Below are 288,358 nucleotides of genomic sequence, written 5' to 3' on the forward strand. Positions count from 1 at the left end.
TGTATATTTAAAATTAAGTTATAAAAGCAAATTTAAGCATAAAATCTGTAATAAACTATTTTTTTTGGCCACTTGGAGGCAGCAGAAACAAAGTGGAAACAAAATGCTGACACATCATCTTCCCTTTTTAATTCATGTGCCTACATTTTCCAGCATAACTCAATATGCAAATATTATGTACTTGGAGTTGCATTTGTGTCCAGTTATTAATCAAACATCCAATTTTCCTTTTAGCTGCCAAGTCCCGAGGGAAGAATCTGTCTGTGGAGCTGCTGAACGCTCCACATAATGTTCACCAGCTCGTCTATGACTGAGTCTGGCTGCTGGCTGCTGCTGGACGGGAACCATACAGCTGTTTTACCAGAGGCAGGAACTCTGTAAACCAAAACAGTACAGTTGCTGGCCACTGAACCAAAACAATGTGTAGCTAAATCTCTGTATCGCTGGAAATAGAGGAGCCAGGTGATGATTCTTTGTGAGCTCATCACTACCAGCAACACATTTTTACAAGTAGTTTTAGTTTATATTCAAAACATTTGAACCAATTATGGCTCCTAAAATGCTGCAATTAATTCTCCTGTCTTCAAAAGGAATCTGATTGCGGTCCATTTTGGAGACATCTGAAGGCAATTTGTGCCTTTTCCTGTGTTGATACAAGTAAGAAAACTGAGCATCAGTAAAGACTGAAACTTTGATTCATGGGGAAGTTTCCGGCATATCACGTCAAATCGATGTTCTTAAAGCCACGGGAGTCCATTTATTTAATCTTCCTGAAGGGTGATTCAGACCTAAACTGTTCAATAAATCCACTTGTTAACACATCTTGAAATATGAAATGTCGTTTTGTTCTCCATTTTTAGCTCAAAAGCTTTTTACAGTTAATTGCGAACATGAAATTCCACAACATGAATCTTCCGGGAAGTAATAAAATGCAGTATAACCTTTCAAACATTTTGTCAAAGAAGTTCAATTTTCCTAAGGAGGTGAATTAAATTACATTTCTACTCAAAATTCTGCTTGATTGTTTCAACATTCTTCAGCTGAGACGTAACTATGAGTGTCCTTTCTTTTACCAGTGAAGCTGTTATGTCTTTGTCATCGCTGTGAAAGATGTTGATTATGTGCATTTATCTTTGTTGTTCAGTACTTTGCAAAACAAAAAAAAGGTTTTTGAAATGACCCATGAAAAATACATAATCGCAGTTCCATTCGTGAGTGGCTGAGCGCTGCTACCTTTTATAAAAGGTGTTCTCCGCATGTTTGAGCACGCTGCTGCCTTCAGAGGGGATTTATACTGTATATAAATTCCGTAGCTATCCATAAAGCCATTACTCATGCATTTTAATGCAATCATTACTCGCTGAACTACTGTTATACGTTTGACTTCATCCTTTACAAGCGCTGTGGCGCTTCTCAAAAAAAAATTACAAAATAAAAATCCAATCCAAGGTAAAGGTCAGGATTTAATTTGTGTAAGTGAAGCATAAATTGTTTAATGCAGTTTAAATGTTGGACAGATGTGCTGCATGTTGAAACATAAACAAACTCATCTGTGGGGGGCACGTAGCGGGATGGCAACACAAAGGCCAAATCCACAGCAGCCTTTTTCAAAGGTGTCCACAAATCTGAAGGTCTGAAGGGAGACAGTTCCCAGGTTTTTAGGAGCTGCAGCTTCAAAGGCACCGTCTCCTTTGGTTTTTAAGCCTGGACTGGGAAACAGCTGACAGACCCTGATGAGGGGACCTTGGAGACCTTCTGGTGACACAAGGCTGTAATAGTGTAAGACAGGTGCCCGACCATCCAGAGCTCTAAAAGTAACAAAGAGTCTTGAAAATGGCTTTCTGGGTTTAATTGGGTGCCAGTCGGAGGAATTTCTGGTTGGAGTTGCATGAAACTTTTTAGTAGACTTTGGTAGAAGCATTCCGAACCACTTGCAAACACAACAGGAGTAACAGTCGTCTGAATTGATGGAATAACAGCACGATTAAGACTCTGCATCGCAGCTTTAAACGCCTCACCCTGTAGTTGTTCGCGTCGTGACCCCACCCCGTCAGAACAGGCGTTTCATTATTAGTCACAGACTGCCATTCGGGGTGACGAGGTTCGAATCCAGGAGGTGTTTTTTGGTTTATTAAACCCAACCACGTGTTTTTGCAAAACGTTTCACTTTCCTGTAAATAGCGTGGCTCAAAGTAGGTTTAATTTACGCCCACTACAGGAAAACGTGTAACTTTCACACCTCGACGGCGTGAAGCGTGGCTATCTCACGTTTTGCTATAGCAGACGGGCGTTTCTATTTCACGCTTTGTCGTGATACCGGGCAGGGACAAGAGGTCCCAGATTATACCAGGAAATGCACTGCACATTAACTCTATTTATTTCTCCACTAATTTATTCACATTATTCCTTTAATTTTGTAACTTGTCTGTATGTCTTCCCCTTGAGTTATGAAATTCTTCCACCTCGTCGTGCAGTATTAATACCTCACATCCTTGCCATGATAAATGCATGTAGAGCTGAGATTGATTTCTGAAATAAATCTTCTGCTGTGTAAAGAATGTTTTAATGTCTGAAAATCAAATCCCTTTCTGTTAAATGAGTCAATGGCAGATCCAAGGTGAATGCATTGTTTTTAACAATTTACTGCATTTGTGGATGAAACTTTGTGAAATCGGTTACCTACAGTCATCTTCTTTGACGCCAACACGAGTTGTTGCTGGTTTTGGTCTCTGACCGCAACAGCCAGCAACACCCAGATAAATGTTCCCAACTGATTCCCTCAATTTTAACAGAAGACATGGCTGCATCCCCTCGCCAGCGTCTCTCTCTCATGAACTTTGATGCTTTTGAGACAAAAAAAAAAAAAAATCCTCGACTGTTTTTTTTTCAATCGTCCCCGAACTGTGTCAAGCACCACTTTGTTGTCATTAGAATTCTCCGCGTCACTTTGACGCTCTCCAAATAGGCGCTTCGAGAGTTTGGGTCTGCTGTAGAGTTTGTTGATTGCTTTATGACTTGTAAATGTGTCGGGTAGCTGAGCGGTTTGGAGTGGTTTCTTAATGGCAGCTAATCAAAGCGGGGAGCAGCAGTAGTGGAGGAAAGAGACAGATAACAGGAGCTCAATACATGGATGGATTTCTGAACGAGCCCCCTGGACATGGGAACCTTTGGGCCAGAATCTCCTTCTCATAATGACCTTAAAACAACAATAAAATTGACACAAGTTGCCGGCAAAGAGACGTAAGATAATTAAAATGTGGCGTGAAATGACTGCGAACAGACACAAAATGACAACAAAGAGACAGAATACAACTGGAAATAGAAGCAAATTGGTGACAAAGAGATGAAAATCACTCGAAAAAGATGCAAAATGACAAAAAAAAAAGATCTAAACAACGACATATAAAGAGAAGCACGAGAACACTAATCTACAAAACAAGATGCAAAACAAACATAACAACATGCTAACTGACTATGAAAAGATGAAAAATCATCAAAAAGAAATGCACAATGACTTCAAAGAGAAGAAAAATGTCTACAAAAAAAAAAAGCTGCTGTATTGAAATATAGACCACATATCATTTTCTAGGAGATATACGACAGTGGAAATGAAATAAATACATTTGCCTCAGAAGTACAAACCCCGACAAAGCAAAGCTGCAAGAATCCATTCACGAATCTCTCTCTGTTCATAAATAAATAATCTCTAATGAATTTCCACCTTCATCTTCAACAACACCTGTATCCTCCAGTTTTAACGTGCCGTGACAGGATACCACCTCTTACCTGTGCAGGGATGTTTTACTTTGTAGGCAGATTATGCTAAACATATTTTTCACATTCATACTGTAATTGTTTTGTTTTTTTAATAAATGATAAATTCCTAATTTGGGATTTTTGACGGTAATTATATGAAAGAACCTGAGCTTGCCTGGAAAATCTGTGCCCTAGTTCTTTTGGATGATGATTTCACACGTCCACATTTACTGTAACTGAAAGGAGAGACTGTCTGATCTTCAAGCAGTGGAAAATAATAGAGGCACTTTCTTTTTCTCAGTCAACACTAGATGTCCCCACAAGCCTTTGACAAAAAAAAAAAAAAAAATGAAACGCATCCCTTTACCCTCTTGCCTCTTCCCTGAGCCTGTGTAAAAGCACTGTTTAGATGAGCACAAGCATGTATTTTTTCATTTCAAGACGATGCTGCGTAGATGCTTATAAAGACATTACACAGAGATTACGCATAGAAGCAACTGTGCAGACAAGAACACACACAAAACAACCCCGGCATGGCATCCTGGAGCATCGCAGAGGCCCATAGACAGTACAAGTATGAGCTCAGAAAACAAAACCCAGTGCATTGTGGGCCAGGTGATCTAAACAGGGAGGATTAGATAGCGAAGCTTCAGGGGCGTAATGTCTCAGATCTCGCAGCAGCTCACCTCCTAAAGTGGATTACAAAGCTGATATTGGTGTCAGAAGTTAACTGGAGGGCGAGAGATGGGAGGAAAATAGTCGGGGTAATCTGTTGGTAGACAGAGGAAGAGACGTCTGCGACTGATGCCGGATAAAAGTACATCTCGCCTCGGAGTAAAGACTTCAGATCAGCGTGGAGAAGCAATAAAGCGATGGCGTGATACTGTATCGACTGGTGGGAGGGAGAGGTGGAAGAGAGGAGGAAGGGAAGGCTTCACATGAGGGTGAAACTGTGATTAGAGAGAGATTGGAGTTAAAATCCCAGGGAATCTCCAGGTGCTCACTGAAGTCTTACTTTTACAGGTTGTGAGGAAACAATCCAAATGGGGTTGGGGGAGTGGGAGGTGGGGGTATGATACGACTGCGCCAGAGAAAAAAGTGACTTGTAAGTATTCTGTAAAAGTGCCAGCTGCTACTTCCTGTAGTTTTTAATTAAGCTAAAAAAAGAAATCATAGAACCTGAATCTTCTGATTAATTTGTTCAGGGAATCAATCCAAAAATCAATCCAAAAAAAGTTAAAAATTTAAGTTTCGCAGATTTGAATATTCATTAGTATTCATTTATCACACAGTCTTGGTTTATGCAACATATTTAATTTGAAAAATTTTATTTAAAGAAAAGTGTTCTTTCATTCAACTTTGTTCAGAGATAAACTTGCAAAAGATGTTTTAATGGTGTGACTTTACGCAACTGCAGAAACGGAGTCACTGAGACAGATTAATGCTTATTTTCCAAATGTTTAGAGGAGACATCATTTTTGAAAAATGCGATGATAAATGCAATGTTTTCCTGAGGAACAGTTCAGTCAAGCAGAAATGAGTCTTTTTGACGAAGTAAGAAATGTCACCATCTTAACTTAATTTCATTCATCTTAGAATCAATTTAAAAAGCAGATGTTTTTTTTTTTGGTGTTCTCTTTTTATTCAGCATTTAACATTTTAGGATCCAAGAAAAGACATAAATAAAGTGTCTTGTCTGTTTTGAACAATATCAGAGAAGCCGTAAGCTGTAACAGGAAAATGATGGGACATGATTCAGATAGGAGTTTTATCAAGCGGCAGATACAAGGGAAACTTATCTCCCAAAGGTTTTCTGACTGATAAAATATATATTTTTTTATTCTTTCATAAACAGAATAAAAAGATAACACCCTGGGTTGTGACTGAGGTTTGACATTTGCAGCCAAATATCACGACAAATCCGCTCAGGTGAAAAGCATGCTGCAGTTACAGACTTGTAATCAAAAGCATGCTGCCTTCATGTCCGTCAGCAACACAAGTAGCATCGGAGATCAACACCGGTTGGTCGTGGAAGTGTTAAAATGACCTACTTTTATGGCAACCTATGGAGGCTGCAGGTAATCATGACATGAGCAATTCATAGTTTTCAGTCACGCGACCAGCGCGGAGCCCTAGAGGGCAAAACAGCATCCTAACACAGCAGCTAATACTGCTGAACAATCTGTAGAACTGCGCAGCAGGTCCATGAATTTTCCATTTGTTTCAAGTGGCGACCATTTGGATCACCTGTCAGCAGATGTACAACAAAGATGCAGGAACAGATTACGAGTTTCAGGCACCTACGATCCGCTACGGTTTACACGACCCGTTGACAGACATTGTTGCCGTGGAGACGGAGGGACGGGAGTGATTTGGCCACCGTATTTGTGTGGCAGGGTTAGGAGAAGCGTGTGTTCCCGTTTTCTCCGGCTTTTCTTTCTCAGATGAAATTCAGTTAAAGAAAAAAAATCACAACCCAGGCTTGTCTCCTCGTCGGTGTGTGCGTCCGATTGACCAACAACTATCTACAACAACTAACTGATGACAAAAATCAACGTCGTCTTATTTTAAATTGCGTATCTTATCTAACGTACGTAACGTATCGTAATAACGTCGGTGACATAATCTAACTTTTACACGGCAAACATAGTTATTCTAACCCAAACCATGATCTTTCCCTCGTAACTGACCAGGTATTTTTGCTGCCTAAACCTAACCAAACGCAGACTGTGTCAAATCGCGCCTTGTATTAATCTACGAAGCCAGATTAAAGACGAACAGCCCTGGTTGACACAAATTATTGTATTCAAGGTCTGAAAACCTCAGAGCAATCCTATCTGACCATGAAGTTCCTCTCGATGGTATTTGCCTTGGCCTCTAGCACCACTGTGAGGGAACCTTGGAGTTATTTCGGACTAGGATGTGTCCTTTAACACACATCATTTTATTTTTTTTAAAGCCCTTGAACTTGCCTTCTTTCATCTACACTATTGTCAAATCTTTGAACATCTTTCAAAGTGATTCTGAAAAACTAGTCCTTGCTTTTGTTACTTCAGGGCTGGACCATTGTCAATCTTTTATTATCAGGTTGTCCCAATAACTCTCAGAAAAAGCCTCCAGTTGCCTAGAGAGGACTGACGGGATGTAGCAAGAGAGATCGTATTTCTCCCATGTTAGCTTCTCTTCATTATCTCCCAGTAAAATCAAAAGTAGAATGTAAAATGTTTGTCCTTACATGCAAAACTCCTAAAGACCAAACTCCATTATATCACAAAGATCTCATAGTATCCTGTTATCCCAAGGTAGCACTTCACTCTCACCTTACTTCTGGTTACAAATAATAATAAATAAATAATATATTTCAGGCCCAACTCTTGTGGAACCAGCTTTTAGTTTGGGTTCGGGAGGAAGACGACCTCTCTATTTTTAAGATTAGCCTTAAAACCTTCATTTTTGGTAAAGATTATAGTTAGGGCTGGCTCAAGTGACCCTGAATCATCCCTTAGTTGTGCTGTTGTGCCTTCTCTCTTCTGTAGCTTTGTGGTTTTTCCTTTCTGTCCTCTTTTATTGTTCCTATCTCTGGCTCAATGTTTCCACCCAGTGTTTATTGTTCTGTTTCTATGCTGTTCTTTTCTCGCTCTGCTCTCCATTCACCACTGACGGCAGATGTCCGCCCACCTCTCAGTCTGCTTCTATTTGAGGTGTCTTCCTGTTAAAAGGCAGTTTTTTTCCCCCTCCAACTGTAGCAAAGCGCTCGCACAAGTGTGAATTGTTGGATTTTTTTTTTTTTTCCTGTAGTTTCTTTAATGGTAAACTTTTATGTGTAAAGTGTCCTGAGGTGACTCATATTCAAATTCAACTGAAAAATATGAAGACATTTTTTGCGAATGTCTTATAATAGTTTCTGTCAAGAGAAAATACTTCATTGTGACGGCAGTAATCTTACAATGCATTTCATCATATTGCACACGTCCTGTCTGACAAAGAATGACTCAGGAAGTTTTTGTGTGCCCTTCAGTTTGAATAAGCTAAGTGAAATACTGGTGTTCAGTAAAATCAAATAACCGCTGACAAGTTTTGATTAAAATAAATAAAAAGAAATTGTCAAAACAAAAGTAATGACTTATTTAAATAAAACTGCTATAAAACTGACGCTTTATCACAGTGAAAAGTAATGAGACAGCAGATGGCTAAGAGAACGATGAGGACTAAATGATTAAAGATGCCACATTTTCACTTTACTCCTTCAGTGTCAAACGAACTAAGAATAGAATTCAAGGCTTCATTATTTATCTTTTCAGTAATTTGTAACCGGCAGCTGAAACTCAGACAGAGTTAAAAATCCAACCACTGACAAACAAACAAGTGTACACATTCAATCTCATCACTCAACCATTAAAAAAAAAAAAAAAACACGTTTCTCGTTCTGTTAATTGCCGCGTTTGACGTTATCCATAAATAAACTGAAATGTATCCGTCTCCTGTTAATTAACTTTGAGAATTTTTTCTTCTTTTCTTTTCACGCTACCTCAAGAATCATATCAATTTAAGCTAAACTTAATCACCATCGTTTTTCTATGTGAAAATGGGCCGTAAAAAGATGCGTACGACGTGTCGGAGACAGACATGGAAGAATTTAGACAAGAAAAAAAAACCATTATATTATATTATATTGTTGCTTGTGTGGGAAGAGTTGCCAGTATTATTTATTTTAGTTTCGGATATTGCACATGGAATGGTTAATAAAAATATAAATAATAAAAGAACTATCAAGAATAAACTGTATGTGCCACAAATTTTAAGAACATTTGACCTCATTTGACATTTTGGTTCTCCATGCTTGGTGGTTTCTTTGCTGAAGGGGTGAGATTAGATGTCAGAAAACTACCAGCGGTCATCAGATTTTATTCAGACACCAAGCCTCAACTCCCCAGTGGAACAAAACGGGCATGGGCCTCAAGGGGCGGCCATAGATTTAAGCTTTGCGTCTGTCAATCTGTCAACAAAAAAATTTCCCCTCGGGGATTAATAAAGTAACTACCTAACCTAACTGTTTCACTCTAGTTTGACTGAAATTCTTTTGCAAAACACACAGAGAAAGGATAGTACAAATATAGCTTAAGAGATATTTTTACACGTTAGTGTTTATATTTTGCTTATTCTTAAATTACATCTGAAGCCAGGTTGAATCTCAGCATAGAAACAACATAAAAGAACAATTTGAGTCTGGGTTTTAACTTCACACCTTCCTGCAAAGAGGTGGCATCGCTGTGAGGGTGGTTTCAGGTGCAAAATAATGCTGCTTTTCAGTCTGGTGTTAAAGGGAAAAGTCTCTCCTTTTTTTTGTATGTGTAATTGTACATATTTATTGTATTATATGCAGTAGATGGAGGTTGGCACGTTTGCAAGGTTTTACCAGACCCAAATTCACTCCATCAATCGATATAGGTCCGGTCCACGCTCCATTGACGATTGTTTTCAGTTGCATAATGGGTGTAGACCTCAGCTGAATTTTAAATCTAATGGAGCAGCCTTCAGCCAAACAGCATTGACCACCATATACCGAATGTTTGTTTGTTCGAACTACTTCAACGTCATTGCACTTAGCCACCCCGACTGGTCGCTGCCTGGCCCTCCCTTCAGAGAGGCTGAGCAAACCTTAATGCGAAAAGGGTTTCCAGACTATAATCACAGAGAATACTGAAGTTGTGAGCAATTGGTGGGCGCAGTCAGGCTAGAGCTAGTTTGCGTGTTCCCAGTTTGGAGAATCAGGCAAAGCAACAACATGTATTTTAGCCAGCTGAAAAATACATATCACTCTAAGTGTAGACTACATTTTGAATATTTTCACCACTTGACGTCAGACAGCGTTTTACAACAGCGAAGTGCCCCATTATATCCATCTATGCTCTCTTCAAACCCACCAGACTCCATTGACAAAAACACTCCGAGGTCATCTTACCTCACAGAACACATGAATGTCTTCGACACTGCCGCCTCGATGAGTTTGTTTGTTGGTATTATCGTGGTGTTTTGGTTTGGATCCTAACTGACACCAAAGTCGCACAATCACACAAACAAACTACCTCATCGAGGAACAGCAACTCGCATGTTTCGCGAGTTGAAATTACTGTTTTTGTCAATGGAGTCTGGTGGCTTTTAAGAGAGAAACCCAACAGCTTGAGTTACCCGATGGAAAGGGCTCACTGCTGGAAAGGTAAAGCGATGAAAGTATTCTAAATATAGCACACATTTATACTGATATTGATTTTTTTTGTGTGTGGCTGGAATATGTTTTGTTGTTGACCCCTTCCACAGCTGAGCCTTCGTGCAGGTACAGCTGCCTGCTTCTTCAAACTGTGAAAGTTCTGACCTTTTCTCTTGAAAACTAAATCAAACAACCCCACTTCAAAAAAAATGAATTATTCCTTTGAATTACTCCTTAAATTCTCATCATTTTGAGAAGATAAATCTGGTTAAAAAAACAAAACTGTTAGATAGATCCTTTCCTGTTGTCACTTCGGTGTCCCGTTACCAGAGAGTCATTTGCTGTGAAAGAGGACCCACCTCTGCAGCAAAAAGCTAAATTAAGTCCAGGCTGTAGAGCAAGAACTGCCATGTTCGCTTGCTTTGCATAATGAGATCTGATCACAATATGGACAGAATGCAGCCGCGCATATAAATCACAGATGTAAGTATAAGGCTGTGATTGGATTGTTCATAAGCCCCACGGCACACCCAGATATATTGCACCGTAATGCAAGATGAAAATCAGGCCTGGTGGGGGGTTCAGAGGGATGATCTCATGTCAAATACAAAGATATCACCTCATTCATTAGAGAAACTCACATTTTAGAATGAATTACTGAAGCCTTGAATGTGACTCAAACTATTTTTGAATGTTCAATTTGTATGTTTTAGCACCAGGAAGTCTCTAACATTAATTTCATACGTGTTTTCACTTCAATGTGTTTGTGTTATGCGAGTCGGCACCGACACCTCAGGTGGCAATTTGTTTGCAACTTAACATCCACGCAATTATTAAAAACACTTTAACCAAAGGTTGTTGTTTTTTACATCCATATTATCTATTTGTCCATACGCTGCATTTCTCTTTATAATTTTACTGTTTTTTTTTCTACAGATGTATGTCCCTTATATGAAGTTGACTTGTTCATGTCAAAGATGGTTCACTCCTTTACTCTTTTCCTGTTTGATCCAAAAAAAAAAATTCCTTGAACGTTAGTTTATCTCCTTTGTGTGGTTCTGAGCTTTTTACACTAGCATTGTTCCGCCCAATTTTTAATCCCAGCTTCAGTCTTTGCTGTGATGATAGTCTGCAAACCCTGTTCGCATTAAGGTTTGCTGAGCCGCCCTGTTGAGGCGGACCAATCTGCAACCAGTGGGCGTGGCTAAGAGCGATGACGTTTGAGGTAGTTCCTGTGGCGGTCAATGACATTTGGTTAAAAGCTTCTCTAATAGTTTAAAAATTTGGGTGCAGTAATACGAGGCTATCTTTACACATGTCTTTAACATGCATTCAGTATCGGGATCCCTTTTGGATACTACATTTACTCCCAAATGTACTTAAGCACAATTTTGAGGAGCACTGTGGTAGTTCTATTTATGCTGTTTTACTGCACTTCTTGCTTCACCACGTTTCATAAGGAAATATTGCACTTTGTTCTCCGATACATCTATATGACAGCTTAGATGAAGATTTTACATACAACAACAGATAATACGTTTTTAAGATATATTACACTGTTAAAGATTAAACAAGTTGTTCCCAATCTTTCTGTCTGGTTGGATCCCCTTGTCACACATTTGACGTACAGCAAAGAGACATTTCCCTACAAAAACATCCCCAGTGGTTTCACTTGAAACAACACTTTGAGGCTCATTCGGGTAAATTGCTCGAATATGTCACAGAAACAACAAACATTGGAGAAAAGTCAAAGAAGTAAAACATCTGGGAGCAGGATATTGTTTTTAACCTTTTCCGAACCACCTTTCAGCCCCTCAGATTTCGTTTGTGACCATTTGAAGGGCCTCTAACCTCAGGTTGGGAACCACTGAACTAGAACCATCTAATAATGTACTATAATAATTATAAATCTTGTACTGTAGTAAATTGTTGTTTTGTTACACTGAGTATATTTAGCTCCTCATTTGTCGTATTTGCCATAATTTTCTTGCAACCTTTACTGAATGCTTCCATCCTCTTTTTCGCTATGATTTTCTTCCATAACATTTACACCTAACGTTAAAATGTACCTTCAGCGTGAAACAAATGCTCCCTCGCCTTCATTAAATCTAACAGCTTGCTTTGTTTCACTGTCTTCAATCAGTCTGACATCTTGTCACCTGTTCGCTCTGCATAATTCAGGACTCATACATTTTTCTGCTGTGTACTGGTGATTTAACAGAGTTGCTGCCTTTTCACTTGGTTGTTAATGCGGCCTAATACTGTAATATATCGTGACCACTCTCTCCGAGGTTGTGCGGGCTGCATCTTGGAGGCCTTTACTTGTGAACTTCATGTTCTTTATAAACGGTCTGATTCTGCAAAATATTAAGGCCATCCGTGAAATTGTGTCTGCTGCGTCTCTCCTGTGGTTGGAAACATTCAATATACTTAAATCTATGAGCACTTTTACTCATCACATTCTCTCTCCATTTATTTACAATGTTATTCCGTTCACAATGCGACTCCGACCACTTTCAGAAATGAATCCGAAGATGTAATCTCAGTAAAAATCGTGTTGCCGGAAGATAAAAATTGCACTGAAATATGTTAATCAAAGCTTTCCCGAAGCCCTGAGTTTTTTTTTTTTCTTTCTGCCAGCGAGCGCATTCGCAGACCTGCTTCAAATCTCTTTATGTCTAAGAAGTGTTTCATGTTTTTCGGCCCGCTGAATCAGATTTAATACTACATTCCTTTGGGGAACAATGCTCGACTAAGAATCACTTCAAAAGGCTACAACACTCGCTTGTAGTATGTGCAAAAAAAAAAAGTTTTGATCAGTGGTGAGCCACTTTTTCTGGTCTACATCCACCAGGGAAAATATTTGGCTACAGTAGCACCGACTGAGATATATTCAAGAAGCATTTTCAAATATTTCTGTAATCACGAAGACATCCAAAAGTTATAAAATATGCACATCTAATCGTCTTAATTACTCAGCGGCATGCGAACGGTCGTTCCTTACAATCTTTCCAATAAGAATAAATATTCAATATTCAATCTGTTGAGAACAGATAAAGTTGAGCATAAATTCTGGACTTTGAACCGGAGCCTTTTGGGCAAAAACACAGTAAAACAAACTCTGGCCCATGAATTAAAAAGTCGAGGTGGCCCGGAAGCAGCGCGGCCCTTTGCCGGCTGTTTGGATTTGTAGTCTCTGATATCGGAGCCGTTTCCTGACTCTGCCCTCCAGCCGGAGACAAAAGCTTTCACTCAAAGTGCCGCAACTGCTGCGCTATGAATGTTCCTGCAGAGTATTCCATCAGGAGTGACTCAGCAAAGACGTCCGCTCATTTCTGTGCATGGAGCAAAACAGTTGCTGAAAGCACAAGAAAAACACATTGGCTGCCAGATACACAAAGCAGAAAGAGCGATATATATATTTAGAGGGTCGTCTCAACGCTGTATAAACGGTCAGCCATTTGCTGCCCCTGTACCAGGCCTGCCTCAGTATTTGTATTATTTGTGGCCGTGTGTACTGCGTCACTGTCAAGCGTTCTCTAATATATGAATTTGTCACCAACGCACCTTCCTGCACTTTAAATTGTGATTAGGTTACAGCCAAATTTGATAGTCACTGTAATTGTATTCAGCCAATACGGAGTGAAATGCTTCTGAAAAGCTCTTTTGGGAAAATAAATAAATATGCAAATCAATAGATTTTTCAGCACAGAGATTCGCAAACTTTTCCGTTCGTGTGGCACTAAGTACCACACAAAATTTCCCCAGTACCACTTCCCACTACCAACAGATAAATATATATTTATTTAAAAAATAGAAATTCACTGATTTAACCATGAAATAGCCCCTTAAATGCTAAATAACAACAACAAAAGGCTTTAGTGAGTGCCAATTAAGCGTAGCACCAACACTAATCACTTAAAATTTTGCTGTTAGCAGCCTGCAGCTCTCTGAGTGTCTCTCTCTCTCTCTCTCTCATCTGACTTGTCAGGTCCAGCGTGGTCGCTCGCCTCTTCACTGGTTTTTTTGGGACTTTTATTGCCAGTTGTTATTTTAAATCCCACCCACTCGCTAAAATCAACGGATGAGGAGTCCGAGTCCGACGGCGTCAAGCCAGCGTTATCGTTATGCTACACTGGATGGCACATTAAGGTGGATAAACACAGGAAAACTCTATTTTCCAATGATCAACAACTCATTTCCGCATCATTATGATGTGACGTGTGAATATGATACCTGTTGTTTGTAATCAAACGAAATGAAATGGCCGCTTTTTATGCCTCAGCATGCGAGATTACACAAATACAACATGGGACACGTGGAGGGAATTTCTCAAAGCTCGGCACAAACACTCACTTTGACTCCGGGATGAACCGATTTGATTTCTCTGGCCAAAGGTCAAAGGTCAGCGTTACCACACCAAACACACCATAACTCCAGAATTCACTCGCCAATAACGACACCATTTCACGCAAACATCTAAATAGGACAAAGTGGGGAAGTGATGCCGTTTGATATCGGAAAAGGTCAAAGGTCAACACCACCGTGACATCAAAATGTTCTGTTTCATTTCCATTATTAAACACCGTAACTCAGGAACAGAAGGGGGAAACTGTGACCACGTTTCATGTTTGATCCAACACGGGTTCGGTGACACCAATCTTGAGCGTCCGCCTTGAAATGGTGCCGATTGTTTGGATCGCCTGCGCTGTGAGCGAAGTATCTACATTTTACAATTGATAGCTTCTTTGCTGCCACATCCATATTTGAAGCGTCGTTTACTGTCAAGCCGCTTTATTGGCACCAGCGTGTGAACACGCGTGCGGATTCCTTTCAAAGTCTTCACCACATAAATTGTATGAATCCGGACCGATACGGATGTAAACTGCAAGTTGATGTGTTGATGGAGGCTTACAACCGCGAGGTGGTAATTCTGGGAGGATTTGGGCCAGCTGGAGTGCAATTTTTCAGCTTTACAGCGAGGCGCTTGCATACCACTGATAGTATATGTTTGGGAAGCAACTGGTTTAGCATACTCAAACTGAATATGTGGATTTACAAAAAAATGCAAAGAGCTCTTCTTGGTGTACGTGTTGCAGGAGTCAGTAAAAAAAACAACATGAAAAACATGATCCGCTCAGTCCGGCTCGATTCGATCCATCCGTGACTTTAAGGGTTTCTTCAGAAGACCAGCGTTTATAGTACAGAGATTTTCAAAGTAGAAACACGGATTACGCTTTACTGTACGAAGCCAAAACTTTTTAGTTTGGACTCCCACTTCGACAAAGTCGAGGTCTCCTCCAAATGGACGAGGAGGCTGCACTTCTTTTGATGAGGTGCTAATGTCAGCCCAAACATGACCTTTGAATTAAATTACGAAATGCTGAAAATTGTTAATCACCATTTCCCAACGTGAAAGGTAACACGCTTAAATTAGCTGGTGCAGTCTGACAAACCCAAAGCTGTTCGAGTTGCACACTGATGCGAAAGAGAGAAAAATCATCAAATCCTCATATTTGAGAAGGTGAGAAGAGCATGAGGCTCTTTTTTGTTCGCATTTGTGTGTAATTCATGAATCAAACAATGAATCAGTTCCTGAGATTGATGTTGGTTAATTTTCTCTCTATGATTTATTCTGTTAATTGACTGATAATTTCACCACTAATTCAGTCTGTATTTCCTCCCCTTCAACATCCTCACACAGTGAATGATCTGCTTAACCCGGCCGTCTTAAATCACTGGCTTAAAGAATTTACTCCCCATTCCTTGTTGTAATTAGTCTGTAATAACATGCATTGCTTTTCAAACATTGTAAATCCCACCTTAAAACCATCGCTCTTTAAGTATCATCTACTTCTTTCTTTTTTTTTTTTTTTTTTTTTAGCTCTCTTGGAAGTGCATGCAGGGTTTATTCCTTAAGCGCAACCGCCGCATTAATTCACAGAGGTCGAAAGGGAAGATGGAGCCGAACTGAAGTCGGGTCTGTTGGAGCCGAGGAGGCCCGGAGAACAGAGAGCGGGAGCCATATGTTTAAGTCCTATAATGCGGCGAGCCCAGTGAACGCACGCCGACTTGACATCGCAATCTGGAGTCGTGCACGAAAAGCAGCGCGGTTTTAACGGATAATGGGATGCGAAACCGCTCGCATATCACATCTGTGTGAGCGCGCTCGTGTTGCTGACGACCCCCCCCCACGCCCAACACACACACACACACACACACACACACACACACACACACACACACACACACACACACACACACACACACACACACACACACCCTATCCCCTCTACAATGTGTCACAATATATTACAGTCTCCGCCGCACACCGACACACACCGACACACACTCTGATTATTCTCACTGCCAGTCTTTTGTGTAGATACAACAACAAAAAACTAAAAAACAAGCCCGCTTGCACACGCAGATGCAGAAGTGGAGTTTTCCATCACTCTCAACACACACACACACACACACACACACACACACACACACACACACACACACACACACACACACACACACACACACACACACACACACACTGCATACACACAAACTATTACGCTCTCAACACACATGCACTCCAAGTGAATTCCCTGCCTTAACACATGCCGCATATCACGAGTGGAGACCAATCCTTCCTCTCCCTTCTCACTTATTTAACATGCAGGGCGTTAATTGTCTGCATGATGAATTGCAGCCATCTCGGCAGCGCCCATGTGACACATCCACGCAGGGTTGTTTATAAGCACAGATGTGGCAACATAATCCTCTGGATTCACGGGGAGAATGTCAACGGAGAGCTCCTTCTCGTTTGCCTTGATGAATCACGCTGTAACTTCGTTTCTTGCACAAGGCAGCGCGTTTGGCATCATGTGCCGAGCGAGCGTCACCGCGCTCGTCGCGTTCGATTACGGGCGACGTCGACCCCGGCGGTGCAGCTGCACGCGCGCTTCACGAGTCGTTTTCAGGATTTACGCAAAAAGATGTCAGATGTTTAAAGTAGTTTTGTCCAAGGTTGTTTTCCTCTTAGTTTCATTTTGGCAGCATCCCCTGTGCGGCGGTAAATCTTCATTATCGCGGTGTCTCTGCACGAAATCACGTGTCAAACGATGTGGGCAGCACGCACGACTTTTACTGCTTCGCCTCGGTGTGAGCGTCTCGCTATGAACGCGGGTAAACAAAACCGACGTGCCTGCTTATTGGCTCCAACTCATCACTTCTTCTGACCTCAAAACATACTTTACATGATGGTCTTTATCCAAGACGGTGGGACAACGCACAACGCCAGGCGGCAGAGGCAGCGTGTCCCAGGCCTCCGATCCGTCTCGGGTCACGACGAGTCACGTCTTCGCCGGGAAACAACGGCGCGGTTGATCGTTCGAATGCATCGAGTGACTCGCGTTTTTGCATTTTCCAGACGAGTGCCCTTTCGTGGCAAACAGTGACCGACCTCTGCCACGCGCAAACGGCGGAAGGACGGCGGCGTTGTGATAATGTCGCCACAAGTAATCTAAGGGAGGAGGTGGAGCTGAATACAAAGCGGCTGAGTTTGACTTTGCTCGGTGTCTCCTGACTCCTTCGCCCCCGTCCGCTGTCTTTTCCAAACTTTAACCGAGACTGCTGCGAGGTCTTCAACCAGACGGCAGATCGGATGACGCTCATATCATAAGTATTCATGAAAACAGTCACAGAGGGTTTTTTCTTAGGTTTTAACATAATGTACGAAGTAAAGTAAAGCGTCTCATTTTGAGTCTTCTTTTGATTTGTTTCAATAATCAAGATCATTTCAATGATGGCTGTTGGTCAATGTGGTTGATGCAAAGCTCCGCCTCTAAACCCAGAACTAACTTTGGTTTAGGGGCCACATTTTGAAATGCCTGTTGGATGATACACTGGGACCCTAAAAGACATTTTTCAAAGGACGTTTACTACAAAGAAAATGCTGATGAATCACATTCAATTGTGAATCTTTTAACTATTCTTTCCACCATATATTTTCAGTTTAGTTTTTGGCACCTGAGGAAGAAGCAGGAGAAACCTTTTGTTTTCATACCGGGTGAGCAAATGTCACTGAAATCAATAGGCCAGAAACTGTAAACTCCTCTCTGTGTTTTACAGTATTATCTCCTTAGTTTCAAACCGGTCTCCAGTGCTGAGGGGAGTCACTATTATTAGTTTACTGATTCACCGAGTACTCGAACACTGGTGACTCAATGGCTTGTGCAGTTTTAACAATATCATGAAGACATCAGAAACATTAACTCGCCACAAAAACTGCAGCCAGTTGCAGAGAGAAGACGACACAACTTCCTGCTCAAGATGTTTGCAAGTAGACCATCAGTGTCGTAACTCGCTCCTGTCACGGTGTCATGTTTTCTTTTACGTTCTCATTTCACACGTCTTCACTTCCTGACCACGCGTCTTCCCACCCTAAAGTGTGTACAGCTGCGTTTCATATTGCATATTTTTGCTTTTTATTTTTTTGTATGTTCTTCAGCCGGCCTTACAAAGTTTGTTGCATGCAGTGTGGATACAATTTCGACATACTACTAAAATGAAAATACGCTAAAAAAAAAATGCGCTTAAACTTTGCGTCGCAAGACGTAGCGCGACATTTGAATTAAAAGGAAAAAGGATGCAATTTGGAACAAGTGCTACGATTAAGGTTACGCTTCTTTTTAATGCCTCTTCTTTTTCTTCTTCTTCTTTTTCTTCCTCTTGCGAATTGCAACCGGGCAGAGCGGTAGCGCCACCAACGGCCTTCCTTCATAATACGACTGGATACTTTTTGGCATCCTACATTTCACATACTACGTATTGGGACATACTAAATCTTTTTTCTGGCGTACTAAACAGTTATGGAATTATTGGAACACAGCAAACTCGATGTTTTTCTCCGTAGTCGTTCCTCGCCACTCCCAGTATTAGTCTTCCTGTTTTTTTGTTTTGATTCTGCTTTTGCTCTTTTTTTTTTTCGTGCCACCGCAGCCTCGTCTATACATGTTGTGCTCTTTCAGTAAAAGACTCCTGCTTTTACTTTTTCCATTTTAGAGTCGTGCATTCGAGTCCCGTCCGTTCCTGCCAATGTGTTGCAGACATAATCCAGACAACATATCTCCTCTTTCATAAACATGGTTTAAAACTCAGAGTTTCAGCTTTACAGACTGATTAAAATGCTGGAACGACCGCATGTTAATTAACTCCAGCCGTCTTCCCTACTTTGCTTCTAAAAACAAAGTCCAGTGAACTAGAAATGTTGTGATTCCAAAAAGAAATATTCCGGTTTTTTTGTTTATTTTTACAGAGCTAAACTCATCTTGCATTGGAACAGATTTTGCGCTGGGACAAACCAGAAAATGTGTAATTCCCTGGGAAGTATGTAATGTGCTGAACTACAGACCGGTTTGAGACGCAGCCAAGGTTTGTGTTTGGTGCTGTTTCTTCCTTTGTCTGTCCAGTCATCGTGACTAATGCTCGAATGCCGCACAGTTCCTTCTGTCTGTTTCCCACTGCTACGAGGGGGGGGGATGTGCATCGCTTCTTTTGTGTGCGAAAAGACCCGAGCGGGCACCAGATGTTTAAATAAACAAACAGTATGTATGTGTAAAAATGGCATTAACTATTACTTGCAACCATTATTTTGCAAGGAAATACTGTAAATATAACGTGACAGAATGAGCGGTGGGAAAAGTAGGCCTCAACACGCCAAACAATGAAAGTAAATATATAAATAGTGGTGGTAAACAGAATTATAATACGCCAAGTACCGCCTGTAGTATGGCGCATAATGTAAGAAGGTTACGTCTTGAAGTGTAAATGGAAAAAGAGACATTTGAGATAAATAGAAAGTAGGGTAAACAATAAGCTGCACAGAAATACACACATGAATAAGTTATGATTAAATGCATAAATAACTGCATTTACATACGGGACAAATATAACTTTTGATGCCCTGTAAATGAGGTACACATTAATGTATCAGGGATGTTGATCTTTTTAAAAGACGGTTTTAAGGGTTCTGGTGAAAGATCTCTGTGTGCACAATTACTGTTCGCTCAACTACAGAAGTCCTGGTTGGATTTAATGGTCGTGCTGTAGAGGAGAAGCTGTGATTTATGTATGACTTCCGTCTTATTTTATGTTCTATTGCTCATTATATGATGATTTATGTGCCACATTCTTAAGTAAAAGGCAATTTTTCTCTCCTCGAATGAGTTCTGTTTTAATGTAATATAGTTGTATATTAGGAAGGAAAGTTTTTTGGAGCATGATGAGTATACTTTTTTGAGGTTTGTGGTTTTTAATGTAACGTTGTACTGTATGTTTCTAATGTACGGTTCTCAAATACAAATCTAACATGCTCATTACTGGATGATTTACATTTGATGAAAATTTCTGTTTCACCAGAGGGAAGTAATTTACATCCCACTGTCTGACGGCTATACTTGAAAGATTAATATTGTAAATTAAAAACCTGTAAAATATCTGAATTGCTATACATTGAACTACCCAATAGTTTTTTTTTTTTTTAAATACTCAAGAATATTGTGTAAGTCAACTTTATTGTCAATCACCATATATACAGAGATCGAAATATTGTTTCTCGCAGTATATATATATATAGTGCAAAGATTGTTTCACTTATATCAGATGTGACATTTAAATGCTGCAAAAAATGGTAATGCAACTAATTAATTCACATTTGAAGGTGCCATGCTTCATAATTAACACCTTTAGGCTTCTTTAATTATGTTTTGTGAATTATTATTTAGATTTATTCAAGAGTACGTTTACAATTGCAGTGTCTTCAACTATAAATCCATGCAGGGTGGACACCTTTGAGCGTGACACAATAAACAACAACTACTACTGTTACTGCTACTACTACACCAACAGCTACAACTACTACAACAACTACCACAACAACAACTACTACAATAACACAATTTTTCTTTATTAAGATTTCATCTTCCCTTATGAACAGTACTGGATGAAGATCACTTTACTGCTTTACGAAGTAAAAGTACTGAAGTAATATCAGCAAAATTAACTTTAAAAAGTTTAAACGAGCTCATTATGTGCAATTATTATTAGTATAATTAAGGTATAAGCAGCAATTTAATGTCACACCTGATCCAGTTCGAGCCGCTTTTGACAACTTAATAGACTGTTTTTTATAGTTTGATCTTTACCAGTAGTCACACTGAAGTGGTCATTAAAATTTGAATCCATAAAAAATTAAGGATGTCAGAACTATAAGGTGGATAATTGATTTTTAGTGCAATGCAATAGAGTTCAAGCAGACCTATACGTACATTACACTTGCACTCAAGTGCATTAGTTTAGACAATATACTTGCAACCATTAGCTAAAAACAGAAAATAATAATAATTAAAAAAAAAATTTGATTGAAGAAACACTTTCTTTTTTTTCCAGGCTGATTTTCTGTTTACACAGAAACCAATTACATCATAAAGAAAAGAGGAAGAAGAAAAGAAACAACATTAAATACATTTTCCTCTTAAACAATATTGCGGTCATTCTCCCCCACGTTTAAATCACCTGGAGGTCACGCTGCACCGGAGCAGTGTGCTGATGTAGGGCTGAATAAATGGAGGATACAGCACCTTTTTATTCACTACTCCATCACTGGAGTACGCACGAGTATATGTGTGTACATACAGAGCATGTGTGTGTGAGAGAGTGAGTGAGCGGGGCAGCCGTAAAGAAACCCAACACACACACACTCTCTCTCTCTCTCTCTCTCTCTCTCTCTCTCTCTGTGTGTGTGTGTCTCTCCCCTCTCTCGCTTCCCTTTTTTTCCTTCCCGGTCTCAGTCAAGGACAGTTTCGCTTTGGCACGGCGGGTCTGAACAGCTCCACGTTCCCGTTCTGTCAGTCTGTCCTCGTTTTCTTTGCCTGTATACTAACGGGATATTTTTTTGTAATTTTTTTTATGATTGGTTCGTCCCCCCTCCCCTTTCCGCTTGCTCCCTCCCTCCCTCCCTCTCTCTCTCTCTCTCTCTCTCCCGTGATTGTATGTAAATCCGGTCGGGAGTGAGCCAGTAGGTGAGGGTTGGGGCTTGGTGGCTCCTACCTCGGTGGCGCACACGAGACCCGAGAGCGGCCGAGGTGAGATCGCTGCGCCGTCGGAGCTGTCCACTCCTGCCGTGGTGCTGAAACTCCTCCTGCACGCTCTTTTCCCCCCCCGCCTTCGCCTTCACTGTAACGTTGATGTTATTTTGGGAACAGGATTAACAGCCTCTCCTTTGGCTGCTTATAGGTGCAAACTTCTCCCGGGGACATCTCTCTCTCTCTCTCTCTCTCTCTCTCTCTCTCTCTCTCTCTCTCTCTCTCCACAACGGAAATTATACACTACACCACTCGTGGATCTGACCGAAACCCGAGATTATCATTAATCACACTTTGTTGAGAAGTGTCTCTTCAGTCCGCCTCACCTCTAAACTCTTTGTTTTTTGGATTATTCTCCTGGATGGTTTACGTCTGGACACACAGGTAAGAGAACACGATCCCGGTGTGTGTGTGTGTGTGTGTGTGTGTATGTGTGTGCGTGTTTGTGTGTTTTTTGTTGGACCAATTGTTTAAACCCCCCCCCATATCCCGACCACTCCGGGCTTCCACGAGAGCCCCCCCCCCCCCACACGCACAGACGCGCACACCACCCCTACATCCCCCCCCCTTTTCTATGTCTGAGACCACCAGTTTAACCCTCATCATCGGTGAGGCGCCACAACTCTTTCCTAATAATCCACCAGGTCACTCAGAAAAATATCTCCCGATCTACTGCCTCGAGATTTTTTTTTTTTCCATTTCAATTTACTCCGGGAGGCTCGAAATCACCTGCATACATCTGGGATACGTCTGAAGTTGAGATTATAGTTGCTGTAATTCTGTCACTGAAGCACAAACAGTCCCCCCATTGTACCACAATCAATGTTGTTTTTTTTTTTTTGGAGAGGGGGTGTGTGTGTGTGTGGGGGGGGGGGGGTCCCCACGTTGCCCCAGAGCTTTTAATTTATCCATCGTAGTACTTAGTGTGTTATTTTTTTTTTCTTTCCTTGGCACGCTAATCCTTGAGTGACACCGTTAGCAGCAGAGGGGATTATACTTTTGTTTTTCATCCTCAGTTTTGCGCCTGCACTCGTTGGGCTTTATGTTACAGACTCATGCGCCGGAGATGGCCATTAAACTGTGTTGTTTTGCTGGTTTGAAAATGTATTGGGGGGCGCGCGCGGGAGGTGTGTGTGTGTGTGTGTGTGTGTGTGTGGGGGGGGGGTTGTTGAGGGGAGGAGTCACATGCAGGCTCGATTTAAAAAAAATAAAAAAAAAAAAATACGATATTATTTATCTCCGCGACGGTGCAGCAGATGGAGTTAAAGCCAACGTAAAGCCAGATTAGGATATCGCTATCGATACGATTTGGATTTACAGCTTGCAAACCCCCCTTTAGAGGCTTCAGTAGAGGGATGCAGTGGAGTCATCGGTGTTTCCAGCAACATAGGAGCCAACGCATTGACAGTAGACACAATAGATTTAGCAAGTTTTAACATTTACTCTCACGTTACCAGGAGACAAGTCAACAAATATTAGCAGACACATGATATTTAGTGTATTAAAAGCAGTGATGGGATGTCCATTTACTAAGTACTGTACCGGTTTTAAATGTGACTTTTCTTTGGTATTAAGGTGGAAAACATGGCGTATTTTTTTTTTTTTTTAACCAAACCTCAATTAAACTAATGCATCATCATTAAGGATAATAGAACGGTGTGACACTCATTATTTTTCAATGGCTGCTTAAATGTTGATAAAAAAAATACTTTCATTCTTTGACTTAAGTAACATTTTCAATGCTGCTTTTACTGTTGTTATTGTCTGGCATTCCTTTTCTTTACTGAAATGATCTGAATACCTTCTCCACCAAGAACTATAAGAATACTATGATGACTTTTTAGCCATTACCCATTACGATGGCTTCCTCTTTGTCGAGTTATTGTGCTTCTGGTGACACCTTTACTCATTGGCACTACTGTAAGTGTCACAAAGATAAAAACATTTTTTTTTAAAAGGCACAAGAAGAAAAGAACGCGCATGTGTTAATTGTACTTCCTCCACAGTTTGGATGTCCTTCTGTAATTCATTAAAGGCGCCAACAATGCCAATCACATTCCTTCAACAATTGCAGCAGTAATTAAAATTCTCGTGGAGAAAAGTACGAACGCTATGGAAAGCATGCAGTTTGAACGTTCAGCCATCTGTAGGGCCGTCTGAGATTCCGACTTCAATCCCCTCCTTTATTTCCTCAATGCATTCACTTTATCTGTCAGAGCTCTTTGAAACCACCAGATATAATCTATTTCCAGTGGCGCATTAGATGGATCTGTGGATCTGGTTTTCAAGGCTGCAGTCGCTAATTGATTCTCCACTTGAATGCGAGCCAGGGACCAAGTAATGTATCATTTATATAAGTTCTATATTACATTGTGGGCAGTGGGGGATTACTTGATAAACGTGCAAGTCTTAATAAATAAGGAGGCTGGGCTGCGGAGGGATGTGGAGAGCGAGATAAGACAATGCTCATTTTCAGAATGACTCTGCAGGCTTCCTGCACCGAAATGATACCGATGCTCTCAGTTCACAGTCACGTTCAAACCCACGAGGAAGACAGATTATTTCAAAAACATTTCTCCTTCCCTTCCTCAACACCAAAACCAGAAAAAGTCTCTCCATTCTTTTTTTTTTTTTTTTTTTTTTAAATCAAATTACACCATTTACCAACAGGTAGAGGTGCCAGCAGAGCAGGTACAATGTTAATGGAGCTGCACTGCTTCTCATTACAATGCCTTTCTTTCAGGCACCGCGGGGAGGCAAAGACTTTTGAGTCAATAAGGCTTTTCACTGGAAGGAAGGGGTCGGGGGTAAAAAGCTGGGAAACTGATTAAAGCGTTTCACATTTGAGAGGAAAAGCACTCTCTGTGAGGGTGTGGGCGCTCAGTAATGGTGGCTGGTGGTGGTGGTGGTGGTGGGCAGATTTGGATGACGTGACAAGCAGTAAAAACCTCCAAGCATACAGCTGTGAGAGGCTGCATATGTTGGGAAAATTGCGCTGCCACCGTTTATTCCATCACCAATATTCTGCACTTACAGTGGAGCACCTGAAGTTTCTAGGTAGGTAGGTAGGTAGGTAGGTATATACTTTATTAATCCCCGAGGGGAAATTTTTTCGCCACAACAGCATACATACAGGAGCAATAATAGAAACAATAGAATAAAATAATAATAGAATAGAATAATATAATAGAAAAGCAATAAAATAAAAAATATAAATATAAATATAAAATATAAAATGCACAGTACATACAGTATATATACAGTACATTAAATATCTATATATATTATATACAACAAACCAATAAACACAGTCAACATATATATATATATATATATATATACATACGGTACAGTATATATCTATATATATAATATCTATATATATAATATACAAGGGCACGACGGCGCAAACGTTGGGGGGGTGATAAAAAAAAAAAAAAAAAACGTAACCCCGCCGGCTTCTTCCAAAGGTCTCGATCGCCAAAGCTATTCTATTTGTGTGTCCAACAGAGATGTCCCGACTGTGACAGAACACATGCTGTAATTACATATAGTTAAAGACATGTTCTAGTTGCTTTCAGATGGAGACATACGCAGATTAAAAAAAAAAACACTTTTTCAAAGCTGTTTTTGATATTAAAGGGTCCTTTCATCCAAATGATATTTTAATTTTTTTTTTTTTTTTTTTTTTTCACTTGGTATCATGCAGACGCGAGCCGGGCTCGTACTGTCACTCACAGCTTCAGTTTTCTTCGCTGTGAATACAATGTGGTGACTCGGCTCGTTTTAGCTTTTGCTAAACCACTCCGAAGGGCGGACTAATCGGCGACCCGTGTCGGTGGATAACCACGTTTGTTCCGGCCCTCTGTCACTGTGATTGGACGGCTGGTGACAAGTGTAACGTGAAAAAAATAAAATAGAAACAGTGAACGTTTAGCGCTCTGTGCAGAATAAACGCCTCGTCAAACTGCTGCCGTTCATTAAAACATTTTTTTTTTTTTTTAAATATGCCTTACTCGGGGAAAAAAAAACAACGATTTGGTGGACAAAGGCCGTAGGTAGTTGCAGCGGTGGCAGAGTGGCAGACGGTTTCGGCGCATGCTGATTGGTTAATATTAACCCGAGGGCCACGTCCAGTAGGATGGAACGACTGCGAGCGATTCCCTATGGAGGGTGGCACCAAGCTAATGACATACATATTTCCGAAATGTGTGCCTTAACCCCAAAACAATAAACATAAATTAAATGTTATATAGAAAAAAGTTCCAGTAAAAACTGTCTGTGTCGTTTATCTGAAGTAATGAGTGCAATATTTGTGTAAAGACACATTTGAGTTCTTTCCTCGTATTGGATGTTGGAGTAAATTTCTTGGAGGGCAAAGGAAATCAAAGCGATCGGCTTGGCTTACAAACCTACAAACACCCAGGGAGCTAAGTAACAGAATATCTTCTGTTGTCGTTTGGGCGAACTCAAAGAAATAGTTCAGTCTTTGGGGAAATCTACTCTCTGGGTTTTGTTCTTACAATGGTTCAATGAGCAGATTGAGTGTGAAGTGTGGTTCCAGTTCTGCCTAGTTAAAGACTGGAAGCGAGGGACAACAGCTGGCCATTGTCCAAATATTCAAAGTATTTTTACCAAAACCTCTGAAGCTCACTTTTTTTTTTTTTTTTGTTTTTTTTAAAAACAGGTTGTATCTCATTTCTGGCTTTAAATGTTATATAACAAGCAACATTTTGTCTGTGTACCCAGAACAATATCTTCACAGTTGGCCTAGCAACCACTGACAAGTCATGGCACCTAGCTGTTGTTGGCCACGATATAGCCCCTTAACACACTGCATGACACCATAAAATTTTAGGCGTTTTGGAGCATTAGAGGACTTAACAGATGTAATTTTGAACTTTGAAAAGAGTCGGCCCAATACTTATCGTACAGACACCTATTTCAATCTTGCCTAGAAAAATAAGCACAATCCCCAGAAAAATCTAACTATTTGTTTGAGTTGAGTTTTTGTTGAAAGAGGCCCATGTGTACTTTCTGGCTTCACAATCACTACAGTGCAGTCACACCTGAGAGTTGCCCATTACAACCACAGTGACTCATCTGGAGCAGTTTAGAGCGTGAAGCACTTTTCTAATGGTCCCAGTACTCTTTGTAAGGTGTTTACTTCTTGAATTTTCCCTGTTAGGCTTGAGTTTGACCGGCAGCTCTCGGTACGGGTGGCGACCGTCTGCTTTTCTGCAGCACGTCGGGTTATTTTAACACAGCTTTGGAGCCACATGTGAAACTAAACAACATACTCCACGTAATAGACATGGTGACGTTCTTCATCAAGGATTCGTGCACGAATTTCTGCATTAAAACCTCATGAAATCATCAGGAAGTAACATGAGTCTTTCATTTACGATCTCGTACGTGAACAACACTTTAATCAACTACGGTGAATACGTCATCAGATGATTGATGATCATGATGAATTCTTTGCAAAAACATTTTGGACCGCTGAACCAAACTCTGCAGCGCAGTGCACATCGTGACATCATCGTGACATCATCGTTAACTCAGCATGAGTTCATCATTTTTGTGGCCCCTAAAGAGAAATGGTGAACATTTGATCTATAACTGCAGTAAGTGCTAGAACGTGCTTGAATAATTAATGTCAGACCAAATGTTTTTCAATTGTTGTGATGTTAGAGTTATTATGTTTGTGTCTTATTCATAGAAGCCTGCAGGTAAATGAACAGACCCCAAAATTGGCCAATCAAAGCACATAGACCAAACACTGTAGTCATCAAAATCTCAGCAGTAGCTTGATTGTGGCCCTTCAACTGAAGTGGTAACACTGACAAGTGGTCCAAGAATTCATCATTTATAATTTTTAATAAATCATAGTCATTGACGGTGTTCTCACCTCAAGTTAATGCTGAAATTAATGTGTTGTGAATGAAAGACTTTGAACTCATGTTATTTCCCTGATCATTCAGGAGGCATGAAGTCATGCTCAATTCATGTATTAATCAAGCGGCGACCAGCAGTGACGTCCCGCCTACCAACAGCCGTAACCTGACTGTACCGCAGGCCTGTCAATCAAACAGACACGCCCCCTCAAAAACACAGCTTTTTGAAGTTTATTTTCTCATTAATGACGGGGATTATTTTCAGATGGACGGCCAGAAAACTAATAAGAAGGAGCGACTTTAGCTAGCAACAGCGAGACAACTCGTGGGGAAATTTTATTGACTTCGAATTGTATGAGAGAAGTTGAATGGGAGTCCATGGAGCCGGAGGCTTTTTGGAGCCGACCTCTAGTGGCACTCGGCGGTATCGCAGCTTAAGGCACTTCGCATCCGCCTCAATTATCAGACCCGGAAGCTACGAACACTTTGTATATACAGTCTCTGGTATTAATTCACGCTAATTCACCTACCCTTACCGCTTAAAGTGTTACCGACAACACTGATGCATGACGTCATCTGATTCTCGAGTGGTTAAAAATGTTTTTAAAAAAAAATCAGTTATCCAAAATACCATCAAATATTTCAGTATGTTTTGATCCGATAATTGTTTGTTTTTATGTTTCATCCTTCAACAGACGAGCACACCACGGCACTGACACTTGTAGCGTTGCTTTCCCCTTATTTCATCTCCCCGTCTTCCCACCCTGAGCTGCGCTTTAACTGCTGCCAGCTCCCATCTGAGTCTCTGCGTCTGTCTTTGTTGTTCGCCTCCTCAATGCGTGGAATCTTTATTGTGCAGCACACACTGAGGTATGTTATTCCTTTGCCATGTTTAGGAGACGCTACCTCCTGACATTCTTTTCTCCCGGCAAGCAGGAGTTTGTTTGATGATGTGAAAAACATATCCCCCCCCCCCCCAGATCTCTACAATGTGCACGTAGCATTTCTCGTTTTATAGGACTTCACTGCTGCTTGGAAAAGATGCAAACAAAACCACAAACTTCTTTTTTGTGAAACGTTTTTTTTTTGTTTTTGTTTTTGGAAACACGTGTAGCAGACGAGAACGGTTTGAATGAAAGATTATTTGAATGTGTTTAACTCGCTGTAATGATGTGCAGGAATTTCCACTCCCGTGTGCAGTGAAATCAAACTGGCAAACATTTCCGCCGGATCGTATTTCTTATTCTTTTGCTCCGAGGATCAATACAAGCTAACAGTATGAGGGCCTCCCCCCCAGCCCGTCTCCTGACTTTTCAAACAGCTCTAGATTTTCTCAAGCATGACCTCCTCCACTCCACGTCTTGATTGAACTCCGAGTGGATTGTTAAATTGTTATTGTCATAAGCCATTTCGTCTGGCAGGGCAGAACAAGGTTTTCATGGCTGCTGGTAAAAAAATAAAAAAATAAGAAACAGCGGCTGGGTGAAATATTGAGAGGGCTCTTTGGCAAGACCATAATAGAAGTAGTGCAAACCTTAAAGGGTTGAGGGGCAACCCACCGGGCTCCGGCTATCGGGCTACTTTTTTAGTTTTTCCTCTAATCCTGTCGAGCACACTGATGGCGAGTGTGGTTCGAGGCGTATCTTTGAGTGGGTTCGAGGTGTTGGTGGTGTTGGCCGGAGCCAGATAGGAGACGTAATAGTCTGTTCCTCGGATAATGACGGCGTTTGGTGGGAGTGCATGGCGGTCCGAGAGGCGGGTGTCGGGGGTGGGGAAGGGACGAGGAGGAGGGGGGTGGGGGTGGCGGGGTGGGGGGGCTGTTGTAGCCAAGCGTTGCATTTTAACGACACCGCAGGTCGCAGTTCGCCGCCGCCGCCGTCGTGGCCAAGTGTGACGGCACTGTTCCGGGCGCCGTATACGGTAGATCAGATCGGCCTGATTATGTAATGATTGTTAACAATCGGAGAGTGTGTGCGTGCGCCTCTGACTGCCAGGCCCCTTCTCCTGCAGTGTTGTAGCGACAGCCTGTACTTCCTGACATTTGAAATGGGTCTATAAATTAAACGCCATAAAAAAAAAGGAAAAGTCAAGGTCCTTCCTGCCTCTGCCTCGTATGGAGAGACTCCGCCGATCATAAATGATTGTAATGTGGACTATATAATGTCCGAGTCCCTGTCAAACCTTTGTCACACGCAACTTATTGGCCCACTCCCGAGTCCCTGCACATAAAGGTCCTGTTAAAAAAAAAAAAAAAAAACGACCCATGGAAATATTTAGTGGCGCTCGCTCGTGCACTTAATTGTTAATAATTGTGGGTTTTTTTTTAGGGTACAACTGGAAGCTGATAGTGCACGGTTAAGGTTGCTATTAATCCGCAGATGTTGTACCAAACTCGACAGAAATCCTGCACATGACAAAAGAAATATAAATATATATATATATATATATATATATATATAGAGAGAGAGAGAGAGAGAGAGAGAGAGAGAGAGAGAATCGCTTCATTTTCTTGCTGGGTGTTTTTTTTGTCTTTCTTTTGCAGAGCTGTGATGAATAATGGACGCGCACTTCGAGGGAAGAATTAGTTCAAATTTTCATACAGTACAAACTGGCAGCCGGGTCTGGACACACTGTGCTATCTGGCATGTTTTTGATGACTGCCCGGGTGGATGAAAAGACATGAAATATACTCGGAGAAAAACTTTGAGCTTCCTGGAAAACAGTCCCATAAATTTCCCTGCAAGTTTAAGCTGGTATTAGATTAAGTTGTTTTTTTTGTATTCACTCTAATCTCTTAATAGAATAAACCCTCAAAAACTTCAAGTACATTGCCTATCTCTTTGATTTTAATGATTTTTGTTCAAATTGAGTTAAAACCAATGAAAAAAACATTACTTATTGACAAAGCTATCTCCCTACAAAGTCCATTGAGTAGCTTCTTTCGGGTCTTTCGCTCGTGTCGGACATTTTTCTTCCTCAGCGGATACAGTTGTGATTAAGTCGGAGATGTTCAAGTTTTCGTCTTCAGGACCACTTCAAAGGAATCGTTTGACATTTGAGGAAGTAGTTTTGCTTTTTGCCAAGACTTGAGAAGATCGATACCACTCTCATGTCCGCGCAATGAATACGAAGCGACCGCTAGCAGCAGACAAACACGAGGGCAGGCGGCCAAAATGCTGATGCGGGTAAAAAAAAGACTGAAAGTTCTGTCTTTGCAGAAATACAATGTCATATATCCAGTGTTTTTTTTTACACAGGGTATGAGTGACAGGCAAAATGGTGTATTTCGCATGCATTTTCCTTTTCTCTCCAGTTGTAAATATTTGTGTCTTGGAAAAAGAAAAGCAATTTACGCCTCCTGTTTGGTGCGTTCACAAGTTAATGTTCGAGGGGCCTGAAGGATCGCTCAGTCAGTCTCATTCAGTGATCATTGAAAGCCTACAGCCATAACACAAAACATCACGCTGAGAACAAAGCGGGCTGCTAAGTTCGAAAACACATCAGAGGCTCATAAATGTTCCAGTGGCTGACCAGCTGAACTCTGGTTACCCTCACGCTTCTATTAATGTCTTTCCCTGCTCTAAATCCCGGCTCCCGCGGCTTCCAGTCTCACACAGCTGACATCACTTGTGATTCCGACGGGGAGTCCCTTCGTGAACCACATTCGGCGTGCGACTAAGTGAGACGCCGGCGTTCGGAAAACGGGGAAAAACCCTGCCTCTGTGTTTTTTTTGTTTCTAGCCAACCGTTGTCGAATCCCAGCCGAAGCGCTATGCTCCCCGAATGCAGGGATCATTGAAATTCCACATCTGATTTTTCAAAAAAAAAAAAAAAAAAAAAAGATTTGGACTGCCTGCCAGGATTTATAGCAGATTAACTTTTGAAAATGATTTAGCTCTCGGGCTCAGCAGTCGCTACCAGGGCAGAAAAATAACTTTTTCTCTCATCCTCCCATTTTCATCCTCGCCGGCTCACATATTCCCCAAATACACTAAATATTCCAAACATGCAAAAAAATAAAAAAATATGAGCGGTTTTGTGTGACCCCAACTGTGGCAAAGCTGAGTATATCCACAAGAAAAAAAAAGTTAATTAGAGGTTTTGGGTGTGAAAAGAGATGATTGACAGTCATTTAGGCATAAACAAAAAAAAGGGGCCAGACGCAGCAATATATGGGGCATTATTTTACATGTAGGCTCGTAAACACGATCCCGGGAAGCATTTGTGACGTCGCCTCCGTCGGTAAATTGTAACCGCGGTTGCTTGGGGGATTTAGAGAGGAGACACAATACGCCAGCAGGAGTTCAAAGCTCGGTGTTATCGCATTTTATTTTTTATTTTTTTTTACGCGTTTGGATAATATCTGAATGACACAGATAACAGCCTCATAAAATGGATGGCGGATAATGAATTATGTCATCACAACGCGCAGCCAACGAGTTTTACACGAGGGCCCATCTCCGTTCTTTATCTGTCGTCTGGTGGCACCGGGATGCACTTTGCCGTTATCCGGCTGGCATTTGGAGCCGGGGATATATCGGAGCGGGTGGTATCCTAACGGGGGGGGGGGGGGGGGTTCAAAAGGAAGGCTGTCGACGGTAAAAGTAGCACCTTCTTTGAACTCGGTATGGCGGTTAACTCAGAGGCTTGTAAATGCAGGGACTGAGATTTGATTGATGGAGAGGTCTTGAATGCATCGGGCCAGTGTCTTTGAAGTGCTTGTGCTTCAATATTGTAACAAGTTGTCAACATAACAAGTAAATATTATCATCTTATATTGTAGTTGCGATAATGAATGGGTTAGGAACATTGTTGCCAAATATATATCATGAAACGCTCAAATTGATCTATAGTTTGGTTTCTAGTTAAGAGGAACAAGTCCAAGGGTCACGCTCCTTTTAGCTCCGATTTGGTCTCCGCCGCCTCCAACAGAAACATCTACGGTCACACGCTAGTTGCTAACTGTGTCTGTCCGCTGTTTGGTGTGGAGGAGCAGTCGGCATTTGAAGCAAAAATAATGTTCGATATTCACTGGGAACTATTTGGCTATTATTAGACGACAGCAGTTGCATTAACTGAAGAGTTTTCACGACCTAACAACTGTTTGAAAATTAAAAAAATAATAATTATAACCCATCCTTTGTGCTGAGTCGGTATTGTAGAGTGAATTTGGGGGGAAAACTACTGCCTGCTACTGCTCTTGGAAACAACGTTGATTACTGCAGCACCACTGAACCAAAACAGAAACAGTTGTGGAGCGCAAATCTAAAAGAATGAGCTGAAAGGAGCCAAAACGCTCTGCTGCAACTTTGCGCAACACCTTTTAGAGTATTAATAATAGTATTATCAGTGGTATCATTAATTACTTAGTATTATTAATCAACTTATGAGGAAGCTACTGGTTAGCAAAGCATATTGCAGAGCTTCTGATAATATGTCATGCTCTTCATCAGCAGATGGAGTGACAAATATTGCTTTTTTTGTTGTGTTTTTTTGTCTGATCGCTGTTGGGATTTCTTGTCCATGTTGGCTTAAAAGTTTTACGTTCAAAGTTAATAGTCCACTTTTGGAAAGCACACTTGACAAATCCATCTCAGCCACGGGTCAACTTTGTGTTTGGAAGATTTGAGTGTACTTTCCATGTGGCACCATCACGGCCGTCGTAGTGGGCGAGTCCTGCTCCTGTTCGCCACCCCCAATGCCCCATTCTCAAGTAATGAGAACTTTTTATCAGCAAGGTAAACAATAGTTAAACATCGTTTGATAATTTGTCCACTGAGTGTATAATGTCGAAGCCTGGTAGTAAGCTTTTTAAGGCTATGTTCAAAGAGCATGAAATCAGTGGCATGCTTCATAACACACACACACACACACACACACACACACACACACACACACACACACACACACACACACACACACACACACACACACACACACACACACACACACACACACACAGTCACACCACACACACACACACACACACACACACACAGTCACACCTGAGAGCTGCCCTGGACAAGTGCTGCTTTTATCTTCTGCTCACTGAGCAGCCCAACTCGAGCAAATGGGAGTTAAGTGCACCTTTAGCAGTGAGTAATGAGGTAGCAGCAAGTCACTAAGTCACTAAGTCAGTCACACGCATACTTATCCTTTGTTATTTTGGGACGTGTTTTTTTAGTTTAATCTCATCAGTTTATTTTGCTTAAACTTAATCTCGTATGCCGGCATCCCTTCAAAATGAACTTTGATTTAAATTTGACAAACAACAAGAAATGAGTGTGATCATTTTTTTTAGTAAATACGTTTTTTTATAAGTTATATTATTGATTTTGTTTAGTTTTTTGCATGAAAAGTCTGAAATATAAACTGTTTTCCAGAAAGTATGATTAAATAAAGAAATAAATAAAAAAATGCGCAACAAAATTTAAAATGGAATTCCTATTCAGAATTAATAAAATATACATATATTATTGGTCTGATATTAAAGAGAGGCCAGATTGCATCATGTGGAAATATCTTGGAGTTTTCCCGCAATGACACTCGCTCAGTTCCAACAACTGGCTTTGATGTGCTTGAAAGGGTCTTTTAAGTCCCAGTTATGTTTTTTTTTAAGCATTACTCAGTGGCTCACAGAAGACTGTGGTTGTAATTAACAGCTATGAACTGGAGGGTTACTGGACTCGTTCTCAGAAGAACATTGCCGGTTAAAAGGTGAAGACATTTCCTGCCGTTTTCATAAACCAGAGAAAACTAACCTGCCACTGTTGTTTATCATGACCAGAAGCAAGAGTTTGGAAATCCAGAGAGAAGTCTGTATCGGCGAAAGTATCCTATCCGTGCCACTTACCTTAAAAACAGACAAAGAAAAAAGTTGTATTAGTTGCAGTTTATCACTGTTTCTTTGTGGCAAAAGCTGTTGTCTCCTATGTTTGTTCAGCATCTCTACGAAGGACTTACTATTGAGTTTCTCCAAGATTTCGCAGAGGTTTTTTTATGTGAATGCTGCGAGCAAAAAGGCTTGAATTTGGTTTTCTCGGAAATTGTGCTGCAGTTTGTTAAGTTTCTTGTGATTTTGTGGCAGTAAAATTGCAAGATTTGACAAAAATCGTAAGAACGTTGTTTTTTTTTTAGATTTTCTTTAGCCACTACCTAATGAACACAGAGTTATATGGTAAGGAAGTTACAAAATGGTTGATGAGTCGTAAAAGTGACATTGTTTTTACAAAACAGAAAGTCTGTGACTGCAATATAGAAATCATAGGGTATCTTTTGCTTTGAATGCTTTTTTAATCGTTTTTCAACGCGCACAGGATGCATTAAAATGAAGTACAATCTTACAACCGGTAATGTGTAAAAAATGTCCTGTAATTTAACTTAATCTAATTCAACTGTATGACTAGACTGACAATTGAAAGCTGTGTTGTCATGATAAGATCACATTTTCCCATAAACCTCATCACTTCTGTTTTTTTTACCAGTCAACCAGCATGGAGTTTGTTTTGATGAGGAGAGGATGAAGAGCCTCGCTGACTGAAAATGAGAATATGTTTTCTCTTTTTTTTACAGAAACCCGAACCCTCAAGAGCTAGAGTCTTTACTGCCTCACAATACTTAACAGAGGTGATACGAACACCTACAAGTTATAAGAAGACAAAGCCAACTGGAAGCAACGCATAAATTAGTGCATCAATTATCTTAATGAATTATGTCATTAGCATAACTGGCCATATTTAATGTACCATAGTGATTATGGCAGCTCAACTGCCCCTTATTTGGACAAGAATATTTGAGACATCATTAAGACCACGGCAGGTTTGGACCTCAGCAGGTTTTTTTTTTTTTTATTTGGCTCGACTATCTGGACTCAATTTAAGCTCCACAAAGAAATCCTCCTTTCACAGATGAAAAGAAAGAAATAAAGCAGACTTTTTTTTTCTTCTCAAGTCCTTTTCAACTGCCTTTCTCATATCGTGGCAACTACTGCTAATTGCCATGCTGTGAAATAGCACAAATCAGAATGCAGCTAATAAAGTCCATACGCATTTCATCCGTTTCCACAGTAGGGGGGCTGTTAAAGAGGGGCTTTAAGGTGAGCCCGGCCGGGATAATTTGTGATGAAAACTCTCTCTTTCTGAACTTAAAAGTAAAATCAAAAAGGACCTGATTGTAATTCCCCAGCTGTCGCTGACCTGTATTTTTCACTCTTTTAAGCCGCAGTCTGTCAAAATTTGTTAGAGGCTGCAGCACAACCAAAAGGTCACGTATGACCTGCTCTGCGTAGGAACACGAGCTAAATATATTCAATGCAAATGCTTCTTCCCAATATGGAGATCACAGAAAAAAAAAATTAAAATTAGAGGCAGCACACAAAGCGGAATCCATGTTAGCTGTCAGCAGATACAGCTGCCAGCACAGCTGGGAATCTGCAGAGGAAGTGCTCTCGTAGCAAAAAAAAAAAAAAAAAAAAAGACGGCGTACATCCTCTCACCGAAACATCTGTCACCATGTCATTTCAGATGAATGGCCGGTGATTACACAATGACAGTTTTGTCAGGAGGAGGAACTCTGTGCAGATGACATGACGGTTCATGTCGCCACATTCTTCTGAGACAAAGGCGGCGCAGATGAGACGTCATGTCAGACTTGGAACTTAATACAAAAAAAAAAAAACATTTTGTCGAAGTTATAATCTGAGTGAAAAAAAAAAAAGCGGATGACCAAAATAGCTCAAGAGAATGGGGATTAATTCAGGGGACTAAAAGTTCCTAATGGCACAGTTGTGTTTGTGCTTCCTGATGAAGGAAATTAGATGTGCGGAGGAAGAGAGGGAGTTTAAAAAGGCAATATTCCCATCTCTAGAGGGAAGATATATTTCTCTACTTGTTTTCTCTGCTTTAGAAATAAATGCCGTTCCAAATGGAGCACTTGTGTACTAACACTCACTATTTTGAGTGCATAAGTGCGTTCAACCCGTCGAGTACCAGGATCCAAAAAAAAAAAAAAAGAAAAGAAAGGCTGGATACTTTCCGCCTTAAACGGTCACCATCTTGGCTACGTAGAGGAAGTGGGCAGTGGTGCAATTTGGAAACACAGCAAATGCGGGAATTAATTTAAATATTGAAGCTGCACAGCTTTTGTTTCTACATCAATGACCACAAAATAAATAACTTCAGACAAACAGTGTTTGCTTGACGTCGGAATACATATTGTACACAACTTGCAGCGGCTTGGAGGAATTGTATTTGACCAGTCGTGACCTTTAGAGTACTAGAAACCACACCTGTTTGTTCCTGAACCATCACAAAGTCCTGCCTCGGGAGCATAAAGCATTTCTCGGGGGGTAAAACCCACAACAGCAAGCAACCTGGAGGTTCATGCAGACAAAATACAGGGGGAAAAAATATAAATCTTGACTTTCTAGCAGCTTTTATTTCTTTATTTTTAGGTTCACTTAAAAGGTTTTCTGCTGAAAGGTAAATTGTTTTCACCTGTGCTTCACAGAATGCTGATTTTAAGAACATGCCATTCACGACAGCTTTCACATTTGCAGTTCTAAGCACCTGGTTTTAGTAGTTTTCTTCCAGGAAAAAAAAAAAAAAAAAAAAGAAGAAAAATCCGCAGCACACAGGAAGTCGTGGTTTTTTTTAATGTTTCCAGCTGCTGCAACAGCTTGCAATAAACAGAAGGAACCGGGCAGTTACCGTGAGCGGCGACAGTCGCCGTGACTCGATCCATGAAATGGCACAAAAGCAAAGAAACTCAAAACTTCATCAGTTGAACCTCGAAAGGAGCAAAATGTGACGGTACGGGCCAGAAAATGAAACAGACAAGTGATCTCTGGCAGCGCAGTGCCACAACTGTGATTATGGAGCTGCCGGGTTGTTGCCAAAAAAACAAAGCAGGCAGATCAGGACTGTACTTAGGCTTTACTGCTCAGCCATAAAACACCGTTATGAACCACAAGGAGTGGAAAGTAGCAAAGCAGTAGTTATGGTTTAAGTCTTTTATCTCATCACTGCAAAAGAGAAATACATTTTTTGGGCATCAGAGTTAACTATTAAAATGAGAAAGAGCAGTAGATGCAACAGAGGACATCGTAACATCCACTGACCTCGCATGCCAACGTGGAGTCTTGTCAACAACAACATTTAAAGCAATTAAAGTTCAAGTTTGACAACAAGCCTTGGAAATTGAAGTTCACCTCGTTGTCCTGGGATACGTCGGATCAACACCCCTTGACGACTGAATCCTCTGCATGGAATGAAAAGTGATAAACAAACGTTATCGTGTAGTTGAAAAAAATAAACGTCATCTGTTATAGTTAATGAGGAATTTTTTTTTTTAATTAAATTAGTTACTATTCAAAAAAGGGGTTAAATGTATTCTTTTCAGTGAAAGGCTTATATGTAGAACATAACATTCATTCTTTTGTTTCGTATCTTTTCCCTTCGCAGGAATACTTTCCGTCTACATCTGGCAAGATGCTCTTAAATTTTGAGCTCTCTTTTGGTTTGGTTCTCTTGTTTAGATTTGCGTCGCCTCTCGTCTGCCAATCAAATCAATTGCTCTGACCCAAGACGGTTGGCAATTGTAGTCGGATAAGACAAAGAGATATTTGAAAAGAGTCAATCAGGAACCAGCGACAAAAACCCGTGAACCGTACCTACTCAGTCCCGTTGACAGTTCTATCATCACTCAGCATGGAGGTGACCCGAATGTAAACTTGGTTTGAGATTTTGGGGGAAAATTTTTGTTTTTCCTTCACTGCAGTCAGCTGTGATCTACATACTCTGAATTTATTTTGGTTGCTGTTCTTTAAAATGAAAAGATTTCAATCTTAAAATCAAGCTATATTGAAGAACTTTTAGTTAAAGTTTGACAGTAATCAGTGTTGAGTTCTGTTTTTTTTTTTTTTTGGGGGGGGGGTCAGTTTTAAAACATTAGGTAGAAATTAAATATAATAAAATGCATTATTTTTATGGAGTAATCAAAAATAGTTACATTATTTATTACCTTTTAACAGGGTAACTGGTAATCTGTAAGGTATTATATTTTCAGTATAGTAACCGTCTCAACATTTGTGGAACACAACCGATTCAAAGAGTTTTGAAAACTATCAATCATGTTTTGTAGGGGTTTAAATAATTAAAATGAAAATGCACTGGATTGTTTAATGCTTTTTGATAATGGCTTCTGTGTTACCGTCACACACACACACACACACACACACACACACACACACACACACACACACACACACACACACACACACACACACACACACACACACACACACACACACACACACACACACACACGTTGTTTATTCCCTCATTCGGTATTTCTGTCACAGTTCTACAAAACGTATCACGTTACCGTTGTCTGTCTACTTACCGCTGCGTGCGTTCCTGGGCTTTCCCCGATTCAAACAGAAGAAGCGTCCAATCAGCTGTGAAATCGAAATCGTAGCAGGGCACATGGAGATGACGTAACGATCATGTGACCACTGGGCGCGACTGCAAATCAGGCTATAGTCTTGATGTCAAAATGTTTTAGTTTTAGTTTTTTTTTTACATTGTGTGAGAGGTTAGTGTTTAGTAATGACTAAGTAAAAACCTAATTAGGATTCTGTTGGTGTATTGTAAAAAATAATTGACAATCTTAAGGTTCAGAAACTATTCATTTTGTATTGTTCTGTAATCAACTAGCCTGGTTGGTGGGTGAGGAAGGCGGTGACGCCTCATTTATATAGTTTACTCCTTTATTTCAAATTGGAAAACATAATATAGGAATTTCTGAATTATATTATCAAGAAGGAACTGTAGAGAATGTTAAACTTCACAGTTTAAAACATAATGACGAGAGAAGAGAACCAATAGTACTTAAACTTTAAGAAATAGCCGAGAGTCAAAATTTGAGGCTCTGTGATCTTTTATAAAGACATTCCAGCAAGAAGTGTTGTCTCTTTTTGTTTCAATATATTAGGAGAACAAAGAGAATATTCTTATTTCTTAGTTTTATTTTTTTTCTAGAATCATTTTTAGAATTAGTTAAAGTTTAGAGTTTATTTAGTTTATTCCAGTTGAAGGTGGTAATGCACTGTGACATTGTTTGCCAACCACCATTAAAAACAAGAAGATAAAGAAGACTCAGTTTGGTTCTGAACACGCATTAATGCATTGTGGCAAATATGATGAAGAAAGGACTTGATTGCAACAAAGGGTGAGAGAGGGCAGGACATGTTTGGGATTTTGTTTGTTTTTTTTCCTCCCAGATTGATTTAAACTAGATCCTATACATACATTTGATACGGTATAAGTACCTCTCATCGATGTCCGCCATTAAACTCAAAGAAGAAGAAGAGGAATTTGATTACAGAGGAGGTAACTGCTACTTTGATGCAGTCCCCCGTCCCCACCTTAAAGACATTTTTGGTCAATAACCTGCCCTTTCAGGAGGTGAGCAGAATAATCATCACTCTAGCAACTACACACCTCTATATTTGGATAGCTGAGGCAGCATCATTCTTAAAAGATGACTAGAAGATCAGAGTCTGAAGCCTTACAGCCGATATACATCTCACTATTTAATTTATGGTTTAGAGCCTCTATAATGTACCTGCTGAGACTGGTAAAATAACACATTATTACACAAGCACCAATCTCTACCTACTCCTTGTAAAGTATAGGTCAAACATTAGATTGTCCTCTTCTTTCAGAGTACGGTGGGATTGCTCACTGTCTTGTTTATACCACTGACCAGTTTGTAGTTTCGCAGTCGATACTCTGCGTATTTGGCTCAAGGGGGAATCTCAGCAGCATTTTATGACGGAGGGGAGATTTTCGCCCCTCTTACTTCAAACACTCGATTTCTTTAAGCTGGTCTGAGAATATAAGCTCATAACTTTATTCACCAGCCAACTCCTCTAACCTCTAGGCAAGAAATGCCTGCCTTTATGAACCCACTTTAACATTTATGAACTGACTCACTGACGGCAAGTCTTGCTGAAAGATAACATACTATATGGTCTGTTTGAGTTGTCAAAGTTTTTTTTATTTTTTTTATTTTTTTACTCTTCCAGAGACACCACAAAAAAAACGCAACGAAACATTTTCGGCGCGGCTCCTCCAATCCTCGACTGTTTCATTTTCATCATATGGGCTACAGAGGCAGCTAAAGAGTTGCTAAAGACTTGATCCACCGGAATAACAAAAGCAGTCACGGGATGTAAGGAATTCTTTGAAAACGTTTCATACCGGCGCCATGCAGAGGCATAACATGAATACTCTACGAGATACTCATTCCGGCATGTTTGTCATTCACAATCGTCTTTCTGTTCCCTTTGTTGTAAGAAACTGCTCCATCTCAGAGATTGCCACAGCATTTTTTTTTCTTCCTAGTTTGTAAGGGAAGTACAAGGACCAAGCAGAGGCACTACCCAGAGGGAAAGAGTGCCGCCCGCAGTTTTGGACGTGCTTTGAACTTGAAGGAGTCCTTTATCAGTATACAGTGCTGCCGGGGATGTCTTGTGTGTGTGTGTGTGTGTGTGTGTGTGTGTGTGTGTGTGTGTGTGTGTGTGTGTGTGTGTGTGTGTGTGTGTGTGTGTGTGTGTGTGTGTGAGCGCAGACAGTACGAGAGGCTCCACGATAACTGCCAAATAAGACATGCTACGGCGGGGTGCTCAGGCAGCAAACACACAGCAGATGCTCCAGTGTTCTCCCAGATATCTTAGAAACAAACTGGAGTACTCCAACCAAATTGATCTGTACATAGAAATACCGCTGAGCGTGCTTAAAAGGGATCTGCCCACAGGGGGTCAGGGATGTGTCAGCTGAAGCATATGGTGGAAGAAGGGGTTGGGGTGGTGGGCGAGGGGGGCAGAGCAGTTTATCTGCTGACTGAAGTTCCCCTCCAGTGACCTCGCTGACAATTTGAATAATTTCAAACAAGTCTCCATAGGAAATCATTGCTTTACAGAGCAAACTGGGAGCAACCAGCACATCCCCGCAAGCTGAAACAGGCCCACTTGCCTCCGCTGCAATCTAATTTCTCCGCTGTATAGGTGGGCTTCATGTTTTACTAGAAATGGTCTGGTGAAGATAATATTTTTTCCTGTGAGAACCAGACATGGGAGTTCCATAAAAAAAACAAAAAAACAAAAAACAAGAAGGTTTGGCAAATCATCTGACATGAAGCTGACATTGTACTTTATTGTGTCAGATTTATACCTTCTGAAAGCCTAATATCTAAAGTACATCTTTAGTCCAGTGAACATTTCTGAGGATATCACAAAGAGAACAGATTGAGAGTAGTTGTTTACATGTCACTAAACATTTGCAGAAGAGTTTTGGTGTGACATTTGGCTGCTTTACTCATGACAATGCAGACATAGAAAAAAAGACTTATTTGAGCAAAATAAAACCCTCCCTGTTCATAAAATTCCCTTTTAGAGTACTCCTTATGCTTAAACTAAAGACACATTTCTGCCTCAACGTTTTCATACAGACAACAAAATGCATAATTTAAATTAAGAATATTGAATAAAACCTAAAAAATAATGAATAAAACCTGATAACGTCTGAGAATTTTAGCACAAGGCTGGATATACTGAATGGAAAGTGCTTGAATGAGGTGTTTACTATGAATTATTCTTTTATTTTTAATGACAAAATGCTCCTTAACTCAAATTAAAAAAAAAAGAAATCCAACTTAAAAAGAAAGGAGTACTCCTTCCACCACTGCGCGCTTCATACATTTGCATAAACAGTGCATCATATTTATCCGCGTTCCTTACATTGACCTCCGGCCAGCAGGGGCAGCACTGAGCAGTGTGAGGTAACAGTCCGTAGGTGAGTTAGCCGCACCAGTAGCTCACTAACTCTGCACAAACTTACATAAAGGTACGTGAAGCTACTTGAAGCTAACTAACTTTGTACATAAAAAAAACAAAAACCAGCTGGAGCCTGTTTACTAATTTTAACGTGGCAATGAATGTTAATCACCTTTAAGTGCTGTATGCTAAAAGCCTGCCATGTGTGATCAATATTTTTTTTTTTTACCTGCAAAAGTGCAGAGCCTATGATTTACAATGTATTTTAAAACAACACTTGGACACCCAACTGCTCTCAGGACATATATCTTAACACACCTCCCGAAACATGAAAATTAACGATAAAAAAAAAAAAAAAAATTGTGAGAGGCAATTTGGCTACAGTCACATCAACAGCTCTGATTTGCAGCATTTGCATCCATTGAAATACTGTAAGGGGAGACAGACCCCTTCTCCTTACAGCAGACAGGTATCCCAGCTGGGACCACTATAAATAATAATAAAATAATAATATTAGGACCACTGATATTGTCAATGTCCAAATCCAACTATCATTAATATGATTTTCCTGCTCTTGGAGATGACCGAGGGGACACTTCAAGTAGGTTACGTTTACTCGGGCTCTTTTTCTTGGAAGATTGAACTCATTGAAGTTAATTAGTTTTAAATCTTAAGATTCGAGCCTTTGGGGTCTGATCTTGCGTTGTAATTCTTTTTTTTTTAAACTTATCAGCGTATTTTTTTCTGATCTAAATGCTCTTCCGCAAGTAATAAATTGATAGCTAATGTGACAATACAGAGCAAAAAACGAGCAATTAAGAATTTCCTCCCCTTTAATTATATTTAAGCATTACTTAAAGGCACCGAAAACTGTACGCGATCATGACAAGTTGAAAGCATGCTCTCTCTTCACACTGTTAAGCAAGGCACTGAAGCTCGGTTAAGCACCTCAGCTCTGACTTTTTCCCCGACCTGTCCCCGGTTTAAATTTGCATGACTTGCTTACTGTGAAGCGGAGTGATTGCAGGAAAAGAAAAAAACAAAAAAAACCTCTTGCCTGCTCAGCAAAGTGGATAAATAACAGTGAGCAAATGGAAAAAAAAAAAAAAGTGTTTATTTTTCCTCCTCGGACTCTGGGATGGATAAAAAAAAAAAAAAAAAAAAAAAAAAAAACCTGCCAACGTGCTGAAATGTTGCTGCCACAGGAAAATGATGAATGAAGCGTCAAATGTCATTTCAACACTTGACAGGTTTCAAACACAGTTTGCAGAAATGCCATTTAAAGAAAATATTCAGACAAACGTTGATACAAAGAAGATCGACGATGCAGCAGATGAGCTTTTGATTTTTAAATGATCTGCGAGGCAAAATCATTGCCTTCTCTGCTGGTTCTTTATTGCCGTGTCTATCATCTTTTTTTGTTTTGTGGCAGCATGAGAATAATAATGAGCTAATTTTGCAGGAGTGTTACCTTATCTGTATATCATAAATTGGATATCTAACACTTAAGCTTCATGGATATCACATTTTTAACAGCTCCCAAAGGATGTCGTGTTTGGAATTTTAACGCTTTACCTCTTGAGTCGTGCCATTATTTTACTTGGTGAATTATCGAATCTCAAGCTGTTGTTATCTATCTAGTTTTGAAATATCCGAAGGGGGCTACTTCCCCATCCTTGCATGTATTGTGGAGAAAATTCAACCTGCACAGTGACCTTGAAGAAGTCTGAATCCTGACATTGTGTATTTTAGTGGTTGTTTGGCCACGGTCCACTGACTGAGCATGCATGTTTCTTCCAGCATTGCCTCGGCCCACTTGGGAGCTGTGTGCAGGACAACCACAGTGGTTTCCTGTTTCCATTTCAACAACCCATTGGCAACTTAAGGGAGTAGAAAGGTGTAGAGCTTGGAAAAAAAAAAAAAAAAAAAAAAAAAACGCTGCATGTTGTCAGATTAAATATCAGAGAGAAATGAAAAAAACTTTTAAATGTTTAACAGCTAAATAATGTCTGAAAACCACATGTGAGTATGTGGATGTTACGAAACTGAGAGGAATGAAAGCTATTAAATATCAGTGAGTCAGCTTTGTCTAGATTCTGTGAATCCAGCTGCTGTTAAAGACGGTGGTTCCCTACAAGAAGAGGTCAGAAGATAAATCTGGGGAGGCTACAAAATAGTCCGTGGGAGCAGAAAATAAAAACATGTCTTCAACACACATTTATACTTATTTCAGACCATTTATCAACTTTTTCTTTCCTCTTTTTGACCTTCTATCACTTCAAAGTACTTCTTCAATGCTGTGAAAATTCTTCCGACAAATGGGGGAAAAAAAAATGATTTCACTAAGCTGCTCACAACCAGTAGGAATATAAAGGCGGTGGTGAGAAATTGAAGGAGACATTCCTTCTTTTAAGGGGGGTCACAGGCCAAAAAGGTTGGAGGCCACGTTTACGAGATAACATTTCTACGCACCATGAATTTTTATGTGCGTTTCATCCACTCATTGAGGTCTCGAGACGCAAAGAAAAACAATTACTTTTGTGGTTTTGAGAGACTGGTTGAAGAAATGATAGTTTGCTGAAATATTATACCTGCTACAAGGTTCGGTGCCTGTTTGCAAAATATTGACACATCTTAACTTCTGCCATATATTGTTTTTAATTCTGGAAACTAAATGGTGTCAGTGTTAAAAAAAACAAAAAAAACATGAACTTGTACTTCATATTGCTTTGTCTGTTATAAAACGATGAGAAGAAACTCGGGGAGGATCCCAGTGGAACATCCACCATATTCAGAATTTCTCATTTCTCAAGGGCTTTGTTTAATTACATTGCAGACAAGCTGACTGTAATTAGAAAGCTGTAAATTGTAGAGTTATCAGCAATAAGTCAGAATTAGTCTAAGCTGACTTATAGTTGTCATGTCGGGAGAGTTTCCGAGTAAAAGGCATTTCTTTTGGGGGGGGAGGGGATCATCATGCATAATGTCTCGCAAATTTATGGCATGTTTTAATTATGTATTTCTATTTTCCAGGGCTATGCGTTACCAAACATGCCTGACAGTCGATTTGTAAAGTACAATGAGTGAATTAATTCAGCTAATGCCCAGTGCGGTGCAGTCACATGTAGTGCGCACACTCATGGTACGTGTCGGATGGGGCTGTGGGGGACTTTTCTGTTGTCGGCTTACCCGGTGAACCGAGTGGGGGTAAAAAAAAAAAAATAAATAAAAAAAAAATTCTGCTGAACGAGATGGGTTGGGCGAGAGAGTGGCTGAGAGCTTGTCAAGACATGATACATTGTGTACATAGTGTGGAAATAGGTAGTCTTCATTTGAAAGTCAATGCCGGAGCTCAGACGCGCTCTGGGGGATTTAAAAGCACGAGCGAAAGTTATGATGGCACTCCCTCGGGAGGTCCGGGGAAAACTTCTGGGCTGTTTCTGTCTGCTGTGCTTTCAAGACACATAAATACGCAAGTCTCGCAGCAGTTAACCAACCGCGCTTGCTTTCGCTTAAATGCAAGGACGAGGACACCCGGTGCAGCATGTGCATAAATTAGGGACCAAAGTTATTACAAGACGTCGTAATTTATTTGAATATAAATTGTATTCTTTTAAACATGTCGGAGTGTCTGACATCATAGTGTACCATTGTTCTTCTGCAGGAGTAGACAGGAGAGGTGTTTTCTTTTTATTTGCGTGTTATACAAATATTCACCCTGGATAGGTTTTAAATAGAAAGTCTCAAAATACCACACTAAATTGCCAGTTTCTTAGGTACTCCTATCTAATACGTATCCAGTGTAACTTAAACTGCCCTGCAATAATTGATATCCTAAAATGTTCTGGTTATAATGTTTAGAGCTGCAACTTCTGACTATTTTTCATTATCGATTAAGCGACCAATCATTTTCTTAAGTAAATTATTATTAAAAGATGATTTGCTGTGTCTAGTTTTATCCAACCGGCCAAAGATATCTGGTTTACTATCAGAAGAGTGGAAAAACAAGATATGCCCTAAAAAAAAATGACTGAAGCGATCAAGTCAGATCAAAATTGTTCCTTGATTGATCCTTTCGTTGAGTAATTGTTGTTTGTTTTTTAAAGATGTGTTCGTTAAACCTCATAGTCATTTTGGAAGTTATAGTTCATGCAGCTATTGAATTTTATTGCATTGGACTACTTTGCCCTGGTCCTCCCGTCCTCCTGGCGCCTCCTGTCCTCACGTTAAAATGTCCTTGGGAAAGACACTGAACCCCAAGTTGGTCTCGATGGGCAGGCCATCGACTTACACAGCATCCATTGGTGTCTGTGTCTGTGTCTGTGTGTGTGTGTGTGTGTGTGTGTGTGTGTGTGTGTGTGTGTGTGTGTGTGTGTGTGTGTGTGCGCGTTAATGGGTAGGTGAGAGGCCAGAATTGTTAAATGCTTTGTCCATTGAGTTATCGCGATATAAGTGCAGTCTATTTATCATTAGCACTCATTGATACAAAGGGGATGGACAAAATACAAGCGACACCTCACAATTCAGCAGCACCGCAACTTTTGCCCAAACTTTTTCCTTTTTATATTCACTTCCATCTAAATGCTTTCTTGTGCCAAAGCTCCATTAACGATAATGGAGCATGAGGTGAAAGCATTAGACTAAATGACTTGAGATGAAGTAAACGGCGGCCACAGCAACAACTTTTTTTGTGTGTGTGCAGCGTGGTTCTGAAAAGGAACGAGTCTAATGCGTATTATAAAGACTTGGACTGAATAGCGTAGCTGAGGGTTTAGAAACTGAATTCGCTCAGATTACTTATGATTCATCAGCAGAAGGCGAACTCCAAAGTTCCTTGTTTATGTTTTCACTTGTGACTGATGGTGACGAGTTAAATGTCGGTGAGGAACTGACGCAGTTAAACTTCTTTAAAACTGTGCATATGTCTCTGTCTCTGACGCAGCATCCTGAAAAACTTAGTCCATTAATAACCCATTTAACACTGGGACGCTGCAAAGAAATTGATTGATTGTGCGAGCAGATATGGTAATCCACCGAGTGTGGATAAAAGACTGGGTTAGCGGAGAAGTGGAGCAGCAGCAGCTGCTGCCGGCGGGGATCCTACCTGGAGATCTGGAAAGTTTAGAAATACGTAGAGAATGAATATGATCACGTTAAAGAGGCGATAAGTGAGAATTTTAGCGTCCCATCGCACAAAACGACTACGACGTGTCTGCAGGGGGATCGGTAACGTTGTTGATCGTTACCAGCATTTCTACCATTATTTTTTTTCCACTTTTAGCGATCTAAAGAATTTCTAAACACTTTTTAAAAAATTATTTCTACAAAAACTCGCTGCCCACTAGATTATCATGCTGCTTCCAATGCCTCCTTCCTACTACACTGACAGATAGGGTTAAGGGACTGGCATTGACATTAGCCTAAAAGCTTTATTCTGAAGGCCACCAGGCTAAAGACCTTTATCAAACTAGCTTATGCTCGTATGTTGTCTGTAACTTGTGCGTTAGTTTCCTCTTTGTTTTGCTGGTTTGTTTGTCTCGGTCGTGAAAAAGAAATCATGTTTCTGCTAATTCAACGTGAGGAGCTTAATGGGTTCGTAGGTGGGCTGGTGATGGGTGTAATCTGAGTGGGAGCACAGTCTGTCAAGGTTGTCTCAGAGTTTGATAAAGCTCATACATTTTTACATGCTTGTGTCTTAGGTTAAATTAAAAGTGAAAATAGGGTTAGGGTGAATCTGAAGAAAATTGACATACATGTATATATAAATACACATATTTACCACCCCATCTGTTGTTATGCGTTCTTCGAATTGAAAGTCATTTCCGACACGACGCGTCGTACAGACAAAGTTTAAAAAAAAAAAAATCTCATCAAGAAAAAGAAAGGAAGAGTTGGTTTGCAAACAAAGGGGAAGTATAGCTTCAAAGCAGCGAATGTGCAGAATATCTGCAGGCGTCAAAGCGGCTCAGGAAGGCGACAGAAGTCACATAAAGTCACGAAAGTAAAGTTTCAGCGTTCCCTTTTTGTCCAGCACATCACGGTGACATCCCACTTTGCTTGCGCGACCTCCCCGACCTCCGCTGAATAGCGTGCGGGCCCACAGAGCTGCCGCGGCAGTGCCGTCGTTGTCTGACTCGACGTCAATCCAGAAGAACAAGGAAGCCGGGTCACCGTCCCGCTGTCAGTCATCTCTCTCCGCCGGAGGATGATGAGCAGGCACCGGTGGCTCGGGAAGGCTCCGAAAAGTGCAGCTCGGTGTTTGCCTGTGAAAATCGACGAGTCAGGCCGTGTCATATTTTCTAAAGTGCGCTTGACAAAGGGGATTTTTTTTTTTTTTTTTTTTTTTTTGCGTTGAGGAGCACAAAGAACGGAGGGGGCATGATAGCAGATTAAGACGAGGGATAAAAAAAAATAAATGAAAAAAAAAATACGCAGGAGCGAACGCGTCGCAGGTTTTAATACAAAGTGTGTGTGGGTGTGTTTGTGTATCCGTGTGGGTGTTAAACCTCGCGTTAGGCGGCATCTTCTTCTCCGCGTACTTCCCGTGTCTTTACTCGCTTCAGTGTCGCTGTTCAAGTGACACAGACATTTTCACAGGGCATGTTGTTTTTCCCCCCACGAACTCTTTGTTTAATTCATGTCATGCAAAGGTCAAACTTGGTTGTTGTTGTTTTGTTTTGTTTTTACACTGTGTAATGAATAATTGAAAATACCATGATATTGGAAGTGAAAAGTAAATAGTCTCACTCCTTTTTAAATAAATATATTTGGGCTGCATCTCCGCGAGGCGGTAAGGAAGCCGTTTTAAGATGTAATCTCTCCGCTACATCACAGTTGCTTGACTCAGACACTCAGCCTAATTAATCCAAAGCCTCTCACATTAATTGCCTTAATATATTGGCTCTTTGTCTTCTTTATCTTGATTTTTCTCATGACGTCTGTTTCCCCATAATTGATTCAAAAGGAGATCTAATCTCCTCGCTGGGTGTGGGGCACGTATTGATAGCTCTGTTTCAAACCAGCGACAGTTGTGCGGTTCCCATTGTCTACACTAATTACAGCCGACTTGATGTATCGTCTTGGCCAACCAGTATCGAACTTCCAGGGCGTGTTGGTAGGAGAGTGTACTCACCATTTCTCGTTTGGGTTTTTGACAGGAAAACACCAATGAAGACGGCCAAATGGTGGTCGGCTGCAGTTTTATTGTTGGGGCTCGCTGTGCTTGGCGCCAATGGGAGACCCAACAAGGAGGGATTCGGGTCACCGCCCTATCGACCAGTCGTGAGATTCCGACACAAGGTATTGATTTCTTTCTTTTTTCATTTGCCGTCCATAACAAGAGGACTATGTTCTTTTGCCAAGTATGAAACTAATTACAGTGGCGCTTTTCTTTTCTTTTCTTTTCTTCCTCTTCTCTGCGTCGGATGACTCTCCCGTGGTTGTTGTTTTTCTGGCCACTGAAAAAAAATACTTTGATGAATCGTTATCCCTCCCTCTGTGCCAGGAGGCTGTCATTTCAAAGACGAGATCACATTGATGCGTGGCACAGCTGAGCAAAGCCAAAGATTAGTTTTGAACGATATGAAGATGTTGGGATGGCATTTTAGCTTGAAAGTTTTAAATAAAAGATGTAATCGAATGCTTATTGACTTGGTGATACAAGTCGGGCCCCCGCAAGCAAAAGTCCACCGCTTTTATTAACCTATGTCGCTGCGTCTCAACGAACAAGTTCATTTTCTTATGCTATAAAGTAGTAGCATGCTGTATTTTTTGTTGTTGTTGTTGTTCTTCCTCTCATTGGGGTCCCAAACCTCAGAGTAGCAGACATGGATCAATTAGAGCCAGACAACGAAGGAAATTGACTGTTTTGGCAGACGGGAGAGTTGAGGGGAAACGAAGTGTTTTGTCAAGAGGCATCAGTCGGATTGTGGTCCTTCAGTACACATTTCCCATAAGCCCCCGTTTGCAATTCTGTTCACAAGGAAACACTTTTCTCTATCCAGACCATGATAAGAATTATCAGTGACAGAGAAAAGAAAAATGGTCATATGTTGCCTTTTTCTTTTAAGGCAATCTGTCATCTTGAGACTAAATATTGCATTAAACATTTGTTTCCGTCTGCTTTAGTCACGTCTGCATTTTGAAATGAGACACGAAGATGGGTTACTGAAGGGCGGGCGGGGTGAGAGGTACTTTGAAAGAGAGGGAGTCGGTGAACAGATGGGGAACGTCATTGAACTGTAGCAGAGTTGAACGAGGGAGTTGGAAGCAATGCAAAGCTGTTTAATCGACGCAATCGTCAAACCCAGTCTGACTTTTTGAAAAAGATTTATTCAGAGATGCTCACTAAACATGTAGACTGCAAAAAAAAAAAAAAAAAGAAGCTATACAAGAGCTCTGCTTCTTTCTTGCAGCAGCTAGTCAGAATATCGAGTGTTATACGGAAGTAAAGAGGCTTAAACTCCAATATCCAAAGATCCTGTAAGATGATGTCGATAAACTGCAGAGATAGCACTTCTGCCCGTCTGAGATAGTCCATACCGAAGGGAAGAGAGGCAAATGATCCATCATCCACCTCTGCCTGGGCAGCGTTGCATTACAGTCTGAAAGAACCACATCACAATATTTTTTATACCTTCTTTTAATTGTCCAATGCTTTGTAGCTTTCTAGATGCTATATATCATTTCCTGAGACGAAGCAAGTAAAATTTGTTTCACCAGATTCCGGCATTTTACAGTTTCATCTTGTAAGAAGAAGTCTGTGGAGGATGAAGTGTTTCTTTCCTTTAATGCAAAGGATTTCCGGGAGAGGTAGAGCATGTCTCCATCAATAAGTGCAACGGATCCCGGCAGAGAAGCGTCCTGATGCCAGAATCGCGAGGATCCACTTTAGCAAGGATGAGACGCACTGATAAAACAGGATTATTGTTATGCCTTAGCGATGGCGACGACTGGGGCCAGAGGAATTATGGTTTCCGGTTGTGCGTCCATCTGTCCCATTCTCATTAACGTAATATCTCAAGAAAAGCCTCAAAGGAATTTAGAAATTTGACACAAAATGTTCACGAGGACTTAAAGATGAACTGATTAGAATTTGGTGGTCAAAGGTCACCGTGGCCTCACGAAACACATTTGTGGACGTGAATCAATAACTCGTACACTAATTATGATAAAATATTTTTTTTATTGGTGGAGTTTGTGAACACGTACAAAGATTTGTTAAAAGTCTTTACCACGTGTATTATACATCCCGACGTGGACGTTAACTGAAACTTGACTGGATGACAGAGGCAAACGGCTGTCGGGTACTAATAATAGTTATTTCTTCAGTTTGATTAGAATTTTGGAAACGAGGTGAAGCTTATTTCAATGTTAGAAAACATTTCAGGACCGTCATACCACAATCAATTCATTCTCACAAAGTGAGTTTGTCCAAATTACAAAAAAATACATGAATAAAAACAAAGATATCATCTTTTACTTTTTAGTCTTGCATTTTCCTTGGCATGTTGCTGTTTTCAAAATGTGATTTATTTATTTTTTGTCCAATCTTTCAAGCAGCAGCAGCAAAAAAACAAAAAAACAAAAGAAGAAAAGACTATTAGGTACACTTGTGAAATTTGTTGCGATTTCAATACAACAGTTTTGCCATAAATTCAAACCAACACTACCTGTGTGGCCTAAAGTCAATGCTTTAAAGTGTAATACCACCGAGGGCCACCAGAGGTTGGCTCCAAAATGCCTGTGGCTCCATAAACTCCCATTCAACTTCTATCATAAAATACAAAGTCAGTCATTTTTTTTCAAAAGTCATTATGGTTCCTTCTGATCAGGGCTCTGGTGGTCTATCTGTAAATAATGAAATCATTAATTGGATATTAGGCCCCAAAGAGAGCTATATCTGGCGGCGTGCCTGGTTTGATTGACAGGCCTCGGGTGCAGTCAGGTTTCCGTGACGGTTTGTGCAGGTGTTGTGTTCTCGGGTTCTCAGTCAGATCAAATCAGGTCCACCTCTTGCTCTTCCCAAGTGACGTCAAATATGCTTTTATGTCATGGTGGTTTACTCCTTGGGTTTATGCAAACTATTTAAAATTGAGAAAAAATATTTGTTTTCTTTATTTGGCTGAACTGTCCCTACAAATTGGGCTATATTTTACACACTATGTTTTTCTTGCTTTTCTTGTCATTATATAGATGACCACAAGCCTCTTCTTTCTAACATGATGCCATGCCGTTGAAAGAAGACACGGACGTATGTTCTTGAAGTAGTTTTAGTTTAACCGAATGAGACAAGTGCTTTACCCTTCTCTTGCATCAAACACGACGTTGCATATCTCTGATTGAAACTCGCTATGGCCGACTCTTTCCGCTGCTCCTGGTTTGGAACCGGAGTGGCTTTAATAATTAAAGTAATGCATGTCCACGTGTTGCAGAAATCTGACGAGAAGCTACAAAAATGATGTATGTGCTTTTCCACTCCAATGAAATTAATGTGCCAGGCGCTGTGATTACATCGCGTAGGAATGTCATTACAGCATCTGCATACCGTTACAATTCGTCTTGCGAGAGAGACAGAGGTAAACCCCCCCCCCTCCTCCCCCTCCCCCCATCTGTCTGCCTGCCACACGAGGCTGTGGAAATTTATAGCCGTTAAGCGAAGAAGAAGAAAAAAAAAAAAAAGGTACATTGTAAGCCCTTTCAAAAACTCATGTCATTGGCCTTTTTGGTGCTCAGAGAATTTTCTCCGCTGCTGGCGAGACTGCAGAGATGCTTCGGTCATCCACTTGTCAATACAGCCGAGTGAGCAGCGTTAACAGTTGTTTCAAAATGAGATATCGCAGACAAGCAATATCAAGGTTTAGAACATGACTGACATCTCAAAGTATGAGTCTCCTGGTATTTTTTTTGTAAGTATAGTGGGTCATAAAAGTAAAGTTACAACAAAAAGTATCCGTATCTCATTTGCATTACACTTTAACTTTAAGCCTTGAGACATAAATCACTCCTAAAGACACTAAATCCTCCTGTTTATGAGTAACATAAGTGTTGATTTCCTCTTCTACACACTCAGTGTGAACGTGCTTTGCTTCGAGCCAGCAGGGATCGTGCTATTTCTTTTCCTTTTGCTTTGAAGGACGGTGTCTTTGACAGGGGTAACGGGATCGGACACGACCTTTATGAGCTTTTCTCACAAAGGCTTCAGTCACCAGGAGGCACTCGGCCATAAACAGCTGCTCACATGTTCTACTCCGTAATTCCCGTGGTGCGATTTCAGAGGTGTCTCTGTGAAATCCTCCACATGGGGTCAGGTATAGGACACGGATCCCGGGCTAATTATCGCTGGTTATAGCGGCTGCACCACTCAGAGCGACGGTAGCTTTTCTTCAAGCTTCTGTTACCTGCGACTCTTATGTTACACGCTCGCATTTCACTTCCAAGGTCTCACACGAAGGAGTTTGACTGTGGGAGTGATGGAGAGGCTCGTTGTGTAATTTGTGAAATTTGTGGGGGGAAAAAAGTGGCCAGACTCGCTCGGCATGAGGGACAAAAGCAATTTCTGCGAGTTTGTCACTTTGACATCAAGCTGTTATGTCAGGACAAACAAAATGGAGGCAAGGACAACTGTGTGCAAAGCCCCATCCATCCAGCACTGGCTTGGCCACATGGCAAATCTAGATTAACCGGGGATAAGCAGAGAGACAGAGGGAGGGACGGAGGGAGGGAGAGAGGGAGGGAGGAAGGGAGGGTGGGAGGGAGGGAGAGAGGGAGGGAGGGAGGGAGAGAGAGAGGGAGGGATGGAGAGAGAGGGAGGGAGAGAGGGAGGGAGGAAGGGAGGGGAGAGGGAGGGAGAGGGAGAGGGAGGGAGGGAGAGGGAGAGGGAGGGGAGGGAGAGGGGGAGAGAGGGGGAGGGATGGAGGGAGAGGGAGGGAGGGAGGGAGAGAGAGAGGGAGGGATGGAGGAAGAGGGAGGGAGAGAGAGGGAGAGGGAGGGACGGAGGGAGGGATGGAGGGAGAGAGAGAGAAAGGGAGAAAGGGAGGGAGGGAGGAAGGAAGGGAGGGAGAGAGAGTGGTGGGAAAATTAGGTTGAGATAAAGATAGAGACGGGAATAGGAGAAAACAACAGGAAAGAATCGGAAAAAATTTGTAGGAAAACGTCTTGACGTACAGTAGCGTCAGTTTAGAGCCGCAGCGGGGAAATGTGTTGGGCTTGAATGTGACGACTGTCAGTATTATTTTTCCACCTCCTCCGCTGGTCAGTTTTAGCCCCAACCCGCGTCACTCATCTTGATGAGCTGTCCACTTTCAAATGGCAGCGAGCCCGAGGTTCGCGGTAACCAGCTTCTGCGGTCTCCCCGGGGGGAGATGAAGAAGCCGAACCTGTACGGGAGCCGGCCCGCTGTAACAATAACGAGGTGTTGGCGTCCATGATCGGAGTTGACCCGTGTTGTTTTCAAAGCGGTTTCGGCTGGTTATATTTGCTGTTCTTTGGCTTATGTACTTGTTACTTGTTATTGGTATCATGACTTTTTGCAACGTGGCAACGCGCCTCACCATCCTCTTGTCCACCAACCACAGGCCACTAAACAAGCTAAAAAAAAAAAAAAAACACTTACAAACAGACAGCCAGGCAAGGACACAGTATGGAAAGGTGTGGGAATAGTAGGGTAGTATTGGGGGGGGGGCATAAAGTAGAGCCCTCACATTTAAATCATGGATTGACGTGATGGTTATGACATACTGTATATCGTGGTCGATTTTCAGAGCCAGCTTATTTCTTCCGATCACTGCATAACAATTTTGACGTTTGCGGAAGATCCGTTCTTTTATGTTCGATGGCGCGTTTTGATTAGAGTTGATTGAAGAGATTGCTCGTACTGCCACCCCTTGCAACCACTGTCAATCAACACGATTTGCAGGTGATTGTTTTCTGCTCATTGGCTGACTTGTTAACCTGAACCATATCCTTATCAGGGAAGTTGCACTGCTCTTTATTTTTTAATTTTTTAACAACTCTCCCACCTGTTCATTATTTATTTTTGTTCTCTCAGCCATTTCTTTGTTTCCAAACTAAGCAGCATCCTTTTACAGATCACTCCCCGGCACAGGCTGGCGACAACGAATCCTGCCGCGTAGTTGCTTTCTCTTCTTCTGGTGTTGTTACGTCATTTCTACGTTAGACCTGTGAAGACTTTACTTGTCAGTACGTCAACGTCCATAACGTAGAGCAAATTCATACTAGTGTGGCTTTTATACCGTTACCACCGGCAATTGTGTTTCAATGAAGTTCCTGACTATAGGCCTATTTTTATTTGTTACAATAACGAAGAACGATAGTCACACATACTAATTGATTTAAAAATATATATATTAATGACCCTTTGAATATTTGAAAATCATGCCCCCATCCCTAGTCTGCACATTCGACTCCCCATTTAATTTGAGGCAACGCTAAGTGATCCACCAGGAATATGTCCTTCCCGTATTTTGGTTTCCCAATGCCAGTTGTTGTTGGATGACCTCACACAGAAGTTGGGCCTGATTCAGCTGTTTTACTGAGTGTCCTGCCTTTTTTTTTTTTTTTATAATTTAGTTTTCCACCAACGTCCTCTGCGTCAGCGTTGCCTTCTGTCCTAAAACATCGGTTAAGTGACTGAGCTATATGATGTTGTTGGCCTCAATTAGGCCCCGTACAGATAGTGTAGATGGAGCCTCGCTGATAGGACGCAGCGCCGTATTTTACAGTCTGCGCACTCGCCACACAGGTGTGTGTTGTAATTTGCAATAAAACGGCGCGAATTGAAAGTGTACTTGGAAGTTGGCGGAGAGGGGGAAGTGAGATTTGAAAGCGGGGGGGGGGGGGGGAGGACGGGGACGAGGTGGTGGGGGGGAGAAGGGGGGAAGGTTGAGAGACAAAGAGCGACAGAGGGAAGGGGGAGAGCGAGATAGATGTGGGCGGTCAGCCAGCTAGCTGTGACAGGGGCAGATGAAGCTCAAGTCGTACAGCTGGGTGCCTCGCCGTCCCCAGAGTCTCGGGGCAGGAGAGACAGAACTGCCAGCGGCCCTGGGGAAATCACTCTCTTCAAGGAAATGAAGTGTGAACACTGTCTGCCGTATGCAAATAAGCCCCATTTGATATCTGCCCGTACCTGTAGCGCGATTCTAAATGTCAGCTCCTCTCGAAGCCGCTGGTTGAGGGCATGCGAAGAATGTCAGAGAGCCACAGGTGTTTACTGTGATTTGTGCCGACGGCGTTTGCCAGGTCAGAAATGTTTTGTGAAACATCCAGAAAGATGATGGGAGATAGCTTATTTTAAAAAAAAATGTTTTTAGTTTTTACACCAGATCACGATGTTTAACGCAGGCTAGTCGTCTTGTTTTGAGTCTTGGTAACGGTCCGTTAAACTGTCCCACATTTACACATCTCGACAACCATCGGATGGCATTGCATTTGCATAAAATGTTGTGCAGACTATCATTGTTCCCAGAGGAGGAATCCAACAAAGTTTGGCGGTCCTTTAACTGTACCGGGTCTTGAATATTGTTTTGCTCTTTGTAAACTTTGGTAATTATTTGACTTATGTAGCAATGGAAAGGTGAAAGGTTAGATTTACAAAAAAAAATCAATAGTGTTGTTTTCATCCTATTTTCCTATTTAAATATATATAGTGTAAATATATATATATATATTTTTAATGATTTATCAAACACTTTACAATTAAAGATTGATCATTGAAGTCAGCTCATAAGGAAAACTCTGTACATTTGCCCTCAGTTTATAAATATAATGCCTTTTGAGATGAATCAATATTTAAAAAGAAATCTGTCAGCATTACCCCCCAAATGAAAATACTACTTTTAAGTTTTTTTCCAGGCTGTCATTTTCTTCGCGTGTTAACTTGTCTGTGCGGATTAACCGTGAGGAGTAGGTGTCGTTATAATTGTCACGGTGGTATTTTCTTGTCAGTTTGAAGCTGTCGCTGTGTAAGCGCCATCGATTGTATTTAACAGCAGCCCGGGTGCCACAGAAAGTCGCTACATCCAACCTAAGACTTGTTAAAGGAACATTATTGCTCATGTGGGTGCTCTTACCTCGGATTAGGAGTTCATCAACAACAGCAGTTATAAATAGGTTCCGCATCAGTCGAGTCTTAAAGAAAATATGAGGAGGTGCGCTGTGTTTTTCTAGCCGACAAAGTTAATATTTAACCGGTGACATCTCTTGGATTTCACTATCCATACATGTGTAAAATGTCTTAAATGTATTACAACCACTATTTATTGACTTGGACTCAATTAAACAGGTGTTAGGGTGAAACTGTACAGTATGCAGATTTTTCTGTACAAATCCAGGAAATGGGTAAACTGCTATTTTCAGTCGGCAGTCAGGGGGGACCGCTGTTCACTATTGACTGTAGACCTGTTGCATAATGTATCTTCTCCATGACAGCCCTCTGCTCGGGCTGGTAGAAAGACTCTGAATATTCTGTACAAGAATGAGAAGGATGAGCTATGCAGATTTTTCACTGTAGAGAAATCAAATATTTATGCCTCTTTCTTTGGCATTCATGGTTTGTGGGGTGCAGCTACTTGGGATAGTAGTCCTGATAGCAGCGTTTTTCTACAACCACTATCACTATGCATGCCTCTAAATGCTGCTGATTTTAAAGTGCAGCTACTTGGAAGATCTTAGTTATTTGCTCTTCTTTATACGTCTGCCCACTATGATTTCTTTTGCGTGGCAAAAAAGAAATTGGAAATGGTAATTTGGCCAAGTGATTTGGGTCATCTCAAGAGCTGTCCATGCACATCCAATCTGAGGTCACATCCAATCTGAGGTCACATCCAATCTGAGAAAGAAAGAGATCAAAAACATAACGAAAGAAAGAGTAAAGAGAATGATATAACGTGATCTAAATAACACGATCATTGATTGACAGGGTAGTACAGTGTTGCCTTACAATGCTCTAATTAAGATATATTAAAAAAAAAAAAAAAAAAAAAAAGGCCTTTAGAAAGGAATAAGACATCTGAATCCTAAACTGTATAACATTACAAGAGCAGGAAAAATGTAGAAATAAATAAATAAAATGTCTATTTTGCACTAAATGTACAGTGATATGGTTACTAATACAAGGTTGATCATTGTGCACGTCAGTGAAGGGATGTCTGACTTATTCATGCACCGTTAATTGCCATTCAAACAGGAAACGCTACTTCTTGCGAGTTCTTGCTGTCAGAGTGAAATCCTTGGACCGTGATGTCTCGCCTGGACTAACCTGAACTCAATTGAATGCCGAACTATTTGGAAAGAGAACTGGTTAAAAGTATTAAATGGTATACAGAATATCATTCTATGATTTGAGAATCAAAGATTTCACTCATTCAAGCTTAATGAAAACCACTTTTCTGTCATGCTGGTGATGCTGCCATCTCACGGTTTTATTATAACTTGGATCTCCTCTCCTTTTTCTTTTTGTCTCAGCAGGACGGGATCCCTGAGAGCTTGAGGATAAAGGGTGAGTTTTTCCACTTCTCAGTCCTTCTCCCGCCACCACCACCACCCCCCGTATATCGACATGCAAAGTACATCTCGCAGGTTAGGTGTAGGGTTGTTGTCTAATGGAAGCCACAGCATGGGTGAAGCGCATCTGCTGTAAGATCGGGCTACCCAATGGTGTCAACGATTTACTTGGTTTCTTATTTAAAAACCCCAGATACAGAGAGCACCTTTGACAGAAAGCTCCACAAGAAGAAACCTTTTTTGGAGCGCAGCACTCTATCTCTTTCAAGCAGTTTGTCTGCAAAGAGCTCTTCATCTGATAATCATATTTCAACACACTCGCCCAACCACATCGGGGTCCAAACACTCGCTCCCGAGGTCTCTTCTATTTTCCCCCTCATCTCCAGGTATGTTTAAACTTGGGATAGAGGGAGCGGTACAGCAGGTTTCGGACCCGCTGACACATGCGGGGGGAAAAAAACCCAGAAACTTTGCAAAATTTGGAAACTTTTAATGTCAGGGCTAAATGTACTTGTCATGACTAAGCTCAGAGAAATGTTTGAAGGACCTTCGAGCTCTACAACACCGATCCAAATCAAAACATGCGTGTTGTATCCGAACACGCGCGGGTCATGACTAAGCTTGGAGAGATGTGGGAAGACCTTCGAACTAACTCCAAATCAAAACATGTTTTTTTTTCTTCACGTAAAGCTTTGAAGGATGTACTGCAGGTCGACCTTCTCCTGCCGGAGCAGTATTTGCAAGAGTTCATATTGTCTCCAGTGTATTTGCAAGAAACATGCTTCAATAAATGGAGGTTTTGTGCTGTATACTAAGTGAGCACTTAGGCTGAACGTATATAGCCTCTGGTATCAGTAGTGGGAGGTTTTCATTGCTTTTCATGTGTTTTCGCATCTTATTTGCGGACTGAAATTCGGTGAAATGACTTAAGTTGTTCATAATATGCGCTTTACGGTGAAAAGAATATATTTCCCCAACAAGGAATATAAAAAAAAACTCCAGAGTGGTTCAACACTCGGCGCCAGTGTACAGTGAAGGTCCAGCAACTATTAAAAAAACAAACCAAAAGGTTCACAACCTTAACCTTTCTAACAGTAGGCTGGAAAACACATTGTATTAACCATAATCATTGATTGCACACAATAATATGGATATAAGTTTGTTTGTGTGCTTCTGCTCATATGATACTCCAGAATATGTTTCTGCTACCGTAGTGGAAACAGGAAAATGGAAATAGTTGTACAAAAAGGAGATCCATCCCCGTCTACTTTCTGTCACCCTACAATGCTCGAAATAAGACAAAAATTGCCCTTTTAAAAAGGAACGGGAAATCAAATTCAAAAACATGAATAAGCTCTTAAAAATGTATAAATAAATAAAATATCCATTTATTGCGCCAATAATATGGATACAAGTCTGTTCGTGTCCCTCTGTTCATGATATTCTTCAGAACATATTTCCGCTACTGTACTAGGAAACAGATTTTTTTTATTTTTTACAACCAGGAGTCCAAAACCTGAGACTATTTAGTTGACTAAAGTACAAGGCGAGAAAAACGACCAAATATTCATATTTGAGAAACTGTAACCACAGTTTAAAGTTAACAATTTCAGCTGTAATCTAAACCTTCGCTGTCTCCATTCACACCCAAACGTTTTTAAAAGCATACGGACGAAACGGCACCTAAAAGACACGTATGCCGGTCCTTCAGCAAAACATTAACTTAATAAAAAAAATAAAATAAAATAAAAAAAAATCAATAGAGGAAAAATGACCACTAGTTTGAGCTGCAGTTGGCACCGTTATCTCCAACCGAGCTGCATCTGCGCTGGACAGTGTGGCTGCATTAATGCGGGCACGGTCCTCTCGCTGGTTGACAGATGCATCTCATCTGTCAACCTGTCACCTTTCTAATGTCTTCTCTGTCTCCTCTAAACAAGAGTCAATGTCAGGCAAAAGGTGGTCCTCCGCTGCCCAACGCGGCTGCCACTAAGTGTTTGAAAGGGGCTGCTAAATGGACGTCTCCCCATTTTTCTTCTACCGGGGAAGGTCGAAGCAGTAATTGTAGAGGGTGCATTACCATAAAGGGCGGCCCCAGCTGTCTGCTGTGATTCACTTTAATGCACCATGTTCCGTAAGCCGAGAGGGGAGATCTCACTTTGGCCAGTTTTCAGCAAACTCATTTACAGCCCCGATAACGAGAAGGCAAGCGAACTGTAGAGGGGAAAAAAAAAAAAAAATCTAAAAGAATTCATAAATAATTCAAGCGTCAACACGTACATCGGAGGCTTCTTATTATTGCACATCTGAGGTCAATTTAGCATTCAAAACTCCCAATTTTACAAGCTACGTCACCGTCCACATCTAGAATGGACATCTAGGAGACGCAGAAGCAGCTTAGAAGAGAGGGCAGCGCTTTCAGATGATACTTAGAAAAAAAAGGGTGGAGGAGAATTCCTGTTGGAGAATAGCTGGGTATTTGTTTAAAAAAAAAAAAAAAAAATTCTGCAGAATTTCATTCATTATAGTTAGAAGCCGGTCTGAGGATGGACTCCCTTGATGGACTGGCGAGCCGTTCGGGGCGTCCCCGCCTAGTCTTTCTGCCCTAATGTGTTCTCCAACCCTGAACATGACAGCCATTTCAACAATGGATGGAAGGAAGGAAATCACATTTTCAACATTTAGGTGTGAACGAGGAAACAACAAAAATAATTATAGATGGGAGAGAACGCGGCACCCTATAAACTCAAAGTGAATGTCAGCGCGGAAGAGACAAAGACAGACAAATGCCAGCCGTTTTCCGGGATGCTCTGTAATTGGGAGTCTCAGAACGAGCGTGCACCACACTAACCCAGCTTGTTATGCAGGCTGTAGCGGGACCTCGGGCTGCATGTGAAATGCAGTTTTACACAATAAATGGGACTGATTTAGCCATAAAAACAAACCTGATGGAACTTCTTGAGATAATGTTACCCTCCTCATTACATGCAAAAAAACCCCCAAAAAAACCAACCTTTTATTGGTGGCAACATTGTTAAGGAGGATAATTTGTGCTTGTGTAGTGTGCAACTGAGAGACATTATTGCTGGTGTTAAACAGACCACATTTGGTGTTGCGTACCTTTTCTTTTGCTGTTGTCATTGTTTATGCTCTCAGTGTTTTCCACTGGGTTTCTGATAATTAGGGGTTGCAGCGTTTCAAAAGTTAGTGCTCAAGTCAAATGGATCTTCTTAATTTTCGATATTTCTCAGTTCTGTACAGATATAGCGTGCGGTCAAACGCAGCAAACGGCACATTTTAAAATAACTAAGCTCTCTCCGCCATAATCAGTATTCAGGTTTGTCTGGTCGCACCTGTCCAGTGAACGGTGCCAAAAGTGAACAAAGTCTTAACTGCATCGCTTCTGTAATTTATGCATTTGTGTTAATTTTTGCAGTGGCTGGATGCCCAACAACATTTCCACTGCATACTAACAACAGTGGGGTTAAAAACATACACTAATGTGACGCCAGATCTTTCTTCACCTTTTGTTGTATTGGTGTTCGTATTTGGAATAGGTAGGTAGGTAGGTATATACTTTATTAATCCCAGAGGGAAAATATAATCTCAATGATGAAAAAAACCCGACAATTTTTCATTGTAAATTTTAAGTGAAACTGTTTCATGAATATATTTTTGTGCTTTTACATATGTTCACTTGATTTCAGTAGTTTGTAGCAACGTTTCTTGTTTCAGTGTCTTATTTGTTCTGGTTCTGAAGGTCAAAACAGTTCCAAGTTATTTATTTATTTTTTTTCACATCTCGGGTATCAGATTATAATTTTTTTCTATCATTATTAGTTGATTATGCAGTGGGTACGGAAAGTATTCAGACCCCTTTAAATGTGTCACTCTTTGTTTCATTGCAGCCATTTGCTAAAATCAAAAAAGTTCATTTTATTTCTCATTAATGTACACTCAGCACCCCATCTTGACAGAAAAAAAACAGAAATGTAGAAATTTGTGCAAATTTATTAAAAAAGAAAAACTGAAATATCACATGGTCATAAATATTCAGACCCTTTGTGCAGTATTGAGTAGAAGCACCCTTTTGAGCTAGTACAGCCATGAGTCTTCTTGGGAATGATGCAACAAGCTTTTCACACCTGGATTTAGGGATCCTCTGCCATTCTTCCTTACAGATCCTCTCCAGTTCCGTCAGGTTGGATGGTGAACATTGGTGGACAGCCATTTTCAGGTCTCTCCAGAGATGCTCAATTGGGTTTAGGTCAGGGCTCTGGCTGGGCCAGTCAAGAATGGTCACAGAGTTGTTCCGAAGCCACTCCTTTGTTATTTTAGCTGTGTGCTTAGGGTCATTGTCTTGTTGGAAGGTGAACCTTCGGCCCAGTCTGAGGTCCAGAGCACTCTGGAAGAGGTTTTCTTCCAGGATATCTCTGTACTTTCTATCTCTTCATCTTTCCCTCAATTGCAACCAGTCGTCCTGTCCCTGCAGCTGAAAAACACCCCCATAGCATGATGCTGCCACCACCATGTTTCACTGTTGGGATTGTATTGGGCAGGTGATGAGCAGTGCCTGGTTTTCTCCACACATACCGCTTAGAATTAACGCCAAAAAGTTCAATCTTGGTCTCATCAGACCAGAGAATCTTATTTCTCATAGTCTGGGAGTCCTTCATGTGTTTTTTGGCAAACTCTATGCGGGCTTTCATATGTCTTGCACTGAGGAGAGGCTTCCGTCGGGCCACTCTGCCGTAAAGCCCCGACTGGTGGAGGGCTGCAGTGATAGTTGACTTTGTGGAACTTTCTCCCATCTCCCTACTGCATCTTTGGAGCTCAGCCACAGTGATCTTTGGGTTCTTCTTTACCTCTCTCACCAAGGCTCTTCTCCCACGATTGCTCCGTTTGGCTGGACGGCCAGGTCTAGGAAGAGTTCTGGTCGTCCCAAACTTCTTCCATTTAAGGATTATGGAGGCCACTGTGCTCTTAGGAACCTTGAGTGCTGCAGAAATTATTTTGTAACCTTGGCCAGATCTGTGCCTTGCCACAACTCTGTCTCTGAGCTCCTTGGACAGTTCCTTCGACCTCATGATTCTCATTTGCTCTGACATGCACTGTGAGCTGTAAGGTCTTATATAGACAGGTGTGTGCCTTTCCTAATCAAGTCCAATCAGTTTAATTAAACACAGATGGACTCCAATGAAGGAGTAGAACCATCTCAAGGAGGATCAGAAGAAATGGACAGCATGTGAGTTAAATATGAGTGTCACAGCAAAGGGTCTGAATACTTATGACCATGTGATATTTCAGTTTTTCGTTTTTAATAAATTTGCACAAATTTCTACATTTCTGTTTTTTTCTGTCAAGATGGGGTGCTGAGTGTACATTAATGAGAAATAAAATGAACTTTTTTGATTTTAGCAAATGGCTGCAATGAAACAAAGAGTGAAAATTTTAAAGGGGTCTGAATACCTTCCGTACCCACTGTATGTGGTTTTAAAACACAAAAGACATTGTTGCTGTTGGGTGTTCATAATGATCACTTTTCCTGGTTTGATCATTGCTTTACTTTGTGTAGATATTGCTGTTTACGTGACACGCCATGTACAAACCCTCTGCACATGCAGCGATAACAGATGCTAAGCTACGCTGTGGATGGAAAAGGTGTTTTAGCCACCTCCAAAGAAATCAATATCAATTTAAGTGTTTGCTATATTTGTACCTCTTTATCTTGCTGTCATGCAGTTATGTCTGATGGGGAAGTGCGCTGGTGTATTTATTTATGCTCTCTTTAAAGCCAGACTGCTTTGACAAAAACAGTGTTTTTTACCTCGTGGACTATGGGAATTGCTCTTCGATTTTTTTGTTTTTTGTTTGTTTTTTTATTATTGTGAGACTTTAATGGTGTTTTACCTTGAGCGAAAAAATTTTTTTTTATCATAAAGCAAGTTTCTGACCAACTGACACATTGACAAAACGTACTCTTGTGTAGAGCTCGGAATGTCTTTTCATACCGTAGCACAGAGTGCGTTGTATTGCAAAATGCATGAGTTGAGCCGAAACTTGTAGAGAGGTTGGAACACCTTGAAACTGCCTAAGACCTCAAAATTCAAACATGTTTTTATGTAAAGCTTTGAAAGATATGCTGCGTGTCGACCTTTTTCGTTGCCGCAGCATCAGCTCAAATAATCTGCAGTAAACTCGCAATAAATGCTTCAATTGATGTTAGCAGAGGTTTTGTGCAGTTTACAAAGGGAATGTCCTTCTACTATCAACAGTGGAAGGCGGTTATCACCTTTGTTACCCAACAGGACATGAGAAGTTAAAAACGGGGAGTGTAGACTTTTGGAGAATGAATTGATCTTCAATACTAAAAGACCAGCATGCTACATAACTGCTTTTATTTTGTAAGAAAAGGTTTGTCAAGGTAAAGCACTAAAACATATTATAAAAGTATTGTACAGTACTATATTGCTACGCTGCATGTCTATGAGACACATCTCCATCCTTAAGGAGAAAATAGATACAAATGAAATGGGAGCGCAGGAACTACGTTAATAGTAGTTACTGGACGTAACTGCAGTTCTACGAGTGGGTTTTGGTTTCTTTCCGTCCCAAGACAGTGGTAGGCGAAACGCTAAACTATGGATGTGTAACTTGTACAACACCCACTTGCAAAAACCCAAACTATTCCTTTTAAGATGCTGCTGTGTTTTGATGACAGCGGTAGAGCATATCAATCAAATCTCTTGCCCGGATGGTGCGTGTCGACATGTGTCTTCTCATCGAGTTAACCAGGTAAAGTGCTTACACCTAAATGCGGTCACTGAAGAAAGATTTCCCCACAGACGGACTGTCGTGTCAGTCTTAAGTAACAGTTGAACCTTCTTAACGGATCCTATTAGTACGTTTACATCCTTTCAGGTCTCAACTCTGCACGAGTGCAAACATCTTGTTTTGTTGCCAGGCACAAATGTTTACGTTCCCCACAAATCTATTTCACCTCCCATTCTCTCATATACCGACATAATATATTAATTTGCATGCAGAGCAAAACGGCATTACTCCCACCACACCCGAGCCCATAGCAGAAGTACATTTGAATAATTCAGAGGCCGCAAACACCAAGCTCTAAATTGTATATTAATTCTAAAATTACACACCAGCCCCTGGGACTGGGTTACACTTTTAATAACTTGTCACAGCTGTACCGAGGACCGGTGAACGGTGCGTTGCACTGCACTTCTCTCAGACAAAATTATTGGAAGACTCCCTGTTGTTCCATCGAGCTCCACTGTTTTGCCACAGTTTAATTTGCAACGGCTTTCATACAATAAGTCTTAATCAAGTTATTGCAGATTCACCGAGTGCAGTCTTTTTCTTTCTTTTTTTTTCTGTCTGGGGAAGGAAGTCGTTTTTTAAAAGAGAGGCTTGTGGGACTACACTGCACCATCTGCTCGTGAGCACCACTGTCAGACTTAGATGAGTTGCCGAGTTAAGAAAAGAGAGAGAGAGAGGGGGGAAAAAAAAAAGGCCTATAGGATTTGCCTTTTGAATCCCCTCAGGACTTTCTGGCAAGCTTTACAGGCCACTTATGCTCCTTGACCCACTAAGCCATGAGAGGACAGTTGGGTCTGGCCTAAATACTGTACGGTACAGCTCTGTCACCTCCTCGGGGGGGAGGCGGCTATACCTTTTCATGGTCACACTGCACTTCAAAAAGCATTAGGCTGTGTTTGCACCGCAGGTCTTCATGCTCGGTTTTAAATTGCTCCTGATACCTTTTTTTTTTTTTTTTTTCCGGATGAGTGTCCAAATCCTGGGGTATGGCCCATAAGTTGTCTGATAGCAATATGACCCGACAGCGCTGTCAAAATAAATAAATAAACCCCACAGAAAGATTAACACGGTGTTACCTTCGGTTGTCTGGTCTCAGCTTCTCTTCTGAAGCTAATCATGCACCGACTATGAAAAAGACTTTTACTCCAAGCAAATGGTCTTTTTAAAGGATGCTCAGTTTTTTTTTTTGCTTTGCAATGCACATCTCATACCTGATACGGACACCTGCTTGTCTATTTTTCTGAATTTTGTTTAGTAAAGAAGGAAGCAATTTCACTGCAGGACCTGTTGGAACATTTGTTCAACGGCTACTGACCACGGGAGCGTTTGTTAAACCCGTTGACGGTTCAAGTTTTGTGCGTTATCATTTATTTTCGGCGATGACGTCGGAGAAAAAGGCCCGCCTTGCTTTTTTCTCGGTTTCAAAATATAGACGCTCTTTATAGATGTCAGTATGCAGATTTATTTCAATTTTTTTTTTTTTTTTTTTGCCACTGGCCTTCAGTGGGTAAGTTGCTGCTGTGATGACGAATAGAGCAAAATGAACCGGGTTAAGTGCCGCAAAACGACTGAGTAACACAGGAATGCTGGCTGCCTTAAATGAGACGATAAGCATTACACGGTTATTGTTGTTGGAAACTACTGAAGGAGGATTCTCAGAGAGGTCAGGTTGGCGATGTATCTCACCTGTGGCTTTGACTTCGTAGAACACACCGACATGTCCGATCAGCCTAAAAATGCAGATGTGATCTTTGGTCTTTATTGCTCTGGTTTCTGGTGCCACAAATGGTATTTCTTCCATTCAGCATTCTTCTGTTTGATTGGCCAATTGCTGGTAAAGTCACATTGAATTATTTTGCTCAGCAAGTCTGGACTCCCATGAGTCCTCAGAGTCGCTGTCCCATCGTAGAGGTCTTTAATAAGTGGGGAAGCTGCTTTTTATTTTTTTTTATTGGTCTGAACCTTTAAAAAAAAAAGAAAAAAGAAAGGTGGCAGTGAAAGCTAAAACGGTATCCTATGTGCAAAACAATTTGAAATGCTAGTTAGCGCCAGTGGCAAGTTAAGAAAACCTGGAACTTCAGGATTTTCTACATCCAAAGAATGAGGAGCATCTTTTTGTGTGTAAAACAAAACTAAACTATGTAATTAAGTGCGCAATATAGAATTAAATTGTAAATACATATCCCGGATATAAAATGAGATTAAGGATTTTTTTTTTTCCCAGGCAAATGCAAAAACACTAAGACATGACCATTTTTTTTCCGAGTTAATCTAATAAAAAAAAAAAAAAAAAATATCACTTGATTAAGTAAAGAGATTTGGACTATATTCCAGCAGTTGAAGCACATGGTCTCAGGCTCATGACGCATGTGTGTTTAAGGCACTTTTGCTACTTTAAACGATGGATAATCTTGAGCATAAAGTAAAGCGCATTGTTCAAAGGTGTTGTGCTTTGTCTCTAAAATAATAATAGGTCTGTTTTTGACTCGAACATGAAATGCGCCAACCGGTGTCGTCTCCCTTCAAAAGCCAGGTGCGCTGTCACCTCGGTGGAGCGCAGTTACATTGGTTGATTTGCAAAATCGTAGGAGAGAATAGTTCTCTGGACAGGTTCTGCTCGTGTGCAGATGGAAAAAAAAAAGTTCCACATTGTAATCATTTCATTTTCAATCGTCTGAATGTTTGTGCATCGTTGCACGTCACCGTGTGCTCCTGCATATGTAGGATGTGTTTACTGATCACTTGTACTTTATTTTTTTTATTGTACTTTTTTGTTGTTGTCAGAGGCCGTAAGAATAACATTTATGAGCCCATATCCTGGTATACTGTGTTAGCATGCGATTTATTTTCAGGTCTTTCAAACACTTGTCGAACTTTCAACGGGCATTTAACTGCTTATTTGAAAACAATAACAGGCGCAAGGGCACAAAAAAAATGTAAAAAGAGAGCGATGGGTGTCGTGGCGATCATCAGCACTGCCAAAGGAAGCATGACGTGCTGCACACTTAGCAAGATCAACAATATTACCATCAACACTCATCTTGAGCGTATAAATGACTCCCAGGATGTTGATACCCATCATTTTTTTGGCAAACCATATCCTGAATATGTAGAATTAAATGGAGCGAGACCATTCTAATTGAGATTCATCAATAATTCTTAGTGATCTGCATGAACCTGTGCTACTCACAGTGGATAATGATGAAGGCTTGGCAGTAGCAGTGCTTCTTTTTCCATCTGAAGGTCAGCGCAGTAATCGTAGGAAGGAACATTATCTTGAAGGTCGGTTCCCGCTTTCGGCCAAGATTAACTTTAATGTACCTTTTATCTGAATGGCGGGACCGCATCAGTCTCCAAACATGAAATAACTCCAAAACAGATCCACTCACCCCATTCACATCAAACTATTTTATTTCATGTCATTCTTTAGTACAAAATGAATGTGACCTCCTTAAGTTTTGTGGATACAAAAATGCGTTTTGAAAATTTCTTGGAAGTCTTTATCCGACTTTTTCCGACAAGCTTGAAGGTAATCGCCTCACAGTTAGTGAAAGGAGCCCGAATGTCTACCTTTAAAATTGGATTAAAATTCACATTTATAGTGTGTCTAACACTCGTGTTCCAGATTATCTTTCAAAGTTCTCGTGTTGTTTCCCTGTTATTATCACTGTTTCCATGTTTAGAGAGATAAAAAGTCGATTTGAGCGACAGTTGACTTTCCTTGTCTAGTCTGGTTCTCAGCGGTGGGAGGGGGGATGTTAGCTTACGATTACACTTGATGAAAAAAAAAAAAAAACAACACAACATTTTGTTTTTCTTTTGTTCTTTCTTGAGCTGAAACCTTAGATAGTCTTTTGTGTTTCATCACGGCAAAAAAAAAAATCAGTCCTTTGCTGTGGCTTTTTTCTTTTCTTTTGTCAGATAGGAAGCAATGTGCTTTAATGTCTCCATTGTTCAGTTCATGTCATTTCTGTGGCTTCTTTTTTTTGCCTTTTCAAAAGGCCCCTATTGAGTTTAGATGATGAAAGTATATAGAACAAAAAGCCTTGACCTTAAACAAACAGGCTCTTAGTTACAGCAAATTACCAATTACGTTGGCTGAAAAGACTCCTACAATATGTTGTCTCTATAAATTAGCTTTGATCATATATTCTGAATTGTTAGTGGTTTAATGGAATTACATCATAGCTCTAAATTCAAGTAAGGGCATGTTAATTAAGTTGGGTTTCTAAGAGTTTGTGTTTTCAAAATACTCTCCTCTAATCCCAAATTTTTGTATTTTTTTTTAGTCAAGTAGTGTTTTCACAGCTCCAGGGAAGAAAGCACATTATAGTCATTTTAAACGGAAACTTCTCTGTCCTTTTTTCCCCTCTATTTTCCTTATTATGAAAAGTATTTGCTTTTCTAATCTTCCCACACCACTATGCCATTTATAACGAAACTTATTTGTGTAAAAAAAAAAAAAAGGGTTCTTGCTTTTATTTCCATTTTACTAGTATTTAGCAAGAAAGGAAAATACACACTTAAAACTATATTATCTTTCCAATACCTCAGAAACAAGCCAAAGAGCTAAATTCATAATATTTCACTCTCCCTAACTTATTTAAAGAGTATTTGTTTTTGGTCACTGTATCTGAATATTTCAACCGAAAAACCAGAGATGCCGAAGCACAAATTCACAGAATCATCTTCAAATTACTTTAAAAAAAAAAGAAAAAAGAATCAGATGCGCCAAGAGAAGCAATTCGGCGCTCTGCGGTTTGCCTACCAACCAGCCCACTGTAATATGAAGTAGTAACGGGAGTAGCGTGGGGTGCTTACAATTAGTCGCCAATCTCTGACAAATGGGGTTGTTGGTGGAAACGCTCTCAGTGCCGCATCCTGATGTGGACAGAATGAGCGAGGAGCCGGGCCCACGTTCAGTCATTAGGCGAGGGAATGAAATGGGATGGAAAGTTGCCAAGTGGCTGCCAGGTGCTCTCATCCACTCTCTCACACGTTCACTCAGCCAGGTCCAACACACACACACACACACACACACACACACACACACACACACACACACACACACACACACACACACACACACACACACACACACACTGTAAGAGGCTGGAAGTAACACATTTCTTTTAGACTTGTTACTGCAATTGATTGCATTTTTTGTGTCGGCTTTTCATCAAGGCTGCAATTCACATCTCGTCCATTACAGTGCAAGTTACACAATGTCTGTAGGCTTTTGGCAAAAAAAAAAAAAAAAAAAAAAATGTAATAAATGTAAAAATTGCAGTGTCTGCTGAGGCACATGAGTGTTGAGCTCACTTTTCTCTGATAAAGATCTGTTACGCAATCCGAAAGGGGGGAGAAAAAAAAGAAAAAGTAATGGGTATAGTAACTCGATTTAAAAAGCAGGTGCGCATTAAAGTGATGGATGTGCAGAGTGTAGATGTATTTCTTTTGCCGATGTGTCAGCCGCACCGCGTCCTCGAGGGGCTCACGTGTACGGGAAGCAAGCAGACAGCCGTGTCAATAGATGTACTGAATTACTGAATCAAAAACAGAAATGGCACGTTACCCTCCAATTACCCGGATACGGTAGATATCATGGAGTTCATCTCGACGTCGAAGTCGGCAAATCCTCGTACTATTACGACGTAAAAGACGGGAACCATTTTATTCTGTTGTAAAATGTAATTACGTTTTCTTTGTTAGTAGTTCGTTTTATAAATGACACAGAAGATTCAATTGTCATCTGTAAATATTTCTTTATACTTCATTTTGTTGGCTGAGAAGGTAGAAACGCTCGAGTTTGCAGAGGCAGCAGAATACTCTGTAATCTGTGGACACATTGAGAACACAGATGATCCAAATGACACGAGAAATGTCGATTTAAATGTCAGAAATCGCCTCCTTTACCGCACGCTATTTCTCAAGAGGTACGGTGCTCCCTTTAACTGAAGATCACAATGAACAACTTAATAATCTCAATGTGATATACGTCCAAGTTTAACATGAAAATTCCACCTTCTAAAATTGTCGTAAGGCGATTGTGACTAAATCACTTGTTATGCTGCCCTTCTACAAAAAAACAACAACAACACAGAACAATCACAGCTGCAGAGTTTATATATTTTTCTCATAACTCATGTTTGACCGAACTGCTAACGCTCAAGTTACTCATGAAAAAATATCATCGGCTGTCTGTGAGATTTGTCATTTCAGTCCCTGAGACTGGTGTTCAGTGTTGGCTAAAATGTGAACGTGCTCGACATTGTTCTTTGCCAATAGAAAAAAAAAAAAGAAACAAAAAGACGGGGATAAAAAGTTAAAAGTGGGTATTTTGCTTTGCAAATTTGCCCACGAGTTGTTCCTCATTGCTTTCTGTTTGAAAGTAAACATTTAACATCAGAAAACTCTGCATTTTACCCCCCCCAAAAAAATGAAAGTATTTAAGCTTCCAACCAACTCTCACGATAACTTTTAGCCAACAGAAGAGCAAAGTTTGGTCACTTTCTAAACAGTAGTGTCACGTGACATGTTTAAGATTAAGGGAAGATTACAATAACTATAAACTTGTTGTTTAGCGTCGTTTTTTTTTTTTTTTTTTTAACGGTGGCTTTTTTTGGCGGTTTAAGATAATTAGCACAGCTAACGACCTCGTACGTAGACCACACCAGAAGTTACCTTTACTATGTACTCGCATTGGGTTCAGGACCGGGGGGGGGTTAAAATGGAGATGAAAATAATCGGTGTAAATATGCACGCGCCTTGCTCGATAGATTAATCTGCACAGATCATTTGTCGCCGTATTTAAACCAACACATGCAATTATTGCAAATGGAAAAATAACATCACGCCCCATCGACATCACAGTTGGCAAATTAACGGTTGTAATTTCTGTCCTGGAACAAAGTGTTTACATAAACAACAGACCTTATTTTCTGCCTGAATTAAAACACCTTGTGGGGGGAAAAAAAAAAAAAACAACAGAGATTTGATGTTTTAATTCTCAGAGATGCTTTTACTGAAGAGTCTTTTTTTTGTTGTTTTTTTTGTTTTTCCTCTCTCGTGTCGATGTGGCTATTAATATCGTTCTGAACAACGGACAAGCAAAAGAATATTTTGTGCGGTTTATTCATATAGCTTTAATTTGTATTTACACAATGTCCTTTGTGCTCTGCAAAGCGGTTTGTCATGAATGTGTCAGACGGCGTTTTATGAATAAACTGGTGACTCGATTCGGATGTTCTGTGAGATTTCACAAGCTCAGCCTATTCATGTGCTGTCAGTTGCGTTTGTCGAGCGCTGCACGATGGATGTTCAGCAGTAAACCCCCCGCCACCCACCCACCCACCCGCCCCCCTCACCCCCGTCCCATATCTGCCTCCTTATACCTGTACTAAAAAAATGTTCCTGTTAAACTCAACACATTTCCCACTTGCTGTGTTTCTTTATTGAACAAGTCTCCATTGTAATCCAAGGCTCACCAGGAATTTGTAAAAAAAAAAAAAAATTGTTGTCGCAACGTGGCTTCGACCCTTGTACTTTTTTTTTTTTTTTTTTTTACTGCTAAAGAGAAAATTGCATTTCACTGTTCAGTCGTCTCGTCTCGCACAAGAGTTAAATGTTTAAAATTTGAATGCAAATGCTTTCTCTTGACCTTCAGTGTTATGTTTCTTAATACAGTAGTGAGAGAATGGAGACGCGGCGGCGGCCACGGTTTCAGGTCAGCGGTCGCAGGAGTCAGCTTCGACGGTACCACCGATGTGTCCTCTGTTCAACGCAGACTAGATTTAATTCAAGACCAAACAGGGGAGTTCAAATTCATAATATAAAGTCCAAACATGCAACGGTATGACATCTACATTTATATATGATGTCCTTCGGTCTCATGGTGGGTTATGATTGGCTGAAAATAGAAACACAAGAAATGACATCATGTTTTTTTTTTTTTTGCAAGACTTTTTTTTTTTTTTTTTTTTTTGCGTTTTAGTGGAAGCACTGAAAACGGACTCGTTGAGGTGGAAGGAAAGTCATCAATGTTTAAAACATGGTGTGTTACTGGGCTCTAAAGGGGTTGAGGAAAAAAAAAAAAAAGAAGAACCTCTTAAGCCTCAAATAGCTTCTCATGAAATGTTCAAGAGTTGTTTACGCCACCAGGAGTAAAAGTGTTGTCGCAGTGCTGCAATTAGCATTCGGCGGTGGAAGGAAGTGCATTTGGGCGGGTGATAACACAACACCTCCGTAACTACGCTGATGGATCCGGGTCTATCAGCAGCTCTCCACCTCGGAGGCACGTGGAAACGAGTCTTCGACTTGACGTACGTGAAGCCGAAGATAACGCCGCTATATCTGCCTGACTTTCTCCCACTTATTACCGCCTGCATTTTTTTTTTTTTTTTGTCAAACCGAAATGCCGAATCTTTGCCAAGTAGACAAGCCAGCGAAGTTGCTGCATACTTCTCCATATTTCACCAGACAGTAACCTTTTCTAAACAGACAGCTCAGTGTGACGATTAGACACGTTTGCTCGTGCACACGCGGTATAAACTTAAGCTGGACCAACTTTGAGTTCGACACGGTGGCTGAGTTTTAAACGGATGCAGATTTCAAGGAGACACTCAAAAGAAAATGTGGAAGTGTGAAAAATTAGCTTCAGGCTCAATTGCATCCTTTTGCACTGCACTAGTTTTTGGGCACAGCTTTGAATTGATAGCCCACGGATAACTACACCGAGCCAAACAAAACACAATTAATCATTTCGTTTTTAAATGAACTATAGGGCCATTTTTTTTTTTTTTTTTTTTTTTTTTTACCAACTAAACACCAGAGATCAATGTAATTGTTTTTTGTTTTTCCCCACTGGCCTACCCTGGCTAGTAGATCTGAGTTTTACTGGAGCTTTGTATATTTTCTCTGGTCCAGCAGTGAAAAATTAAAAACAATGCTTTTTTTTTTTTTTTCTTAATTTATTATCCACAGTACATACATCAGTCAAGTTTCCTTTAGATGGGTTTGTAATTGTCTGTGTGTGTGTGTGTGTGTGGGTGGGTGGGAGGGGGTGTTGTAACCCAAGGAAACTACAAGTTTGACATGTTCCCGAAGTGCCTGTCATTGCAGGGCATTGTTATAGCCAGGCAGCTGTGCACGGGGAAGCATCCTGACACCACAGTCGCACAACCGAGCAAAAAAAAAAGATGAAACGGATTAGTTTTATTTATCTGAAGAGCAGCCTCGCCGGTGTGTTCCCGCTCGGGTCGCTTTCTTTTAGTCATCTTCGATATGTTTAATGGCACCGAAGCCCGTCTTTTGCAAGGAATCGCCAGAAATCCCTACTGGACACGTTACGGCTTCCGTTCTCCAATCAAGAGGTTTTATTGCAAAAGTAAAAAAGCAGCATCATATGTGTCTTAAGCAAAAAAAAAAAAAAAAAAAAGTGGTTTTTTTTGTTTTTTTTTCCAAGCACCGGTTAGTAACATATTTGTCATGGGTCCCCAGTTCAATATATATATATATATTTTTTGCAGGCTCTTCCCCCGCACCCCAAACACACGACTGGGCAAATTTGATTTCCAACGAGCTTCAACCAGAGTCTTGCGAGGTTCCCTGATTGGATTCCGGGCCACCGGATGCACTGTCGCTCATAAAAGATGAAGAGCGCGTCTCACAATTTTATTAATCTTCCCCACGGGAATTTTTTTTTTTTTTTTTTTTAGCATATCCCGATGCATGTCATTGGTGACAAATCTGGAAAACGACAACATTATCTAAAACGTGCCAACATCGCTGACTCTGGCTGTCATCCAGTCAACTTGCCCTGCAAGGAAAACATTTTTGAGCCGGGGGCCATTAGTTATTTCGAACCCCGAAAAGTATGAAATCCAAAAACATATCTACCTCAAATTGTGATTTTTGTTTTTTTTTGTTTCTCAGGTGTCATTGCTTGTTTTTCCAAAATTCTATCCAGAGGTTACAGATTTGTTAAGGTGCCTCTAGGCAAAAAAAATCATCCACTACTTGTTCCCTTATGGCAAGTCGAACGTGATGTCTGCAGACTATGCATACCTACAGCTCTAGTTGGCTGAAAATAACTGGGCCATTAAATCTAACTCCCGATAAATATGTCGCAAATTATTTAGTGTCAATAAATTGGTGACATTCAGGAGCTTGCTGTTCCCGAGACGCCGCTAATGGTCACAGTTTAATTCAGTTGTGGCGGCAGAAAAAACCGGGCGATGGCAGACTGAATGACGTCAGACCTTTTAACCCCGAATACATTAAACCTTTTTTCTTCTTTTGCATGACAACAGGTTGGCTAAAAATACAAGTAACTGACGCTCCTACTGTAGACTCTCGTGGTATCTGCCAGCTCCCTCGCCCCGCTCCACGTCTGCCGAGACCCTCAAAGAACTTAATTGAACAAAGTGTCAGCCGGTGCGAGTGGGTGGGTGTGGTGGTGGTGGTGGGGGGGGGGGGGGAGGTGACACCGTTTGCGTGCTATGTAGAGTTTGAGCATTATTTCAGTCGCTGTTTATTTCGATTTGCATCCCCTTGTTCTCATTCACGGGCCTTGTGGGCAACAGCTTAACTCTGCGCGGTGAGCTTAGCGCCTCTGACTGTTGTTTACCACACTCTGCTCCGTCCCTCAGGAATCTGAGCTGTTGTAATGGGAAACATCAGATAGGTACCAGACCGGCGTTCTTCCTTTTTAGGAAGAGAAGGAAAATAAAATAAAATAAAATAAAAAATGAAATAAATGCAGTGCCAGAAATAGAAAATGCAAGTTTAGAGGTGCGTGTCAAGGAGTAAATATGCTTCAAAACAGCGGGGCATATTGCTGAAGTGGATGTGAGCTTTTGGATTCGGCGGGAGCACCCGAGATGTGCGGAAGGCAGCTCGGATGGCTTTACAAAGGGAGAGCGGGTTGTTACACATTTGTTGGGGGGGCACTTTCCATTACACTCTTGTGTTTTAATTTTTTAAATTTTTTTTTCTAAAGCTTACCTCTCGCCGTCATAGCGAGGCTTTGATCCATCTGCAAAGACAATCTGATTATGTCGGCCATGTCCGAGTCTGTTATCCCTTTACACAGTGCTCACTTCATTATGCATGCATCCAGGGTTGATGCCCTTCAAACGATGCACGCAGAAGCCACATCTGTCAAGGCCTCGGTGTTGCTTACACGCTCAGACTAAAGGTTCACGTTTTTACCTGCACAGGGCACATTTTCACTTGCTTTCTTTAATTAGATAATCCCAACGACTTGCCTTCGTATCTGAGTTTGTGCTCGTTTCGGAACGCAAACGTTTATAAAACGGTGTTAACAGAAGTGGCTTTATGATCAGTGAAGGATCTTTTTTTTTAACGTTGGATCGAGTCATTGGTCAGTTTCGTTTCTTTAAAACATCAGAAAGTCATTTTTATATAAACAATCCAGGCTGTTGTCACTCCCGTTGTGGTGGTTGAATGATAGCTTGTGAGCTGGTAAGAAACATCCCAGGTGAATTCACATTTTAACTTTTTTGTTTTTAAACCATATCATTTTTTAAACTTGGACCTGTGTTATTTGGGATTGTAAAGAAGCTCGTCCTTTTTCCTGTGAAACTAACATTGGTTAAAGCAGTTACAGTTTACAACTGACTTCAGAAGCATGAATGTAATTCCAGTTTAATCATGTGTTTTTAGTCATGTCAAAACATTGTTGGACATGACTTGCCTGCAGTTTGGCATTGTTGTCGTAACGGTCAGTAACTGTAGAGCTCTTATTGGTAAACATCATTCTTACCATCATATTTGATTATTATTGAGTATGGTGAAGTACCACTGTTATATAATAATATATACATATATATATATATATATATATATATATATGTCATATTTCAATGAATAATAACTGGGATAAACTCAACAACATGAAAACAGTATTCTTTTATTTCATGATATTCATGTAGAAAGAAGAACCTTTTATAATAATGCTTTGGTCCATTCATGTCTTATTGACCAGCCTTCTAGATTAACTTAAAAAATAAAATGCTTTTTTTAGATACAATCACAATATTTTTTTGGACAAAAACAACAATGTTTTTCTCAAGCAGCTTAGCCTGCCTTATTTATATATGGGGAAGAAAAAAAAAAAAAAAGGGATTAAATATCGTAATAAATGATTGTTTCCCGGACTGCTTAGTTTCATCATTGAAATAAAAAATGTAATCCTAAACTCATTGATTAAAAAAAAAAAAGGCTATTTTGTTTTCGGTTTTAGCCTCATGTTGCTTCAGTACTTTGAATACAGAAAGTTTAAAAAAGAGCAAAAGGGATGTTCTCTGTTGGGCGGCTTATTGACAGCAAGAAGGTTCCGTGACGTTTACTGCTCATTTAAATTGGCTGCAGGTGTGAATGTGAGTGTGAACGGTTGTCCGTCTGCAGCCAAAGTTGTGGTTTGATATGTTCCCTGCAGTACGAGGCCGAACTGCACAACTGGCAATTTGTTTTTGATCGCATCTTCCTCCAATATACGACTGTTTTGTGTTGAGTCTTGTGCTAAAGTGTCACTGAGCGAGACAATTACGATCTGTCCACCTTCTTCTTTGGTCCTGTTAATGTGTTTACAAGTGCATGGTTACTGTTCCAGCCAGAAAAGGGTCACATTGAACGACGGGGGGGGGGGGGGGGGGGGGGGCTCATGGATTTCTGTCCGCGCTTTGAAAAATAATAGGTCATCAATAAACGAATCGCTGTGCACGATTCCTCATTTTGTCTCCGATGTCAGCTGATGGCCAGACAGTTGGACGTGCACGCTGATAACAAATGACTGCGCCCTTCGCTGACCCTGCTGGTGGCAGAGGATGCCCGGCTGTGCGACTCAAATTCACTGAATAATCATTATGCCGGTGCACCGCGGGGGAATTAATAAACTGGCAAATTGACTGGCTCCAATCAGGTCACAGTGTACACACTTGTATCTCGTCTAAATCCTCTGTGACGGCTAGAGGATAATGTGGTGGTGGTGGTGGTGGTGGTGGGGGGGTTGGTAGGAGGGCGGGGGGGGGATATACGGCTTAACACTTTTAAGTCTGTTTGTTTACGCTGACGCCCAACTGCTAAAACGTAGCTCGGATATACCCGTCAACACATTTCATTGAAAGTCACTGTGAAAGTGTAGGCTTTAATACCCGATATAATTTTTATTTTTATTTTTTAATTTTTTTTAGCTTTGCTATTACGCAATATGGATTTTAAAAAAATTTTTTTTTCCCCCTCATGGTTTTTAAACACACTAACTTATGCTCGAAAAACTAAACCCCACAATTACGGGGCTTTTAGCCGGTAACGGGATACACGGTTATGCGCAATACTGCCATTTTTTTTGGGTAATAAATGGAATAGAAGAGCGATAACCGATGCCAACACCAGCGCGTGCGATACATCTAATCTCAAAAGCAAAAGCGGCCCCTTCGCTCCATTTACGATCTACTCGCGCCGTCTGTGGACACTCGGTGTTCGTCTTGCGTTTTTTTGTTTTTTTTGCGACTGGACGGATCTGGAAACTGTCGCGCCAAAAGCCGAACGCATCGCGGATCGCAATTAATGCAGCGATGCGCCGCACGCCTCGTCGACGTTTATCGGTCGGTAGTGAAACGGGAACAAACGCCGACGCGAACAAACTGGGTGGCTTCATGTTTCCTCCATAATTTAACGAAAGGTAAAGCACATTCATGAATGTCACCAATAAGAAGCCTGATTATTATATTATCATAACGCACAGACAGAAGTTCTGAAAAAGAATTTTCTAACAACGACGCAAAACAAAGCTGTTATTTTGATGTTTAACTGAATAGAAAATAACTATTGGGGAGGTTTAGGAAGGGTTCAGGGTAGTTTGAAAAACTCAATCATTTCTCAAGTTTAAATTGCTTCATTTTTTGCCACTGATCGCAGAAATACGACAAAACCATTACAAGCTCATTAGGTGTTTTTTTTTATTTTAACAAGCGGTCACATATTTACGCAATGAATATTGACAGAATGCATTTCAGCAACAAGGAAGTGCCAAATTAGTCGTGAAGTTAGTCGTAAGCTAAGTGTTACATTTAAAAAAAAATTTTTTTTATGTCTGTCAATTAATCAAGAAACAAAACAAAACAAAAACGTTTTTGTTTTTTTTGGTGGGCAAGGCTATAATTCCCCACGTAGTTATTTCCACTCTGCCCTTATGTCCTTAATGTATCCGTGTAGCCTTGAGAGGCATTCGCTCTGACGATTGAGTTTTTTTTTTCTTCTTCCCCCTCATTTCTGTGCTCAACACACCCGTTCACCCCTCGAGGACTATTCCAAAGGGCAATCTAAGAGTGAGCAAGCCGTTATTAGAAATTCAATATATTTGATGTGGTTCATCGGCTACTGTACGGACCGATCTGCGGCCTGTCAAGACTTGTTAGAGTTCAATCAGCGTGAAAAAGGCAGACGACAACAGAAACCCCGTCCTCGAGAGATGTCCCACTAATCATCACCTCCTTCTTTTGCGGTTTGCAAATGAAGCCACCTGCTCAAGGCCTGCGGTTTTAGCATTTTGTGTACATTTCCTGCTGAATCATGACACGAGCTGCAGTGTTTTGGCTCCGTCATTGCCGTCTTTTCGTGCCTCTTATCCGCAGCGGTGAGAGTTCAGCTTCTGCCGCAGAAGTGCAGCCGTGCAGCCTTCGAGAAATAAAAGTCTCGCTCAATGATGTTTTTTTTTTTTTATCATATTTTATTTAGCTTTTTCTTTTCCTTTCGAACCCCTCAGCTCCTCCACTCCTGAATTAAATGAATACTCTATGGAATTTTAGCTCTCGCCGTTTTAAGGGTTCTCTTTTTGAAAAAGTATTAAGTTTCCGCACAAAACAAACTTGTCATTCACTGTGAAGTGTTGATTCGCGGAGAGTCTTTAAATCAACATGTGAACTGTTAAAAAAAAAAAAAGCCATTAGAACAGCAAAGATGATCTTATTGATCGGTACAATATATTGATGAGCGATTACTTGTTTAAGTCATTTTTCGAGCAGAAATGCCAAAAATGTTGAGAACATTATTGACATTGTAGTCTGGGATATATGCTGGTGGGCATTGATCTCTACTTTCTAATGTTTTATGGACATGCTGATATTTAAATGAGAAAATAATTGTCAAATTAATCAATAATGAAAACTAATCTTTTCGTTAAAGTCCTGACCAATGGGTTCTCATTTTCTTATTTTAGTTCACCACACATTTAAAAAAAAAACCTCAATGTATATTCATGTGATGTAAATGTAAGAAGTTTATTGTTAGAAAAAGAAGCGACACAGAATTTGAAAATGTTTGCGCTATTTTTTTTTTGCGTTCATTTTCTGTCCTTTCATTAGGTTTGTGCTGTTCTGACATATTTAGAATAGCTGGTAAAGTGGGATTCCTCCTGAACGGAGATCTTCACTTTTGACATACTAGCTTTACATGCCCACATAGAGAGATGATTTCCTTGCTAGGGGATGTAAGGTTATGTAATGTATAGATACTGGATGACATCTTTGCAGTCTTACATTTGTGCGTGCAGACTTTAAATGGCAAAACAAAACAAAAAAGGGTTTTCTTGATTCACTTCTACTCCAAATGCTTTATTGTGACCTCCATCATTTATGGAATCTGATTGAGTCTGTGCGAGTTGAGCAAAACGCCCTCCAGTAAAGAAAGGGTTATTCTCTACGGGCTGAAAAAAACACAAAACCCTAATTAAAATCCCTGCCTGTAATGGGAGCCTTAAATCCGGGCTTTCCGTCTGTTCTGACAGATACACATATTGATTGACAGGTTGTGGTCGGATTAAAAGACGTGTAACACTTTTTTCTCTTCCCGCTTGTGTGTGTTCCCTTTCAGGTGTTATGGGACACAACGGCTACCCGGGTCCATGTGAACACAAGTACTGCGGCTTGGGACGCCATTGTGTGGTCAACCATGAGACCGACGAAGGGGACTGCAAGTGCTTGGATCACTGCAAACCGCACTACAAACCGGTGTGCGGTTCCGACGGGAAGCTGTACCAGAACCATTGCGAGCTCCACCGGGCCTCCTGCCTCCGAGGACGCAGGATTACCATCATGCACAGCGAGGAGTGCTTCTACAAAGGTAGGAGCTCGCGTGACCTCGCCGTACTTTTGCTGCGCGTCCCGCACCGAAACCTTTCGTGAGCTTTGCCAAGTCGGGGCAGTTGGCCGCTGCGACTTTTGGGATTTAGTTTAATTTACGACCAGCGATCGGGACATTTTATGTGACAATTAAGTGTTTTAATTGTCTTTTTCGACACATTTTATGCCGCTATCGTAGTATAATTTGATAATACGCCTCGCAAGGAAGAAGAGCCACCTTGTTGGCTGAGTTTTTTTTTTTTTTTTGGGCTTTGCGACTAAATCCACGATGCTAATGTCAATAAGACGCTCATCGAAATGCAGTTGGCCTCGAGATAAAACAGCCAGCGGCACTTGTATCCCCCCCCCTCCCCCCCCTCCCCGCACTGGTTGAAAATGTACTTAACGGTGGTGGGTTAGCTCGTGAACCGACGTGCACGCGGAGATTCGTGCGTGCGCTCAAAAATAACACAATACAATACAATAATCCAACACATAGTTGTTGTTGTAGGTCGAACCTGTACGCGGTAAAAGAGATGCACCGGCAGCGTCTGCATTTTCATCTTGTCACGGAGAAAATAATGATGTTGGTGAATCCATGTGGGATTGTTATACAGGGAAAAGCAGCATCGCAATTAGCGCGGCATCGCAAGCGTTGTCAACAAAACATCATTACTGCACATCCACACACTTAACGTCAAAACAGAAGCTCGTACATTACATCAGATTTTAAAAAATAAAAAAATAAAAAATCCCAAAAGAGGGAACGTACCAGTGTAATATAACATCTTAAGACATGATCTAACTAACACACCAGACGTTGCAGGTTGTACAGGCACCAGTTGGCAGATGCAAGTGGTCCATTGACACCGCGGCGACAATACAACGCGGAGAACAAAAGGACACAATCTGAAACCAGTCTTATAGCCCGCTTCTGAAATGCACAGCCCGGTTTTCGAGGCGGGAGCAGGTGGTAGTGCAGTATTGTTCATATTTCCCCAGAGAAAGGGGTTTGAATGTTCTCTTCCATTGATTGTATAAACACACCAATTATTCTCGGTCCCTGGGAACAAGCGCTTCTCCCCGCTATAACGCCAGACATCAGCGAAGTCGGGAGGCTCCCGAAGCTCTCGCCTTGCGCCTTTGTTCCATGCAGGACGCGGGGAATAGCTGCAATGCACTCGCAGGCAGCAGACGCAATATAATATTCATGAGCGATTGCCTCTGCATTGATTTCCTACCCGCTCTTCTTAACTTTGAGAAGCAAACTTCACAGGAGACTGGGAATGGATCTTGATACTGTATTCTGTTGCACATTTGAACTCTCTGTGGTCCTTCTTCCTCGAGAGTTTTTTTTTTTTGGGTGTAACATCCTCAGATTGTAAAAGCAAAAAAAAAAACCCCCCAAAAAACCCCAAACAAAAACAAACAGCACATCCTTTCTTACACAACTGAAATGTTCAATTCAGATGATGATGAACGCCTCCCTGCAGATTGGAAAACATTGAAACCCGCCCTCCTCCCCCGAAAAAAAAAAAAAAGAAGCAAAAAAACAACAACAATAACATTGCAGGTAAGCTGATGTTACCGATCAAAACTTCTGTTTCATCCCAATCAGAGGAGGGGAAAAAAAGGCATTCAGATCAATGATACCCCAGTGAGTGGCAGTCCTAATCAGCCTTTTCTCATGTGGCCTGTCCTGTCAAACGGACCCTCCCCTCCCCTCCCCTCCCACTAAGCATCTATTCGCAATGCAGAGTGGGATATTTGACCAATGTCGGGCAATCAATATCAGATCAACAGGAGCCCAAAAAAAAATAAATAAATAAATAAAACCCATCTTCTTTTCTTTTTTTTTCTTCCTCTCATTGCATCTCCTGCTCAGTCCAGACGATTTTTCTTTTTTTTTACCGTGACTGATATGTAATCAATTTCTCATTGGACGAGAGCTCCGGCGAGAAGACACAGGAGCCTGTTGAAGCGATAAGTAATCGCTACTAGAGGCATTATTTTCCTTTCAGCACTTTTCAAATATTTAAAAATGAAACCATAAATTATACCCAAAAACCTCCCAGTGTTTACAGTTTTAAAGCTTTGCAAAGGAGAACGGAGGGATTGTCCCAATGATACACAGCTGAAGGAAATTTCGCTCTTTTTGTTGCAGCTACAAAAGGCACCGTGTCAGAGAGAGGAAATGAATAATCGAGCAAATATAATAGAGCTTACAACCAAATCCAGATGTAATTATGATTTGGAGGGGTTATTAGTGGGTAAAATACGATGGCATGTTAACTGTGTCACTTGATTATTTGTCCTCCAGGTAATGGCTTCAATTTATGTAGCAATATGGAGATATGTACTCATTATCACAGCATAATAATGAATTTTCTTCACTTCTTTCAATGTTAGTTACCCGCCTCAAAGAGGGTTCGGTTTTTGGATCCCATGTAATGCGCTGTCTCTCTAAGTTACTTGGATATCTACCAAACAGCTTTCATTTAAAAAAAACAAAACAAAACATGTTTTGATTTTTCTTTTTTATGGGATACTCATGAATGTGGCTAAGTGGAGGGATGACAGTAACGTCTGTCAGGCTTTTTGATAAATCAGTTCAGCGCTTAACTGAACAACCATTAGATGAATTGCCGTTAAATTAGGGACCTTTAAGGTCTCTGAGGGATAAAGCCGGCTGAGTTTGGTGATCCTCTTGACTTTTCCTCTACTGCATCCATTTATGTGCCATGACTTTTTTTTTTTTTTTTTTTTTACTTTTTAGTGAAATTTGGAACTGCAGTGTTGAATAAAGTACCGTGAAATTTGAAAGAAAAACATTTCTTCCCTATCATTGTGAATTGTAAATTTCAACTTGTACAGTATTTCAGTATAAACCAAATACCTATAAAACTGAATGACATTTTTATACTTTCTGTGTTGGGCTGATTAGCAAATTCCAGTATGCTAAACATTAAACTAATATCGCAAACATGAAACTTATTACACGTGTATATATATAAAAAACAATTTATGTTTTGGCGTCATATGCACTCTCTTAGCTCTGTTTGATGTTCTTAGGTTGAGTTGGTCATTGTGAAGAGGAAGAAAACTGTGTAATTTCTCTCCAAGGAAGTAGTTCACTGATCCAGTTAATACGACTAAACGACGTGCTGAAACGGATGTCTTTGGGTTCATACCAGTTGTTTTTTTTAAACGGTGTTTGTGACCAACTGATCACTGAATGTAGCATTTTGCGCCGTTTGTCCCAAAGACCTCTTTATAACCAATTCGCTGTCCGTGTCCTTCGCCTCGGTGTGTAAATTGCGGTCGCTGTCCAGACATTGTAATGGCGCGTTGGTGTGCAGTCGTTGGCATCCGGTGCGACGCAAAAAGCTCGCCACGTGTCTTCCTTTTTGTCCAGCATGTTAAAAACTGGTTCTTCTTCTACGACCGTAAACGGGTAAATTCAAAACGCACACGCTGACCGTCACTGCCGGCTCCGCTGACGCTCTGCCGACTGCCACGGATTGGTTCCTGCTTTCCTTGCCGTTGCGTACACAGAAGCTACTGAAATGGTGATCAGCCGGTCACCGATAGTCTACTTCCATCATTTGTCGGCCGCTTACAGTACACTCGGTAGCTGTCAACAGCAATCAAAGCGAACCCGCTCCTAATTACTGCTGGCGCAAGTCGTCTTTATTTTCGACCCGTTCAGCAGATAAAACCCGCCGGTCCACTGTCGCACTGCCAATTAAACTCAGTACGTCCTTCAGTACGAGTGTTGAGAAAACAACGTGTAAGTGAGATGCCAAGACACATTTCTATTTGTATAATTATAGAGTGGATTTGCATATTCAGATTTCTCTTGGGTGTACTGTATGATATCGGTATCAAGATTAGAATTGAGAATATGTTGGGGTTTTTTTTTTGTCAAAATGACGCTGCTGGAGCTACGGTGAAAAAAAAAATGGTTGTCTTAATGAGACCGCGTAACATCAGCGGACGAGCCCGAGCACATCTCTTGATCGCAGAAGCTGCTTCGTATTAATTTGATAGACAGACAATCGGCGCCCGAGGGGCCGAGCTTAAACTTCGAGCCGCTGGAAACACACAATAGCTTTTGAACTGACATCCATATGCAAAGAAGTTAAGTTGCTATTGGTTCTGGTCCCAGCTGAATGGGTCTACGTTGGAAATGGACAGGCCTTGTCAGACAGACCCTCACTTGTGCCTCTTATCTGCTACCGGAGACGGGATAAAAAATGACAACCATGTGTTGACTGAAGCTTCTCATTAGCACTGGGGAGAGCGTATGACCCCCATTTTCCCCCTTCGCACTGCATGGCAACTTAACCAGGATCGGATCTGATTGAAAATTAAGTGGTGCACAAAAGCCTGTCCAATCTGCGGAGGGCAATGTGGGCATGAAGGCGAGCAATCTCTGCAGCAAGCAATTGCCGCGAGCGGAGACAATTAGGGCCGAGGTTGCGGCACATCAAGCAAGTGGTTTCAGTGCATTCAGCACATCCAATTATTTGGGAGATCATACATTTTGAAAATCTTCAGACATTCGGCTCCCGAGAAAAATGTCCGTGGCGGAGTTTAAAAAAATTAATTAAAAAAAAAAGGTATTTACAGTTTACTGTATTGTATCATTTACGCCGCTCCCGTTCCTCCCCGCAAAACGCAAACAAACCATGTTGTTTGCCGGACAGCACAATATCGATTTTATGCTTTTGCGACGAACAAAGCGAAGTAATAATGATCACCTGCAATTAGGCCGTGTCTATAAAAGTAGGGGCTTTGTTGAAGTACAGTGCTTTTGTTGTTAGCTCGCTTCCAAGGCATCCTCAGCAGCACAGAACTGTTTGTTGAACGACTCCCCCCCCCCCCCCCCCGGGCTCTGCCAAGAAAAACATGCTCATGAAGCATCATAGCTCCCGGCCTCGAGAGACTTTTCTACCTTAACGATGTGTCTGCGTCTTTCCCACCGGAGAGCCACCCCGGTGAGATCAGCCTGTCTACAGTGGAGGGGCTTCAGAACCTCTTGTGTGTTCTTGCTTTCTTTTAATGACTCCGTGGCGCCATTAATGCGGCGACCTCTGTATGAGACCTGGCACCGGGCACCGGCAGCCGTGCCAAAGAACAAGCTCCTCATTAAAATCTAGACCTGTGAATCATTAAGTTTGCAAGGACGTCCAAGCCATTGTCAGCTGCAGGGTCTCCGGTGCCAGTCAACTCTGAAGTTGGGAGTCTGTGGACATCATGAGGTGCTTAGTTGATTAAAGGCGGCGCTGGAAAAGGAGATTTATTCGAGACCCAGACTGACAAAGCGCGGAACTAAGCACTTTGCCTGTAATAACACGGCAGCATTCTCAATCATTACAGGTAAAAAGAAGGGGTGACTTTTACACCCTCTTTTAACTGATATTTTGTAGACGCTGAAAAATATTGGACGTAGAGTCTCAAGGCTGTGTGGCAACTAGATGTTGAATTCTGCAGCGCCGAAGGTATAAGATTAATGTTCAAGTTCAATCTATCCAGATTATGTGCTCATCCGTATCTGTGTGTCAGATCAGTCGATGCAGGATCAGACTGGGTTGTTTTGTAACCAAGAACCGCCACAGACGCACACACACACACACACACACACACACACACACACACGCACACAGAGGTTGTGTGTAGATTGGCACCATAAAGTACAAGTTAAATGTGCTATCACGTTTTTTTGGGGGGGTGTTTGTTATTCAGAAAATGTATATCTGTGACAACAGCCTTTATCACAGTCAAAGAAAAAGTCAAAATAAGGGCAAACAAGCTCGTTACCTAAAAGATGCAAAAAAAGTGAAGAGAGGAACACATCTGCTGCCTTGAAAATGCACGACTTTATTGAGCTCGGTGCCAGTCGTCATTGTGCCTTTTTAAATGGTCAGAATAAATGTTTGAAAGAGAGCAGAACACATGCAATGAAATTACTTTTTTTGGGGGGGGTGGGCAGGAATAAATGGCCGCCTCCGTGACTCACTTTGCCACGTTTTTAATAAGGGACATTAAAAAGTTCTGTCGTCTGGAACAATGACCCCGCCTGTTCATACACCCCTTTTTTTTTTTTTGGTGTGCAAATTAATGTTACACAGAATTTGGTCATTGCGAAAGAACACGGCCGCCCAAATTCCCCGCAGAGGCATCCAAATGAAACAAAGATGTCGCCCCTCCTCCCCCATTGATTTTCTACCTTTTCTTTCCCCCTGCGACACGAGCATCAGCAAATGCTAGTCATATCGCTGAATGCGCGGCACCGTTGGCCTCCCTTATTAAAGCTGAATGAAGATAGATGCAGAAGGAAAACAGTGTAGATGTATTGCATCGCTGTAGGGACTATAGCGCTGGTCCATTTGTTGGAAACTGATTTGGTGAGGGGGGAAATTTTCAGCGGAGTTAAATGGTCTCGTCACTCTTTGTGTGCCTCGGTCTGCCGGAATAGCTGCTCTCCTGCAGCAGCAGCGGCAGTCAGGAAGAAATTCATTAGAGATGGAAAGAGCATAGCAAATATAAATACACATAACATTAAGTGCAAAAATATAGTGAGGATAAAATGTTATGTCAAGGTGAATCAACCCCCCTCCACCCCATCCACCCGAACATATTGGAAAATCGGTGATGTTGTTGTTTTCTAAGTAAACCGCACCATAGATTTTACACTTACCTCGTACTCCGTGACAAAACATGTCCCGTTTTTTTTTTTTTTTCTTTTCTTTTCTTTCTCCCCAGAAAATTCAGTCACTTGTAGCAATCAGATTTATTTATTTTTCTCGCTTGCGCTGTTGATTAGCAGGAAATATTGCTGAAATCTGCAATACTGAGCTGTACAAAATAAATGGGCATCTACTGAGCATTGGGGGTTTGAAACATTGGGGCGGTAAAAAAAAAAAAAAAAAAAAAAAAAAAAGTGGCCAGCGGATGGCGAGGACAGTTCATATTTACCGAAAGCGAGGGGCCGGGAGCAGCTATCCCATGAGCTGTTTGACAGGAGTGAGCAGCTACAACGGTACAGGTTCAGTTTGTTTATTCACAGGCCCCGACTCCTGTCAAAGTGACAAAACAGCGAACCCCCCCCCCCCCCCAAGACTGGCCAACTAATTGGTTATAGGTTCATATGGCAGCTCCTGCCATAGGGGCTTTCGTTACCCACCGATGCAGTCAGCATCAACAGGACATTACAAATTTCTGAGCTTCTTACCTCATTTATATTGAAGGCCTGTTTCCCCCCCCTCCCAACATCACCTGAAAGTCACAAGTCTGTCAAAATGTGACAGATTCGTCCCGCTGTCGAATCAAACTTGATTGACAGGTCCTTTTAACGCCGGGCTCATTGGATGGCGCTGTCATCTCGCAGCAGGGAAGGACTTCGGTTTGAACCGGGCTGCTGGAGTTTGTAATGGATGCTCTCCTCATGTTTGTAGAAGTTTTCTTCCCACAGTCCAAACAACAACAAGACTAGTGTGAGAAAATAAAATTAAAAAAAATAAAAATGAATGAAAGTGATAATATGTAAGTTTCCACAAACAAAACTGCATATTTTCAGTCTTGATAAATACAATTAGCAAAGTGGGGGAGGGGGATATTTGCGTACCAAATTCCAAAACCGTATTGACCTGTTGTACTCTGGGCTGTTTCTACCCAGCGAGCTGTCACAATCCTCTTCCTCCTCCTCCTCCTCCTCGGTTATATAAACAGGCACCATCAACCATAAAGCGATGATCTGCTGCATGGCAATCCCGATGATGACGGCACAGTTCACTGTGATGAAGAGATGTGTAGGGCACCGGACATTAACGATGTCATCTCATACTTTAATTTGATCCATAGTTTGTCAGCGTGCCCTTGGATCCGGTAAACATGATGGGCTTTACCTGCCGGCAGCTTTTTTCCTAATTGAATTTTAATCCTACATGGCACAAATGCCTTTTTTTTTTTCCTTTTTTTTCTTTATCTATTTTTTTGTTGTTGTTTTTTGGTCTACATTGTGTGCATGTAGTTTGTTTTCCTCCGTTAGACAGTTTCCGCTCACACATCGCGGTCTTGATTGGTGGAGTGTTGATTTGATGACAGAGCGATAACCCCTGCAATGACTGTTAGGAGTTGTTCTGCTCAAGGAACTAAACAACCGATCTATCTAAAAAAAAAACAACAACAAAAAACAACCACTAATTAAATCGCGCCAACTTTGCATTTGTTATAAGCAGCTTACTTTCCCCGCGTTATGAACATTATATCTCGTATAACAGTAGCTGGAAGCTTTGTGGTACGTTTCGAATTAGTCGACACCTTTGTGTAAGGTGTCTCTCTTTCATGTCGGTAAGTTTAACAGCATTGAATAAATCAATTCTTACGGTTCGGTTTGTGTTCACAGCGGCTATATTTTGAATACATCAGCGAAAATCAAAACAAATGTAAAAAAAATAAAAAAAAAAAAAAAAAGTTCCTGTCTGCATTTGGTTTATTGATCGTAAAAACATGAGATGCTGCCTCATTGGTTGGGGGTGAATTCATCCTGTGTTATTAGAGTTATTCTACTTTTTATATTCAATTTGTCCCAGCAGCCCCTCTCACTGCATGTATCTATAAATAAGGATGTATCAGGGTGCTTTTTAAAAAAATTTTTTTAAACTCATTGAGAATGATCCCACAAAAGGACTTATTTACTCTGTGAATTTATGGGTGGTATGTCTCCCTATTTCTTTTATTTATTATACATGCGTGTGTTCCTTGGCGCCACGCGGTGTTACACACCCGAGGCTTCATTTGCCCTATTTATAAGAACAATTAGCACCATGTGCTCTGCACTGTATCAGAAATTCTTTGGGCTGACGTGATTTTCTGTGTACTGTGTTACATTCAATTCTTCACCGTGTATGAACACAGGAACTGTCTCGGAGAAACCGAAAGATGAAACTTCAAATCCGAGAAAAACACATAAGTAAATCATCTCATCTATTATCCATTATCAGTCAGGGGAGTCGTTCGACACCAAAGAGAATCCCACACAGGCTCTATAAATAAACAGTGCAAGGACAAACCGAGAGGTCAAACTGAAAGACGGAAGTCCGTGCAGGCTCGAGATGCACGCTGAACACTAACATGGGTTGATGGCAAGAAACTGAGCTAAAAAAAACAAACAAACAAACAAACAAGGTTTTAGTGGAGAAGATGCCTTTTGGTTTTGGTTTTTTTCCTCCCAGAATTAAATCATTTAATTCATTAATCATTAGAGTGAAAATAGAATTGTTTACGGTATATCTTTTGAGGAAACGCTGCTGCAGTCACAAGATAACAACGAGCAAAACATAAATAGTACATAAAAAAACAAAACTGTGCAGGATTGATTTTTGAAGGACAACGCGTTTGGCTTTCACACATTCCGTCCTAAAGGAAATTGTTTGAGAAGAATCTGAAATCATATTTGGTAATTATTTTCACGGTACGTTGCACCTCCACCCGACACCTACAGTAAACAAATTAATAGTGTTTATGGCTATTTGTTATTGAGGCGAGTCCCGTGTATACGATGCCCAAAAAAAAAAAAAAAAAAACACCTGCGGGTTTCGTGCACCTCAAGACGAGGAGCTGGTGTCTTTGATCGATGGCTTTATTTAGAGCATTGCTCAGCTTCAAAGCACTTGCGTGTTCATTATGTGGCTAAAATGGCCAATTATTCCATCAAAGGCGTGTGCGGAGGACTGGGCCATGGATACCAAACAATCATATGACAAATTAGCCAATTAAACATGTTTGATGTCGACCCCCCCCCCTCCACCCCCCCCCCCGTAGTGCCGAACAAGAGGCTGACAGTGCAGAATAATTTCATTAATGTTCACAACAGGAATTTTCTCAAAATGGATAAGAGCCGCTACACCTGTAATTGATCAAAAGAAAGTTTATTGAATGAAGGAAAATGCGAAGACGTATATCTACATTTTTTTTTTTAGCAGCAACATTTTGCTGCATCATCGCACAAGTCTCAAGACTCGGAAGTTTGATTTACAGTTGTTGTTTTTTTATCAGCTGGTTTTGTCTTTAAATTAACTTTCTAACAAATATGGGGCTTACATTTCATTTAATTTACATTTCTTTGAGCTCAGTCGTCTAAAACTTTCCAATAAGGACTAAAGTTTATATACTTTTAATGGAAAGCCTTCTTGTGCAGACTGCAAAAAATGGTGTCTGGAGCCCATTCACTCAAAAGTAAACAAACCTTCAACGGTATTCAATTGACCAATACATCAATAGTCTGAAGAGGTTTTTTTTCAAGTTAAAAGCTGTTTTTTTTGTTTGTTTTTTTGTCCCTGCGTGAGCCATTATCCTGAAACGTTTTATTGCTCTGCATTTTTTTTGTCCTTCTCTTTTGTTCATCCTGGATGTGAAGCCCTTTGAAAAATTTGGTGAAATAAAAGCGAACAATAGCTGCCAACAATCGCTTGAAGCCATGTTGGTGAGTAAGTCATAGATACAGAGATGGAGAGAAGGATTGAGAGAGTGTGTGTGTGTGTGTGTGTGTGTGGGGGGGGGGGGCTGACTGGGTTGCAGCGTTGTGGGCGTCTTCTAATATCAAAGCGTTGACTTGGTCCTATGTTTAGTGCAACCCTGTCAGCAAAGATGGAAGTCAGCAAAGTATCTCTGCAGAGGAACGGGAGGGGGGGGGATAATAAAAAATAAAAAAAGTCAGAAAGAGAAATTTGCCCGGGTGATTCAATTCAAAGGCTGCGTTGTCCCGCTGGCCCGAGGAAAAAGTCTGCTCCAAACAATTAGTAGGAAAATGAGTATTCAAATTATGCTCATTTTAACTAACAGATTAGTTATTAAAAAAAAAAACAAGCTGTTATCTTTTGTGCTCGAGATTTTAAAGATGCATTATGAGGTGTTTGCTTTTTGTGAACTGAATACGAGGCGGGTCATTTCTACGTCGCAATTTATTTTGGGAGACAGGGATTCTCTCGACCATCTACTACCTTCACAGACATTTTCCGAAGCATCATTTTTGACTCACCACTTATTTTTTCTTTACTCGTGTGTCTTTTTTTTTGTTTTTTGTTTTTTGTTCTAAAGTGACAACATAATATGATCTCCATCAGCCAGTTTACTCCGTTGTCACGGTACTGTAAATGTTCAAATGTACCATTGCTCTGAGCAAACTGCAGCAGTGGGAGACTACTTATATTGTCAGCAACTCCTGAGTTAAAGTGCACCTTGAGTGGAGAAACTGTTTTTATCACCTGAGAAACTGTCTTTATGTAATCGAGCTTTATGGCGTTTCGCAACCAACGAATTAGTCTTCAGATCTTTCTTCAAGCGTATCCCGATAGAAGAAAATGTCTAAGTGGACACTCGATGAATTTCTGCTGCTCCGATTCTCTCAATCAAATAACAAAAGACGGGAGTTTTCTGACGCCTCTTTTTTTAGTGACGACGCTACGCGTGATGGACGTAGTTTGTTTGTCGTTTGGCAGCCGAGGCTCAGCAAACTTAGACGAGCGGCTCCACCACTCAGTTGTCGGCTTCTGCAGTTCGTCAGAAACCAGTCGTGCGAGCCGTCCCGTCGTAAGCTGGGGGGAGGGGGGGGGTTCCTCGAAAGTTTAAAGGGTTGTCATTGACGGGCAGCCCGGTGAAACAGACGGTTGCCCTGGTTAATATTACAGACTGCTTTTTTGTTGGAAACACTCGGGATGATGTACGCGCACGGCAAGACATTGAGGAAAATGACATGTTGTACTTTGAACGGGGGAACAATCATTCATTGAATCGGATAAGTTAAGCCATTTATGAGACGCGAATAGAAGTTTAAAATTTCTGGTTTTTGTGAACGTACGTTGGGGGGAAATTGCAGCTTGTGAACGTTGTAGTTGAATCAGTCAAATGTTCAAGCAATGCACATCAAGCCTTTTGATTTCTAGTGTCGTAACTCTCTCTCTCTCGCTCTCTCGCCCCCCCCCCCTCGCTCTATCGGTGTGAACGGTAGTCCGTCAAGAGCAGAAATGGCTCCGCTCGCTGCCAATATTGCACTTTAGACCATTCATCAGAGAAAATTCAGATTCCTGACAAACCTTCAGGAAGAAAAATGCATGTTGTGGACACAGATGAAAGGCTTTAAAATCCAGCTGACCTGGATCCGTTTGCTCCTCCCCGCCGACGGTCAAGGTGATCCCAGTGCAACAAAGAAGGTAGCAAAGATTAATGAAAATGTGCCAGAGTAAAGTGCTGTATATTTCTTGTACATGAAAATAGTAGATCTTGGAAGGTTTTTCTGCGAGCAGACTTGGTAATAGATTCGCACGTCAATTTCTGCCACAATAGAAACATGCCGCTTAATATGTGGCCGGAGTTTAATGGCACTGAACTTGACCAGGCAATGTTTGCAGATTGTCATAAAACAAAAAGGAAAAAAAAAAAAAAAAAAGGAAAAAATATTGTATGTTTGGTGCTGAAATAGAGGCAGGTGAATGGTGTGATAAACCCGCCTTGTGAACCTGAATGTTTTATGACCCGATCAATAAAAGCCGTAGAGTATGCCATATCTGGGGCAGCAGATCTATAGGAATTCAACCCTTTATGCTTCCCAGCTCCGAGTTGAGTGGCTAGATAGATGATAATGGAGTCCTTTAACCTAATCTCGACCCCGCTGTAGGATGAGAAGCGGGACTCTGGAGGCGCTGCGATAATCAGAGCCAGTATGTTGCTGGTCAGTATAAAGAGTCGGGGAGGGAGGGGGTCTGTTTGAGAGCAAGTGTGTGTGCGTGTACATTTAACATCTGTAATAAAATATCATCCACCACGTAAAGCTGAATGGAGTCGTGTGCGTCCTCAGATCACGAAGTTGACTTACGGCAGGCTGGAGTTTATTCACGCAGTGGAAACACTTCCTCCAGAGGCTGAGCAGCACTGGGGAGTGAAGTCAACTCACCGGTGGAGGTAAACAACCCGAACGCAACATTTTCCGAGTGCAACAGACTCTCGCTGGGTAAAGATTTGAAATGTCATTCGTCTGTACTTGTCAGCAGGTCCGCGAACTGGCACTCTACACACACCTGCAAACCTCCTGTGCTGACGTAGCAGATTATCGGAGAGCATTGCCACCGCTGATAGAAATGATGAACAGCAGTCAAAACATTCTCCACTCAAGGTCCACTTACTAAACAGTTGCCGACCTTTTAAATATATTTAAACTGCATTTTGGGGAATTTGCCTAAATAGTGCAAAGCTCAGAGTACAAACTGATAAATGAAAATGTCTGTTACCATTAGGCAAAAGAAAACACAGTTCTTTTTAGGAAGCAAATTTCCATTTTTTTTTCTTCTTTTTTTTTTTCTCCCTCCATCGAAATATGGAAAAAGCGCTCAAAGGGGAGAGTATAGTTAGTCTTGGCAGTTTGCATCCATCTTTCCGTCCCGCTAGCTATGGCTGCAGGCACCGCAAGCCACGTTGATTTAGAAGGGCAGGAATAGCAGCACAGCAGCATAAACCGTATAACGTTGGACTCGTCTTATTTTTCATGCTTCTCCCACTGGGCTTCAGTTTAACAATATTAAGTCTTTAAATCAACTAGTGGCATCATTTATAGCCCCGACTCTACAACTGAGAAATGTTTCCATGGCTACTGTAAAAACCTCACCTGTTAAAGTACGGGTCCCCCCCCCCCACCTGCGAAAACACCATATTCCCCAGTTTGTTTGCTTGAAGACCAAATACTGGCCTGCGGCTGTGTTGATTTGATGTCTTGGCCTTGGTGAGCCCTGCCCCTGGGTCACCGTCCTCTATCATGTCATCAACAAAACCCGCCACCGTCGAAGTCATCTCTAACCGGGGTCAGGACTGAGAGGACGCCAGAACCTCCCTGTTCTCGCTCTAATCCCCTCTTTCTCTTCTTTAGCTCACTTCTTCCCCAATCCACCTCCATCATAAAACATAAACCCTTCCCTTTTTTGGGGGGAGGGAGGGGGGTGGGTTAAAAAAACAACAATTCTTTTCTCTGAAAATGACAAAAAAAAACATTCTCATCAATAAATGAGCCTTACGATAAGTTCGGCAATAGGTTCCCCATCTGCGGCCTCTCTCACTTACAGCATGCGTTGGAATTATTCAAATGGCGCTGCGGCTCGACATGCTTCGCACGATGCGGGAGTCGAGACGAGTCGCATGTGTTTCACATTCGCCGTCATAAAAAAAAAAATGAATAGACGCCTCCGGGATTTGACACGCAGCCAACCGCGGTCAGGATCTAACAAAGAGTTACAGCAAAACGCTCGGTAAACCGGGAGACTCGCGGTCCGAGGGTGCCGCGGCGTACAGCCGTCGTCGGCTGAAAGTTCTTCCAACGAGGAGATTTTTGAAGCGCCGAACACCTCTCGAGCCTTCCGTCGGTGAAAGAGGAGGGGTGGGTCGGGCGGACGGGGTAAAGTCGAGAAGTAAAGTCTTCTGGATGATAATGATTCCATTCAAGGTAAGAGACGGGGAAGGGTTGGGGAAGAGGGGAGGTGATACATCAAAGATCAAGACGTGAGGAAGAGTCGGAGGGGAGAAGTGGGGGGGGGGGGGGTTTGATGAAAGACGGGAGGGAGACAATTACACCCGCGTCCGGGGAGGAAACTGTAGTGACAGAGACTGAATGAAGGGAGGGAATCTGTCTTGAGCGATTACCTCCGACCCAACGAGTTAATAAGCGGTACGGGAACAAAGTGAGATACCCGAAGAAACGCTTCTGAAGGTGGCTTTCCTCAACGGAAACGTCACGGCCTCGGTTCGTTATTTCCGTAAATGTAACGCGACTATATTTAAGACGCCCAAACTCGATGACGTAGTGACGGAGGAGGGCTTATTTATCAACGTCGTCCCAACAGTGACGTTAAAAGCGCATCCCCGAGCGTAATATTGCGATTTGTACAAGTGACCAGCTCGACAAAATATGTAATTAAAATGCATTCATATTGTATGCGTTTTTTTTGTAAGCGTGATCTCCGTTTCCACGGCAACACGTGGGGTGTGACTAAGAACTGGACAACAATCAGTCACGTCAAGAGACTTTTATGGTAACGCACGCTGTTTTTTTTTTTTTTTTACCACTCCAGGAAGCGGGCCGACCCTTAGCGACGACCCTAGCAACAGAGACGGAGATGTAGTTCGTTTTATTGCTTGCAGGTGAGATATCAGCTGAACAAATATATATCGATGGACTTTAAGATTTTAGCACCGTGTCATGTGTTTTTGGTTTTTTTTAACCAAACCGGTCAGGCTAGCCGTGGTGTTACGGTACGGGTCCCCGGAAAGACAAAAAAAAAGGACCAAAAAGACCTGATTTGGCCAAATGGGTCACATTTAACAGTCCTATAACAAGTAAAAACAACATTACACTGCATATGAAATGCAATTCCAATTATATATTTAGCCGTGGGGAAGGCCGAGTTATATTTTCTAGTGATGAACAGGATGTGATGTCACGCCGATTTGAGCACCTTCCAAATGTTCGGTCGACTCATCAGATCTCCGTGTCGAAACAACTTGTCGTATAATTATTATTATTTTTAAACACCGTGACTCGTCATTCGTCTCATTTGTTCTTGCGCACGGATTTAGCATTTTTAAATATTCACAACTTAACATCCATTATCTTAAAAAAGGAGAAATCCAATGGACCAATCGTGTTTATTTGCTTAAACGTTGTAAGTTACGATTTAACATATTCAGCCACCAGCCAAGTACTGCAAATCCGTTTATCAGCTCTCGCAGCCACTTTGACATGAGACTAACCGTCGTTTAGAGACTCAGTCCCTGTAGAAATGGGGCTGGCTAGTTTCCAAAACTTGGCTTCACTTACGTCGCCACACAACCAGGGATGGATGGCGGAGTTTTGTTTTCTGGTACGGCACGACAAAGACTCTCAAATGTTCACCACGGCAGAAATAACGCAAAAATAATTGCAGCTCCGTGACGGCTGCAGGTTCGACAAATATCGTGTTACGCGACGACTAAGAAGGGTGAATGAGTGGTCGTGAGATTGTGTTTTCCAGCTGCTGTTTCCAAGCTGAAGAATTCATTTTTATCCTGCGGTTTTGTATGTCATTACTGTCCTGCTTATAGATTCAAAGCTCCTCGACACGACTCGAAGGTTTATTCTGATATCGTGGGTTATTAGCTGAAGTCTCTTTTTCTTTGCCCGAGGTCCGCTCTGAGTGTTTTGCATTCGTATCGTCCGGGGCAGAGCAGCTGCGAGGGGGCTGCAGCTCCACTGCCCAGATATCCATTTCAGATTCAGTCAGGTGTTGCGGCAGTGACACCTCCAGTTGCTCTTAAAGATTGCAATCAGTGACCTCTGATTTGGGTAACCCAGTTGTCACGCTGAGCTGTCTTGATGCATTGTGAGCCGTGGCAGTACCCGGGGGCCCCTGGAGACTGAGATGGAAAAGCTGGAGGAGCCGGTGGTGGGCGGGTGGGCGGGCGGGTGGGTGGGTGGTCGGGCGGGCAAAGATTGGACAGCTTCGGTGGAGTTGACTCCAGCTATTCCGCTGAGCCCCCTTTTTTTTTTTATATATATAAATAAAACAGTAATGCTTTTAAAAGGGGCCGGCTGAGGCGACGGCCGGTGGGGTGGGCGGTCACTCCGGCTTATGGCCTCGGTGAACAGTAGGTAGGACAAAGAAGGTTTTTGTTGGGTTTTTTTCTGACTCTACTGTGCATTCTTGGAAGGATTAGTGTGTACTTCGAGCTCTGTGGAACAGATAAAGACTTTGTCATTCCCAGTGCAACAAATAATGCCATGTCAAGGGTGTCAAGTTACTCACATCCTTCTTTACGAAGCCATTCATGCTCCTGTAGACGCACGAGGTGCCACGTTCCTTACATTTAGGCCCCAAATGAAATGTATAATTCAGTTACATCCAGCAACTACAATTTCTTTACTTAGTTCCTGTGCACCAGAAACTACTGCGGGGGGGAAACGATTAAATTAAAAGAAACCCGTGTTGGCTTTTGCTTTGTCTCGGACTCCTGGTCTCCCGGGTGAAAGGTCCTGTCGTACGTTCCCATCCGACCTCCCTCGACCTCTTCTCCACGGGCGCTTTCCCTCCTTTGTGAACCTGGTCACACGACCTTTTTCAACCCGCCTCGTCCCGAGATAAGGTAACCTGCGCGTGTACGTCCTGGACGGTGAAATAGGCATTTGCTTTGTATACCTGCAGCCAGAAAGTAATTTGTCATGGAATTCTAGCGGACGCTTACGCACCAGCAGCAGCTTCTACGTGCTGTTTGGCCACGACGTCGAGTCATGGATTTCCGTTTCTTGTGCACAGTAGTGCTTTTCTCCGCTGTGTCGAGGGCAAAAGGGTTAGCATCTGTAACAATGATAAATACTTCTCCTATGTGCTGGCGTCATCTCCATTTTCTTTTCTGTTTTTTTAGTCGGGTATCTAAAATGGAACAATTACTTTTAAACAAACAAAAGCCTTCTTGCTTCATCAGGTTTGTTTGCTCATCTCCATCACAGAGTGTACCAGCATTTCTCTGCAGATGGGTGCTATCACACCCAGGAGAGAGGGCCAATATGTTCTGGTTCCCATGCCTGTTTTGTTGTTCCGCTTTTGTAAAGATTTGAAGTTTTGTTTTTCTCCGTGTCAACTTTTAGTCTTTCGCGGACGACGAAGAATAAACTTGCATTGAATATAATATGTTTAATGTCGAGAAAATTCAAATGACATTCATCTCTAGTCAATAACATTAAAGTTTACGCATTCGAGCTATATTTACAGATGAAGGACGTTATATTTTGTTCGATTCACTATTTACGTTTTTAATTGAACATAGTGTTTTGTCATTTTGTATAACATGACAGTGTATGTATGTATTTTGTACAGTATGAACATGACAGAGAATGATATTGTCCCCATATGTACGCATTTGTTGACTGACATTAACTACACAAAAGAAGTTATACAACCCAATGGTACGACTTGTTCTTCATGGTTCTTGTAGATCATGAAAAGATGTATAGTTGACAAAAATGTACAACTCTATAATAGCTGTCAGGTAATCATCACAAAAGGATTCTTTTGTCATTGCAATTCAAACTTCATTGGCAGTTAAACCCTTCTATTTTCCATGAAGCCGTGGGTTAAGAGGCTGTTGCTGAGGTAATACACGGCTGTTGACGCCGTCAAGGGAAACTGAGACAAAGAAACGGCAATGTACCCGTCTGAATTTTGAAATACTTGAACATCTAGACTTTCACCTTGATGGCGGCTCCTTTGTGCCGTCTTTTATTCTCCAAAAATAAGATGTTCTGTATCTGATCCTGGCTCTTGCAGCTGAAATATAGCGGTGTCGTGATCCACCTGCAGTCCTCTTGTAGGCCCTAATTCAATGGTTGCAGTCATTTCATTACCTTAAGTGAGGGTCTTTTATGCGTTTTAAAGCAAAGCTCCATAGTTGTAGGAATCGAATATAAAGCTGTGCTGCTGCTTCTTTTACAATCAAGTGAAACCTTCACATTTCCGCTAAGCACTTAGTTCCAGAAGCAGCTGAAATGAGTCGGATGTAGACCGCCAGAAAAATCCAACTTCCACCGAGACCTGACAGCTCTTTATGCTTCAAAGTCCCATCTGGTTGCGCCGTTCTTCCCGCGAAAAGATTTGTGTGCGTTGCGCTCGTGGCGGCTGGTTTAGCAGTTAGTTACGAGGTAAAAGCTTAAAATGTCTTTTAAACACTTCAAACTCTGCACCGGCAGGTTTTTTTTTTTTTAATTATTTGTTTTATTTTCCAAACTGCAACTATAAAATAAATATCCGTCTCAACATGCAATTTAAAATCGGTTTGGTTGCCAAATTCCAAAACATTCTTCAAACAGTGTCTGGTGTTAAAAAGCCTCTAAACACCTCTTTCACCACACTGGCGGTGATTAATTACCGTTTTGTGTAATCTGCAAAATACAAATTCTGCAGTAATTCAAACGAGCGTAGAGCTAAAAAGTGAGAGCTTGACAGTTGCCGTAGCTCTTAAAAGTCTTAGCTTTGCTTTACGATAGCAAAGGGAGAGCAGACGGCAGCTTTCTACTACGACTGTGGTTGCGCTTTTAGACAAATTGTTTCAATCAAATAAATCATTTGGTCCCAATCGATGTGGCGCATGAGTGCCCTCACTCTGACACGTGTTTCCATCCAAGTAGGGACTTGACCCCCCCCCCCCTCACCACCACCACCACCACACACACACACACACACACACACACACACACGCACACGTCATATGAACAGTTTAAGGCTATTAATAAGGGGAAATGGGTTTTCGGCCTCTTGCCCCATATAGAGCATATGGAGCATATGGGGCAAGAGGCCGAAAACCCATTTCATGTGAGCAGAGACATTTGTCACCAGCAAGGTCATTGAGCACTCAAAAGCCAAACGGTAAAGCATGCCCCGTGACAAGTGTGAGTCCTTCGTGTGCCGTCGCCGAACAGCATCAAAAAATGAACAGTGGTTTCATTAAAATACTACTACATCATGACCAAACAACACTTATTGAATAGTAGCCAGAGTTTGCACGCAAAAATTGTAATACAAAAAAAAATATATATAGATATATATATATATATATATATATATATAATAATAATAATAATAATAATGACATGTTGAGTGTAAAAGCTCTTGTGACTAGATGACAACCTTTGACAGCCCGAGTGCACGCAGCTCAGTTGAGCAGCTTCAGCTGCTTTTTTTTTTTTTTTTTTTTTTTTTTTTTATAGAACCTCGTGGACATGGAAAATTTTATGTCTCATCCTTGAATACTTTTGACCAAAGCAGCATGACATAACGCATTCCACAGGGAGTCGTTACGACCCCGGCTCAGAAGCCGTGACAAAAGAGCGCGACGGAAGTTGAAGGCCAGTATGCACCTAATTTAACAGAAACGTATGAAAAAATACCAAGAGATGTGGCGGCGTGAGCTGCAGTGAGGATGTGTGTGTGTTGTTGGGGTTAGAGACCGTATGTTGAAAGGCACGGAGCAAAAACGGATACACCAGAGGAAAAACTCCCCACAGACCGAGAAAGGGCAGAGATTTACGATGGGAAAACACCAGAAACCAGGTGCCTCCAACCATCCCCGGTGATCCACTCTGGGTCCAACCATCCCCGGTGATCCACTCTAGGTCCAACCATCCCCGGTGATCCACTCTGGGTCCAACCATCCCCGGTGATCCACTCTGGGTACTTAACGGCAATGGAGAATTAAACTGGATAGAACCGAGCAGGCCGTCACAGAGTCTCACCGTCGATGTACAAAATGACGACGTTTACGCGGCTTTTACTGGGATGTTGCAAAAAAAAAAAAAAAAAAAGAAAAGAAAAAGGAATGCGTTGTGGTTAATGTGTTATAATAAGTAGACTTCAGGTGACTAAACATTTTTTTAAAAAAAGGACGAATTTCAAACTGCACAGGGGGAAGAGGGACGACAGCGAAAAGAGAAACGACCCTTTGCTAAATGAAACTCCTATTTCAAGTCGAGGTTTTTTAGTTTAGTTTAAGAGCAGCTTGTATAAAGGTCAAACCTGTGTCGTATCGAGGCGTCAAGACTCAAACGCACTTGAAATTATCCACTTTTCTTCGAGTATCATATTTCTTTCTTTTTTTTCTTCTTTTCTTTACCCGTCAGTTCACCTGAAGGTAGCTGAGCCTTCAACCCCGAATAGCAGCGTGCGCTCCGGTCTTAAAGGTGCCCCGTTGAGTTTCTTCATAAACACACAAAAACCTCTGTTAATATGTAAAAAAAAAAAAAAGAAAGAAAAAAAAACACCACGTTGTTTGTACCCTTGAGGTCTTTTGTCCTTGAGCCATTTTATACAATACTGTATTTTTTCTTTTCACGTCTGTTGTGTATTTGCTTGGAAGCTTCTCCTCTTCTGTTGGCGCCGTTTTTTTTAGGGTTTGTTAATTAACTGGAATAGCTCGAAACTGGCGCGAAAACAAAAGTCTGTCACGTCGACCTCCTCGCTCCGTGCGCAAGGCCGTACAAACAAACAAACAAACAAACAAACAAAACGAGGACCCGCGATGTTTTGCTTGCGCGGTCCAATGACGTAACTCCTAATCAGAAACTCCAAAGGTCGCCTGACGTATACGGTCGCCAGACATGATCTTCACGTGCAACAATATTCGAGGCGCATTCAATGGAAGAAATAAAGTGTTTTTGTTTCTCCCGCTTTATTAATATTCAGGAATAAATGGGTGCGACTGTTCTTCTGCCCTTCGGCTGCATTTCCATTACTTTTTAGGTAAATTTGAAACTAAACGAGGTTTTTCATCATTTTACATCATTTTATAGCCGATAGGGAAAAATAAATAAAATAACGCGCACCTCAGAAATCTTGAACCGCAACAGGTTTGCACGGTCGTTGCCACTAAAAAAAAAAACAACAACGCTTCTCTATGTCCCCTCCTATCCATACAAGCAGTCATTCTCCATGTTTTCTATGATGCTGATGTCTTATGCCTGAAATGCGTAATCTTTTTTTGCCCACAATAAATTTGTATGTATTTATGTCTGTGCTTTTTTTTTTTTTTTTTTTTTTTTTTTTACATCTTACAGCCACCCATCCTGTGTTCTCGCTCAATGTACCCCCCCCCCCCCAAACAACAACAACAACACATAACTAGACATATATACAGCTACAAAAAAACATCCATATATACACCTAAACAATGGCGCTATTGCACCTGGTGCAAATGGCGATGTTGCAATAGAATATCGTGCAAACGGTCCAGTGTTATTGCAAAGGGTTTGACAATGTGAGTATTAATGATTTAACAGAGTGGCGGCCGGTGAATTATGATTTGAATAATCAAAGTTTAAGGGGCAGATCTGATGAAAAAGCAAAAGCATTATGGATAAAAATGACTGAATATGTTTTTACCAGTTGAGTGACACCCCCCTCCCCCTCCCCTCCCCCATCCGCCGCCGCCCGGTTTCGTAGAGTAAGCAGCCGGTTGATATTCTGATCTATACCACTAGACCCTTATAGAAATTATTGGGATCCATTTGGGTTTTGCCAAGACTGATTCTCTTGTCTTGTAAATGGATTCGGACAAAATCAATTGGACTGAAAAATACGACAGATTTCTCGCCGAGTTTGGAACTTGTTCCCTGAAGTACTGTTCTGATGGAGGCGTGCTGGCTTGGTTCATTTGACAGAGTACAGTAGCCGTTGCCTAATTAATGCCGACTCTCCTCCGTGCAGTCATGTACTGTTTGGATATTTTGGGGGAGGGAGGGGGAGATTGGGGGGGGGGGCACATTGCATTTGTGTGCATAGCGATTTGGATACACGTGTGTGTGTGTGTGTGTGTGTGCGTGTGCGTGTGCCAGCGCATGCTCCTTTTGAGGTAGCTGACCTTCATCTCCCCCCGGGCATGCCAGCAGCCATTTATCTTTTATTCATTTTGCCATTTGTGACCACGGCAGCTTTTTTTCCGGCGCCGACGCTCGTCAAAACAGACCCTGCTCCATGATAATGCCGCATGCCGCTTCCAACAGCTGACGCCGTTTTCCAGGCCGAGTATTAAACTTGCCGTTTCGACCCTCCCCTCCTCCCCTCCCCAGGAATTCACCAGCCACTCTCACTGTTTTGACAGCCTAAGCCAATTTAGTAATTCAATAGATGCTCCAGTTGTTGTTGTTTTTTTTGTTGTTGTTGTTGTTACATGCTGCGGCTTGTAGAAAAAGAACTTCCCAGCCACCGCTGTTGTTGTTGTGGTGGTTCACACCCTGCTAGTTGCAGGAAGCCTCAGTCTGTGCAGGCAGCTGTAACATCTGTCAACATCTCAGTTTGTGTCACACTGACAGGCGTACCTGCTCAAACAAACTCGAACCGCCGTTTCCAGAGTTTCCTGCTCGCGTTGAAATCTCTCCACCCGGCCAACGCCAGCTTCTAATTTATCGGACGCCGCACGTTATTACGAAAGCAAAAGCGCCGCACGAAGAAGATTTGCCTTTTTGTGGAGAGATTTTCTACAACCCAGAGACCGATTTAAAAACACAACAGATAAGAGTTGGGTGACCGATTAAAGGAGGGGGGAAAAAAACAAAAAAAAAAAAAAAAGTGTTTTACTAAACTGTGAAACGTCTACGAGTCTCTAAAACGGCTTCAGTGCTTCACTGTATAAATTATAAAGTCATTAATGGAAAACAAAACAAAACAAAAAAAACACAATTCGTACTAAAGACGATCCTTCATTTAGTGTTTTGATAATGTCGTCGAAGAGCACGATCTCTAATGTGTTGATCCAAAAAAACAAAACAAAAAAAAAACAAAAAAAAAATCTCCCAACCTTTCCAATTTGGGTTGAGGGTCGGTGACCGTGAAGCATATGATTCGCGTCATTTCCATTCTCATCAGATCGTTCACTTGACCCCTTGTACCTCGAGTGGAAGTGGAATACACAGATAGTAACCTCATTAACTTCCACTTTTCATTGCCATGCAGCGATGTGGCACATTTTAGATGAGCGCCCATCTCCCAATGACACTTTAGCATTGGCAAACACTCTCAGCTTGAAGTGTTGTTTTCAGGATTGAGATTTAAAAAAAAAAAAAAAACACGCCGGTCTGATTGTTGCATGACATGGAAGATCTGCATTTGTCATTTTCTCCTCTCACTTGTTAATGTTTTTTTTTTTTTTCCTTTCATTTGTCACGCTTTTTATTTATTATTATTATTATTATTATTTTTTTAAGATGAAACATTCGGAACCATTTCTTCAGTTTTTCCTCCAGAAAAATAGCATCGTTTGCACAAAACTTAAAAGCTCCCTATGTTATCGCTAATCAGTTGCAGTTAACGGCGTTGTTTACCTCGTTCCTTTGTGTTTACCTGGTAGTGTTTGAAATTAATATTAAATCGCCCCCCTTCGTATTCCAGAAAAGAGACTCATAACTTTCTTTCTCGTTCACAATAATAAATATCCTTTCGATGCCGGGAATATAGTTTTCTGCACCTCTGGGACTTTTACAAGGTCGTACAGAACTGAGACGAAAATGATAATGTCTTGATATAGAGCCTGTGAAAGCTCAATGGTTTTACTTTTTTTGTTTTTCTCCCCGGCGGAGTTTGAAGAACTTCTCCCAGCCTCTTGTACCTAAATTACGGTTAGCGTCGGTATTAAACGAAGCATCTCATTTAAATGCCCGCTGATTGCTCCGATTGTTTTTTTTTTTTTTGGGGGGGGGGGAACTGATGGGAACGCTGGAAGAGATTTAGAAGACCGAAATGAGATCTGAAAATGATATGTCATTGGTTTCTGAGGGTCGTGCTGCTTCTGCTTATCCAGTCATCAGCGCTTCGGTGAGCGGCCGGCGTCGCCGAGTGGAGCGTTTCATTATCGGCTAAATCATTCTCTCCTTGATCAAACCCCCCCTCACCACCACCACCACCCCCCACAAATGCACTATGCTGGGGGGGGGGGGAATCATTTGCAGGTAGCATGTCGCCGCTACTCTTCAATTACTATTATTTTTCTTTTTCCTGCGTTCCAGGATGTGGCAGAGATGCCCCCCTTCCCCTTCCCCCTCCTCCCCCCTCCTCTTCCTCCTCCTCCAGAGATTTGAGACGGCAATCCCAGAATCAACAAAGCTCCTCTCGCGGGCTGTTTGACATCAGCTAATATAGCCGTTATTAGCGGAGAAGCACTTCCACATCGAACAATGAGAAGTTTATTTGACACGTGTCAACCCTCTCGTTTCTAGTCATTATTTTCTCTTTGGCTCCACTCGACTCCGCCGAAACCTTTCATGTAGCTGACTCCTTTGATCTGGTGCCTTTGATGGCGGGATTGTAAATACAAACCATCGTGTTTTTCGGTTGCCGTCGGGGGGGCGAGCTCCTGACACCTGTATCTGTGTGTGTGTGTGTGTGTGTGTGTGTGTGTGTGTGTGTTGTGTTGCGATTTTGTTCGTCGGTTTCTTCGCGCTGATGAGGCCGCCGCTTTCTTAGTTTGAGGCACCCGAAAATGCTGCACGTCAGCCACTGTTCGTGCTCCCCCTCGGGGGGGTGGGGGGGGTGAAATAATCCCAAGCATTTGTTATTGTGCTGCAGACATGCTCAGATTTGGGTTTCTTACTCAACATAAACAGGAGCTTATTATTTAATCATGCGAATCTTCAGGGGGAGTCTAGTTTGCACAGGTACTAATTGGCTGAGATTTGAAACGCTACATCCAACGTTATGAATAATAATCGTGTGCTCTTTTTTTTTTTTTTTCTCGAGCAACTGGGAATCATTAAGGCACTCATGAAACATACCTTTTACATTTAAATGATGTTTATAGTAATCCAAACAAAGTAAAAGAAAAACAAACAAAAAAAACCGCACTCTTCTCCCAGTTATTGTTTCAAGTTCATGACAAATATTCTCCCCTCCTTCTGAACCACTCTTCTCCCTTTTTTGTCTTCGTTTGCCAGATGACAGCTGCAGATTGAGCGACTACCGTCGGCTGAAGACCAAGACCCTGGATTTGCACGACAAGCGCTACATGGGGTCCTCCCTCCGCGGCAACCACAAGGACAACATGGCTGCCAAGAAGCAACTGGTGGATGTGATGTTCAAGCGCTTCGATGCCGATAATAACGGTCAAATAGAAGCCAGCGAGCTCTCGCAGGTACGCACTTTAAAACGCCGAGAGATATTCGGCGTCATAAAACAACAACAACAACAACAACAAGACGTCCTTTAGGCAGTTAACGGTCACTCGAGACTTAAAAAAAAAAAAAAAAAAAAAAAAAACTCGAGTAGCTGCTTGCTACTCCACACGATTTCTCTCGCAGTGTGTCAAAATTACATTTGAATATCTTAATGAAAAGGAGACCACAAATGAACGAAACCATCTGTGCGCTCGAGTGTCCCAACGAGCCGCTTTCGCGTCTGCAATAATTGTTTCGGTTTTGCTCCTCTCGCCCTTCCCTCTGGTAGCCGAGGTGCGCGTGCTCAAGGTAAATCTTTTGAAAAGCAGCGTGGGGTCAAAGGAGCCGTGCGCTCACGGGAGGCTGCAGCCTTTGACCAACGCTACCGAGAGGGACGTTGTAAAAAAAAAAAGAAAAAAGAAGAAGAAGAAGCAGCTTAATTCGATGCTGCCGTGAGCTACGAAGATTTTTGTTCCTCCGCATAAGCAAATAAAGTCCTCTTGTACCGGAGGACTGATTTAATATAGAACGCTGTTTGAATAATTGAAGGGGGGTAAGCAACCCGCGGTGTTTTTTTTCAGAACCATGATATCAGTTGCTGTTCTAAGGTTCACCTCCCGCCGATCCGGTACGGCATCCCATCTGCGCGGGGGTCACCTTGCTCAGATTCGTCGATGCCCTTTCTCCTTGACGGAGGAGGACTCGTGAGATTCATTTGAATACATTTTTATTATTTTGTATTTCAAGGCATCTAAATACCACCTCCCCCACAAAAAAAAAAATTAGTGATATTTTCATATTATTTACATATTTTTACATGTTTTTACATGAAATGTTGCTCCGTGCCGGCGTGAGAGAAATCAATGCTCCGTAAGTAAAGTGCGAAGTCAACAAACCAGGCTGTTCTGCGTGCTATGGAATAATATTACCGATGCGCCCCGAGCGTGGATTTGAATATGCCCTTTCAACCCGTCGAATATTACTTTTGAGAGATTGTTCAAACCTCTCGGTGATGCCGTGTGTTCTATACCAGAATGACACAAGCCATTAATAATTAACATCCGGATGGAGAAGCTCGTTTCAGGGCTGCTTTTAGCTCTGCCCCCCCACCCCCTCCTTTCCCTTTCGAACCTTTACACATACGGGAGTTTTGGCTGATTTCATACAGCGCCAACTACGCATCACTTACTCCCAGAGAAAAGACGCCAGGGAAACGTTTCTGGAGTCGTCTGAAATTAAGATCAAGGGTGAATTGCAGGCGGCCCCCTCACGCGGGTTTCAACTGTACTCAAAGGTTGTTCCTTTTTGCATGAATACATATTTATATTAATGGAGCTCCCTGACTTTGAGGTACGCATTAGTTAACCGAGAGCACTCATTTTCTGAATTGGACTTCTTTGCCTTTTAGCTCGGACAATATACAAGGGTGGATCAAAAAGTTGCAAGATTGCTCCTGTTGCGCTAAAATGGTGTGCTGCACGGAGCAGAGGGGAAGCTGCAACCCTCACGAGTTCATATTATAAGTTACCGCAACCTCGGCACCTGAGTTAAACTCGTTTTTTTGGGACCGGTGGAATCCGCGGATTTGCAATTTTAACATGGACCCGAAACTTGAGCAGAAAACGCACAAACATTTTCTTTTTATTTGTATTTTTTGGGGAACAGAAAGAAGTCCCAGTGAACCCGTGAATTGAATGTTTTCCCTCAAAACGTCACAGTTAAGACTCTGTTTACGTTCTGCTCCTGGGGGATGAATTCACATGCACATCCCAGAAAAAAAAAAATTCACCCACCTGCTTGCTCTTCTGTCGCGTTGCTCCTTCGGTCTTGGGCGATGTTGTTTTCGCTTCTCCTGCGACACGAACGTCGCTCGAAACATCTCGCCCGGCTCGATGCTTCGTCGCTGTAGACTTTCTGAAGCATTTGAACGAACTCTCTCGACGGTTCTTCTCGAGAAAATGCAGTCCAAACTACCGGTTCGTCACGCACCAGCGACTAAAATCTTCACCTACGCGCAGGAAACTTTTGCCTCGTCATAATGACGGCGTAATAAATATCAGAGTAAAACAGCTTCATCAGTGTTGGATAAATCACCTTAATAAACATAGGCAGTTGTGGGATGATAGTGCCTCAACGTGAATGTGCCTGAATGTAATTACAGATTGGGTCTTTAATGAGTTTTTTATGCTGGTGTTCCATCAGAATGTAATTTCAGAATAATTCATGGCTCAACCTTTATTTTCTCTCCAAAGGATGAACGTTTTTTTTTTTTAATTGCCACACACGATACGTAAGTGTTCAAATTCACTCAGATTGTTTTGTGAAAGCAATGTGCGTATTTTCTTTTTAACCTCGGCTGCTCGGGTTGGAACTGCGGGGCTTTTTACTTATCGACGAACGATTCATTTGACAGAAGACAGGAGATTAATCCCGAATTAAATGTTGGCGTGATCAAGCCCTCACGACCAAATCGCACACTCATCACCAAAACGGCAACAAACAAAAAAAACTACGGCTGCCACCCTCTCGCCCGAAAGCACTCTTTGTATGTGGAGTAGTCTCTGATCCCGTTTTGAAATTCTGGAGCGAAAAATCCTTCAGCCTGGCTTACTTGACATGCCGGAGTGTGCATACCAAGAGTCACGGGGACCAGTTGTGCCTACCCTTTTAGTCTCGGCTGCCCTTTTAAAATGGCAAATCAAAACTTCCTTTTTTCTTCATGCATTGTCTGTATCCATCACTTGACCAAAGACGCTGCCTGAAATTTTTTACCTTTTAACCGGATAATTTATACAAAAAAAGACTTCACCTTGTCCGCCACTGACCTGCCGTAGCCCCGTCTGCCATAACCGCGGTGTTTAGTTACTGCAAGAAAAAAACAAGGATGGAGATTTTTTTTTCTAGGTTAGCAAACGATATGTCATTATCTTGTTGCAAGGAGAAACTGTTTTTTTTGTTGTTTTTTTTAAATGCGTTAAAGAAAATGTAACTAATAATATTGCAGCTAAAACTACTATTTGAATTATACTATCTACAAAGAACCTGCTATTTAGAGTCATAGCTTTTTGAGAATTTTTTTATTTTTTTTTATCCTGCACAGAAGTGTATTCAGCGTCTGTTATGCAGTTCTGTAAATATTTTTGAATTATTTCGAAATGCTCGTATTTGTCAAAGGTATTTCTGCAGGAAACCTCAAGTTCTGTAATACAAGAGTATAACGTCAAGGTATCTTTTGGTCAATACATTCGCCTTTTGTAAATCCATCTGTAGAGGTTTTCCAGCCCCCCATTTGTACACGGGTACAATACACCATCTTGTATTGTTCGTCAGAAAGAGAAATAAAGCTCAATAAGAAAGAGACGGACAAACCTTGAAGACACTTTTTGAATGGGCGGGGAAATAATGTGCAAATGGAGGGGGCGAGGGGGAGCGTTGCGTAAACGACACAAACGCACGTCTGTCAATTGGTCTTGAAGGTTGAACAGAAAAATAAGCTATCTCAGTAACTATTCCCTGATCAGAGTCTTGTGGTTTTTGTGTCGAGGTAATGTTGTTCTGCCGGTGAAAGGCAGCAGTGTAGAGATGCGACCTTGCCAACAGCCTTTGAAAGTGGACCAGTGCTTCATGCTGTATTTTCAAATATGCACGTTCGCCTGTAACCATCGTGCGTGATGTCCGTGTTAGAAAAGGTTCTGAAATGAAGCGCGTATCGAAACGAAGTGGTAAAAAAACTTGGAACCGTGAGATAGGTCTTCTGTCCGACCTACCAGCCGATGGTCCATTGGCTTTGTAAATTAAGGTTTGAGCCGAAACAAGCAGAAGCCGCAAACACAATAAACATTACATCTGGTTAGCCCATCAGTGATTGTGCCTCGGATCATTTAGCTCGCAGGGTCAGCCGAAAGCCGATGAACATTCCCCGGCGTCCTCTTTTGCTGTGATTAAATAGTCTTTCTCTGCAGAGAAGTGGCTGAAAATCAGCAGAACCGCGCGCGTGTGTGTGTGTGTGTGTGTGTGCGCGCGAGGCGAGTCAGGCTTAAGCATCAAAAGCCTGCGACTTCCAACACTTACCAACATCTTAAAGGTCATCCAGTCAAAGACAGGACGAGACAGAATTTTTGTGTTTCAGAACCTTTCTTCCCGCGAAATCTACAATACTTAGCCGAGTTGTTGTTTTCGACCGGCACCATCCTTGTTGTCCCGAGCGGTGTGGAGCCAGAAGCGACCATATTTGGATGAGCTGGTGGGGAACGAGCGGTGGATCTGACTCGATGTGATCGGAAACCGGGCGACACGCCTCCACCCCCATACATTTTAAAGTCCCATTAAAAAAAAAAAAAAAAAAAAGGCGAAACACCTATTTTTTTTTTTTTTTTTTGTAGACTTGGGGTGTTTCCAGGTTACACGAAGGATATGCCATTACAGGTGACTCCTACATTTCGGAGTCATCCGCGGGAGGAAGTGCACTGATCCGGTGAACGATGCATGATGTATAAAGCTGTCCCCCGTGATCAGCATTTTGACAGCTGATCTGGTATGATGGATGTTTTACCGCCAGGGGCCATGCACAGGGTGTTGAATAGGATCATGTTTTAGCAGGTTGATGATAACAACTGCAGTGTTTGGTTGTCCCCCCCCCCCACAAACATTCAGTGAGTTTCAGTGTGGCAACAGTAATCAGAAAAGTTTTAGCAGTTGTCACAGCGTTGTGGGACGAAACTTTAGTTTCGGGGTGTTGAATGTTTTTTAAATGTTTTTTTTTTTTTAATGATTTCTACATCTACATTAAAATCCTAAAGGTGTAGTTATGTGTCAGCATCTTTTCAATGGAAGGAAATAAAAAAGTCCAATATTTATGTGCAAACGTGCAGTTTTTTTAAATGCTGTTGCTACATCATATATGTATGTATGTAGAATACATTCAAACAAACCATCTGTATTTTAAAGGAGGAACACTTTCTCTTATTTATTTCATTCAATTATATTGCTGTTATAAACATAATTGGTTTTGTTTGTAAGATTTTTTTTTAAGTGAAGCACTAAGGGACCAGAGCAGTTGGGGCGATTTGTGGTCATACCAAGTGCAGTAACATATATATTAACATGTATAACATATTTTATATAAAGTGCCATAAACCATTTAATAGTGGTGGTGTTGTTAACACGACCGCCAAGATCAAATTCTTGGACGGAAGAAAACAAATGAAATAAGTTGTCGGTAAATGTTTAGCCGATTTAAGAGACTTGCCAGATGCTGTGTGTTAATCAACAACATTTCATTCCATTAATAGAAAATGAATGAAATGTTCTTCTTGTTTTTCCACGAACAATTTCTTCAGCAAGGTTGTTGTATTTAAACATTATTTCTGGGAGTCAGTGTCAGAAACATTAGCATAAAGATTCTCCAAAAAGATTTTTCCACCTTTTTTGTTGTTGTTGTTGTTGTTTTAACTCAATATCAATGCATTCTCATTAAAGGTCATCAAGCAGGAAGGTCTGTCCAAGGACGTCTCTGAGTGCACGCTGTTCGACCTGCTGAAGTACAACGATGTCAACGACGACGAGCACCTGACAAAAGACGAGTTCTACACGGCCTTTGGTGAGCACAGAGTTTTTCCTCGGTGACGCTCTTTTTGTGATAAGAAAACGCCATTTCAAGTTGTTAAATCGTAAAAGAAAAAGACTTGAAATGGGATTTTCATACCTGCAAGATCCATTTAAAAATCAATCGAGAAAACGCAGCTCATATGCGACAGAATGGTTTTGTATTACTTTTTGTGTTTTTGTATTTGTATTACATGTCGAAACCTGTTATTCACATCATCCTCGTGGCATTGTGACTAGGTGTCTGCTTCTTTTTTTTTTTAAACGTTTGATTTAGTCTGACATTAATCCAATAATTAAGATCAGCCCGCAACAGAAAGAATAACTCGAAACCACAGGAACGGCAGTAGTCCATAAGAACTTGTGACATAATTAATTTGCATGCATTTCTTCTTCTTTTTTTTTTATCTTGCTGCTTGTCTTCCGCCTGGCATGAAATATTAGCCATCTGTTTTAACTTGTGTGAACCGTATGGTCTCCATAAAAGGGGGTGGGGGGAATAATTGAATTAAATTCAGTGTTTCACTTTGAAATCTGAGAAGCAACTTAACTTGTTCTTCATATCCGACCTGCCAGTCGTTTTGGGGACTTCTCGGCAATTACCGAGTCACGATCGCGGTAAACTTGGAATAAATTTGGGCTATCTCGCCAAAGTTTTACCGACCAAGACCTCCGGATCGTTGCCAAGTGCTTATCGTAGGTCCTCCAAACTTTGGTCCACCGTAAGGGATGGGGGGAAAAAAAAAAAAAATGAGCTCAAAGTACAATTGCTTCTAAAAAAGAAAGCAGGTCACAACTACAGAGAAGCTTTCAGTTCAAACCAAATCCCATTAGGCGACATAATGATGACAGGTGCTCTGCCGTATCTCTGTCGCAGGAACACATGTGCGCCTCTTTCCTTCCCTTTGTTTCCTCGCCGCGCTCTCGTTCACGGTTCCTCCCCGTCTGACATTTTCAGTGGGCTCAATAACCTTCTGACGGAATATCCTCTGACATTTGGCTGGCTTGACACATTAAGCAGTCAGAGGGAATTCATAATCAACCTTCATCTCGTCGGCCCTTTTGCATTTGAAGCATTTCTCCGGGCGGACCAGCCGATGGCGAAGGGAGTCCGGCCTTCGTCGACCGTTCTCCACATTGTACCGCGAGATGTGTGCGGGCGAACCCCTTTTGGCGAAGTCGCGAAAAGAAACGAAACCCCTCGGCCTACCTGGGGAGAGATTTCCTTCAACAGTTGAGTTGCTGTTATTCTCCAACGACTTCCTTTCTCAGTTTTCGGATCGTTTCCTTTTCCTTTTTTTTTTTTTTTCTTCAGGCTTCCAGCTTCAAAAGGAAATTGGATATTTACTGAGAATGAATCTCCCCCTTCATGATGGGGTTCCCTCCTCTCTTTGACTTCTTTTTCATTCTTTATCCTTAACCTTGTTATTTTGCAACCACACACGGTCGTCCCACTGTATGAAATGATCGTCGTTCAAATCCCTTCATTAAAACTCTTGCTGGAAAACCGCTTATATATTCTTTTTCTTTCTTTCTTTCTTTCTTTCTTTCTGTCGAACAATAATGTGCGTCTTTGTCAACAACTCGGCCCGTCGCCGGATTTCCCCGCGCACTGCCGGGAGCTCCCGAAGCCATCTTTTCCCTCCGATACTGAATTTAGACGAGTGCTTTACATACTTGGAGTTCGCCGTAGTTCTCAGGTATTGTCTTCTTCACTTTTAGTCACCGTTGAAGCTACTTCAAGACGCTAACCGCCAAAGAGCCTGTGACCCTCGGTGTGCCGTCGGTGGCGTCTCGAGAAAGAAAGGCTCATAATAAGGCCGCCTCCTCAAGAGACCCGCAGCTGTATTGAAAATTTGAGTTCGTCTCGTTTCAATAGAAATGTATTCATCCGACTATAATAACAGCCGCGGTTTGAAAGTAAGCAGAAGGATTAATAACGAGAGAGAGGCGATGACGGCTGTGGCGCGGAACAAAAACAAAAACAACAACCGGTGGGTAGTTTTGTCAATGTGGGTCACCTGAAAGCTGCGTGGAGCTGCGGACTCGAGCGCCGACTCTCGGCGGGTCGGGACGGCACCGGCGGGTCGGGACGGCACGGCGGGTCGGGACGGCACCGGCGGCTCTTTCGCACTAGGTACCGAATCAAAGCGGGAGCCGGACGACTCCGCCCGAGGAGGCGCGCGCCGTGCAGCGACGGAGCAGCTCACCCGACACGGGAGCTTAAACGCGTTTTTACCCGTTTGAAAAATCACCTGTAAGCGCCACCAGATGTACGGCGCCGCGTATACGACCCCGCCCCGGTCGCTGGAGTCATATAACGCTGTCGGTGAGATTCACGTCGGGAAATAAACGCTAATTGGAAACGCATTACTTTTTATTACGTTATTGGACCGACTTAAAAAAAAGAAAAAAAAAAGAAAAGAAAACACGAGTCAATCAGATTTACCGAGCATGGTTAATCTATTTTATTACTGTTGGTGCTCTTCCATATTCGGGTATAAAACAGCTGCATAATGTGGCACGCCGTTAGAGCTGCATTTTTTTTTTTTTTTCCTTTTTACAGTGAGAGCGTGCTGATGCGACGCAACGATAGGAATCCTCCAATAACAATTTGAGTAACAGCATTAAACATGTATTTCGGTGACGGTGTTGGCCCGTGGCCTCGCAGACCGCGGCCGCGGCGCCCGAGGCGGAAACGCATCGTTCTAGTTTTTCCCCACTTCATTGCCGACATAATCTCTTGAGTGGCAGCTATAAAAAAATAAAATAAAAAATAAATCTATGCAAATACCTTAAGCGCTGTCATAAACCGAGCGGCGTCGTAAAGTAAATCCGTCGATCCGGTGTGTCCGGAATTACGCTGCTTTTCGGAAAACGAACGGCAGTAAACGCCGAATGACTGTTTTCCAAAACAAACAAACAAACAAACAAAAAAAAAAAGCATGGCAACATTGTTTGTCAGGACACAAGATAAGACTTTAATGGCCATGCATTATTCATTCATTCCTCCTTTGCATAGACTGGAAAGGAGGGGGTGAAGGTGGGAGGAGGAGGAGGAGGAGGGGGGGGGATTTGATAATCAATTTGCTCCAGCTAGTAGTAAGGAAACTGTCTGGCAGAAGTGATGTCTTTTAATTAGATGATGTTACAGATATGAATGATGTCTGCCACGCTACTGATAGTCAGCGCCGTGTCATCGTTGAATAATTTGGAGAGTGATGGCTCGGCGCATCGTGGGTAAACAGATAAGGTGTCATTTATCACAAAGTGTCATTAACTTTTAGCTGGAGAGTGACACAAACGCGTCGGAGCGTTTGGCTGTCAGACTTTAAAAAAAAAAAAAAAAATCAACTACATGCAGTTTCGAGACAGATAAGAAAAAAAAAAAAAAAAAAAAAAAGCACCGCCGCTCTTTTGTAGGTTTAGAGTAGCCTATATTGGGAAACCAATAGTACTACGATATAATATAATAATAATAATAAGCACAGCAGGGAAAAAGTGCACCACATACAAAAGAACAGCAGTTACCCTTCCTACTGTGCCACAGTGAGTCAGTGTGGCTGCACTATAAATATTGTAATTGCATATTCTGGCCTAAATAGTTGCCACAAAGTAGCCTGTGGCTGTAGGTCAGTCGCGGCGGTGGCCGAGTGTCGGGCAGGTTTCGCCGCGTGCCCATTGTGTTAAAATGAACCCGAGGACTACGCCTCAATAGGCTGGAACGACTGCAAACGATTCCCCACGGATTTGGCCAGACCTATATATTAAAAAAAAAAAAAAAAATGGGTGTGGTTTCGCACCAGGCTGGCAACAAAAGTACAAGAGAAGGGGAACGAAAGTAATATCGGAGAAATCAGATTATTCATTGCGAAGGGTGGAACAGAAGGCGCGACATTAGTTCAAAGGGCACGCGGGGTGAAAGTGATCATTTAAAAGTGCACTTGTGTACACGTTTTCCATGTGTTTATACATGTTCCTGTATCTGGTTTTCTTTCTTCTCTGGAGCTGTGTGCTCGGCCAAAACAAGATAGTCAAAATCACTTTTGTGCAGTCGGCGCTCCGCGGGACGTCTGCAGCAGGCCGCTCAACACAAGCGATCGCCGCCCAAAAAACTTAGGAAAAGGTCCAACTTGTAGTTTGCCACGAGCAACGTCTCAAAAAGAAAAATAGAGAAAAAAGAGACCCCTTCTGATTTTCAAGTTTATGTATAATTTCAACTACTGGCGGTCAACAATGTCTCAAAGGGAGCCTAAAGTTAACTAATTGCTGCCGTTGAAACGGCGGATACAACCAGGGCACACGGCGGGATGCTGCCTCGTGTCCGGTGGGCCTTTTTTTTTTTTTTTTTTGTTTTTTTAATAAGCCCTTTTGAAGTCACCCGGACAATCGCACGGTGCTTTTGCACCTCGCAACTTAAATGTTATTCGTTTGGGTACACTTATTTATTTATTTATTTTATTATTTATTATATTTATTATTTTATTTTATTTTTATTATTTTTTTGCACCTCGCGGCTTAAATGTTATTCGTTTGGATACACCTGCTGAAAGAAGAAGTCTCCGCGCGTCCAGACACGCTGCTTCACAGACAAACGGTGAAAATGAATTCGACTGTGTTGGGAGAAGAAGTGTTTTTGAAAGCTCCCTCGGGGGAGGGGGGGGTGAGAGGTTGGGGCAGCAGCTTCTTGGGCTGCAACAACAACAACAACAAAAACCTGCAACAACAACAACAACAAAAACCTTCTTACACATTATACACATTTGAAAAGGCCTCGTTTGTTATCGCGGACACATGTAGTTGTCCTGCATACGATCGCTCGAGTTAAACCCCTTGTTTTAGCTCGTCTCCGACGTGTCCATCGACCGCGGTGCGCGCTGGAGGCGCGTTCGGACGCAGCGTTTATTCATTCAGTGCGTATCACCGGGCCGAGTCGCAGCGGCGACCTCAATTGTGCATCTCCATCAAGCCCGAGTGGTAATGCTGTTTGTGCCGCACCGTGGGACATATCTCAACCTTCTTTGGGTGCCAAGGTATTGATCTGAACTCCCGACACCTCCTGATAAAACACCCAGCCGAGGAGATGCAGCTCCTCGATTTCTGCTGACGCGGGGAGCCTTGGGTGTGCCCCAATGTGTTCCCCGAGGGTCCGCCGGGGGAGCCGGCGTTTGCCGACATCGAGTAACAGTACAGCTTGTTGGTCGGCGCATTTCAAAATATGTACCGTATAAAGAAGATGAAAACTAAAACTGCTCATTTCAGTTGAGTGGTGGTGGTGGGGGGTATCACATTTAGATGTTCTAAATGTTTGTCTGATCAATTTGATATATTTTTTGATTCAATTTGGGGGAACGTAGCAATTTTGACCGTTTTCCCTTTTGCTTCATTTTATCGCGTTAAATTTCATCTCCCCTCTCTTTTCATTTCATTTCAATGCGAGACGGCTCGGGTCTTTTGTGTGTCGGTGTAATACCTACATTTACTGAAAGTTTTGACGAGCTTGAAAATGAGTTGACTTCCACTCTTTAGTTTTTGTGAAGAATATAATTAGACAGCCGAACCAACGGTCAGGCCTCCTCCAGAGAAGGCTGCTTCCATCAAGTCAAGTTTGCGGTTATTCAGCACCCGTGGCATGGCGACAATTAATGGATACAGAGGCTTTTACTTGTCAAAACCCCTGCTGAGGTTTCTATTCACAGGCAAAGATAAGTGGTGTTAAAATGGCTCCATAATTCATGGTTCGTTTTCATAACGTGTGCCTTTATTACCTCAAAATTCAAGAGATTTTAAAGAAGTTTAATTCATTTTTTCTTCAAAGTGATCCTCAAATGAACAACAAGGGGGATCTTTTTCAATAACTTGTTTTTCCTTTTTTTTTTTTTTTTTTACTGTAGATGACCAAGTAAAGACGTTGTTTGTTTTTATATTTCAGTCTTATTCGTTAAAAACAGTGCACATCTTTTCATGTATTTGTTGAGTAAAGAAACGATTATTCCATTACCACTGTGTAATTCTGTTAACTCGGCTCATCTTTGTTAACGTGGTGGAAAAATACGCCTCATTGAAACGTGCTCCGATCTTCCCGAAAGAAAAGTCTTAAAATTACGAGCTCCTTTGTCGTGCGTGAACAAAATTATTGATCCACTTTATTCAAGCTTTGAAAAATAAGCAGTTTGATGTGATATTTCAAGCTGACTGTCGTGTTCGTTTAGTATCACAGGTGTCTTTTAACTCCTTCAAACTGTTCAAATGGAAACTGTAGAAGTTCTCACTGAGCCGTTTGGTATCTTTGTATGCACCGCGTTGAACATGGAGAAGAGCAAGAAATGAAAAGGGTCTTCTGGGGAAAAAAGATAAAATATATATATAAAAAGGCTACAAGACCATCTCCATGCAGCCCGATGTCCCCGAGACCACAGTTTGTTGCGGTATTGAGAAGTTAAAAGGTCCCTGGCACTGTGGCCAACCTCTTCTGAAGTCACCGCAAGGGAAGAAATTGACTCTAATCCCAACAGAGGAGGCTTTTTGGCGCAAGAAGAATATATTCAAACCACGTACAGCACAAGATGGGCGCTGAGAGCGAGGTCTGCTCGTAATATACGTCGCTTCGCGGCAGGAGAGCCAGGAAGAGCCGAGAACATTAAAAAAGACACACGCCGGTGATGCGTGTTTTCAGGTCCCGATGGTTCTGGGAGAAATGGCCTGAAATTAGAGCTTTAGAGACACATCAGCTCTACCAAGAGAAGGAAAAGAGGAAGCTTTCAAAGAACAGAAAACCACCCCCACCGCGACACATGGTCGGCGGCTCACTCGTGTCAGGGGCTGCTTTGCTGTGTTCGGCACAGGATGCTTTTGGAGACGCGCTGGAAAAACTGCTGTGTCAGAGAGCTCTGTCTCTGTTATCACTCAGGATAAACATCCCAAAACATGCATCCAAAGAAATCAGCATGAAAATATATATATATATATATATATAACCAAATAATATATTAAGGTTTTAAACATTTTAGTCCGTGCCCCTTTGTTGTTGTTTTTTTTAATTTGTTGTATTATTTGACATTTTTTCCTTTTACAAATCAACCGCAGTTTGTCTGTTTTATTATAAGTTGAATAGAGAATGGTGCATTATATATATATTTTTTCTCCCCTTTTTTAAAGTAGAAGAGTACCCGTTATTTGCTTCCCTTTTTGCCATATAACCTGAATGTCTTCGCAGTTCTGCAGCAAAGATAAGAATTGAAATGACCCGTGATCCACTTGATGCTCATGTTGGGGTTACGCTCTGCAGTTTGAAGTTTCACGATGTATCATAGCGGAGATTACCGGATGCTTCTGTGAATAGAAATGACAGAAATCGTCAAACAAACAAACTCTGACTGGTCACTGTTTTGGAAGAAATATGCTTCTACACTTCAACAGCTACACTGCTGAATAACTCTTATCCAGATCGTTTTTTTTGTTGTTGTTGTGTGTTTTTTTGTGGTGTTTGTCAATCTCCAAAAAACACCATGAATAATAAAACGACAACTGTTGCCGAAAAAAAATGGTGTGACGGTAAATAAATGGCAGTCTACAACAGTGGCCTTTTCCAACAATCCTCAGAGAGAGAAACGTATCATTGCAAATGTTTCCTCCTCGGCAGACAGCCTTGGCGGCGGCGGGTCGGGTCGGGTCGTTTTGGGCGGAGGGCCGTCAGCTCTGGGTTGGACTGCCAGCTTGATCAGCTGCTAACGTTAGCATCCTTGCTATTCTCAGTAGATACAAATAGGGTGCTTTAAAAAAAATAAAAAAAAAATGCTGGTATTCTGGTCCGATTTTCAGCAGTTTTGAGGTCGAGGTCCGTCCATTTAATTTGGGGCTTTATTTATTTATTTTTTTTACAAGTCACGTGCCGAGGGTTAGTTGTCCGCCCTTTCCTGAAAACTTAACAGAGCAGGGAAACGGACAAATTAAGCGGTTTACAGCAACGGGGAAAAAAATGCGTCAGCTGAAATGAAACGGGTGCACAGGAACTAAGTCACTAAACGGTAGTTACTGGACGTAACTGCAGTTCTGTGAGTACGTTCGTATTTTGTTGTTTGTTTGTTTGTGGGGTGGGGGGGGTGGGTTATGGATATGGGTTGTGAACTTCTTAACTGCACCGGTGAATATTTAATAAAGAGCCCCACTTTAAGTGTTTTATTACAGAGCCAAAAGGTACAACTACCTGCCACTGAGCTTACTTGTGAAATATTTCTGTGCGCTGGGGGTTTCTGAGGCGGTTGGTCAGCTTGTGACTCTTTTTTTTTTGCTTGTTTGTTTGTTTGTTTGTTTTTGTTTTTGAGGTTTTTGAGACTGCGGATCTCGAAGGGCGAATTCTTCATTAGGGCCACCGACGGATCGAGTTTAAATTTCAAGAGAAACCTCTCGGGGAAATATGAATTCGAGAGCCCTCCGACCGAGGGCTTTTCTGGCTGTCGGGATTGTTTAGCGGTTTTGGGCGGTGACGGGTTCATCCGCTTCTCTCTGCATTTGAACGTCTCCCGTCATCCGTTCGAAGGCGTCGGCGCGCACCACTTGCCGGTCGGGTGGGAGCGTACGCTTAACTGAATTGACGGTGCAGCCGGGGGAGCTGTTTTGGACGCCGGTGCTAAATATCACTCGAGCCGTTATCGCACGCAAACGCCCATGTTGGTCGGAATAGTGAAGGACCGGGCGTCAGTCACTGCCGAACCTGCAATACGATAAAACAAACTACACGGTCTGATGCGGTCTAAAGCCTGATGATGAAGAAATATGACGGAGCTGTTAAATCACACCCTCTTTTATGTTCTTTTTTTTTTTTTTTTTTTTTTTTTTGCTATAGCTTTAAGTGCTCTGTGATTTACTTATTGCGGAGAGATAGAGGATTCTTTCACTGGTTGTTTTCCACAAAGGTAGCTGTGATAAAAAATTAGTCCAATTAAACCTCCTCTTAAGCTCCGTTGCATACTAATGCCGTCCGTCCCTCAGGATCCCTCCCGACAGCTGTTTTGGAAAACCGAACTTGAGGCTCGATCAGCTGGAGGCAGCGCACTCACCGAGGCCATTTGGTAATGCTTTATAGCATTTAGATGTTTGTTATGTTTGGGTGGGAGGAGAGAGGAAAATGGGTAATAATCATCCTCTCGCCCCTCTACTTTAATACCTGTAATTTCTGTGCATATTTAAGACCGCTGCAAAATCGCAATCTCCTGGTTCGCCAAGATGCAGACGGATGAGACCGGAGAAGCCAAAAGATATTGAAAGACTGGTCTCTGTAGCCGTGCCTGTGTAATCTTTCTCGGGTTGGGACTGTTCGGAGCATCACAATAATCTCATTTAAGTGGAAAAGCTGAGATTCAACATCAAAGGTAGTGCCGCCCTCAAAACGATGCCAGGCGTCTTTGACCTAAAGTCTAGTTGGATTTTCGACGTAAACAAGCAGGAATTTATTTACGCTAATGAATTCGCTTGTGCAGATGCTGGACTGTGTCTCGGACAATGTTGATTGAACTTATCAAAGCTCTGAAGATCTTAATTACGTGCATGCGATGTGGCGATTAAAACAGCCTCCAAAGTTTACATCTGTTCATATTTTTAAGTCTCCTTTTATAGTTTTGAAGTTGTTGTTGTTTGTTTGGTTTGTTTTCTTCTTTCCCACAAGAGATTAAATACATAATACACGAGAGTGTTGGTAAGCTATATTTATAAAAATAAAAATAAAAGGTTTTATGAAGGAACAGACAAATTAAATGATAACAGCTGAGTCAATACAGAAACAGAAAAATCATTCTGGCAGTTTTTACCGTTTCCCTCCCCCGATTGGTTGTTTTATGTAAAACACTTTGTAACTTTGTGCGGCAAAGTTGATTCTTGTCAAATCTCAATTTTATTGGTAATTGTTAACATAAACAGAAAAAAAAACCATTGCTGATTCAAAGCTGGCCAATTCGGAAGCGTCGGCACCTCCCAAAACAGACATGCGCAACGTTTCATCCTCGAAGGTGTTTTAACAGACAAAAATAAGAGCTCTAACACAATTTAGAGATCACACAGTATGCCAATGTTTACATAAACCACATCATATTCCCCCGCAGCCTGTATAGCCTCAATAAGATATTCATTATGCTGGGCCTCCGACTGTTACGATAAATATTTATGCAAACACGCGACGGTGAAATCTTGCTGGTTTAGAAACCACTGCACTCTGCAAATGTGTACTCTCATCGTGCATGAATCATCCATATGCAACCTGTTTTGTCGACACTACAGTAACGGATTGTTTTGGGACAGTCAGCGTTTTTGGTAGCGCGTGATCAACTGATTGTAGGTGAAGCTCTTAACTTTTGTCTGTCCGCCTCTATTTCTCTTCCGCGATGACTAATTGACATTAAATTGTTAAATACTCGCAAGCGAAACTGTCACAGCGCCTGAAGTGCGTAATGTTATTGTTTGACGCCTGCAACAACAAAAAAAATTGACCTCTTTCCAAAAAAAAAAACCCGACACCTTTTCACGGCACAATATTCACGTTATGTAAAAGCACTCGTGACAACAGTTTGAACAGAAAATATAGACGTGTGAATTAGGTGCGTGGAAAAAAAGAAGAAGCCCCAAATGTGGATGTCATGTCCACCAAAGCGTTTTTCCTCCAGCGTATCTTTTGAATGGTTGTTAACGGGAGTGCTGCTTTTTAAAAAAAAAAAAAAAAAAATTAAATTAAACCCTAGCAGCATTTTGAAGTGTTTGAGGGAGTGTTGTTTTTTTTTCTACGCCGAGTTTGAGCTCTCGTCGAGAGTTTAAAATTTGTTCAACTTCCTGTAAACAGCTGCGCTCGTCCACTGTCACTTTTCACCCAGCCGTCCAATCACGGTGAAGGAGGGGCAGGGACAAATGCCACAAAGGACCGAGCGTCATTTCTTTGTTCACCTCTGCGGCGCTGCACACCTCAGACAAACGAGGAGAGGTTCCTCCGAGCTGACGGCCTCCAGGTTGGTTTGTGTCTTTCCTTGAAATGAAAGGTCCAATTTTCGGTAGCGACGCTTCAAGCCGAGTCCCGCTCAAATGAAACCGCTCCTCCGAGCCGGTGCCCGTCCGACTTCGTGCCGACATTTTGACTCCCGGTATTTGCTGAAAACGCAAAACTATCTGTGAAATGATTTGCTTTTAAGACATTAATTAACCGTTAACTCCGCGTAAATTCAGTATCGCAGCAACCAGAGTGCTCACAGACCCCCCCCCCCGGCTGGCCATTTTCAGAAGAGCAGCTTTGCTTTTCCAGCTGAGGTGGGGTAAAAAAAAAAAAAACGCTTTGTGGAAAACACTGCCGAAAGGCCTTCACAATCAGATTATATGTTCTACACACCGAAACAGAGTTTGTCTGCGTTCGGAGCCGAGCGGAAATGCGAGCTTGAACAGTTCAAAGGCGAGACGTCTACCTGTCAACATGTGGGTTTGTCCTAACAGACGTACTTTAAAACTCACCTGATTAGGGTTTTGTTATTGTTTTCTTACTCTACAAGGATCCGCTTTGTTCCGTAGGGCACTGAGCAGCAGCAGTTCGACATGAAAAGCGAAACCAAATAAATATCAAGTGTTTTCCTAGGGAAAACAAAGCATTCAAACTATTTTCTGTCTCTGTCAAACATCCAAGTCCACAGAGTCGCTCATCTGCTGCATCAGAAACAGAGACTCCGTTCTTCTTGCTTTGGGAGAGAGTTTGCACAAATCAAGTCAACCTTTGGAAGATCAGAGACCGTTCGCACATATATGTATTCTGGTTGTTTTTTTTGGTGGTTTTTTGGGGTTTTTTTGTTTTTTTTTTGTTTACCTTTGAGGCTATGAATACTCAGCATTTTCGGGGAAGGGGGAGACTTTTATCTCCGCATCAAAATGTCAAAACGCCAGCGCAATTGGGGCTACGCGGGCGTTCAGCTTTAGTAATATTGAATGTCATTGAGAGCGAGGGAGGGAGCGTGTTAGAGAGCAGTGAATGAGTTGCTGAAGAGAGACAGCACGAGTGAGCATGTGTTTGAGAAGGAGGGTGACGGAGCATGATAGAGGATGGAGTAAGAGGGTTGGCGAAGCAACCTTGGTGCAATTTGTCTTCATGCAGCCGGGCCCCTTCGCGGTGTCCTCTAGCCCCCCTCCCCCTCCCCCCCGACAAGCTTGTTGCCTCCAGTGCAATAGGTGATTTACCTTTTTGTCGTGGCACTGACTGGCAATCCCGTTCTAGGAGCACTAGAGGAGTAAATCAGAAGTCTGGACTTTACAGTTAAACACTAATTACAGGTTGGACGGTGAAGGTTGATCCTTCCACTCCCCCTCCCAGTGGGGGGGGGAGCTAGGCACTCGGGCCTCAAATCAGAAAAAAAAAAAAAAAAGCCAATGCCACTTCCTCCTCTGATAAATCTCTCACGGCAGAGGTGCTGGACTCCTGAGTGTTTGAGCCGGCTCCAGCAGCTGAGACTCCCATCTCTCTAAGGAGTTTTCTCATTCAGGTCGGATGCTTCCCCTCCTCCTTCCTTCCTTCCTTCCTCCCTCCCTCCATCCCGAAAAGCTAAAGCTATGATGGAGCCCGCCCGGCTGTCCGTCTGTCCACTTTCTTCTTTAAATTCTCCCTATAACTTCACAGCTTTTTTCTTTTTTTTTTTCTATCCCCCTGAGGGATCAGCGGCAAATCGAGTTTGTTGCTCGCAGCGTATTCCAAAAGCATTAAGATACAAGGGGGGGCTGTAATTGAATGGTTAGGGAGGACATTATTGAAGGAGATTTTTGTCAGCGTATCCACCCACCTCCACCTCGGCTACCACGAGGAGCGCCAAGTGGCTGCATGGTGTGTTGATCTGCCGGCTATATTGTTATCAGCGCGAGGGGAGGAGGATCATTGATTAGCCATGTGTGACTGCGGCAAGATCGACTTTCTTTAATTGTCTAATTCAAGTTTTAGGCCTGTTTTAATGTTTTATTTTCCTTGCTTCGTTCTTTCTTTTTTTTTCTCCCCCCCCCCCCATTTATGCGTTTCTTCTGGTCATCGTGTGTTTTTGTTTGTTGTCTGAGATCTTGGTTTGCCTGACATCTTCAATTGGTTCACTTTTGTTCGCGATTCTTGTCATGAATTTGGTTAAAACTACACTTCAACTTGGCCCAGCCTTTCCTGACAGCATTCGACTATTAATAAGGGCTTTTATTTCAACATGAACCCCTTCAAATCTGTACCGAAGTGCACTGAACTTGCATATTATTGCAAGATATGACAAATCAAAAACAGAAAACACCAGGTGCCCTAGCTTGTCAAATCTATTGTGTGTGTGTGTGTGTGTGTGTGTGTGTGTGTGTGTGTGTGTGTGTGTGTGTGTCCATTAGAGTTTAACCTACAACTTTAAACCTACTGTAGTTGCTGCAGTTTTCTTGGTTAATGTGGGCTTATCAGAATCAGCTTTATTGGCCAGGTATGTTTACACATACGAGGAATTTGAGTCCGGTTTCAACTTCTCTCTCAATGTACAAACACAGGAACAGACATAAAAGAGACATACACACAGCTAAACAATGGTGCGATCACACCTAGTACAAATGGTGCAATTGAATATAGTTCAAATGGTAACGGTGTGTGTGTGCGTGCGCTTCACAATCTTTTAACCGATTAAACTTGGCTCCAAATATATAAGCCGAGTGTAAGAAGCTGTTTGCCTGCTTCAATTTGACATCCCATCGGCTCTGTGATGTTACACCAAAGGGGAAAAAAAAAAGAGGTCTGATGCCGTTTTAGTTCAGCTTTCTCAGGAAGAGGAGCACCTACTCACCTCACTTTTGGACAGTTTGTGCTTTAGGTGTGAAGTTTCAATTTGTGTCATCCTGCCAGGTAGCAAATGTCCACAGGAGTTTGATATTTAATAAGTAGAGGGAGTCTGCAGTATTTAAGTACAGGACTATGTGCTGTTCTCTGCTGCACAACTGCTTTGTCGAAACTTTACGAGTGTGTTTTTCACACAGTCAGCAGATCCGTGCGCCCCGAAACAAGCTTTTCATTTGAAGAACGTCCTTTAACCACGAGCTTAAAGTTTCTCCTCAGTTGCCACACGGGTTTAAATACACCTTTTATCAATTCCCCTGTAAAACTAGAGAAGTTTTGCTCCCGAACATTTTGCCTTTCACTATTTATTTGATGGCTCTCGTATCAGCTGACTGACGTTGTCGCGTCTTCATTACGCACAATAAGCTCCTTAACTCATCAAACGCGTCCCATCGAATGACTTCTGTCACATTATGACGTCCGCGGGGGAGACGTTCCAGTCCCGGAGGAATTTCCCTCCGTGCAGGCCATCACGAGACATTTTATCGTCCACCAATGAAAGAGACTGAATAATGAACAGATAGCGCTCGTTTGCTATTTAGAAATGAAAGATTGATTGGTGCTTTTATGGATGTTGGAACCTGGTTTCTCATTTCTTCTTGGGTAATGATTGAGTAATAACAATGAAACAATTCCGGTTTTTTTATGACCCCAAAGTACTAAAGTAATGCATTATACAAATAAAATAATTATTGACCGGAGTTTAATATGTCTATAAAAATCGAATGGTCACAAGCATTATTCACAGATACTTAATATGCAAATATACGTGTTGTAGACGCCACAAAGACACCTGTAGGCTATATTATAATGCACTCGGAGGCAGATTTCTACCATACTGCCCGGCAACAAGCTGTTTCCTCCAGTAGAGTGTTCACAGTAATGAAAGCATTGTACCCATAGACTGGATATAAAAGCGCTCGTAGCTTCCGCCTCTGAAAAATGAGGCCGACGCGGAAGTGCCTCAAGCTGCAATACCAACGAGTGCCACGAGAGGTCGGCTCCAAAAACGCTTTCCGTCTCCATAGACTCCCATTCAACTAGTCCCATCGAATTCTAAGTTAATACAATTTCTACGCGAGTTGTCTCGGTGTTGTTAGCTAGAGTCGCTCCTCCTTATTCGTTTTCTGGCGGTCCATCTGAAAATAATCCCGTCATTAATTCGAAAACAAGCTTCAAAAAGCTGTGTTTTGGGGGTTTGATTGACAGGCCTGTGGTGCAGTCATGTTACGGCTTGTCCAAATGTGGTCACTTCCGGCTCTGGACCACTTGGAACCAGCAAGACGGCGCCGGCCAAAATCCGAACTCGAGGCTTCACAACGGGTGACGTCATTGTTGGTTTCCACTTGATTGTACCACAAGGGAAATGTGTTTCCCACAGTGAAAGCAAACTGATCTTAGAGAAGGAAAAGACTTATGGAAAATGTGATTTTTATTTTTTTTAAAAGTCAATTTTTCAAAATGTAAACCTACAACACACGAACAAACTCTCCAGCCTCCCAAATGACCACAGAGTTGGATGAACTTCCCCCTAGCAGCGAAGTCATTTAAACTATGGAGTTATTCTCCAGTCGGAGGAAATGGCTCCTATTAATCCTCTAATTTTGATGTAATCATAGCAGTGATTTACTCGTGCATAGGCGGCGCTTTCACGGGGCCAAATGTGAGATTAGAGGTCTTAACGAAGTACGAGTTGTCTCGCGGCTCCCGGTCTGATTGGCCCCCCGGATCTAAACGGGCTCGCCCGGTTCACAGTTCAAAGACGCAACGAGTCGACCAAACACGGGGAACGAGCGAGAAGGTTAAAACGGCATTCGGAGGGCCGCTGGAGACTTGCTGTAATTGAAGGTGCTCTCATCTTTACTCTCTGGTCTGCGGCAACTGAACACTGTCTGCTGGACCTGCTCTTTCATTAGGTTTTTGTATTTCATGCCCTTAGGAGCAGAACAAATTGAGTCTCTGTTTCCTTTTGCTCCGTTGCTCATTACCCGAGAGGCCGATTAAAAAGCATTCTCTCACCAGGCCGTATTGCATAATACCACCAAAGAATGGACGAGTGTACATTGTACTCATTGTCTCTTCATGCCGGACACACAAAAGGCGTTAACCAACCGTAGCCGTGCTGACCTCTCACAACCCCCCTCCACCCTCCACCCCCCCCCCCCCACCCCGGGCTGGCGTTGGTGCAATATTTGCTCTCAAGTGTGAGGGGAGGGGGGAGGAGGGAGGTGGGGGGTTATTAACCGTAGAGGAACCCAGCAACACATCATCATTCCCAGAAAGAGGCTTTGCAAACTTTTAGAGTATCGCAGGAATGCTGAAGCGAGCAAAGCAGGAACTCTAGTGGAGGTTAAGGGGTTGTGTTTCCACAGGGGAATCTCTGTGCCAGCAGAATTTTTTTTTTTGTTTTTTTTTTTAAATATATATATTTCCATGCCACTTTCATCCAAAAAGGGTTTGCACTCTCAGGTTTTTACTCCGACACAGAAAGCCCTGGATTGTTTGAAACTTTTACAACACTGAGCATGTTAAGAAATATTCCAACTTCTAGTCACAAAGCCGCACGCTTCAGATGAGATTCCTGCAGTCAGCAAGAAGGGCAGCGGCGGTGCCTCACCAGAAGTGTCGCGTTTGTTCTCTTGGCTTGAAAAAAAAAAAAAAAAAAAAGAGACGCGTAGTGTCGGACGCGGGCGTCTCCCGGAGAGACCCGCGAGGGAACTCGGAGCTTCCATTATAGTGTCGTCACATAAATTATGCAAAGCATTTACAGAGCATTAAACTTAATTCTTTCCCAATTAGTTTGCAAATTGTAATAATTGCGCCGCCTCAGTGCATCTTTAACGGAAAACAACATCTGCCTCTATAGCACAACGGCGGCTAATTGAGACGCTCTCGTATAGTGCCTTCTTGTTTTCAGGAGAAAGAAAAAAAAACATGAATTTTGAAACATCTCAGTGGGGTGTTCCTCGTGAATAATGAGCCGTTGGAAAAAAAGAGAAGCCCGTCAAATTTCAGATAGAAGGAAGAGGAAGGACCGACTCGAAATGTTTCCGCTTTGCTGCCTTTCATGCGGAATTATTGAAATTAAAAGTGGCCGTTTTTTTCTTTCGCAGCTCGGTGTCTTAAAGACTTCAACCGAGACAATTTTCCTGAGACAGTCTGTGTGTCCCCCCCCCTCCTACCCCCCCACCCCTACAGATGTGTACCTGCTGTCCCTTCCAGACGACCAGAAGGTCAGCGTCGCCACGGTGACGGTCGGCCAGAGTGCCGTGCTGACGTGCGCCATCACCGGGGAGCGGAGGCCTCCGATACTGTGGAAGAGAAACCGTCAGTATCTGAACTCCTTGAACCTGGAAGACATCAACGTAAGAGCCGTTTGTCTGGAATCTGCTGTTTCTACATAGATTTATGCACAGTTAGGTGTTTGTATCCAGTATACACACATTAAATGCATTGTTCGATTTATGATCAAAGGGCCTCGAACGTATGCAGCCATCAGGTCCAATTATTGCCTTTTGACACCATGAAGTATCACCAATTTGCCGGCTCTTGCAGTTTTAGTGCTGTCGCCTTTTTCTTTTCTTTTCTTTTTTTTTTTTTTTTTTTGCAGGATAGTAAATTCCCCGATAATTCTATCCCTATATTTCTTTCTCATCATTTTTCAACTTTATTTTTTTGGCAGCTGCTCAGATTGTCAGCATATTTCATTTGACTGTTGGCGCTGGCTTTGTGTTGCGGGTTCTCTGACAGTAATCCACGATGTCAGTTTGTGTTCTTGGTGTCTGTGTTTAGAGACTGCTGGGAGGGACGGAGATTTTCAGACAAAGAAAGGAGATGAGGGGGAGGGATATACCAAAGGGGGTTCGGCCCTGGAGGAAGGACCTACTTTTACAACGTGAACGTGGACAAACGTGTGTGTGTGTGCGCGCGCGCGTGCACGTACGCGTTCATCTGTATGCGGCGGCCCCCGGACGCCACCTCTCCGTCACTTTCATCCACATCAGAAGGAGCTACGACCGTACAGAAAGCAGCAGCGAGGCAGGACCTCCTCGGCTTCACTCGGCGCTGACCAAGATGAGTGGGACACCGCTCTGCATAATTAAGTCAACACCGTCGCGGGAGATAAAAGGAAACCCAGCGAAGCCACTAATGTAACATTAAATGTTGATGACCCTTCAAATCAGTAAGAGGCACCCGGCTGTCGCCAGTCATCCTCGGCACCATCAACTGGCTCTGAACTCGCACTCCGGTTCCGGTCGTTGGCGACGCGTGATTCCCGCAAAGAGCGGCGTCAACGCCGCACACATGAAAGCGACGTCTTAGCCGCCATTTACTTTTTATTCAGTCATTTTTCTATAATATATTACGACCGCTTTTAAGCATGTCGTGTCAAAAAAAAAAGACGTACGCATGTGCTGGGCATAACTAAAGAAAAATGTCAGGTCAGATTATTTCTCAAAAAATACTCTGAATATCTTAAGGAGGATTTGTGGTAGAAAGGCCTTGTAAGGTCAACGCAGGCTTTGATCTATCTTTCATATATATATATTTTTTAGAAATGTTTTACTTCTATCTTTTTTTTTTTTTTGTATATAGATTCAGCAGCGCCAGGTTTTGTTTCATCTCCTGATATTGCCTGAAGACACATAGCAGAGTTTGGTGTCCCGAGCTGAGGTGGTCTTTGTCTGCGCTTCACGCGCCGTCGTTCCCAGAGCGACTAATGTCACCGCTTGTTCAGGTGTATTTTAAATTCAAAATGTCAGCTCGGGGATGGAAGCTTCTTCTGTCAGAACGGATGTTCATTATATCCATTGTGGGAAAAAGAAAAGCTTTTGGTTTAAATTCATTTAATGGCCGGAATAACAGCGGCATATGGACCGAGGACATAAAATGACGCGTCGTCCTTTTTGAAACGGTTGAACGTTGCAGTGACGCGCTTCATAACTTCTGAGAAATGTCCTCCTTCGCCATTCTTCATTTTTCCCATTATTGAGGGAGCGGGGAAGAAGAGCAGGCCCACGTTGATGATCAATCAAAGCTCGGGGCCTTTTGTGGTTCGCTCCAAGAAAAAGCATCAAAATTTGATGTCAGTCCGCAGAGCTCATAGTTTTGAGTCTTCGAGAAAAACAGAGCTGAAAACAGGATTCAACACACGGTTTGCATTTTAATTAACGCTGAACCACTTCGGTACCCCGTGGGTCTTCATATTACTTCTATTTAAGGTTGGCGCATAAATTACACTTGCCTCTCTATGTTACATAGAGACGTGTTGGGTTGGTGCCAGTGCAGCTTCATGAAGTGAAACTTGAGTTAAAGTACTACGGGGACTCATCTGTCTCTTCAGACTGCGAGAACTGGATGTACTTTGACCCTCGGGATATATACGAGTGTCAGATTTAATTTGATTTATTTCACTTTTTTTTTCTTTTTCTTTTTTGTCGGTGCTTAACAAAGCCGGATTTTTAAAACCTCTGCTCGCGCGCAGATTACCTCCAGAGTGCCGGCGTACAAAACAAAACAAAAAAAAAACAATCAAACGAAACACCGCCGGCACGTGAATTGGTGAATTGGCACGAGCGCTAACGGCCTCCTGCGATGCGGGGGGGGGGGGGGGGGGGGGTGGTGGGGGGGGGGGGTAAACGTGCAAAACCCCGCGCAGCGCCGAGAGGAACTATCGACGGGAACACGAGCGGCTTAATCCAGATTTATTTTTGGCTCTCCAGACTTCCAGTCAATCATTGTTGTTCTTTCCAGAGAGGAGAATGGATTTCGTCTGCACCTGGCAACCGCAAAACCCATTCTAAATTGCCTTGCAGACAATTTCTGTATAATTGCTGGCTGTTAATATTTCTGAGCATCCACTGCCAGCCTTAATTAGAGTGATATACACATGGGAGGTTTATGCAGTGTAATCTCGCAGGCCTTCCCAGTTTACAACGTGGTTATTTTAGAATTTATTTTTTTTTTATGATTTTTTTGATTTTTTTTTTTGGTCGACATTCAGGCTCAGTGAATCGCGCATTAATCCCAGCGGGGCGCTTGTATCCTGGAGTTCAATAGAGCCTCTCTAAATTTTGACAAAGCAGCTTACTGTAATTCCATGAAGTTGACAGTTGCTGGCTGTTGCATCATCATCCAAGGCTGTCAGTATTTCAGTCCTCCCAGAGTGGCCGAGCCAAAGGCGCAGTCGTGTACCGCGCGTGTGCGCGCGCACGCGTATACGTTCGTGTTTGCATCTGGGGATGACGACTGCGGGGATTCCAGCCGTAGTTCAGATGATGAAAAATGCTTTTAACATTGTGTAATCCCCCCCCCCCAAAAAAAGGTTTGAAAACCCCTCATTGTTAAAGTGCGTTAGGAAAGGTAAAAAAAAAACAAAAAACTCAACGTTGAAGTTTGTTTAAAGTATTGATAAGCAACTTTTCAGATGTGTACATCCTTGTTGGACAAGTGAACTTCACAGGAGACGTACATCTGATTTGGCAACAAAATCTTTGAATTGAATCATGGAGGGGGGGGGGGGAAAAAAAAACGTACAATTGTTAAAAATAGAAAGTATGTTTTGAAAATAGACGCCGCCGCTTCAACGAGAGAAGATAAAACACAGGAAACCGTACAATCGGAGACGAATCTTTTCTTCTTCACCTTTTTTTTTTATCTCGTCCGCTGAAATGGGAGTTTTTTTGTTTTAATCTACAATAATGCTGGTGATTTCTTTTATTTTATTGCAGCATTCCTGCACAGTGGACTATGTAACGTTATTTACAATACCTACATTCTGCTTTGATCTGCGTGAAACGCTATTTCTCCCCCGCGCTACATCAGCTAGATGATTAAATCAAGCTGCGCAACAACATATCGAAGATAACGCGCGAATATTGGTGAAATACAGCGGGCCTCTTTTGTTATATTTTCCAGCCGCTATCTATCGAGATCGTTTTCTCGTTGAATTATTCATGTGGTCTGGGAGCTTGGAACAGTATACGCTCATATACTCCACTGTCAGCTGCATAGTGTACGATAATGACCGCAGCCAAGAATGATTTTTTTTTTATTTTTTTTTGTATTTTCAGTTCATCTGCTGATTATGTGCTTGATTATCTGTTTGCTTTGTAAAATGCTAGAAATGGTTGAAATATCCATCAGGGTATTATTGAAATGCTTCAGAGGACGGGTGTCCAACCTGGTAGATCGTGATCTACTCTGGGGAGCTCTTAGAGGACAAAAGGCTGCGAGACCCTGACTTCAGAGGTTTCGTAGGGGCTGCTGGTCGACTGAGCAGCAGAGAGCCGAGTCGGGGTTCTTCATGATGAAGAAGATTTGACTCGACGACTTTCGAGATGGCGGCTCTATGCCCGACCAACGCATCCAAATATATCCCATTGATAGTATAACTCAAGAACAAGCTGCAAATGCTCACATTTGAGAACCTGACTAGTCATCTTTTTTATTTTTTGTCATATGTTGGTCACTGAATTGCTTTTCAATCTGTTTCTACTGCCTTAATGCTGCGATTGACCCTAAACCTCTAAATGTTTGACTTCTGTTTCCCCTCCCCCTCTGACAGATCCCGTCCCAGGTAGGGTGGTGCTTTTTCTTGTTTTCTGTCTCGACGAACTAACGTCGCATCACTCTTTTTCCATTCCATTCTCACAAAAAAAAAAAAAAAAAAAAGCCCACAAAGCTAGCGAAGTGCTGGCGACATCTGCGTGATGCTGCTAAGCAACTCGTTAGGGAAGTCAGCATTATGCGGTTTTACCGCTAAAAGAGTCTGCTGCAACTGTTGAGAACAAGTTTAAAAAAAAAACAACAACAACAACATCTGATTAAAATATAGATTAACATGTTAATAAAAAACCTTTTAAACTAGAAAAAGATTCACACAATTATTCGTATAAATGAGAGTTGAAAGCTAAATTTGAATACCTTCTTCTTTTTACTATTTTAAAACGTTTTTTTTTCACACAAAAAACAACAACAACAAATTTCAGCCCGTCCGGGGGATGGACGGCCACGTGGAAAGGTTTCCGTTTCTTTACGTCGGGATTTTGAGATGCCGTTAACCGAAAACTGCTCCTCTCCCCTCGAAACAAGGGTGTTCATTAGAATTTAGTTTGCGACGTTCGCAGCGCCGAAGCAAATGAACTCCGACAGCGACATCTCTTCTCTGTCACGCCGGACAGTGAGTTGTGTGGATTAATTCATTCAAATCAATTAAGAACACTGTCTTTGTTCCCTCGTGGGGGCCGTTCGAGGCAGCGAGTCTGCAAACGGAGCGTGCACAGGCAAACCCGCCTGCACGCATACAAATCCAAGTACGCAACTTCAGCTCGAGTTACAAAATACAGGAGGGACATGTTTCCTCCTTAAATGTCAGTTTTTAACAAGTTAAAAAAAAACGTTGAGCTCCATTGCCGCGGCAGAAATTACAGCAGCTGGATTTTCATAAACAAGAGGCTCGTGAAGCGAAAGAATGATTTGCATGGCTGGACGTGACTGCAGGTAAGTGATCTGACCCTCCGTTGTTAAACGGGAGCCTGTTTCCAAGCCGTTTTGCCTCAATAGCTTCAGAAAGGCTTCTCTCTCTGTTCATCTTTCCGCTCGTATACATATTGTGGCAAACTTTCTCGAATGCTGGAAACTCATTTTCTTAAAAAGAATGCCTCGTCGAGGCTCGCCGGTGTCCTTTCGGAGGTGACCCCGGGTGGTGACAGCTTTATTAATTATAGTTTCTTGAGGGCTACGGCCTATTTGTAAATCCACCTCTGCCTGCCCTTGTCTCCCTTCACGCCGAGTAGCGCCACCCTCGCCTCTTGCTTCGTCTGCGCGGAGCCGGGTGCCGCTGATAGCCCAGGTGAGGGCGGCGAGGTGAGGGCGGAGGAATCGTGTCGACAGCCCTCCGCCGCGGCTCGTTCCACTCCTCTGAGTCTCACCCCCCGCCCCCACCCCCGCCCCCAATTCATTTTTCATTTAAGAAGGTGACACAATATGCTCTCAGCACTCGAGGGGCCAAAAAAACCCACCAAAAAACCGCACCATCGATTTCCCCCTCATATTGTGAAGCTCTGATGCTTCGCTCAGCCCCGGGCCGCTGTACACCGAGCTCGCGAGTTAGTTCACAGCTCACCGGGACGAACTGATGAACACGCCGTGTACGGCCCGTAAACAACAACAACAACGGCGACGGCTGACTCTCTCCTCGCCCGTCTGCAGACGTCCAAGGGTGGCGCCGAACGCCAGGATGTAACACTCCTGCGACGATTGCACACAAAAAAAAAAAAAAAAAAAAGAGGCACTTTTCTCGCCATGAACTCTCATGAAGAAAAGAAAAAAAAAAAAAGGGGGTCGGGGGTGTGTAATTAGGGGCCGAGACTTATTTCAACAGAGGAACGGCGAGGCCGCTTATAAAGAAAGGAGAGTCGCGGAGGCAGACTCGCCGACAGTCTTGAAAGCAAACGCTCACGCTGCTAAAAGATATCCGAATGGTTTTTTAATGCACGGCAGCAATCAGGAATGATCACCTTTTGGCTCTCTGGTCCTCATCAAGTTCGGTGGCACTGATGAAAACTCTTAATGAAGGCTGAGTGCTGCAGCACGTTCGCTTCTGACAAGCCGCCCTGCATCGTAAAGTGGTTGAGACCCATTATTGTGTCGCGCAGGCAGTTCTTTAGTTTCTAAGTGGTCCCTGAAGATTTATATAATACTCACTTGATTCAGCCGGTGTGCCAAAATGACGATTATCATATAACTTAATAGAGGTCTGAGTCATTTTCGTCAAATTAAGAAATAGATTTTAACATGAGATCATTTTAGGTTGAAAAATCTAAACTTGAAAATGAAATGACAAAACCAGGACCGATTTTAGGACTAAAAAAAAAAAAAAAAGGTCTTCGCTAAAGGTAAAGAAAGAGTCATTTGTCTTCTTCCTTCTTACAGCAAAGTATAGGAGTAAACTTAATGCGGAAATCTATGAAGTAGTCACGGACATTTAATATTTTTTGTGTATTATATTATCCTGTAATTATAGTCGCATAATACTGATATAAACGAATGCACTCTATCCCCTGTCACAAGTACTGCGATGTGTACAATTAACAGGAATCTAATAGATTTACTTTAGGTGGATCTATAAACGGAGATTAAACGATAGGAAACTGGCCAAAATGATGACAAAAAGAAAACAAACTTGAGCGAGAAGCCCTTCATGCTGCAAGGAGATAAGACGCATCAGGGGAAACTGACAGTACAATGACAGTTAAGATTTATGGAAAGTGCTTGCAAACCAAATCAGTGCTGTCCTGATTTAACAACCACGATGTTTTGCTTGCTATTTATTGTTTCAAATAAGAAATGGGATGTCATGATACTGTTACAGTACAGTCAACCAGAAACACTCAGAAGGTGCTTTCCTTGACTCGCACTGCATCCATCTCTACAAAACTACAAAAACCGCCAGAGGATTTTTTGCATCCAAGCAAATTTGACGTGACCATAAAAAGTGAAATTGTTCTTTTCTTTTCATTTCATTCAAGCACAAATTTTTTTTTTTTTTTTTTTGCATTACTTTAAAAATTGTGGCACAAAACAGAAAAATACTATTTTTGCTCGAAAACAATCAACACTCTCACTTCGCAGGACACAACAACTCCATAAAATATCGATTGAAGATGAATTTTTATTTCAGTGGGGTCTTAACCAACATGGCACATCCAGACGGATCCATCACACCCAAACGCCATCAATGGGCTCATTAGCTTTGGGGGCTTCTTTCTCTGCTGCAGCTTGAACAATTTAATCTTCTGTTTGCTCTCTTTCCTTGTCCAGCACCATTTTTTGTGTGTGTGTGTTTGTGTGTGTGTGTGTGTGTGTGTGTGTGTGTTCACTGGCTTAATAATCACAACACAGCATGAATTAATCATTTTTTAGTTGGCTCGACACCATCACGGATGGCTTTTTGGTTTGGTTACAGCTTTTGCTTTTCTTTAAATAGGCCACATGAGAGTTGTTTTGTGCATTTGTGGGGACACGCATGTTAACCGAAAGGGTAACTACTCGCTTTTTGCCTCTTTTTATTTTTTTTTTCAGGGACAATGGCCTTTCAAATAAGCAGCAGGAGTTACTTTGATTGTGTCTGCATTACTACATTACTCATGTCTTTTTGAAAGCAGCTAACGCTGTAATTTTCTACACTAATCAATTGTAGCCTGCCTCTTTCCATCAGATCACCGTCATCTGATTGGAAAAGAGACACATAGCAGAAAACAATTTTCCTTAACTGTGACTTTGACAGTTATTTTCCTCAGTTGTTTTCTGTGGCACTAAACGGCCTCAACTTTTTGACTTAGATAAATGAACAGTTGCTGCACAATGTGCCTTTTCTGCTGACGTGTGATAGCTTTCATTTCCTGTTCTTGAAAAGATTTTCATTTGCACACCGCAGGCTTGTTGCATTTCCATTGAAACTGTTCATTTCCAGCTGTAAATGGTTTCCACCATAACTGCTGCTTCTAACGTGCGAATTGTTTCACTAAGTGATTAAAGCTGATTTTTGTTGTTGTTTGTTTTACTATATGTCCGGTAGGATTTTGGAGATGATGGCTCACTGTACATCACCAAGGTGACCACCACCCACATGGGCAACTACACCTGTCACGCTGATGGATACGAGAAACTGTTTCAGACCCACACTCTGCAAGTGAACGGTAAGAATCTCGCACGCTCACTTATCACTCTTTTTGCTTAATTTGTCGTACAATGCCTGCTGTTGTTATAGATGCTTAACTACCAACAACGATTGTCTTTCAACTCTAAAAGCTTTATTTTACAGTAATTTACCTGCACCAGTAATTTACTGGACTCTTATCTGACAATACAGGGTTCGATATAACCGATAACCACCGATTGGTCAGCCGCTGGGCCTCCAGCTAGTAACGGCCAATCAGAGTCTGTATTGTTTTTTTTGTTTGTTGTTGATGTCATTGTCTTCAAGACAAATCAATCGATTAAATGCATCTCGGTCTCTTACCGGTAATAAAAAACAAAAACAAATGTCTGCTAAAATAACATACAAGGTTGGGGAAGGAAAGAGGCTTTCGACTTGAAGCTACAAGTCTTCTGGTGGGAAAACAACGACTGTTCAGTACTGTTTGCTGGCAATTACCTGCAAAGACGGGCTTTAAACATGAAACGTATCAAGACAGATAGAAGGAGGCGAACCTCAGTGTAAACATACTGACAAGCTGCTTTTCAGCTGCCCGCCCCGGATAGATAAAACCACTTTACCTTTGGTAAATCTCACAAACGAACAACCTTGTTTCACCTTATTTCTGACCAAACACTCGTCTCTGCTGCGCCGCAGTTGTGACTACACACCTCTCCGTGCACAGCTGCCGATCGACACCCTGCACGTGAGGCGTTTAGGGGTGCATCTGTAAATTTTACACTCCCCACCTCCCACCCCTCCAATCCCACCCCCTGAAGTGCATGAGTCTCTGCGTCAACATCGAGCACGCACTGCGACACCCTCCAACCGCACAACAACTCTCCACCTGTGGGAAACAACCGAGATCTCTCAGCACTGTCTGTTTTTATAACCTAAACCTCACTGTTGTATGTATTGGGTGTAATAAATCACCAAAATTAAGGATGAAGCATCCAGTAAAAATATACAAGCCAGTAAACCTCTGACCTGTGGGGGAAAAAAATGTTTTATGTTGAAACCTGCTTTATGGTAGACGGGCAGAAGATTTATATTCTCACACACTTACAGATAGATTTGCACCTATTGTTAAGATTTACAGTTTTGTTATAACAGCTGTGGTCGTATGTGATCATCGTTGTTGTTATGATTTTGTGTATTTCAAGCCAGTAAAGAGATTTTTCAAAAAATACGGCAACACGGAGCAGAATTCACTTTCGGGGAAAATATGTAATATTTTGACACACAATGGTCCTTTCCAAAGGGTGCCTCTCCAGCAGCACTCCAAAAGAGAGCGTTCTCTGCGAGGGATTGTGGAGGACACCTCCTCTACTAATGGAGATGCTGCAAATAAATGGGGTAACCGTGCTGCTCTCTGGAAATAGTCATCGGCATACCTGCTGCTACAAAAAAACAAAACAGCATGTTGTGCCATTTTCTGCTTTGTTGTATTTTTAGCTGCCCCTTACAAATGCGCAGTATCGGGAAAAAGAAGCTTTATTGCGGTGAAACGAACTGCACTGTAACAGGAGAGGGATGTTTCCCCGGTATATTACTACATGTGGACTTTGGTTTAGCGGCAGACAAGGTGTGGCCACGCCGACACCAGTCTCTGCTAAAGAAGCAATAACGCACACAATTATCGCTCGGAAATCTGCGATCGAATCTTGGCTTTACGCCGCTTTTACTGCGAGTTTCAGCCCGCATAAAAAAAAAAAAAACCAGCTCGCACTACGTGCTCGGCACCGAAACAGCACACGGACACAATTCACGACCACCTGGAGGACCATTTAACAGCTGAAGATGCAGATATTTCCCTCCGGAGCTGCTAGAGACAAACAACAGAGTATTGGACTTCCGTTCACCAGATAATCAGAAACACGGCTCCAGATATATGACTCCCAATAGCTGCAGGTGTAATAAGCTATATATATAAATAAGTTTGCCATATTCAGATAAAAAAAAAAAAAAGGTCATGCGACAGCAATGTTGTGTTCGTAGCTTCTTTCCAACTTTTTTTCCCACTTTGTACTCGTGACCACAAAAATTAGTAATTGCAGGTTTACCGTTTGTTTTGTCACCTTCAGTTAAAGGCCAAAAAAACTGATGAGTTCGATGGGAAACGTTCAACTCGGCATTCTTTAATTTGATCACGACTTCAACAGTGAGCAAATGTAACGTTTTGTCTTCATGCTTCTTGAGTTTGAAAAAGCAGAAGTTATCGTTCCGGTAGTGTACCACTGCCCTGTTTTTTTTATGATATTACTAAGGGCTGCACAATTTGGGATAAAATGAAAATCGCAATTTTCTTGCTTCGAATTTAGATGGCGATTCTCTCAATTTATTTATTTTTTGTTCACTATAGATATTGTTTTTCTCTCATTTGCCTGAAACAGAAGGAAATGCAGCAAAAAAAAAAAAAAAAAAAAAAAAAAAAGGATGTAGGACCAGCACATCAACAGCAAGCGAACGCTCTTGTTTTTAGCTTAAACGCCGCGGCTGCATAACTCCGACACCGAATATGAAACAATCAACTTCAGTCTCTCGTCCTTTCTTACTTTCACAACCTTTAAACAAGTCGTTTCCTCTGAATTGTCACTCGCTCTCATTGGGTTTATTTCTTAACTCATTAGTTTCTGCTGCTCTGCATCACTTGGCGTAACGCTGCATTTGCCATTTGTTAAGGGAGAAAGGAGGAGCGCTTGTTTTGATGTCGCTTATATCCTGAATAAAAGCGCAGCAGCGTTGTTGTCATTTAGGAAAGAGATCTCAGATATACGACTCTAAATCACAGTTTTGATACGTGCAGCCCTAATATTACCAAATATTACTCTTCTCACATTGTTTATAGTCTCGCTTTTGCTGAATATGAATTCATTTTGCACGTTTACACGTCTTTGCAGGCGATTCCACTTTCGTTTCTTTTGATGACCGATGTGACCGCACCGTAATTTACCACCAGTACGAGTCAAACGAGTTTCACGTTCCACTTTTTGCGCTAATTGGTTTGGGATAGTCGGAGGCCGTGCGTGGAGAGGCCAAAAGCGGAAAGCTTGAGATCTTCATTACATTTGACAGACAGTTGGTTCATTATCATTCTTCTGAACGATTACTCTGGGGTTAATTACAATGACGTACAGATTGCATTGTACCCGGTATTGTGTATATGGAAACAGGGGGTTGAATCTCATGGGACCGATGACTTTTGGATGTAATTAATACTGTAACTTCCACATGACCTTTTTCACTGAAGACTTATAAATCTCACATTCTGAGTCCGGGTAAAGTCTCTGAGGACTTGCCATCACGCTGCCATGACTACCGAGACTTTCTAAACCTCAATTAAGAAACGGCTGAAATAGAGTAATCCTGGGGAAGTGGATTCAGAATGCTGTCCATCACTCTCGAAGCCATAAGAGAATGACAATAGATTTACATTTGGGGTTTTATTCTGAAGAGCTGATGACATTTCTGTTTCCCTGGCAGCACATTTAGAGTAACTTTTTGATTTCCCTGTGAAGCAGGCTGAGAGCTGGGAGTTTTTTTTTTTTTTTTTTTTTTGGGGGGGGGGGGGTTGTTAGCTGTGTAGAGGATCATTAAGGAGTTTTGGTTTTGATCTCTACTTTCCCCATTTACCCACACAAGCTGACTCATCAAAAACATTCCCTCGTGGCTTTCACACAAGCATTCTGTTTATTGTCTGCATGCTTTAATTGACAGCCAGGCCTATCCCGTATTGTCAACCTCGTCTTAATGAAGACACTGAAATACGATCTTTGGCGCGCACCGGTATCCTCAAGATGTTCATTTTGGTGCGATTATTTGTTGTTGTAAGTCTGCTGTGTTTGCTCCTCTATTTTTAGTTGTTGTCCCCCCCCCCCTCTGCCCCCCCTCTCCCCGTTCTCTCTTTGTTGCAGTGACCTCACTTTACCCACAGGAATCAATAAAGTTGCATCTCATTTGTCCTGTGGCTGCAAAGTTTATCCACTCTGCCAACCACTTTAGCAGAAAACAAATGGGTTTTCTTTTTGAGTAAATTAATGAAAGTCTTGATTTAATCGTCAAATACCAGTTCGCCTGCTGGAAAATATGTATTTACTTCACAAACGTACTTTAGAATATAAGTATTTGTGATGGGTAAACGATCCTACAGTTGTGTCTACTTGTGCCCGGCAGTAACATTTTTTTTAAAATGTTGCTCTAGCTGCATTTTTGCTCTCTCACGGTTTCCAAGAAGGATTTCCTTCTACCTCTCTCACAGTTAGCATCTTCTCCCGGTGGTGGGTTTCGTGCCCCATGACCTTTTGAAGCCGTGTTCGTGGAGGTTAACGGCTCTTGGTAGGATGATCTAAGTGAGGCGAGCTCATTAAGAGGGGATTCAAAGACCCGGGGAACCTTGTGGATGAGCTTATACCCATGAGGCCTTGTTATGAGCCTTAAGGTTAGCTGTGGGTGGCGGGCAGAGGTGGGCGCCTGCGTGTGCTGATCCCTCCTCTGCAAAACTGACCCTCAGGGATGGGAATATATCTGATGGGAGAGGAGCCATACCGGTGAAACTTCATCACGTTACAGTGTAGCAGCTCTACAGGCAAGAATCCTCAATTTGAAGCTGGACTGTTGCCGAATGTGTGAATACTCACGATCCTCAAGCTGAGTGCTGCTGTGTTGTAGTTGGTTTTTTGTTGGAGAACCAGAAGGGTTGCCCACATGTAACTGGATTTTGTGGCGAGTAAGAGTACTGCTGTGTGTGTGTGCTGAATCTCAAAGTGTACGGACTTGTGGATTTGGAGGGTCTGGCAACGTGGACGGCATCTAGAAGCCTCAGAGGCTAACGGTTTAGGACGCTAACAGGGCTATTATATCTAAGTTATGAAGAAAACTCTACATGACTAAAATTACAATATTTTAGCTTGACATCCAATGAAAAATGAACTTGCATGTTCCCTGCCATTTCCGTAAACATTAGCGAACACGTCACAACTCGTGAACTATGTCAACATTGCATGACTATTAAACTTTTCCTTTTACATATTTTTTTAATAAAATGAGACCTTCCAATACAAATAACCACAAACGAATTAGCACCTCACATCGATATCAGTATACACTAGTTGTACTGATAATCAAATAACTATTAAAGATGTGGCAGACCTAGTTATATCTCCCCAACGAAGAAACTAAAAAGCATCTGCCCTGTTCTTCTTTCTTTGTTTGATGCAACATATACTCTGTGGACCTAATTCCCGCAATTTCAATATTATTATGTAGATTCCTTGTAGTAAATAATAAATCAAACAGAAAAGCACACATTGAAAAGTAGCCCAACCCCTGTGCACACAGACGTTGGCGTTTTCGAGGAAGAAAAAGAAAGAGCATCCAAACACGGCAACACAGTATTCCCCGAAGATCCATTATGCTTCTTAATTTCTGTCCCAGATCTTTTTTTTTTTTTTTTTTTTTAATTACACCTCCAGCAGTTTTACTGTTTCTACTAATGTTTTACCCTAGAAACGTCTTTTTTCACCGGCTATGTGGGTTTTTTTTTTTTACATGTGATACACTGGATTCAGGCTGTGGACCAACCTGTGTGCTCTGAACTGAATTATTCATCCTCCATGTTGAGCATGAAGCTCAGGTGACAGAAAATGCTTTTATCATGGTGTTTGCATATTTGCTCCTGTGTGTGTGGAGGAGGTGGAGGAGCAGTATTTCATATCGGTGCATGAGTTGTGAATACATTTGCAAAGGATCATGGGTGTTGTATTGAATTTGTCGACGGTCATGACCGACGTGTCTTGGGTTTTTATTTTTTTAGCCAAAGCCACGAGTTCTATTTGATTGAAAGGGTGTAACAAGTCTGCCAGGCTTAGTTGGAAATCTCCCAGTCGCGTGATGGTGAAGTGGCCTCCTGCCACGGTGTTTGTGTGTTCTGTGGCGCATGTGTGTGTGTGTGTGTGTGTGTGTGTGTGTGTGTGTGTGTGTGTGTGTGTGTGTGTGTCTGCACGCCTGCTCATCTTCTAGAGCACCATGGCCAACAGGAGCCTTGCTGAGTGATTGACGACTGGCTGGGGAGCTTTATGATGGAGCTGTCAGCCCTGCTGTGTCGCATTCTCCTGGCAGTGGCTCTCCTGACACTCTCAGAGGCACATCAGAATGCAACTTCTCTCACATCTTGTCTGAATTGAGTTTTGAGTGGAAAAATCCCACTACTCCGGCTTGCTCCTCTCCTCCTTCGCGACTGTCTGGGCAGAGGAAATGGTGATTTGCACAGAAGAAGCACGTATTCATGTTTTTCAAAAGCAAGTATACTCACTTTCTGCCATTGACATTTTCAGGGAACCTGGAAAAAGACGTGTATATATATATATATATATATATATATATACATACATGTATGTATATACACAGAACATTTATTGATGTCATCAAGCAAACTGTTATATCAACACGTTGGAACTTCTTTCAGTAATTTGTCAATGCATTCATGTTATCATGCCATTAAATATCAGTATATAAGAGAAGCAATACTAAAATAAAAAAAATAAAAAAATAAAGTTTCAGGCTTTCGGCTGGCACCATCATTAGCAGCAGAGAGCGGTGTCAGACAGCAGCAGCTAACAAACGCCACGTGTGCCAACACATCAGCACCCAACGCTCTCAACGTTCAGGAAACAACTTGCGTTTCTTGAAGCTTTAATAACACACGTTTATAAAAAATAATGCAATACCCGCGGCCCTGTGTTATAGGTGCCGTCATCTCTCGGTTTTAAGACAAATACAAAAATACGGTTTCCTTCTCCCGTCCTCCTTTAGAAACCGGAAATGAGACTTTATTTACATTTCAGGAACCATGGGGAGTAAACAGGCTACCCCCCCCTCTCTCCGGCCTGAAAATAAACTGGGAACATAGTTGTGTGCCTTAACCATCAGAACCCACTCCACACTCATTTTAGTCATAATTAATTTATATTTTACATTCAATAATGTTATTCATTTAAGTGTAAAAGTTTCACCCATTAATGTAGCTCATAAAAAAACACTTTTGCTCTCTAGTTAATCGCTGTTGGTAGCAAACAGTGCAAATCTTAAATGAACAGTTTTAACCAAATCTCCTGATAACATCAGCTAAATTTGTTTTGAACTTCATTAAATACATTAAGTGTAACTTTTACTTCTTTTTTTTTAATACCCTAATTTAACAGTTTTAATTTGCACCCATTAATCCAAAACCAGGGAAAACTTTCACTTTTTTCTGATCAAACAGATTTGCACCTCTGGCTTTTCACGTATTTATTATTTAATTCTACCTTTGGGGGGGGGGGAATTCAATAATTTAGGGCCCTTTCATCGACCTCTATCAGTGACCAGGTGGAAGTCCAATCGCATTCGAGAACGTGGATAACAACTCCAGATTCTCTCTCCCGCATTCACAGTCTCGAATAATGGGGCTTTAACTAAGGAATTAAGTTTATTGATCTCCGTGGACAGCCAGGAGGGAATTAAGGCAACTTTTGAGTGGTAGATAGTTCCCGCCCTCCATCTTTCCTCCCACCTCCACACACACACACACACACCCAGAGTAACATCAATGGCCTGTACATGACAGAGAAGTCAAATTTTCCCATTAGAGATGGGTAAGCCAGATATTTAGAGTGGATATCTGACAGAAAAAAATCTTTGAGAAATTACACAAAGCAAACTGTGCTTGTTTGAATCTTCTCAGGCCTGAGATTGACGTGCGACGTGATGCGCTCCATTTCTAAACAGTCGTTATGAAAGGCAGAAAATTAGCACTTATTCTCACTTATTGATGTTCTCCCCTCACCAAAAGGAGTTTGATATTAGAGTTGTTACTCCGTGCTGTGAGGTCACACTCAGTGCTCTCCTTTTAATAGATCAATCTTTTCAAAATCAATTTAAATACTACACTATTTACTGCGTACGTGCCATTTTCAAACTAGAATCCTTTTAGAAGTTGACACAGCAGTCACCGAAAGCTTTCCAAGGTCATGAATAAATTTTAAATAAAAAAGTTGTTTAATACTACTTGGACATAAAGTCTTTAAAATGATGGTTTGAAAACAGGAAATTAGATCATCTGGAGAATTGACTTCTCTTCGTACATTTCCAAAACTCAAACCAAATGATTAAATTTGTTCCCTTAAGGTGGAATTTGTATGTAATCCGTGTTGTTTTTTACTTTTTAAACCTTGAAAGACTCTAAATCCATTCAGGCACCACTCAGTATGTTTTGACAATGTTTGGTTTGTTTCTCGACCTCGTTAATTATGTATTTTCACGGTGTTTAATCGAGGGTGAATACCTGCCTAGAAACCAGTTCTAGGAAACTAGGCTGGGTTATTAAAGTATTGGCAGGCGGCGTGCCCCTCCCAGTGCAGATGGTTGCTTGAACTAGGTCTGTGAAACCTTCGGAGGACCCGACTGAAACTCCCGCTCTGCCTGTGCCCGCCTCCACTCGCCCGTTCGCGGCACTGATGAGCCCTGCTTTGTAATTGCGCATCAAGACGCCGCACAGACATTTCTGCTACAGCCCGTCCGACCCCCGTAGTGGCTTTACCAGCTGAGAATTGATCATCGCACAGAGACCTGTAGCAGAAAGCACCAACCGGTTCCACCTGCTCAAATCACACAAGCAACCCCCCTGCCCCCCCACCCCCACCCCCCCCGTATGAGATGAGATGTGAGCTCAATCTCACCCTATCCATTTTCTATCAGTCTCAATAGCATCACGAGAGATTTCTATGTTCTGTATTGGCCTTCGCAAAAGACCATCCCGATCGCAAGATTGTTACCCGGCTCACCATTTGAGCACCTGTTCTCAGATAGACTGAAGATTAAAGAAACTTGAATTTAGAAAGGGCATCTTTTGCGATTAAACATTGCGTATGATCCCGGCATGCATTCACATTTAAAAGTTTTTACGACACACGGGTTTTTCTAATTCTATTTCACCACCTAAAGCGGCTCGTGACTAATTCTGTTCATAACGAGATCTATAAAGCGAGAGCAAATGAGACCAAAATGTAAGTCGAAATACAGCAAAGTAATAACGAGTGTAACATAAAATAACATAATGTATTAGAATAACATCAAATAATAAACCTGTACAAAAGAATGCAATTCATAAAATATGCCTTTTTTAAAAAAAAATTTAAACATTTAAAGGAGGAAGCGGAGCTAGACTGCCTGATCTCCTCTGGCAGGTTGTTCCCGAGTCCCGACTCCAAAGATTCGGTCTCACAGGATTTTCGTCTCGACCCAGGAATTACTGACAGATCTTTGCCGCGGGATCTTCGGCTGCATTAAGCCTCGTAAGGGATTATCATGTCGGAGATGTGAGGAGAAAAAAAAAAAAGGGGGGGGAAGAAATCATTAAAATTTCAAAATCAATCCTAAAATATACACGTATCCAGTGTGGAGATGCTAAATTTAGCAATATGTGTGTTTTCTGCGAGTTGAATATGGTTTACTAAAACAAACAAAACCAAAAAATGTAAGGTATCGGCTGGGGGGAGTACACGTCACCAAACATCCAGCGTTAAGAATACGTTCATACTTTTCTAATGTGCTTTATTACATCCCGTACAGCTGCGCGCACGGCGTGAGAGATGAAACTTTTCCTCAAGTGAAAGCGTCTCTCCCTGATCGACTAACCTGAATTTCCCTCTACCCGTCCACTGTGGCTCCAGCGCTGTTATTTTCGTTCAATTACCCCCCCCCCCCCAAAAAAAAAGAAGAAGAAGAAAAAAAAAGGTCTGTGTGTCTATTTTGTTTTAATTCCAACGTTCTAATTAAGAAAACTTTGCGCGGCTGCCTGAGAAGTTGGTATTAATGAGATGCTCGGGGGGAACCTGGCTGATCCACGCTCGCACTGTGCAGCTGCTGATTAATAGGCTGCTGTTGTTGTGGACAGGAAACAAAAGGTACGAGCCATGTTGGTTGTGACCCCAAAATCTCTCAGCGCACACGCGCGCGCTATACATCGTGCCATTCTGCCGGTGCACAGATCTATTAACCAATTCCACAGTTTACACCGTAGCTCTTCGGCACGGTCAGCGTTTATCTCTTCCGCGCGTTTGTTGTCGTTTATTACACCGTAGGAAAAATACTGCCGATGCAGCGGCTTTCCATAGTTTTACTACAAGTGACTTCCATTTAGTCAAAACTGAGCACAACTTACTTCTCGCTTAATAAAGATTACATTCACCTGCTTTCATACGTCGCAGTTCTGTTCCCAGTTGAGATACGCTGAACATAAACGGGCCCGGTCATTTTAATCCCCCGTTTTGTACTCGTGTTTCTTACTGTCCCGGTTTTTGATTGTCCGCATCGGTGCAGGTTTTTAAGCCTCCGACATCCGTACAAATCTGTCATTTTCTTCCCAGACTGAGTAACCCGAGCAGCTGAGGCCGAATCAGGCTGCGTGGCTCATTAGAGACGGAAGACGAGAACAACAATGCAGTTTTACCCTCTGTAGGGTTTCCGACAAACAGTAACTCTTGATTGACGCTTGATTTACATATTATTATAGTATTGTTGCGATCGATTGATTCATTGCTCTGCCTGTAAAAAAAAAAAAAAAAAAAAAAAAAGCGAGAGAAAATGTTTCTCCGGGTTCAAGGCGAGAGTCAAACTGATCGTCCAAAACAGGAAAGATTCAGCAGCCGCTCGGCACACCGAGAAGCTCGTCCGGGGAATTATTTAGCAGTTTTGCTGCGAAAAATCATCAAATAGTTGATTAATTATGAAATCGTTTCTGGGGAATCTTTTCTCCATTAATGGTATTTGGTTCTAAGATTCTGTGTTAACAGTCAAAGATTTACATAAATTATCATCACAATTATTTGTTGTACTGTCCAACGACTACCAATTTACAAGGACAAATTCTTGTCATCCAGGTTTCTTAAACCAGAAAAATCTGGACCTGGACACGTTCTTACGGCGCCGGGGTTTTTTTTAGTTTTTTTTTTTTTGACGATTTGTGCTTCCAGGCAGATTGATGTATGGATGCAGCTGTAAATTACAGCCTCCATTTCCCACAGCCTGTATTTACACAGCAATTTCAACAAACAAGGTAATTACGAAAATGATTTAAAGTAAACATACAGCACGCATATAAATTATAAAAGAAGGATACTTAAACATGTGCCACACACGCACACACACACACACAAAAAAACAAAACAAAGATGGAGCTTTTCTGCGCTCGCGTCGGCATCTGTAAGGATATTAAACGAGAGTAATAATCTTCACTCAAAAGATCGTCGAAAATAATCGCCTCCGCGGATTCTATTCGGTCGGCTTCGTCGCCACCGAGAGGCACCGGCGTCGCTGGGCCGCCTGCGTGTCTGTGATTGGTGAAGTAACCCGGGTGCCACGAGAACCCTTCCGCGGGCCGGCGGCGGACGCCGCGTTGGCAGTCGAGTTGACGTGCGCTCCAAAGCGCCCCGGGAGGGTCGGCGGTTACCAGATGGCCGCGGCGGCGAGCTTCAGTCCTTTCGCTCACCTGGCTGAGTAAAGACTTCCTCTGACCCGGTGCCCACAGGAAATGGTCTCTGCAGCACGTCTGCCGTCTCTGCTTCTGCCAAGCCTCTCGCTTCCCATCCTCCGCCGGTGTCTCTGAAGTCAGAAAAGAGGAAAGGAAGAAGAAAAATAAAAATAGAGAGAGAGAGAGAGAGAGAGAGAGAGAAGACACTGATTTGGGCCACGGAGGCTCAAAAGGAATTGCTCAAAACAAGATGGAGAGATAGAGATTTGATGTCCCTGCTTAAACCTCTGCCAGGTTGTCATCCCTTATACGTGACGGTTGTTGTGGAGTGAATCATGCTGGCTTTTTAATTTTTTTTTTTTTTTAACGGTCGCTCTGTTCAGTTCATCGTCCCTGTCCAAGTTTCAGTCGCCATTTTCAGCGGGAGAGTCTCCTCCGAGATACTACTATCCTTTTAAAAAAGTTTTTTTTTCCACTGTTCTGCTTTTCAGAGACGACTTCTCCCGTTAAACGATTATTCAAATTCCACTCTTTTGATATTTTCCATGTTTTGTTGAGCTCGACTTAAACAAGTTAGCCCCTCGGGTGTCGAGCATAAAACTTTGTGGCACATTCTCAGCCAATGCATAAATGCATATTTCTAAAGTATTTGTTTGTTTTATTGATTTATGTTAATGTCTGGTTCTCGGTAGTACAATGTGTAGGAGAGTGTGGTTTTTTTGTTGTTGTTGTTCTTTTTGCTCCGGGGTAAGGTAAACAAGTGCAGCACACCAGCATGACACAATATGCACAATTGTGTGAAGTCTGCTTTTGAAAAAAAAAAAAAGAAATAGAGAGCGACATTTAGGTTTTCTCTCTTCACACATTTTGTTTTCTCTGCTTCTATCCTCTCATCTCCTTCCTGACAAAAGGTTACAGAAAATCAATGGCAAGCAAGTGAAATCGATAACCTCCAAACAGAGGTTCTCTGCCTTATTTATCTATCTGATTTGTTTGGCTTTGTGGAGCACATTAACCTTATCTAAAGGCATTCAGCAATGCTTCAAATACACCCGATTCCACTGATAGTGTATGTTAATGCTAATGCTAAAAAAAAAAAAAAAAGGCAGAAGTTCAGCACTTGGCGATTTCTCCAAAAAACAAACAAACAAACAACAACAAAAAACTTCTTGTTTAATAAGGTCGCACCGACTCCTCAAATGGCAGGAATGCAAACAACAGCGTGGGACGCACCAGCCGCAGCATTTATTAATTTCTCCATCGCTCTTCCAGTTCCTCCGGTCATCCGAGTTTACCCGGAGAGCCAAGCAAGGGAGCCGGGCGTCACCGCCAGCCTGCGCTGCCACGCCGAGGGCATCCCCAGTCCGCAGCTGGCCTGGCTCAAGAACGGCATGGACATCGCCACCAAGCTGTCCAAACAGCTCACCCTGCAAGGTAGGGAGGAGTCACCTGCTTACTGTCACTGATGCTGCTTCCAGTATTGTTTTTTTTTTTTACTGTCACTGTTACTGCTACAGTTCCTCCTGCTAATTGCCAGACTCAATTTCAGTTTTTGGTGCTGATGACCGTTGTCACTAAGATTTCTAGTTAACTCGTATAAAATGTATCAAACGAGGCCGGGTGACCTCAACATGTGCAGCAACACGTGTGTTTCTTGTGTTGTGATAAGTTTGTCCCGTTGAACTTGCGTTGACCCCCCCCCCATCGGTTGTGGGGGAACACATTTCCAGGGATGGGCAAAAAAAATAGCGTTCGAAATTCACCCGGAACTATTTGAATATTAATCGGCTGTTCGCGCGGAGGAATCTGATCTAACAGCGCCACACAGTTTCACTTTAAACTCCAGCGCCTGGTGGCCAGGTGGTTTTTTTTCTTCTTCTGTTTTTTTTATTTTGTTTAATGCCGGCTCACGAACAGCTTTTAGGTGAATCACCGCCACCTTCTGACGGAAGTAACGCATTACAACCAGGAGCCAGTAAAAGCTATTTTTAACGACTGTTTGAATATTAGAAAATCGTGAAGCTTTCCTACAAGTTCGATGACGATAAGTTCATCTACGTCGTTTCGGAGATTCAAGAAGTTTCTTTTGGCTAAAATAAACGGGGAAGATAAAAGATGATCCCTTTCGGCTTGTTCACAAAAAAAACAAACGCAGCACGGGGGTCCGTTCTCACTTTGAACTCCTGCCTTTTTTTGAATTGAAACCAACCTTTTCACCCTTCTCCCTCACGCGTTAGAGAACCGTTATGTAATTGCAGCAGAGGACGGTAGCTTGCAAGTCAGCTTCTATCTCTTTCTGTCTTTCCCCTCTGCTGTTCCTCGAAGCTAATGGAAGCGAGGTGCACATCAGCAACGTGCACTTCGAGGACACCGGCGCCTACACCTGCATCGCCAAAAACGACGCCGGCGTGGACGAGGACATCTCCTCGCTCTTTGTGGAGGACTCTGCGCGCAAAACCCGTATGTATAAGTCATGATGTCAGCATCTGGTTTTGTTTTTCTAAATTCAAGGGGAAAATGGAGCCCATGCAAATGGAGTTGTTAATAATTCATCCCGTCGGGGTCTTAATAGTTTATATCCCTGCGATGCAGCAATAGAGCGTGTGCGCGGGAAGGTAATGGTCACACTGTCTTTACTCTCCGTCTCCTGCTTCGGAAGCAGTTGTTCTTTTACCCGTCTGTCCACTCTTGAGGCCATTTTTCTGTCCCTCATATTTCATCTTCTGCGCGCGTCTGGATACACCAGGGCTCAAGCCAAGAATCATTTTCATCGGCGCGGAAAAGAAGAAGCGCTTCGTCGATCGACGGAATAGATTGCAAAAATGCCAAACATTGACTGTTTAATGGTTCTTACCCGGTTTTATATCATCATAAATTGATTATCTTTCGGTGATGGGTAGGTCGTCGTACGAAAGACGGCAGCTGAAGATGTCCCCTCGTGCTGAGGAAAAATGATGTATTTTTCATCATTTTCCGACTTTTTTAGCATAACAAGTAGTTGACGAATCATAACAGTAATTGGCAGATTAACCAATTATGATTTTTAAAAAAAATTATCGCAGCTATTAATTTTGTTATGAATAAATGGGTTGCTTTTTATTCTCTAATTGATTATATAAAATGTCCCAAAACAAATTTTTATATCACATTATCAAAAAGACCGTAAAGGCTGATGGAATATCCTCAAAATGCTCATTTGTTTAAAAAAAATAAAATAAATAAAGTCCATGAACCAAAGTCAAATATTAAATTTGCAGGAAAACTGCAAATCCTCAAATGTTATTTGGAGAAACTGGTGAATGTTTGCCATTATCGCTGAATAGATTTTTCAGCTGCTTTTCTGTCATTCTAACCACCATCACTCCACACTATCATCTATGGCTGATTCCTAACCCCAGTGTTCCTCTATTAGAGTGGTATCTGGGATGAATCGTCACCTGTCAGTATGTAACTTTGCAGCATCGGGTTTGTGACACAATCAACCTTCTTTACTCATGTCGGGAAGCCTTTTTTTTTTCAACACAAACAATCTCCTCTTGTTGCCTCCCCCCCGCGAGCGGCGTCGCACACGGTAATTAACGTTGACCTTCTCAGAAATGTCAGCGTCTGTCCTCGGGGTCTGCGACCAGTTGTTAGTGTATATTTCTTTTCCGTATTGGGTAATTAGGTTTTCCCTAACAAAACGCGCTCCCGACTTTGCGGCCGGGTCGCGCGGCCGACGTCCCGACGCGTCGGCCGGATCCCGACTCGTCCCGACGCGATTCCCCGCGGTGCGACGCTTCCTCCGCCCGATGCGACGCTTCCTCCGCCCGATGCGACGCTTCCTCCGCCCGAGCCGGTCGCGCATCGCGGGATCGCGCTCGCCGAGGTCAGAAGTCTTCCCTGTGCTTTGAAGCCTTTTGAAGCTCCACCGCCGGCCAAAATTGTGCCCGGTGTTAGATACGGCAGACCCTCATTTTTTTTTTTTTTTTTTTATTTTTTTTTGGAGTAAGCAACCCCACAGAACAGGACTTCAAAGAGATGTCAGCTGACAGCCTGATGCGGTTGCACAGCTCCATCGCGAAAGAGAAAGAGAGGGGGAAAAAAACCTAAAATGACTACACGTGTATGTTGTCTGGCCTGAATCAACCGACGGACTGCATACTTGTACCGGCTTTCCTGTGCGGTTGTCGTCTATGATAAGATAGTAGTTAAGAGAACTACCAGAAGCTGACTTATCTTATTTTCCCTGAAGTGGCCGCCTGTGTGAGCCTGAAGCTGATTCTGGGTGTCGGCTCACAACGCCTGCAGCCCTCAACCTTGCTGAACCTCTGCGCCGAAAAGATATACACCCTGACATTTAGTGCGGAACGGTTAGAGTATTGGAAAATCTTTGCTGGTTGGTTATTGTGTGTTAAATAAATTAGATTACATTGATTTAAGTGCATTTATCTGTCTATTTCGACCCTGCTGTGCGGCCAGAGCCTCTCCGCCTGCCTGAATTTACTCCCAGTGCTTTCTCTCGCAGGCTAAAGACGAGCAGGTTAGGTTAATTGGTGATTCTATATTGGTCGTAGGTGTGTGCAAGAGACAATGAATTGTCTTTCTGCGTCGGCCCCGTGACGGGCCGTCGGCCGGGATTGGCTCGAGCCTCCTGGGGAAACCTGTTTCAGGACAGGAGTGGGGATAGACTACGAATGGGTGGATGTATTTATTTCAAAATATCGTCACCGTATTCCCAAAATCTCTTCACGAATAGGGCCGGCGTCATTATGTATTTTTACTGTCAACAAATCACCTATTTGTTTCAGCTCTAAAACCATCTCAGTCCCAAACCCATTTTTTTTATTTTGTAAACACAGGTGTACTTTGTTTTGTTTTGTTTTTTTGCTGTATCTACAGCAGCAGGATGGGGTATGTCGGATTTATTTTTTGTTTATGTCACAGTGGTTTAAAAAAAAAAAAAAAAAAAAAAAAAAAGGAACATTTTGTGTACTACAACATTATGGTTCAATATTGTGTTTTATTAGGTTTTCAAATACGATGTAATTCGGAGGAATAAACTGCAGCCTTTAAAAGCACAGAAAGAAAAAAAACTCGTTAGTAGAATCAAATCAGTGCAAGTTTTGGTCTTTTAATGGAATTTGCGGATAATAAAAGTAAATCGGAGGTAGTATAGTAATATAGTAATAGATTTATCCTTTTAAAACTGCTCTTCATTCAGAGCCCGGCTCCGGGAAAACACAGACAGACAAGAGAACCGTCAGACTGTTCAACTATTACAAATGCAATTAGAGCGGTTTCAAGATGTCAAAAATCTCCTTCATGACTACAAACTGTGAGATCATCAAAACAATGGAACCGGCTCATGCAAACTTCAAAAGGTGGTTGATCACCTGTTAAACAGTGTTTTTCGAACACCCGTGTTTCTTCGTCAACGGTTGAATCAGTTTTGAAGTCTTCTCTTCTCTTTTGTCTCCCCGCAGTTGACTTTGGGAAGCATATGCTGCCATGATTTCCCCGACCGTTCCATGTTTAATAATATTCTTGTTTTTGGTGGGTTTTTTTTTTTTTTTGACTGGTTTTGATCACCATGATTTTTTTTTTGATTTTTTTTTTTTTTTGCGGGGGTGGGGGGGATTTCTCTGGAGATCTGCTCATCGTCTCTCAAATCAAAGAGCCGACACCCCGGCGTCTTTTACAGCTGAAAAGAAGTCTCTAATTGGCGTCGACTCTCGTATAACTCACCTCTGCAGCCGCGCTCGTACCTTTTGTTTTTAAGTTATTTCAGATTGATTTCCCTCGCCTGCCTTTAGTAGTTACGCAGATCTTATAACTTAAAAAAAAAAAAATAACAAAGATAAGAGTCTTGTTAATTCCTCCAGCCGTACATAGATAGGTCAGCACAATTAAAGCCAGACACAATTCAATGTATTCAGCTGCGTAGGAACAGCCTGGACTTCTTCACATAGAAAATCACCAGAGGTCTGAAATAAAGAGAGAGAGAGAGAGAGAGAGAGAGGACCGACCGTTCGGGCGGTTCGGCGTTACAAGTGTAATTAGTTTAATGGTCACAAAAGGTTATGTCAAGTCAAAATTTATTCTGAAAGTGCTTTTAAACGCAGCTCCATCACAAAGTGCTTTACGGCTAACAACGCTGTGTGTGTGTGATGAAAAAGTACATTAAACAAAATTGGGTCCACTCACAAAACTTAAAGGCTTTCCGGCTTGAAAGAAAAACCCCGGGAAGTGTCGAAATCTCTCAACATTTCAACGGATCGTTCACCAGTTGTTTGTGCGAAATGACTTCGCGTCTACTCATCGACGCCTTCGAGGGGAAACAACAGATCGAACGAACTCCAGATGTCCGGCGCAGAAAGAAACAAGTTAAGTTTTAAGTTTTCAGACGCGAGAGAACGGATCGTTTTATGTTTGACGACTTTAAAGAAGTCAGTCTTTTTTCTTTCTTTCTTTTTTCTTTTTTTTTTAAATGGCCGCGCAGCTGCTCGTCCGAGACGCCGAAACAAACGAGTACAAAAGTCGCTCCGTCTGCGAGGGAGCCGCGGGTTTGCGTTTTTGACCCTCCGGCCGTCGTTTGCGACTATCTCGGTGTTTGATTCAGCCGCTCGCGGGCGAGGCGAGGCGTTCCTATCGGGCTCCGCCGACAACGGGGCGGGCCGGGTGATATTTTCAAGGGAAGCTGCCGTCTGTTGTCGTCACGTCGGTGTTTAAAAGGCCAGATCAGAACGACTGGCGGAGTCTGAGCGCGCTCGCCTGCGTTGTGATGTTTAACACGGCAAACCTAATCAAGGCGCGACGCGCGTCGGTGCACGCCGCAGCTGCTTTTTTTTTTTTTTGGACCCCGAGCTATTGTCTGTGTGGATACTGAAATGTTTTATCGAGCAGCTGTTCTTCTAACAAACAAACAAAAACCTCAAATGAACCAGGGATTTTGCACTGGGTTCATTATGCTGAGTGCAAACTGAGGATCTTGGAAGGAATGTTTAGAGCACGCGGAGCTGTTCGGGGTGCTGGCACTCGGTCGCTGCTTTCACCCGACACGTTGAGATATTCGGTGAATCTCGCGGCGAGACACTCTGTGGAATGTTTTCTTCGTACCGAACGTAGATGTTTTTTTGTTTTGTTTACTTTAAACTTTTCTATAAATGTATAAATCCATTCGTTAGGCAGCTTCTTTATTCGTTTATTCAGCGGGGACGGTGCACATTAAGTCAATCAGAGTTAGCCAAGAGACTTATTTTAAAATTCACCCTAAAACAGACTGTAAGAGCGGAGATCCTTTATGAGCATGCAGAGCAACGATAAAAACAGAAAACAATATTGTTGTTTGTAAAAAAAAAATTAAAAAAAAATCTAACAAAGGATACCGTCGGACTGCACTTTCAGTTAATACAGTCATTCCACACTTTTAAATATTTAAGAGCTTTAATGAATAAAATCTTTTTTTTTTTTTAACATGGTCTTTTCTTAAGTCAAACAAACAAACGGTCAAATAAAAACAAACCTTTTCGTGAACGAATCCCACTACACGCGCAAAAACTATTTTCACAAAGAGAAAGGCATATCATGTTTTGAATTGCTAATCAAGTGGACAATAAATAAAACAAAAGAAAAACAAATATTGAAAAACAGAATGCAAGTAATTCATTACAAGGCCAGTTGTTTTGTTTTCCAAAAACATAATATTTCAAATTGTCACCTGATAGCTGTTCATTAATATCTCTCAATGGAATACAAAGTAAAGGTTCCTTCAAAAGTACCGTACGTACTTCTTGGTTAAGGCGGCTTGACCAAAAGATTTGGCTCGAAGTCGCCCGGTGTTTTTAATTTCCGCCTCGTATGCTTTGAAGTATTTTCTTCTGAAGCAGGGAACTCTTTTCCCCGTTCCCGTCGTTTCTGTCAGCCAGCATCATTATCGGCTAAATGAGTTGGCTGGATCTTACCTGTTCAAGCCCGTCATCTCCGTCTCACTCCCAAAGATCTTTTATTTTTATTTTTTTTATAACTTTGTCTCCACTTGCTACCCGAGCCTCAGCGGCTGTCGGCCTCTTCTTGACCTTCATCTTCATCATCGCCCTGCCAGTCTCACTGGTATGTGAAAGCTGGCACTAACCTTTATCTAAGAGCTTTTCACCAGCCGAGCGGTCGGCGTGTGAACTCCCTCCCTCTCCCCGCGGTAACTGTAAAAAGAAATGGAGAGCAGGTGTGAGTCACACACACACACACACACACACACACACACACACACACACACACACACACACACACACACACACACACACCGCGGTGTTCGTCCTAGATAAGGAAAGCTGCCACAAGTCGTGTTCACATAAATGATGAGTAATGCTCATGTCAGCCACATTTCTTGATGCCAACACTGTACTCAGCTTCAGCAGCGAAAACGATACCTTACTTTTGTTTTTGTTTTTTTATAACCGTACTTTAGAGGCAACAAACAAATGATTCTATAAATACTTTTTCTCATTTAACAAAATATGACACATTTCTCTGTGCTGCTCGGTAATTACATGAGCATCATGCAATCATTTCCCATTAAGGCAAAGTCAGGATTTAGATCAGGAAATAGCCGATCAAACGACAAATCAAACCGAGCAAACTCACTCGCTTATTACCAACCTGAAAGTGTAGACTTGAAGCTACAAAGTCAGCAGCATTGTTCATACTGTAATATATATATTTGCCTGCAATCTTTGTGGGCAAATTAAAAAAAAAGGTATCTACCAAGCCGCAGATAAAGGTCAAATTGTCTTTGGCCAACACCGAGGATAATTATTAGGGAGTATCTTCTTTCGCATTTTACCCTTAAAGAAGGTTTTTGTACTTCGGTGCAGTTCAGAACACAAAGTGGCAAGAAAAACTTCTTTTAATTTGTTTTCAAACTTTGACCCTTGGCTGCAGCTGTTTTTCAAAACGTGGCTGTTGAACTTACTACAAATGCTAAAATACTAAAAGTCCCGGGCTCGTGTGCCTGAAGGCATATTTGCCGTCATCCAGCGTCCACTTCTGAGGAGTCATGCTAGATATGAACGTACACTCAAACATGTCAATCATGGTATTTTAAAATGAACAGTATCCGAATTTGACACCAACTTTCAGCGCTGCACTGTTTCTACATGTACGTCAGTCACTACTCGCTGTTTTCAATTCCAGCTGCGCACCTGCACGTAGGTACTGAATGTCACACATGAAATCCATAAAACAAAATTAACATGTACGTAATTATCTCTGTGCCGCGTCTCATTTATTGAACTGTGAGCCTTTCGCCGTACGAGACTGCGGAAATGTAATCAAAAAGTCATCTTTTGAACATCTGTGAACCCCACTTATGGCACATAAATCACATAAATCCGTCATGTCAGATTCTTCATTTAAACCCTAAATGAGTACGTCTAGAGCGGGGGATCCAGATAAGCCCCATATGGCGTCACGTCGTGAGGCTTCTCTAAAGCCACCGGCCCGGTTTATTACCCCGTCTGTGGAGCAGCATCTGGTTTGACATCCTGGTTTCAGGGAGAGACGACGTGGACAGATATGACGGAAATCATGTCATCGATAAAGATCTTAACTTTTACGTTCAGCGGTCCTCAAATAACCCTCCTCAAATATTTCCTTCGCATTTAAGAATTTGTTGTTTCCGTTGTTTTCTCAACACTTAAGCCTAAAAGGATTCAAAACATTTTTTTTTTTTTTAAGGTTTGTATCTTCCTCGACATCACGAACGCCGACAGTCCTCCGGTTTGTGGGGCGGACACGTCGGAGCTTGCCACATCAGCTGTGCAACATGCTGATATCATCGTAAACTATCAACACAAACAGTTTCCCGGTTGAGCCGTCGGTATCCGTCCATCGCTGTGAAGCCTACGCCCGTCCCGTGCTTGCCCTCGCCGCCGTGATGTTTAATTGAATGGTAACCGGGCACCGTTTGCCGAGGAAGGTTGCGTTGGATTAAATTGAATGCTCGGAAACAACCGCCAAACGGACCTCGCGGGTCTTATTCTTTTGTAAAACGTGCGACCTTCGCTGATTCAGACTTGGACCGTCGAACTGCACAACATTTACATATGCTAATCAAAACAGACGCAGTATATATATATAAAAAAAAGGTAAACAAAAACGTATACACTTCCCTCCACACATACACAAGCGTCGGTCGTCGGCGCTCTCGCTTCAGCTGCGAGCGCTTCATGTTTCCGAGCACTGACTTAATTGCGTTTGTGCTCAGGGACGAGATACGCGGCATTGTTAAAAAGCGGTGGCATTCGCCTTTCAGTATCAGAATCCAGGACGCTTTCAACCGAGAGCTCGTTACTGTGATCGCGCCGTGGCGCCGGCCGGCCGGCCGGCCCGCCCCTTGATCTAATGGCATTGATCTGCAACAGACAAGAGACTCAAAACGACACGTTGTGATTAGACTTGGAAATGTTTGTTGGAAATCTGACTCCGTGGAAAGTAATCATCTCATTCTGCGCAATCATTGTTTACGACCCGCCTCGGGCTCCTCGTTGCAACGAGAGGCGGGGAGAGAGAGAGAGAGAGACGGGGGTGAGGGAGGGGTGGGGGGAGAGAGAGCTGAATCACTAACTAAGCCAGTTGTCGAAAGGGTTGAATGAAGGTATTTGAGCAGGGGGTGAACTGAGAAACGTGATTTGAGGAGCGAGGCGTCGCGCCATCTCCTTCAGACGAATTCAGCTCGGGAAGGAGCTCGAAGGTCGAGGGGGGAAAGAAAAAAAACAACCTTCTCCTCCTCGCCGGCTCGCCGCATTTTTATTTATTTTCTTCTCTCTCTCTCTCTCTCTCTCAAATTTACCCGGGCGCCGCGTTGTTTGCGGGGCGAAAAGAAAAAAAACAACAACAAAAAAAAACACCAACCTGAGCAGTCGCTATTCTCAGATGTCTTCAGCGGAGGCTGTCACCAGACGGCAGAGCGCCATCCGTCTCTGACAGCCCGCCGCTAAACTGGCATAAATATCTGCCCCCACCCCCCCACCCCCCCCCCCCACCCCACCCTGACGATGTGCCAATTATTTCTGCGGCATCAGAGGATCTTGCGAGCCGCTCGAAGCGAAGAGTCGCTTCTGTTGGCTTTAGCCTCTCCTCTTTTGATACGTCTCTTGACACGGCGCCGCGCTCCGTTGCCTTCGAATCGGGGGACTTTGCAGTGACGTACAGAGGACGCCGTGGGCCGAGGTCCTCGGGCCGCCTCGACCGCCCCCTCCCTCCCTCCCTCCCTCCCTCCCTCCCGCCCGTACAGATTACATTAGACGGACAGCGACGGGTCCGTTACAGCCTTAACATGCTCCCCCGTTCGTCGGGTGATTACATCGTCGCCTTATTGATTGTTTCTCGAGTCGAGAAAGAACTTCAAAGTTTTTCCTCCATTTTGAACTTTTTTTTTCTGTCTTGGGTGTGCACGACTGATTTCTGTATGACCTCTTCGTCGTGATTAGGTAGCTCGAGCCGCTCCGCACTTCTGGACCGTTTATAAATGTTGCCCCGAGACTGAAGCTTTCACTGTTTGGCTATTTCATTCTTAATTGTCTCTCATTAGAAAAATAAATTAGCATGAAGGAGACATCGCGGCGGCGGCGGCGGTATTTCGGCTGCGGTCGGCGGGTGTAACGTACCCCTGAACCTTTTTTTTTTTTTTTTTTTTTATATTTGTGGAAGTTTTCAGTGCTCGTTAATTAACGACCACGTCACGTAAAATGTTACGCCAGCTCGGCGCGTGTACTTGCTTACTTTTAATAAATTCTTTCCCGCTTTGTGTTGAGCTTTTTTTTTTTTTTTTTTGAAATGATACTTTTGTTAACTGGATGTTGTGTAGAGTTTAAAGGAGGGTGACAGAGGCAGAGAAACAAAAAGCTGAGGGAGGCAGCCGAATAAGAGCTCTTTATGCAAATCTGACTTCAAAGAAACAGCTGTTCCACAGGTGGAAGGACTTAATCTCCATTTAACATGTCGAGTCTGAAAGTTTTGTTCAACTCGGAAAGAAGTGTGTTGCAATGTACTGTAAAACTACGCTGGCCTAGTTTACAGAGAAGTAAAATATTCTCTCTTTACTTGGAACATGCATCTCCTGAATACCTCTTTGCTCACGTGACATAGTTACATCTATGCTATTTTATTTACAGTAATATGACAACTGAACCGCCCAGCAAAACGTCTGAAGACGTTCCTGCTTTGCACTTAAGTCCAGCATCAACTGTTATTGCTACCTTTCGTTTCTCTACTTTTTCGCTCCCCCATGTTTCATGACTCGCTGTAAAGGTCCATTAATTAACGTATGACCTTTTAAAAACACCAGCAGGAAAGATTGAGTGCTGAAACGCCGGTCGTCCGCAGAGTGACTTCCGACGCCGACTCGGTTACGGGTACATTTTTTTTTAAAAACCCTCCTTCTGTGTTGAACTCGCGGCGAAACGATTTCCGCCGCAGATCCGGTCGTGTTCGTCGATTTCTGTCCCCCGTTCAGATATTTGTGCCTCTCCTCGTGGTTTCTTGGTCACACTGGTGCCATTTCCCTGTAATGAACTGAGGTTATTACCTCGACCGAACCGGTTCGGTGTCTGCGTGACTCCCGGCGGCAGCGGAGGGAGTGCAGAGGTTAATTGCTCAGAGCACTTGTGTTCCATCATAATAGATTTCATAAATTTTGTTGACTTGTTGAAGGCACACTCAATTAAACTTCCCTAAAACCAGAACCCCCCTCCCTCCCTCCCTCCCTCCCTCCCCTTCTTCTTCTTCTCGTTTGATCTGTCCTCTTTTATCGGCTGTTTTCCAAACCAGACAAAAACAAAGATGTGATTTGGATTGCAGCATTAAATGCCAGACCGAACAGATGAAAGATTAATGAGTGGTTCTTACCAGCTCTGTAATCCACAATTTCTCTTTTACAGCCGTCTGAAGGCAGCAGGTATCTGTTCCATCGCAGAGCCGCTCGTTCAAATTTTGCACATCAAGCGAACCGGACTGTTGCAAAACAAGCGCGGACGCGTCCGTGCCCCATGTGCACGACGAGCTTGTTGTTTTGATTGCTTCTTCTGGAGTTTCAATTGGGAGTCGAGAGGCAACGTGTTGGATGCCGGCATGTCGAAAAACGTATCGCGCCGCCAATAAATTAAAAGTTGTCTCCCTGTTAATAACTCCCGCAGCGACCGTCCGCTCCGCCCCCCTCCCCTCCCCCAAAAAACAAACAAACAAACAAAACAACGGCCATCGTGAGCTAACAGAGATCGTTTGAGTTCGGTTTTTATAGCGAGGCTCCCCAAAAAAAACGACAACTTTAAAATGCGCCTGTGCGTCCGAACGGGATGAAGATGAAGCATGCGGGCAAATGTTTCTAAATAAAATATTCACATCCCAGGCAAACATTTTGGTCGTGTACAAATGAAGATGTAAAACTCCACCGGACTTTCATAGTTTATGTCCCCCGTGAAATGTTATCGATCACCGTGATGACGACACATTGATGGCGGATCGATCTTCAGCTTCCAAAAGTGAAATATTCGTCTTTAACTCTCTTCGCTCCCTCTTGGCCAAGTTATTGGTAACACTTTAATTAAGGATGAATTAATTATTATGAAAGGATGCATTAATTCAGCATTGCTTCATGCATTAGCACCTCATGAAATCGTTAAGAAGTTCAAAGTCTTTCACTCATGATCTCGTGCATGAGCAACCCATTAATTAAAGCGTTTAAATAATGTCATCGGTGATTACGATTTATTAAATATCATCACGATGAATTCTTTGCAAAAAAAAAAAAAAAAGTTTTGGACCTCCGCACGCCATGACATCATCGTTAACTCGGCATTAGTTACTCACGAGTTTGTCATGTTTGCGGCCCGGAGATGATGAATGAAAGACTTAGAACTCGTGTTACTTCCTGATCATTCATGAGGTATTAATGATTAAAGCAACGCATGAATTAATGCATGAAGTCGTGATAATTCATGTACCCTTCCTGTAAAGTGTTACCAAATCATGATAATAATCCACTTCATCTCTCTGCTGTGCTCCGCACTTCATGTGTTTTCCCTGCGATGTCTTCTACAATCTCCGCCGTCTCCTTTTCACACTCTTGTCAACGGCGTTTCTCGGCCATTTTGTGACCGTTAGCCGTTCTCAGTCTTTCGTTCCAATCGAACGCGGCGCCGCTCGGGTTTCACAGATTCACGCGGACTCGGAGGGTCTGAATCGGTGAAATCCGTGTCGGTGGACCGACCGGAAAAAAAAAGAAGAAAAAAAACGCCTCCGGGGCCCTCGACTCGAGCCGCGTACGAGAACCCGCCGCGCCGCGCCGAAGCCTTCGCCTGATTTATTCTTCGCTGTCCGCCGTGCCGTCTCCTCCGCGTCCTCTGAATAGAGCAGATCCGTACGGCGTCCGTGTTTCCATCAGCGGTGTCCCTCCCCATCACAGCAGGCTTTCACACAGCGTTGGACACGCTGTCAGCAACAAGGAGTTCTAACCAGGCAGTGACGCTATCCAGTGTCAGCAGCCCCACCGCCTGTCGACCGAGTTTCATGCTGACGGCTTTGCGGAATGAATATTGTAAATCCGGTGGAGAGTTGAAATGCTTTTAAGCCCGAGTTACAACGTGGCAGCCCATGAATATTTGCGAGGTTTTCTGCGGAAGACTGAATGCTCAGTAATGATGACGCTAACGATGAGAATAATGATCTTTCTGAATAGATAATCGGCGCAAAACATGTAGAGCAGGGGACGGAGCAACGACGCGACCTCAAATTGATTTCCAGTTAAACACTTCTAATCGTGTCTTTTACATTAGATTAAAGCAAGTGTGTGGAACTTAAAGGACTTAAAGGCGGATAGATTTAGTTACTGTGACTTCCCAAGCCGTTATAAATCAGATACAACATTCATGAAACATGAAATGTTTGATGATGAAGTGGCCATATATTTATCTGTGCATGTCTCTTTGTTGGCTATGAAGCACAAACACTCCCCGAGAGTTTTCTTTTTCAAGTTTTGAATGTTTTCTTTTTTTTTTTTTTGTAGGGGGTGGGGGTTTCCTCAGGGATTTTTCTCTGAGGATTAAGTCTTTTAAATACTTTTCTTCCTAAAGAGATGATACAGCCTTCCATCCTCCGCAGGCTCCCAGCTCGAATTCAAGTGCAGTCAGACCTGTTATTTCAAAAGCTTCCTCACTCTACCTGTCTTTAAATAGTACTGCTGGGGAGCTGCTGTTCAAGTTAGCCCTCAATCTTCAAGTGCAAATATATGCGGCGTAGAGCTGCTAAAGGCAACGGGGGGGGGGGGAATGAAATAAAAAAAAAATGCTGCTAAAAAATTTGAAGAATTTGGCGCCTGAAGAAACGGTTGGGTTCAATATATAAGCTGAAATACACTGCTCCAAAAAAATAAAGGGAACATTTGAACAACACATCCTAGATCTCAATGAATGAAACATTCCAGTTGAAAATCTTTATTCATTACATAGTGGAATGTGTTGAGAACAAAATAACATCAGAATGATCAATGGGTATCAAAATCATTATCCCACGGAGGTCTGGATTCAGAATCATACTCAAAATAAAAGTGGAAAAAAAAACTCAGATCACAGGCTGATCCAACTTCTGTGGAAATTCCTCAAGACAAGTCCGAATGAGGCTCAGTAGTGTGTGTGGCCTCCACGTGCCCGTATCACTCCCTACAACGCCCGGGCATGCTCCTGATGAGACCACGGATGTTCTCCTGAGGGATCTCCTCCCAGACCTGGATCGAAGCAGCAGTCCACTCCTGGACAGTCTGCGGTGGACGCGGCGTCGGCGGACGGAACGAGACACGGTGTCCCGGATGTGCTGGATTGGATTCAGGTCTGGGGGACGGGCAGGCCGGTCCACAGCATCGATGCCACCTTGAATTAGACGCGAAATATCTCTGCGTTTCAAAAAGACCCTTCATGACTTTTCCCTCAACCTTAAAAACCTTCACTTTAAAAATTTTGCAAATCACACGAGGAAAAAACCCGTCGTTCTACTTTAGCTTCTGAGGAGTTTCGTTTCACGACCTTTTCTGTGACCCCCCCCCCTGAAAACTCACAAAGGCATCGTGGTCCTTTGTAATTCTGATTTCACAGGACTGGTTGTTAAGTTTTCATACCACCGTGTGTCTTTGCAATTCATGAGGCTCAGGATATGAAGATTGTTCTCCAAACAAAAACAAAATCATTGACACTATTGAGCAAAAACTGCATCACCACCAAAATCTAGAAGTAGCACAGCTCACTTGTAGTTTCGTGGTCACAAAGTCATCTGACAAACTACATGAATACACGTTAATAATGTCAACAGCCCTGCTGAATCATCACCTTTATCAACGTTTGAAATTTTGAGAACAAGAGACTGAAGCTGGGCACCAAACTAGAAACAATACTTTCACGACACTGACCGAATTGCCTCCTATCAAAAAGTGTCCAGACATTTGGCACCAGATTCTGATATATAGGCTACATCCACACTCGTACCTTTTTGTTTTAAATGCATCATTTTTTTTCTGGGTAAATCTCATCAGCGTCAGTGAGCCAGTAGAATACAGCAATACCTTCCCTGTAAAGCGTTTAGGAGATTGTATCCACAGAAAATAACTTGGGTTACACTCTCCCCCTTCTAAACTGCATGGAAACTAAATAGTTGTATTGTAATTTTCTTTTTGATAAAATATACTTTAAAAACTTGGTCTTGGAAAAAAAAAAAAAAAAAACAGTTGTTCGGGAACCGGTATTAAAGTCAAGGTATCTGTGCGGGTGTCAACCATTTTTGAACGACACTCAGCGTAAGAAGAGAAGAATATGTTCTTATTTGATTGACAGCGGCCTGGCAGCAGAAGCAAACAACCCGACCTCTGTTCTCACAGTTGCATGGACGAAAGTTACATCCTCTATTTTCAGTTGAGTCATGCCTTCAGACTAGTGAAAAAGGAAAGACAAAAATACAAACAATCTCTTGGATTAAATAGCTCTAGATTATAGAGTATGGAGAATAGAGTTCTTAACTTGTCTAAAAAAGAAAATGCTGCACTACGTCCACGAAGACACTGTTGCTCGTTGTGTGATGCAAATTAAGAAAGGCAAAATGCTTTTCTAAAAAAAAATTTTTTTTTAAAAACTGAAGAAAAAAAACAAAGAAAATCCATCTGATTGTGATTAGAAAAACAAAAATGTAAAACTGTCACACAGTTTTAGAGAAAATCAATACAGAGAACATTTTTTGGGGGGGAAAAATTAGATCATTTGAGGTTGCAGGGTTGGAGTTAGTAGTGGAGAAATGAAAAACACAATAAAACGGGAACATTTGAGAGAGATCCACTGATGCAGACACATTTCTGCTGATATTCAGCTTTACAGGCTCTGACTAAGACCCAAAGGAAGGCGTCCTAAGGCATCGTGATCCAGGCCTCTGTGTACTCTAAGTGGGAGTTGGCAGGTGCATCTAAAGTCTTTTTGGCATTGCTTAGATATGTGGTGTACCTGCTCTGCATGTTATCAATCCCTGCACTCAAAAGGGCTTTTATTTTTATCGATGCGTATGGGGGGAGGGGGGGGAGAAAAGGAAATTAGAAAGAATGAGATTTATTTTTATTTATTTATTTCCTTCCTTATTCTCTGGCTTTCCTGTCTCACTTCTTCATTTTAAAGGAGAGCAGGCTTTACGCTTTTTTTTCTTTTTTTTTTTTTAGCCTGTGGAGGAAAAAAAAAACAAACAAACAAGTATTTGCGTAGTGTTTATAATTAAAGCATCACTTTAAGGGGTCAGTTTTTTTTTGCATTCGCATCCGCCGTGACCCAATGACTTTACCTATATTACGCATTCTCCTGCCACGCCACTGCGGTGAACACCACGGGCTGTTTGACTCCACCGTCGCCGGCGATGCGCTCGTGTAAACAAATTGAATTTAGGGAACCTCGCTAGCGGGGAAGGAACTGCGCAGTCCAGACTCGGCCGCTGAGGGCGGCGTCGCCGATGTTTCGGAGCCCGCTGGAAACACAGTTATTACGGCCAGAAAAGAGTGAACTCACCGCCTACAGTGGCAGCCGGCTTGTTTTGCTATATGGATGATGAAGTTGATGTATGGGCCCCTTGTATGCGCGGAGCAGCCGCAGTCTTTCTGCCAAGTGATGAATAGCATCAATACTGTGGGCTATTGGAAAAGACCGGAGCACACCAGATCTCATCTCAACTCCTCTTTTCCATTTTCCACTTTTTTTTTTGGTCAGATCTCAAATATATTGTATTGTTTTTTTTCCTTTTGTCCTTGGCTCCTCCACCCCCTCCCACCCATTTCATCTATCTATAGACACCCCCCCCCCCGCGCTCCTTTTGTGTAACTTTTAATGAGCTGAAAGGTATGCAAGAGTGAACAGGAAACACTCGACAAAGCACTTTTGAAAGATTAAGGCTGACTAACGGCACAGCGGTGTCTTCGTCGGCTTCGTCTCCTCGCCCTCCTTTTCTTTCTCTGCATCTGTCCACTCGGGCAAGAGGCTGCGGGAATGAGCATCGCAATAGAGGCGAGATTAGAATCGGATGTGAATTGGGGCTGGAGATTGGTTTGTAGACTGAGAATGCCTGAAAATGGAAGATGGAATGGAAGCGGAGGGAAGACAGACGAACAATGGGGGAAGGTCACAGTTAAAAAGCCTGTGTGATAGCATAGCGCCGCTTTGCTTGTGGGCTGGCGGATATTATTGATTGAGCAGAAGAACTCGCTCCCATATTTGCATGGAAAGTAACTATCTAATGGCTCTGGATTTTCTTCTCATCACGTCACCTCTTTTAGTCTTTCATAATGGCATGTTCTTCTCCCGGAGTATCCAGCAGCTGCTTTTGAAGACCGACTGCCGGTCCCGTGGTTTAGGTCGCCCATTAAAGCACTTTCATCCTACATTTCTTGTCATTAGTCACCTCTAAGTGAATTTAATGAGAAATTACTTGTTATAGGAGCCAAAACAGGGTTTGCCACTGAAGACGGAGCACATTAATCCCTCCTAACGACTTATGATAATCATCTGAAGCCTAAAAAAACCTGTGGACTACTCACGGATGTCTAAGGCAGCTTACCCATGAAGCTCATATTGATGGATGTGATGTCTAAAAAATATATATATTTTTTTTTCTCTCGCCGCGTAGGCTTTGCAGCGTCCGAAAAAAACAAACATAAACTGCTTTACAGCACTTGTTGTCGGCTTGCTTGCATTTTGCAGTGTTTGGTATCAAATTATTCCCAAGCACAGGGCTCCCATTGATTGTTTGTTGCACGATGTGTCAGAGAGACAGTCTCCATAAAACTTTCATGTGGTCTGCTTTCCTCTTTTGCCGCTACAGGAATCATTGTTTGGGTGTTAGTTCTCACAAAGGGACTCTATTGATTCTTGCATTTCTTTTTCAACCGTGCTTTTTCCTCTGCTTCCTCCCTCGCAGTGGCAAACATTCTGTGGCGAGAAGAAGGTACGTCTGGAACTGCTCCCGCTCCACGATAGCGTTCATTAAAACTGAGTTAATTGAATTCCTGTAATAGGGTTACTGAACTGTGATGAGGAGGATTAAATGTTTTGATGCTTTGAACGTAGATAATAACCGTGTTGTAGGCTTATTTTGGTTCTGAATGTTCCCTCCGCGCAGCCTCATCAGGTATGTAAACGGGGCTGTTGTCGCTCTCCTCGCAGGTCTCGGCATCGGCAACATGTTCTACGTGTTCTACGAAGACGGCATCAAAGTCATCCAGCCGGTGGCGTGTGAGATACAGCGACACATAAAGCCCAGTGAGAAGCTGCTGGCTCTGCAGGTGAGTGTCCGAGCTCAAGGTTCATGCAGCTTCCTTTTCCAACACTTGACTCGTGTCTGTCTGAGGTGACGCCCACGAGGAGGAGCACTTCGGCACGGAGCACCTTTATGATGTACTTCTGGAGCTTCAAAATAAAAGCGTCTGAGGCGTTTTCCCCCCTAATATAAAAACCCTTTTTTTTTTTTTCCCCCAAAAAAATTACTTTAAATCTTTTTATTTTTCACTTTGTCTTTAAATCCAATGAAAAGACCAAAACCAACCATGAACCTATTCAGCCGACATGTGTTGTTGTTGCATCCAAACACTGATTTAGCTTGTTCCTCTGCGCCATTGAGCTCCATTGTCGCCCAAAATCACAAAACCACTGAAACCACAGTGTGTTTGCTGACATGTTTGCCATCGAACCTGACAAGGGGATATCAATGGTGTGTTTAACCAGGTATTTATCTTGTCCTGTGTGTGTGTGTGTGATTCAGGCCCCAGAAATCCAATATAAAAAGTGAACCTATTAGTTCAGCTGTAATCATTTGTATCATTCAAAGATTTAATTGACATTATTCTGAAGTATTTTAAACTGTGTGCAAAACACGTTCATGTCCAGGATAAAAAAAAAAAGAAAGAAAGAAAACAACAACAAAAAAGCTTTTATTGATTCATCACTGCTGAAGAGTCACAACACAGTTAAATACTCCCCTTAAAATTTACTGTACGTTTGATTGCGTTGCAGAAACTTGTCAAAGAACCACACGATGTAATAAAATAGAAGCATACGAGGGAGCGCCTGTCGGGCATAAATCCAAAACTGTACGATCTCCTCCGCGAGTACGAAAACATTTATGATGCCAGTGTTTTACAGTGAACTCCTGCGAGCTGATAGGAAAGTGTTTGTTGCTGTTTTGAAATGACAGCAGGTTTGTTCTTCTCCGGCCTTAACAAGCAACTCCGGTGTCCTGTTGTCTGACCTGCTAACAGCTACCTGATATCAATCGTGAGCAGCCGGTGGGGTTTAGTTGAGCAAGAAGAGGCTCGATGTCCTGCATGAGAATTGCTGCTCTGCATTTTAGCGCCCAAAATCACCATCGTTGTCGATACGAGTGCGGCCCCGTGATTTGAACATACTGCAGATTTGCATGCTCTCAAACAAGCTGCATTATAAATAGATTTGGCATTTTCTAAGTCAGTGATGGGTCTAAGGACGATGGTGCTGCTTTCTTTCCCTCCCACCTTTTCAAATTAAGGGCTGTGCGTCACTGACACTGCAGATAATTAGTTTTTCACTGAAACCCGACGAAGATAAAAGTTCAAACTAGAAGAGTTCTTCAGGGTGGAGAAGGAAAAAAAAAAAAAAACGACATAAGAAAAGTGACAAAATTACACCTCTGTTAAACGAAAATGTTACGTATCTTCATGTCTGGAATCAAATGTTACTTTACTTAATGATGTACGAATAAAAATAATAATAGTAACTTAGCAACATTGAAAATAGGGCACCAGTACATACACACGAACAAAATTGTATTTAACCTTGATATATAAATGCCTTATGAAGTTGATATGCAAACATCCAGCAGACACACGGCAGAACAAACATTCTGGATCATGTTTCTGGGCACCCAGTCAATTTAATTCCGGTATTCACTCCCTTATTAGCTCTGTTTTTGCTCTCCACCAGCTCCTGGGGGGGGGGGGGGAGATGTCTCTCTGGGTCTCAAACTGCTAAATTCACCACTGTGTTAATCAGCTCCCTTCCATAGTACAGTGGGTAACAAGAGCTCGGAAGGAAGACTAAACCAAAACGTAAAAGCACATTCTGTAAAAAATGAAAACGAGGAGCTAAAAGGGGCTAAAATGTCACGTGGTGCTGCGGAGAACTGCAAAGTCAGCTCCTGATTCTCAGTGGGTTTGACTCTTATTAGAAACACCTTTTTTTTTATGTTATGCAGTCATTCCCCCCCCCCCACCACCACCCCCTCTGTCGATATAAAAATATCGATCAGTGCGGCTTTAAAGCAGCTATTGATAGTGACACCTTATTCTGTTCAGTGTTCCGTTCCACAGAAAACGATGCCCCGCGGACACGGACGGAGGCCACCGTGCAGTCGGTTTAATTTAGTTCACTGAGGGGGACCACATCTAGTCGGCGGCGGAGGGGGGGGGGGGGGACTCTTTACCCCCAGCCTCCCTCTCCGCGTCGCGGTTTATCACTGAAGCTTTCAAGCGGCAAAATATTCAAAGCAGCCGGCTCGTAGATACCCGTTAAGATTTACACGTGTTCTCGACCGGACGCTTTCCACCCCCCCACTCCGAGCTGCCATTCATCCGGGAGCCCCGGCGCTGATTGGGCGGCTGTCGCGCACAGAGCGAAGCCGTGAATGCTCAACAATCAGCCGAGCGTTCCTCCGAGAGGTGTGTTTGTATTAGGATATCAATCACTGCGAGCGCTGCGATCCCAGCTTCCAGCGCCGGATTGCTGCGGGAAACGCACGAGGCCGTTTCTCGGCGCGGGGCTCACGTTTTCTCCGTCGCAGTGGAGCATTGATTGATTCGTTTATGGTAATCGCGCAGCCAATCCATTATCCTAATGTACCCTGCGGAGTGCTCAACGGCGATACGCACCAACGGAAACGCTGCGATGTCCTATTGTTGTGAAGTCAGTGCAGGAAGCGTCTGTATTTACCTTCCCCCTGCGACAAAGGGCAATCTGGGAAGTTGCATTAGCGTCTCGTTCCCGCTACCACGGCGTTGTGTCGAGTCCCGATTTGTTGTTCAATACGATGCTTTCATCGCTTAAAGATAAGGAAGGGTCCTATGAGGACGTATTTCTGAATCTCAGATGTTCCAATGGGACCTTGTTTACTGTTTAGTGATGATTAACATGTCGATTCAGGAGGAAATAACACTTCACGTTTAAACTAACCCAGGCCTTTTTTTTTTTTTTTTTTTTTTTTGAACAAATGGCTGAAACGCTTTCAGCAACGAGCCGAAAGAACGCGAGGGGGCAGATTGAAGATTTGTGAGACTGTTCCTTTTGTGCAGCACAGTGACGTGTACGGAGCAGGAGCGAAGCTTTAACCGTTCGTGAGCAAGTCTTTCCGAGTTATGCGGCTCCATCAGCCTCAGCGCCTGCCGCATATCAAACTCCAGAAATATTTCTGAACTGTGGCCTCGACGGCATTTTAAGGTTTATATTGAAAACAGGAGTTCCCCAGAAATTTGATGTGCGCTTTCTGCTCTTAGTTTCCAGCCAGTGGTGACAAAACTGTGTTTAAAAACTCAGGTGCTGTTTTTCAGCAAGCGAGGTAACTTTGAATACTTACTCATCGAGGTCCTGCCTGCCGCTCCGCTCGGTTGCGCATCACTGCGCTGCGCTCCATTCGTGCGCAGCGGGAGCAGTCTTGGATTTTTTTTTTTTTTTTTTTTATCCGATAATCCCTCATATGTTCATTAAATCCGTGGTGCAAAAAAAAAGCTTTCATTTATCTACCATTTGGTAAAAAAAACGCACAGCGTCTCGAAATACTCCGAAACCAGCGTCGCATCACACTGCAAGTTGCACAGCAGCTTGGATTGAAACCTCGGGGAGACACACGGAGACAATAGGGGTGACTGTGCTTCTACTTCCCTCTTTGACAGCTTGGAGGTTGCTGATTTGCCGTTTTTCAGCGTTTTTCTTCCCCACGGACGGTTGATGTCGTGTCACAAACGTGCGAGCTCGACAAATCACCCTGCGACTTAACTGGGGGAACATCAGAACCCTCTTACTTCTCAAAGTAGCTCTTTTAAATGTCATCATCCACATTCACCAGAGTAAAGACTGGGAATCCTTTGACAATTTGTTTTTTTAATGTTTTACTAGAAATAAAGCACTATACTGTGTTTTGTAGGAATTCAATGATGCACAATGTCATATTCAGGATTTTATCGGATCCATGAAATATATATTGTGTTTTGTACCAGGAGAGTGTAGGAATCTCCATAATAAAAAAACAAAAACATATCTCTGCAGTGTTTAGGAGCTGTCAGTTACCACGTAGATTGCATACATGGAATGCACCCACACATAAACACACACACACACACACACACACTGGCATATGCAAGCGCACATAAACACAGGAAGGATTACAGCCGCCTCCATTCACACCCTCAGCTGTGCATCAGATGTTCGATTTCTCACCTCTTAAAGGTGCAATAAGTGAGATATTTACAGCCCCGTAGCGCAAAATGACCACAGTGTGGGTCTGCGGCGGTGTCACGGGGTTCAAAACCGATGACTCGACGATTGCTGCAGCAGTGCAGCGAGCTCTGGCTTTAAAAAAAAAAAAACGTCTTCGATAACCTTTTTTTTTTTGGATGAGACACACTGACAGATGGTGCTAAAAAGCAGGACACTGCAAAAAACATTATTGTCACAAAGAACTGAGAAGCCTTGTTACGCAGCCAAAAACCCCAAAAAAGGTCAAAGTCTTGAGTTTTTGCGTCCCTGAAATGACCTCTAAAGTGCATCCTTTTTATTTTATTTCGGCTCAAATGAACCCCGCTCCTACTGAGGCGATGCAGAGCGGACGTGATGATCGGAGGGGGCCGCGGTGTCGCCGTAGCACCTCCCTCATCCCTCGATATAAAGTTCAGTGAAGTTTCGTACATTTCCCGACGCCTCCTCCTAACTAAGAGGAGTTGCCCTGTGGGAAGGCAGCTGTCACAGACTGCCTCTGCGGTTGTAAATATGAGAGAATGAGTTCATCCCACCATGCTGGAGCCCTTCATTCATCCTTGCTGGCCAGCAGCTCCCTAAATCGTCCCGCCGAGCCTGGAACAGACGACTGGGCACAGCCTGGAGGCTTCGGAGGGGAGGGTGGGACGGGGAGGAAAGCTCCAGAGACAGAAGGCCGCTGAAGGTTCCTGCGGGCCAGGAAGGCGAGAGCTGCCAGGACTGGAAGCTCGAACAGCCGCAGATCGGTCCGCGGGCTTTGTTCTGCCGATTATGTGTCGGACAAATGGGAGCGATTACGGAGATTTCGCAGGACCTGGAGAAAAGCTCATTTATCTAAGTTGCCAAGATAGCGCGACTCGCATCAGCATAGGTGATAAGGCTGCGAGTAGTAAACAACGCAGAATAACGACTGGGCGAAGGTAATTGTTTTTTAATGAGACGTATTTCCCTGTAATATGAAAAACAATTAGCTCAAGGGGACTGTGTGTGTGTGTGTGTGTGTGTGTGTGTGTGTGTGTGTGTGTGTGTGTGTGTGTGTGTGTGTGTGTGTGTGTGTGTCTTTATTTTTGCAGGAGGAGGTGTGCCCCACATCACCGGAGGAGGCGGTCCAGAGGTGCGTGTGGTCATCGGCGGTCAACGTCAAGGACAAGTTTATTTATGCGACACAGCCGACCTTGGATCGAGTGCTCATAGTTGACATCCAGTCTCAGAAGGCCGTCCAGGTAATTTTCCGACCGAATTGGAAAACCGGGGTTCATGTCAATTTTGCCAGCAAACACTCAGAGGGTTTGACAATTTGTACACGGAGCGAGAAGAAGAAGAAGAAAAAATAAAATATATATTAAATAAATAAAAGCGAAAAGTTCTTTCTCACAGAAATTTGGCCTCCATCTCTGCCAACAAACGTCAAGGTTGCCCAATCCCCCGCCTCCTCCTTTCAATGTTCCCTCAAAGATTGAAGGCAACATATTTCACAAATGGCCTTCGATACATCATTACTTCATATGTGTAATTTCTGTCATTGATTTGGAGAACGAAGGACACATTTCTTCCCTCAAATCTTACCCTTCCACTAAGAATTCAACGTTGTACAATACGATGTCCTTCATCATGAAATTCAATTATTTGGAGGCACTGGACTGCGAGCTCAAACACTCAAACTGAGTGTGGACTTTATTCAGACTTTTTTTTTTTTTTTTTTTGGAAACAACATTAGATATGCTTGGACCTAAAATATTCTATTTGAGTAATAATTCAGTGGGATACTAATCCATTGGAGCGAGCGCTGTGCTGCAGCTGATATCGGTCCCGGTGAGCCTCGGGCCAGAAGCTGCGGGCTTTAAAGCACATCTGACAGCTGCTGGAGTCTGTCATGTGAACAATAATGCAAACCATATCTCCGCTTCGCTATCTTCCGCTAATCAGAGACCCTCAGAGCTTGTTTTTTTTTTTTAGTGGACTGAACTTAAGTACTGCTACGGAAGAAGTATGAACTTGTGTTGTCCTTGATCATCTTCTTTTTTTTGTTGTTGTTGCTTGTTTTGTTGCTGCTTGCTTCAAATTACCGCGGCTGTGCGTAATAGATGTGCCTGAGGGATAAAGAACAGCAACACCGTGTTGTTGTTGTTTTTTTTTTTTATTTCTAAAGAATTAAACAAATCCAGTTAAATATCAAAGAGCTTGTGAAGCTGTGAGAGAGGAGTCACATTCAGCTAAACACCACTGAGGACCTGCTTCTGTTCAGAGCCGACATTAAAAGTCACATTTCTATTAAAGTAACTGCAGTTGACGAACATTAGAGTCTGTACTGTGCCCCGCAGCCAGTGGCTAAATAGTAAACACTGCCAGGCGACGGGCGTACAACGCGGCATCCTCTCGAATGTCTGCCAGCCAATCGTAACGCAGGGTCCGGTTTAAAGTAATTGATTGCGGCTTATTTCAGCTTATTTCTCGTTAGCGTTGTGGCTTTGTGAAAACGTTCCTCTCTCAACCACCGTCGCAAAGATTCGGGGATACTTTACTTAACCAGAATTGTCCTTTAAAGAGGAACTGCACGCTAAATGGAAATCGTTGCGATGCACACATTATTGGGGATTATTGTTTGGACTTGTTGGGGATTTTTTTTTTTTTTTTTTTTTCCAACCAAGCCCATATATACTCATATGCGTTTCCCTACAAATGTTGGCTAAATCGATTCAGGAGAATCTCACCGTGAGTCACATCAATATTTTAAGCCCCGTCGGTGTAATAACTCCTTAATCATGCCCCTCCGTTGGAAAATAAAATATGAAACAAAGTGTAGGCTCCATCGGTTGTTCTGGGTCTGATTAACATTTCATGCCTTCTGCTGCTCAGCTCAGTTTTGGGTTGAAGCTACAGGTGGTGCCACGCGAAACTTTTTTTTTTTTTTTTTTTTTCCAGACTTCTCGGCCAACGATAGCTGATCAAAAGTCTCGGTTAATTCTTAGATCTTTAATTATAATTTATAATTAAGTTACACGCATGAGCCCTCAGTGAATTCGACGAAGGGATCTGAAAGGAGTCGTGTTCAATGAAATGCTGCCAAACAACCAACCAACCTTAGTTTTGAATACAGATTCCAGCATTTGGTCTCATCTTCGTCCTCGAGTGTTGGGATTTTTTTTAATTTTATTTTTTATTCTCCGTGATAAGAGTCCTTCCGGTTTCCTCTCTTGTCTCCGAGTTTGGCAGTGCACCAACGCTGCTCTGCTCCGCTTGAACCGGAGATCGAAAGTGTTTCTTTTTCTCAGCCTTCAAAACGTCTTTCTCACCTTTTTGTTTGACTGCTAATCCCCGACCTGATCCATTTCATAGAAACCGCAAATGTCGAGACCTACACTTAACCTTCACGTTGATGTCGTGCCCGAGTAACCTTCGAGACTCGCCTCTTCACGGGTTCCGTCGCCTGGCAACCTTTTGTTAGATATTGTAACATGGCAACACCTGCCGTTTCCTCCCCATGGATGTTAAAATAGGCAGCCACCTCGCCATTTTTTTTTTTTTTTTTTTTTACCTCAGGGGTGGGGGATACATTTTTTTGGACAACATTCGGCACATTTCTAGTGAGCAGCGTTGAGTTAATTCATCAGTGTCAGTGAGTTGTTTTGTTTTTTTGTGGGGGGTGGGAGGGGGGGGGGGTAATCCAGGGCTGCCCAGATCCCCGCAGATGTTCCTGACACCGTGATGGCTGTTTACAGCACGCCAACCTCTCGGGGACGTGCCAGTAAACAGGTTGGCGTCCCAGAGTCTGTCACAAGCTCATTATTCAGTCGCCTGGAGGTTGTTTTTTTTTTAGCTTCATTGCATTATATTACTAGTTGTTAATTAATCACCTGAACCCATCACTCGTCTCGAATAACAAGAGAGACATGAGTTGTGTTTTTGTTTTTTTGCTCTCCCTGCTTTCCATTTTCTCATTGAATTATTAATATGATTGATGCGCGCGCGGTAATAATAACAAGCAAGCTTCATTTTGAAATTTGTAACCAATTAAATTCTCGGTGAATATATATTTTTTTCTTCTAATGAACTCGTTGCAAGTTTTGCATGTTAGAAGTAGTTAATTGCAAAGTGCACGTGGGTAAATGTTTTGAAGTGGCTGGTGGGGTTCTTCGCGCTCCGTCTCCGACTGATCCGCAGTCTGCGCCGAAGTTACCCGAGCATATTGGCGGAGGATCTCGATAATCTCCCTCATCCGGAAAATAAGTTGTTAGTCAAGAGGAAAAGAACAACGCGAACACCTGTTTCCTCTGATGACTACACGCTCCCAGACTAGTTGGCGTTCTTACAGATATTCCCCTCTTATTTGCTTTAACTCTCTGAGGAGCCGCTCTCCTCTCTGCGATACAATATATATTTTTGCCGAGGTAAACAATGCTATTTGGACTCCACTGAAAAACAAATCTTATAGAAACTAAAGTTGCTGTAAAAAAATAAATAAATAAATAAATAAATAAAGGGGGTTGGGGAGTGTAGGAATACGAGGCTGGAATCATTTCTTCTGGGAAAAAAAAAAAAAATACAAAAAAATGGGAAGGTGATTACTTTTTCCTTTGCTGTCGTTGAGAGTGAAGCTCCTTGCATGCATCCTTCTCCCCTGTGCTTTCCCTTATTCCCTTTGAGCTCGGCTGTCTGTCTGCACTCAGGCGGACGCAACGCGCGAGGAGTTTCTCTTTGTCACACGCGACTCATCCATTGTTCTGACTTGGAATATTGCTGCCGTGTGTCGAGGAAGGGATAAAGACTGAAAGCAATTACTCCAGCGGTGGCGAAGCAATCGTGTCTGTCACCACTTGATTTGAAATGCAGCTCAACACCAAACACACCTTATATATAAAGAAGCACACCTCCAAGCCCGCCTTGTTAAAAGAAAGACTTGCTCCCGTCAACCTCCCCCGATGCATTAGTCCGCAGGAAAACTTTTTCAAAAAGCATCGCCGCCGCACATCAAAGAGCGATCTCTTCAAAAGCAAAGTCTAGATTGCCTCGGATTGTTATTCCGCCGCCCTGCTGTCTTTAAAGCTCGATTTTTCTCGCGTGTCCCCCTCCCAGACGGTCAGCACCGACCCGTTCCCTGTGAAGCTCCATTATGACAAATCTCACGACCAGGTGTGGCTGCTCAGCTGGGGCGACATGGAGAAGAACTTCCCGACCCTGCAGGTAAAGCCCACGCTATTATCCTTTGTCGTAATGTATTCTCTCTGCACAGTTTTTTGGTTTGTTTTGTCCTTGTGAAACAGGCGGGATACTGAGACAAACAAGCACGGAAGACGCGAACGTTTCGAGGCCGAGTCGGGATTGCTTATTTGTCCCTTTTAATATCTGGTCGAAACGGCGCTGATGTTCTTGATTTAAGAAGCGACAGAAAATTGCCAAGGGGAAAAAAAAATGCGTATCACCACGCAGCAGCTACCGAGTGGTACCGAAAACAGTCGAGACCTTCAACCCTAACTGCTAAACAAAACTTTCCGTCCTTAACTTGGAGTAACCTACACAAGTTAGTTCACACCGTCTCCTACAGACAGCTCAGCGGCCGGCCGCCAGTCAAACGCATCCGGACTCCCGACCAGCTCCTTCTCTCTCTCTATCTCTGTGGCTGTTTAATCGCGCTGCTCTCCACAAGGGGGATTTTTTTCAGATGGACTTATGACCCTAAAAACGCACCCAGGACTCACTTTAGTCGCGTACTGCTGCTTTCAGGAAAGGTCAAAATAACAGGTTCACAACATGTGTCCAAAAGCACGTCAGCACTTCTGAATAACCTGTACCGCGTAAATATCTACCGGCCTCAGGCCGTTGGTTATGTTGAACTCTTTCACGACGTAAAACAGATCAAACAAGAAAATACTCGCATGCAAGAAGCTCTCATCAGCAAATACTTAACGTTTTTGCTTGAAGGGTGGCAAATGAGTTCTTAACAGATTTTTTTTTTTCTCGTAATCAACGAATCCTAATAGCTCGGGGTCACATTATTGTAAATAAAGGCACCCGACCCAGGAACTTTACATCTTTTTACTGCTGATTATGCACAAAAAAAAAAAGTTTGTGTAAATGTTCAGAATGAAATCTTTTGCACAGTATCGTCAACAAAACCATTAAGCTCAGCAACGTCTGCCGCATTTGATTATTTAACAGGTTTAAAATCAAAGTTTATTGCAAGTTTCCACCTTATTAAATGTCAATTCCTCCATTGTGTCCCCTTTTTTCCCCCAATATGACCTCGGCGCATTAATCACTCTTTCAATTGTTGATTTGTTTGTCGTGCCCAGAGTCCGCTTACATTGCAGTGTGCGAGTATTTCAACTGGGACACATTTTCAATAGTCTGAACCAGCGTATTGGATTTTGAATGAAAGACGTCACATTAAAAGTTGGATCGATATAGAAGAAGAAGCTGATAATAATACGCCTGCCGATAAAACGTTTTCGTAATTATCTGTTTTGTGTACAGCGGTTTCATGATAGCTACAAACGGCGCCGCCGTCAACATGCGTTGGCGACGACGCTGCGTGTCACTATGACACACGCTGCTATAAATAGAATCAATACGTAATAAAGGGTGTTTTTCTCCATTCGTTTCCTTCGAACTGTCGTCTCCATTCGGCTCCACCGTCGAAAGATTTTACTGGAAAACCCGGCTTGTCATCGCCTCGCACACAAATTTCATAATGCAGGGTTTTGGTCTGTGGCAATTTGCTCTGCGCATTGTGGCACAATCAAAAGCAAAACGCGGCCCACACACAAGCGCATGTCTGCGCGCTTCTGTGCATGCACAAGTATTATTTAGGCACCCAAGGACGCACCGGCGCACATCACGCCTCCCACTGAGCAGCTCCGCCGCCTCAGCCGCGAGAGGAGACGCTGCGTTTCATCGGCAAGAAATGAAAAATAAAACATGTCAGTTGTTACGCGGTGTTTCTTTTTTTCTTTTTTTTTGTCGATTGCGAGCTCCAAATATTTATGAGGTGAAGACTTAAATGATGCGGCGCTGAGCGCATTCATCAAGCTCGTGTTAAACACCCACCTGCTTCTCCCGTCGTTCGCCAGGTGATCAATCAGGCGAGCGGACGAGTCTCCCACCACACCGTTCACACGCAGCCGGTCGGCAGGCGCTTCGACCGGGTGGACGACTTCTTCATCCCCGCCTCCAGCCTCATCATCAACCACATCAGGTACGTCCGAGCGTGATCCGGCCGCGCGCTAATGCAAATTGAACCGGAAATTAAATTCACCCCACTGCCGTTTTATTCACTTCGCTAAGAATATCTACAGCACTGATTTTCTGTGTGTGTGTGTGTGTGTGTGTGTGTGTGTGTGTGTGTGTGTGTGTGTGTGTGTGTGCGCGTGTGTGTTTTTTTTGGAGAATGCCGCGGCGGTCACCTGAGCTGCAGCCGATAATCTCTAGTAAAACACAAAGCAAAGTCTTTAGCATGAGCTAAACTGAATTAAATAAGTTTAAATGTAAATGAACAAACCACAGTTTGGCGCCGGTAGTGACCGTATTTGGTCAAGCTGGGGGCGGAGCAAGCGGTGGATCTGACTCGATCTGATCGGAAACCCGGTGACACTACGCCTCGCCCTCCGATAGCCGTAACCTGACTGCACCACAGACATGTCAATCAAACAGACACGCCCCCCACCTCCACCCCAAAAAAAAAAAACCTCCCCAGTTCGACAGGCGTTCGGGTGATTCAGGAGGTCGGGAACTTTCTCACTTCCTTTCCATAATAATCTCAGCTGGGACTCAGTCCAGCTGCAGCTGCTTAAAACCCGAAGGTGGATGCACATTACTCTTACCGGCTATAGGCAGCGTAATTATGTCTAATGATCCGGAGTGCTGAGTAAGTTCTGCTCAAAACTGAACTTTTTTTTTTTTTTTTTTTTATTTTTTTATTTAAGAGCAGTTTGTTTTTGTACATTTTGAAACGGACTCGCAGACTGTTTCTGTGTCAAACGGTCAAACAGTCTCAGGACTGGAATCGGGCAGCAGGATTATTCACACACACACACACACACACACACACACACACACACACACACACACACACACACACACACACACACACACACAAAACACTCATAGAGAGTCATTGGTGTGCTGAGACTAGAATTATTTTCCTTTTATTCTCACCAAGATAAAAAAAAAAAAAAAAGTCAGCTCGGAAAGATAAAAACCAAGATAGTGGCCGGTGGGGTGAGGGGGTGAGGAGGAGGTGGGTGAGGAGGAGGGGCTGGTACCTGCTCTTCATCATTTCAGTTCGACAACAGAAAGCAGACATGCGGAATGCTGAGTGCATCGAAACGCCGCTGTGGTTTTCACATGTCACGATCAGCTGTCAGACCCGGACTTAAAGTGGACGGAGGGGGGGGATAAAAAAAAAAACAAACAAAAAAAAAAACAGCCCTGTCCCAAATGATCGGCTAAAGTCACAGAGAGGCCAAGAACAAGCAGGAGGTCGGCAGGATTTCAGGATGTTAACGGTCTCCCGGAGAGGAGGAGGAGGAGGAGGAGGAGTCCTGTGTGTGTGTGTGTGTGTGTGTGTGTGCGTGCGCGTGTGTGTGTGTGTGTGTGTGAACGGGGTTGCTAGCACAGCTGTAATTAGATCCTCTGAGACCTGCAGGGAAGATTGCAGGAAAGTGTGACCACCGTGTTTTTTTGGTTTTTGGTTGTTTTTTTTTCCCTACGTGGTGTTTGAAAATCGCCGTCTTTAATGGCCGCTTGCTCATCTCACTGTACTTTCCCGCCGCTGCCGGGGTTCTCTCGTTATCTAGGAAATCTGAAGCACCCAGAACAGAGGCCGCTTGACTACAACTGTAATTAGGGAGTAATATGGATCAAATCATCTGTCGCGGTTTAACTACTGTATGTACACAATCGTTTTCTTCAGTTAATAACCCGACGGCTCATTCATTCGACTATCAAATGTCAGAAGACGTCCATCGCGAGTCCCATCAGCTCAAAGTCACGTCTTCATATTGTTTGCCTTATTCTATAATACAAAACAAAGTAAAGCTCCTGGTTTTTACATTTGAGCAGCTGGATTAAGGAGATTTTTTTTTTTTTCAGATTGAAAAATAGAAACAAAATAAACAGATGGTGAACTAAACAGTTAGTTTCTTGGTCCAGAAGTGTTATTCTACCGTACACAGGATATTGTGATGTTTAATTTTGCTGGAAAATCATGGAAGAAAGAATAATGAGGACAATATTAACCGGACAGGAATGTATAGTTTTAGCTCAATCCAACAAACCTGACAAATTAATATTATTACAGTAAACCGAAGGATCCATACTTTATGTTGTTTACGCCATAATCCAACTCCGAACCTGTTTTAATGTCGCGGCCGAAATCGAGGCGAGTTTTTCTTCCCTTCTTGACAATCCTCCGTCGTCCGGTTGGAGTTATTCTGTGCCGTGAGCAGCCGTCTGGTCTTCTGCTGCTAAAGCCTCGAGGTTTTGACTTGTTAGTTATTGTTGCTTTTCTATCAGCTTGAACCAGTTTGGTCGTTATTCTCTGACCTCTGCCAGCAAGGAGATATTTTCGCCCAGCGAGCCGCCGCCGGAAGATTTATCTTCTTCTGAGCCGTTCTCTGTAACCCCGAACAACGGTTGTGCATGAAAGTCCGTGTGGACTGAAAACACGCAAAAACAGCACCGACAACCGTTCAAAGTGCCTTGAATCACCTTTTCTACCACATTCACACGGCCGGTTTGAACTCCAGCAGATCCTCCTGACCTTATGTCTGCCTGCCAAAATGCAACGAGCCTCTCCCGCATGATTGACTGATATTCGCTGTTATCGAGTGGTTGAACAGGTGGACTTAATGAGACCTATTGTGACCTAATGTGACCTAATGTGACCTAATGTGACTTAATGTGACCTAATGTGACCTAATGTGTCTTAATGTGACCTAATGTGACCTAATGTGACCTAATGTGACCTAATGCGACCTAATGTGACTTAATGTGACCTAATGTGACCTATTGTGACCTAATGTGACCTAATGTGGCCTAATGTGACCTAATGTGGCCTAATGTGACCTAATGTGACCTAATGTGGCCTAATGTGACCTAATGTGACCTAATGTGACCTAATGTGACCTAATGTGCATTTGAAGCACACAAAGCACTCTGGATCTATACACGTCGACGTTGTTTCTTTTTACGTGGACAGCCGTTTTTATTGCAGCTGTTAGGAAAGCTTAAATTAACTGCTGCCTCGTGGCTCCCATTTGTTTTATTTTTATTTTTTTTATAACTCCACACAGGCTTTTATCTGTTGGCAGGAACACGCCATCGATTAGTTGATTTAGCAACATGAGCAGCGTGTGAGCAGCCAACGTATATTCAGCAACTTCCGGGGGATTGTTTGAAGACGGGGGGGGGGGGTGGGGAGATTCCCTCAGCAGCGTCCATTAAGCCAACAGGAACTTCTGGGGGCCGTTCATTCGTTAACAGCATCGACTTGCAGTCAGGCAACTCTACAAGTCAGCAGAAAAAAAAAAAAAAAAAAAAAAGAGCTGTCATTTCTTATTTATACCCACGTTTTCTGCACCCTGCAGCCCAGGCTGCCCCGCACCTCTTTATCACACATTTCTAATCATTGCACTGACTGCCTTTTGGCAAAACAAGCCGAGCGAGATGTTGATGCGATGTTTATTTACTTCTTCTTTTTTTTTGCGCTGGAGGACGGGTGAGCAAGAACTGCTGTGTCATAGATATATATCTTTTCATTGTTGCGCTCTCTGTTCGTGAGCTTTTTTTTGTTTTTTTTTTGTGCCCTCGGGATCTTCGACTGAACTGCGGAGCAAACATTACTTCGGGGTTAAGTGTTCAGACTCTGCAAACCGACGCGGAGACGAGACGATAACACGCCGAGCAGCTCGGGCTGAACGTCGCCCTCCCGCTGTGCGGAAGAGGGGAGAATCTTTAATGCATTAATCATTGGTACAAATGACAAACAGCAGCTGTCAGGTTGGCAGAGAACAATCTGGGTCTGCCAATGAAGCAGCCCAGCTGTGTTGACATCAGAGGCCTAAACAATGCTCGCTTATTAATTTATCAGACACCGGTAAAAAAAAAAAAAAAAAAAAGAAGAAAGATCTGAATGTGGGGAAAAGTAATCATTTCTTTGCAGGATAAACGCACCGTTGACCTTTTTGCTTCTGAGCAGGTCACCGATGTATCGCGCCACGTGTACACAAGTCATCAATCTGTTACAGCTGCCACAACATTGAACACAATCCACGGCTGAAACGATCCCAGCACTGTTTGACAGAGTTATCGTCTGTCAATCATCAGTGGATGAAAAGGCGTTTTAGTTTTAAACTGCATAATACGTTTTTAAATGTTCCTCTCCTGAACGCTCACCCGTCTCGTCTCGTCTCGGAGATGTGTTTTGTTTTGTTTGTTTTGTTTTTTTTAAATACCGGTGGGATTAAGAAGCAGCCTGTTTAGTGTCAGAGGGCTCCCGCTGAATTTAATCTGCCGGTTGTAGCTTTCCAAGTCGGATTGTTTGACGGGAAAATGAAAGACCGACAAGCTTCAAACAGAAGAATTACAAATCTGTCGTCATTCAGGAGTCTTCATGAGACTCAGACAATGAGAACCGGGTCAAAGTGATGTCACGTTTTCTTTAGCAGTTCAAAGTATATCTGAAACAAAAAATAATAATGTAAATATCATTTATTTTAAAGTGATGCAACTTGACGTGATTTAAATTGAAAATTCTCATCTCACAGATTCAACTGATGTTTAAAGGACAAAAGATGGGCTTGTTATGCAGATTGGCAGCTCACGTGTAGGAAGACATCATTTAAACAATAATATTGGCCTTTAATGTCAAAGACAACATTATGATGTCAAAAATCCATCTTATAATTAAAATCACAACACATCTGCATGGTAATCGGAGCATCTTATTTACAGCAGATTGTCCTGAACTCGGTTTGTATTTCCGGCTATCTAAAGATGGGAGTGGCAGCAGATACAAGCACCAAGAAACGACATTGTTTTATCTTTGACACCACGTACGCTGTGTGTTTTTAACAAAGCGTATACAATGCATCAGCTCCCAGTACATATTTCATGTTTTGTTTTTGTTTTTTTATTGGGTCAGAACACGCTGGGAGACTTCAGTGCTCACACTTTACCGATGACTCGGCTGATCAGGTTAAGTTTGACATTTCTCACAAATTTAAATGAAAAACAAAATGACGGCAAAATCGAAGATATTGACAAAAAAAAGGAGCAATTTTACTTTGACCCAAAAGCAAGAAGAAAACGTGCCACCGGTTTCTGAAAAGATGCGACTGATCGTTTGATCTCAACGCGGTCTCGGTAACCGGAAAATGGGGAAAAAACACTTTCGTTACAGATTTCCGCATTTGCGTTACGCCATAGAAACCACGTGGTCGTCGACGGCTGCAAAAACAACAGAAATCGGATCTAAAAAGTATTTGAGGCCGACTGACCGGAGAGGAAAACCTGCTTTCTGCAGCGTGAACGTCACATCTGCTGAAGATCGTTTCATACTTTGTTGTTAATTTGTGCACAAACTAAACAACGAGCTCATCTCCTCATTCGACACTGTCACCGAATTTGTGTGCCGATTCAATACATAATGCGATTTTTTTTTTAATATATATATATATATATATATATATATATTTCGGCTACCGTTTAAAACAAACCAACAGCTCTCTGGTTCACTTTTCTTCAAGTGCCGATGTCAACAAGTTAAACCGGCCCGGCCTTTATGAAGCTCGTTCAAGTCGAAATGGTAATTAAATAGCGGTTGAAGAATCAGCTTTAAAAAAAAAAAAAATCGTCAAATAATCTCATCTCGACGAGCCCTCCCGCTTCGGACCCGGCGGACAGGACGAGCCGTGGATCAATGATTCCCTTCGCAGGGACGATTATGTGCTCCGTGGCTTTCAAACGAGACATTTTCTGTTCACGGGAACAGACATCTCGGTGTTCGAACGGCATGAAAGTTGATGAATGGCGGCGAGGTTGAAGCGGCTGCCAGCATCGATCAGCTGCTATTCGCTTTTTAATTGAGGCCTGTCGGCTCCTTGCGTATTTCCCCTCCGCCCTGTTCGGCTGTTAATGTGCCATTAAGAGATTCGTTGGGTTTCTGTAACGAGCGGCATTCGCGCTGATCCGCGCCCACGTACGGCGCCGCTGTAACTCCATTATAAGGGGCGACATGTCGACGACGCCAGACTGCCGGCGTGATGACTGTCAGAGGCCAGAATTTAGCTGTTCAAGTGTTTCAATAGACCTCTCAGCAACATTTAATTATTATTATTTTTTAATTTTTTTTTTTTATGCCAGTCCAACAATTTTCATAATTACCCAGTGTAAATCAATTAGCGTTCTTCTTTCCCTGCCGAGCGGCATCGTGACGCTTTATTCGAAGCTCCCATTCGCTGCTTTAAACATTTATGGGCCATTTTACAGGCAGATTTCTTACTTAACACAGGAAATAAAGGAAATTGATTTGCAGACGCCGTGCCTGATTCAAATACCTTTTTGATATTAATTTTACTTCACGAGATGTCCTGCTGCTTTAATCGTTCGGAAAGGCTGGGAAGCAGTTGCAGGCTAAATTTATAAAAAAAAAAGTTTTTTTTTTTTTTTAAAGTAAATTTAAGCTGACTGGCGCTAAATGCTAGCTGCTCAGTATGAGGTCATAAATCCTTAAAAAAAGAAAAACATAACTATCTGGTCATAAATCAAAGCGTTTAACAATTACAAAAATCAACCTGATATGGCGCACGATATAAAAAAATTTAAAAAAATACAGAGATTATTGATTTATTTCAAGGGGAGACATAAATGTCATTGAAATATGATCAAAGGTTGTTGAGATATTTCACTTGAAACTACAAATTCTGTCTTGAGAGGAAAAAGTCAACAAAACGTCTACAAAATGAAAACTTTCACCTGCTGTTGGCGCTGCGTGAAACTCGAGATCGGCATAAAGTTATTCATTATCTTGCGTCGCAATAATTAACGCAAATTCATAAAATCGTGGCAATAGTCGCAGGAGTTTGAAATTTTGACGCGAAAAAAGCGTCGTCAATAGAAGCTCCGCATGTAAACATTAGGCCTACGTGTTGAATTCATATTAAGTAAGCCATCGTCTAAAGCTCTTATTTTGACAGCGGACGTCGCCTTTGTTTCCTGTTTTACGTCTTTTTTGTAAAACTACGTCGCTTTTATTATTTTTTTTTTTTTTGTAACTGAGCCCCAATGTTAATAAATAAATGAAAAAAAAAAAAACATATCGAACATATTTTTGCAAAGTGCAGCACGCTTATTATCAAAGGAGGTGATTTACGTATGACGCTTTATCGATTATTTGTTGTTGTTTTTTTCTTGAGTCGCAATTTTCCGCCAAATAAAACCTTTTCGATCGGGACGGTCACGACGATAATCAGCGCAGGGACTCACCCGTGTCCCGTTTCAAATTTCGCGGCGATCCATCCGGCGGCCGACGGGGCGCGATGGTGAAAAAACGATGCCGTGGCTCAAAAAGCGTCGCCGAAGCCGAACCGGCGAACGCGCGTCAAACGCCGACCGGCACCCCCGGAGAACGCGTGTCCCAATTTGATGTTCACGAGCGCGAGCGTTTTGTTATTGATCGAATCTTTTCCTGTGTTTTTCTCCAGGTTCGGTCTCATCCTTCATCGAAATGAGCCCGTCCTCCACAAGATCGACCTGGAGACGACGTCGTACGTGAAGAACATCAGTTTGCGGGAGTACAATTGCATCCCTAAGTCCGTGGCCTACACCCACCTCGGCGGCTACTACTTCGTCGACTGCCGGCCCGACTCCACCGGCGCCGCGCCGCCTCAGCTCGTCTTGGACGGCGTGACGGACAGCGTGGTCGGCCCAAACCGCGACGTCACCGGCACTCCGTACGCGTCCCCGGACGGCCACTACCTGGTCACGGTCGACGACGGCGACGGCCTGATGAGGATCCAGACGATCTCGGAGAGGGGCGAGATCCGGGAGCCGTTCGACATCCACACCAACCTGCACCTGTCGGACCTGGCCTTCCACCGCTCCTTCACGGAGGTCCACCAGTACAACGTGTTCGGCAGCTCCGGCCGCCAGACGGACGCTCTGTTCGTGGAGCTGAGCACCGGCAAGGTCAAGATGATCAAGAGCCTGAAGGAGGCCACCAAGTCGTTCGAGTGGCCGTGGAGCAGCAGGAACCGGGTCATGGTGGGCAGCGAACTGTTCGGGCAGTACCTCATGACGCCGTCCGGAGAGTCCCTCTTCATCCTGGACGGACGGCTCGACAAGCTCAACTGCGAGATCACCGACGTCCCCAGAGGCAACGTGGTGGTGTGGGTCGGGGATTCTTAAGGTCGGGCGACGTCGAGACCCAGCGAGCTTTGTTTCCCTTCGAAGGTACTGTTGCACTGAATTCTGTTGCAGATTCTTTCATTTTGTGGGAGCGCGATAGTGAAAAAAAACACACAAAAAAACAACCCACAGATTCAGAAACCAAATTGATTTGTAACTCCATCGGATGAAAGACTGCCATCTCTCCCCACCCCCCCCAAACGAAAAAAACAACAAAAAATACGTGAGGGCATAATTGATTGACGCTGTATTTAAAACAAGTTTGTTTTTTTGTTGTTGTTTTTTTTAAATTCCACCTTTCTGGGTCGACAAAGTTGCTCGTGAAATTTTTCCAGAAATATTGATATGAATCCGTAAATGTGCACAACTTATTATTCGGTTGTATTCAGTGCGTGGGAATGCTGTAGATAACCTGTGAACCAAACGAATTCAATTGAAATCGGCAAAAATAAATATATATAAATGTCCCGTGTGTGTCCGGATTCACCCCTCGTAATTTAAATTAAACCACCCCCGGCTTGTTCCTGTGCCTTCAAGGAAAAGTTTCCCTCCGTCAGAGGAATCGCGCGATTACTTGCGGAGCGACTTGCAGACGACGCCTCGTTCTTTGACCCCCTCATCCACGGCGAGTGTTAGTTCCTCACAAATCGCCCGCTCTTCGTCCGTCCGTCCCGTCCCGTCCGTCCGACGCAGCCGACTCAGTCCAATTAAAAACGAGCCCCTGCTGTGATCCCCTCCTCCCCCACCCCCCGTTTGAAGTGGAGACCGAGCGGTTCATTATGGTCGTGCGCTCTTGTAACCTTTGATCCGAAATTATAACCGGCCTCGGAAGGTTTTGAAAGATTTTTTTTTTCTTTTTTTTTCCCCTTTATAGTCCAAAGCAGAAAAATGAAAGTCAGTGGCGATGTTAGTTAAACTGTACCAGCTTTATACACAACACATTGTGAAATTGAAAGTATTTCAAAATGTTCTTCAGCGAAGAGTCAATAGAGCACCTAGTGTGTGTGTGTGTGTGTGTGTGTGTGTGGAGAAAATTCTATCATAACTTCAATATCCTTGGACCAAAAAAAAAATAAATAAAAAGGAAGAAGAAGAAAGAAAGAAAGAAAGAACAAAAAAAAGAAAAGAGAAGCATCTTTAGAGTCTAGTTAGATGTGGAAAAACATGCATCGTCTGCTCCGTTTGCGCGTTTCAAGTGGGTGTTTTTAACGTGAAGTACCGATGACCTCGCGGCGGGGGGGTGGGGGGGAGAGGAGGGGGAGGAGGTCGTGTCGTGTCGAGGGGTCTTCGAGGAGAAGCTTTGAATGCGAGACGCAGCTCTTTCTAAAAAAAATAAAATAAAATAAAATAAAAAAAAAGCTCCTGCAGTAGATCCGTAGCTGGCAAAGTCAACGAAAGTGTTTCCTCGCTGGACACATTTCTATGCATTTTCACCCTCTATGACTCTGAATCACAACGGGCAACTGTATCGCAAATTTAGTATGAACTTTTGACGTGTACAGATTATATAAAAGTCATTCTGTCTTTTCCTGTTTAAAAAAAACAAGAAAAAAAAAAAAACAACACCCCTCCTCGTATATATTTTTTTGGTTTTTAAATTACATTTGTTGTTGTTGTTGTTATTGTTGTTTAGTTTCCCCCCCCACACACACCCCCCCCCGCCTCTGAACCCGACCGCACCGGCCGACGACGACCTCCGACCTTCTCCTCCGCGCGGGTTCGCGTCCCGTACGCAGCGGGCCGACCGCGAGCCCCGTTAAGTTTGCCACCGGCGCGCGGGTTTCCGTCCCGTCCCCCCGGTCGCGCACTCGTCGCCGCTCCTTTTTAAAACCAACGAAGACGAACCACTCGGCCGTCGCTCCTTCCCCGACGTCCCGTACCCGAGCACACCGTGACCGCCGAACGCCGCTTCCTCACCTCTCGCGGAGCCCACGCGTCTCGTACGTTCCTCATGTGATTGTTATTTATATAGAGAAAAAAAACACGCTTGTCATTTTACCCAACAATAAAAAAACAAAACTATATGATCAAACACGTTGGTTGTGGTTTTTTCTGTGTGTGTGTGTGTGTGTGTCTCTTTGTTCCCCGTTTAAAAAAAAAAACAACGACAAAAAAACGACTTTCTATCGCCGCAGACGGATCCACGCGGTGAGACGTTTCCTCCTTGCCGGTTATTATTCTCCGAGATGCAACAAGAACGAGGTCGGGACTCCCGGTGTCCCTCTGGCCGTATTTATCCTGCAGAAACAAAGTTCATATAACTTAGAAGATGATTATAAGTAGAAGAGGAAGAAAAATGTTATGTGCGAGACATAAAGGTGTTTGACCCCCAAAAATAAACAGAAGCAGACTGAAGTGAAGGCTGGAAGAGTCGGACTCTTGTTTTGGTTGTTTTTTTCAAACTAATTTGACTTTTTCCACAAAAAGTCAGACTTTTTCCGACTCACGTGGACACGAGTCCAACTTATGGCTGACTAAAGTCTCCTGGGTGTCTCCTTCGCTTCTCCTAGGGGTCTCCTTTGTGTCTCCTTTGTGTCTCCTTCGCGTCTTGTGGGGGTCTCCTTTGCGTCTCCTGGGCATCTCCTTCGCGTCTCCTTTGCGTCTCCTGGGCGTCTCTTTCGCGTCTCCTGGGGGTCTCCTTCGCTTCTCCTGGGGGTCTCCATGTCTCTTGCGCATCGCCTTCGTGTCTCCTTTGCGTCTCCTGGGCGTCTCCTGGGCGTCTCTTTCGCTTCTCCTAGGGGTCTCCTTCGCGTCTCCTTCGTGTCTCCTTTGCGTCTCCTTCGCGTCTCCTTTGCGTCTCCTGGGCGTCTCCTGGGCGTCTCTTTCGCGTCTCCTGGGGGTCTCCTTCGCTTCTCCTGGGGGTCTCCTTCGTGTCTCCTTCGCATCTCCTTCGTGTCTCCTTTGCGTCTCCTTCGTATCTCCTTTGCGTCTCCTGGGCGTCTCCTTCGCGTCTCCTGGGGGTCTCCTTCGTGTCTCCTTCGCGTCTCCTTAGCGTCTCCTTTGTGTCTCCTTTGCGTCTCCTTCGCGTCTCCTTTGCGTCTCCTTCGCGTCTCCTTTGCGTCTCCTGGGCGTCTCTTTCGCGTCTCCTGGGGGTCTCCTTCGCTTCTCCTGGGGGTCTCCTTCGTGTCTCCTTCGCATCTCCTTCGTGTCTCCTTTGCGTCTCCTTCGCATCTCCTTTGCGTCTCCTGGGCGTCTCCTTTGCGTCTCCTGGGCGTCTCTTTCGCTTCTCCTGGGGGTCTCCTTCGTGTCTCCTTCGCGTCTCCTTAGCGTCTCCTTTGTGTCTCCTTTGCATCTCCTGGGCGTCTCCTTTGTGTCTCCTTTGCGTCTCCTGGGCGTCTCCTTTGCGTCTCCTTTGCGTCTCCTGGCTGCGGTGTTTTATTACAGCTTTATTACAAGTTAAGAAAATTAAGGGTGAAGCCGTGTTGCTATGGTAACCGAGCGTGGTTAAACTGCGTGTTTTGTTCTGCGTGTCCTCTCGCATGGAATAAGAACATTTCCGTGACTATTTCTAACCCCGGTAACGTGAAGACATAATTGAATTAACAATCAAGTTTTCGTGAGCCTTTGTGACCCCGTTATGTTTTCATGACAAAGATAAGTCAACAAGTAGGAGTTTGTTTTGTGAACAACAACTCCAAGTTATTCTAGTTTCTTTTTCTGAACCGATAATAAACTGAATATCTAATAAATAATATATTTGTTATTGTTGAATGGACAAAACGGGTGATTTCAAGACGTCGGGGTGACTCTTAAAAAAAAAAAAAACAACAACAAAAACGATGAGCATTATTTGTGTCATAAAAGTAAGAATGCGGTAATGGAGAAAACAATTTTGACAGTGAAAAATAAACAAGTGTTGCCTCTGTGGAAAAACTTCTCCCTGCCGTTTCCTTGACAGCGAGTTTTGTCTAAATATATATATATATTTTTTCATCACAAAGTCACATCCTTGAAAGAGAAAAACTTTTTTGTGATTCATCTGTGATCTGTGTTTACAAAAAAAAAAAGCTCTATTCAGCGTGTTCATATTTCACCACGGGTAACACTTCCCAGCAGCGTGTTACATGTTCCTCTCCGGGCTGCATTCATCTTTAAAATGGACGGCTTGCAGGTCTCTCGTCGGCTGTTTTGGATAAAAGGATCCTCCAAATTGCATAAGGCTGCACGCTTATCTTTGAAATCCATGTGGAGAGGTACTTACATCTGAACAGCCCCTACATCAGATAAGCCCTTTTCCGCCGATAATGTAAAAAAACCTACCGCGTTCAACCACGGCAACAGGAAGGAGAACAGACTCTCGCCGTCTCGGTGTCCGCCCTGTATTTACCGATTCGCTGGCGATACGTTCCCCGTGGAGCTGCTGAGTCGGCACTTTTTTCTTCTTTTTTTTTACTCCGAAGGAAGCAACCGGAGCCGCGGCTGCAATTTTTTTTATTTATTTATTTTTTTTATTTTATTCCGTCAGAATATTCGACAGATTATATGATTCGTCTTAAAATGAAAGTGCCCCGTTACGAAAAGGAACATTTAGTGGAAACGCAAATATTTAGGCTAAAATAGGGTGCCGCCCCGCCGACGGGACCTCCCGCCCTCCCAAGGCAATGGTAGGGGGAAACACTTGGAGAGAGGACAGCAGAACTGCAACTATTACAGCACGTATTGGTATAATTACAATATTTGTAAGACGTCCGAGAAGTACATTGCCTCAGTAGGTAACATTTTTATTAGTTCAGGACAAAGAGAAGCAATAAATATCCGGCAATTGATCCCCTCAATTATTTTAGCTCTCGTATTCAACAGTCCAGTTGTAAGGAAGATAACAATTAACGCCAAAAACCTTTAATTAGAAGCCACACAAAAGTTTTTTTTTAGTTTTTTTTTAAACAGCTTTTAAAAAAAGATGGCGGCACATGAACGATCGGGACACTCGTACGCAAAAAAAAAAACCCCGCCGAGCCGAGTGATTTTTTTTTTTTTTTGTCCCGCCGCGGCCGGATGAATGCGCAAACGTGGAAAAAGCACTCGCGAAGCCCTTCGTGGCTGACGACATGCGATTTGGTTGTTCAACGGTGCTTCAGTGCGAAAAGTGTGCGGCTCGTGCTGCCGATAAACACCCCCTAACGCACCCCCCCTCCTCCTCCTCCTCCTCCTCCTCCTCCTCCCTGATTTATATTCTTCTCCTCCGAATCACACAGAGCCGGTAGTTTATATTAATATTCCTCCAAACCTTTTAATAAAACAGCCGTGTGACCGGAAAAGATGTCCCGGCAGTCCCTTAATTATCTATTGCCAGTCCTCCCGCCTCCTCGCGGTCACGTGGGACGGCCTCGGCCTCCTCCCCGCCGCGCACTCGCGCCTCGCCTCCGTCAGGAGAATTTAGCACCCCGCTCTGCCTCCATCTATTACTCCACTCATAAGGCGAGCGGCGTAATCACGCCGCCGGCTCCTTAATCATGCTGCCGGGGCCCTGCCAACAGCGTAACCTCTCCGCTCCATCCGGAGCGACGGCACCCGATGACTGATTGAGGCCGCTGGTGGTGCCGGTCGTAGGTCCTCATCCCGCTTCCACCCCCCCCCCCTCCCGCCCCCCACCCCTCCAGAATAATCAGCGCACTTCTGTGTGGCGGCCGACGGCGGCAGGTAGAAAATGGATTTCCTCTCAGCGAGGAGAAGCCTCTTCCCCAACCTGCTAAATGGACCCGATCACAGCGGTGCAGTAAGCAAAATGTAAATATGTAGCTGGGCTTTTAATTACACCAACAAACGTGCTCTTTGGATACATGACAGGATGTCTACATCCTCCAGGAGGGGAATCAAAGGGGGGGTGGGGGGGAGGGTCATTTTCATTATTGATCAGATCTGACAATTATTTTCAGTAGGTTGAAGTAGCAGACGGGCATTTCAAGCAAAACTACTATTTGATAATCGATCTAAACTTTTCAACCATTATTGAACTAAAAAAACACCCGACTCGCACACACACACACACGCACACACACACACACACACACACACACACACACACACACACACACACACACACACACACACACACAGTGAAGTAGAGGCTCACTAGCGCCTATAAACTCAACAAACGCCATCCAACTTCTAAACCTCGTCTCGGACTAATCTGAATGAAGAGCATGTCTTTTAGTTTCATCTTTTCAACGCCCAACATCAAACTCACTTCGTCTGGCCGTCGATTATTGATCCTGCAGACGCGTCGTCTGCTTCGTGCTTCACCCCATCGAGTCTGCACAAGTTGCGGGAGACCGGCGAGCGGCGAGCTTCGCCCGCAGAGTTCGACCGCACCTCGTCTTTATTCACGTTTCACGCGCCGAGCGATTTTGACGGCCGCAGACGTCTCTGCGCCGATCGCGCCGTGAAACCTAACCTCGCAGCGCCGTGACAACAGTTCGTCGTCTTCCTTCTCACTCGAGGAGACACAAACTCATCCGAACGAAGGAACCGCTCCGGAAAAAAGACAAAGAAATCGACGGGACACGTCAGCGGCGTGAATTTGCATCAGCTTTTCGGGAATTCCTTTGAAAAAGCTCCAAATTCGTGACCCGTCTCGTTGTTTTATGTTTTTGCCGTTCGATCGTCGACTAAAAATTTAACCGTTGCGACTTCCGGAAAGTTGTTTGAAATCATTTTGTTGCGACTCTTTGGTCTTAACTGCACCTTAAAAGGTCCTCCGGGTTCACTGCCTTTCTCCAGCCTGTTGGCGAGCGAAAACACAAAGCTGGTGGAACTTTTATTAGTTTTTGGAGCTAAATGAAAAGTTAAATGATGGCAAAAGTAATATGATTCTTCCTCGGGGGGACCGTGAACCGCTGAACCAAATTTCATGTTGTCACGGTAGTTCACTCGACAGCACCAAAATCAACCTCACAGCAGCGCTGCGGCAAAAGTCCGAAAACAAGTGTCCTCGGAGTCGAAAGGATTCATCTCCTGGGGATCATGAATGCACGAACAAAACATCATCATAAATCCGTCGACTAGTTTCTGAGACGATGCGTTGAAATGATATTTATGATATAAACATCAAAAAGCGTAAAAGTATTTTTGTTTGTGTTATATGTGCTGATTGACTCATTAGATTGACATCTATTTTCTCACTTAACTGATTAATTGTTCACTCTGTAAAATACCAGCCAGTTCTTACAACTGCCGATTTCTTTGGCAATCGTGGTTTTCAGTTTTGGGCTCAACAGCTGAGTGTTCTCAGCCCCGAAACAGCTGAATATCGGCTCTTTTTCCGCTGTTGTTAACTATCTGTCCGCCGACAGCCGGTTGTTATTTCCAGCTCATTCTTTTACAAAACAGCATAATTAGCATTGAGCGAAAAAAAACAAGTGAAAACTCTGTCTGGACCTCCTCTCTCTCTCTCTCTCTCTCTCTCTTTAACAGATGGGAGTTTCTGGCTTTTTGCTTATGAAGCCAGTGTGAAGCAATTCTTCAGTGAGATGGAGAATCCGGACACCAGTCTTTGCAAATAACCGAGTTTTAAAGGTCATTTGGTAAATCTTCGCCAAATGGCCGACTCTGCCAGGAGACGCTGAATAATCGTGATTTTATTACTGCTTTTGTATTTATATCGTTTTGGAGATTTCCTATTCAGAAATCTTGAACATATGGCGGCGGGCCGAGATGTTGGTCTAAAACGCTGACAGCAGGCGGCTCGTCCCCTTTAGTCGTCCTTTGGGTCACGCTGAGCCGGCTGTCACGGACACCGAGGCCGAAGGACGCCCGTGGACACTCGGCGGTGACGGGTTTGCAGGCGGAATCCTGTCATCCGGACACGGCCGAGTGATCCCGGCCCGATAGCGCCCGGGTCGACCATGACAGGAGCCGCCGCCTCCGCTTAACATGCACCTCGTCTGTCCTTTCGCTGTTCAGTGTGCTGCGAAAAGGCAGCGGAGGGAGGTCGCCTCAAGGTCGACCCGAGGAGGGAGAGCAAGGAGGGAAAAAAAAGAGTCTTCCCAAAGTCAAGCCCACGCAGGAGGTTCTCACTCCTCTCCTTGTCCGAGTTCAATATCAGCGCTGGCAGACAGTTAGCTGGTTTCTATTCACATTATAACTGATATTTTCTTTTTGGTCCACAAAATATATCAGACGCAAATTATTATTCAAAGTAGAGTACTTTATATTCATCTTCAAACGTGACTGGATGGGCTTTTTGATGCAAAAAGACACAACTGAAATCCAAGAACTTCAAACAATCCACAGTCCTGCTACTAACATTTTTTTTTATAATTCAATGCATTTTTTTTTTCATATAATGTATTTTATCTTTAGATCTCACCTTTTTATATACGTCAAAGCTCCAGATATTGTATTTACTACAACATACGAGGAGGAAAAGCAGCAAATAATTACATTTGAGATGCAGGAATCTTTGCATTGGCATTTTTTTCCTTGAAAAATATTCAACAATTATTTTGTTTTTTTTATTCTACCTTGTAAATCATTGAACTGATCGTTTCAGCTCCAACGGTTCTGTGACAAACTCATAAAAACTATCTAAAATCACCAAAAAAACCTATGTTGGGAAGCACTACTACGGCAGCAATATGAATTCAGAGCTCACTTTACTTCTAGACTTTAAACAGTCATGATTACATCTCCAAAGAAAACCATATTCCCTCTGTATCACCTGCTCTACAGACATTTAAGGACCAGAACTACTCAAAAACAAACAAACCAAAAAAAAAAAGCCTATGCATAAGGCATAAAAGAAGGCGTGAAATGACGATCACGTTACTCCAAGCAGACTCTCCGCAGATGAACGAGCGCGTCGTGCTTTTGTATCTCATCAGTGCAGATTTCTGACTGCAGCAGTTTTCTAACACTGTCAGTGATATCCTGCTGAGATTGTTGTGGAGAATCAGGGTGATGTACGATAGCTGTCTGTATGTTGGTACACTGCTAAGAATCTGTTTGTTTGTTTGTTTGTTTGGATCGGTTTCAGCACCGTCTTTGACGTTAGACTTTCTGTTAGGGAAGTCGAAGGTTTCAAAGTTCAACTCTGTTCATTCAGCCATGAAGGACATCTAATTATTAATTATCAAACGCTTTATTTCAATTTCTACAAACATAACGATGCTGCAGGAAAAGATCCTCATTTCAAAACAGACACATTAAAGACACATTTTAAACTTGTATTTTATTTCATTTTTTTCCAGCTAAAAAAAGACAAACTGAAATAATTCTGCAGATATTGCTTAAGAGATTCCTTTTTAAAAACCCTTTTTAGATGTGTTTGTGGAAACAGCACCTCAGCTTCATGTCTCTGGGCCGGTATTTCCCAGGACAGCGTTTGACTGACGTTTCCTCCTTTGCGAGGAGACACACTGTCAGTTTCTGAGTGAGCTACTTCCCCCTTTATTTCTACAGAAGAAGACAGCTGTGTAGTTACCTACACTCTAAAAAACGAAAAAATACTTTTTTTTTATTTTTTTATTATTGACATACTATATTGCATGTCGTCCAAAATATGATTTTCAACCAAAAAAAATAAAAAATACTTAAGACTACAGTATGTTGTCTAAAACATGAAGAAAAAGTCATACCATAGTATGTTGTCCAAAACGTCATACTATAGCATGTCGTCCAAAATATGAATAAAAAGTAATCCTATGGCATGTCATCCAAAATGTGAATAAAAGTCATACTATAGCATGTCGCCCAAATTAAGGAAAAAAAAGTCCATAGACTTCCATTCAACTTCTCATGAATTATAAAGTCCAAAAATTCATTCCACACGTCATTATATGGTGCAGTTCGCTAAAGTCCCTCTTTCTTATTAGTTTTCTGACGATCAGTTAATAAAATAATTCTGTTATTAATTAAATATTAGATAATAGGCCCCAAAAAGTGTCATTTTTGGGGGCCTGTCTGCTTAATTGACAGGCCTGTGGTGTAATCAGATTTCCGTAATTGGCAGGCGCAGTGTCATGTCTTCGGGTTCAGATCGAGTCAGATCACCCCCCCACACACACACACACACACACTAGCTCCTCCCCAGCTTGTCCAAATAAGGTCACTTCTGGCTTCAAAATAGCAAGATGGTGACGGCCAAAATCCAAACTGGAGGCTTCAGAACGGCAGTTTACAAACCAACGGTTCAACACTCAGTTGTGCTGGTAAGTCTCCAAAAATATACGCCAGCAAGCCAAGCTGAGAAGTTTGCAACATTAACACGGATTCTCACAAAGACGCTGCTTTTCATGTGTTTTTTATTTTTTTTTTGTTTTTTAACACCTGCTGAGCGAGTAGCAGCTCTCACACACGCAGAGTGAGTACAGAAAGGAGGAGGTAAAGCTCGGGGAAAGAGTCTTACTTTCATGCATCCTGTGAGTCGAGGGCAAACGAGCAAACTGTCAATTCATCAGCACTTCGTACAGTACGGAGTATAAAAGTCAGTGTTCAAACCAGAGACAAAGCAACAGCTAACAGCAGAGGTCTGCAGTAAATTAGATGCCTGGAGGGCCATCGTCGGCTCTGAAGCGATAATATAAACCATTATTAGTGTATTTTATTGCACGCACAGATGGACCCATCTTATGACCAGTCCCGGTAGTGTCACTCAACACAGATTTACACCCTGTTGAGAAGGCTAATGCACTGCGTACTGTCACATAACTACACTTTTGACCAAATAATTACACAAATATGAAGGTAAATCAACCATAAAATTACTCATTTCTGAGTTTGATTTCACTTTAAAAACAGGTTGACGAACCGACCCCGAGTCGAATCCCTGTTGTGTCTGATATCTTTCATTGACGGAGTCCAATGCAAAAATGTTGCATCCATCATCCAGCCGGCTGACTGTCCATCTGGACACAACAGCTTTCAGACCACAGAGTGTGACCTCGGAGAAAACAACCAGCGGAGTGAAACGTGCAGTAACACGTCCCGTTTCAAAGCCTTTCCTCATTTCCATTCACACCCGAGTGTAAAAAAAAACAAAAAAACAACAACCAAAAAAAACCCGAATTGTGCTCACCGATTCACAAATCGTTAAAGGTCCCCATCTTTGGATTTCTCAGTCTACCAGAGCAGGAGGCCGTCTTTACACCCGGGCCCCCGGCGGACCGGGCCGCTGGCCAGCCGGTCGTCATTAGGAGAATTTACTTCTCGCTGCCCCGTCGCAGCCGAGCACACGGCCAGATGTGATGCCCGTCTCCCGGGTTGCCAAACACAGCGAGACGCATCCTGCACCAGGGGAAACCATTCTGGAGAGCTGCTCTATCACTGCCAGGAGGAAACATCACACAGCTCTCTCCAGCTTGACGGCCAGCTGTTAGGAGAGGAAGTCTGAGTGCTCCGAGGAGAAGTCCTGTGGTTTTTAGGCCGAGAGGGACTCCTCCATTATGTAAAGCTCTCGACTAAAGAGCCAGAAGTCCTACCCCACGCTGGCTTTGCTACACCTACTGTATCTATGATCTATGATAACTCTCGGTCACGTTATCACCAGTCGTGTTCCTGTTGAGTGAAAGAAGCCGCAGAGACGGAAAGATTATGACTGGAAATATGACATAAAGCTGTAGAATACATGATCTTGTTCAAGCTCTATATCCTATCACCAATATCTTATCAACATTTTCTAAAATTGTTTCTTCATAATTTTAATGCTCCCAAATTATTATTATTTTTTACATAAACAGTTTATTGAATTTCTGCTTTTTTGTTCCGTTCGGCACTTTGATTTTGCGTTTCATAAGTAAAGTTTATTTTTAATTTTTTTTATCAACACTATTTTTTTTAAGACGGTTTTGCAGCCAAGTGTCTGTTGAAAAATAACTTTTAACGGTTGTTCACTTTTCTTTTCCAACCACAAGTCAGGACGGTTTTTTTTATTAATTTTTTTGCCATGTTCACTGTTGCCATGACGATGGAGATTTCATAACTTTGAGGGAAGCTTTAACACACAGCATTGGTTCAAGTGATCCTTTGAAGCCAAAGCATTATCTTTTTCTAAACCTAACTAGGTGTTTTTTTTTTTATTTTTATGTGCCAACACACACAATCTACGGCCTAAACGTAACCAGGAAGCTAATATAGGAAACAATCCAGTTGGTCGTTGGTCCAATATACTGCTCTCTATTATGGCATTAAAAGCTTATCAAATCTAATGTAGGTCAACTTAGTAGTGTACAGCTACATTATAAATGTGCAAAACACAGTTTCCCCCCCCAATATACTGTAGAAGAAAAAAGAAAGTACCACCACAAATACTAAAATTGTTGATATTCGCGTATCTGTGCAAGTCACAAACATTGTGAGATACCGTGTGAGGTGTTCTCATTTACAGTCGAGTTCATTCGGTTGCAAATGAATTAACAGTGACGTCCTTATGAACTGATGTGGGAGTATTTTCTGTTTATTCGAAGGTGAAGCAGGGGAAGTGGTGACAGATGTATTGTTCATATTATATTGTTTATTATAGTGTAAATACGTATTTTTGTGGTGACGAGAGAAAAAAAAATCATCTTTTTGTGCTCTTGATATGAAAACCTTTCCCTACATGTGTCTTCCTACGTGTTCTGGGATGAAAACTTTTTTAATAACTGGAAGCAACTCGAGATCAATAAGGTTTGTGCGGGCAAAATATTTGTGCCCTAGTTTGAGAAAAATAATAATTTTATGTGAAAATTAAACAGTGCCACTGCTGCAGTGCTATATTATGTTGATAATACCACACACACACACACACACCCTGCCCAGCCCACTCATTTTATTTATCGATATAAAACCTTCAAAGATATCAAATTATTCCTTTTCATGAGGGACAAGGTGACATTTCTAACCTGTTGAGGCAAATAAGGTCAAATCTCATTCATATTTTCAAATGAAACTAATCATCGACAGCATCAAACAGCACGATTGGATGTAAACACTTTGATATTCTGGGCAGGGAGCCAACAACAATAGTTCACCTTTACTGGGCAAAAAAAAAAAAAGGTTCTGCAGCAGAACACATATCTTTCAGGAATGTAATAAAGAAAGCAACACGTATTTCCTCACTGAAACTTCAGTGGGTTATACTGCACAGTGGACATTTTATGTTCATTAAAAGTATTACATTTTCCATTGAATAGGTCTGTAATGAATTACACCATGCCAAGCATTAATAAAACATTTTTTTTTTTTTTTTCAAAAGTTCTCCATAGCAACAACTCTCAGTTCTTCTGTTTTGACCGCCGGCTTTTTCATGCCATTTCGTATAATTTGTAGCATCTTAAAACGTGAACGAGGTTCTGGCGATAGTAAGGGTCAAGAGCCTGGAGACGCCCACGGGTGGTTCAACGGGGAGGTTATGCAAATTTATGCCGTGAATTTGAGACAGGAGATGTCTCCCGTCGTTTTCCAGAGCGGCTCTGTTATCCGGCATCTCAGATGTTTGGTCCGAACCGGGATTCACATTCACAGCGAAATCGCAATTCCAAGATGATTTTTGTTTTTAAGGCGCCGTGTCAAAATCGCAGTCAACAAGCGCAGACGTCAACCAGCGGGCTCTCGTGCCAGTTTTCGTTTTAAGTTTCTTTTTTTTTTATATATATATATATATATATTTCCACGCACCCGCCTACGCTCCAGCATCCTGCCACAAATCGTGTTCTGCGTTCAGGACGCCCGAGCGACAGCTGACGTAACAGCACAGAAGATTTTAGCCGACACCAACGCCTCGATGTCGCTCTTCAAGATCGGCTCGAGACTTTTCCAGTTGTTAAAAACATACGAACGTGACAAAACGGCGTCAGCGGTGACGTCAGTCGGAGACGCGCGTTTCTACACGAATGCGACGCGGCCTCTGACAGGATGAAGATAAGCGCGTCCTTCTGAAGACCGGGCGGTTCAAACATAACCGAGGCGACGAGGTCTTTCTCCGCAGATCCTGCTCGTTCTTTTTTTTTAAATGATACCTACCGTCCTCCCGCGGTTTGACGGCTGACGAAATGATATCCAGATTATGGATGTCGCAGCAGTATTAACAGAATCGGGAAAATGCGAGCCTGACACGACGACGCTGTAACTAAAACGGAGAGTCATAATTTGGCGTCGCGCTCGCCTCCGTCTGCCCTCCGGGACTCCGCCTGCAGCCGGTTGTCACAGAAATTCACACCGAATCCAATTTGTCATCTCGCACGCGCACGCACACACACACACACACACACACACACACACACACACACACACACACACACACACACACACACACACACACACACACACACACACACACACACACACACTAACATCACACACACACACACACACACACACAAACTAACATCACACACATACACACACACACACACACACACGCACACACACACACACACAAACTAACATCACACACATACACACACACACACACACACACACACACACACACACACACACACACAAACTAACATCACACACATACACATACACACACACACACACACACACACACACACACACACACACAAACTAACATCACACACATACACACACACACACACACACACACACACACACACACACACACACACACACACACACAAACACACACACACACACACACACACACACACACACACACACACACACACACACACACACACACACACACACACATCACACACATACACACACACACACACACGCGCGCGAGTGTCTGCGGCACTGACCTTTTAATGCGTGTTGCTTGCTTGATAAATGATAAATAACTTTGTCTATCACACTGACACATCCTGCAGAAACACATGACGTCCTCTGATCCGTCTCAGCTCCGTCCTGATTGCGTTCAGCGGACCGGTAGGTTGCTGCATGCGGCATTAAATACACAAACCACAACCGCGCCGACTCGGTGCAATGAGCACACACACGTAGGAGACTGCGATTGACGCTATTCGTAAACCGTTCTGCAAATTGCTCATTTTCTAAACCCTGTCGGCTTGATTCCGCCACGACATCATCTCTTTTCCTCTTCCTCTGCAACTTTGCAGTTGAAGGCTCTCTCATTTCAATTCACCGAAGAGGATAAACATTTTTGAAGTGAACTTTCCATCAGCCTTTGACCTTTTTTTTTTTTTTTTTTTTTTACTGTCCTCCTTTGTAAACACATAAAAAGAAAGGCGAGTTTTGTAATAGTTACCAGAAGATCACTTCGCATTGTTTTCCTGTTAACGACGGCCCGGCGCGCGATGCGCAATTTATGATGTGCCGCCGGTGCCGTATGAAAACGTTACCGTTTAATGAACGCTGCGGTTCGAAGGTCGTCCTCGACCTTTAAAAACAACAGCAGAGCAAATAACGTCGGGACTTGTCGGTCGCGCCGCAGGATACGCAGATGAAATGTCTCCGCTCGTTGTGGAAAAGTCAACTTTCGTTTTTGTTTGAGCACTTCGAGGACTTCACGTTCGTTTGACTTTTCTTACCATTTTTTTTTTTTTTATATTTAATTTTTTTAAAAAAAAAATCAGGTTATATGAATGAAAGTTTAACTCTGGGATGAAATTATTTTCTTAATTGCTGTTGAACTTTTAAGCAGGATGGAAGAACGTGCGGCTGTTGAACTATTATGAGACCAAAAAGATTTGGCAAGAAGTAAAGCCATTTTGCGACGCTGAGAAAAACGTGTTCAGCGTTTTAAAGCCGCTCCAACGACTGTCGGTAGAAAATGTGCTTTTCAGGCCAGTGATGAATGAGGAAGTTGTTGTGATGCGCTGCGTATTTACCTCCCAAGTTTTCTATAAGCCTCGAGTTCACGCGTTGTGACCCGTTTGCTGACGTTTACGGATATGGCGGAGGCCATGGGAATTCATTTTTCATTGGACGTTAACCTTGTGATTGCAATTTTTAGTCATGTGGAGTTTGTCTTCATAACTTCCGTCTGTAGCCTACGTCTGAGGAAAATGTTGATCTTCCCAGCGGCCTCGTCTTTCCCCTCTGTGCCTTTCCATTTCCTGCATTACGTCGCCTGCCACCCGTCGTCACGTGACACCCTGCAATTTGGTGATTACGACGTAGCGTCGCCATGGCAACTTAACGTAAAGTCCAATGAGGTTCTGTAAACTCGTACATGGACCTTGAATTTGGGACTTCTTTTAATGTCGGCTTAATGTTGGAGTTAGCTGGGGGTTTTGGCCAAACCCGACCAATCCGAATTGAATACGTTTCTTCGTGAACGTTAAATTAGATTTAGCGCCGCAGTAATCTCTCACCTCATGCTACTACACATAAAAAGATCGGAAATTGTTTCGTTGAACCACAATTTTTCCAAAATGAAGAACGAACGCTCCATGTTAGAGTAAACTTTTAAAGCACCCGGGAACCCGCCGCTGCGGCTCACTTGCTATTTGTAACAATGCTCCTGGATGAGCTCTGGCTGCAGACCTTTTGTTGCACATCCTCCCTACCGCTCAGTCATATCGCCACAATCAGCTCTCTAATAATCAACAAAGTGGAGTGACGGGAATTAATTATCAATACAAACTGAGCGCAGCAGATTGGTAAGTAGACGTGACTGGGGTTTGTTTTATTGATGGAATTAGGGCTTTAGAAATGTACATAATGCTGAATAAAGTCCTGATTTTTCTCTACTATCAAGCCGGCTTTAAAAAAAAAAAACTACTTGAAAATTGATGGCCTTGTATTATTAGTAACACTGATATGCACCTACGTAACTGAACAGATGTCAGTTCCTGTATACTCGTTTGTATTTACGGACACATTTAATATTCTCTCAGTCAGACAGAGAGCGTAGATACTACTGAACACCACCAAGATATTGTCCAAAAGAGTTTGTTTTAATAGTGCACTTATGATATGATGCGTATCCTGACCTGAGTTTTCTGTGGCGCACGCATCTTCCCAGCTGCTGGTGTTAAGATTTGAGGTTTTAGATATTGTTGTCGCGGTGACATGACATTTTTTTTCTGCTCTCCCGGGGTCGAAGCACTGGCGCCGGAGTGGGCGTTGGGAGCCGAGCCACAATCTATCGTACGATAAAGTAGTGAAATTGAGTGTATTTGGCATTGAAATCTGTGGGGGATGTTTGATTTACATTTTGAGGCACAAAGCTGTCAGATGTTTCACTGGTGTCTGACACCCTAACAAGGTTTTAATCTTCTTTCTCACACCTCCCTTCCGATCACAGTAATAGTCCTGATACGAGAGGGAGAGAATGTGACGACTTTATAGGCTGCTCAATATAAATTTGTTTTTGTTATGAACGGGGGTGGGGGGGGGTGGGGGGGAAACACCACATATGGCACAAGTAAACAGTTATTCCCTCCAGGAGAACGCTATGCGCAGGTGAGTTGGAGGCAATTCAAATGCAATGGAGCAAGTGGGCTTATATTTCCCCAAATAATATGGAGCCAGCCAATACCGGCAGCATTTCTCAACAGCCCGCCTGCCTGCGACCCACCGCCCCCCCCCCCCTCACTTGGGATTTTGAAGTTTTTCTTGGGAATATATTGAACACAGAAGTACATTTCACAAGGCTGCACGTTCATCATTTATTACTGCAAAGTCCTTCAGTTCTGCTCAGACTGACTTGAGGAAATTATCAAGTGCTGCTCTAAAGGTCTTTGCAATTTTGTACAGCTGCACTGAAATCAGAGTGCAGTGTTACAGATCAAATGCACAAAAAAAAAAAAAGTGTCCATACGTCGGTACATATATCATTCTAAACTATATAATATGTGAAGAACCGTGAATAGGATAGAAAAAACATTTCTTTTAAAAATACATTTAAAAAAAATATTTTCCCGACCTTGAAACTGCCGACATGGTCAGTGCCGACTATACAGAACAAAGATATGTATGTGCCGCTTCAGTTTTGTTTTGTTTTTTATGGCCGACGAAGTTACTGTTCGAGTCACTATCATTATCAATTTACTTTCCAGCTGCAGCAAAAAACAACAATGGAGCAAAAAAAAAAAAAAGCTACAATGAAGGCTCAACGAGATTTACTGAAATACTGTCCACAATGACAAAACAATGATTTCTAATAAAAATGAAAAATACGAGTAAGCCCAGCCTCAGCCAAACCTTTTTAGACAAAAAATAACTACATGGACAGTAAACCCGTGAGCAAGACCAGCTCTGTCATATTTTCTTTGACGAGCGTCGTCTGTCGGAATCCGTCCGTCTTATTACTTCCCATGCTGAGCTGTCCAAATGAATTTTTTTTGCCTGAATAAACCCCCCCGGGGAGGCCGGCCTGCGTGAGGCAGAAGATATTTACCGTGATGGATTGCCATTATTTCTATGTGCATTGTGGTGTTTTAGCATTTTCATTTTATGACTTTGACCTTGTTATTATGGAAATACTGAAACTAATTTGCAGCAGTATTTACCTGCATTGTTGTTCTCAGCGTGTTAGAAAAACAAACAAAAAAAGCAATGGGTCTGATTCAAAACGGACACCGAGTGATATTTGAGAGGGAGAGTCAAATTTAGTCTTAAAATCCCACTTGCACGTTCGGAGTCTGTCGGGAGAACAATATTGCTTAATTTTTGTTCTTCCCAAGTGCGGGGATGTCGAAGGGCCGCGCTCTACAAAAACAAAGTGAAGTAATTCGTTATGTTCCACAGGCTGACAAAAAGGAAATGCTCCTCTGCTATCACAATGGACGCTGTTTCCTTTGTTGCCGCTGAATCGCTGCCGATGCTCGGCGTGTCCGCCGGGAACGACCGAGACTTGTTGCTCTGTTTGTCCCATTCATTTGCATTTCTCCACTGCAGAACTGCATTTAATTATCACACAGAGAGCCCTTTTACAAGGATAATGAGAGGCAGGCCAAAAAGCAAGCCAAAAAAACAAAACAAAAAAAATCTCGTCATTACAAAGTTAAACACAATATACAAGAAAAGCAAATTCTGCTCTACTCCCATATGTTCTCCTTAAAGAGAGATACAACTTCCAACAGTGGCGTATTGGTCTTTACTTCGGCGCTGGAGGACTTCAACGGTCGCTGTGTGGCAGAGACGTGGATTAACTAACGAGGGCAAATAAGGAGATCTGCCCAAATGAAACTTTACATTTCAGGTTAAAGCTACTGAAACATCTCCTTTGATGAAGAAGACAAAAAAAAAAAAAAAAAAAAGAGGTCCTGGAAGTACATCTACAGCGCCACATATCACTGCACAATGTTCGACTAACAATGACAGTAACGTGGCGGGCATTACAGCCCGTAAGCCGGAACGAATTGTTTAGCTGTATGCAGTGTGGGGTTTGGAGTAATCTAATAAATCCCTTCAACGTGACAGCGACACTGGTAGCCTCGACGTTTTGTCCTCTCCCTCCCATCTCTCCTCGCTTTAAATACGTGACACAAGCAAAGTGGCACGGGGTTGCAAGCGACTCGCTTCGGTCCACTTTCCCGCATCGCTGGCAGCAGACGTGGCGGTTTAAAAACCTGTAACACAAACTTAAGTGTGTCGCAATAAACTTGTTACCAGCGGACGACGAAGCTCGCTTCGTGCAAACAATCGCATCGAAGGGGCAGAGGCGAAATATATTAAGCATGAAATGAAATGCGTGGAGTTTATTACTAAAATGGTCCACTTGTGGCCACACGAGGAGACAAAAAACGAAATTCTCCCAACATGCTGGGAAACAAACAACGTGCCAGGTGCCTTTTTAAAAGTGTGCAGGTTTACGCGTTTCTTTTCACCATGCGAGTGTCGGAGTCACTTCACCTCGATATCCTGGAGAAGTGCTTTAGTACTGACAACTCATCATGATCATTCTGATAATCTAAGCGAAGTGAGGTTGTTGCTTCCCACCGTCTGAACCGAGGAGGCTTCAAAGCTCCTGGCAGTGGGCAAACTTATCTTGGTAGTTTTTCTTTACTTTTTTCTTCTTTTTTAAAAAAAATTTTTTTATGGCATTTATCCAGACTTGTCCACTTCATTGAGCTAATATGAAGTGTATAACCTTTGCTTGAAATGGCCCAACTCAGCCCTGAATGTAAAGCAGGGTTTTTGCCCAACTGAGTCTTTTGACACCTTACAGTATACAGAGGCGCGAGATGATGCTGCTGCTGCTGCGACGTTTGGCTCTTTTTCCGTTTCCCTCAGCCAATTCCAGCCGCGACCGGGAATCTTGCATGTAAACGGTGCGTATCTGTACTTGTCGCGCGGTGTGACAGACACGCACTGTAAGACATTTGTCTCGGAGTCAAAACCCGTGGCAGCTGAAAATGAGGGCACGAAGAGCAACGCGGCGAACTTCATGGCATAATTTTTGTCGATTCAAAAATAATCATTCTCTAAGCCCACGTTAGTTACTGTTGCTAGGCTGGTCAAACTACCCCTACTTTGCACGGCACGTATGGTGAGCTGTGAGTGCTCGAAATTATCGATAATTTTTGAAACAGTGGGTCCACGATTTCAGACGGAGACCGATAACATCAGGCCTCTCATTCCCAGCTTGTAACTGTCAATTTTTGCCGGCTGAAATTACAGCCATCTCTGGTGGCTAATTAGGATCACATTAGAAACCAGGAGCTCGCTGGAAAAAAAAAAAAAAAAAAAAAAGAACATGTCAGGCTGACTTTCCAGTGGTTTCTGCTAGAAAAACAAAGCCTAAAACCTGCAGCTCACCACTTTTGTCTCCCGCATCGGCCAGTATTTACATACGTGCTTATGTCTCGGCAGCCTACCCGATACTGTTCCAGCTGTAAAAGATGTTTGGAGTGTCACTACACCTGCGAACTGACTCATTTCACAATCAGGATTTGATCCATTTGCTTCGATAGAAATTGGAAAGGCTGAAAGAGCAGCATGGTTGAATTATTGTACGGCAAAGGTCAAAAACCAGAATGTAATCAGAATCCGTATGAATCCAAACTAGACAGATGCTTTAAAAAAAAACTTTATCGTGAAATGTGTGTGAACTCATTTGGCAGGGGCTCGACTGCAATGCATTTATACGTTAAAAACTCCACACCGTATGCAACTGATGGTGTCGTACATGATATTGTGCATTTGAGCGGAGCAGTTTTGCAAGCAAGTAAATGGCCTGCAAATTTGGAGAGCCATAATATGATTTCATCCTTTTAGCTCGTGTGACTGCAGCTTAAGATCCTGACAAAGATCATGATTAGTTGTTTCAGTGTTTGTAAAAAAAAAAAAAAATCAAATGACAACATTAAACATTTCATTCTTGCATGGAGAAGAAGAAAATAGCATCACGTATGTTGATATGTGTCGTTGAAATGTGTGTTGCACGAAGCACAGTATGACAATGTCCTGATCTTTTTTTTTTTTTTAGCAAAACAACAACAACCAAAAAAGCATCGCTGATTGCTGCATTATTGTTTTGTGAGATGTGCCGGTCACGTGGAGTGACGCCGAGCAGTCAAAAAGATACCTAATTGCTCGTGCATCGTGAACACACAAAAGGCTGTTTTGCCTTTTGAGAGACGGTAAAACGCGGCGTAAAAAAATTAACGCAGACATCAGGAAGGTCGCCGCTTGTTCTCGCAGACACATATCCTTTTGAAAACCCTTCTTTAGAGAGACAGAGAAATCACACCCTTTCAGCCTTTACTTCCCTTTGTGTGTAGCCTCTCAAAACACCTGAAATTACTCCATCGTCAGCGAATCTGCGTAACAACCTCCACTCTGCTCGCCTAAAGAGGAAAAGAGAAAAGAGAATCCTTTACACTCACTAGGGCATTAATAGTTCTACTTCATACAGTACCTATTCACATGTGAGATTGGCTAGTAAGCATGCCAGAGAGATGAATAAGGCATGAAAGAACTAGGCACGATTTACGAATACAAAATGAGTTACAAGGAGGCTGCAACCATCACTGATCTTGCTGGCCTCCAGCTGCTGTCTCTCTCTCTCTCTCTCTTTTTTTTTTTTTTTTTTTAAATTCCTGTCAAAGAACAAAGGTGGATTGGTAATCATGCCTGTTTCACCTTTGCAAAAAAAAAAAAAAAAAAGACACTCTCGAGCCTCAAGAGAACAGTTGCAGCCATATTAATGAGCCGGCGAGAATTTTACATTGCATTTACTGAATGTTATTTGCTAAATTAATTGGATTTGAGATTTATGAATTAAAGAGGAGCCATGTAAATTATAATCCTCAATTCACTTGACAACTTGGGCGTGAAATCCATTTTTCATCTTTTTCTTTAACTCCCTAATTTCTGGGTGCAGCGCCCGATCATGTCTCTGTGCTAATAAAATTAGTGCAAACGGATCTTACTGCTGATAAAAAAATTAAAAAAATTAAAAAAAATGGGGCTCGGAGGAAGCAGAAAAAGACAGAAGAGGACGGTGGACCTCATTCGTTAACAGATAACTGCACAAAGTAACGCAAACTGATGGCCCGGACTGTATGCAAATGCGGGAAGACGACAGACGCACAAAGTCTTCGAACATTGCACGTTGCATCCATGGAAACACCGAGATGTGGCATTGATAACTTCCAATTGTTTTTAGAATACAAGTCCAGTTTCCTTATCACGGCCTCACCAGGGTCATTATTTCCTCAGTGCTATATGACATCAACATTAATCCTCATCATGTAAAAGATGCCACTTTGAAAGCACTTTCTGTCACCTGTCGTCAGAATTCTGTCCGTGTAATTACAGACTCGTCCATTTTTACCTATGCAGATGATTGAAAATGGTGTTCGTGGCGAATTTTGAGAGGCGAAGTTGCTGAAACCTTTTTCCTGAAGACCGCTTTGAACGGGAAAAAGAAATGCCATTCGTTCAAACGCTTAAAAACAATCCACGTTCACACTTCTGACAAGCGATCTTACGCGGCGGTTCTGCCGGTAATTAGCGGCGTCTCTAAATAGCGGGGCTCGTCTACCCGTTCTTTGCGCCTCTGCTATTTTTTTGTTCATGTAAGGGGGGCAGCAGTATGAAGTGCAAACGGCTGGATGCAGCTCAATATGAATGAGGCGGTGCGGTGATTAATAATAAGCAGTCTCACATAGCCAGACCATTCTCCACAGCCCTGCGTCAATGATGGAGAGTGGTCCGGCTGCACCGATATATCATTCTACTGTAAGGGGTGGGGGGGAACGCTGTGACACGTTTCTTCTTCTTTAAACCAATCCACGATCATTTTTGCCTACGCTAATCTGAGGATGCAGCAACAGTGCCCTCGCAAAAACAGCGGTGGTGGGCGCTTGTCTTTTTTTTTGGGACGTGGGGAGGAGAGCACTGGCACAAAAAAAAAGGGTAATTCCCTGCAAAAGACAAAATAAGAAACAAGCAGGCCTGTCTCACTGCACAATCGACACCATTGACAGCATGTAGGTTGCTGCTCCGAGCCTTTTGTTGCGACGGGGATTTAGAAAATAGCAATATCCAGATAGCAAAAACAAAATGTGTTTCGAGCGTAGCCGGCCAATGGCGGGTTTTTCACCGATTCTGTACGTGGATGAGTCAGACTGATAAATATGCTAAGCAGCAGTCACATCTCCGGTGTCCTCGCTTTAAAATAGCTGGTGCCAATCACGGCGACACACGATGACAACAGCTCAACAAATGCAAAGACACTTGTCCAGGAAATCAAGCTGCTGTCTGGATGGTGCAGATCTGCAGCCAGAGGCAGATGGTGAGGAGTTTCAACTGTTAATGAGCGAAATGACAGAAATTAGTTTTTTAAATAAAACGTCTGGTGAAGCAATTTATCTGCTCGTATCAATCCAAAAGCTCTTTGAGTTAGGATACTACCCTGTTTTATATTGTGTTTACATCATACCTGTTGTGACACAATAATGTTTCGAAAAAAAACAAACCATAAACTGCTTCTTTTTTTTTCTTACATTGTAAAGTTGACTCGTCAAGATTGTACGTTATCGGATGTCTCTTGCATAAACCCCTCGGATATGTGTGGAGGTTCATGTGGATACCTTACAGCAGCTCGGTGTGGTTCAATAATAGTAAACACACAGGATGGGCGCATGTAACGGCGTTGTGCTGTGACGCAATCATTGTTCAAATCTGCCATCAGATTCCTTCAGGGATTTAAGGAACTGCAGCAGAAGCTTCTCTGCCCAGTTTAAATCCACCGCAGATCACAGACACTGTAAGAATCACCTGTAACTATCGAACCAACGCAAACAGATTCACCGACAACACTGATTTTACCCATTGATGTTATTTGTGTATCGTATCCGCTGGCTGGGGACTGTTTCATTAAAAGTGTTTATGCTTCAGGCATTACTGCGGGAAAAAAAATAGCACATTTGTACTTTTCCTACATCGTTTTATTCATCTGAACTTCCGGCTACTGTTGAGTCCTCTTCTTCTGTAACGGTTTAACGGCACCAGACCGGAGAATTGAACAGCAGCTGTTCATCTCGAGGCGGTTCGTTTTACAGCCGGCGCAAAGCGGCGCAACACAGGAGTTTTTGCTCATTTACCACCGGCTCAGCGTTTGCGTTTCGGACGGGCGAAACAAATCGCTGTCCAAAACCCCAAAAAGGAGGCACACCTCAGGTCAGGAGCGCAACCAGGTGGACTTTCTTTTGACATTCGCAGGGTTGTGCGCTTTGAACCCTTCTTCCGGGGTCAGGCTGTCAACACCCGTGACGTTCTCGGACCTCTGAAATGAGCTGGGCCGACCGCGCGGGCCGCTTGCAGCACATCGAAAACGCGGGTTTTCTCGCACACAGCAGCACAATCGTTGCTCCTGGCGACTCCCCACTGCTTCTTCCTGTTCCCAAATGATTTTGTCGCCAACTTTAATGTGCTCTCTCTGCTCAGGTGCGAAAGTGCTCGCAAAAGCATGTGTAACTAAGGCGCTGGTTGCGATCGAGGGAGGATTGATAAGTTTCAACGCTTCGATCTTTGTCATGAACCAAAACGTGACCTCAGGTGATGAAGGTTGAATTCATCAGTTTTACTGAGCATCCGGACCCAAGGAATCACTGTAAGCGTACGTGTGGTCTGCGCTGGCAAGGACGGGTAAGGTGCTGATTAACTGCCATTAACTCAGTATCAAGTGCGAGAGAGACGTAGGACATTGGCTGTTATCTAACTTCTTTGCTGAACAAATTATAATTTATACCTGAAAAACATGTTATTATAATTTCCATTTGTTGTTTTGCTCCAAAAAAAATTTGGATTGATTTCCAGTGTCACGCTGCTTTAGTTTCCGGGGACTACAAAATTGCAATATATTATAACTTGCAAAACAACAACTTTTCCCCCATCAACATTTTGAGAACTACATTACTTCTTTCTTTTCTCCCAGCATGCATTCAAATCAACTTTTCCTAAATGACATCATTTAAAAGCCACAGTGACTAAAGTAAGCCCAAAAGAATGCATTTAATGACAGTGTATTGCAAAACAAATAAGCTGTAACAAATCAGATTTACGTGTTTTCCTGCGCGTGTTTCAGTTAAATGTATAGAAATTCAGCAGTAAGCAGGGACGTTTTGTTTGAGTGACTCTGGAGGATATGTGTCTTTGTTTGATCATAATCATCTAGCTGAAATAAATCAGCAGAAATTGAACTCATTTCCCTGTAAAGTACATTACTCATCATAAAAACAATCAAAACAGAAACTGAACTCCCCCCCCCCCCAAAAAAAAAGACAATTTTCTCCTCTCGTGTTCCACAAACTTCTATGTCTGTGCAGCTAATGAGAATGTCTTCTGAGTCGAGCGCTCAGGATGCTTCGGGAGGGCGTCTAATTGCCGCTGCTTTCTTTTGCCAGTATGTACTTATTTAAAGTTATATTTCATGCAGGTTAGGCATCTGATCGCATTTTTCTGGACAGATGGGGGAGCTGAGGAGAGTAAATCTGATGGCTGCACATCTGTTTTTCAATTGGCCGATCTGGAATCCACTCCATCACCGAAACTCATTACGCAGAGAGGAGGAGACGGTGAGTGATAAACCTCCGCCGAGTCCATCTATTCTGCAAGCATATTCAATTAGAAAATTCATTTGTCTGAGGGACTTTACGTTAATGTGTAATGATACTGTGATATTCATGAAACATCAGTGTCCATGACCTTGTCCTTTATAAAAAAATTAAAAATAGGAACCGTCACAGGTTCTTCACCCCGTGTAAGTGAATGATTTCTTCAAAATATGAACGTCTGTGCACGTGCCATGTTGGGTTCAACGCGCTTCAGTAAAGGGTTTTGACAAGAATGTCATTATGTCACTGCGTTTGGGTCTGAGGTCTTGTTCAGACTGCGAACCCAAATCTGTTTTTTTTTTTGGGTTGTTTTTTTTGCCTAATTGATGTCCTACACGGCTTCGGTCAGGTCAACACGAAGCTGCGTCACCATACCCCAGCGAAAGAGTCTGAAAAGTCCCGGTAACCTATTTGTAACAAACGAATTACTTGTAATACCAGAATAAAAATCGATTCCTTGAGTTGAGCCGCAGCTTGGTTTATACCTTTATACTTAACAGCTGCTTGTTGCTGATAAACATGAGCAGAAACTAAATGAAAAGGCGGCGTCCGCGAGGATCATTAAACTCAGTAAATCTTTGAGTGAACAGGAATTTGCAGCCCTAAGCAGTAGCAATCTGCTTTAACAGATCCTCGGTTTTAAAGAGGCTGCCACTAAGAAATGAGAAAGTTATTATTGTATCTGGTGCCGTTGAATAAGTGACTACTCTGGTAAAAGGAACAATGCAGTGGAAAGGCCCCCGCGGTGTGGGTGTTTTTAATCACGGCTAATGAAGATGTAGAAGGTCTGACTGTGTATTAAATGCACCTCGTTGTTGGCGAACGACCTCACTGGGTGCAGGGAAGCTAATAATGTAGCTGGTGAGCTAAATTGAAAATTAATTTCACTCTGCCACTTTGTGCTGTGAGCGTTGGGTGACAACATTTTCCCCGTAGGGAAAACCCAGCTGGCAAACAGTCCCAACCCTTTGTCGTAAAGTGTCCGTCTGAACTTTTATCAGCTATTTGTCTGTTTATAATGATGCGAGCAGTCAAAAAGAAATGTCAGTTCCACACAGAGGCTAAAGTTTCACATAAATGTCCTCGGGGTAATTTCTAAATTTCAAGGCCTGAAATCTGACCACGAAGCTGAGCGATAAACTGCATCGCCTCTAAAATAATCGAATAATATCGAGATGAAAGCCGTAACCTGCCTCTTCATCACCGCCGTAGATTTCTTTTTCTTTTTGTTCTCTTAGTTGAGATGGATCTCAGCATCCCAGAACCTCCCACAGTCGTCTCAGCTGCTTGAGCAGCTCCCAGGTCCAAGAGGAGATTTGGCAGCATTACGATAGCAGGGCACACGTCCAAATTCTCTGAACCTCTGTAGCTCCCCCTCCCTCCTCCCCTTCACTCCGACCGTCCTTCACTCCCACCTGCGCTTCACTTTCTCCCCCCTTTTTTTTTTTTTTTTAACGACGTCTCCTCAAGCTTTCACTCCCAACTACACTTACACCTTTCCTTCGGGGTTGTTTCATTGCATGTTTTGTTCTTGGGTATCTCAACTCAAAAAAATGGTACCGCCGATACACGCGACCGGTCCGATCCTTAATTTTGAGTTGTAAACTTCCCTTTATGGAACTCATCGAAATAACCTTTATGATACAGAAGATTTATGTGGCGAAGATTCGTCAGCAGCACAAGCTGAAACTTTTACTGTGTGAAGTGCACTTAAATTGATGTGGTCTTATATTGGCCCAACATTGGCTTTGCTTCAAAAAGTCATCAGTGCGAGTGCTGATTAGGGATGAACTGATCAGTCCATCAACAGAAATGGGATTTCAAACTATTTTGACGATCAAATCTGTTTTGTTTTTTTGTCATATTCAGATTATACTCTTATTTGTTTTTTGAAAATCTGGACAGCGAAAGAATACATTAAATGGAAGTGGTTTGAAATGATTCAATCCGATTTCTACAGATGCGTCTTAGTCTGGATTTCTTGCGTCACTGGCAACGCGACACACGATGACGACGTCATTTTTCCAAAGTGAGCTGACAGAGCGCTATCAGCGAAAGTTAAATTTGGTGCTACGGAGGACAACGAGAACAACGGTCCATGGACAGATGTTGAAATTAATTGTCTGCTTTGGTTCCGTTTTGAAAAACCGAGTCACCAAAGTAGCTGCAAGTACGTCGTTGCCACAGCAACCCATGCAGATAGGTTGGTGACGTCGGGACACACCAAATCCGACCCACTCACTTGCAAATAGCAGTGCGGACAGTCTGTCATAAAGAGAAGAACATTTGAGAGAAAAGAAGATGTGAATAGGCTGTATTATGATGATCTTACGGAAATAGAGATTCATGTTTTATAGAAAACACTGAATTAAATAATAATAATCAGAAGGTTAGTGGACAATGAAAATAAGTGTTGGCTTTATTCCCGTGTGCTGATATTCATTCTGTTTACCGGACTAGTGCATCTGCTACTTTCCTTTGTTTCGCTTTCTTTTTTCTCATCTCCGGTCCAACTTTTTCTTTACTTTTCTCTCATCATCCCATTTTCTTTTCCGCTCTAATTACCTTTCCTATCCTCCAAACTCTTACAACTTGGGAAAGTGTTGGCCCACTGAAAACCTAAATTCCCATTTCAACTGGCGAGATCCTGTTTTGCCAGTCCGACGAGGATGATGCTCGAGATGATCCTCCACTCCTACAGTTTTCAAATTAACTAATTGGAGCTGGTTTTGTATATTGTTTTGTTTCCTTTCATTTTCAGTGAAAGCCATTAGAAAGCAAAGGAAAAACTAATTAGGAATGCAGTTCTTCTTTACCGCGCCACACAATGCTGTGTTGACGCTTCAGCTTTCAGCCAAATTAATATACATGGTTTCCTAACTAAACAAATGAAAGCCTGCTTTGTTAAAAGCCTGCCCCTGTGGTAATCAGTGCTTAATTACAAAATAAAAACACCACCCACAAAGTGTGACACCTCTTTTTAGACGAAAAATTGGTTGCCTTGGTTTTTTTCTTGCTTCTCTTCGACAAATGGGATTTTTTGAGGATTTTCGCTCATTTAGCTGTTCTCCGGGGAGCCTGGGGATCTGGAAGACACACCGAGTACACTTTCACCGGCTTTGAAGGCTCCTGACGATATGTATCTGCCATGCAGGGGAGCGGGATAGTGAAGAAAGATGAGGTGAAGAGAAAGGAGGAATGATCTCGCTGCCCCGAAACCCCTCTGGCTCTTTTTCTTTTGTCTCATCTCGGTGGCAAGTGAGCATCTGGCAGAGATAAGCTTTTCAAGGTCTTCCCTTCCATATTTCTCTCTATCGGTTCCTGACAAAAAGGTAAGCTGGCAGACAAATCCAGTCAAGCAGAACAACCGTGCTCCGATGTAAGACTATGCGTTCTAGCGGGAGCCAGTTGGGGAAAGCAGTGTCTTCTTTTCTGCTCCTTTGCTAAAATTTTGTATGGGGTGTCAACATAACAGCAGTATCAGATTCATGGAAAGGGATGTTAACCTGCGAGAAAAGTGACTTGTGCTGATTTGAGAAGCACATGGAGAATAAAATATCACTCTGAATATCACAAATCTTCTTCAACACGTCACGTAAACACATTACAAATTCAAGCAGTGTCACAAAAGTTAATTCCATAGTAGCAGCGGATGAAAGGATGTCCCTGTTAAATATTCAAAGAATTTCACCGGTTTATTTTCAGTTGCCCCCGCCTCTACAATCAGCCCGGAGTCTTAGGGGGAAAATATTGCAGATGATTAGTGGCACACACGACTCATCTGTATTTCAAAAGAGGCACGTCTTCAACCCGAGGGCCGTGTGGCTGCCGAGAGAACAATCGCGGCTGGATATCGGTTCCACACTCGGGTTGGACGGACACCTAATCACAAACGTGATAGGACTCTGACAGGTAACTGGAGTTGTAATTTTGCGCTCCAGTGAGTTCAGAAAAAGCACATTGATATATACGTCTCAAAACTAAAACAGACAGCTCATCTGATCAGCAGGTGCTTCTTCTTTTTTTAATGATAGATTACATACAAGGTATAAGGTCAAAATAATGGGACCACCCAAATGTCAACATTAAGTCTCCCCCCGAATTAACGGATGGGATTTCTATCCCAGAGTGGCTCCGGTTCTCGGCGAGTTATCAGCCCCCGGGGAGCTGAATTAACTGCGGTAATTTCTGAAACAACACTTTGTGCCAAATGTTCTCATTCTGGGATGAAACTCCACACGACGACGATTCCACTGTGATAATCAAGCAGTTGTAGGAGAACAAGAAAAACAAGAAAAAAAACAAAAAAAAGCAGGGTCTAAATTCACTGATTACATTTTGTGGAAGATTTTTATCTAAAAGTAAAAAAGTAAGAAACTTTTATTAAATAAAGCTCAACATGAAATATTTAATTCTGTCTAGTAAGGTGCACAGCTGAACTACCAGACCCCAGCAGGTCACTTGAGGATGGAGGAGTCTTCAGATTTTACAAACCACATGATTTGGGCGACACCAGTGTAGCACTAATGTTCCTTTTTATTGTTTGTGCCAGTTTCTTTTTTTATTTTTATTTAATAGCACTGAATTACTGCTATCCACCCTCTGCAATACTTCTTTCTTTCAGCATAATTACATGAAACAGAGTTGATTTAACAATTCTGGGGAGAATGAATGATGTACTAAAAAGAGGGGTTGTATAAGGTTAAAAAAAAACAAAAAAAAAAACCTCTTGTTTTACAGTTAACTCATTTACAGTTGACCAAGGCACTAAGATTTAACCATGTAATTGCTTTAATGGGGAACTGTGACATAATGTCCCGTTTATCTCAGATTAAATAGGTTTTACTTGCTCTAATTTGGGGCTTAGTGATGCAAAATATTCATATCATGAATGTTAGTTGGGGGGTAAAAGTAGAATTAACTCTAAACTAAGTACGAACTGTGGCAGGTGGAGCTGAGTTTACTAAAGTGGAAGATTAAAATTGGGCTTTTAGAAGTGTTTGTTACCGATCAGGATTGTGTACAGACATTGTGCGCCAAATGGATTGAAACTGGTTTGAATGAGGCCTCTGACATTTACTATACTATCAAATTTCTACATTTTCAGTTGGCTTTAAATAGTCTTGTGTGTCTGAGCTGGTTTATATGAGAACAAAATATTTAGAACCAATCTGAGCATATTTATTATAACTGAGCTAACGTAAACCAACCAGGAACCAGTTCTAAAAAATCTGCTTGATTGTTTAAGAAACTGCTTCTGTAGTCTAGATATATATGTTTTGTTCATATTACAAATCTTGTGTATGTTCATGTATCAACTTAACATTTTTGTCCCCATTTCCATGTTTACGCCACATAATTCACCTCACATACTTGAAAATGTATCACACTGTAATTTGAACAAATCATTGTAATTTAATCTAATGATAGTGTTTTTCCTCCAATCAACAACAGTGTAATCAAGCAATTGGCAAGAAGCTGAGCACTGCAGCTTTTCATCTTTGGCAGTTCTTCTGATTCTCAAAAATGTTGCTCAAAGTAAACAACAAACAACGCCGAGCGCTTTGCCGTTTTCATGCAAGATGTCACTGAATGGTTTTTTGTTGTTGTTGTTTTGTTTTCTTTATTGCAATAATCACAGGAAAACTTTTTTCCCTAGGTGCCTTTCTGACCGCTTTTCCGTTTTCTTCGCTCCACATTTACCCACAAAGGGCAACAACTGGATGGTAATAAGCAAGTTAGTGTGATTGAGTCTGCGACCTTCCCGTCCAAAGACAGCCCCATTGTAGCATTTAGCCATCCGGCCAACTTTACAGAGTTGATTTCAGCGCTGACAGAATTTCCAGCAGACAAAATGTTGTGGAGAGTCAGTTGATTCAGATGCAAATGTCCATTCAGAGAGCCACATAAGTGGAGGTCAGTCCTGGCACAGGTGAGTATTCACAGCAGGGGGAAGGCCAAACGCTAACTGCACAGAGGAGGCCGGCTGTCTCCAAGAAACACTGACAGGTCTCTCTCTCACTTTCTCTCGCTGTGTGTTTTTGCAGGACGATTCTTCTGCTTTATCTCACCTAAGCCTCAGCGGAGACTCAGACTGACACATTCCAGCTGGTTCCCTGCACTCGCTGCAGACAAAATAACAAACTGCCAAGCAGCGAGGACATGTGAGGGGATGCATACTGTGCCCTTAAGGATTTGTGCCCCGGCCTCTTTGAAGTCTTGCTGCAATCTCGGTAATTGTCTGGCCTTTGTGGACTAATTGCTTGTCTGCTGCACCGTGGCATACTGCAATTGCTGAAAGGAAGTCTCACTTTACAAATAAAAGGTTTGCTGTCTTCACCAGTGTGAAATAAGAGATATCCTGAAATAGAGCTATCAGGGGCCGTGTGCTGCTTCTCCACACATGCACCTGAGACATGTGGAAAATACTGCCCAGTAGTGTATGTTGTACAACAGAAGACACAGAAACACATCCGGACAGCATGAAATACTGAGCAACTGCAAATACTACTGCCATTACCACTGCTGGTACTGGTCTAACTAGCACAACCGCTATTTAAGTAGGACTGCAACAAAACCCGCTGCTACTCGTACTACACCTTACTGAGAAAAACAAGGACAACGGAGACCCAGGGCGAGTTGTTCTGAGAGATGCAAAATGTCACCGTCCAAGACCAAAGAAGGAGCATCAGGTCAGGAGCGCAACCGGGGGGGTTTTCTTTTAAGATATGGGGGTTGTGCATTGTGAACGTGTCCCCGAGGGTCTGACCATCACTGCAGAGCTCTACTGTGATGTTCTGAGGCATCCACAACAACTAGCACTGCATACTAATATATCAACACTACCACAACTGCTTCACTTGTTTACCGGAATATTTAAGCCCATCTCCAAGGTCTTGATCAGATAATCTTTTTTTTTTGTGTGTGTCAAATTAGGGTTTCCAAAGACCAGAATAAACTTTCATGTATAAAATCAACATTGTTACCAGAATCTCTGCTGTGCTGTTACTACAGGCCTGCAAATAGTAACTCTACTATCACTTTACTATGACCGCTTTTACCGCTACTACCGAAAGCACCATCAGTAGCTCACCTCCTTTACTCATCGTTACAATTATAACTAATCACCGTCGTAAAACTGTAACTTTATTTCGGTGACTGCACATAAAATGGTGCAAAATATACAAACCAAGCACATCAACAAGCATCCCTGCGCTGCCTTTGGCATTAGTACTCAGAGCTTGTTCCAGCCAACACAGCGAAATGGCAAGAGCCTGATTGGACCATATATGAACTGACATGTCACATTATTTCCAACACTCGTCTCTCTGTCAGATGCCGACTGCCGACACTACAGCATGTGACTTTTGTGATAAGGTTGCCATGACATTTTCCAGATGGCGGCTGAAAAATGCTGGAAACAAAAGGCTGGTTAAATGGATTCTATCCTGTGCGGCGGGTTTGATGCTTTCTTATCGACAGGCTAATTCCCCGAAGGAATAGGATGTGCCAGGGGAGGAGACTAATGAAACAAACGGAGACTTGTATTCCCCAGACGCCCCATCTGAGGCTAAAACCCGCCTGCTTATGGACTGCGGCGCTACCCAGCTCCGACTGGTTCTCTTTATCTTTTGTTTTGCATCGCCTGCCACCTTGGAGCAGGGTTGAAAGGTCATACCCACATCAGATTTGTCCTTATGATGTGTTTTTTTTTAAAAGACACAGCATTTTTTTCATACCCCCAACCATTTGTAAGAGAGAAAAATAAAGCATTTCTGCTGGTGAGAAATGTGCCGAGGCGCAGCGTGCACAGTCGGACTGACAATGACACATGACAATGACAACTCTTTTGGTGCTCACACAACCGGTGAGATTGGATCTACAGTGACAATACAGCAGTATAAATAACTCCAGCAGTGGATTTGATGAGGGGAGCTCCTAACAGAATGCTCATACCATTTAGACTGAAGCAAATAAACCCAGGCAGCAGGTGACATGTCCAACAGCTATTGTACCCATGAAGAACAGGACTCCTGAGGCAATATGCTGAACTTTCTGGATGAGAATGGCCTCAGAAAAATGGACCTGTAGCTAGATCGAAATGTTGAGTCTAACAGTGATATAGGACAAAAAATAAATAAAAACGTGTTTCATCATATTTCTTTCTGCCTGATGTACCTCTGAAATAAAATGCCTTTTGATTCAACTTCACACAAATGCACAGACGATTTAAAGACCATCTGGTGCCGTTCAGCGCTGCGCGACCTTTTGGCAGCAGGAGCTGGTCTTTGCGTGTCATCTATGAGACATCGAGGTGTGGCGTCTGCTGAGCTGTTCATTTGTGAAATGAACAGTTCTGCAGTTGTAATCAAGGCTCGGCAAACAAAACCCAATCTAGACCCCGTCATAAAACAACCGGGGGTGACACCGGCACCGTCAAAACCAAGGCAGCTGGGAAGATTCCCAACCACGTTCACGCTGACCAATAAATCCAAACTTAATGTTCGACTCCATCAAAATGTAAATTCGGATTTTATTGTAGTTGCTCAGTGGTTAAGACTTCAGGGGTGCTATTATTGTCCTAAACTTGATATTATTTATAGTTAATTTTTTTGTTATTAAACTCCACATAAATTCATATGCACTTCCTATATGAATTTTGATTAATTAATCAAAACTTTAGAGTTAGCAATTCTGTGTTACTGCTCCAGTAGATAAATGTATCTGTCCATCTTAATTTTAGACTTTTCCTCGGTTGCTTTTTAATTTGCACTATGTCAGTGATTCTAATTAAGATGTCTTTTAACTTAATGGCTTTTGCCATGAACAATCTCTTTGGGATATTCCCTTTGTATTTATTATCATAATTACAGTTTGCCAAGACTGATGGTACAGTTTATATAATGTGAAGCGCCAGAAAGCACAAGCAGCCTCTGCACATCATACGTTTTATTTTTGAAACAGAGGTTCCACACATTGCTTCGCACAGGAATTAATTTGTCTGCGTGAGAAGATGAAAACTGAGACCTGGTGGAAGATAATCTGTCAACACAGAGGAGGTAAAGAGGGCGGCTTTGTGTGGAGGAAACAAAAATGTCCTGTAGGACACTGGTGCCCAAAAACATCAAAGCGCAGAGGAATCGAGTTATCAAAATCGATAACTTTACTGAGTCAGAAATGTGTCGGTGGGAAAACAAAAAAGGCTCAAATACAAAGCCAGAGAGCAACAAGGATTTAACAAAAACGTAAGATTTTCATAAGTACAGTTATGTGGATGTACGAACCTTTTGTTTCTTACATTACAACTGATTGTCAGGAAAACACTGTATGGTGTGAATGTATCTTCCTCATCATGTGTTTAAGCTCTTCAATGTCTCAGCAAACCTACGTACAACAACCTAAAGGATAAAGTTTGCATCATTGTGTATTTTTCTTATTGTCAACATTTCCATGAAAAGACTGGGGGGGAAAAAAAGACCATTGGTCATTTTATCAATAATTCTGACTTTCCTACACTGTCTGCACCAAGTGGAAACCAACAGTGACATCACCCGTTGGGTTATGATCTGCCGTTATGAAGCCTTGAATTCAGATTTTGGCCGTCGACATCTTCATGTTTTGGAGCCAGAAGTGACCACATTTGGACGCGAGCGGTGGATCTGACTCTATCTGATTGGGAACCCGAAGACACTGTACTGCCCACCGATAGCTGAAACCTGACTGCACCACAGGCCTGTCAATCAAACAGACATGCCCCCAAAAATAATGCTTTTTGAGGCTTAAATATCGAATTAATGATGAGACTATTTTCAGATAGACCGCAAGAACACAAATAAGGAGTGACTTCACCATTGGCTTTGTATTTTATGAGAAGTTGAATGGGAGTCTATGGCGCCAACCCCTAGTGGCCCTTGGTGGTATTGCAGTTTAAGTCACTTCTGCAATCTGCCTAGTTTTTCAGACCCGGAAACTACATCCACTTTTATATACAGTCTATGGTCCAAGCCCAAAGGTTGGAATTTTTAAAAAGGTACAGTAAATCCCTTCCAATAAATGTTTCAATTGTAAAATAGAGTAAAAAAAAAAAAGCTTAGTGATATCTAAAAACAGTTTTTCTTATTCAACCAGTAGTCCAAAACTGACAAAAACATGCAGTTTACAATCATATGTGACAGAGAAAAGCATCAAATGTTCATATTAATCTGTTCAATTAAATTATTATATGCTTGCCATTTGTATTTATAAAAGGATTGCAATGATTCATCTGTTACCAAGACAATACAGCTTATTAATCTTCTAACTGACAAATGGTATGTTTGATGAAAAGTACTACCAGCTGTGGAAGAGAAAAATGTGATGGTAACTTTGTGGACTCTCATCTCCAACCTTACTTATTTCCTGGTTTCAGAGCACTAAATAGTTACCCGTCATTTCAACTCAAGAGGGTGAAACTTTCCATGTGTGGAAAAGTGCTCCTACCTGGGTGTCGCCTTCGACGCATGATTGACCGGTCATTAAATACCTAGTTAGCCTTAAGAGAACGGCCGATTGCCAACGTCTCTGTGGCGCTCGGTGGTGCGAGAAACAGGACGAGATTGTTTCAAAAGAGCCTTTTTTTTTTTTCCCACAATGAAACATTCACACGATATTCCATGTGACAGAGAAAACCAAAATTTGGAAGCTGCACACATTGTCATGCAAGACTCGATTTAGTACCAACCGAGGTTTGCAAAAGAGCCCAAAAATACATGTTGTAGTACAGAAACAGCCGAATCTCTATCGTTGGCGCTCTGTGCAGCTCAGCAACAGGCGGGTTGTTCTAAAGGAATTATGAATTGGCAGTAATAGGACTGTATCACATTAACTGTAAAACTAGAACATCAGACACATTTTGTTTGCTGAAGCCGTGGCTGTAGGTAAAAGTGAAGCATTAAACAGCATTAAATTACCGCTCAGATATTGTACAAAACAGTACGGTGTTTCCATCTACTTTTATACTTCATCAACATTAACCTACACTTACAGAAATTGTAAAAAGCAAACAGGCCTTTTTGTTTTCATTTTGCTACAGTCGTGTGAAAAAGACTGAAGATTGGGGATTTTTTTTCTCCATATTTGAACAAGCAGAAATTAGATCTCCTTTGAAACACTGCCAACAGATAAAGGTGGTAAACAAAATTACATATTGACATTCTGTAATCATTTTCATAACATAAATACCAAAAAAAAAATAAACATGAATCTGATGGAAAAAATGAAATACACCCATACAATTACCACATTTTCAAACATCCATCAGATGTTTTAGATCTGGTGTCAATGATTAAAACCTCCTCGGCAAGTGTTGTCTCATTTAAAGGGGTCGGGTGTTTTCATTGCAGCTGAAGTGTGTGGTGTCATCATGCAAGAATCTAAAGAGCTCTTTAAGACCCTAAAAAAAAAAAAAGGCTCTGGGTACCTATGAATCTGGCAGGGGATTTTAAAAAGATCTCCAAATTATTGGGGATTATTCATTTCAAACTAATTCAAACAAAATGGCTTAATGCAAAAAAATAGGTTTCCAAGAACTTCAACACAAACTGCATAAAACTCTGGGAAATTCTGGTTTTAAAGTGCAAAATTGGAGCGAAATAGTTTGTCAATAAACATACAGTATGGCCACAGTTGTTTTGCAATAAACAATAACAGAGGACATTTTAGATGACATTAATTAACTGTAGTACTTTCTGAAGAGGACCACATTTTTGCTTGTTCAAATATGTCCAAATATCCGACATTTTTCATGGATGTACTATTTTGTCTCATGCTTGTAGGTCACGACCCATCAGGAGCTCTAATGAATTCACAATCTTTCTTTCTTTAGTTTGATAATGCTATTTTATCTTGTTAATATTTAACAGGCACAAACGAGTCAGACCTTTGGAAAGGGTCAAATAAATATATACGGTGATTGTGAGTGTCACTGGTTTAACGAAACCTCAACATGCAATGTGAACAGTTTTGTCACACAGACTGGTTGAATGTCGCTGACACTAACATTATCTGATCTGCGCATCGATGTTCAAATGCCTGCACGTGTCTATGTTTGAACAAAAGTTAACAGTTTTGTGTTGAATGTTACATATTGATTCAGAACTACAGCGATCAGTCATTCAACAGAAAATTCATCTGAAGCCAATTTAATGATCGAATAATCAGTCAATAAACAAAATATTTGTCAGTCTCACCTTCTCTAGTGTGAGAATTTTTGGTCCTTTTCTTTTGTCAAACATGATCGTAAACTGAATATCTTTGTGTTTTGGATTGTTGGTCAAACAAAAAAGACATCTGATGCCGTCTCGGGCTGTGGGGAATTGAAAGGAGCACTTTCTGACATATTATTTTTAAGAATTGGGCGATTGATGACGGTAGTTGTTAGTTGCAGCCTTAGTGGTGATAATTGTAAGAGCACCAACTCACTCTGGGGTTTAAATGGACGATTGTTTGTGAGGAAAGAAGGATGTGATTGTTTTAAATAAATAGATTTATTTCCACCAAGTTATTTTCCGCCGAGTTATTTCCTCCACACTGCTCAGGTTTCTTAAAGCTCCTCCATGGCATTTATTTATTATTTGCCACTTTCAACCACTTTGTACCATGGTTATTAACCTGTCGCCATGGAAACCTGGCAGCTACATGCATACCTGCATTATATATAGATTTTTGAAAACATGATCCTGAGATCAGCTTTTCCCTGTGCTGCAGCTTAAATCCAAACCTGTACACAATGCGGTGATTACGGCGGCCTGTCACACAGCGCAGCGGACCCCTGACCTTGGCAGTGCCAGGTCGATGCTTTATCTATTGAGCCACACATGTAATAAAACCCTTAATCCTGGCAGTGTTACCGCAGACTGCCGTGCCCACTGAGCTCCGGAGGACATGGGATAGCCAAAGACGGACGCGTCGAAACATCTCAGTGAGCACGGTGAGACGCGGCAGCAAAAGTGAGGAGACAGAGTGAAGGACGAGGACGAAAACATAAAATACAATGTCCCCCCCGCCCTACACACCGGAGGAAATATCTCTCTCACGGTTGGATTTCCCCCGTGGAAAAAGGAAAGAAGTGCCCTTGTGGTTTAAAAGATAGTGCGGTGTAATTAGAAAGTCACGGGTTAAATCCCATCAGCGGCCAACACATCCATTGAGATGCCATTTGTTCCATTAAAATGTCTTCACTGCTCCCTTGTTTGTTACATTGTGCATGCACGGAGCACTCTGGCCATCGACCATACTCCGGTAGAGGTTTAATTTGGATTAAACTATTTAAAAAGAACCTATCACACTCTGATTGAGTATCCCCAGGAAAAGCTTAACGTAATATTGCATAAGCCCTGTCACCTCTTCCCTCTGTATTTGACTAAGTAGATGGTTTTCATTACCAAGAGAAATAATTATCCCTGGACTAATTTGTGCAATCTTCTCCAAATAACCAGACAAATAGGCTTGTTAATGCAGATTCTTAATCTCAAAGTACCAAATGGCAGGAAATTGGCCTTTGGCGGATAAATCAGAGAGGGTCACCCACCGCTCTCGGTGACGCTGAGAGACACTAACATTTTAATGCCGTGGTGATACACAGGCTTTAGACGCTACCTTTGGTTCCCATTGAAATGCTGTAGTGCCGCTGACCATGATCCAATTAAATCGAGGCAGAGCAACAAATGTGTCAAACGGTCTCGTAAAGTGGCTGTTAGTCTCGCTCTGCCCACAGCGACGGTGTCGTCGTTATGAAAACGGTATTTTTATCCGCATCTTTGACAGGTGTGTTGTGTCATAGTTTTCGTTAACGAACTCAACACTGAAGATTCTCATTAGAAGAAATTGATGTCCACTATGTGTCAAATCTAACAAACTGAGCAATTATGAATGATGTCAACAATCACGGTGGGATATCTGCATCACAAAGTCCAGAATCGATAGATTTGAATTCAGTTCCATTCATGATGTTTGTGTTACACCGAACTGAAAATTCTCACGAGCATTTCGTGATTTGGCCTAATTTCCATTTCAATTCTATTTTGAGTATTCATTTTGATATTATCAAGTCATTATATCATGTTTAGTGTTGTTTTGCTTGATCTTGTTCTTAATTCTTCAATGTTTAATTGTTTTATTGCTATTTGTTTTCAGTTGTTTTTAAGACTATTTGAGTTTTTTTGGTTCTGTCTGATGTTTTTGCAGCACTTTTAACTTGTGTCGTGAATAAATGTGCTATATGAATAAAACTTGGCTTGGCTATAACAATGCTGCATAAAACCGCATAAAAACTTGTCAGCGCATTGTGAGGATATAACTCCTCTGTAGATTCAGCAAGTGAGCAACGTTGTTTTCCTTGATTACAAAACAGTAAAACGTGCATATCATATATAATTTAATGGTTATAAAACTGTAAAACCACGTTTTTTTTGTTGTTTTTTTTTTTGAAAATGCTAATTATTATTATTTTTAGGGCAAGATGTACAAAACAGTAAGGGGAGAATATACGAGCTCCACCAAGGGAGCGTTATCATCATAAATATTTGTCTTAACCTTTATTGCTACTCATTGACTGTCAGTACAACATGTTATAACTAAGTACAGAGTCCACATGCACTTTTTCACAGACAAAGACATCAGCCTGATATCTGCCCACAGCTGCTGCTACTGTAGGCAGCGTTAGCTGCAGGTCCACGTAGACTGTATCTACTCATCTTGCGGGATTTAATGTGGTTAATCTAGCCTCCTCGAACTGTCAAAAATGTATCTGCACAAATTGAAATAAATCCATTTCCACAAATCAGACATTTTACACATCATGCATCCGAGCTAAACCCTTTACAACAAAAGGAACCACGTCATGCACATCATGCTTAGTGCAGATGTAACACGTGTTTGCAGAGAGAAGGCAAAATACAAAGATCAGTCACAGGATTTTAGGAGTGGATGTTGAATCATTTGAATTGATATGAGGACTAATGGAATGGAAAAATGCATGTTTAATATTCAGCACTATCAACAACAGAAATAATATGATTGGAATAATAATACCAGAGTAATATGAAGAAACAAGCAAAAAAGCTTTCCTTGATTAAGTTTAGAAAAGGGGCATGATGTATAGTAACTCATTCTCAAATTTTATTTCCTGTTTACAACCGTTTGATTGTTCTGGACACAGTCTATATCAAACATTAATGAACAAATAATTGTGTCATATTCTGCAGGAAATACCCTCTCACATCGATATCCGAGAGCCTCCTGCTCGTTCCCGAAGTGCAGCTTATGTTTGACTCAATTATTTACCAGTGAAAGGTAAGTAAACTTAAAACACAAACACCAGAAACACTTACATCACTTACTGTACACAGCTGAAGGAATGTGAGCTTTTGAGCTGAATGTTTGTTTTTGTTCACACAGGGTGGTGTAGATGGAAGCGTAAACCCTGGACAACACCAGTACTGGAGATAAAAAATAAAAAAAATAAAAAAAAGTGAGAACGGCAATAACAACAATGGCTGTGGGGAAGGAGGAACAAGGAGGCTGCAGGCAACTTGTAGATTCTGGAGCCATGTGATCGATTGTAAAATGCATAATCTCCGAGGCCACGAAACAAACAGAAACAGTGTAATATTCCAGACTAATTGCAGACGGCTGCACACGGGAGGCTGCTTCCTAAAGTATTCCATTAATTTGGGAACGTGAACTCGCTGCACAGCCTGAAGCCAGTGTTGCCCTTTTGTTTTCCCCGGAAAATAACATTTAGCAGAATATCTGACCAACTTTACTTTGATAACAAAAAACAACAACAACAAAATAAAGAGCTAAAAGTATGCTTCTTTGACATAAGTTGTTCCTGGTGAGGACTTAAGTGGTATTTTCACATTGAGACCCGTCTCTGACCTCATCAACCTGCCCCAACACCACCATTCATCAATGTAGGCATTCAAAGTAATGACCTCTCTGGAGCGGCTCCATGATTTAATGACCGGCCCTCCTCACGGAGAGCTCGCTTAAAGGTATTGTTTACAGATGAAGGAAAAGGCTGTCAGGGTAATGAATTTTTACACTATCAACTCCCCCTCGTTTTTTTTCTGTTTGGAGCACTACATAATGCTGATATATGAGCGCCGCAGCAATGATACGAGGCTAAAATGGTTTTGCATATTGTTGTGGGAAGTTATTGCTGATGCGCAGATAAAATAAACAGGAATTAGAAAAACAAATTAGAAGCCCCATAACCATATGTAACGAAAGCTGATATGACAGGCTGCACTGGGAAGAAGAGGAGCACATTATTACCTGCAGCCAAAGAGTAATCCGACAGCTAACCCCTAAGACAAAATATCTGCCTACACTGTGTGGCTAAATGAGGGAAAACGCCATTAGCATGGTGAGAAACACACCAATGAACTACTCAACCACAGGCGACTTCATTACCAGTAAACTGATTGAAGGATCTATAGATAACTCAATGTTACACGGCCCCATCCGCTGCAGTAATATTACCGTCTACATAAAACACATAAAGATGTGGTAATATGCGTGAAGGCACTTGGAAATCCATTTAGTCCTGCAATGCAATATTGCAGCGTGGAGTTCTTCTCCCAGCGATGTGCCGTGTAAATGAGTTTTTTTTTTTTTTTGCGCATCTTGACGAGATGAGAGCGCAGTTTGGTCATAATGATGCTGTAATGCTCAAGGTTACTAACCTGCTTATAGGGCAGGGAGGAAGTCACTTGTGGGGGGTGGCGGGGGGAGGAGGGGGGGTTGTGAGGAGTTCACATTCGCTGACCGTGCCTCTTTAATGCGAAGGAGGGTTTCTACGCCAAAACGGCTGGTCTCTAAAGCCGACCCGGCACTGAATTTTAAATTTCGGCAGAGTTCAAATCTTGGCTGGATTCCAAAAAAAAGACCATTTGTGACTTAATAAAGAGTCTTCATCACTCTTTCCTTAAACTGCTCACCGTTTCCCTGAACGCCCGGGATCAGATTTACAGAAGTTCCACGTTCGGGCCCAAACACATGGGTCGTATGTATATCCAACAGACTGACCAGACTGGAGTCGCAGTTTGCATGTCATTGTGGCACTTATCTCCTTATTACTAAAGGGCTGCAGCAGACTCCGAATTTTATCAGTGGAATTAGATGTGGCTTTTTAACATTAAGATTTGACTATTCATTTCTCTTTTCTTTTTTTACACATGGACTATTTTGTATTCAGAATATCCGCAGCACGCTCTCCATCGTCTCGGATCCGCCCTGCTTTTGGCCGCAGGCGGCTGAGATGTTGCGTTCCGTCGCTCTCTCCGTGGATGCGGGTCTACCGAGGTTACGCAAAACTGCTGCCATCTGAGTCTCTTGTTACACCTGTCCGCGCCCGCAGACTTCCCCTCGTGGACGCTGTGGGTGGCAGCGATCAAAAACATCCCCCTGGTCTAGGCCTGGCACCTGACAGGAAGACCCCGTGTCTCCCACCACTATAGTGCCAAAAAATAGTGGCTTTTCTAATGACTAAAAAGGCCGGAAGAAACTCCGTTTTTAAGCAAATTCTAGTGAGTATTCAGGTGATATTGGGCAGTTTTTGCTTGACGTAACTTCCGACTAAGTCGCACTTCCATCTCCTTGCTCTGAGGCCTTTTGGACTTCATGTTGGGGTACATGCAGAGCCTGGTGCAAAGTCCTTCTCCGGTCACACCCGGTCGGGCCAACAGGAACCTTAACCGCAGCGCTACTAACTCTCAGTGCACCTCCAGTAGCTGCGTATACTCTACATATAAAGAGTTTTGTAGATATGAAATCAAACTTGTCAAACCTCTGCTGAACACGGTGTCCATCACCACATCTGTACACTCAGTGTGACACATCTGGGATTGTTTCCTGTCACTCCCTGCCAGATGTGGAACCGTGCAAATCACAGGCCACCTTACGTGGAGACAGTCTTGGACCCAATCTTAATGTCTGTGACCTTTACAGACTCAGCTTACGTCCTCAGCATTAATGTTTGAGTGGAAGAGGCTACAAGTGCTCAATCAAAGGACAAACTATGTGCATGTACTGTTAATGTACATCTCCAATCACATTCAATTTAAAAAAAAATTGTGATGATTTGACCTTCCAATTCCATCTCCATTTTTTATGTTACAACCCCAAAAGTTGCAGATTAATTCCATGACAGTCAAGTATAAACCTTATCAAGAACTTGCCACCTTTTCAGGTGGTGAAGCCCGAACCATGTCTCCTATACGTCATAATGTCTCCCTTTGCACGTGTGCACAAATGCCATGCTACGTGTCCATTCGCTGCTTCTGGTGTTGCTGATATGCCCAGTTAGTTCACGCATAATTTCCAGTGAATCCCTCGTGTACACGCGCAGCATTTGAGTAGGAAAGCTGGACCCTAAAGATGCAAACTACAATATAGAAAAATAAATAAAGACTACGGCAGAGTAAATGCAAGAATAATTGACTGTACAAACATCGCACGAGTATTAATTAACGTTCCCGATACAAGACTCTGCTTCTTGAAGAAGTCAGTATTATGATTTATCATCTCCCATATTGCTGATTGTCGAATGTCCTGTGAAGTGTGATCACTTTGTGTGATTGGTGTCTAATAACTAACAAAAAAAAAAAGTTTTTTTTGTTTCAACTTGTGCAGTGTTTCGCCTACACTTGGGACCTCCCCTCCCCCCTCCCCCCTTCCCCTCCTCCCGAGAGAAACAAAATACGAACGTACTCATAGAGCTGCAGCAGAAAGACATTTCACCGCATTAAAAGTAAATTTGATTACTATAATACAGTATATTGATACAAAAACAAAAATATATTGTCACTCTGAAGACTGATTTACCGCTCGGCCCTACCGCCCACACATTACCACAGCCAAGTCACTTTAGGCGGTAATTCTGAAAAATCATCCGATCCACTCCAAAACTCCGCAGCCGAGTCGGAGTCTCTACTTAATTCAAACACCGTGCAGAGCGGGAGCAGACCAGCAGACCATGAAGCTCTTAGGGAGCGATGTATGGAAAAAGAAAATGCGGAGGCGCGTACGGGAAAATGAAAATGGAGTGTAGAAGCGAGGGTAAATGAAAGGCCCCTCTGGTCTCGTCTGGAAGTCCGGTGGTACGTTTGAGGGTCCTGACTGGCAGAGCGGAGCTTCAAAAGGCCCTTTCGACTGGGAGAGGCATCGCCAGGCAGCAATGTGCCCGAATGAGTGACTTCAATATCAGCATCAAGCAGGCGGAGAAAAAGCCATCAAAACAAAAAGAAAAAGAGTACACAGAGAAGCACAATTTATATCCACGCTGCTCTGCTGAGTCTCAAATTGAGTTCGTGAGTTGAAACCACAGAGACTCGCACAATCTGTCTGCGGCTTGTGTTGTTTTCCCTTCGCAGTTAAAAAAACAACAATGACATTATATATTGATGACTCAATATATTCAGCATAATAGGAGGGAAAAAAATGACTCCTGAAACTGAGATGGGTTTTTTTTTCCCCCATTTTTCCTAAGAAAAGAAGAATAAATCCAATAATTTCAGACAATTGATAGAAAAGACTGAGAACTGAATGGATTTATCGCCTTTGTATCATTTAATCTGGGGGATGCACAGGTCTGCTAATATCATTCAACCATCATTATTCGGACTGCTCAGCAGGTGTACATTTGTGGAGCTGCATTGGGAATACTGTGATTCACAGAGCAGTGCACCTCCCGCTTTACTTTTCCATCACTACTTTAAATGAAGCGTGTTGTTCCGAAGGAGGTTGGTTGGTTCACGGTGTGCATCGTTCAAGACGAGACATTAATCACTTGCTGGCACACAATACACCCGTTTCATTATTTAATGATGTGCATTGAAAATATCGTTAAAATAAGATTAGCGGGGCAACCAGGTGTAGGTAACACGCCATCGCTATTGTATGTACATAAATTAACCTTGGTAATCGTGTGTATTTTCAAAAATTACAGGGCAATGTGATGTAGTAGTTGAAGATGATACCTAAAAGAGTGCGTAAAAGAACATTTATGTTAATTGTTTTTTTGGTTTTTTTTAAAGATGAAAGAGGAAGATGAAGACTTTGATCAGTCGCAAAGTTTTAAGTTGTTTTCTGCGAAACGGTATATCACCTCGTATCTCCTTGTCACACACACACACACACACACACACACACACACACACACACACACACACACACACACACACACACAGAAACTTAAGTGCTAGACATTTCCAGAAAAACACCGGCAAGGTGCCTGAGGCAGTTCACTGGTAATGTAAATACCAGGCAGCACATGCACTTGAATTAAAAAGCCCCCTCCCGAGTTCTGTTATTTAAAAAATGCACATGTGCAAATAGCCAAACTTGTCTTAAAACTTCTCATAAGTCCAATATATAAGTCCAAACTTTTGCATATTATAAGATAAAACATTGTACTATGAATATTATATGAAAACCTCTTAATTTGTAAAGTATTAATTGGAGGCTTCAGAAGAATTTTAGCATGTAGCTGTGGGAAATAGCACGGATACAGAAAATCCTTGTTGTCGGAGGGTCTTGGAATAATACTAATGAATTAAGAAACAATGCGGTGCCCGTCTTAACAGCTGTAGACAGACTGAAGCACTACAACGACCTGAGGGCCACCGTTTCACGGCTGCAGGAAGTTGAAGAAAAGCCTTTGATCTTGTTTGTGGAGGGACGTTTATTATTGGCATGTTAATGTGCTATTAAAGAAGGTACCTGGTCCCTACCCTTTTTCTCAAAGTGCATTTTATTTAATAAAAACACAAGATAAATGCCTGGAAGGATAAATCAAGTGATATTCCATATTTGTCTTGTTTTCGGTAAATGCCTTGAAAAGGCCAAACCAAAAAATGAATTGATCCCACGAACTGTCGAGACAGTGTTATTTACTGTGCATGAACCCAATGTCACTAATCACAATTTTGCTTCAGAGAGCTTTACAAGCTGTAGAACATACTACACTCTCTATTTTCAGATCCCCTAAACTACAATTCTGCATATGTCAGCTTGCTGAAAACTTTGTTATCAGAGGCACATACCACCTTTAACAGGCATCTCTCATTTCTGGTTAGCTAACCTGAGGGAGAAATTTATATTAGATAAATAATAAATAACGTCAAATGTGTTGATACAGATTAGTATCAATATACTTGATTAGCTGCACATGCCTGTTTAATATTTTTTTCTGGAAAGGTTTTAAAAGTAACAGTGTGATGCATTTTCCATCCAAAGCCTTCAGTCTGCTCTGATATCAGCACCTTGGACGTAAAACGCAGAACCTGACCCGACCAACATTCATTAAACAGCCACGAACACACAGTGACAGTGTGAGCTGCCTTACCGTCGAAACTTTCTGAGAGAAAAACTAGCCAACAACTTTCCCTAAAATCCAGGACTGACCACACTGCTGGAGCTAAAAGATAATTATATAGTCCGAGCTAACAGGCAAGCTTCCTTCTTGGGGTAATGAACATTTTCCACTCATTACTTTTGCAGTTTGTACAGTTTTAGGTGCAAAAATAAACCTTTTCATGTTGATCTCCCCATAAGCTCTCAGTCAGCTTTGGTTGTTGCCCCCCCCCCCCCCACCCCCCCGCGCCTGCATGCGCATCTCGCTGATGACGGCGGATGGAAACCTGTCTGCAGACGTTGGGGCTGAAGGGAAGTCAGACAGCACTGATAGATGAACAAAGATTTTAGGGGTTTTGGGCTTTTCATGGGATTTGTTGACAACAACAAAGAGATACATTACCGCCAGCCTCATCCTTGAAATACAATTTAAAGCAGCATGTTTTCAGCGTGAGCCAGCTTTACCGCTCATATTTTCTCTAACCAAGCAGCAAGCATCGGTTAGTCAAGGAGCTTGGACCTGAAATCTACAATAAATAGCTGTTAGCTGCAGAAACACAGGCAATATAAAAGATTTCTTGCACATCATTAGATTTTTTTTTTTTTTTTTTTTGCCATTAATTCCTCTGGGTCGTTGAGACGAGGTATGGATTTATAAAACACTTAACGTGGACGATCCTCCCGCACCCGTGTCTTATCTGTTATTAATATGGACGATGCGTCCCAACAAGGTTTTCTTGCCTGTTTTCTTTTGAGGACAAACCTTTGATATTGCTCCGTGGACAGATGAAAATAACCGGTAGAGCTTACAAGCTAGATAGCTCTCTGTGTTGATGTGGACAATGGGAGCTTATCAATGGAAGAAAATGGCTCAAATAGAAGTAACATGAATGAAAATGAAAAAATATGACTGTTGATATGGTTGTTGGGACTTTTTGCAAAATATATTTCGGGGTAAGCTTTGTATTAAGAGCAAAAACTCAATGTTCTTTGGCACTGACTGACATTTAGTGGCATTATTATTGTGTAAAACAGTAATAAGCAAACAGGTATTTTAGGCAGTATAAGCTGATATTAAAGATGTCAAGCTCCAAAACATTGTCACCTTTTCTCTGATATAATTAGTAAGCTTAAATGCAACTTCATAATTATAGTGATTTTTAATAAGATGGGTTTGCAGGTATCGTATTTCACAAAAAGAAACTCAAACGCATAATCAGGTATTTGTTCAGCGTATCAAATTAATAACTTCTTCTCTTACATGGCTTTTGAAGCTGCCACAACCCTCTTATTTTTCCTTTTGGAAAATAGAGAAGCTGAAGCAGGGATTTAAGTTTTCGAATTCTGGCCCTCATATTTCCACCTTTTTCTTACCATCCACGCCTCCATCAATCAGACACTTTCATGTTTCCCTCAGTGACAGTTACAGCGTGATAATGTTCGGTGTCAGCAAGTTGTCAGCCGTCTGCTGCTCTAAAGAAGAGGTAAAAAAAGAAAAAAAGAAAAAGGGAACCAGTGCCTGAAGTCTTCAGGGGTCTTTCCTAACCTTTTCGCAGGAAACTAGCAGCTCCTTTGGAGAGAGGGACTTTGATGCTGACTGCAGTCTTTGGAGAATGTCATCTCTAATTACCTCTGAAATCCATCTCCCTCCGCCTCCACCCCAAAACCTGCCACCTGTATGGACTCCCTGTGTTTGTCAGCTGAAGTCCTGTCCTTGACTACTGGGAGCAAGCACTGTAGATGAAGCTGCATGCTGTTTGCGGTTTTGAAAGCACGAGTTGATTTATGCCACTTTGGACTTGAAGTGATGACCCGCTCAAATAGGTCTGACTTATTAGCTGGCACCAAATATTAAGATTTTATATTTACAAAATCAGTGCCGAGTTGTTTACTGCAGGTTTAATTCATATCAAATGTTGAATAAAATGGTCATATTTTAGTTTTAGGTAACTTTAGTGCCCGTTAGTGCATCTGTCTCTCATTTTTGATGATAAAATATTTTTTTAAAAATGTATACGTAACATTAAAATCAACATGCTTATCTAAGTTAGAATGCTTGTTAGGTAAAGCTGCAATAATTATATATATATCTATAACATGATTGCAGTTCTTCTGAGCTCTATGTCTCACTGCTCTCATTGGGTTTGTTTTCAGTTGCAGTAAGAATCTGTTTTCACTGAAAAAGCTACATGTATAAGGTAGCAAACATGTTTTATACATGAACGCTACCTGCCCAGAGCCAAACGATACCAAGACATGGTGATTAGCTGGTAAACAACACCTTCAGCAGCTAGAGAGCAAGACATTTCCCACAAGTGTTAGTGGAAAACCAAAAGCTGAGGGAATAGGAGAGGAAGTAGTGAATTTAAACTCAGTCAGATGGGTAAAAAAAAAAAACTCACCTTTAAATGACTGCAAATTTCACTCAGTGGGTTATGGATGTATAAATGGGTAAATGCTGCACAATACAACTTTATAAAGGTGTAAAATGTCAATGTTGTGTTATAACTTGTTCCACCTCCATGGTATAATTAAATCTGCTTGATACAAGGGTTGTAACAGTAGACAAAATCCACCATACCTTGGTTTGGGGGTTTACAGTAAGGCATGACGGCCTGGCTCGCCACGCTATTACTCACGGTTTCAGTCTTCACTGATATTGTAGTGTGAAAACGTTTAATGCATTAAGGCTTGTTCAGAAACTCTGGAAGCCGGAGCCCATCGGCGATCTGTGGGAGTGGGTAAGAGCGATGACGTTGAAGTTTGGTACTAAATGTAGCCATAACAACGGCAACGGTGGTAGAATTTCTGTGCCCATCGCGCTTCGTATGGGGGTCAATGCTGATTGGTCAAAGGCTCGTCTAATAATTTCAAAATGAACCCAAGGTCTGCGCCCTATAGGACGCAACGACCGGACGTACAGCGTTCCACGGAGAAAACAAAATAAAATGCATAAATATAATTTTTGACATTTAAAAAAAAAATGTAATGGCTGTTACGGGAAAAAAAAAAACATAATTAACATCACTTAAAGCCGCAACGTGAAAAAAAAAAAAAATCGACCTCCATTTGTTCCCAAAAATTGTGCACGCTTTCGTATTATGAGCTGTAATAACTTTCTTCACACTGGCTGCACTGCAAAGCTCTAAAACAAGTAGAAACCCATATTTAATTGAGACTCGTACTTTGTGGCATCCAGGACTTGATTAAACTGATCTAAAGGTGAAAAAAGTCAACTGATTTGCCCCCAAACTGCTGACATCCACAGGCGTACAGTCAAAACACAAGATGATCAGAAGGAAATAAAACTACTGAACTCCATCACTGCCGACCGTCAGGCTAACATTTTATTAAAATCACATTTTTGTTCAGTTACTAAGAAAAGTGCAAAACTGAATATCAGCTGAGGAAATGAAGTTTATTTATAGATGGCTCCATTTTCAATCAATCACTTGTGTTATATATATATAAAAATTAAAAAAAATTCACATGATTAGCGGGAATAGATGTATGACAACTAATTAACATTTAATAAAGAGGATAATCTCTGAAGCCTTTCTTTATAATGAAATGCAATTATGACACCGCCACTTCCTGCTGCTCTTCCTCCTCCTCCTCCTCCAGCGCAGAGTTCAACTGTGCCTTCGGAGTGAGTCACCACAGCATCAGTATAACGAGTTCATATTGCCGTACGCTCTGCAGCCAGTCCACAGCGCTCTATAAGAAAGCTGTTTCCTTTGTTCCACTCCGATCTATCTCCTAACTTAATTTACAGAATTTTATCGGTGTGTGAGGGGAGGCGCGAGTGACAAACTCTCACTAATACCTTTGTCTGTCAGTTGAATTTAATTTCCCATTAAATTGAGTGAGAGTGAATCGCCCTGCTATAGACCCCGACGGCTCATTGTTCGCAGCCAGTCTCATTAAATCTGTCAAATGCCCATTTCCGCGCACGCTTTCCTGCCCTCATATTTTAATGAATAGCAGGAAGATTACAATAGCTTACAGTTATAGATGGTTGTGGTGTGGGGTGAAACCAGGGGTCCGTACAAATAACTTGATCATTGTGGCAAAGGGGGGTGACTGCATGAGAAAATATCAGAGGTGCATGAGCTGTTTTTCTGCTCTTTTTTGGGGGGCGGGGAGGGTTGCCAAAATATGAAGTGTAAACACTAAACACATGCCTTTAATCGTGCGCGTCTGGAGTTATTTCCTACTTAAAGTCACTCCTCCTTTTTCTAGTGCTTCATCTAAAAAAATAATCCTGTCATTAATTAGAAAATAAGCCTCAAAAAGCAGTGTTTCTGGGGTCGGGTGTCTGTTTGATTGACAGGAATGTGGCGCAGTCAGGTTACAGGTTATCGATGGGCGGGACCTACTTGAAGTAACTGAGATTTTTCTATAAACAAATGACATTGACAAACAAGAGCCATTCAATTTGTTAAAGTAGTTTACGGCCGATAAACTCATTTGTTAAAAAAAAAAAAAAAAAAATACCGTTGAGATTTATGTTGTTCAATGACAATATAACACATTTGTGATGAACTATTATCAGCAATGGAGCAGGCTGATTTAGCCAATTAATAACAGGACGCAGAAGAGAGAAAGCATAACCTTCAAATTCTGACTAAAACAAAACAGCCAAAGTAGCAGGTGGAGTCGATAAACCAAACCATGAGAGTCTGAGTAGAGGACCAGAGGCGGGTTTTAATTCTCTCCTCATCCAGATGTGATGTTACACTTTTGTCATCCTCCGCTACGTTTTATGTGAAATTAGCTACTGTAGTTGTCCTCTGTGACTGTTTAAAAAAAAAAAAAAAAAATTTTTTTTAAAAAGCCCTCCATTTCACCTTTTGCAAGGCTCCTCACTCTGCACAACTCTTGTGGGACTCCTCGTACGGGAGAAGATTGCCGCCGTTGGCTTCAACTTTATTTAAGCTCAACGTTCAATTGCAAAACCAGAGGGCATAAGTTTTCTTTTACGCCATTAAAAAGCAAATTCACTTCCTGTTTCCCTCCTCTCCATGCTCCATTAACTTTATACATACAATGCTCCCAGCCAAAAGAATCCTATCTTACCACCTTAGGCACAGTGTTTGGAATTTGCATTCTCGCTGTAATCTTCAAACATGGAAAATAACTAATAAATATTCTCGCAGCTGGTGCAGGATCCTCGGCCGGACTTATTCATTGCCGTTTGCCTCATAACTGTATTTCTTCTTGAAGACGTTGTTGCTTGAATGCCACGTTTTTTTTTTTTTTTGGACTATCAATAAATGGCATAGGCCTTGTGGAGAGGGCAGAGTTACAGTTTATTTTTTCGACTTCCCACAACAGATATGAGGTTTCACTCTCCTCCGTGAGCGAAACATAAATCCAACAGACGTAATAAGGTCGGAACTGGAGATCATTAACAGCTCACGGCAAGTGTCAAGTTTACGGCGGGAAATTTCCACCTCTGAGTGAGACTCGGGCCACACTGGGCTGTTTTTGTGTTTTTGTGTGGGTTTTTTTTTATTTATTTTTTTGTTGAGGAGCGTTTTTGCCCTGTTGTGGCTAGCAAGGGACTAATATCTCGTTCCTGGCACCGCCGCTTCCAGAGTTTTATGAGGTCTTCAGCCTGTGAAGGCAACATCCCGCTGAACCGACAATTACCTGCTAATGCATATTGGCTAATTTGGATCTGGGGAGAGGCGAATTATGCAGTAATCAGCTTCAATCTAAAACCACGCTATGTGTGCAAAATGATTGTACAGTATAGGTTGCTAATATCATTTTACAACTCCGCCAGTATATATGATATAATTTTTGAGTTATAGCCTCCTTTTCTATCCCCCGACAGGAACAGATGCAGTGTACATGAGCCAATGTGTGAATGTTGATTTACAAGTCTATCACAAAATGAAACTTAGCATTTACTGAATATCCTTTTTCAAATATTTACACCTTATGAGATATTAATCTTATTTAATATGCTCATGTTTACTCCTAAATGTTCACCAGATGTTGAAATCCATCCTGCTTTACTGAATACACTTACTGTAGCACACAGAAATGTAACAAAAGGTGGAAATGTCATGCATTTTCAATCAGCTTAGTGATGATGCATGGAATTGAAATTGACAAAATTCTCACTATGGAATATAATGATCCAAACCTGTAGAGGCTGAATGTTTGTTTACAGCTTTAAAGCCTTTCAGATTTGTGTTTCACCTTCACAGCGGACCTTAAAAGAGTGATTATGCATGTGAAAAAGTGACACCAATCTCTGTAACGCACCGTAACAGATTAAGATGTGGAAACAGATAATGCAGTGTAATTACTCTTAACTTACAACACATACAGTGTCAAGTGTTTCTTAACTTGTCGGCATGAATATTAAACGACATTTGTTGAAAGGGATGGGAGTCGCATTATATATTAGAGTACTAGACAAGTTTCAATATTCATGATATTTTGAGTAGATATATCGATTTAACAAAGGCTCCTATTGAGAGTCGTTTGAAGCCTAAAAGTGCAATTTAACCTTGGAAATATATACGTAAACATGTGTGGGCGTTATGTAGCTCTGCAGATTGTTGACATTTTTTAGATTCCAGTACTGATACCATGATTTCCATACTGGTTCATGAACAAGGTTTTTGTCAATCCCAATTTTCAAAAAAAGAAGACTTCATTACACATTTTTGTAAAAAATCTTTAGTTTTTATGCAGTGTATATGGAGGCAGTGTCACCGAGGTTGTTTTGTGTGGCTACAATTAACAGATGACCTCTAAACACCTCATGTGCAAGAATTCTGGCTGTAAACACAGAAGCCTCCAGTTAATGCAGTGCAAGTCAGACAGCTACAAGGCCAAAAATTATTTTGAAAAGCGTGAAAGACGGTGTCTTAACGTAAGATTTACCAAGGTTGAAACTGAATTATTTCACCTCCATGGCAGCCCAAGAAGAAGCTACATATGGTAACAAAACATTATGGTAGGTATAAAAAATGTGGTACCTATTTAGCTGCCATTTTTTCGACAATGAATACTACTAAGGCAATTCAGTCTGTGCCATAAAAGTATATAGCACGAGTATTATGGGTAACCAGAGGTCAAACATGCTCACACAAGAGCTGACACACACACACACACACACACACACACACCTCCAAAATCTCAACAATGCACCCTCAAGTCCAACATTGATTGCCTTTAGAGCAGGGGTGTCAAACTCATTTTAGTTAAGGGGCCACATACTGCCCACTTTGATCTCAAGTGGGCCAGACCAGTAAAATCATAGCATAATAACGACAATATTTCTCTATGTTTAAATCATTGGTGAAGGATTTTGGATGATAAACCCTATTTTAAGGTCTTTCTACAATAAACTAGAAACATAAAGAGAAAAAACTCAGACATCAGCCCACTGTTTATCTGCCTGGGCTCTCCTCTGCAGATTCCCTCGCTTTGTGACGCGTTTGACGTCAAACGCGTCACAAAGCGAGCAGCGAGCGCTGCTGCCTCCGGAGCAGACGTCGCATTTACCCTGTTTTTGAAGCAATTACTGGATCGACTAAAAAAAAAATTACAAAAAGTTTGTACTCATAAACCTCCATATTCTCATAGAAATGCAATTTATGTCTTTCTGTAATTTTCACACTTAGCAAAGTCATCCGGCGGGCCGAGCTGGACGCCCTGGCGGGCCGGATCCGGCCCGCGGGCCGTATGTTTGACACCCCTGCTTTAGAGAGCACGTCGAAGTATTGCCTAGCAGAGCATGTAAAAATGCGTATTCTTTAAGGCACTTTACATTTTTTTCTATCTCGTGTCAGTCAATCAGTTATAATGATGAATCTAAGTTCTTCAGCGTTCGTGGATGCGATGGTTTGGTTGTAGTCGTATCATGGTTTCCTATTTTCTTCTACTGTCTTTAGATTGCACATAAATGTGACACTGCTTCTGAGTGGTACACAGATACACCCCGCAAGTGTAAAAGAAACCCACACGGCACGTCTGAACAACATCTGCGTGCGTCATAATGTCATGGGGACTGAAAATCTTTTTTCAAATAGAATCTGAAAAATTCTAAACTGTCAAAGAAAATGATTAAGAAAATTATAGCCTGATGCATGAGGTTACATGTGACTAATAAGCTGTTGCAAGCTATGTGATTTCTGTTCTGCTTTAAGAGAAGCACTTAATGTTGCACTTTTACAACAGAAAAGGTGAAGATAAAAAGATAATTATCGTGTCTTTGGATAAAAAAAAGTATCTTGGGGAAAGTTCCCAAACTGAACTAGTCTGAAAGTGTTAAAAAAATAAATATTTTTCCCATAACAGGTGATATACCAGTCATTTGTCTCTACAGCCTCTGTTAAAACCCTAATGGCATGTACCAAATAAACACATTAAATATGATACCGTCACACAAACAGTACAGTGTTTGATGGAGAGAGAGAGAGAGAGAGAGAGAGAGAGAGAGAGAGAGAGAGAGAGAGAGAGAGAGAGTAACACATAATTATAAAGTCTAACTAATTAATGTTCTTTTAAAAAACAATCTTTAATGCTTTTGTGTCTTTGCAGGTCTGTGTAAAAAGGGCTTCAAAGTGTGTGGTGGGCGGAATAAGCATTTAAATGAGTCAGAAAATGAGTTCTGAAAAGCCAGAAATGTCAACAACATGGCAGAGTAACTCATGAGTCACTGGTATTGATCAACAGCCGTTATCAGCTCCTGCAGTTATATTATTGTGGTTGTTTTGTGTTGTGGAACATTGAAAATAAAAAAAATAAAACTTGTTACCCTTTAAATGATCGATTAAAGTATAGCAGTAAAAAGCCTGCAGAGTCAACATTTCCATGAAAACGAATTCTAAAAAAGCTTTGGCTTGTGATATGAAATTCTTAAAAAATATATATTACCCACTCTGCTTAATTACTATTGAATTGTTTGTGTTAATTTGCTTCAAAGCTGAGAGCAACGCTAATATAACTATCACAATTAAATGCCGCACTTAAACAGTTTATCTGTATGTTTACCTGTTGAAGAAGGACACCAATTATTATAAAATCTTCCTCTTGGTGAATTCTGTCACTCCGTTTCTTGCTCTACATCCAGACTTTATGCATGAGGGCCCATATTTTGACAGCTCTTAGCGGAGGTGATGTACATATTTTACCTTGTAACTACAGATGACTTCTGGGAGTTCTCTTCATTAAAATGAGTCTGGGAGGGAAACGTTGCTTGGAAATGTTCTCAGTGAATGCTAAATGTTATTTTTGTATTTTGCCACTTCATTATTTTGACATATTTCTTGTGGCAATACAGCTGCTGATACTAAAACCAGTAAAAGACAACATCTCTAACTGGATTTAATTGCTTTGTATAGAACAAAAAAAGACCAGAATTAAATCTTTTTTTTTTAATAATATGTAAAGGTGTGCTAGCGGAAGAGCTTAGAGTTTCCAGATACTGAGAAATAGGATTTATAGCACTGTCCAGATCATATCTGCTAATTAAAGATCAAAGTGATGTCATCATGAACTATTTTCAGGTTTTTGGAAGCAGTTGAAATGAGCACTGTAATGAATAATTTCATTGCCTTCGTCTTAACTTGCATCATCTGACATTCTTCCAGCGTGCCTTTTAAGTTGGGGAGTTTTTTTTTTTTTTTTTTTTTTTTTTTTTGGAGGGCGGAGGGGACTTTAATGAAGAGAGGATAGTATTTTCTTCTTGCGTCTACAAGAGGATATGATTCCCCCTCCCAAAAAACATTTGAAGTGCTAAAGCTTCTGTATGAGACGCTGGTTTAATCTCTGGTGAAACAAATCCACCGACTAATCTGCGGCACCAAAACGTCCTACATTCGTCCAAACAGCGTATCTGGTCCAATTCAAGCGAGCATCGTGTCGGACTTCAATCCTGCATGAGCACCCTGGGAACGGCCGTCCGTGCATGTTTTTGACAAAGAAAAATTACTTCATTAAAATCTATGGTTTGTGCTCTACGGAGCTGTTAATGTCTGCTGGCCTGATATTCTCTACTGGGTTAAGTGAATGTTTGTTAGAGGGGGACACAGTTCAAAGCGGGAGTCATTGCTGTTGAAGAGTATAATTATGGTGCTTAACATTATCACAATTTAAAAAAAAAAAAAAAAAAAAAAAGAAAGCCTGCCAGCTTGATCCCATGTGGTAATTTCCCGTTCTAAAGATGATTCTGACATTATAGTAACAATAACAAATGAGGTTCACAAATATGATATACAATCGTTTTAATGGTTATAACTTTGTCAGCTGTAACCTCAGTTGTATTCAAATTATTCATCGCCGTCAAACCGAGTTATGTTTCAAATCCGGACCTTTTTTTGCGCAGCAGACATTTAGACCCAGGTGTTAACTGATAAACCTTAATGATGGCTGTGGCCCATTTAGGAAGTGCGCCAGTGAGCCAGCGAGCACAACGCCAATGCTGGCACATCTAAATGGAATGCAGCCACTAAAAAATGTTATCGGTTACACCTGTGTTTGACAAGCCAGACCGTCCGCTGTGAGAAAAGTAATTGGTTGGCAATCATCAAACAGCTGTCTATTAAGGCAGACAACCAGTTTGACAAGTGCACGTCAGGCAAAAAAAAAAAAAAATCGGCATTCAAAAAGGGGGGGAAATGTTGTCGCTAAATAAATTCAGGAAATTTTGAGACCATTAAAAAAAAAAATACAGATCTAAATAAAAGACCTTACATATATTACTTATTCAATAAGTTTATTGTCAGTTTGCTCGACAGTAATTATTGAAGCGCTGCTAATATTGTGTTTATATTAAAACTGTTTCAAATGTGACCCAAAGAGAATTATCAGTCAGTTCTGCAGCGCTTGCCTTTTTTTTTTTAGCTTCTTTTAGCCCACTGTTTTGTTTTTTTGTCAAATTTAGTGTAGAAAAACGTGAATGTTTGTTGGAGTTGTTGTTTACCAAACCCAATTTCTGCGTCAGTAAAACAAATCTGAAAAACCCATTGTACATTATGTTCCCCATAATAACGTTTTTTAAATGACAACGTTTGTAACTAACTGGTCAAAAAAGTCAAACATCTTCCAGCAAAAAAAACAGAACACTTTTCTACTCATTGAGATAACGGATGATAATGTTGCTCCATTTTGGATGAGTGAAAGGTTCGCTTGCTATCACATCAGCGCTAAAAATACAACAATAAATCAGAGTCATAAGTTCATCAGCTTGTTGTCGAGTTTTTGTAAAACAAGAGATCTACATCTATAAGCAGAATCTTTACTATAAGTATACGCTTTAATCTCTAGAGGGCTCAACAATGACAACCCCAACGGTGGACTGCTCTGCTGCTTATCCATCTTTACAGCATATAATATAACACAAGATCAGATTTCCCAGTCAAAAAAAAAAAAAAAAAAAAAAATGAGAAGTGGATTTTATGCAAAGGTCAATGTTGTATTTGTCTGGCAGAGAGGTCAGAATTAAAGAAGTGAAGAGCAGAGAACAGATCAGAGAAGAAAAGATGTCGAGATATGTCTGTCAGTTGGCTTTTCAGCGTGTTAACTGCTAATAAGTTGCATATGGCCCAGAGTAACAGGCTTATGCCAGGTAGTTAACACTGAACAGAGACTGGGGAATGAGTGAAAAGAGGGTGTGACAAAGAAATGCGGTGCTGGAGTTTTAATTCATGCAACAAAACATTGTGTGCGAGGAGAACAGCATACCCGTGGGGCTTTGCAAGAGCTCTGGAAATTAAACTCAAGGCTATTCGGAGCGCCGTGTTGATTTTTCTGGCTTTTAAATTGGCCTACCCGACATATTCAAACATTTTTCTCAACGTTAGGCAAGTTTAAAAGCAAATTCACAGCGACAGGACGATGATGTATTATTCCAACACAATCGTCTACATATTCTCACCTCATGCTTAATGCATTTAGCTTAACGGCAACAACTGAAATACTATCTCCAGTAAGCTGTGTTTAGGGAGCATTATACTCCAGCCCTCCCCACAGTCCTCCTTTAACAAAGTCCGTCTATTTCCAATATTATTTGGAATTACATATAAAAAGCCAGTGCCAGAGCAGTTTGAGCACAGCCAAAGAGAAAGAGGATGTCACTGGGAAATCAATGGACAGGGCTTTACTGCTTCAACATATGGGAGTTTGGGAGTTAAATCTTGCTTGGTTGCTGATTGAATTTTACAGCCAGAGCCTTCAGGAGAGTGCTGAATGGTAATTACCCCAATGTAGAAACAACCAGAGTGGAAAGAAGTGCTAAAAAAAAAGAGAACGAGAATGAATAGCAGCAGGCCAAACCTTGGGTGTAACCCATCTGCTTTGAAATGTGGCAAGTTTCAAAAAGGACAAGGGAAACTATAAAAGAACAAAATTGCAACAGAAGACACATTGCAGCTTTGGTTCTTAATGGGGTTTAGAGTCCTTGCAGGGCAGGAAAGCTTAACTTCTTTTTTTTTTTTTTTTTTTTTGCTCAATGGTTGGGAGATTCCTAATTTCGCCAGCAATTTCAACTGTTTAACCAAACAATTATAACTGTGGAATAAAGCCAGACCTCTGAATAATGTCACGTGACCTGCTGAAATTCTGCCACGGCAAAACCTGGCAGCCATGATCTAACTTTGCTAAATGACCCCACAAATTCTTCTGTAGTTTTGTCAACATCTCACGTGAATTACAAAAACAGTTTAACATGTAACTTTGGGCTCTGGAAAAACTTTGAGTATTTCGCACTATTTTCTGTGATACTGAGACAATAATCAGCAGATATCAATCGCTAAACTAATCGTTAGTTGTAGCCCTGATATTGTAAATTCTCTTTAAAAGGATGACAGGCCTGCCTGTGTATTGCGTCGCAGTTTTTTTTTATCAGCAGTTATAAATTAAGAAAGTTCAAGTGTCATCTTTCTAAAAGTAAATGAGACCAAATTCACAGTTTTGGTGGAGTGCTACATAAACGTGTTACTAAAATGTAACTAATCGTACAACCGTTTGAATAACAGATCCAAAATTATCTGAAATTAATTACGAACCAATAAAATAAGTATTATTTTTTTTCCTGTTTTTGTTAAAAAAAAGCTATTCCATAATGTATCCCGACGACTAGATAATGAAATGCAAATAAATGTTTGGGCATTTGGAAAAGTTACATAGAAAGTGATGGGTCAAATTATAGTAAGTCAAACTGTCCTCCGAGTCATTATTGACATCATTACACGCAATATTTGCACACACGAGTGACAGAAATTAGGTTGATGAAATGTCACCATATTAGTAGAGATGATATCTGGTGATTATCATTCCCCTTGGGCAGCACACAGGGCTTCAGGTTGATGTGTTTTGATCTGTCTGGAAGCAGCTGGATCTTATGTCTCACTGTGACTGAGGCTCAAGATGATCTAAAGCTTTTAAATTAATGATAAAGAAGGTTGCGGAAATCAATTTCCTGTCTTAATGGTTCAGCAATATGTGGTAGGCACTCAAAACAGCAAAGTTAATAAGAGACACTAAAGAAACCAGAGGGAAAAGGCAGTCATTTCTCCATTTTCGATGTCGGATCCAATAAGAGCTGCAACTAGCATCATTTCACATGTTTTCATTATTGATCTGCTGCTTTAAATCTCATAAAAATCATAAAAAAATCATATTTTCCCAGGGCCTCTTGAAACCAATTCAAATTGCTTGTTTTATTAGTCTAAAGCCCAAGGAGATTTAGTTTACAAAGGTATCAAAAAGCTAAAAATACACAAATAAAAGTTTTTGCTGTACCAAAAGAGTCTATTCATCAAACAAACTGTGAACAAATTGTGATCACTGACTTGAAGTGTTCAAGTCATCTCTCAAACAAAAATGCCAAACATGGGCAGCTTCTTCAGGGAGAGGATACGATGCTCTTTTCAGTTTTACGTCGTTGCTGACAGAATCTCACAAAACAAGCAAGATGAAGACGACCTTTTAGGCTCTGGGAAACTGTTCAGCGCTTTCTTTACCGTTTTCTGAAAAGTTATAGATGAATTTTTTTTTTTTTGGATTGATCTTAAAAAGTATCTACAGGTTATCTGTTATCTATCCCAGACTAGATTTCACTCACAACTTAAAAGTATGAAGGATTTAATAAAAGTGCTGTGTGTAGAATCACCAAGCCTTACACATCCCAGATCTGCTTCAACTTTAACTGTTTTCTTTTGTTTTCCGCCGTTACAGAACCACGTTGGATCTACCACCAGAGGATTCAGTGACATCAAGAAAAGCCAGGGTTAAAAATGGATGTGGCTGCTGTGAAAAATCAGAGAGAGTGACTTGAGATCTTTGAAGAAGTATATCCCACCTTAACTGAGGCCGCGCCTGGCTGAGAGGCAGCAGACTGGGATTACATATAGGTCGGGTCGTGTACTGGTGCTGGTGAGCACTGTGGAGACTTTACCGTTTACCCATGTCTCCTAATACCAAATTCCTGCCATGCTTCCTGTGTTGCTCTCCACAGAGAAAGACAATTTGACTCAGGGATTTCTCTTTACTTGCAGGGAGGCAATTGTAAGCTATTCATCTCCTCTCAATCGGAGTTGGACTGCCATTTGAGCGCCTGCTGATGGTATGTTAGTATGCGAGTCTATCACCTCCCTTTGCATCCAGACAGTCTATGACTGGTATTACTCTGTGATAGCAGGGTGAATGTTGACTTGACAGACAAGATCAGGATCACTCCGGGTGAAACTACAGGGTGCGATGGCATGACTTGAAAACTCTGGAATTGCATGATAAAGACCTTCTGTCGTGAGATTTATTTCAAATATCAGCTCATTTCAGATTTCACCAAAATAAAACCTGCCGAGAAATCTTAATTGCATAAATTGACTAAAGTTTAACAGCAAGGAGACCATTTTCAAGAAGGCTGATTACCACTTGAAAAAAACTTCAAAAGCCATTTAATGCCTGGTTTAGTTCTACCAAAATAGGAAAACAACGCACCTCAGAGAAATAGCAACTGGTGAAGGGATATGTCTGGGTACCGACCTTTGGTACTGACAAAAATGCTGTGATACTTTTTACTATATATAAAAAAAAAAAAAAAAAGCCTCGTCATTTGGTACCACATTCTGATACCATGACTACATCCACAAAAATATTTTCATTTTAAAATAAGCAAAGATAAAATTTCTAGGTTTCGTCTAAAGTAAACTAAACAGTGACTGGAGGCTTCCCTGTGTGCAGCCGGCTGCCTAATATCTACTGATAACGTGATGGCTTTAAGGGAATTACAGCTGCAGAAAACCACCTGGGTTACACTCTCCCCCTCTAAACTGCATGAAAAACTAAAGATTTGTTGCTTCTTTTTTTTTCAAATGAAGAAAAGAAGTATTGTTCAAGCACCAAAATAGAATATATCGGCAGCGGTAACAGAATTGAAAATATGTACTTTTTTAATAATAGCCTGCCCTATGCGGGAGTCTGTTTGCAAGTTTTTTGGAATAATGATGCCAACATGGAGTAAGTCTGATGCGTATACATGTATTTAAAATGCGATTATGGTGTTTTGACATTGTATCATTATGAAATGAATCAATGCTCTCATGTTTCGCTGTAATCCACAAGTAGATTTGGTAGTTCTGTCCCTCCAGCTCGTGGTGTTCGGCTGATGTCCACTAGAAAAGTACACAGGTTTTATAGCACACTTAGTGCTACTATAGGATGACCACAGCAATTTCCCTGCACCACGGAACAAAAGCGGAAGTTCGACCGAGGCCTTTTGTTGAACACGCGTTATGGCGATGTTACATGGTGAAGTTTGTGCAAGATACAGAAGTGTTATTACCCGAATAAAACAGAAAACAGCAGTGAGGAAGAATCTGGTATCAAACTCGCTGCAAATTTCAGCCTTGAAATAAACTGAAGCAGAGGCCTGAGAATAAAAACGACTTTCAACGACGAGCTTTCATGCAGCAGTCGAGTTCTCAGCAGTCGAGGCCTCCACACATCATATGATAAACCTCAAGGTTCTTAAATGTGGCCATAGCTTTCATTTTTAGAGAAATTGTATTGAATAAAAAAAATAAAAAAAATCTACTGTCTCCAGCCACTTGACAATAGGGCATATTATGTGTCACAGGGAATACGAGTGGTCCCCCAATCTGCAATTTTCCCATGATCCTTATCTTTATTAGCTCATTATTTTCAGCGCAGCCACCAGTGGCTGCTGATCTGTGGCATTTTATCTAGGCAAGCAGAAACAGCCAATTAGTGAGTGCTTATCTCATCACAGATATGGAGCTGCAATAACAATGAAGAAGTAGAGTAGGAGAAATCCTTGGCTTTAATTTGGGTTTACTTATGAGTATATTGGTAAAAAAAAAATAATTCTGTATTATAGTAGCCGGTAGAGCAAAATGTCAAACATCTTAGCAACATATAAGATCTAATGCAGCACTCCTTTTACAGTTTGCTTTAGGGGAAGTGCTTTGATACTGGTGAGGTGTTATAAGAGGGAATCTTACTATACAACTGCAGAGAGAAGGATTACGTAATTTTCTGTCATTTCTTCAAACACATGGCATGTCTGATTGCGGTCTTTCATTAGTAGAGTTTTGCACAGAAGGCTGAGATTGGGGTGACTTTAGCAGCCACATTAGCAGCAGTGTCTGTCTCGCATGCTTTCAAGTTTAAGACCGCATCCCTGACAAATTCAAAATTATAGTTTTACTAAGTAGGATATTTTTAAACTTAAAAACATACACTGTGATTTTTTTGTCTTAATCTGCCTTTATTTATTGTTTTTATATTATCTGCCTTTATATATTGTTTTTTTTATTTTATTTGCCTTTATTTATTTATTTTTTTTTATTTCATCTGCCTTTCTTTATTGCATTCATTGATGACGTATTTACATTACACAGTTTTGAAGAGCTGCTGAACTGATTTTTCATTGTTCCGAGTGCAATGGTTCAAGGTTAATGTTCAAGGTTAATATATTTGTCATTCCAACAGTATCCATATTAATACACATACAGCGGAACGAGATCACATTTTCTCAGGACCAGGGTGCACAGATAATTATCTAAACATTCCTGAACACGCAATTAAAATGTACAGCTAAAAACATAAATAAACATACCTAAGACACAGCATAGAAAAACAATAACGGAACAGCAGAGACCAGCTGAAATGCTAAAAAAAAAGTGCATCAAGTAAAAGGTAATAAATATAGGACATAAAATGATAACAATAAAGATCTTTTTTATTCTATTGTATTTTTCTTTTTTGGTGCAATCACCAGGAAATATAGCAGATTTGAAAATCAACGGTCTCCTTTGTTCAACTTTGACCAATACATTTTCACAGTATGCCAACAGAAACAAGGTGAGGCATTATGCGTTTGTAAATTAAGAAGGAGTTATTCTAGCTGTGTGCCATCACCACATTTTGTACCAAACTACAACAGTGCAGCATCACTCGTATACGCCAACTCAATATTACTCAGGTGGTGTTTGTGATATCACATCCTTTTCTAAGAAATTGGTCTAACGTTCCGCTGCATGTGACGGCTGCCTGCACACTCGGAGCCTCCGGTCTAAACTGTAAGAAAATGGAAATGTAAAGAAACCATTTAAATGCTCAACATTAATTAATTTATTCAGGCTCAGCAAAGAGATAAGGCAGTTTAAAAGCTCTGTAGCCTCATGTGGGTTATTACCAAAGCAAATCCTGAGAACAAAACGACAAGCTGTGCAAATGACTCACCCAACACAGGAGCGTTTGTGCAAACAGTACAGACCGGCGTGAATATTCTGCCTTCAAGCCCCGAGGAAACGAAACAACACGTGCTGATTTAGCTTAAACAACCCTTCAGCGTTGTTTGTGAAACTGCACTTTTGAGAAACAACTTAAGGTGACCTTTTATAGTTGATGGCTGGTGGGTCACGGCTTCTGATAAATCCTTGAGAACTGTCAATGTAAAAAATGTTCAAGCTGTGATTTTCAGTTGTACGTATCACGCACGTTTAATGGAAAAGATGTAGTCCTGTTTCAATCGATCCAGCTTTACAGGCCACTTCGTGGCTAACACCAAGTTATGTGGCTGTGAAGGCACCCAAAAACATATCTCGACTCTTCTGTTTATGGGTATCGGGCTCTGAGTGCTACCGAATCATTGGATGACCTACAGCTGAATACCGAATGCCTCCTGTGTAAACAAAGATGGAGCACCAGAGCTGCTGCTGCTGCTGCTGTACAGCATCATGGCATTAAGGACTGAGGGTGCTCGCTGTAAATTTCTCGACTTGTCTTAATTAGCTGCTCGTGCACATTTACATTCCCTCTTAGAGCCAGACGTGATTCACTTCTCCGGCGATGCGGTGATACTGAGAGTGATTGGGCAATTCAGGCCGCGTGCAAATATAGAAGTACTTCCAGAATAATCTCTTTATCGAAATTCAGATGTGAGCCTCCCTTTCTGCAAAGACGAAATAATGGTCCAATGTGTGATTTGGCATTCATCTCGCTAAATGTTTTCCAGTGACTGAGGCATGCGAGTTTCCTTGACACCTGTGTTGGAGGGATTTTTAACTCAAACTGGCCACAAAGGGGCCAAAAATAACTTGAATCCACCCGTCCGTCCGTCCGTCCGTCCGTCCGTCACGCCCACCGCTTCAAACAACACTTATCAGATCGTGACAAAACTGTGCTCCGTGCGACTAACTAATTCCTTCAGGTTGTCATGGAAATTGGAGGTGCTGTTGGAGGTTGTGACTGGCACGCGTGTGGCCGGACTCGTTTCCTATGCGCTGCCATTCGGAGTTATTACTGCGGGTAGTTACAACTCATCACTTGTCATGCCTCAAAATGTTCTACGTTGACGGTCGTTATCAAAGGGAAACTCTTCGGTTCAATGGTCGGAGCTGCGGCCGAAAGCACCGCAGCCGACACAGTGTGGACACACACGCACACACACACACACACGCGCACGCACACACGCACGCGCAAGCAGAGACGTGCATCTGAGGCAACGCACACGTCAAGCAGGCAGCGTGTTCCAGGCCTTAGTTGTGGGTGAATTATTTTTAATTTGTGTTTCAAGTGTGTTATTATATCACTTTAGCAAATTGATCATCACAGAAATCTATTGGGTCAGAGATATTTTCATTCAGCAGGCTCGCTGCTTGCACTCGACAACAATATCAACCAACATCGTGGGAGCAAGTATGGATTCTCCGCCGTCTTTGTCGTGGCAGACATCACTTCAATCAGCCCTCATCAACGCAGCGCGAAGAGTTACGGGGCTCGTCGCTTTTCTACACGAGACACCGGAACCGCCTTACGGTTACTGATTAGCTCGAGGAGCGCCTCGGCTGAGCAGAGGGGATCATCAGTGCGGCACCGAGGGCTTTTTCGAATGTTATCTTTACTGGGGAACAAACAACCAAGAAACCGCCAACCTCGGACACAGCTCGGAGTGCGTGGGTGATTTTTGAATGACCGCATTAGCTGGCAACTGGTATTTAGGTGGGGGACACACTCACGAGGGAGACACCGTGTCCCTGTGTGTTGGGCTTCTGATTGGCTGGCAGCAGTTTGACGTGTCTTATTACCGGCACATCTGGGGAACTGGCAGCAGCGGTGCGAGGCCCGGACACCGCCAACAGATTATCGTAATCAGATGTCTGAGCCAGAGCAGTGACACAACTGCATACTGCACGTAGACGGGGTTTATTTTTTGTGGATTAAATGAAGGGGGGGGGGGGGGGCGATTGGGTTGTAATAAAACAGGAACGAACCGTGCGTGTACGTTCATCCTCAGTCGGGGTCATTTGTCAAACTTTCACACAAGCAAATAGGACCATGAATCTTGTCAAGAAAACAGTTGTTAGAAATAAATTTTAAAAAAACACAAACAAACAAAGCTGTTTGTTGGCTCAAATTTTCACTTAATTATGCAACAGTCAGTTTTCATTTTTGTAAATCTTTTGATACGAGTTTGATTTGAATTGCAGTTAAGTTAGAATCATATTCTGCAGAGAGATTTAGGACGATAAACCAAGAAGCCTCAGAGTACGTACTAAAGGCTTTATCGAGTCTCTCTCAAGTACAGAATTAGAAACGTTCAAATTGATGTGAAAAACAAACATCATTGTTCTGCAATACTGTTGAACACTGCCTGACTTTAGGAAGAATAAACCGAAGCTTCACATTTAAGGACACATTTTACTGTGCTTACAAAAACAATAGCGCTGTTATAAGTAATTGAACAGCAAATAGTCATAGCTGCCAGCATTTTAAATGTGAGGATTTTCTTGCTTCTCTGTGGGGTTGTGTTGTTGTTGTTGTTGTTGTTTGTAATTTGAATATGTTTTGGTTTTGAACTGTTGGTTGGGAAATATAAACTGACATCACCTTGACTTGTGGAGGGACAAAAATAAATGTTACACAACAGATTAGTAACTAATCTGACTCAACAATCCTTCAAGTTTAAGTAGTGTCGACAAGGTAACAGCTGTGCAAGCGGTGAGTTGAAAGGTTTTCACAGGTCCAATATTTGGAGCTGCCTGAGCCAGACAAGCATGAATGATTTTTTTTTTCTTTCTTTTTTTTTTTTTTTTTAAAGGATAAAAGTCAACTCCAAAAATTTGAAACGGAGTCAGAAAGGATTATAAACGGTCAATCCAAGATACAAGCTGTGGTCTGAATTAGACTGGCAGCAGCATGATGAGCCACCAGTTAACAAGCGGTGGTGGTGGTGGTTGAAACGACTTGCAATAAATGTCATTTTTCCTTTTACATTGCAGTTTTGTGTCCAGAACTGTCAGCTATAAGACAAAGTTAGACACATACATGAGACCAGCGGCAAATTACAACCAAACCAAACCCAACCCAATTAGAATGAATTCATTTCAGAGTCACTGCTTCAGTCTCAGAGGAACCCAGTTGACCTGGGAAGATCTCGACTGAATAAAATTATGGAGTACGAGTAGCGTCAATGTACTGTAATAAAAAATTTAAAAAAAAAAAACATACATACTAACAGCATCTTAATTGTGCAAATTTGAAGCAATTCCCACAAGGCATTTCCGAGATATCGCGTTCCCGGGACAGACAGGTGGACGTACGGACTGCTGCACAACCCAAAAAGCAGAACGCCTCCAGGCGCAACTGCAGCCGGCGCGGAGGCAGGAAAAGCTTCTCCAGCGAACGTATCTATGTATTTGTTTTCTCTCTCAGGACCAGATAATGACCCTCATCAAGACCAGTTAGCAGTTAGGTTTTATTTGCAGCTCAGATGGCGACGGAGCCGGCGGTTTGGCACCGGACTGAGAGCTAAAAACAGTTCTGAATATACTTGTAACACCAACAATCAGAATCAAATCAAAATGTGAGATTGCAAAATATTCACACCACTAGCAGAAACTGAGAGATAATGAGTGTTACGTGATTTAACTAAGCGCTGGTTGTGAGAGCACATAATATAAAAATACGTGTGCTCATGTCTGCAAACTGCTTGAGAGATTGCACAGATACAGTCGGCCACGTTGGTGTGTACAGCTGTGTGTTTGGTGCAAAAGAGCAAAGCTATACTGGACAAGAAGTGCAACTGAGGATTTATCTTTATGAGCAGGAATCGTGGCGTCCTCTCTTTTTCCAGGAGAGAGGAAAAAAGAAGAAAAAAAAAGCACAAAAAGATGGAACTGAAATTGAACTCATGACGGAGCGGATAACGGCAGGGGCGGTCTAATTTGCAAATCTCTTTCGGACACTTCCTAACCTCCTGCAAAGGAGCAGGAGAAAAAAGGAGTGCACAGCGGGTGTATCCTGTGAGGATTAGGTCCATGTTAAGTGGGTGCCCAGGAGCCCTGGAAAGTCTCCGGGGCCACGATTGCCTCAGTTAGACGGTGGAATGAGTTACAGCTCCGGCTGACCAGAGGCGACAGTGATAATAACAACAACTGCAGCTGGACTGTCTCTTCTTGATGACAACCACCCCAAACCTTTCATCACACGCACACGCGCACGCACACGCGCACGCACACGCACACACACACACACACACACGCACACACACACTGCCTACATACCTTCTAGCCTTTGGCTATTTGGACAGCATAGCAGTGGGTCCAGAATCGTATTACCTAAGAGGAAGGCAGAGCAGCTGGCAGCCTCTTGAATTCATGAAATTTCAATACCTGTTGTTTGTTTAGTCTGTGACAGAGAGCAGCAATGACTTTCGATAGCAGCTGCAGTTGAATATATATATAATAAACTTCTGCGGGAAACCAAAAACCGGTCGGGATGAGCATTTCAAGCAAAAGGACTATTCAAAATACAATCGGAACTATTAGATTAAAAAATTATTTCTCGCGTCGTTTAATAGCCGCTGGCAGACAACTTTTAGGTACATTACCCCCACCTTCTGACGGTAGCAACGCATTACAACCACTTTCCCGTAAAATTAGGGGAAATAAGGAGGAACAATAGCCGCACATACTGATCGACTTTTTGATATGTTAATGGCCGTTTAAATATTCAAAAATCATGTCCCGTCAATAGTTAATAGGTAAGTTATGCGGTACATGTCACATATTACTTAGTGATCGTCTCAACTGACAAATAATTGATTGATATAGGACACGGTTGAGCTGGTGAACTTTTTAGAATTTGAAATATTGTCATGTTTCAACATTTAATGAAGGTACTTCAATAAAAAAATTTACTAGTTGAAAGCAATTTCAATGATCAAAACTAATCAAAAGGAATTGCACCCAATCTCAGTTTTCTTTGCTCTGCCTCGTGTTGTTGTTTTTTTATTATTATTATTATTATTATTAATCATATCTTATCTAAGTACAAAAGAATGACATTTTCCATTCAGGGTACCATGATATGATCAGCTTTTTTTTTTTGCCGTCTGATGATTAATTTTCTTTCTGACATCCCTGCTGCTTGCAACAAGATTGACGATAGTTTGGAGATTACTTCTTTTTCAAAAGATGACATTTTCCATATGCAGAGCTGAGCATGCTTAGAGGATGCATCTATCTGTTGAGTTATTGGCGAGACCAGAGACCTTTGTGCAAAACATTTAGCTCTAAAATGAGCTGTTCACGATCTACCAAAAGTGACTTACTTGGGGCTGAGTACCAAACTTTCCTTTTATGTCACAGAATGAATTACTTAATAAATTGTGGCATCTACCGATAGTCGCCATGCAAGGTGTTTCTGGGACTGTAAATTGTAGCTTAAGAAAATAACCGGGGTTACACTTTCTCCCTCTAAACTGCATGAAAAGTTAAGATTTGTTTGGCTTAGATTGGATTTTCTAAAATTGCTATCAAAAACAGGATCGCTCACACCACCAGTGTTGAAGTCAAAGTATCGGAAATCTTGAAACAATAACCAGCAGTTCTCTTTGTTTTTATAGTTTTTTAGTTTTTTTTTTAGAAGATTTTAAAGCTTTCTCTGCCTTTTTAGGAATGAAACTTATTTTTTTTTTAAATCAAAACTGCTTGTCTAAATCAAGATGTTTGGTGCAAAAGGTTCATATTGGTTGTAATTCTGCTTGACCCCAATACTCTGAAATTCAGCACATCATTTCAGCGTGCTTTTAATTATTTAGTCTCCAATCCTGGCTCGGGTCTAGTTGCTGCTTGGCCAGAAACAACACTCAGCGTATATGCAGCTGTAGAATGGATTCATCCCTCTAATGGATAGTGTGATGGATCTCGCAGTCTTCACTTACCGTGTTTCTTGAAAATGAGACAGCAAGACTTTAATTCTGTAAAGCGAAAAGAAAATTATATCGAAACAATGTGCCGCGTGAAGTGATGCATGGTGTTTTTTAAGAAAGCCGTGCACTCGTTTTAGCTTTGGTTCATTCCAGTGAATGAGAGTCTGTGTGATTGATCGGGGTGGATTTGAGCTACTGGTTGACACAGTATTGATATTCCAGAGTTTAAACAATTTAACACCCTTCGGCCCAGCAAATGCCTTTTTCTGCAGCGACCCTTCAGCTTTCTTTATATCTTCTGATGTGTGTTGATGTGTGTGATGTTATTGTATTGCCTGTGCCTCAGACCACGAAGCTGTAAAAATCCCTAGGAGAAATATGTTTATTAATATCGTAATTTTGATGTTAATTGTGTGATAGTGCAACCATATTTAGATTAATTTAGCTTTCACTGCTTTAAACTTCCAAATATAACTTAGTAGTGCAAATGTATGTCTATTTATCAACATTATTATGACTAGGGTTGTCACGATATCAAAATATTGGTAGTCTGTACCACTACCAGCTACAATCCCCAATTCTCAAAACCAATTTTGATATAAAAAAAATTATTAAATAAGTGTGTTTCAACTTGACCTCTTTTATTAGAAGAGAACCTTCTGGGTACAAGAGTAGGATGGAGCCTTCAAGTAATAAAAAAATACATTCCTGTTTTATCAAGGCTAAAAATACTGTCCCAAAAAAACTAAAATACAATCAACTTTTTTTTTATGGTGACAGAACATTTCTACAGTACTGCAAAGCCCAGCTGACTGAAATATCAAAATGCAGATAATAAATAGCCATGGTGCAATAGGTGATAAAATGAAAAAATAGGAAACTCAAAAACAGTAGCATGTGATCTTCAGGAACAAACGTGTTATGAAACTCACTTGACTCGTTATGGCAGAATTTCAACTGTGGTACCAGCCAGGACATTAGACACAGATAAACATGTTGCTGAGAACAAGAAGATCACTTTGCACGCTTCTAGTATCAACTTAACATCCAGCGCTGGTATGTAACCCTGACATCAAAATAACATATTCGTAATACAAATTTAAAGACTAAAACTCGCAAGACTTGTAGTTGTTTTTTTTTTTTTTTTTTTTTTTTTTAATAAGTTGTAGTGGACTGTTGCTGCAGCTGAATTTGCCAATGGTATTGCACATGTTGTTATCTTTTGTCCCATCGGTACCACAGAAAAAATAATACCGTCTCGATTTCAGAATTTTCTTACAAATGAAACATACTTTTGCTCAACTTCTTTACCCGCAAGACTGCTTATTTTATCATTGTTGTGCCTGCTTTTACAGAGCAAGGTGCCCTTGAGCAATGCACATTATCCCAAAACATAAAAACAGGCAAGTTTCTAATATGAATTTAATAATGGAAAATAGGCAATTTGTGCAACAATAAACCCTGAAAACAAAGTGGATTTTTGCAGTCACAAAAAAACAGAAGCAGCACTAAAATCTGCGCAATATATAAAAAAAACAAAAACAAACAATCCAGCTCAATAAATTCACGAGTTAAAGTAGTTTTGCATATGGACAGATTCCTCTCTCTTCATATTCTGCTGACCCACAAACAGCCTCGCACTTCGCTTCATTCCACACACAATTTTTAAGGGATTGACAAAGTAGGAAGAAAACATTTGGGTACGTCGAGGATGCCAAGAAATAATTTAAATTTGCCAAGTTTGACAGACACCCAGTACCTCTAACGCTGCGCTTGGATAAGTCTGAGGTCATTCATTTTACATTTCATTTCAACTTTACTTCTCCAGGATAACTAGCACAATAATGATACCGCTTCCCAAAAAGTCCGAGGAGCCTGTATGAAAAGTAAATGAGACCCAATGAATATGTACCGTGAGCATGACAGTCCGTTGATGCAATCCTAATTTAAATCTCGAGTTTGTTCCGTGGAGAGTCTGAGGAGCAGATTTTAACCAGGAGCTTTAAGGTAATTACTCAAAATCTACATTTAGATGCAATTTTGAAGTGCACTACAGACTAGATATCCCCTCTCATGTCACTCCTATAAGAACTAGGATGGGCATTTCAAGCAAAAATATTATTCGAAAATTGCTCGGAACTGTTCAACTATTAATATATAGTCAATGAGTTGATTTTTTAAAATATTTTAATGACTATTTAAAAATTCGAAAATCATGTCCCATCCCTTGTAAGAACAATGAGATATCAGGGCTGGGTAATAAACCTGAATACTTTTTGCTGGGCGAGCCTGTCGTTGATGTTTGATGTTTCTATTCATCAACTAATTCAAGTAAAGCATCAAAACCAGGAACGCATTAGTCAATCTTTCTCCACTTTTTGACTTGCCTACCATGCCTGTGGCACTTAGCCCCAAGCCATTATAAATCCAGTATCAATCATTTAAAACAGGACAGGTCACAGAGATACAATTTAATAAAAAATTAAAATTAAAAAAAATATATTTCCAGGCAAAACAACGAGATGCTGCAGTTTTGAGTAAATTTAAATCAAACTAAATTAAAAAAAAGTGTCTCTTCGTCTATCTCTTGTAGACATGTGACCCTCAGATAGATTAAATCAACACATATAAGGTACACAACCATAGAAAGCTTTGCTAATCTGTTTGCATTCACCTCTTCATAATCCAAAATCCAATATAATAACACTGTCAGCCTTGGCCTTCAGATTGTCTTTATGAGTTGAATCCACAACTTTGCTGACGTGGAGTAAACAAAACCATAACTTTCCACCATTTCAAGGAATATTATGGCAAATCAGTGCAGTTTGTTTTTTTTTTTTCATCCACTGTATGTTTTATATATATTTTTTCATCCTGCTTCAAGCCCCAAGGGCATGCTGACATTTTAATCTGTGAGCTGCAGCCTAAACAATATTGAATTTAAAGGATGACGTATTTGTAGGAAATGCTGTAGAAAACCATTAAAAAAGGGAAAAACATCTGATAAGGACAAAAAGGTTTTGCATAATGATTTCAAGCAAAGGCCTTTCCCCAATCCTCAGTGAGTGCAGAGAATAGGCTGAGTCTGAATAGGAACAGCTAAAGCAAGCAAATCGTAATCTGTATGTGCCATGTAACTTTATAGAGTCTAAATGAAGCTCACAGTGACTATTGTCTACTCTGCAGTATTGATGGGAGGTTTGCATAAGATAAAAAAAATTAAATAAAGATAGTGATAATAAGTAACCCTGAGCTCTATGTATCCGAAGGGAAGTGTATAACATCTAACTTTGGTCTCTCCTGACTTTCAAGGATAATAAATGCTGTGGATAATGAGGTGACCACGGTAACTGCATTATTTGCAACAGGCTGACTGACTCTGAGAGAAACCATTGAAACATACTATTGTGCAAAACTGGAGGCCGAATCCTTCCCTGAAAGTTAAGGCTGTAATTTTGTATTAATGAAACTTTTCAGTACGGATGTATAGAGTTTTAGCTACCATTGTAACACTTGTGCACCGCAGCCAGGCGTTTCTTTTCAAAGCACCCATGTCAAGTAAGACGGTGGAAGGATGACAAAATTGCAGTTCAAATCCATTCACTATAAGCCTTGTCGAGTCAATCCTTTGTTATCATTGTTTATGGCACATTTTGTGTTTTGTTTAGAATAAAAAAGTGGAATGATAATACTCCAAAACTATGTGAAAATGCATCGTTTAAACCCTCAACCTCGGCTGCGACCACTGAGAAAACGAAGGAAAACGCTGATATATTATTTTCATCTTGTGAAGACAATAACAGTAATCACAAGTGGAAGAAAACATTCAAATGTATGCCCCTACACTCAAATCCTCATTCAGATCTTCCTCTTACATAAGATGTAATTTCACATATTGTTTCATTGCTGTCTCCTCTCTTTATTGTGTTTTGACAGAAATGTATACAATCGTTTTTTTTCCACCATCAGCTGACCTTAAAGCCGTTTGGTCTGTCAGCTTTCGCAGTTTGATCTTCCTCCATCCAACACATTAAGCCGCAAACGATTATGAACCATATGGGCACAAATTCTTCTCAATAGCAGCTTTATGTGTCAATATTGTTCTTCACTGCAGCAAATGAACAGAGTGGAGCCGAAAACAACAGAGCTCCTGCTGTGACAATGCCATCTGAGAGACAGAATGACTGCAGGTAAACAGTATATTTATAAAACAACAGGAGATTTCCATGGCAGTGATAGTTATGCATTGGTGGGAGTGAAAGAACACAGCGGGAACGCCGAGCTGCTGGCGATTTCAATCATTAAATTGCTTTTAATGAACGACACGTTGTTTTTAATGGGTCAGCCGTGACAGAGAGTGGGCAGTCTGTCATCATAGCTGGTTTCCTCAGTGACACTCAGAGTTTCCTGAGCTTTAAACCATGTAGACCACAAATGCGCCACAAATTGCCCTTCTGAGGCAAAACATACACAAATGTGGTCAGCGGTGAAGATTTTGCACATAAGAACTGCCGTGGACCAAATAAAAAGTCATAGGAGTGCCACTAACAATTATCTTTATTATCAGTCAATCATATATTTGCAATTAATCTCTATTAATAAAATGTACATCTCATTTTCCCAAAGTCTAAGATGGCATTATCCTGTGTCTATTTGTGCAGCAGTTTAAATTAATATAACTAAAAGAAAATCCTCACATTTGAGAAGCTTGTGCCAGTAAACATTTATCATTTTCTTAATAAAAACATGTATGAAAAAAATATTTAATGTATTTTTATTTAATGTCATGCAATATTTTTTTATAGTTTTTCTCACTGTGTAAAGTATGTAAATGCTTCCTGCCCTCAAAGCTTAAAAGGTTTGAGCTGCACTGGAAAACTGTTCCTTTTCTCCTCCATCTTTTTCTAGCTCCTCTCGTTCCTTATAGAAAAGCATCTAAACTTGGCTCTGAACTTGGCTTCTTCCATAATTTCTTTACTGTAATCAAGCTATCATTTTTGAATAGATATTTGTTACGGCTTAGTGCGGAGAACTTAGTCAGAGCTCTGTGGAACAGATGAATTTAGCTAAATCACAGTGGAGTAGAGAAGCACCAGCCAAATCTTGAGAAAAAAAAAAAAAAGGCTAAAAGTGGCCAATGAGTATTTGACTGAGAGCCATTGTGTCCAGTGGGTAAAATTACCAATTTTCTTTCCTAAATTATTATGCAGAGAAAAATTGTTTGCAATGAATGAATTAAGCCGATAGCAGAAAGCTAGGTGAGATGTGGGTGTTTGGAAGATGGGAATGAAAAGCCAGTGGCCCAGGGACCAGATGGTGGCTACATGGTCTAATGACTATATTCCTACCCTGGGTAACACACATACAGGCCTTTCTTCTGAGAGAGGTTATAGTCTGCTGGCTGCTGGATTTCCAATGCACTGTGAGATCGAAGGGGCCCAATAGATTTAGCCTTGACGTCAAGGGTATTTTGTTGCTCAAGAGAGTCGCATGAGATAATAGGTGGGGTTTCAAAACGGCTGTAAGCAAGGACATTGGGTACTTGTTCACTGATTGTGGGCTGAAGGACACCTTTACTGAACTGAAGTGAACGTACAGTTTAGTGATTTCATGCAGCTGCAAAGGTTTTAAAGAGGTAAGTCAAACACGACAGTATCAAAACCTCTATTATTGATGCAAATAACACTGAAGAAGGGAAGTGAATGCCAGTTTTTAAGCGATTGTATCTCAATATTGGGTATTTCTAAGTTATGAGAGGTTAGTATGAAACAGTAGGTGTATTTCTCAAAGCAAAATGTGACAAAAAATATATAGCAAAGAGCAAACAGCTAAATGAATCATGCCATACAGACAAATAGTTTTAAGTTGAATAAGGAACCACGGAAATCTATAAAATGCTGGTTTTGTGGCTTTCCCAAGATTGTAGATTGAATATTTTTGCAGACTGAGAAAAAATAAAACATCAATCAACCAATATTTATGAGCAGACCCCATGCTGAGTCTGCAAACCCAGCATGCTGAAGGGATGCATGCATTGAACTCTACCCTGCTGGGATTGGTTGTTTCAGTGTCAGGCAACTGGTCTCTAACCATTATCCTAACTGTACCCTTAACCCTCCCACAAGGTAACAACCAGTCACAAGGGGTTGCAGGCCCAGCAAGGGCCTTTTAATCTCTTCCATTTCCGCATGCACGTGTAAACTTGTGATTTTATTTCTTTCAACTTAACTGAGAACGAACCAACAGCCACTTGTAGTCCAGCATCTGTGGTCTGCTGAATATGAGTGACTGAGTCTTTGAAACGCAAGTTATACACCACTTCTGTGAGTATCATCGCATTTAAGACAAAACAAACAAAAGTCATTAGCTGGCGGTCTCGCTTATCTCCCACCCCGCTGCAAGTCATTTTCACGCTATGTCGTTTTATATTCATCCCGCAAAGTTGAAACTTTCCTCGCTGCATCCACAAATTAGGGCTGTGATTGGATTATTAGCTTACATTTGTTAGGGCACAGAGAGGGGCGCGCGGTGCATTGTAGTCCTTTGTGCGAGGTGGCAGGTGGTGAACGACAGCTGGCTTCCCATGCTGCTCCGCTCCGGTCAGAACTGTCGTGGTCCAAAAACTCCCCTCTGCCCCGTCAACCTGCCTGGCCACCAGCCCTCCCCACCTACCTGCCCACCACCAAACTAAAGAGCCTGTTAAATGCTGTAAACAGCACAGCTTCACTGCCGGCCCTTCTTTATATAGTTAAAATATTAGTGGCTTGACAGGGCGCGATCAATAAATTCAAGTCCCCGGTCTCAAATCACATCGCCGAGAAGACGCAGCCGCCTCCGAAGGCAAACAAAATACCATCAGAATTTGAAAGTCTAAGAGGTCACAGGAATTGCTTGTAATGCCTCCTTTCAGTGTAGCTTTTCGAACCTCATTAAAGTACTTTGTGTTGACCTGCTTAGTTGATATTCCACACACCGCAGAGCAGCCCAATGAGCCCGGAACAGAGTGTGCGAGAGCTTGAGTGGATTGATCAGTTGCTCATTACACAGATCGGAGCGGCGTCTGCCCGCTGTAGGTAACGTTTGTTTGAGAGCGCCGTCGTCAGTGGTAGTCCCGGCATTTTCTGCACCGTATCAAGACATCCCTTGAAGGCATACTCCAAGGCAATATAACTGTGCATCTAATTCCCGCCTTATTACTGCCACACACAGCATCACTAAACATCTGACTCCACGTCCACCAGCCAGCTGTTAATAATAGCCCATTCACCTGTCGGATCGACCTCCACGACAGTAGTTGCCAGGGCGATATATATTTCCCCCTCTTCACTTCACTATCAGAGTCCCCCGGTTGATGCTACGGTTGATGCCCATCTGTTGTGGTTGAGCGCCGAGGAGCTTGTCGGCAGTAATTTTTAACTGGAGGCTGATCGCGCTGAAACTTCATAATGTCATTCAAATTCAAGGCAATTTATTTATTCAGCTGTTCATCACAGGCTTGCTTCAAAAAGGCTGTTAAAAAAAATAAAAAATAAAAATAAAAAAGTGCACCTTAACGTACTAATCGGGAACCATTGGACTTATTATGCTGTTGTACAAAACCAGCATTTCCACCACCATCCACCAAAATAAGAACACACTCACAGAACTGCAGTTACGTCCAGTAACTACTGATTATTTACTTAATTCCTGCGCACTTGTTCTATTTCAGCTGTAAAAAACAAAAACAAAAAAGCGCAATAAAAACCTTAAGCTTTCAGTTGACAAAACTCGACTTAAAGCTGCTAGAAACCAGGGCAGAATATCAGCATTTTTTTTTTTTTTCTAAATACACCCTCCCTGTGTCGACTGCAAGTCATAAGAATGCTAATGTTAGCGAGCTAGCAGTCAAACCTAGAGATAATTAGACCGGATCCACCATGCGGGCAACTTAAAATGGCCAAAATAGACAAGGAACACCAACACTGGCAGCAGCAAGATGTGATTCCAGTAACAAGCAGCCACCGTCAAAAAAAAAAAAAAAAGAGAAAAGACAAGACAAGGAGCAGCAACACATGTAATTTCTTCCTGCTGTTTACTCTGAACGCGCTCTGTCTCTCGTCTAAAAAAAAAAACTCCCCCCGTGTTGATTAATCTTGAGATGTGCTTGAAAAGAAATAGTTTGTACAATGTGCCGTACGTCAGACGACAAAAGTATTTGTAGCCATTTCCAGCAGCAACACTACAGAGGTGAAAAGTCTGTCATCACAGAGATGAAAGGCGTGATATGCTTTCGTTGAAGCTTTCCTGTAAGTCATGCAGCTGGTTTCACATTTGAAATGTGACAAGAATCAATGCGTAAAAAATGGGAGAAAAGACACCAAAAAAAAGTACCCCCCCGTTTCTAATTCCCACAAACGCGCCTGAGACGAGCAGCCGTTAGACCAACCAGGCCAGAGTCGGGTCAGAGGTCAGAACTCGGGCGCCAGGAGCTGAGTGCACCCAATGAAACTGCAGCAACGATTACAGGACAAAATGCTTTTTAAAAAAAAAACACAAAACACCAAAATCCTACTTTTCAACTAAATATCCTTCATATTGTCCCTTAAAGCTTTAATAACCTCAATTGATATAGACAACTCTGTCGGTGACCACATTATTCACCCCCCACGCCCCCCCCCCCCAAAAAAAACAACCCGTGATTCTGACCTTGGCAATCAGCAGAATGAGAAAAGTCCTTGCGTTGGACTGATGTGTTGTTTTGAGACTGAATTCATATTAAAGCTTTGCTTCATTCACTTCGCTAACACAGCGTAATAACTTTTGTGCGTTGGCCAAATCAGCTGACTATTAAACGGGCTGCTCGTCACACGTTCAAGCTTTCAGATAATGAGCTCAATTTAATGTCGGCCAGCGTGTCTTTGGTGACGGCGGTACAAGTTTGTGCCGTCCGAGCGTTGAGAGGGCTGTTGATATTTACGGACGTTGACTTTCACGCCTTTAACAGGAGACTTTGCGATGCAGCCAGAATGGGACACCGAAACTTGAATTGAGACAGATTGATAAAATGACACAAACGCAGCCAGCGCGCCGTGTTAATCCCCTACGGAATCAGAGAAGGTCAATCTATTACACCTGGTTTGTGTGCAACTTTCTCTGCGCCTTCCCCTCAATAAAAAGTCAATTTCGGTCCCTTCCGACGGCTGCGTCTGTCTGAGCCTGTCGCGTCAGATATCGTGTGAAACTCGCTCCTTCTGGCTCACTGGCTGTTTTGAACCAAGCCCAGTCGCAGCGTCAGACAGTGTCAGATGTGACCCGACAAGCCGATCAACATCTCTCGATACCAGAGTAATAAATCAAACCACATTTATTTTCATTCCTCTGCCTTGCTGCCGTCGCGCTCTCAGTGTGTCAAGGTCGGACCCACAAAGCCCTGCGCGGGTAATAAAAATTAACATAATGATGATCATGTTCAAATGAATATTGATACTTGTTTTTATGCTCCATTTAACAGCGAGGTGATACAGCGCTCCAGAAAACAAAGATGTCAGACACTTATATGACTCGTGGTGGCAGCGACTACGGCAAAAGTTCTCAACTTTTAGTGCTATTTAATGCCTTTGAAGTCACTTTGTTAATCCTGCATGACAAGTATACCAGTAAAAAAAAAAAAAAAAAAAAAAAAAGTGGCTCGAGCAGAGGAAGAAAAACAAAGGATTTTGGGGGTAAAATCAAATATCTTGTTGTATAATTTCATTTGCACTTTATTTCTGTCGTAACGCTGCGTAAACATCACGTCACGAAGACAAAGTCTCGGTTGATATCACGGGGTGAAAAACGCACCCAGGAAAATTCTCCCCTTCTCTGAGCCGTCCGTATCACAAGCCAGAGCGCGGTCAGCTGGGTGTCCGAGCCTTCAATTGCACCGCTCATCGATTATAGAAGGTCGCTCGGCTAATGAGTGAAGGTCAAGCCCCTCTCTTCATCCATCACTGTCTTCCTCACCACCCTTTCTTTCCTCCCGAGTTTCCATCCCTCCGCGCCGCCCTCCCTTTTGTCTGGCACGCAGCAGAATGTGACGCGAGAGGAGGGCATGTCAATGTTATCAGCATGCAACAGACGACAGCTATGAGGGAGACCGTGACTTTCAGCTGCTGCCCCAGCGGCTAATTACCCACACTCCTCGTCGGGTGGACCCCCCGCTTGCCACTTCGTGAAACAGCCCACCGAGCCGGGGTCGGCCATTTTGCACACCGCCCGCGCGTCTTGACATTTTTGTGACGCTTTAAAATGTTGCGCGTTACTGATGGTGCGAAGCTCGTCAGCAGCGGCTCACGCAAACGGCCCCCGCAGACCGCCTGAAAGGTAACATGTCCCGCCTCAACACGCAATTCACATATCTGTGTTTGGTTTTTTTTTTACTTTCTGATTCTATAAACTTGGGAAGATTTAACACTGGCAGCGGGGAAACGGATGTGTGCTATTAACTGATCAATACTGGATTTGTGAAGCAAATATTATTATCGATTGAGAGCTTAAAAATAGTGGAATTTCTTCTTTTTTTTTTCTTTTTTATTTGACCAAAATCTATATAGAGTCAAAACTTTTACTGATGAAAAAAATACATTTGTCAATTCTCTCTGGTGGAAAACTACAGTTTTGCATAGAAATACACATAAATTGGATTCACGCTAAAACAATCGATTAACTCAGTAGCTGATTGACGTTTTCTTCTGAAATGTGAATATTCCCTGAAAGTTTTCCATGACTACAAAATACCTTCGAGTTTTGGACTGTTGGTCAGAAGATTTTAAGACGTCGCCTTGGTCTCTAGTGCTATGACGAAAACAACAAATCCCGAACTAGAGCATGAAATTAATGAGCACAATTCCAATGCCTAAAAAAAAAAAAAAAAAAAAACAGAGGTTGTCAAACTAGTTGCAGTGGAATTAAGAGAATAATCTATCCAAGTAAATTGATAAAAGAATCAAGGAAAAGAAGGAAAAAAATCAACTTGTGTGATTTGCTTGAATAATTTCACTTCGAATGAAACATCAATTAACACATGGACAATTGTATTGGAGTTGTAAGAAAAAGCCAATTGGTTTCTATAAACATAAAGTAAATTAAACTTTTTTTATTTGTTTTTCAAGAGGCAATAAATTAAGATATTTACTGCAACAGAGCATGAACTAATAGAACTGCAGAGGGCTGCTGATCAATACCAATAACTCACTTCACAAGGTGTGATTTCACTTCCCGACCCAGGCTGCTTTTATTCCAAAAGCAAAAAAGTCCCTCGTTTCTGGAGTATTAGAGAGATTCTTTATAATCAGTGTTAGTCACTGAAACAGTGTCCCAAAAACGGACAATGGGTGGGACATTTTGTCAATGTTGTGATTTCTTGTTGGCAAAAGAAGTTAATTACAATCGTAGATCACTTCATGTCCCTTTCATGTGGCGTACTTAGGGTTCCTTTTCAAATTAAAATAGTACTAAGACAAGCACGTAAAAATTAATAAGCCAGTAAAAGGGAATTTCCAACGACATTTAATTTTAAGGAAGAACCCTTGGCATTGATCTTACAGCTCATTTAGCAGCTACTTCACACCGAAACTATTATCTGATCTCGCTGTTCAGTTAGCTGTCCACAATTGAGATCTATTCACAGCTTGAAACTCCCATCAATCGATGAGCAGATGCACATGAGCGCTAATGAAAAGCCACATATTAGCTTCCTATAGATATCTTTGTGGTCTTTTGAGGCAGTTGCTTTTTTTTTTTTTTTTTTAAATGGAAGAAAGATTCTGATCAATATGGTGAGTAACAACAAACAAGCTTGCGATAGAATGAATGTAGCTGGAACGTTTGATTTCATAATTAGTGCTTAAAGCAAGAATATAGTATGACTGATTTTCTGTTAAAAGAAACCCTAACTGCACAACTTTGTTAACAGTGAATGACCAACACAAAGTTTGAGTCAAAACTGGAAAATAGGCCAATCGAGTCGCATACTGGCCTGGCTGCTCAATACCAGCTAATTTTATGTGGCTACAGTATATTGTATACAGGTAGATGCAGCAATAATGCCTACGGTTTCACTTGGGATTATTATCTCCATCTCATGTAGCATCTGCAGCCACGACAGCTGAGGTTTGTGTGCGTGTACAGCTGCTGTTGGGGGACCTGCAGAAACTGAGGTAAATTTCAATTTCGCGTATTTCCCAAGTTATTCCCGGGGGGAATCGCGATTCTGGGCTCCCATCGTATTGACTGAAGATGGCACATGGAGACTTAAGAATTTGTTCAAACCAAAATTAAAATTGGAAGTCTGTTTTCAGGTAGCCCAGCAAATTAAATACCAGAAAAATGAAGGTACATCATCACAGTTTTACAAAAAAATACAATAACCTGTAAACCTGTGTTTGACTGAGCGTGAATGAACACCACCTAAAATATAATTTAAATAAAGACAAAATGAAAATAAGTGAGGCAAAAAAAGGACTCGAATGATAAAACTATGTCTATGTCACTAAAGTTTTCTCATATACAAATATATACTTTAATTAAAGTCAGTGGAGAAACTAAATAAAGAACAGCACATCACTCAAAAAATAAATGATAAAAAAGTTTTCCAACGTAACAATTAAAACATATTAAAAGTAGATTAAGTATTCTTGAATATAGCCTCCTTTCTTTATATATTTGACAGCAGTAGATGTATTTTCACCAAGTCTCATACGATATTTCATCGTTAAATTTCCACTTGCATGAAATAACTCAAAGTTAACACACTGGAACAGCTTCAAATATATTCAGATATTCCGAATCTGTATTATCTATAGTGTCGAGGAATTCAGGGCAGTGTGTTCATATTACAGGGTTGACAAACAACTTCTTAAACTAGAAAGCTGGTTTCCACCGTTTTCACTTTCTCTGGCTGCTCTCAGCTCCGGTGGCATGACTTTGATTGGACTGTGAAATATTGTAAGGAAAGAACCTGCCAGGGGAGTTTTTCCTCTGCATTCTACTAATGAAGCATGAGTATTATCCTTTATCCAGAAAAACAAACAAAAGGGGGTGGGGAAACATCCAAGCTGTAGCCACAGGGAGCTGTCAGCTGGTCAGACTGAGTTAAATGCAAAGAAAACACTTAATAAGAACTAATGGGCTCTTTTACACACTCTCCCTCTCTGTGTAATTTAACTCCCTTATAATGGTCACGGCTGACAGCAGCAGTAAAGATTACATATACTCTTTCTTTTCACTCGCCTGCACCCACACTGGCGGGCGGGGTGTGGTGTGATTTTCTATTGTGTTTTGTACATTTTTAAAGCTCGCTGGAGGTACATGACAGAATCAGAATCACGACGGAAAGCCACCAAATCATATTTAGGATCGCCTGTGTTTTCCGCGAGGGTGGCGGCAGGATTACATGCTTTGCTTCTACATGGCACAGTCTCAAAACCAACTGGACTGCGCAACCCCCCCCACACACACACACACACACACACACACACACACCCCACCCCCCCACCGCTATTACAGCTGAATCTCAAACGGGTCGAATATATTACAATTTCTGGAGCATCTTGGAACTGGCTATTCTAATACCAGATAAGAGGGAAGGGAAAATGATGTAGGTCACACTGTGATGCACTTTCCCAGAGTAAGTGGCCAGTGGGGATGCGGCGCTGTAATACCTGGCTACATGAGAGCTTTGGGTCTGAGCCCGAACGGAAAAATTCTGACTTTAAGCAGCAAAATGGGAAAACAAAACAAAAAAAAGCGATAACAGAAGACAAATCCTGATCAGTGGAACAACAGGTGAGAATATGGCAAACAAATGTAGAAATTCAGCCTTTGAGCTATTTTGTTTCTCTTTCAGTTTATCTTATTTACGTACGAGGTGTTTATGTTTGTTTGACTTTGGGGAGGGTTTTATTATTTTTTTTTTGCTCAATTACTATGACAAATTAAATTCCATGAAAGTGCCCTGCGAATGGACCTGGTGCTCAGGTACATTTCAGCTCGAGAATTTCTGGCATTTTTGTGCTGTATTATTGTGGCGTGTTGCACTGCCGGCTTGGAGGTGGTAATTTAGACCTTGATTAGCGACGCACAAAACCGTTCACGCTGAGCAACCAAACTGATTATTAGGCAGATTGGAGGACCCATCCTCTTTCCGAAGGCCCCTACCATTGAGAATACAGCAATTCCTTGGTTTAGTGGTCTCAAACTGACCTTGAGTTGTAAAAATCAACAATTCTATTTCATTTATTCACAGCACGGCTTTCCTTAGATCGGCACAAGAACACGAGGCCAAATGTGATTTCACAGCCCACCGAGATGCCTTAGATATGTTCCATTACTGTCTCCTGTATTGTTTGGCGTTTTTAGAGCCATTATTTGTGTAAGAATTTGAATCACGTCCTTACTGTCAATACAGCCTATTTGAACAGCTGCATCCTTTTGACTGTTAATGAGTGAAGCTCGAAGAAAAACACGCTCCTCGCTTCGATAGATTTATTGATGCCATAACGAGGCATATGAGAACACTTTAAGGAGAGTTATCAATCGCTTTACCTTCCGTTGTATACACAGCGAGTTCCTGACATCACCAATGTGAAGTAGTTGCATTTCCATCGAAGGTCTTTTAAATGAAGGCGAAACTTTTCAAGGAATTAAAAGGTTCCTTCACTCCATTGTTTTCTGCATTTCCACATTGGACTGAAGACCCATTAAGATAAGGCAAATTATTTTGCTAACGTTTTTTTATGTGAGTTTTATTGCACTGAGAATATATCCTCTCTTCCACTCTCCATGCATTTATATCCCAGTAGTGCCTGTTATTACCTTTAAATCGTTTGGTTTCTAATTTTCCTCTCTGTCTTCTCTCTCCCTGCACCTTTCTGCAGGAATTTCTGGCTTTAACCTACAAATGTTTCTGAAATCCAGTTATTGGCCTCATCAACCCACTCAGGGATTATTATTTGTTGTTTCTCAATGCTGGTCTTTTCTCTCTCCGCTCTCCTTTCAGCCGAACATGGTTGAGGAAGGTGTCCGCCCACCTGGTCTGATTCTGCTTTGAGTTTTGTCCTCCCTGCTGTCACCGAGCGCTTGCTCTAGAGGGAATTGTTGGGTTTCTCTGTAGGATACTGTCACATCTTGACCTTCTGCTGCATGTCAACAAGTGCCTTAAGATTGTTTCTGTTCTGATTTGGTGCAATAAAATAGAAATGAACTGAACCACGCGTCTAACAGACTTTCTTTTTTTCATGTGTCATTTTTACCAAACAAGTCCTGTCTCTCCAAAATGTCAGATTTGTAATTAGCTTTGCAATTTTAGCCTATTTGGATGGTTTGAAATTTGAGTTCAGTACACCTGGGGCTTGTTTATTCTGAACCCACACACGCCTTCCATCATTTGGAGAAGAAACACAAAAATCGGCGGTAAAACAAGGCTTTTACCCGGCAGCAACAGCGAGACTCATCTCTGCTAATGAGCTACAACTGTTTGGCAAGTCATGCTGGAGTCAAGTTGAAGCTGATAATTCGATATTAGAGTCCTGTGTCAACAAACTAAGACAGAATCTAAGACAGTCTGCTTCTACCTGTAACTTAGTAGTTTGACACGAAATGAATCAGCAACAATTTCAATAATTAAATAGCATTAAGCCGATTTCTAGGTGTTTGCTGGTTTCAACTATTTTGCTGTTGTTTCAGAGAAGAAGAAAAAAATGAACTGATTAAATTGAGGAAATTAGCGGAAGATTATTAGATAATTAAAATGTATATTAGTTACAGCTGATACAACTCATGAATATGAATTCAGAAATGATGAAGTCTCAATGCCAATGTTGTTCATGACATTTTATAGATTAATAACTGAATAATTAAGAAAATAATTTGCAGTTTGGTCACTAATGAAACAACTGTTAATTGCTGCTCTAATTTGAATCAAAAAATATCCAAATTAGCAATCTGAGAATGCAAACATTGATCAAGGTCAAACCCACCCCAATGAAAGGTTTAAATGAAAATTATATTCTGTGACAGTTTCAAAATATTAAAAATAAGAATATGCAGCAGTTTTATGTTATTGAAAATTTACTTTCTTTGGGATTTGGTCTGTTTTTAAATTGCTTAAACAGAACACGCAATTAAGAGAACAGTGTAATGGTCATTAGGAAAATGTGATGGGCATTTTTTATTATTTTCTGACATTTTATGGACCAAATAATTAATCGATTGATGGGGAAAATAATGTGCACATTAACTGATGATGTAAATAATTGCTCGTGGCAGTGCTTCGGTCCATCCCGGCTGTAAATTGTGTACAGCAGAAATCAATTGTAATTCCAGAGAACAATGGCTGGAGGGCTCAACAGGTATGTTTTTTCAGTGACTCCGGAGAAATATGGCATGAATATGAATCATTACACCTGCCAAGGAGGCTAGGTTTCAAGTGTTGTTTATTTGTTTGTGTTTGTCGGCGGGATTACGGAAAAGCTGGCCCTCATTTTTTATGAAACTTGGAGGAAGGGTGTAGAAAGGGCCAAGGAGGAATTTCTGCAGCGGATCCACAAATTCTTTTTTCGCTTTCATTAACATTGCGAGATGGAGCACTTGGCCGACTGAATGGCACACATGTTAACATCTAGTAGATGTTAGTGGAGGTCAATAGTGACAAAACACAAGCCACTCTTGAAATACAATGACTACATATCACAGTCTACATTCATTGGTACCAGTAATCTTCTGGGATACACATGTAGTTGCTCAAATTTATTACAGCAAACAGTAGTTATGGAGCACTCAGGGGCAGTGAGAAGTGTATATTATTACATCATGTTGGAAATAAATCCACTCGTATATAATGGTTGAAGTTGCAGATTTGCATCCCATAAAATAGTGGACTTCTGGCCTTGGCGGAGTGCCCCAGTTTGTTAATGTTGTCCCCGACACTTCCCTCATTAAAAAAGAAATGGTCACATAAGCCTCGTTGGTATCTTCCCGGAAAGAAATTAAACTGCGAGTTGTAAAATAGAAAGCTGTAATATTTTATTTATTCTTTTTCACAATCAAATCCAAGTGACATTAGCATGATTTGTCTTTAAATTACAAAATTATTCCGTGTGATTATTGATTGTCATGTGTTAATATGGAGCGTCAGAGTGCAAAACACTGCAGCTTCACAAGCGGTTGCAGCCAATAATGTTTCCTCATTATGCATTCAGCTGCTGCAACAGCTCATAGACTGCTATTTTAACTTCCAAATGTTTTTTTGTTTTTTTGTTGAAAGGGCTCAGCAGGAGGGCTGCAGAGAGAGAGAGAGAGAGGGCACTGGAGTTTCACATATTACTAGTTAAGATCGAAGCACGGCATTGTGGGGTGCTTCACAGCTTGTACTTTGCATTGGGGATGGTCTGAAAAAGAGACAATGACCACCTCCCCGTTCACTTCACCGCGGACACTGTTTCAATTTCCCCTTTAAGGAGTCCAAAAGATTGAGTTAAACAGCGAGTTCTGCACCGAGCCTGGCTCACTGATGTTTTTCTGACTTTGATATAAGTGAACATCAAGCATCCCTAAATTAATTTCAGTAGGTCTGGAGGGGAAATTTAAAAAAAAAAAAAAACTCTACCACATGCTGATTAATTTTACAGATTTGAGTCACACGGCTCATGTAAAATTCTTTTGTTCAGATCTATTTGTCAGCCTCGGAGCTACCCTAGGCTTTCATTATATTCTGATGTCGAGACAAATGGGAACTGTGGGTATGTACATACTGTATTTGATTTTTTTTGCTTGGGAACATACAATATTGATATACGTATTTCATCTTTTCTTCCATTCCTGTCTTTCTATTTTATTTAACAATGTAGAGTTATAAGTATAAGTGCTTCTATGGTACGCGAGGTCAAATTAAACTTTTAACATTTCAGAGCCTCGCATCAGAAAATCCGCCATAACTAATCCTGATGATCACGCAAGCGAAATGTGATCTTTTCTAAATTTGGCTTAATGTTGTGTCAAAGCGGCCGTCAAGATGCTAATGGCTCAAGATAACTCGAGTGGACACCATTTAAATGCACATGTCGACTCGCATATTTGGTGGGCAGCTGGTGAAAATAACATCGGGCGGGATACAGGAATGCTAATATCAGGGAGCTGATTGGCTGTTCTCCAAAGACAGCGCTAGGGGTGTGTGTGTGTGTGTGTGTGTGTGTGTGTGTGTGTGTGTGTGTGTGTGTGTGTGTGTGTGTGTGTGTGTGTGTGTGTGTGTGTGTGTGTGTGTGTGTGTGTGTGTGTGTGTGTGTGAGGGGAGGGGGTGGGGGGGCAACGAGCAGGTTGCACTCTGAATGCTGCATCAGCCTTCCACATCCCCCCGCTGAACGAGAGGTCACATGGCATCACTGTGTGGAAGCCCCCTCTCTGATTACTACCTACGACTGATGTTTGAGGCACCCGAGACGAGCGAAACAGCTTTTCGAGGACATTTGGAAACATGAGCGATAACCCCAACCTCCAACACTACAACCACAATCGCAACTCTTAACAATGCAATCACAGCCATGTTCCAGTCTGATAAAAAAACAAAACAAAAAAACAATATCTTCCTTCCAAAGGTCTCCCTGTACTACACCTACTTTAATGTACGATGTTTCTCACACACAAAGTCCTGTCAAATTCTGATATCCTTCAACAGCTGATTCTTCTACTGTCCTGAACAGCTGTCTGTTCATTAGATAAACCTTCACTGCTTTCTGCGGGGTCATTCAAGCATGACAGGAAAAAAGAAGCCAAAGCGGAACAGAGCAGATGGGAGATGAAATATACTCGGCCTATAAAATCTCGGTACCATCCTGAGCAGAAAAATACGTATTCATGGACACATATAAACAAAAATAGCTCTTCAAAACGGCTAAAGCAGCAGTGTTGAAACCTAGTGGGGACATGATTAATATATAGAACAGTCAGTATAAATTAATCATAACTGTCTTTCTTAATTAATTTTTAGCATTGTACAAATGTGCATTCAGTTTTTGGATTGTGAAGGTGAAGCCTCACGTACAATATGTTCTCGAATGACTTGTGCTATTGGTATTTTCTATATCAATTTCGTCTCCTGTACTACATTTAAAAAATGAACAAACTTTTGGGACTGCAGGGGCTCTATTGATTTTATATATTTAAAAAAAAAAATCCCATGATAAGTTCATATGTCGATATTGCACACTGTAGATAGATGTATCGTCGATATAGATATTTATTTTCTTTTGAAAATGTGACATCGACCAAGATCACCGTGCCTCACTTATTTCATTCAGCCACCTCACAGAGAACAGATTTATTTCTACGAACACAGAACAAGTCCACGGTCTACAGGCCGAATATCTCCCTCCTCACCTCCGTACACCACGTTAACGTTAATCACCCTACGGAGCCTGATGAAAGCTATTATGTGGGATCTACCACTCGTGAGCTGCACACCAGCTGAAGCGTCTCCGAATCCAGGTGAACCCATATAAACCCAGCAATCCACCCGATACGCAGCACATATTTATGGTTTCTAATAACACCATGTACACAAATGTTCCTGGCTTGATTGGCATGTAACATGATGAGCGCGTGAACATCAAACTATATGCAAGCAGTGCAGCTTAATGCCGCAGCAGGGAACCAACGGCAGCTATGTATTTTAGATGTAATTATGATATGCAGAACAGTACAGCAAGCTTTCACTTTGCTTTGAAGGTTGTTTTTGTTTTTTTTACTTTTTCTTTCCGTCGTAGGAACTGTGTGGTGAAAATGTGACCAGGTGGTCTGTGTGACAGATGGTATTATGAGATTTCCAGGGAAGCAATAACACATATATATATATATAATGATGTGAGTTTATGTGCAGGTGAGGAGACACGCTTCGATCACACTGTTGAAAGCCAATATACAATATCATTCTCGACGCTAGACTTAAACTTGCAATGAGACCAACCCTTCAAAAGCAATGGCGAGAGCCCTGGGGGTGAAATATGCAAAGGCAGTTGTGTCCATAATGCCCAGATATGACTATTCACATTTCCAGTATGTAAACAAAGCCTCATAATGCCACCTGCCAGCTACTAATAAACAACAGCCACAACAAAGCAGGCTCATTCATAATTAATACCAATGCAAACAAGCACCAAACAGCAAAAGCAGCAGCATCCAAGCTGAGATGAAGTGTTAGATGAAGTGTTAGAAGAAGCCCAGAGGAACACAGCCGAGATATTTAAAAAAAAAAAAAAAAGATCAAGAAAAGCAGCATTTACTTAGCTTGTCTGTGCAGTGAAGTCCTGGTCAAAACGCGCAGACAGCAGGGGCAGGAAAGTCCAGCATTCAGCTTGAAGCACTCCTTTCGGGATCTTCCACACGCCAATAAACGTCTTCCGCATCCTAAAGTGACGTACTTGGGACTGTTGCTACAAATGTAGCAGCAGGTGAAGTGTTTACAATAAATTGTAGCAAAGTTAAACAGTACGCAAGGGAAAAAAAACAAAAACAAACGTGTAGAAAACCACCTCACTCCAAATGGCCTTTTAGATATAATTTATGAATTTAAATCCAGCAATATTGGTACTGGTTTCAGACTGAAAGTGAAGCAGTCGTCGTGTAGATGGACCGGAATAAAGAAAGAGAAAACCGGAAGTAATCTGGCGTGAAGGGGTTAATCAAGCAGTGGATTGGGTTTTTCAACAAAAAAAAAAAAAAGTTTAATCTCACAAATGTTTGCAGTCTCTCCATACTGTCTAAAAGGAGTTTGCATAAAGCATTAAAAAAAATATTTGCAGGATGTTGCATATTAGCCTCATATGTGGCCACCAAACTACAGTGTGACAGTATATAGATAAAGGTATTTATGTACAGGAAAGATCTCATAATTACGGGATAAATATGATAAAACTGTCTCATAATTACAATATCGTGTACACTACACTACACTAATTTAAAATGCTTCAGATGTTGCCAGGGGAAAAAAATCCTCCGTTTTTTTCATGCTTTCTTCTGTATTAAAGTAATCCAATTGCAGTTGTTGTAAAATGCAATGTCACACAGCAAATAAGTAACTGTTTTTAGGTAATTCGGCATATTTAATTTTCCATAATGCAAACGAATACGGGCTAAAAATAGGGCTCACATTGCAGCCCACAGTGCACTCACTGTATCCATGGCAACATTATACTTCCTGTTCGTTGTAACAAGTTTACATCTCTTCACACAATGAAAGACTTTTCCAGAATACATTAGTGGAAAAAGCAAAACACTTACAGTTTATTGATTTTAAATATTGAATCCATTAAAATCCAATAAATCCAGTAGCGCATCACTTCAGTTCCTCCTCAGCAGTGATGGTCTTTTCCATTAGGAAGCGTTAAATCAACCAAGTGCCTGACAATGTTACGATGCTGCATGTTTGTTGGCACAGTAGGGGCTACAGCTGCAAAGGTTAGTCGATTAACCGAGCGCCAGAAAATAACCGCCAACTATTTTGGTTATTGATTAATCTTTTATTTTTTTTTTATTTATTTTTTTTTATGGAAAAAAAATGCTAAAGTGATTTGATCCAGCGTCTTTAAATCTGAATATTTATTGGTTCATTTAGTCCTTTATGATTTCAAACTGAATATTTTTTGGCTGTGGACTGTCAGTCATGACATTTTAAGATTTAATTTTGGCCTTTGGGATGGGAAACAGTAGTCGAGATTTTTCACCATTTTTGAATATAACCATCCGTAGGAGGTGAACAGTTTCTGGCGGCCTGTGTAGGAAATGTTCACTTCCATCCCTGCTGTGCCTTTTTGAACAAGTACCCGCAAATTAAAAAACAAAAAACACTCTGCATCCAGTGGTTACTGGACATTTGCTGCTGTAGCGAAAAAATTTCCCCTCGGAGATTAATAAAGTAACAACCTAACCTAACCTAACCTAACCATTTCTTTGCCCCTATTTTTGAAGACTGAATAACACCAAAAAAAGCTGTCAGCTGCAGACATTCTGACAGAGGCTAACAAAAAAAAATACAACATCTGTATATTGCCAGATGAAGGCTGAATCATGTCATATTAATCATTTAGTCAACAACTTGTCAAGAATAGTATTAAAAAAAAAATTCAATCACAAGTTCACACAGCCTAATATATCATCTCCAAAGTACTTGTTTATTCATTCGACGTTTCAAAATGTAAAGATATTACAGTGGAGTCTGGTCATTGGAATTAGTTTGCCAAAGGAGACACTGTGTATGCGCAGCTGAAAAGATAAGGAAACCAGTCTTTGTGGATTAAAGAAGCATTATGTATTATGTAAATTGAGCTTCAGTGGTGTTGGGATAACCTTATTGATGGATTGTCTTCCCTTCGGGCTTTTTGGAACGGGACGCGCCGAGTGCTGTAGGAGTTTTGCTGTTATTACACAAGACCTGCAGTTCCAGCGCTCCGTCCAGCACCTTGTGATGCTGCAGCAGAGGCTTGGAGATGGTCGGTAGCTCTCAGCCCACCACAGAGGAGGTGGGAGATGTTGCTTAAAGATGGAGTTCAGTTTAGTCCTCATCCTCCCTTCTGCCGATGCCTCCAGGCTGTCCAGAGCTCGTCTTTTTTCTTTTCTTTTTTCCACTCCAGTTTGTTTATGCTGCCTGCCTCCCCCGCTGCGACGCTGCCTCCCCAGCACACCGCTGTACACAAACAGCGGCTGTTGCCTGTGCTGCAAAGAGAGGATTGCGAGCGTCAGTCAAATTATGAAGAAAAGGCGATGCAGAATGGCGTTCTTAACCTAATTATCAGTCCACGTGTCTGTGAGGATGAGGATTTTTGTCGACATTTTTCGAAACACAAGTGAAGGAACAAAATCCTGTTATGTATGCCCATGCTGATGCTCAAGCTAAACTGCCAGCAGACAGTGTAATATGTTCAACAGACCATACGCACTGATTTACAGGTGATATCGCTTCAAAAATATCCCTCCGCTCCCCGTGCATACCAAACCGGCTGCATACCTCTGGCCTTTTAAGCAAAACTTACTCCATCTACAGTGCGATGAGTCAGCACTTTTTTTTTTTTTTTTTTATTTATGCATTGTATAAGTTTGACAAGTGTATGAAATTCAGATGTGCTCTGTCATCGCTTGCTGTTAATGATGAATTATTGACCATCTGTACGAGAAGCTTTTGAAGTATAAAATTGGTGCATAATGAGAATTTGGTTTGGAGGCCCTTTCAGACGCACTCTCAGCCCTCGTATGATTACATGTTGAATATTGATTATGCAAAGCCTTTAAAATGGCATTAAAGATTAAATCAGCTGTGGAGAAATGAAGCTTAACCTAGGCGGTTTCTGTTCCGGTCACTGGCACAAAGCTGATTCGTTGTGTTTAACTCTGCAACGCATGCTTCCCAGCATGTATCAAAGCCTCTTTTTTTTTTTTTTCATTACTCGTTAATATGATTCCGCTGCAGGTAATGTTTTTAGAAGATGATTAATACTGAAGCAACACATATCAGGAGGAGATATCTTCTAAAGTGGGTCCTATATGTTGAAGTATTAAACCGTCTATGGGTTAAACATATTTTATGTGAAGTGATTCATAATTTTGCTCATTTGCTGGTACGTGTATTTCTCCCCAGCCCACTATTTTCCACCTCAAAGGACCACTCAGATAATAAGCCTGTAATTAAACCTGGCTGCAATGGTTTTTTTTTTTTTTTTGGTGTCCATAGAGGGAAACAGAAATAGTCGCAGAACTAAAGCCAGCTTTATGTTGTGGAGAAAGAGCCCCAGATTAATATGGTTGGTTGTACTAAGAGGCAGTGACAGCCTGGCCTCAGTAATGTCCCTCGGTGTGGACCAAACTCCATTTCCCAGCTCCGACGGACATGAAAGAGCCGTCTGATGTGCAGACATGCGAGTTTACCTTTTGTTCATCCTGAACTATGTGCTTCGTGTCCAATGAGTCCTGCAGTTTAGATTTGGGCTTTCAGTGAATTCGACCCTGAAAACACTCCTCTGCTGCACCTCCATCACCATCTATCCCGTGTTTGATTTTTCTCCTGTTTTGATCTATCGCTGACCTTTGTTTTCTGTGAAGCACCCAGTGAAAACTTGTTTGCTAAAAGTGCTTTAAAAGTAAATGCGACTTGACAGCGACCACAACCGACCTCAAAATCATTACTAGCTACAAGCCAGCTGCATCAGATATTGGTATAATTGATTCAGAAGATAATAAGCATAATATTGAAAAAGTTAAGAAAACAAACAAACAGCAAATTAACTTGTGAAATTGCCTTTGCTATGTAACATCCGTGGTAAATTACATTTTAATGTTATATAAGTAAAGATTGTCTTCATTTATTTAATCCATAAAAGTAAAAGAAGAAAATCAAAATGCCTTTCACTATTTCCTCAGAGCCCAAAGTGACGCTTCAGATTGTTTGTTTTACTCAACCATCCATTCATCCGTCCATTTTCTGCCACTAATCCAGGGTTCGGGTCACGGTGGCAGCACATTGAGCAAGTTAGCCCAGACTTTCCTCTCCTTAGAAATATTTTCCATCTCCTCTTAAGGGAATCCCAAGGCTTTCCAAGGCTAGCTGAGAAATATTACCCCCGCCTCCCCCACCTTCCCTCCCCCCAGCATACTGTGGGTCTACGCCGGGATCTTGAACCGGATGGACATGCCCGGAAAAACATCCGATGGAAGGTGCCGAAATCCTGAAACACCTCAACTGGCTCCTTTCGACACACACACAAGGAATGGCTCAACTCGGACTTCTACCACTGCCGGAGCTCCTTCGCCTATCTCTGAGTTTGAGCCCGGCCTCCCCACGGAGGAAACTCAATCCACAATCTCATTCTTTCAGTCACTACCCAAATGTCATGACCACAGCTGAGGGTCGGAACGTGGAGCGACTGTTAAATCGAAAGCTCTGCCTTACGGCTGCGTTCCCTTTCCACCAAAAAGGTTTGGTACAACGCCTACTTTACAATTGATGCCGCACCAATCTGCCCGTCAATCTCCTGCTCCGTCCAACCTTAACTCATGAAGACGACCCCGAGATACTCAACCTTCTTCACTTGGGGCAGGAACTCTGTCCCAACATCGGAGCATCAATCCACCGTTTTTCCTCAGAGAACCATGACCACACCATCGGAGGTTCTGACTCTCATCCAAGCCGCTATCACACCTGGCAGTAAACCACACCAGCACATGCTGAAGGTCACGGTCTGCCCAACCAATAGTCCAAAAACCAAAGACATTCCGTTTAAAATGACCTGAAAACCAAGCGGCAACCAGCAGTGACGTCACCCGTTGGTTAGCCGTAACCTGACTGCACCACAGACCTGTCAATCAAAAGACCCCCCCCCCAAAAAAAAAAAGCTTTTTGAAGCTTATTTTCAAATTAATGACTAGTTGAATGGGAGTCTATGGAGCAGGAGGCTTTTTGAAACCAACCTCTAGTGGTACCCGGTGATATTGCAGCTTAAGGATCTTCCGCGTCGGCCTCATTTTTCAGACCCCGAAGCTACGTCCACTTTTATATAGAGCCGACGCCTGAAACAGAGAAAAGCAGAGAATGTGCACATCCGTGAAGTTGCAGCCAGGAAACATTTACCAATTAAATGAATGAATTAATCATCAAATTTTGCTGTTGTTAAAGTGTCCGTCAGGTGGCTAATGAATCACACTTACAGTGCAGCCACAGAGAAACCAGAAAAACACAACCACTCCCGAGGCTTGACAGGTTTTCGGCACTCGTTCCCAAATGACTACACGTTCCAAATATTGACCAGCATGAGTGACTCACCTTATTGCCGGAGCAGCCGAGACGTTGCGGAGGTGAGCCGACCCATCAACGGCGGGACGTGATGTGAGAGGGAAGTGTTTGTGGCCCCTTCAAACCCAGTTAGGCCTAATAGCCAATTACTGGTTCAGAAGGGAGGTGAATGTCAGCTCATTGCTGTTGCGGACCGTCACACCAGCTGGGTAATACAGCACCTTACCCCGGGGGAGGAACACCGAACACTGGGTTTCTGTTATGGCATCTATTTGAGATGCTGCCATCAGCCAAATGCAGAGACAAATTAATCAGCGTTGATTATCAAAGATTTGATTTTCAAATTTGTATGTAAAAAGGGGTTAAAAAAAAAAAAAAACCCGCAAACTATGCACCGATTTCTGAAGGTGTGTTTTTTGTTTTTTATTTTTTTTACTGAAATGTAAAACTGACTTCAATATATTGCAGGAGAGAGAGAGAGGCGATCACAGGTTTAACACTAAAAGGACTCAGTTTCGGGCCCAAGTAATGAAACACAAGATGAAACGTGAGGAAGGCGAATGTTATTCTGCAGCCCAGTATCACGGCAAAGCAAAGTCTTTGTGACGCTTAACTTGACCTCGGCATGAGGAGAAGAGGCCCGTCACCTTAGAAAGGTCCTGCGACAGAGTTTGTGTGACAAATGTATTTGTGTTGGAGATAATTAGACGAAGTACCCAAAAAAAAAGTCCTCGTGAGGAGGCTGGAGGGGGGGTCCAGCTATCGGAAATTGCGGAATTACATCCAGGAGGCTGAGGTTCGAGCCGCGTGAAATTGTATTTGGTACGCAATTTGAATTACATGTTGTTGTTTTTTTACGAACACTAACAACGCGGTTTGAACTTTATTTCTACGTGGCCGTGTTTCAATTCTAACCTTTAAAGTCACAGCAGGTAAAAAGGCCTAGATTAGCAACCGTTTTTTTTGTGTGTTATGTTTTTGTACCAAGTGAATCCAGATTTAAATCGTGTTTAGTTCCTAAGAACTTAGATTCACCCATTTCAAGTTGAAAGCCTTCGAGCAGTTCAGTTGGCCTTTAGCTGTCTAAACAAGGCTTTTATTTAGAAACATTTACAGGAACGCGTTTCGATTGAAATCGTAGAATAATACTTTAGATCGGTAATCCAGAACAGTTGTTGAAAATGACGTGATCACTTTGTGACTTGATGAAATCAAAACACATATATGTACACGTTTGACTTTTGTAAGTGAACTTGCCACCGTAGGAACCGTGGTTACGTAACCTTACTGTCACTGGTGCGCTTTAAATAAATGTCACTACACCCCTGCAGCTGCAGTATACATATGCTTGGTACCCAGTGAATTAGCGGTACTGGCTGTGGTCCCCCTGGTG

At 42.0% G+C, this 288,358-nt stretch overlaps 1 protein-coding gene across 5 annotated transcripts; it reads left to right on the top strand.

The window, feature by feature from the left end:
- Positions 1-21,821: 21,821 nt before the first annotated feature.
- On the top strand, positions 21,822-192,183 carry fstl5 (follistatin-like 5). Of its 5 annotated transcripts, XM_069701743.1 has the most exons (18): positions 21,822-22,104; positions 22,256-22,488; positions 49,995-50,136; positions 59,320-59,353; positions 82,090-82,338; positions 107,827-108,023; positions 113,524-113,644; positions 130,703-130,869; positions 135,072-135,083; positions 139,086-139,206; positions 151,984-152,145; positions 153,037-153,171; positions 170,173-170,199; positions 170,418-170,536; positions 175,823-175,972; positions 179,823-179,930; positions 181,817-181,941; positions 189,449-192,183. In XM_069701743.1, exons 2-18 carry the CDS (start codon positions 22,466-22,468, stop codon positions 190,149-190,151), a joined length of 2,595 nt encoding a protein of 864 aa, XP_069557844.1. In that variant the 5' UTR covers positions 21,822-22,104; positions 22,256-22,465; the 3' UTR covers positions 190,152-192,183. The 5 variants fall into 5 exon arrangements, with proteins under 5 accessions (XP_069557844.1, XP_069557843.1, XP_069557846.1 ...); XM_069701742.1 differs by having other exon boundaries at positions 21,822-22,488; XM_069701744.1 differs by having other exon boundaries at positions 21,823-22,488; positions 59,323-59,353.
- Positions 192,184-288,358: the final 96,175 nt, after the last annotated feature.

Source organism: Brachyistius frenatus, unplaced genomic scaffold, assembly GCF_029030835.1.
Source record: "Brachyistius frenatus isolate BFR_SWC_R1_liver_20210118 unplaced genomic scaffold, ASM2903083v1 Contig_38, whole genome shotgun sequence".
Taxonomy (NCBI): domain Eukaryota; kingdom Metazoa; phylum Chordata; class Actinopteri; family Embiotocidae; genus Brachyistius; species Brachyistius frenatus.

What these genes read in the sequence shown, in the direction of transcription:
- fstl5 (XM_069701742.1), top strand. Translation starts at nt 22,466, where the DNA reads ATGGTTTACGTCTGGACACACAG. An exon ending in CCACACTCTGCAAGTGAACG is followed by an intron (nt 139,207 to 151,983) that starts GTAAGAATCTCG and finishes TCGCTCTTCCAG; the next exon opens with TTCCTCCGGTCATCCGAGTT. An exon ending in AGTCTCAGAAGGCCGTCCAG is followed by an intron (nt 175,973 to 179,822) that starts GTAATTTTCCGA and finishes TCCCCCTCCCAG; the next exon opens with ACGGTCAGCACCGACCCGTT.